At 43.3% G+C, this 288,358-nt stretch overlaps 2 protein-coding genes and 1 long non-coding RNA gene across 7 annotated transcripts; 2 read left to right on the forward strand and 1 right to left on the reverse strand.

Annotated features, from left to right (window-relative positions):
- Positions 1 to 8,400: 8,400 nt before the first annotated feature.
- Positions 8,401 to 14,101, reverse strand: LOC117203053 (uncharacterized). Its single transcript, XR_004485627.2, has 3 exons — positions 13,524 to 14,101; positions 13,343 to 13,447; positions 8,401 to 10,420 (listed from the first exon to the last, which is right to left on the reverse strand). It is a non-coding gene; the product is annotated as an uncharacterized LOC117203053 (long non-coding RNA).
- A 53-nt stretch (positions 14,102 to 14,154) lies between these two features.
- Positions 14,155 to 137,195, forward strand: RETREG1 (reticulophagy regulator 1). Of its 3 annotated transcripts, XM_033436563.2 has the most exons (10): positions 14,155 to 14,603; positions 47,101 to 47,207; positions 52,925 to 52,955; positions 53,498 to 53,605; positions 127,198 to 127,324; positions 129,425 to 129,509; positions 131,442 to 131,579; positions 132,358 to 132,422; positions 132,619 to 132,745; positions 134,891 to 137,195. In XM_033436563.2, the coding sequence occupies exons 1-10, from the start codon at positions 14,275 to 14,277 to the stop codon at positions 135,376 to 135,378; spliced, it is 1,605 nt and encodes a 534-aa protein (XP_033292454.1). In that variant the 5' UTR covers positions 14,155 to 14,274; the 3' UTR covers positions 135,379 to 137,195. The 3 variants fall into 3 exon arrangements, with proteins under 3 accessions (XP_033292454.1, XP_004274523.1, XP_004274524.1); XM_004274475.4 differs by lacking the exon at positions 53,498 to 53,605 and having other exon boundaries at positions 14,157 to 14,603; XM_004274476.3 differs by lacking the exons at positions 14,155 to 14,603; positions 47,101 to 47,207; positions 52,925 to 52,955; positions 53,498 to 53,605 and adding an exon at positions 99,867 to 100,114.
- An 8,416-nt stretch (positions 137,196 to 145,611) lies between these two features.
- Positions 145,612 to 188,738, forward strand: ZNF622 (zinc finger protein 622). 3 transcript variants are annotated; one of them, XR_007476684.1, is made up of 8 exons: positions 145,612 to 146,348; positions 147,024 to 147,272; positions 147,490 to 147,652; positions 150,455 to 150,567; positions 157,320 to 157,463; positions 159,154 to 159,359; positions 160,116 to 160,173; positions 188,067 to 188,738. XR_007476684.1 is itself a non-coding variant. In XM_033436564.2 (6 exons), exons 1-6 carry the CDS (start codon positions 145,748 to 145,750, stop codon positions 159,279 to 159,281), a joined length of 1,398 nt encoding a protein of 465 aa, XP_033292455.1. In that variant the 5' UTR covers positions 145,612 to 145,747; the 3' UTR covers positions 159,282 to 159,433. The 3 variants fall into 3 exon arrangements, 1 of the variants encoding a protein (XP_033292455.1); XR_004485628.2 differs by lacking the exon at positions 188,067 to 188,738 and adding an exon at positions 174,351 to 174,439; XM_033436564.2 differs by lacking the exons at positions 160,116 to 160,173; positions 188,067 to 188,738 and having other exon boundaries at positions 159,154 to 159,433.
- Positions 188,739 to 288,358: the final 99,620 nt, after the last annotated feature.

Here is a 288,358-nt window from a genome sequence, read left to right on the forward strand (position 1 = left end):
CAAGAGGTCGTAGTGAGGCAAACAAGGGGCCACAAGCCAAGGAATGCCAGCAGCCTCTGGAAGCTGGGAGAGGCGTGGAGTGGATTCTCCCTTGGAGCCCTCAGAAGGAAGCAGCCCAGCTGACACCTTGATGTAGCCCCGTGAGCCTCATTCCAGATGTCTGCCCTCCAGAACTGTAAGAAAATAAACGTGTGTTGTTTTAAACTACTGAGTTTGCGGTAACTTGTTCTAGCAACGATAGGAAACTAACACACATGCGCTACAGGGGGGGCACTGCCTCTAAATCTGTGTCAGGAGGATCCAAAGGCCTCAGACACACAGCCCGTCAGCCTCAAGGGGTGGAAAAGTGTGGGCCTGCAGGGTGGCTGTCAGCCATCTCGATGCTGAGAGCCTGGGTGATGGGCAAGGCCAGGGCACCTGAGGAGGTACATGACACAAACACAATACAGGGATAGGTATTTAAAATGACGGCTTATATTAAGACGTTGAGGACAGAGGAAAGATGTACATGCTGATTGCATTCATATTGCACTTTATTATACTTCATTTCCAGTTATGGTGAGGGATAGCTGCCCAGCTCTGTAAAACACCCCTGGGCCTCTCAGAGGGAATCTGATACTGTCCCGTCATCTGTATCTGCATCACACCATCACAAACATACCTTCAAATCTGGTAAAAATCTACTGAGGCAGAAACAATTTTATTTAATGTAGATTTGATATAGAATTAATAGAGAGCATGTGTTAGGGTAACTTTAGCAAACAAACTCCTACATTTTTTGGGGTTTTTTTTGCGGTATGCGGGCCTCTCGCTGTTGTGGCCTCTCCTGTTGCGGAGCACAGGCTCCGGACGCGCAGGCTCAGCAGCCATGGCTCACGGGCCCACCCGCTCCGTGGCATGTGGGATCTTCCCGGACCGGGGCACGAACCCGTGTCCCCTGCATCGGCAGGCGGACTCCCAACCACTGCGCCACCAGGGAAGCCCCGAACTCCTACATTTGGACTAACACTATTAAAGGTGATTTCTTGCTTATGTAACAGTCCAATATGGGCATCATGTTGGGAGGTTCTGCTCCTGTGGTTATTCCGGGGTCCAGGCTGACGCAGGCTATGCCTTCTTCCACATTTACCTTCCAAGGTCACCTTCGGCAGAAACAGATGGCACAGAAGGAGAAGTTGATTGGATAAGGACGTACACCTCTTAACCTACTCAGCCTAGACGTGTTATCACTTCCGCTTATAATCCTCTAGCAAGATCTAGCCACGTAGCATTACTTCTATGCAGGGGATGCCGGGAAATGTAGTTCCAGGCTTTTCAGTAACAACAGTATGTTATATAAGGGGAGACTGAAACTTTGGTGGACAGCTGCCCCTCTGGACAAGAACTATTCATGAAGACTCTTTCCCCCCCGAATATGGAAAACTCTTCCCCCAGCCAAAAAAAGAACACTCAAGGGAATTAACTCAAAATCCGATTAGTTACTGAATCCCCAGGAGCAAGACAGATGGGTAACCAATGAGAGATTGCTCAACTGTACAATGAAAATAAGTCAAGGAGGTATGATCAGAAGGCCAAGAGGCTACCATCCCAATAAAAAGTCATAATCACTTGCCCATCTTCCAGACCTGAGCCAGTGTTTGGACCCAGTTCCACTGACTGAAGAAAAGACTGTGTCCGCAGGAGGCAAGCCACAAGTGTATGTGGTCCTGGGTCTCCTAATCCTTCAGCAAAGGATTTCTTGGGCAACTGAACTCTGAAGGTTACCCAAGTATTTTGATGACTACTGGGCAAGGTCTTTTAGTAGACATTAATACCTAGAGACACTAATCACCATCACTGGCCTCTGATAGAGTACAGGAATATTGGGTCTGGCCTAGAAATGGAGACCTGGCCCAGATCCAACTTACAGTGGGTCCACTGTGTCTGTGGCCCCAGCTGGTGGTCATTTCCCGAGACCCCAAATGCTTGGTACAACTTCACACTGGTTCCTTGGCTTATGGGAAGACTACCAGAGTGCAGAGGGCCAAGGAGAATTCTCTCAAATGAATCCCTCCATGACCAGGATAGCAAGTCAAAACTGACATGGTGTCTCGGGGAAAATGGCAGAAATCACTGTCATCCCTAAAGAACTAGAGGATTCAGGGTGAGGCCCCCATCATGTGGCCTTTTAATGCACAAGTCTGGACTCTGTGAAAACCAAGTCAACCAAGCATCATCCCAATTGCTGTGCCAGATGTGGTCTCACTGCCAGGTCCGAACAGCTTGGCCTCAGTGCATGTTGTGTGTGATTTAACATTCATTCTTCCTTGAAATCCTGTTTTTTGAACTAATTTCAAGTGAACTGAAATCAGAATATACGACTGTATGTCTGAAGATACACAAGATATTTAGGAAAGGGTTAATTTTTTCAAGGAGAGCTATATAATTAAAACTTAATAAATGACTATGTATAATAATAAGTTATCCATATGGTACTTATTTGGCAAACTCAGTAATTCAGAACATGGCCAACAATCTGTGAGGAAGTAAAACCTGGCCTCGTAGCAGTAACTAGTAATTGTTCATCACCCAGATGCACTCTGCTCTCCTTGTTTCTTGAGCACGTCAAGCTGGTTCTAGCTTCAGGATGTTTTCACTCGCTGTTCCCTCCATCCGGCATGCCCCTGCCTCCAGAACTTCACATGACTAGGTGTCTTACCTCATTTAGGTCTCCGCTCAAAAGTCACTTTCCTGACCACCCTGTCCGTGAAAGCCCCCTCTTCTGAGTTAATTCTCTCTCTTTTTACCCTGTTCTGATTTTCTTCACTGCACTTAGCACAGGTTAGATTGTTAGGCTAATGGTCACTTCCTAATGAATTCCATGCTCTCATGTTGTCCCCTCTCATGACGATTCGGGGCTTAGCCATATGATTTGCCTTGGTCATTGGGACATTAGAAAGGGTGACCCAAGCAGAGGCCTGATAAGTGCTTGAACAATAGGAGATTGCCCTCATGGAACCCAACTGCCAAGGGAGGAGCCTGAACTAGCCTGCTGGAGAGGCCACAGGGGGACAACTGAGACATATCAGCTGACAGCCCCAGCCAAATGCTGTGTAGCATCTGCCAACTGATGGCAAAAGCATAAGTGAACCCAACACCATAGCATGGATCTCAGACATGCCGCTCCAGCTGGTCTCTCCCCAGTTGCCAACCCATGGAATCATGAGCAAATGAAAGCTGTTTGAGGCCACCAAGTTTCGGGATGGTTTGTTAGGCAGCAGTAAATTATACCTATCACTATTTGAAATGATATATCTATGTGAAGATTTGCTCATTGCCTGCCAACCCTTCTAAAATTTAAGCTCTATGAGGATAGGAATTTTATCTTGGGTACACTATGGTCCCCCTGTCTGTCTGGCCCATTGAGGCACCCAGAAGACATCTGTTGTTGAATGAATGAACAGTCTCTCGTGGTCTAGCCTCATCTGGTCCTATGGCTTCCAGTAAGATCTCTAAATTTGGCCCATTGGAAAGATCTGTCCCTGTGCATCTGTTCCAATTGACCACACAACATGACCAACTGAAATTCAACATTTTCCAAACTGATGTTATTTTTCTCCTCAAATTTGTCTCCAGCCTTTCTCCTCTATTCCGTAATTTAGTAATGGCACAAAAATATAACCAGTCTTTTAAGGGGCTGGGATGATGGTTAATTTTATGTGTCAACTTGGCCAGGCTTTGGTGCCCAGTTGTTTTATCAAATACCTCTAGATGGTGCTGTGAAGTTATTTTTTTAGGGGTGATTCACATTTAAATCAGTAGACTTTGAGCAAAGCAGACTGCCCTCCATAATGTGGGTGGGCCTCATCCAATCAGTTGAAGGCCTTAAGAGAAAAGCCTGAAATGCCCTAAGGAGGACAGAATTCTGTCTCCAGACTGCCTGCAGATTCAAGACTGAACATCAACTCCTGTGGGAATTCCCAGCCTCCCAGACCACCCTGCAGGCTTCGGACTTGCCTGTGTCCACAACTGCATGAGCCAATTCCTTAATTCCCCCTCCCCCTTTTCCCCGTACACACACACACACACACACACACACACACACAGACATTCTGTTGGTTCTGCTTCACTGGAGAACCCTAATACAGGGGTTATCTTGGACCACCTCCTCTCCCTCACTTCCCAACATTCATTCAGTCACCAGAGCCGACTGATGCTGTATACGACATGTCTCCTGCACCTACCCTTTCTCTGTCTCCACCTCCCCTGCCTTGGTTTAGGCTCTTAGCATCTCTCGCCTGTGCTATTACAAAAGTCCATTAACCAGTCTCTCTCCCTCATCTTCTCCCAATTCACCTGCCACTTCACCACCAGGGTTATCTTTCTAAGATAAGAATCAGATCACGTCACTTACTTCCAAAGCTTCCCCATCACCTACAGGATGCAACTCAAACTCCTCAGTGTAACATGAAATCTCTTCATCAACTAGCTTGACTCCCAGCTCCATCTCTCTTACTCCTCAATAAATACCCCAAATTCTAGCTATATTTAACTACCTGTGGATCCCCAAACATGTCGTGATACCTTCACACCTTCATGCTTTTGTATATTTTGTTCCATTTTCTTGGAATGTCTGCCAATCTGTTTTGAAAACATTCTGACCTCCTCTTCACATCCTAGCTCAAAGCTACTCTTTGTTCTGAAGCTGTCCCTGGATGCTTGGGCATAATTTTTAGACAGTGATAAAGATCTTTTCATAAATCTTGTTTTATTATATTGGCATTAATGTATGTGTCTGTATTTCTCAAAAGACAAGGGGCTCTTTGATGGCAGGGACTGTGTCTTATTCATAATTAGATCCCTAGTCCTAGTCTTTTGTTTAGCTCATAATAACCACTCAAAACATGTTGAGTCCCTGTTTATGTGTTCGATTTTAAGCTCTTTGAAGGCAGAAAACGTGTTGTTGTTTATCTTTGTATCACTCATGGTACCTCTCATAGGATCTTGTATATAGTTGATGTTCAATATAAGAAGATAGAATTACATAGATAGGCTACAGTTCTCTAGAGAAAGCAGAAATATTTCATTTCCTGTTGCTATGATTCCCATGCTCTGTTGTCACAGTGATTTTAAGTCAAGCAAGAGTTCTTGGAAAAGAGAAATTATCAAAGGTCATAGTCTCGGGCAAAAGGAACTAGAAGAGATCTGTGTTTAAAAAGAAAAAAAAAAAAAAAATATATATATATATATATATATATATATAAACGTTCTCTATTTCCTATTCTCTCATACAGTCTTCTAAAAAACATCTGTTTGAAAATGTTCAAGCCCACAGGAAAGTTGAAAGAACAGACCAACGAACACCCAGATACCCCTCACACAGATTCACCAGCATCTTGCTGCACCCATTTCCTCTCTCTATTTATATCTCTCTCTATATATATATACACACACTTCCTTTTTGCTGAAAGCAGATGGCTGCTCTTCTGGCATTTCACACCTAAATGGTGCATATTGCATCACTCAGAAGGAGGATATTCTCTCACACCACCATATCATTATCATGCCTAAGAAAAGCAGTATTGATTCAACAAGATCACCTACTATGCAGTCTGGACTCAAATTACCCTAATTTTCCCTCCAAATGTCCTTGATAACTATGTTTTTGGACCCAGAATCCAATCAATTTTCACACATTGACTTGGCTGTTATATTTCTTTATTCTCCTCAATCTCTTCCTCTGTTTTTTTTTGTTGTTAAATTTATTTATTTTATCTTTGGCTGCGTTGGGTCTTCGTCGCTGTGCGTGGGCTTTCTCTACTTGTGGCGAGCGGGGGCTACTCTTCGTTGCAGTGTGTGGGCTTCTCATTGAGGTGGCTTCTCTTGTTGCGAAGCATGGGCTCTAGGCTCACGGGCTTCAGTAGTTGTGGCTCGCGGGCTCAGTAGTTGTGGCTCGCGAGCTCTAGAGTGCAGGCTCAGTAGTTGTGGCGCACGGGCTTAGTTGCTCTGCGGCATGTGGGATCTTCCCGGAGCAGGGCTCGAACCTGTGTCCCCTGCGTTGGCAGACAGATTCTTAACCATTGCACCACCAGGGAAGTCCCTATTCTTTTTGATCCTTAAAGTTTCCCAGATTTGGTCAGTGGAATCCCTTTCAAGCTGGCTTCTGTGTCCTTTTGATATGAACTATTAAATTTTCTTTGAACTTATCTTTGCTTTCCAGCATGCAACACCTTCCTGACTCAGACCTACTATCAGCCAATTCTCTAAGGAGCCTTGGTTCTTTTTGGTAGAAAATAGTTAGAAACCAACACCTGCTCCCTAAGTGAGCTTATTGCCATGGGGTATTATTGATTCAGGCTCTTCATAGTTACTGATAGCTCCAATTAAAATCCTACACCACAACCCTTGATGATCTGTACTTGGGGCTCTTCTGCAAAGGATGGGCTTCTCACCTGAGGTTGCAGCAAAAGGACACCGAAGGAGAGATTCCCTTGCCAGTCAGCTAGTTGTAGCCCAGGGTGGCTGCCTGCCAGGCTTCTCAGAGCAGGCAAACTTTTGTACAGAAAGGGGAGGATCTCTCACAAGGGAGGGCAATGAACATTACCCAAATGAGCATTATCAAACCATCCACCTGGGACCCAATACTTACCTACCTGGGGATTTTTTAACATAAAATCAGCTTTTGAAGATTTTCTACTTAGGAATAAATTAAGGACAAAGCTGCTTTTGTAGTTTTCTCGAAGCAAATGACATCTTTCCAACTAAAAGCTACTTGACCAATTACCCCTGGAGAAAGGTCCCCCTTATTTCCTCTGAACAGAGTTCTCAGTGGAATGTTGTGGGTAAGCCACCCCTGTGGGGGAGACTACTTTCTGATTCAGCACACTGCAGAGGATTCTGTGAATTTCTATTAGTACACAAACTTTGGAATCTGTTGCCACTGCAATTTTTTTTTTTTTTTTTTGCAGTGCGCGGGCCTCTCACTGTTGTGGCCTCTCCCGTTGCGGAGCACAGGCTCCGGACGCGCAGGCTCAGCGGCCATGGCTCACTGGCCCAGCCGCTCCGCAGCATGTGGGATCCTCCCGGACCGGGGCACGAACCTGTGTCCCCTGCATCGGCAGGCGGACTCTCAACCACTGCGCCACCAGGGAAGCCCGCCACTGCAATTTTTGCACGTGGTACATCTTCCTGTGAGATACTGGGTGATGATTACAAAATGGCTGGACATAGTATCCAGATTCCCACAGAGATATCCCCACCCCGGGTCTCGACTAGAGTTATCTCAAGTCATTTCCACAACAGTCTTGAGACTCAGGTATTATTCCTGTTTTAAAAGATGAGGAAACCAAGACTCGGAGAGTCTGTGTTAGAACACAAAGCCAGAGAGCTACTATATTTAACTGATGCTAAAGTGTCGTAGATTTTAAGGCATATTTCATTCCCAGGTATGTTAAAATGTGGGGGGGGAAAGGTGTGTTTTAGGATCAATAAAACATAATGGTTAGTGCCTGGACACTAGGATCTACAATCAAATTCAGATCTTCATGAATTTGAAACCCATGCTCCTTGCACTTGAGGAAGGATTTCCGGACAAGGGTCGGGCTGAGTTGCAGAGAGAGAAGCTAGGGCTGGAGAAGACGGGAAAAAGTTTAACCGTGTCAGCAAAGCCATGAATGTGAGGGCTTGCTTGGAGCGTGGACTCGGTGAAGAGTTCATCTGATTGGTGGAGAGTTCATCTGACGATAGTCAAGTGTCCAGATTAGCGAGCAGCTAATCTGCCTAAAAAGAAATACGACTTTTAGAGATGACCCAGGACTTTAGAAGGTGGCTTGTGATTTTGATTTAGCGGTTCTAGGTGACCGGACATCGTTGGAAGCATTTGGGTGGGTGTCCCATGTTGAGAGCTGTGTTTTAGAGGAGACGTGTACGGTGTGGATCGGAAGAGACGGAAGCACGGGGCTACTGCAATTTAGACAGGCAGCAAGTGACGAAGCTTGGACAGGGAAGGTGGCTCTATTTTGAGAAGAAGCGTTCTCAGCGGCTAGTGACAGATGAGAGATGGATGGGGAACCTGTATAATTTATCATCCAAACCCGACACCTTTGAGAAAGAAAACGAAGTGCTATTAATAACCACGCCGGGGCCTTCCCTGGTGGCGCAGAGGTTAAGAATCCGCCTGCCAGTGCAGGGCACACGGGTTCGAGCCCTGGTCCGGGAAGATCCCACATGCCGCAAAGCACGGCGAGCCACAACTACTGAAGCCCACGTGCCTAGAGCCCGTGCTCCGCAACAAGAGAAGCCACCGCAATGAGAAGCCTGCGCACTGCAATGAAGAGTAGCCCCCGCTCATCGCAACTAGAGAAAGCCTGCACGCAGCAACGAAGACCCAACGCAGCCCAAAATAAATAAATAAACTTATTTTAAAAAAATAACCATGCCAGACAATAGGCATAAGCCAGGACTGTCGTGGGCGACCCTGACGTATGGTCGCTCCACACAGAGAAAGGAGTGACCAGAATCAAAACTCACTCCGGTATTTCTTGCCCTGGGGACTGTGGGTTACTGTGGTTTCCTGAGCAGTTGTTAAAGCTCCTTCTTGTGCCAGGGTGGTGGCTGTCTTTGTGATCCCCCCCTGTCTTCCCCAACAGGGCTTGTGAGGAATCAGACAGCCCCACACGGGATGGGTTAAGAAACAAGCTTAACTCATAAGGAACAAGGACCCACTGGGGTAGACGTTCCCGAAGGAGTCTCTTCCCTCCAACTCTGTCACCTCCCTTCCTTATAGGGCAAGAGCAAGAACTACCTCATCAGTGGGAGAAAAAACGGTCTATAGGTGCACTGGATGCCAGCGGTTGGCAGAGTTTGGGAAATCCAGCGGCCCAGCACCTGGGGAGCTTGAGGCCACTGAGCCTGTGGGACCCTGAGTTCATAGGCATCTTCTCCCTGGAGAAAGGAGAAAGGCCTTCGGTCCCAGCCAGGCCCTTGTCCCTGCAACCCAGAGGAAGCTCCCAAGGCTGTTCTGGGGGGCCTGATTTAGGGCAGAGGCGGGACAGGAGAGTGCAGTGGGGTAGACAGAAACCATCAATTTGCAATAAATTGGCCTCCAAGCAAATGTACCATACTGTGAACTGTATCAAATATAATCTCCAAACTCCTCTGACAGCTCAGGAGTCCTGTAGAGCTTAAGTGTGCCCATGAACAGCCCTGGCTGTGCCCGTTCATGCACGGGTCTAAGAGGATGCATGTGACACAGCCTGACTGCATGATCTCAACAGGGCCCGGGCCACTATCCCAGCCTAAAAAGTCACCAGGTTTTGTGCCTGATTTCTAATGAACTAAAATTAGTCACAGGTGACAAGCCAAATACAGGCTCTGAAGGGATGTCTGTGGGATGTAACGCAGCGATTCCAGTACATTCCACGAGTCTAATTTTAGCTTAGAGAATACCCCTGAGACTGAAGGCCTGATTTGGAGACCTGCATTTAGAGACGAGCACATCGCGGTTTTGCTTTGATGATGGACATCAAGCTGGGGCCTCGGGAGACTGGAATTTTGAGTCTATCCCTTCTCTCGGTAAAAACAAAGACACGACGATAAAAAAGAAAATCCACCAATTTCAGGAATCCTCCGCCGCTCACAGAATTGTGTCTGAACTTGGCTACTGATACCCAAAACTCCCTCTGTCTGTTTGTCCGGAAGTCTCATCACATCCTCTGAGCCCCACAGTCCATCTGATCTGGCGTCTGAACTCACCGCGGCCGGCCTGCCCTCTGGCAAGTTTTTGTACAGGTCACTCCCTCCACCTGGATCCTGTCCAGGATCCCCTGTGCCCACCTGCCTAACCGGCCTTTCCGAAGATGTCCCAAACTTGTTCCTCATCTTCCCCCCTCTCCTAGCGAGGGGCAAGGAAAGTCTCTTCCAGTGTCTCTGCCGGGTTCTATGGAATCCATTGCCCCAGATACTTTCCTGAAACACAGACCAGGCCACTTTACTCTCCTGCTGAAGGCCCACCTAAGGCCCCAAAGCTCACACTCCTTAGCAGCCCATCGGGGGAGACAGTTGACTTCCGCACCAGCCCGCCAGAATCCTCAGAGTTTATACAGAGGCCTTAACGGGGCTCAGTTACATTGACCGTCCAAACGGTCTCAACACACCACACTGCTCTCTCATGGTTGCATCCTTGGGACAGCTCCGGCTGTGGGAACGGTGGGCAGAACATATCTTCCGAGGACAGGGGAGGGAGTGAGGCGCCTCCAATTGCCTGGTCCAGCTTGAGGCTCAGTTGGCGGTCACGTCCTCTCGGTGACCTCCTCCAACAGGACCGGAACGGTGGACCCGTCTGCTGAGTTGAGTGTAACCGCTAGGCAGGTGGGAAGGGCTCGGGAGTCAATGTTCTGAAATCATCCTTGCTGGTCACGTGTGTGTGTGTTGACGTGTGTGCCTGTGGGCAGATAAATGGTACCTTTTCGGGACATACTCTTGTAGCGTGACCTCAGGTTCCTTAAATTAACCTTCCTGAAGACTTGACAAAGCTCTTTTGTATATTATTAGGGAATAATACGTAAAACTGAGTACCCCAACTGGGTGTGGTTGGCCACCATCTTGCGGTTCATTTCTGGTTAGCACCTCCCTTACAGAATGCTTATCAAACACAGATTATTCTGGGTTGGATATTCCAATTCTAATAAGCACAACAGTCAACCCAAAACAGAAATAGCTAATTCCTTTTGTGAGCTGGGCCTTGGAAACCAGGCACACTCTTCCTTTCCAACCCCTCCGTTGCTGCGTGATGTTCCTATTTCTTTCTGCTTAGACTATTAGGTTCTCCCGACTCAGTGGCAAAAAAATTAGGGAAAGTTAGGAATACAGACTAGAGGATATGGTAAGAATAGGAGGGTAGAATTGCTTTAACAAAATTATCAATACAGACTAGAGGATATGGTAAGAATAGGAGGGTAGAATTGCTTTAACAAAATTATCAATACAGACTAGAGGATATGGTAAGAATAGGAGGGTAGAATTGCTTTAACAAAATTATCAATACAGACTAGAGGATATGGTAAGAATAGGAGGGTAGAATTGCTTTAACAAAATTATCAATACAGACTAGAGGATATGGTAAGAATAGGAGGGTAGAATTGCTTTAACAAAATTATCAGCACACAAAAATCTATCTGCAGGACTAATATAATACAACATCGATGCACGGCTCCTTCATTTAAGGACCTCCTGTAGGAGTCTAATATGAAACATTTTAGGGAAAAAAAGAAACCAATATTGGGGCATTTCCCTCTCATTCAAGGCTTAGCTTGGTGTTGCCAATGTGACCTCCTAGAGTGGGAATTAATTATTCATTGTTTTTCTCTCCTATTACAAGCTTTCTAGCTACTTTTGGAAGAGAAAAGCGAGTGGCCTCTTTTAAGAGTTCCTGTTCGTATTTTGGTTTTCTTTGCCTGAGCTGTTATTTTCTGAACTGTCCCTTAGATTCAATGGCTACAACTATTTTTATCTCTCTCTCTCTCTCCTTTTTTTTTCCCCTCTGACACATACCCATTTTCCTTGTTTTCCTCGGATCTATATTTTCAAGTCGTCTAGCTCATTACTGTTAATCACTCTGTCCCCAGGACACAGAGATGCAAAATTCAGAAGAGAATCTTAAACGGTAAGGTTACCCACAGGGGTTTTAAACGTGACATGTTGTTGAAACGAGGGGACAAGGTTTATTTTAAGCATCATTAGCATTATTTTTATGTAGTCTTAGCACTGAATACATTAGTCACACATCACAAAGATAAGTAGACAAAGAAAAAACACACAGTAGCACCCATTTATATGTCTAGGCCAGTGTCTACTCCTGTGACATTATCTGCTGGTAGATTAGAGGTCAGAGGTGAAAAAGACAGATTAGAGCAATCAGTCCAGTTTTTTTGTGCAAAACAGTGTTGGGTAACATTTTACTTTAAGAGAGAAGGAAAAGATTTCACAGAGCGGTGAGTAGGGAACTTTATCATTAAATGGAGAGAAGTGCTGCAAACCACATGTAGCAACTGAAGTTGAGCTTTTATGTGTCTTGGTTGTCAACAGCTTTCACTATCTCAACCTATCCTGACAACAATAATTAGAATTCCGGGGAGAAGGAGGAATGTGTCGGATATTGCAGACATGTTTCTGAAATCATATCATGCTGTTTTGGACAATGGGGATATCGGGTTCCTCACCTCCTCTGCCCTGCAATTCTTCCCTCCAGCTGTGGAGTCTAGGGACGAATCTCCGAATATTCGCAACCCCTGGGCTGTATCCAGTGCTAAGCAAAGGCCAGGTGACACAATAAAGCATCCTTTATCTTTCAAAAGGTCCTGCACTAGGACCAAGAGAGGGGGCAATACCCGGGGAAGGATGGTCTTTCTTTTGTGGAAAAAAAATACCGGGATTGTTTCCACATTGCTGTTTCATGCCTCCCTGGCCACTCTCTACCGGGTTGTCGCGATTCTTTTCAAAGACAAGTCAGAAACGTGAGACTCTGCGTTGCCGTCACGTCAAAAACCAAACTTCCTTCCACTAGTGGATCAGTCGAGGCCTTGGTGACCTCCTGCAAATATACATAAGGAACCGTACCTCCACCTGCAAGTCCATAACTTCACTCGTGTTGATTTCCCGAAAGAAATGACTGCCTCCCCTTCCCAACCTCCACTTTACTTCCTTACCATTCAGGGCAGATGCCGTCTATTCCAAAAAGCCCCTTGAAACCTGACTCCTCCACCCTGTCCCTAATTTTGGATGCACGACTTAAGTAAGGACTCTTAGCCCTGAGTGATTATTTCTGTCACAGCAGTTATCACGATTGTCACCGGCCTGTCCTAGGACTGTGAACTTCCTATGCGTGGAAGCCATATCCACAGAGCTGAGCCATATGTTGGGCACATAGTAGGTGCTCAGTAAACCTCTGAGTGAACTAGGAATACACCCTCTTGAGGTATAACCTACATACAGGAAAGTGCACACGTCTGCAATGTACTGAATTGCTACATATGTGTACACAGAGGTATAAACATATATAATGACCCCAGAGGAACACTATAGAACCTTCTCCAGAGGCTCCCTGGAAACCACAGGCTTTAATTGCTCTGGGAATGAGCCCCATCCATCCTGTGAAAGAAGGTTGGTTGCCAGTAGTGAACTCCAAGAGGATGTGAGATGCTCTGATTCATCACAGGTAGAATGCTCTGGATGGGGAAGGGACATTTTATTCCAGAGAAAAGTGACAGCGGGGATTAAAGAACAGAACCTTTAAAAAATGCAAATAGTGAAAAGGGAGCATAAACATTTACCTTTCTTCCCTTCCCCCCCGCACCCCGACACTCACCCGGAAGCACAAGAACCAGTGAGGCCCCGGAAGGAAGGTCTCAGGACTCTGTCACGCCCTCACAGCGCCTTACCCGTCCTGATACCTGTGGTGACCAGAGGGACTCTGAACGACCGAAATCAAGGCTGCCCAAACCTGTGTGACACACGCAAGGGGTCCTGCTTCTAAGCTCCCCGCTCACTTGTGCCTCGCACGGACCAGCGTGCGTTCTTGAGCCAGATGACGCTGCCCGCAAAGTCGGAGAGGAAGCCCCCAGACCCCTTCCCCATCACTGCGGCCGCTCGTGAACTGACCCAAAACGTTTTTGTTTTTGTTTTCCTTCCTTTCTCAATCCAACCTTTATATCATCACGTTATTCGCAGAGTACTGAAGACCTATGCTATGGGTGTGCAATCTGTCCCAGCAAGGGCACTGGGCCTGCGACGGGGGCGGGGGGCGTCGGGTCGCTGGCGGCGGAAATGCGCTGCCAGGGGGAGGGGTGCCCGTCACGCCCGGTAAGGCTGCGGGCTGGGCGATCGGTGGCTTGAGAAAGTGAGGATTCCAGTTGATTCCGCCCGTGGCCCTGACTCCCTTTTAGATAATGGCCGGGCGGCGGTGCTCTACTGCGCCGTCCCCCGCAGCTGGAAGGGAAAAGGCGGTCACGCTCCCTCGGTCCCGGGCGGGGTCCCCGCTACCCCCGGGACGCCACCCCGCTCGCACGCCGGGGCGGCTGGGGGAGGCCGCCCGGCCCCGCCCAGCCCCGCGCGAACTGGGCCGCACCCACTTCCCCCGGGAGGCGGCCCGCCGCGGCAGGGGCTGACGTCACAAGGCACCCAGCCGCCGGCGCCCCGCGGTGCGCGCCCAGCGCCGGGACCCGCCGCCCTCTCGGCGCGACACCTAGGCGCGCCCGCGCGCGTGCCCGTGCCAGTCCCCGCCCGCCAGCGCCGCCGAAGATGGCGAGCCCGGCGCCCCCGGAGCCCGCCGAGCAGGGATGCCCGGGTCCCGCAGCCGCCGAGCAGGAGCAGGCGCCGCCGCCGCCGCCGCCGCCGCCGCCGCCCCCCCGGGCTCCCCGCGAGGAGCAGGAGGGGGAAGCGCAGGAGGAAGGGGCGGCGGCGGGCGCGGGGCGGCAGGTGGAGGAGGCCGCCGGCGGGGTGGCCGCCGCGGTGACCTGGCTGCTGGGGGAGCCCGTGCTGTGGCTGGGCTGCCGCGCCGACGAGCTCCTGAGCTGGAAGAGGCCGCTGCGCAGCCTGCTCGCCTTCGTCGGGGCCAACCTGCTGTTCTGGTGAGAGCTCGGGGTGGGTGGGGACGCCGGGGAGGGCAGGTGACCTTGGGGCGCTCGGGGGCGGGCGGAGGGCGCGCCCAGGGCCGGGGTGGGGGGGAGATGCACGCCGGACCCCGCGGAGGAAGGTGTCAGTCCTGGCCCACTTTCTCGGCCACCTTTCTCGAACAGGTAGACACACTTCAACTTTCCTCCAGACCCACCTCCCTGTAAACAGTTGTCATTCTCCGTGTGTGTATGCAGCCTCGTGGGAGAGGTGGTGGGCTGACCCCACGCACCTGGACCGACAGGTGTGCCCAGAGTGCACTTGGTCTTCGCTTTCTGAAACTCTCAGGTCTTGACCTGCTCGCCCAAAGCCTGCCAGACCACAGACACTTGAACTTGCATTCGTTCTTGCACCCAGAGCGGGCCTATCTGGACCAGCTTAGGTGCACGCTGAAGACTGAGCCTGTGTCCATCAGCCACCTGAGATGGGCACTGAATGATTTGTTTTTCCGTTCCCTGGAGGGTTGGGTTTACTGTCTTTACTCCCTGATGAGAAAACAGGCGGCAAACAGGTGGATTAGGTACATCACCGTGCCCCGCAGGTGTGCCGTGTGGAAAACAGCCGTGTTTTTAGCTGAAGAACAGAGAGAATACACAGGAATGTTGTGTGAGAAGCCCCTGATCAACAGGTTTGTCTCTTCAAAAACCACCCTTCACCCCTAAAGACGGGGGAAGTGTGTGGCTCCTTCACTGAAGGTCGTGCCCTGTTATCTGTTACCAGTCTGATGGAGGGTGGAGAAAAACCTTCTTTGTCTGCAACTGTGTCCTCATGACAAGCATGACCCACACACTGCAGAATAAGCAGAGCTTCAGCAGTGGATACTTGTTACAGGACATAGATTTCTTAAGCTTAAAGTGAGAAAATAAATGACCGAAACATACACAGCCTGCTACTTTCTAGGTTAGCTCCTTTAACCTGAAGGTTTTTCTGCAGATCTGTGCTAGTCCTGGTTTTTCTCCTGAAATGAGCTGTTTCTTTCTTTTTTTTAAAAAAATTATTTATTATTTTGGCTGTGTTGGGTCTTTGTTGCTGCACGCGGGCTTTCTCCAGCTGCAGTGAGCGGGGGCTACTCTTCGATGTGGTGCAAGGGCTTCTCATTGTGGTGGCTTCTCGTGTTGTGGAGCACGGGCTTTAGGCGCGTGGGCTTCAGTAGTTGTGGTGCGTGGGCTCAGTAGTTGTGGCTCATGGGCCCTAGAGTGCAGGCTCAGTAGTTGTGGCTCACGGGCTTAGTTGCTCCGTGGCATGTGGGATCTTCCTGGACCAGGGCTCGAGCCCGTGTCCCCTGCATTGGCAGGTGGATTCTTAACCACTGTGCCACCAGGGAAGCCCGAGCTGTTTCTTATTAGACCCCCGAACGTGAATTAACTGCACTTTGGGTCTCTTAGCTATCAGTGTTTCTAGAGTTTATTCCATAGTTCTGCAACCTGTTATGAAGTTACAGTGGGCACTCAGAAGAAGGACAATATAGTGTCTGATGCTATATTGGGCAATAGTCCTATAGTCTTAGGGCTGGGTCTCCCTCATTTTACCAATGAGGTAAAATTCTCTTTCATAATTTAAAATTTTATTTATTTAAAAAAATAGCCAGTAGCCTCCAAGTTCAAAAGTTTAAAGGTACAAAAGGTTAAACACTCTGTAAATCTTTTTCCCATGCCTGTCTCTGGCTATCCACTTTCCTACCAGAAGCAACCAATGTTACAAGTTTCCTGTGTATCTTTCCAGATAGTGCATATTTCAGCAAATGCAAAATATTCTACGCAAATTGTGGAATACTATCTGGACTATTTTTCTTCTTAGTGTACTTTGGCGATCACTTCCTTGTTCTTTTCCAGCTGCACAGAATTCCATTGTATGGATGTCACGGATTAACCTGTCTCCTACTGATGGACTAAGATTGTTTCCAACTTTTGCTATGACAGCATTATAGCTAATGGCCTAAACATGCATTATTTTGCATATAAGCAAGTATTGCTGTAGGATGAATTGCCAGAAGTGGAATTGTTGCGTCAGTGGGGGATGTGCACTTGTAGTTGTTTTTTTTTTCTTGCGGTACGTGGGCCTCTCACTGTTGTGGCCTCTCCCGCTGCGGAGCACAGGCTCCGGACGCGCAGGCTCAGTGGCCATGGCTCACGGGCCCAGCCGCTCCGCGGCATGTGGGATCTTCCCGGACCGGGGCATGAACCTGTGTCCCCTGCATCGGCAGGCGGACTCTCAACCACTGCGCCACCAGGGAAGCCCTTGGCACTTTTCTTGATGTTACTTTTGGGGAAATGAACTTCTTAAATGCATATTTTTGATTGTTTAGTACCTGGTACCAGCACTAGCGTTTAGGATTTTGAGCCTGGGTTCAAAAGCTCTAACATTTATTACCTGCCCATTATCTGCAAGATTTTAGTGCTGTGCACTGAGAGCACAAAAGCTGAGACTTGGCCATAACAAATGGGTATAACTCAAGGCTGAATGGAGCGAGTGTGGTAAAGAGTCAGAGAAGGGATCATTCATTTTGATACAGTTTTTTTGGGGGAGGTGGCATCCTGGCTAGAAGGGACTGTGGGGTCTTCATAAGGAGATCATGCTCGAGTCAGATTTGGATGGACAGGAATGATTTGGGTAGATCTAGTATATGGTTGATAGCATTCCAGTCCTAAGGAATTGTACTTAATGTTTCAACCAATATATTTGACTGATGCAATGCCACATGAGTTGGTGGGGGAGAAGTAGGGGAGATGAGAGTGACTGGGTGTTTTGGAGACGCATCCGGGGGCAGTGGTTGCCTCGAGTGTCATACTTTGTTTTTGGACCAGTTTTTTCTATAGGCAATGGGGACCCAAAAATGCCTTGTAAAAGTGCCCATGAATATTTTAATGGGCAAATAAGTTGTGGTACATTTATTCCTACCATAAAATAACATATAGAACAATGAAAATAACCTACAGCTATAGGCAACAACACAGATGAATTTTACAAACGTAATTTTGGGCAAAAAAAAAAAGCACACAATATGTACAGAATGATTCGGTTTTTTGAAAACTATGCAAAACTAAACAGTACTGATCAGAGATATGTTGATAGAAGACATTCTTATCTGCAAAATCAAGAGAGTGGTTGTCCCTGGGAGGAGGGAGAAGGTTTGATGACAGAGGGCACGTGGAAGGTTTTGGAGTACAGGCAGTGTTCTGTTTTTTGACTTCAGTGGTGGAAGTTACCTGGTGTTCAAGTTATAATTATTTTAAAACTATGAGTGTGTGTGTGCATTCTTATCTTTGATATATTTTTTGAAAAATACTAAATAACGCTTAAAAAAATTGGTATTCACTCAGAGCTCAGAGGAGTTTGATAAAATACAGACCGTGTAGCACCTGTCTCAAGGAGCAGGGTTTCCACAACCTGAAATAGATCGCCCAACAGTCTAATAGTCCTAGGGTTGGGTCTCTCATTTTACCAATGAGGGACATGTTTGTGAATTCTTTTTCTTAATTTAAAATTTTATTTATTAAAGAATGGTCAATACAGCCTCACAGTTCAAAAGTTTAAAAGTATAAAATGGTAAACAGTTGGAAAGGCTCTTTCTGACACCTGTCACTGGCTACCTGTCTCCTTCCAGGGGCAACCAGTGACACCAGTTTTAAGCACACCATCAAATAGAATGAACCCAGTGAAACAGAAAATACCCATCTGGTTTTGTTTTTAAAGAATTAGCTGCTTGCGGTATACTGTCAATAAAACGCACACACTCTAAGTGAACAGTCAAATGTAAACGCCCATGGAACCACAATGACAATCAAGTTCTAGAACATTCTGTCACTCCTAAAGATTACTTTGGCTTCCTTTCCCACCTGTAGGCACCCCGGGGATTGATCTGTTTTCTGTTACTATAGGTTAGATTTGTCTTTGCTGAAGTTTCATATAAATGATACCTTACAATATGATGTGTTTGTGCCTGGCTTTGCTTACCCAGCATAAGGCTTTGAGATTCATCCCTGTTGTGTATGTCAGTTGTTCGTTTCTCGTCACGGTTGACTAGGCTGCCAAGTTGGGGATATACCTCTATTTGTCCATCCATTTGCTAGTCGATGTTCTTTGGGGTCGTTTTCACGGTTGGCTATTACGAGTAAAGCTGTTGAAAAAATTCAGGCACAAATATTTGTGTGAAATGTCTGGTTTTGGTGAGAGGAGTGTGGCAAGCTCTGGCCATGCTTTATATGGCCACATGGCAGTTGCCTTGGGTAGCAAGGGCTGGAGGATTATGTCTCTCTTCTTGCTGTCATTGCTGGTCACGATACTGAAACCGAATGCCACACAATGCAGCCTGGAAAGCTGCTCGGATGTGATTTAGTCTTGAACCCGCCGTTGGAGAGCATGCGTGCAGAGAAATCTATGCTGGGCCTCTTTCCTCAGAGCATCTGGCACTACCTGATGACATTACCCTCCACTTGTATAAATAGTTCAACTGCAAGAAACTGATTAGCCTGAGGTGATGACACAAGGGCATGCCCTGCAGGAGACCTTTGCCGTATTTCAGGCTGGGCACCTGTGCAGTCTGGAATGCCCAGGATCCACCTAGAGTCCTTGGAGGCCTGTCCTCCAGAGTTGGTTTGGAAGGTTGCAGGGTCCAGCTCCCACTTGATGTCAAGAGCCCCTCTATGCCATCGCTGATGGGTTGGGCCAGCTTGCATTAGAGCAGTGCCCCTCAAAGAGCGATCTCTTACTGGCATCATCGTGGCCGTCACCTGGGTGCTTGTAGAGATGCAAATCGTGGGCTGCACCCCACATATACGAGCCAGAACCCCTGCGGTGGGGCCAGAGCATCTGAATTTTCTCCAGCTCACTAGGTGACTTGAGTGTGAGAATCACTGCATTTGAGCACTTTCTGGGATCCTGAACTCTCTTCTCCATAAGGCAGCATTTCCACTGCTGGACAACTCTGACTAGCAAATATTTTTCCTATACTGAGTTAAGCTCACCTCTTTGTTATCTCTACAGCTGCCCAAGGTCCGGGCTCCCTCCCCAGGACAGTCCTCTGTCTGTTTCAGGATTTGTTCTGTTCTCCATTTCTGCTGAGTCTTCTTTCCCCCAGAAGAGAAATCCTGGGCTCCTTCCACTGACCAGGCTCTTCTAAACACGCTTCAGTTTGTATGTATTCCTCCTCAAATGCAGCATTCTGAGGTGATACGACCAGTGTGTACTTCTCCCCATCTTCCTGGACAGCATCCTTCTCTTCACATGGCCTGAGACGGAATTTCTTTATTCTACTTGATAGTAACTCCTCTGACAGCTACTACTATTAATGATTGCTGCTGCCATCAAACTATACCTGCGTATATAACTATATACGCAGGTGTAGTTCGTCAGGCTACAACTAGTAAAATTATTAAGGATGCTCACGTTTAGCACCTCATTTAAATCTTACAGCAACCAGTGAGGCAGGTATTGTTCCCCTTTTACACAAGAGGAAACAGGCCCACAGAAGTTAACTGAGTTGTTAACGATGACTTTAACCTGTATTATTCAATAGAATATTTGCAGTGATGGAAATAGTTGACGTTTGTACTGTCTGGTATGGTAGCAAGTAGCCTATTGTGGTTATTGAACTTATGACATGTGGCTAGTGTGACTCAGGAACTGTATTTTTAATTTTCTTGAACTTAAACTTCAGTTCAGACAGCTACATGTGGTTACTGGCTACCCATATTCAGTAGCACAGTCCTAACCTGGGTCACGGGCCTGGGTGATGAAGCCGTGTCCTTTTCTGCAAATTCAGTGTTTCTTTCTTTTTTAAAAAAACAACTCTGTCACTCTAAGGAATAATGGAAGTCAGATATGGGAATCAACAGGGCTTACATTTTTCAATACTACAGAATTTCACTTAATAGTTTCAGCATGGGGTGAAAATAGTTATGTTGGGAGAGGGTGGGTTCTGCATTGAGAGGGATCATTTTTAGCCTGTTAGCGAGTCTAGTTCATGTCCCTCACCTTATCTCAGCTCCCTCGGGGCATCAGGAGCCGTGGAAGCATGTCTGCTCCAGGCCCACATGGTGTTGGGTCCATGGGGTATACCAGAAGTCCCAGGTCTGCCCTTGGCTCTGAGAGCTTACTCTCTGCTCTAGGAGACATGGCTGGTTCAGTGAATTGATTGAAACAATGCACCACACTTCTACATTGTATGCCACAGTTTCTAGGGCTTTACAGTTTAGGAATAGTGGATATCAGAGGGGTTTGGAATAGTTGATGAAAGCTCTGTGCGATTTATTGTATGTATAGGCCTAGCAGAGAAGGTGTAACTATAAAAGTAAGGTTAACGGTGAGGGCTTTCCACGTGGGACAAACCCAGGTATAAATGGGGGACGCGCACTGGATGTTGTCACTCTGGGGAGACTCACCTGCCTCAGGCTGAGGGTACATTGGGGAGCGGGAAAGAGAAATTATTATTCTTGTATGCGTGGAACCAGCATGGGATCTGAAACACTGTAGATGCTCAAAAAGGTTTAGTGAACTGGACTGGACTAGAGGGTATTCCCCTAGCCTGGGCAGGGCAGGGCTGGTTTAAGGAAGGTCTTGCAAAATAGAAAGGCTTCAGGTCACTGAAAATAGTTGTGGACGTTTTTCATATTCAGTAAATGTTTCTTTTTTTTTCTTTTTTTTTTTTTTTTGCGGTACGCGGGCCTCTCACTGTTGTGGCCTCTCCCGTTGTGGAGCCCAGGCTCCGGACGCGCAGGCCCAGCGGCCATGGCTCACGGGCCCAGCCGCTCCACGGCACGCGGGATCCTCCCGGACCGGGGCACGAACCCGTGCTCCCTGCATCGGCAGGCAGACTCTCAACCACTGCGCCACCAGGGAAGCCCAGTAAATGTTTCTTGAGTAGTGGCCTCATGTGCTTGTTCTTAGACCCAGGAAATCTTTCACGAGTTCCCATGTAAGGCTGTTCTCTAGGCCTTGGTCCTTTAGCACCAGGAACTGCTGGTTGAGGACCTAAGAAATGGGGCTGTTCCTACCAGATTCATGCTCATGCTAGAAGCCCATCAGGTTTTCTTCTCTAGTGTGATAACCGCAAAGCTCATCGTTAGTGATTTTGCACAGTTTTATGGTTGTGCCTATTTGTGTAATAACTTTCCCTCAGCTTCTTTTTGCTGCTGCTTTTCCTTCTTATCCTGTTGTGCGTGAATGTTTTTAAGCTGCCTGATTGATCGAAATGGGTACAAATCAATGAGGTGTATCATTATCACTAGCTGCTGGGAATACAGTGATGACTAAGACACATTCTGATCCCTGGTGAGAAGCACAGATTAGTCAGCAAGTAATTCTCAGGTTATGCTGCGAGCACTAAATTATCATACATGGGCCAAGATGAACCAATAGGATTTCCTTAGGCAGCAAGTGGGGGTATGGAGATTGGGGAAAAGACGGGATAATCAGTATGTAAAAGGTGGAAGAGAACTAATACATACTGAGTAGCTATTATGTGCTAGGTACTCAGTTAACTGATGGAAGCTTGAACAGGGTACACAGTAGCACTCATCACTATTCATTTATATAGAGAGAGAGGGGAAGGGAAGGGGAGAGGATGGCAGGGGAGGGGAGGGGTGGGACAGGTATTTTATGTTCTAGAGGGAATATCCACAGGTGAGTTTGGAAAGAGAAACATTGGGGTCAGTTTCTGAAGAGTTTACTATTGGATTGTGCTAAGGAATTTGGACTATATCAAATAAGCAGTCTTTGTCTATTACTTTTATGTAAGTACCATCATATATATACTGTCATATAGCCATAGTCCCTTTCTCTTAAGACCTGCATTCAAAAATTCAACAAATATTTATTGTCTACTACATGCTGACACTGTTCTTGGTGCTAGAGATGTAACAGTGGACAAGAAAGCATGAGATCCCTTTTCTCATGGAGCTTATATTTTCGTGGTGGAAATGGTGGAAGAAAGACAATAAACAAATGCACAAAATGCTAGGAGAAGCTAGGTGCTGTGGAGAAAACTAAAGCAGGGACAAGGGACAGGGAGGGACAAGGAGGTGCTACTTTTCTGGGGTAGTCAGTGCAGGCTTCTCAGAGGAGTGACTGTGAGCTATCGCCCGAAGAGCACATTAGGGAAGGATCCAAGCAGCTACTTCTGCAGCAGAATGCTCCAGGCAGAGGGAACAGGGTGTGCAAAGGCCCTGGGGTGAGTGGGCTGGGGGTGTTTGCAGAACAGCACGGAGTCCAGTGTGGCTGGAGCTGGTTGAGCAAGCAGGAGACACCATTAGTTTTAGCTCAGAACTTCTTGCAGCGAGTGTGCCAGACTCTGCTTACCGGCTTTCCATCACCCGCCCCCCGCCCCCCGCCCCCCGCCGGTGAATGAGAGGAGCGAGAACCTGGGGCCAGAGGTGGGGCAGGACACCTCTGCAGGAACACATGGTGGTGAAGAGAGGCAGCGGGGTGGGGAGACTGGCGATAAAATCAGGACGACTGAGTGATTTCTTGGATGGGAGAAGAGAGGGGGTGGGGGGGTGATTCAGCCTCCGAGGGTAAATGAGGAGTGGCTGGTGTTAACCATTCTGAGGGTCCCTGGGGTTGCAGCAGGGGACGGGTTGGGTTGAAGTACAGATGTGTGTGTGTTGGGGGTGGTGAAGTTTCCTAGGGACCACCTGCTGGGCTGTATGAGAAGAGAGCCTGGGGAGAGTGTGAGGAAACCGACCTCAGCAAGGTGGTGATGAAGGAGCATCTTCGGCAGGAGGGTCAGAGCGCCGCGAGTCCCAGAGAGCGGGGTTCCCTGGGAGCCAGGTGAGGTCGCAGCCGGGTCTGCTGGGGTTCCATCGGCAAGTGCCCCTTCCTGGGCGGCATGAGGGCCTGGCCTTCCCAGTCACACCGGAAGGGGGACCCTCCCTTCCTCCCAGCCCCTCACCACCTCCCCCTGCTGCAGCATCATGGCTCAGTCTCTGTGGAGGACAGAACTCCCTACCCTGCCCTCCAGGGCCCCTCTGGGATTTGGTCCTCAGGCCAGATCCTGACTTGGCCAACGGGAGTTCAGACAGTTTAGGAAATCCGTTCTCTCCCCGGTGCCTGGCTTTCGTGCCTACCAAGACAGCCGATTTTGAATGTCAGAAGCATTCTGTTGTTAGCTGTTTCTGTTGATTCCAGCTGTGGAAGAAGGACCTTGGTCCTTGTCTTTGAGGAAGGAATTCAGCAAAGGGACCAAGACTGTGAAATAGAGACAGCATTTATTAGAAGCACAGTACATGTGGAAGAACACACAGGCGAACTTGGAGTGAGTTGCGTGCGGTCGGGGTGGCTTAGGTTGCTTACATGGGGGCCGTTTTCCGGCTTGTCTCCGGCCAGTCATCTCACTTGTGCTTTCACCTGATCCGGGCCCAGTGATCCTGCTGGTATCTTATCTCGAAGTATCAGCGGGAGACCAGTTGCAGCCCCTCAGCGTGGAGCCAGTCTCCTGCCTCCCTGTGTTCACTCCTTCTGCAGAGTCCTGAGCCCGCCCCCATGCCATTCTCCACCTGCTCTGCTGATGCCCGATGGGTCCTCTGACAGGTGCTGGCATTTGTGAGGATGGGGGAACGGAGAGGGAAGGGTGGAGACAGGGGAAGGGAAGAGGGACAGCAGGGGGCTCTGGGGAAGCCCGTGGCGGCTGGGCTTAGAAGGACACCTGCTCCTCTGACACCTGAGGACCAGGGGGAAAGGTGGGCACACCTGGAGGGCAGGTGGCTAAGGGTCACCTGCCAGTGGCAGCTGATTTCTCTTTGAAGGAGGAGGGTGAGTTCCTGAGATTGAGCGGGTTGAGGGCGGATGAGCCTGGCTGTCGCTTTCGTGGGGAAGGAGATCCACGTTTACCGGCCCGTTCGTGTACAACTCTATTTTGCTGTTGCTCTTAGCATTTTTTTCTGTTCGATCTTTCTAACTCTCCAGCATTTCTGGAGAACTCCTTTTGATAAAGGTCAACTCTATCAGACCCCCCACTTCAGTTTCTCTTCTCTTTCTTTCCCTGGGAGCCACCCTTCTTGGAGTCTTCCTCCCCCTGTTCTGATCTAGTCTGATTGTCCCCTGGGTCTTCTGTCCCTGCAGGCCATCTGCGTCGTCACCCCATTCCCCCTCTCCTGTGTGAGAGCCTCTGTTACTGCACCCCTGCTGAGAACGGGGTCAGGAGAGTCAGCAGCACCCGTTTCTTCTCCTTGAGCTTATTCATGATGGTTTAAGGTCGAAGGTTTTCTTGTGTTTGCTCTGAGTTCTTGGCGTCTGTCTGTTTTCTGTTACGGGACTCTTTCTTGGTGGGCTCTTCGGTATGGAGAGAGGACATCCTCTAGCATGTTTTGGAGAACTCGTGTGCAGAAAATATGTTTATCCCACCCTTCCAGCTGATTGCCGGTTTGGCTCGGTTTAGAACTCTGGGTGGGGAATAATTTTCCCTTAGAATTGTGGAGCACTGCCCTCCTTTCTCGCTTGCTTCCAGCGTTGCTTTTTGCAGATGGATACCTTTCCAACTCCTGATCTCTTATAGATGGTCTGCAATTGGTCCAGCTATTGGTTTCTGGTTTCTGGTATTTGGGTAAGGAGTCAGTCTGACTGCTGTGTTATTATAGCTTGTGCATTAGATCTTCGGGCAAGCTTAAAGCATTTCTTTTTGCCTTTCTTACTTCCGGGACTCCGTGTTTGCTTGCCATGTAAAGGCTGCATATGACTTCGGTGGTCCATTCTCGAGATGGACGGAACTGAACACAGGGCTTCTGTGTGCCTCCAAAGGTGACTCACGCAGAAAAGAGCCTGAGTGGCACCTCCCCGCCCCCCACCCCCGAATCGTGCAGGGCTACTGCCCTGGCTGGCTCCCACGGGCTTGGCGGAGTCGTGCCCCGGGGGGTGGGCGTCAAGCCTGGCACCTGGCCTGGCTTTGCAGGAACTTGCGATCCTAGGATAGGCTGGGCCTAATTGAACTAAAAGGCAGAGAGAATTCATACCTTGACCTCATTAGCACAACACTCAAAACAAGTAGTGTCCTAACTTGTCATAGACCAGGGCACCTTGAGTCCCGAGTGTCACTGTTTACATTCGAGGTCTGGTTTGGAGCCAGATGCTACGGTGCTGCCCCTTCCTGCTTGTGTGCTTCCAGAAAGCCACACTGGCGCTCCTGGGTGTGTGTTTTGCTGATCTGTGTAGCACTGAACGAAATGGACATCCAGAGTCACAGATTTCAGCCCAGGAGTCATAGCATGAATCTGTTAGAATCACCTAGGACCCCGAGCTCCCCAGCTCTTTGGAGGTACTGACCTGCTTTCGGTATTTCAGACAGCTGGGGAAGAGGCTTATTTCCGTGACAAGGTTGCACTCACTCTGACCTAGTAAACTGTGCCATGTATTTTGTTAGCAGCTAAAACCTTTCAAAAGAAGGCACCTGTATGATGAAATAAAAGGTAGGGAATCCTTGCTTCAGTTTTACCCCTCATTTTATAGATGAAGAAGCTGAGTCCCAAGGCCCCACGATGAGCTGGTGACCACGCGACCCTTTTTGAAAACTGCACGCCACCAAGTGTGGAAGCCGTGAGCACGGGGAAGCTTAGGAAGGGAGAATCACAGTGTTCCCCAGGGCAGAACTGCCCACCACATGATCTTATAGGCCCGTGTGGAGACTCTGCTGAGCGGACCCAACCACACCTCTGGGGTTTTGAGCGTCTGGAGTTGGTGTATTGACAGATCTCCCCAAGGCTCGGCAGGCCCCTCCAAAGGTCCCAGCCGTGAGCTTCAGGCCTTCCCCCGGGGCTTCACCCTCCCTTCTTCCCTGCTGTCACATAAGCCAGAGTTTGTAAAAGTCACTTTTGACAAAAGGGGACTTTCTACTGCCCTCAGTAGTCATGGCTTGCATTTGACTTGCACGTCTACTCAAAGCAAGATGTTTACCGTCCAGCTGATGGAGTACCACCTTCTTTCAAATGATGAGGGTACCTCGATCCTGGGAGACCTTTCCTAGGGAGAATTCTTGTCACTAGAAAATGTATTTATTATTCAAAGGAAATATTTTTATATGTTCCTGAACTACAAATGGACAGTTATGTTTGCTCAAACGCCACCAAGACCTGTTGAAATGAACATCGACCCGGTCCGTTTAATAGCTATATTTGTTGTCAAACCCAGCTTAAGGGCTTTTTTGCTGTTAATAAAATCTCTTGAAAAGAGCTGTTGATCTCTTCTCTTCCAGCTCTCCTGTAGCTGGTGCACATAATACGGGGTGATCACAGACAAAAAGCATGCATGCCCTCAGTGTTTAAAAAAATGCAAGCTTTCCTGAGAAATAACAACAAAATATAAAAGCAAGGACTAAAGCTATCCATTCAGACAGCAGGGTTCAGGGACGGTGGTGTGCAAGACTGCAGCCGCTGCTGACTTGCCCATCCCAGGTCCCCCGAGGAGAATTGCACCAGGAGTCAGGAGGCAACCTTGTGGTCTCTAGCCCTGGGGCTCGGTTGCTCATGAATTTCATAAAATCCAAATCCATCTTTGTATGTGGAGGAAATGGCTCCTAAGCTGGAGGAAGGGACATTATATAAAATTCCTCTTGTCAGCTGAGTTCCTGTTCCATGAATGGATATATCTTGCGGGTATTGACTGTAGTTTGGAAACCGTACTTCATCTATTAAATCATCTTTTTAGGAATGAATATATATTTTCTTGCATACCTTATGAATTTAACTTCCAATTACCTTTGGGATAAATTCAAAACAACAGCTTGCATTGTCGCGTCGTGTAGAGTATCGGAAAGCTTTAGTGAGGGCCTTAAACCAGTTTATTTTCATAGTTTATGGAAAAAAATGGTACATATGTTAAATTTAACCTTTATCTTATAGTGGATCTAAATATTTAAAGATATTTGACAATAAAGTTTCACTTTTGCCTCAAGTTCTAAGTTCATTAGAATAGCTTTTAAAATATAATCTAGTGGAAATGGAAAATATGATCCTAAAGTTGCTTTTTCTGTTTTTTAATTAACTAGCATGAACGAATACTAGCTTTCATTTATCAGCGTGGAAATTGATAGTTTCCATTAAAATGTTTCACTTTTTTTTTTTTTTTTTTTGTGGTACGCGGGCCTCTCACTGCTGTGGCCTCTCCCTTTGTGGAGCACAGGCTCCAGACGCGCAGGCTCAGCGGCCATGGCTCACGGGCCCAGCCGCTCCACGGCATGTGGGATCTTCCCGGACCGGGGCACGAACCCGTGTCCCCTGCATCGGCAGGCGGACTCTCAACCACTGCACCACCAGGGAAGCCCAAAATGTTTCACTTTTAATAATATCACTGAGTATTGTAGCTCTGATGTTGCCCGTGGAATCTCTGCCGTGTATGGGTTTGCCTGGCGCAGAAGGTGGATGTCTTAAGGCTCACGAGCCCAAGATTCATGACATGCTTGCCGCGTGCCTGTGGCATTCAAAAGCATGGCTGTTGACAAAAGAACCGTGGTTGGGTATTGTCTTTAGAATGTCAGTGATGATCTTTGGCTTCTAGTTAGAAGAACTCCCAGATGTGTAGAAAGAAGCCCAGACATGTATCGTGTATGGGTGTGGCTTTCACATAAGCATGGCTGATCAGGGCACCATGATGAGGATGCCATCCGCTGCCCAGGGCACCATCCTCCTTGACCTGACCAATCACGTCGATATCACAGTAAAGCTCGCAACAGGGCTTTATTCAGCACGGTGGCAAGTTAGGAGAGCCAGACTGACTTCCATTTAAAGAGATACAAATTAACCTAAGCCAGGGTCCCAGGGCCATCGTGTTATCCGTTGCTTCTCAAAAGGTCTTCAGAAACTGTGCAGACATTTTCACGCTCCTTATGCAATTTCCCCCCCATTTTGGCAAGCTGTTACTGTTATGATAGTGTGCTTCAGGAAGTTCATGATTAATGATGACGTTAATTACATGCATGATTATTTAATTACGTTAATTGACTCATCCATTCAACAAACATGGAATGAGCCACAGTGCAGAAACGCATTACTGAGCACCTGCTTCTGGCCAGGTGGTGACTTCATCGGGGGGTGACGCTGGTGATCTGGACAGAGTGGGTCCTCACCTCATGGAGCTTACAGTTTGGCGTCAGCAAATGGTAAACAAGTGAACAAGCAAATGATACACAGGTGGGAATCAAGATCGAGTGCGTGAAAGGAGAAAACGTTTTTCTGGGGAAGCAATGGGATGACAAATATGATCACAGTCGGCCAAGGAGACAGGTTTTCAGGGTTGTGTTGCTACTGAGTGTGACCCCGGGGCAGCGTCTTGACCTTGTGTCTTTACCAAGCTTTTGAAACGCCTTTTGCCAAAGAACTCCTGTCCTCCTCGTTCAGAATAGCTAATCCCTTTTGGGGAAAGCAGGTCTGAAGTTCTGATGTTGCTGACTGCATGGTTGGGGTCATTCTAAAAAGACATGTGAAGAACTGACCAAAGGCATCTCTCTGTCATTTGTAAGCAGAGTTTTACCCCGCATTCACTTCTCGTCCGATTGAAATGCCAGCTTATGATTGAAATGTGGATCCTATTCAGTGCCAGGCTCCTGGTGTTTGCTCTTTGTGGCTGCGTCGAGGTGTTTTCTTTTATTGTTGGTGTTTAACGCCACATGTTGTAAACACAAAAGCTGAGTCGCTCTTTTGGAGAGCTTAATGAGGAACTGTCGCCTTTGCTCATCACGTGTGCTCTTACTTTGCTTCCTGGCATTGTTTTTCGCGGGCCTTGTCTGTATGTTTGGAGAGTTAATTTGGCCCTGGGAATCTCAGGTGGAATTCTCAGGAGGACATTTTTTTCTGCTAGAAGTTGGTTCGGACAGTGCTAAAGGACGGCTTTGTTTCCCTTGTTTAATTAGAGAGAGCTGTAGGGCTGTTCTGGCCGCCCACGGGTGTGCACGGGAGGGCAGGCCTGCTGGTGATGCTCCCACCTTCTAGCACAGCCACGGGAGTTTGGAAACTGCGGGTGTTGGAGGGGGTGGCATTACTCCCTCCTATAACACGTCCAGTCACTATCTTGTCTTCCTCTTTTATTGCTCCTTTTTGGCAAATGGTGAAAAGCATTAAAAACAAACAAACATCCCAAGAGGTTCACTTTCTTTAACCATTTTTTAAAAATTGAAGTGTAGGGCTTCCCTGGTGGCGCAGTGGTTGGGAGTCCGCCTGCCGATGCAGGGAACGCGGGTTCGTGCCCCGGTCCGGGGGGATCCCACATGCCGCGGAGCGGCTGGGCCCGTGAGCCGTGGCCGCTGAGCCTGCATGTCCAGAGCCTGTGCTCCACAGCGGGAGAGGCCATAGCAGTGAGGGGCCCACGTACCGCAAAAAAAAAAAAAAAAAAAAAAAAAAATTGAAGTGTAGTTAATTTACAATGTTGTGTTAGTTTCTAGTGTACAGCAAAGTGATTCAGTTATATATATATATATATATACACACACACACACACACACATATGCATACATACATATATATGTATCTGTTCTTTTTCAGATTCTTTTCCATTGTAGGTTATTATAAGATATTGAATATAGTTCCCCGTGCTATACAGTAGGTCCTTGTTGTTTCTCTGTTTTATATATAGTATTGTGTATATGTTATCCCAAACTCCTAATTTATCTCTCCCCCATCCCCTTTGGTAACCATAAGTTTGTTTTCTTTGTCTGTGATTCTATTTCTGTTTTGTAAATAAGTCCACTTGTATCATTTTTTTTAGATTCCACATATAAGTGATATCATATGATGTTTGTCTTTCTCTGTCTGACTGACCTCACTTTTAACAAGTCAGGGTTGCATTGTTGTTCCGATCATTATTGCGGCTCCCAGGCTCTCAAAGTGAGCTTGGGGTGGTGGTCTGTGGCCTTCACCTCTTCACCTGCACACTCGTTGTGTTTTATTGATTGATCCTTTTCATATTAAGAAGATAAGGAAATGTTCACTGTGGTAGTTTGCCTTCTTCTATTGGGGTGAAAAAGGGTTTTCCTAATGATGAAATATCAAGTTCTTACCGCAAAGAGGTCTTCTCAGGACCAAATTTGTGGCTGTCATTTTGCATCTCAACTCATGGTTTGAATTCCTGTGGGCTAAGCTTAAACCTGAGTAATTGTCTTTTATTTTCTCTTTGCCAGTTTCCTTATCTTTTTGTATTTATTCCGTGTTTTAGTGGACATTTAAGCTCTCTCAATTGCTTTTTGGACTGAGATATAGTAGAAATAAGTGCTCTCAAAGGCAGGCTAGTGTGTGTGTGTGTGTGTGTGTGTGTGTGTGTGTGTGTGTGTGTGTGTGTGTGTGTGTGTGTGTGTGTGTGTGTGTGTGTGTGTGGCGGGGGGGAGGGTTAAGGAGGAGGGGTGAACTAGAGGTGAACTAGCTTCTAGCAAGATGAGCCCAGTTAAAGGACTTAATCTTCTGAGCTTCAGTTTCCTCATTTGTCAGAAACAGTAAGAATTGTGGAGCGAGCTGCCTCACGTCTGTGGCACCCCGGCTGTGAACTCATTCGGGCCAGAGCCCTTGCCCCGTGGTTCTTTTTCCGAATCACAGTTTCCCACCTAAAAATATTCCATTAAATTTTATATTACTACTTGTGTGTGCTATATACTGAAAGTTAGTTTTAAAATCACAAATTGTAAAAGAAGACATTAAAATATTACTTTAAATAAAAATCACTTCTTAGGTGCTGGAAGCCTGATTTGCGAATTGCCTTGCACTTCCAGGGCCAGGTTCCACTAATCCACCGGGCAGGGCGGTTTCGTTATAGGGGGAGCTCGCTCCTGCCCGTGTGTTCACACGCGCCCTCCATCTGAGTGGGTGGGAGAGGCTCTGCTCGGTTCGCTCCTCAAACCCTGCCCAGGGGTACTGGAGGTCCTGGGCTTGGAGTCGGGGGACCCTGAAGAATTGACAGCCATCAAAGGAGATTCATTCTCATCTCAAGTTTACTCTTGGTTTGGAATGTTCCAGAAACACAGTCTGGGGAATTTCGAGGGCCGAGGTCCATGAGGCAGCTACCGGTTCTCTCTCATGCCTTGTGCACGGATGCACAGGCATCTCTGTCTCTCTCTCTGCATTTCTGTCTCCACTTCTGTTTGCTCTTTTGATTGGACCCATGGGAAAGAACCAGAAAGGGCTTTCCGACCCGGATGACACAACAAGCCTTGGGCCTTGCCAATCACAGTCCAGCTGGACAGTGGCCATTGGCATGTGGGCCCAGAGTGGGCCTTTCTGAGTCAGGATACTGGTGCCCAGATATTGGCTGTGCTTTCTCCTGCGCCTCCGATTTGGAGGTGGAGTTTCCAGGGGTCGTGGCTCCCCGTGCACTGGGAGCGATGGCCTACATCCCCCGTCCTATGCCAGCGACTAGAAGGACATCCAGTGGACCTGCACACACCCTTTTTATTTTTACTCAAGTTTTGAAAACATTTCCCACCCTGTGTTGGTCAGGCAGCCACACCAAGTAGGATTGTAATCTCCAGCTTTGACTGACCCGTTCCTGCTGTTGCCTTTGGTAGGGACAGACGCCCACGTGTGTCATCACTGTTCTGCCCCCTGAATGTATCTGTGGAAACTGTGATGACAAGAGTCCACATCCCGTTCTGGGTGTTATGTGGGCTTTGGGGAACATTTTGGCATCCAATAAGAAACGTAGGTGATGTTCTTCCTGGGACGGCTACTGGATATGGCTTTCCTGATAGTAAGGGAATGTTTGTGTGGGGAGGCTGCTTGCCCGTGTCTTAGGGAGGCTGTGTTCATAAACGGGGTGACCCTGGGTCAGCCCTGCTGACCCGCACGGCTTTGGTACACTGATAAAGGACACTTGATCTTGGCCTTCCGATAAGTGGCCCTCCCAGGATGGCAGAATTACTAACTCAGTGCTCAGTCTTGATGTTTTGGACATTTGAAACAAATTAGATAGCTGCTTCTCTGCGTTGTGTGTTCGTTTGGATTTAGTGGTGAGTGTATAACTTACTGTCCAATCCTAAGTATGCCAGACAAGGTGTCAAGCAGGATACTGTGGTCTCTCGGATCTGAAGTCCCCTGTTTGTTCTAATCCACAGTTTCTTACAGTTCGTTCAACTATTTCAGCCTTGGTCTCTTTGGCAGCCTGAGAGAATGTCTCATTTTCTAGCAGGGAGTTTAGGAGAGACAGGATGGTCCTCAGCTCTGCGGGGCTGACCGGGCCAGCTGCAGGCTCGTTCACCTTGACGTAGAAGTGGACCTTGTGGTGGTCAGTTCAGTCCAGACACTTGGCTCAAGGGGTGTAGAAGCCTCAGTCCTAGTTCTGGCGCATCGTGGCCTCAGGCTGGGAGGGAGAGGGTCTGGGCTGTGTGAATCTTGTTGCTGAGCCTAGGACCTTGACAGGGAATGGTCATTCCAGGAGGCCCATATCTATGTGCCCGTGATCTTGGACAGTGTGTATTAGAGTGTGCTCGGGGTTCTTTCACCTGGAAAGGGATTGGCTGGAACTGGGGAGGTAGAGCCCTGGCCAGGCTTCCCATGAAGAGGGGGAGGAGGGTAGGGATGGGCTGGACCAGGCCAACCAGCAGGGCAGAGCTGAGGTGGGGTGGGGGCCGCGTGGAAGCAGCGGGGCTGAAGTCCAGTTGCTTGCATCCTCGGGTTTTCACAGTGAAGGAGCTGGAGGCACAAGAAGGTCATCGACAGCTGTGGCAACGCTGCCAGTCTTGGAACTGCACAGTGGCTGAATTCCTTTTGGGGGACCCTGGACAGGGTCAGGTGCATTGGAATGGGGTCTTGAACGGAATGTGGATATGAGCTGATGAGTGGGTGACCACAGCTGAATGGGCATTTAAAAGGCAGGAGCCCATATGACAATTGCTCTTTCAACCCTGCTATCTAGAACATTCTGGTGCTTTAGATTGGTTGGTTAAAGTGAGATGCCAAGGGACTCCACACATGGTGTGTAAATAGGGAAGTGGACTTGGAGTCAAGAAGACCCAACTCTTTCAATTAGAGGCTGGACGGTTTTAGACAAATTGCTCTAACCTAGTCTATTTATGAGTGTATAATTTTCACATATTAACTTCATCGGGCGGTGCAGGAGCATTAAATGAGATGAAGATGTAGAAAACAAACTTATGGTTATCAAAGAGGAAAGGAAGTGGGAGGGAGGGATAAATTAAGAGTATGGGATTAGGGGCTTCCCTGGCGGCGCAGTGGTTGAGAGTCCGCCTGCCGATGCAGGGGACATGGGTTCGTGCCCTGGTCTGGGAAGCTCCCACATGCCGCGGAGCGGCTGGGCCCGTGAGCCATGGCCGCTGAGCCTGCGCCTCCGGAGCCTGTACTCCGCAATGGGAGAGGCCACAACAGTGAGAGGCCTGCGTACCGCAAAAAAAAAAAAAAAGAGAGAGTATGGGATTAACAGGTACAAACTACTATACACAAGACAGATAAGCAACAAGGATTTACCGTATAACACAGGGAACTATGTTCAGTATCTTTTAATAACCTATAGTGGAAAATAATCTGAAAAAAATATGTAACTGAATCATTTTGCTGTACACCTGAAATTAACACCTGAAACTAACAATGTTGTAAATCAATTATACTTCAGCAAAAATTGCGAGGTCGATGTGAAAATATCTAGCAAATGGTAAATCCTCATTACGCCTCAGTTTCTTTCTTTCTCAGGCATGCCCATAATGGTTCCTTGAATTCATTACTGTATGTCTGGCCCCCGTACCCCCTACCCAAGAGCTAGTCTTCTTAGAAGCCTCTTTAACCCCTGCCACTGTGTCTTGTACCCAGTGTATGCATTTATTTATTTATGAAGGAAGAGGCCCCAAGTTCAGCTTGGATTTGGATCAGTTGTGAGGTATTGCTTCTAGGTTTACGGTTCATGGACTCAGAGAATGTTTGGATGGGAAAAGCCTGGGGAGATCATTGTAGCTCAGTGTTTGCAAACCTAGCTATTAACACGTAGATTTCTGTGCCTCACCCCAAGGATTCGTCTCTCCCAGGTCCAGAATGGAGCCCAGGAATCTGTATTTTGAAAAAGTGTCCTGAGTAATGTGATAGTCAGTCAGTTTGGGGAAGGACTTATCTAGCCACTGTCCACTTTACAGATGAAAATACTGAGGCGTAGAGAGGAGGATGGAGGTGTTTCTTAACAGCTATGTGATTGGGGCCAAAACTCAAACTCTGCAGGTGCCACTGGGCAGACACACAGTATATATCTCATTGCCATTTGCATACAAACCCATGTAAACCAACCGGGCTGCCATGACAACAGCTGCTTGACCTCGTATTTATTTCTTTTTCCCCCTCTGTGCGTCTGGGTTTCACTGTCCGTTTTCTGTACACTGCCACCCCGCCATCATCCCTCTTATCCTCCTGTGCTCCACTGCAATGCGTGACTTTGATCAGATCTCTTCTTTCTTCTTCTAGCTCCTTTCTGTGACGGAATCTTGGAGTTAGTATTTAACTTACTGGTAACTCAGCCGGAAGGGGCAGCAGAGGTTGACTCACCCAACCCTGCTTGGAAGTCAGCTTCTACTGAGCTGCAGTGACCACCTGGGACAGGTGTGAGGCAAGGTGGATGGGCAGACATTATACACTAGGTGGCGCTAAAGAGCCCACCGCGTGGCCCGGTGCTCCTGACTTGATTTGCCTGTGGCTTTTCTCTTAATTCCATTGCAGAGCTGGGTAAAGCAAGCCTGATTTCGCCTTGCCTTGACCTCAGATGGACTTGGTTCCACTCCAGCTGCGCCCTCGCCCCTCCCACTGTCCGGGCTCAAGAACGCAAACTCCCCGCTGCTCCTCCCCACTGTCTTGTGGCTTGTCCAGCGTGCCTTGCTGAGCTGGGCACGTTCCCTGAATTCACTGGATTATCGCCACCGGTTTCTACTGGAGCCAGCCCGACTCGGACCCTTCCTGGTTGCTGCAGTGTGACGCCTCCCTGCCTATGGGTGGCTTCCAGAATTTCTCACCTCCCTCTGTAAAGAAGCTCGCCTGTTTATTTTTCTTCATGCTTCTCACCTCTCTTGCTTCTAATTCACTTTTCTGGTCATCACAACTAAAGAAGTACTTCTCTGGTGAAAAAAAAGAAACGCCTTCGAGTTTGACTTAGTCTCTGATTTGCAGTGAATCGAGTCATTATCTTGCTCCATTGCACGATTACCCTCTTTTTTCTCAGTTATTTAAAATCGTATATTTTGTTGATTCCTAAGAAATATATCCCCCTTCTCCTTGACATACCTTCACGTTTACACAGGTTTGAAATTGGGATGCATTTTACAATTCAGAGGGTCATAGCTTATTTGCCAGCTTCTTTTCCCCCTTAGTGGTGTATAGTTTAGTTTCACATCGCGTCTTCAGACAGTATTTTTGCAGGATCTGGATAAAAGACCAGGAAAAATTGAAGCCAACTTCAGAGAAGATTCAGAATTTTGCGACATTAAGGAAGATGGCTGCCAGTATGCCTAACACTTGAGAAGAGGACGGAATTATTTTCCAGAAAGATGTGATCTGGACTTTGAACAGTGTTGGACAAATCATATGAGGTCCTTCTTTTGTGATTAGAGCCACCATAACATTAAACAAAGCCAATGTACACGAAGGACTCTATCTAGGCAGAGTCACTGGTTCTATATATTTCAGTAAAGGAGAACTAAACCTCCCTTTAGATCTCTCTTTTGGAAGAGCTGCAAAGCAAACACTACAGATTAATTCCTGCATGAGAACCATGGAGGGGTCTAGTGCTTTTGTCCGTAGACTTCCTTCCTCTGAAGACAAAAATGTGTGTTTTAGCTGCTGACAGCCTTCATTTCATAGTACAAAGTGGGTTATGCTTTACCCAGAAATGAGGGTTAGCTTTTTACACATGGGATTAGCTAAACATCCCATGGGATGTCCTTTTCATCCCTTACCAGAGAAGTTGCTCTGTTTGTTTTTGTGAACTATCCCTTTCTTTGCTTTTACAAGAAATTTATCCTGTGGAGCCATTTAATTTGGCCTTGCAAAACTTACCATGAAGTAGTGGAAGATTTAGTTAGGCTTTCCTCGTGTATCAAATAGATACACAACGAGTCGAAAAAAAGTTTTTTAGAGATTTATAGTTCGCCGCGGAGCGGAGGTCCACAGAAGATCACTCTAGTGCTTTCGTCTCCTTCTCCATCATGTAAATTGTCCACATAGCCCATCCCGGGGCTTCCTTCCTCCAATCCCAAGCCCCACGCACACCTGGCATCCTGAAACCAGTAAAGGGACCAGGAAAAGCCGTGGCCTTGAATGATTCGTGCACAGAAAGCTGAGACGATGGGTGACCTGAGTGTAATTTAGTTTCCTTGTGAAGCATCTTCGTGGAGTGGGTGTCTAGCTCTCCTGTCCGTGGCTTATGGGCAGCGAATGCAGACTGGTTTGATGTTAGTCAAAGCCCATAATTGTTTTTAAATTTATTTATTTTATTTTATTTATTTATTGTTTTTGGCTGCATTGGGTCTTCGTTGCTGCGCACGGGCTTTTCTCTAGTTGTGGTGAGCGGGGGCTATTCTTCATTGCGGTGCACGGGCTTATTGCAGTGGCTTCTCTTGTTGCGGAGCACGGGCTCTAGGCGCATGGGCTTCAGTAGTTGTGGCATGCGGGCTCTAGAGCACAGGCTCAGCAGTTGTGGCGCAGGGACCTAGGTGCTCCGCGGCATGTGGGATCCTCCCGGACCAGGGCTTGAACCCGTGTCCCCTGCATTGGCAGGCAGACTCCCAACCACTGCGCCACCAGGGAAGCCCCCAAAGCCCATAATTTGTTGGGAAAATTTTCTGCTTAAAATCACAGCCCATTCCAAAATGGGCATCATTTGGGGGCTCCTCTATTCTTTTTTTCTTTTACAATTAGTCGAGGGTCTACCCTTACAGTTGTTTAGATTTTCTCTGGATCCCTACCTGTTTTCCTTATAACCTGCCTTGGCTCTGAGCATACAGTTGGGTCTTATTTCTTAGCTGGCCCAGGTAGCAGAGTAGAGACTAGTGGCATAAACCATCCCAACAATACCAAGTGGGCTCTGGCTGTTGGTGACTTGAAAACTAGATTAAAACTCAAAATGATGGAACCGAACCAGAGAACGAGAGAAGAAAGCATAGAAGAAAGCAAAAACAGGAAAAAAAAAGCAAATAGACAAATGTATCCAATATAAAAATGAATCAGAAATGATGCTATACAAGCATGGCTAGAAATCATCTGTGGACTGTGATTATCACAAGCTAAACATGAGTCAGCTGGGTAACAAGGTTTTTTTTTTTTTTTTTTTTGGCCGTGCTGGGTCTTTGTTGCTGCGCGGGCTTTCTCTAGTTGTGGCGTGCGGGGGCTACTCTTCGTTGCCGTGTCCGGACTTCTCACTGCGGTGGCTTCTCTTGTTGTGGATCATGGGCTCTAGGCGAGCAAGCTTCAGTAGTTGCAGTACGTGGGCTCAGTAGTTGTGGCACATGGGCTTAGTTGCTCCACGGCATGTGGGATCTTCCCGGACCAGGGATTGAACCCACGTCCCCTGCATTGGCAGATGGATTCTTAACCACTGTGCCACCGGGGAAGTCCCAATGTGGTATTTTTTAAAGCAGTCATCCCACTGGGATATAGAATTGGACACAACTTGCTAAAAGAAAGTGTGCATATAGTGAGTTGCAGAACTTTACCTTCCCAACAGCAGCTAGACCATACAGTATGTATTTATAGGACAAATGGGTATTCTTATATACCTATGGTTTTATATGTGTATGAAACTTGTATATAATTTTATATATTTATATATAGCATATAATTGTCATACGTAATGTTTACCTACCACGATATGTATGTGTATATTATAGTTGTCCTACATAATGTTTACCTGTCTTGGTTTCCAAAGTCTCGATTACCCCTTGTCAGATAAGTGTTATCTTACATCAGCTAAAAGAAGTACATGTAACTGTCTTAGTAAACAGAAATGATATTTTAATTTAAAATGGTATTTTAATTTAATTGGTTATAAAAAGCCCATCTAGCTGCAGAAAGATATTTACAAAAGCCGGAAGCTTAGGAGTTCGTAGTGCTTCTGAATGTGCCCACTTCCAGGATCTGCTGATGCGGGCGCAGGTCCCTAGTCTAACTTGGAGAAAAGCAAGTGTCCATGGCCTTTTTATTGAACTAAAAGTGATTTTAAGGAGAAAAAAGGCCTTTATAGGGCTGGCTAAATGGACATGTGAGCTATGCGGTCGCACAGAGCCTGGTGCTCAGAAGGCCCTGCGCTTGGGGATTCATGCTCTGAGGCCGCCGTCCTGTAATTCTTAGTGCTTCCATTGTTGAATGTGTGTTTTGTCGGTGAAGCTCAACAGGATGCTGACGCACACGCTGGGAGCGTGGGGCCTCAGCTCACGTGTGAGGCCTCCTCCCGGGATGGGCTTCTGGGCGCCAGCCCTGCCCACCCTCCCCCTCTCCACCCCACCCTACATGACTGCCCTGGGTCCTCCGCCCAGGGCGGTGGCCAGGTTGCATCGGTAGGGGGAGGCTTGTGTTCCACTGTGACCGCCCGCCCCTCGCTGGGGCCTGAGCGCAGGTATGAGAAGGGTCCTCCTCAGGCACAGATCACCATCTCCCCCTGGCCAGCAGCGCCTCGGTGAGCAGAGTGGCGAGCAGGCAGGGGCCTCACCCCCCGCCCCGCCCCGGATCCAGGTCCCAAACACGCCCTAGAGTCGAGGCTTCAATACTGTGGGGAACTCCTGTTTGTTGTGGGTTGGGCCTGCAGTCTGGTGGGGAGGGGAGGTTGACTTCTGCATCCCCAGCGAGGTCTCTGCATTTTCACCTTGCACCGGACCTGGAAAATTACGTAGCCCCCCTGAGTGAGAAAGATGCCTGTCCACAGCCGCCCCTCTTCAAAGTCTGTACTTCATCATTCTGCTTCCCGTGACCTCATGGGCATCGTGCAGTATGACCACAACCCGTCTCTGAATAATGGTTCTGCAGCATTCAGGAATCCTCTGGCCACCTGTGTGCAGCCATTTTTGCTTCAAAATTCCCCCCGTGGGTGAGGGGGTCACCACGTGTTTCTGTGAATTCTGTGAATGGCAGATCGGCAAGGTCACCCTGGGGCTTGGATCAGGCTGTGCCATGGGATGTGATGGGCAGGTCCTAATGGTGTTTGGTTCTTCTCCTGAGAGCTGTTCTATACCTCAGAGTAATTCTCAGCTTCCGCCAAGCAGGTCAGCACTTACAGGCACTCAGAGATTAGGAATGCGGCAGGTTTCAACAAGGCGTTTAAGAAAATCTCTTATTATGTCTTTGTGGGCAGGATGGAGTAACGTGGATGGAATGTAGCGGCAAACTGGATGGCCTGTCATATTCATAAAGTGCTGATTAATGAATTAAATAATAGATTAAATAAATAGATCATTTAATAAATTAAATAATAGATTCATCTAAATTAAATAATAGATTAAATAGATTATTTAATAAATTAAATAATAGATTAAATAATAATATAAAATTATATAAAATTAATAATAGATCACTGTGGGAGTCACAGGGCTCCAGTACCGATCGACCTCCATCCACCTCCAGCAGTGTAGACGAGGACAGATGACACGCAGATCTCAAATGTGTGGATGTCATGATGCCGGACAGGAGAACAAATGTGATTGATGACACCATTAAGGGCTGTGGGTTTGAATGACGGACGGACCATGTCAAACAAGAACCAGTGTAATAGGACATACTGAGATTCAAAAGTTGCATCAGGAAAATAGAATCCTTGAGGGTTTTAGCTGCCTGTAAATTCAAAATAAGCCAGTATGCTGATAGAGCTGTTAAAAAAAAAAAAAAGGCTGCGCCCAAATGAGTTAATCAGTTGAAAACCTAATGACCGCACAAAATCCTGCACACACATTTTTAGAGCAGTTTTATTTATAATTGCCCAAAATTGGAAGCAGCCAAGATATCCTTCACGAGGTGAATGGATAAATGGTGGTACATCATATGACGGGATATTATTTGATAATAAAAAGAAATGAGCTATCAAACCGTGAAAAGACAGAGGAACTTAAGTAAATACTTAGTGAAAGGAGCCAGTCTGAAAAGGCGACATACTGTATGATTCCAACTACATGACATTCTGGAAAAGACAAACTAGTAGATACAGTAAAATGATCAGTGGTCAGCAGAGTTTATGGGGAGAGAGGGAGGCATGAATATGTGGAACACAGGGACTTTCAGGGCAGTGAAAATACTCTGTATGATACTATAATGATGGATGCGTGACATTATGCATTTGTCAAAACCCGTAGAATGTATGACACAAAGAGTGAGCCCTACTGTGATCTGTGGACTTGGTTAATAACATATCAACATTGGTTCATCAGTTATAACAAATGCAAGATGTTATAACACTGAAGCAAGATGTTCGTACTAGGAGACGCTGTAGGTGGGATGGGAGGATGGGGGAGGAGATATATGGGAAGTCTCTGCACAATCTACTCAATTTTTCTGTAAACCTAAAACTGCTCTAAAAAATACAGCCTATTAATTAAAGAAAAAAAAAAAAAAACGACTGTATAGGTAGAGCTATGGAATCCAGAACAAATGGATTCAAGGCCCCTCCTGGTTCCCCCCATCTGTAGGGGCCAGATGCCCGGTGGGAGCATTTGGTCTGAAAGGAGTCACACCTGGAGCCTGGCCAGAGGAGGGATGGGACGCCTGAGGAAGAGGTGAAGGGACCAGGGATGTGTGTCCTAAAGAGGTGTGAACATAATCCTCGCTTTCTGCAGTCTTGGTGCTGGTGGCTGGTGTCTTTGAGGAGTGCTCCTGGCATCTCTTCAGTCAGTTCATCACACCCTGAGCAGACATACTCTTGAAAATTGGTGACAGCCCTTCCAGCTATTTTCATGTGATAACGGGAGGTGGAAGAGGCAGGAGCTTGTGTCTGGGAGGTATTTAGCAGAGTGGTGAGAGAGCTGGCTTAGAGCCAAGCTGTCTGGATTCCTGGATCCTGTCTGAATCCTGGCCCTGCCTCCCCTGATCTTGGGGCCTTGGGCAAGTTTCTTAACCCCTCCCTGCTCATCTGCAAAATGGAGTACCTTCCTCATGGGATTGTTATAAGGATGAAATGAGGGAATACATTAAATGATGTCTAGAACCGTGCTCGCACTCACTAGACATCAGCGGTTTTATTCACTGCAATGTGGTCTGGAGGGCAGAACTAGCGCCGCTGGGTCAAGGGAAGCCAGCCTTAAGGGCACTTTCTCACTCTTCTGTTTTAGCCTCTGTGCTCTTGCTGTTCTCTGTGCTTACCGTGTTCCCAACCTGGAATGCCTTTGGCGCTTTCCACCTGGCAAAGTCTGACTGCTCTAGGGAGGCAAAGCTTAAACACCCACCTTCTTTCGAGAGCTCACTCTGCCTTCCTTATGCAGTTATCGGCCCTCTTTCCTGCTCCCACACCCTTTTGGAAAGTATTGATACTTGGGTTAAAACATAGTTGTTCACTTGTCTGCTTCCCGGCTTCGCAGGGATTTAGTCATCAGTGTGTCCCTGCCGCTAGCCCAGTGTCTGATAATCACTGGTTATGGAATGAAAAGGGAATTTCCCCTTCCCCCAGTAATAAAAGGATACAGTAGGAAACTGGATGCCGAAGACATGCTGAGCTCCCCGATATGAGATGTACTTCAGTAGAGATGGGTGATTCTCACTGAGGGAATCATGGGTTGCATGAAAGTGTAGTCTTTCTCTGAGTGGTACCACAGAGCGCCGGCATCAGAATTGCTTACGGCCCGCAGACAGGGATTTTTTTTTTTGTGATGTCCTATGAGACAGTTTTCATATAAAAGAAAGACTGGTTTGGAACAATTCCGTTCAACTACCTTTTAAAAAATAAATTTTGATTAAGTAAGGTTGAAACCCTTGTTTTTCTTTGAGCTTTCAATTTTAGCTAACATAACTTACTATTTTGTTTATAAATGGATCAAACTTTAACAAGCATTTTCAAGAGAGTCTTTGGTGAATGACTGGTTTTATTAAAAAGTTTCACTATACTCCCTTCAACATTTTAAACTGCATTTGTAAATTTTATATTTTCCCTGTCCCTTTAAAGTACTTTATTATCAAAGGTTACTAAGGTTATACTAAGAGACTCAGGACCCAACCTGATTAAGCTTCCACCAGCCAAGATGGGACACTTGATGGTCAGTGGGATGAGACTGCAGCGGGCTGGAGCACATCATTCACAATAACACTAAAAAAAAAAAAAGGAATGACCCAAACCAACTTTGTTGCCTTTAGGGGATACTAAGGAACTGTCTCATTATCTTGAAGGCTGGTAAATAGAAAGAATCAAGCGTTGATCCTGCCTTTCCCATGAGATCCGTCTCTTCCGGTCATCAAACATTGATGAAGGGGAGTTTCTCTTTACAGATGTGACCCAGCTAATACCCGTAGCAAGAATGAAGGGCTCCTGCCCCTGGGTAGTCCCTGAGGAATCAATGCCAGGCAGTCATCATGAATGGCTGCTAATGTCACAAAAATAGAGACACCAGACAGTATGCGCCTCCTGATGGGAACACACACCTCCACCTATCATGTAGCTCTATAGGAAAAAAAATTGAACCTAAATCTGGTCAAGACTCTAGATGCAACTGTTTCCAGTCTGCAGAAGGGGTAAAGGAAAATGTTAAACTAAACCACAAAGATACAAGGAGTGATTCTCAGACTCTGGAAAACTTTACTGGACAAAACGAGTCTGTTTCTTCCACAGAAATTTTCAGCAAAAATAAATAAATAAATAAAGGAGAAAGAGCAAGAGAGATAGAGAGATGGGGGGCGGGCAGGAGACCTATAAATTACAGGAAACTTAAAACTCACCTCTATCCATTTCAATGTATGACTTCTTCAGATTCTGTTTCAGTCTTTTACTGTGTGTGTGTGTGTGTCACGTGTGTACATGTGTGTAAAAGATGACTGGGCAAATGTGAATGCTGCCAGGTATCTGATGACATTAAGAAAGTAAAGCAATTTTATTAGGTGTGCTAGTGGTATTGTTGTTAGGTTAAAAAGTGCTTTTTTGTTTTTGAAGATAAATGACAACATTTACAAGTTAATTTATATGATGCTTGATATTTGCTTCAGATAATTTGGGTGTGTATGTGGTGAGGGGAGCTTGGTGGGTGGGAATATAGAAGAAACAAGATTGGCCATGAACGGAGAACTGTTGAGGCTGGGTTTATTATACTTTGCTCTCTCTTTTTGTATATACTCAAAAGTTACCAAAATAGAAGTTTTTAAAAAAATGACTTTGTCTAACAACCAAGATCTCCCAATATTAGGCAGTTCCTGTAAAATAAATAAACTCATAGATGTTCCTAAGATTTTAATTTCAAATCACAACTCTAAATTATACTACATATTTTAAATTGGAGCCATGAGACGAATTACCGTAGGCAGTAAAAAATAATTAAAACACCAAATACGTGCAGGTTTTTCTAAGTACAGATTATTACTATTAGGACTTGGTTTCTCAGACATGTGTATGCTTAATTCTTGGGCTGCAAAGATGCTCATGTACTAAGGAGACATGCAGTCCCATACAGGTATGGCATTACCATCCCAAGTAGTTGTTGGGTTTGCTTTCTCATCTGGTTGAGGATTCTTAATGACCAATGAGACCCTCGGGCAAGATGCCAACTATACCCTGGCCCAGGGAACACGGGGGTGGGGTGGGGTGGTGGGGTGCGCATCCCCAGTGCTCTTGGGAGTTGCTATGGCAACGTCCTCTAAAGGAGGGCTTCTGGCAGCCAGGGCGGTGGGTCAAAGTCCTGTCATTCCGTAATTTTTCTATTCCTGGAAGATTGTAATTTCCACTAAAAGAATAACTCATGACCTTCATTGCTTCAGTTGGTTTTGCATTTCTCTGGTTTTTAAAAGATACTTAAACGGCTTCCTGGCTAGCTCAGAAGACCTTTAGACTTGAGGGAACTTTCTCTCCTAGGGTTTTGCCTGACTCTGCCAAGAAGGCTATTCTAATGAAACATACGAATCTAACAGTGGCAGATTCCGTCCAATGCAATGGGAGTCACACTGTGAGTTACAACTCACTTGTGGAGTCACTTTAGTGAGCCAGAGTCAGCATTTAAAAATATAATGGAATTGGAGGAAAGTATCAGAAGGCATCACACATTTGTAAGGATAAACATTATTTTTGAAACTTCGGTTTCATTTGTTTGTATTTAGAGGTAAATGGGTTTCTTATGGTGGATCACTATCAAAAATTTTGAAAACTGCCACTTCAGTGTGAGGTGGGGAAAACAGAGAGGCTGGCACACAGACACGCGCAATCATTAATCATAAACTGACAGTGAGGAGGTAAGCCAAAAAGAAAATAAATACCAAAAAACAACTCGGGTTAAAACACACATAAGAGCTCAAAAATAGAGCAAGTGTTAGACCCATAGTGGAAGAACCAGTTATTGTTACTGAAGATGTGGATGTTGGCATCGTGGGTTGTCTTTTAGGTCTGCTCCTTCCTCTGCATATATTGTGCACCATTTATTCCTTTTTGGTAGCACAGTGCCTGGCGCAGTGTAGGCCCCCATAAATAAATGTTTATTGAATGTAAACGCTAGTAATTAGACCGCCTGTTTAGGAGGATCCAGCGGGGGAGGACCCTGGGGTCTGGAAATCTGTATTTTAACAAGCTTTCCAGGCAGCCAAGCTGCTGGCAGTTGCAGACCAATATTAAAGAAGCACTGACATATTCTGCCCACTCTGGCCCAGGTCACACGCACAGGTAACATTACAACCAGACGTGGAAATTGGGTTGTCCACATTTTGGGAGGTTTTTTTTTTTTTTGGCGATACGCGGGCCCCTCACTGCTGTGGCCTCTCCCGTTGCGGAGCACAGGCTACGGACGCGCAGGCTCAGCGGCCACGGCTCACGGGCCCAGCCGCTCCGCGGCATGTGGGATCTTCCCAGACCAGGGCATGAACCCGTGTCCCCTGCATCGGCAGGCGTACTCTCAACCACTGCGCCACCAGGGAAGCCCCTGGGAGAGGTTTTACCCACAACTTCACCAGCATCTCACGTTGACCATTTCTCATCAAGCACATTGCATAACCTTCTAGCAGACGTCCTGGCCTCCGTGCTTCCTCCCTACTCCACCTCATCCTCTCTGCTGCCCCCACGCCTTTTCCTAAACCACTCATCATTTCATTTACCTACTCTATACCTTTGGCTTTCTCTCTGTTGTCAGTAGTGACGACTGAACTCCCTACATATCCTTCAGGGCTTACCATAGTCTGCCCCCAGCCTGGCACCTCAATTTCTTCTCTCTGCCAGTCTCCCAACTCTCTTGTTGTTTGTCCCTCTGCTTCCGCAGGGGCCATCCCAGACCACTTGCACGCCCCAGGCACACCTCACCCTTGCCTGGCTCTTATCTTCCGCTCATGTTGTGTCCTCCAATTGGAACAGCTTCTGTTTTCCTCTGAATTGCATCCATCCTCCCAGACCAAGTTCAATGCCACTTTTTATAAATCTTCCCTGATTTGGAGCTAATCATTTCTCCTCCTTTGTTTCTCTTTGCTCTTTGCTCGTGTCTTGCTATAGCACCAAGACTCATTGCCTTGGACTTTTGTTAGTGCAGCCTGTGTTCATCTCTCTGATGAGGAAATAAGTTCCTAGAAGGCAGTATTCATGTGTTCTTTGCTTCTTTATACATCCCACACTGCCTTACAGCTAGTATTAAATGACATTTCTGTTAAATTGATTTTTCTGAGTTATGATTACACCAAAGTCAATATTAATTGGTAGCTTAGCCAACTAACTTCCGTAGAATGGGCTTCAGCCTCTATATGAAGGCTCAGAGCTCCTTGTGACTTCCTTGCCATTGCATTCCTTTATAAACCCCATCAAAAACAAAACAAGACAAAAAGTACTGTAGGGTCTGTGTGCTGTTCGTGATAAAGAATTCTTTGTTTTCCTCTGGAGACGAGGTGGGCAGATAGACAAAAGGGCAGTGATCTTAGAAAGGGCTAGCAAATTGGATCCCTAATAACTGCTGTTTTTAAGAGATTGGTGGGGTGGGGGGTAGGATTTAAAGACGTGGATGCGGCATAAGAGAAAACCGTAAGACAGAGGACAGCAAGTAAAGGGCATCTACTCCAGCTTCTCTTGTGCGTGAAAAAACCCTGCTGCTCTGCCTTTTTAATTTTAGCCCATCATGATTCTGCTCCAGGTCAGTTCTGTTCCATCTGTTAGCAGAGTGATATTTGGGCCATACCCAAAATAGCAAATCTTCTGCCCAGATTGGAGGTTAGAGCAGAAAGCCTGGCACAAAAGTCCACATGGCTCCAGTGCTCTTACTTCCCTGACTTTGATGCTATTAAGTAGCTTTCATGTGGTCACGTTGAGGGTGCTTTTGACAAGTGAAATCATTATTGAATGTATTTTTTGTTTCTGTGGCAGAAAGTAAACCTAGTTTTTAAAAAAAGGTACAGTCCTCAAGTTGAAATAATGATTTGTCTGTTTTTGCTGTGATAGGTTCCTTGCACTGACTCCATGGAGAGTGTATCACCTGATTTCTGTCATGATCCTTGGACGTGTTATTATGCAAATAATAAAGGATATGGTTTTGTCTAGAACAAGAGGTAAGAAAACTCAACATTCATTTTTATGGTATTTAATTTTCTAGACCCTGAATGTTTGACCTTTGTATAGGCAGATTAACTGAGCAGTCTTTGAAATGGAGCAAAATAACAGATTATATAGGGAACAGGTACGGTTTAGGGTACAGTTTAGGGTACGACAACGGTTTAGGGTTAGCGTACGTGTTAGGGTATGGGTTAGTGTTAGTGTACGGGTTAGGATTAGGGGACGGGTTAGGGTAAGGCTTCAGGTAAGGGTTAGGGTTAGGCTTAGGGTTAGGCTTAGGGAACGGGTACGGTTTAGGGTACAGGTTAGGGTACGACAACGGTTTAGGGTTAGCGTACGTGTTAGGGTACAGGTTAGTGTTAGTGTACGGGTTAGGATTAGGGTACGGGTTAGGGTAAAGCTTCGGGTAAGGGTTAGGGTTAGGCTTAGGGAACGGGTACGGTTTAGGGTACAGGTTAGGGTATGGCACTGACTTTTCTATTTTGAATGTTTGTTAAATATTATTTTTAAATTTATTAAATTTATTTACTATTTATTATTTATTTAACTGACGTTGTCCATAGTCATAGCTACTGCTGCTGGGCAAAAGGTTTGTGTGTGTTGGTTTCTCTTCTGGCTCTAAGTGCCGTTATTTTAAATACCATTTTGGTATTCAAGTAGGCTGCAGTGAGGATAACAGTTAAATATTTATTACATCCCACGTGATGACACTGGGCCATCGGAAAATGGGCTAGTTTATATAAATTTTTTCTCTGCCTCTGTGGAGAAAAACAATAAGTTCAGGGCTTAGAAACAAGTAACGGTTAAATTCATTTTTAAAAATGAATTGAAAAATAAATTCGTTTTCAACACCAAATTTTTCAAAAAATTCAAGTGAGAACTTGAATTATTTAAAAAAATGTACTTCAGGTTTTCTGAGTAATATAACTGTATCATTAATCTGAGCCAGGCTTTTCCATACTTGGAGGAGTTTCCTTCTACCAGGGTTTGAGCTAGTTTTTGTAGATAGACAAAAATCCCTGCTTGGAATAATTGAGCTCCATGAAATTAAATGAAATAAGATTGATTTGATCAAAAATAGCTAAGAGGGGGTTACAGGGAAACGGCTGATTCCACTAAAAGTAGCCCCAGATGGAGGGATGATTTTGGTAGGGCTCCATATAGGTGGACACACGTAAGAACTGTCCAGGGCCCGAGCCCTGGCGGGGATACTGAAGCTGCTTGTGGGAGGCACCCTTTCCTCCCTAACACTGACCCTGGGACCAGGGCTATAGGCTGTTACGGATGTACCATCGTCTGCTATGGGTGTACCATCAGAGTGTTCTATGGTGCGCTTTAAATCTGGTTTATATTTTAAGTCTTTATGGTTCTTAAACTAACTCATGTGTAAGCCATTTAGAAAGATTGTTCTCCATGGGTGTGTTTCAAGGTTTGAAGGTGTTCCCTCCATTCACTGTTCTGGGAAGGTGAACAGGTGGGTTTTGTCCGGACATTGCTTTTCTTGAATCTGTAGGTTTAGTTCATATTCCTGTACACATTCTTCCTTCTCTCCCTCCCCTCCTCCTCCCACCCACCTCTTTCCTGTTTCAGAGAACAGACACCTAACTCTCTGCCTTCTAACCCTAACAGGCACCTGGCCTGCTACTTTCTGTTTACGCCAGATGTGTTAATTCTGCCTAGAGGTGGGACATCTCCGAGCTGTAGGGCTTTGTGCTGGGGTTGGTGAGATCAACGCATGGCGATACCTGTGTTTCTGCCTTGATTCATAACTGATAAGAGGAGAACCTGTTTCTCTCAAATAGACTTGGTAACATTTTCACCCTCTAGGAGCTCCCTCAGAGGAATCTTAGAAGAAATAGCCACTTAACCTATTTTACCTGCAGTCATTCTAGCTCAGTAGGGCAAGGGACCTCACAAAGCAAGCTGAGCATCTCGATGTTTTCAGTGGTGTACAAATTTGGTCCCAGTCTGGGCACAAGTTTTAAGGAACGGAAAAATGGGGGGGGGGGAAGGATGAAGTGGAAAGACGTCGTGACTGTCCTTCTCTGACTCTCATGAGGACCATTCCCTGCATTGCCTCACCAGCTTGACGTTCTTGCAAACGTGCAACTTCCATATTAAGTTGCAGGAAAGCTCTCCACTGCAAAGATTCAGTCCTTTAAAAAATTCGGGTGGTAGGGTGGGAAGAATACCAGTCTTCTAGAGCTAGTCGGCTCCATTTCTCAGCCGTGGAGAGGCCCCGTCGAAGACCGCATTGGCTTCCTGTGGCTGCAGTGACAAATTACCACAAGCCTGGTGCCTCAATACAACAGAAGCGTCTTCTCTTACAGTCCATAATCAGTATCACGGGGCCGAAACGAAGGTGTGGGCAGGGCCACGCTCCCGGATTCCTCGAGCATCCCAGCTTCTGCCGGTTGCTGATATCCTTGGCTTCTAGGGCATCTCTCCAGTCTGTGCCTCCTTCTCTGCCTGTGTCAAGTCTCCCTCTGCCTTCCTCTTGCAAGGACACTTGTGATTCCATTTGGGCCTCACCTGGATAATCCAGGACAGTGTCCCCATTTCATAGCCCATAACTTCGTCACGTTTGGTAAATCCCATTTTCCATATAAAGTAACATGTTGCAGGTTTCGGGGATTAAGACCCGATACCTTTGGGGGCCGTTATTCAGCCTCCTGTGTAATCCGAACCTCTTTATCCTGTGAAATGGCAAATCCTCCTTATACCACAGGGTTGTCTAAGGGTCAGACAAGAGCATGAAACAAAAGCACCTCAGTCAGCAACAGGCCCCTCTCTCCAGCTCCGACCCGCGACCGGAACAGCATGGGTCTGTTCACCCATCAGTCGGCCCATGTTGAGCGCCTTCCTCTCACCAGTGCCTCTCTGCCCGAGGCCACCTCTCACGCTCCAGCCTGTAGGGCGGGCATTTGTCACAGGCCAATCTTTCTGTCCAGGTTTTCACCGGGGGACATTGCTCTGAATGCAGTGTTTCTACTGCATGAGGAAACAAGGAGAAGCAGGACTCCTGGCCGTGCTCTCCCAGCGCTCCCAGTCTGTGGCCGAGGCAGCGCTGGAGCCTGCGTCGTCCTCTGCAGTCGAGTCTTTTAGGACAAAGGCCCATTGAGCCCCATGCGTGGTCAGCAGAGCCTGGCTTTGCAGGCCCTTCAGCCCAGGGCCCTGCAGTGATGACCTGGTCTCTGGGAGGCGCAGAATCGGCTTCAAGTTGGATCCAGATGCGGGGATGGTAGCTCCATGGCTTCATCCAGAACCGCCAGGCTCTCATGAGCTACCCTGGCCCGACGGCAGGAGCAGTGAGCAAAGGACCCCCAGGTCATCTGGCCCCTTGCCTCTCCGCCAGCTTCCCCGCTTCCCACAGCATTTTTGGCTGAAGGGATTAAGACTCTCTTGTTAAGATTTAATTGTACCTCTCCTCTCCCTCCATCATATCTTTAATACCGTCTTAGGTACTTAATACGAAATAGGTGAGCAGAAGTGTGGCGATACCTTCTTGGGACTTAATCGTTGCGAAACCCAGGGACCCCGTGTCTCTGGTTTCTGAGTCACCAGTGTGGACGCCCTCGGCTGTGATGGATTTCTCTCTCACGGCCTCGCTGTTGTGCGCTTGACTGTGTGCTCCCCAGAATTAACCCCTTCCTCTGGGCTCTGGGGATGCTTCTGCGGTGTGGGAAACTCCTCCCGCGGCCTTCAGTTTTTCTCGACCCCCTTCTCCTTCTGTCTCTTTGCCAAAGAACCAGTAATTTCCGCACCCCGCTGTCTTTGAGATGCTCTTCAACGACTGCGCTGGGCAGTGGAGGAGGGCTCAGCAGGTTCCTGCACGCCACCTGTGGAGGCATCGCCAACTGCTGTCCCTTTATGCCTTTCCTCCTGCCAAATCTACGCTATCCATTTGATGCCGCCTTCCGGTCGCGCTTGAACGTGGACCCACCTGCATTCGTGGCCTGTGAACTGTAGGCCTTTGTGCCCACGCCATGCTCTGTCATTCCCGCTTGTGCCCTGATGGCTCATGTGAAGCCGGCTTCAGTCCCCGAGACCATCCCTGCGCCTTTGACCTTAGCCTTCACAAGTTCTGTCTCCAGCCCCTGCAAGGCTGGCAGTCAGTCCTCGGTGCTTCCTCCTGTCTGGCCCCACCCCGGCCCCTCACTCCCATTGCACCAGCTCTGTGACCCCAGTTCAAGCGCGCCCCTGCTCAGCCTCTTACACTGCACCGTCCTCAGCCCTGTGCTGCCCCGCCCTGGTCTACGTTCAGCTCTTGAGGCGCTGCTGTCCTCACCGTTCTAACGTCCTCGCCCCCTTAGCCAGCACTGTACTCATGTTTCCAATGCTTTTGTTATAATTAACACAATATTATTCAGATTTCAGATGTACCACATAGTGACTCAGTATTTTATACATTGTGAAGTGATCACTGCAGAAAGACCAGTTACCATCTGTCACCATATAAAGTTGTTACAATATTATTAATTAGATTCAGTATGTATGCATTACATCCTCATGACGTATTTATTTGATAGCTGGGAGTTCATACCTCTTAATCCCCTTCACCTGTTTTTGTCTATCTCCCCACCCCCTCCCCTCTGGCAACTATCAGTTTGTTCTCTGTATCTATGAGTCTGTTTCTGTTTTGTTCCTTCACTTGCTGTTTTAGATCCCACATATAAGTGACATCACACATTATTTGTTTTTCTCTGTCTGACTTATTTCACTTAGCCTAATACCCTCAGGTCCACCCATGTTGCCACAGATGACAAGATTTCATTCTTTTTTTATGGCCGAATAGTATTTCATTGTAATATATGTATACACTGCATCTTCTCTGTCTGTTCATCTAGGCAGAAAGCAAAAGCAGGTCACATGCACAATTCTAATAATCTGATAAAAGGATGCAAGCAGTTTGGAGAAACTTTTTCCTGCGGCTGAATTTTAAGAAGAATTTATCACACGCATCTTTACTAGGGGACGCTGAAGAACAAAAGGGACAACATCTTTGGCATTTGTTCGATGGAAAAAGCAGAAACCACCTCTTGGCCGTTTCTTTTCTTGAACTTCATTAAAGCTGGTAGCGGGGAGTATAGTGTCAAGGCAGAGTCCAGGGAAGAAAGTCATTGGAGAATTAAGAAAGCAGATGGGATCTAGGTGTATGTGTGTGTGTATATATAAACGTTGATTTCCTTTGAGCATAGATATAAGCTCAAAACACCTAAAGAATGAATAGATAAAAATCTCCTTTCTCAAATAGCAGTTGTTTCAGTTCTCCTTTGTCAGTACCATTTCAGAGTTCCCCTCAAATACCACCTCTGTCATTGCTGCTTTCTCTCCTCCCTGAACTCCCACGGCTTATGTTTCTTGTAGAGTTCCTACACCACCTACCTCGGTTCAGATTTGCTTGAGTGCGGGTTCGGTCTGCCCCATTGGACGGTACAGTCCCTGAGGCAGGACCATGTGTTATATGGTGCTCCGTCTTCCATGCTTCCTATCCAAGTGTTTTGCATATAGTAGAATCTCAATGGATATTTGTGGACAACTTGCCTGAATGAGTTATGGTAGCAGAAGTATACGCTGTATGAACTGATCGTTTCTAGAGTTTTTTAAGATCCAAGCGGTCCATTTTAAACAGCTCAGAATATTTCTAAGTTGAGAAATGCCTCAAGAGGAAAATACCTCCATTAACATTTCACATTTACTTCTCCTATTGCAGGTGCACAGTTGTGGAGAAGCTTCAGTGAAAGGTAGGGAACATCCTTTTCATGTTATGGCTAACGGAGGGCAGGTGGGAGAGGTGACCAGGCCGCCAAGATGCATCTCTGAAACCATAGTTTAGTGACAGGATTGATCATAGTAATCTGCAAGAGTGGGAACATAAAGAAAAATACAGTCGAAGTGAGGGCGAGGATAAAATCAGGACTCGTTCTAGGAAATGGTTCATGTCTTGCTGTAATATTGGGCCGTGTGCACGCGTAAGAGTCGTAATGTGTGAGGATGGGGGCGGGGGAAGATGGGGGTGTTTTCCTTGGGGATTTCCTCTCAGACCTCATTTTGGAGCCTGAGCAGCGTGCTGTAGTGGGGGAAGAGAAGGGCAGCCCCAAGTCCCGGAACTCTGCAGGAACATTCCCGAAGGCCGGGCTCCGAGAACCCTGGGGTGAGGAGACGAAGAGTAGGGGTGAGAGGCTTGTAGGTGGGAGGGTGCAGCAAACGTCCGCAGGGCTCTGGGCTCCTTGTGCGGCCACAGGCAAATGAGTCCCCTTTTCATTTGCCATCCCCCATCCTGAAGTAAAGGCTCTCTTCTCACCTGGAAGAGAAAAGAGGTGGGGCAGGTGACGAGAGGATCAGAATTCACATCACCAGCTGTGCATATGAGAAGTGGAAAAGTGAAGAAAATGTAAGGGTCAGTATTCCAGTAAAGTGAAATTTTGTAGTTATTTATTTGTTTAAATTCTGCCTTAAGAGTACCCTTGTATGACTGAAAGAGGGATGGTTCGGCGCTCGACTAACATCCAAGTGGGCAACATGCGGTGAAGGCTCACAAAGGAAACAAAGTAATGTCTTTAAAAATCCATGAAAAAAACCATAACCTGGTATATAATGTACTCTTTTTTTTAAATACATTTATTTATTTTGTTTATTTATTTTTGGCTGCGTTGGGTCTTCGCTGCCGTGCGTGGTCTTTCTCTAGTTGCGGCGAGCGGGGGCTACTCTTCGTTCCGGTGCGCAGGCTTCTCATTGTGGTGGCTTCTCGTTGCAGAGCACGGGCTCTAGGCACGTGGGCTTCAGCAGTTATGGCACACGGGCTCAGTAGTTGTGGCGCACGGGCTTAGTTGCTCCGCGGCCTGTGGGATCTTCCCGGACCAGGGCTCGAACCCGTGTCCCCTGCATTGGTAGGCGGATTCTTTACTACTGCGCCACCAGGGAAGCCCCTATAATGTGCTCTTAGAGGCTGTGCTCATGAAAATAATGCTTACTTCAGGTGTAAAGGCTAATTTTATGAGCAGTCTACTTCTGCGTGCTTGTTCCTTCATTTTGGAGCCCAGATTTTCATGGGCAGAATGTAAACTTGCCAAAGACTCAGCAGAGGGAGATATTGGCTATAAGAAGGGAAACCTGATCCTCTAGGCACAGACCCACACCTGGCCTGGCAGGCCAGCTCCTGGCTTCCGTCCTGCCCCTGCAGACACACTGGGCCTCCTTGGATAAGTGACTTAAGCTTTCTCTGCACGTGTTTCCCCATTTGTCAGGTGAAGAAATTGAGCATGCTCCCTAATTCTGGTTGGAGGAAGAAGATCTGACCAAGTGAGTTAGTGTAATTTCAAAGAAATTTCAAAAGCTCTTCGAAGCAATACTCTTTCAGATTTACTGATACTCAGTTTGACCTGCCAAGGGCTTTGCTGAAGCCCTCGCTGTCCACAGCCCTTCTGAAGTAGTCATAAGTTGCCTGGGAGAATTCCCGCTGTGCACTTCCTCTTAACATAGAAATTATTGGGATGTTTGATAAGGATCTGGAAAAAATATTAGCTATTAGTGAGCACAGCAGGACCAAGGCTCTCACTTTGCCAGTGTTGGGTTTGGTCAGGGAGTGAGTAGCTCCTTATAATGCGGCTTTTTTAAGATTTATAATATTCCACTCGTTTGGGGAGCTGCCTATGTGCCCCCAGAGAAGCCATGATCATGGAAATAGCCTTTTCTTAGGGAGGGTCTCATTTACTTCAGGATCACCCAGATGGATATTCAGATGCAGCTAGTTTTCCATCCTGGTCCCAACCCTGCAGCTTGCCAAGTTCACTTATCTCTTGGCCTCAGTTTTCTTATCTGCTGAATGAAGAGGTGAGAGAGAATCATCTTGAATATCTCTTCTAGCCCTAAAAAGTCTATGATGTGATTTGAGGGGATTAGTGTTCCTTTCATACTGTTATCCATTTACCTTGTTGTTTGGCCAGTGCCTCTTTCAAAGTGATTTAATTCACACTAGAAAGGATACTTCCCCAATTTTTTTCGCTGCACTTTCCATTGTGTAATTTCATTCTGATTTCTGTTGTTCACGCTGGAGATGTGAAATTAAAATATGGTTTCCTCTGATTTCTTTGACGATGATTTGGTTTGTTATCTACAGTGACTCTTGGCATCTGGTACTTGCTAGTGCCGTGTTTTTAACATTGAAAAATTCAAAACCGCCTTATTTGAAGAATAAAATACGGTGCTGGATAGGAGGGTCTTCGCAGGCAGAAGGAGGTGCTGTTTTGCTCATGTGAGGCAGGTGGGATTAGGATCTTTCCACTTACAAGGTCTCAGGTGCTGAGCTCAGAAATCTCGCCCTCATTTGGCGGTAGTTAGAAATCAACATTTCTAAATCCTAAAAACGATAAAATATGAACTCAACTACAGTACCTTGCCAAGTGGGTAAACCCTAGGCGTACAGCGAAAGAATTAACATCAGTGCAAACACTTTCCACCTTAGGAAACTAGATGTTTCTTCTTTTCTAATATACGGAAATTCTCCTTAATTACTGGTGGGAATGCAAAATGGTACAGCCACTTTGGAAGACAGTTTGGTGGTTTCTTACAAAACCAAATATATTCTTATCACACAGTCTGGCAGTCATACTCTTTGGTATTGACTCAAAGGAATGAAAACTTGGGTCTACACAAAAAACAACACACAGATGTTTATAGCAGCTGTATTCATAATGCCGAAACTTGGAAGCCACCAAGATGTCCTTCAGTAAGTGAATGGATAACTAAACTGTGGTACATCCAGACAATAGGATATTAATCAGCACGAAAAAGAAATGAGCTATCAAGCCGTGAAAAGACGCGGAGAAACCTTAATCATATCACTAAGCAAAAGAAGCCAGTCTGAAAAGGCTGCATACAATATGATTCTAACTATAAGACATTCTGGAAAAGGCAAAATTATGGAAACTGTAACAAGATCAGTGGTTGCCAGGGGCTCTCGAGGATGGGAGGCACGAATAGGCAGAGAACAGAGGATTTTTCGAGCAGTGAAAGTAGTCTGTATGTTACTATAATGGTAGATACAGGTCATTACACTTTTGTCCAGACCCATAGAATGTGCAATGCCAAGTGTGACCCCTAATGTAAACTCTGGATTTGGGGTGATTATGACGTGTCCGTGTAGGTTCATCAGTTGTAACAAATGCAGCGCTCTGGTGGGGAACACTGATTAGGGAGGAGGCTGTGTGTGTATGGGGGCAGGGGTATATGAGAAATCTCTGTGCCCTCTGTTTGATTTTGCTGGGAACCTAAAACTGCTTTAAAATAATAAAATCTATTTTTAAACATTTAAAAAAGGAAAAAAAGAGATGAGCATTTCTCCCCCTCTTCCTCCTCCCCACCCCGCATCACAGCCTGCACAGCTGGGGGTGCAGGTCTGTCAGCCAGGCTTAATTGTTCCTCTTCCCAGCATTGCGCTAGTGGTTTGCGCTCAGGCTCAGAATGAACCAGGCCTTTTCTCTGTAGGGCTTGTTTAAGGGCCATGACATTCACTGTTCAAAAGGTGGATGAAATCATGGACCACTCTGCCTTCATTATGCCATTGTAGAGCTTTTCCGTGAAAGAGGAGCTCCTTGAAAAGGGAACTCTGTGAACTGTTGGCAGGAATGTAAATTGGTGCAGCCGCTATGGAAAACAGTATAGAGGTTGCTCAAAAAACTAAAAATAAAACATTCAGATGGTCCAGGAATTCCACTCCTGGGTCTAGATCCAAAGGGAATGAAATCACTGTCCTGAAGAGATGTCTGCACACACCTCCCCCATATTCACTGCAGCACTGTTCACAATAGCCAAGACACGGAAACAACTCAGCGTCCGCCAGTGGATGAATTGGTAAAGAAAACTGGTATATATACACAATGGAATGTTACTCAGCCATTCAAAAAAGAAGGAAATTCTACAACATGGATGAACCTGGAAGGCGTATGTTAAGTGAAGTAAGTCAGACAGAGACAGACAAATACTGTGTGATCTCCCTTTTGTGTGGAATCTAAAAAAGTTGCTCATAAAGAAACAGCAGATTGGTAGTTGCCAGGGCTGGGGGTGCAAGTGAGGAGGTGTTGGTCAAAGGGCACCAACCTCCAGTTATAAGATGGATGGGTTCTGGGAAACTAATGTGCCGCATAGTGACTCTGGCTAACAATACCATATCGTGTACTTTAAAGTTGCTAAGACAGTAGATCCGAAACGTTCTCACCACCACAATGACAAAACGGTAGCGATGTGAGGTGAGGGATGTGTAAACTATCCAGTGTGGTAATCATTTCGCAATATGCACGTCTATCAGATCATCGTACTGCACACCTTAAACTTACACAAGGTTATGTGTCAATTATATCTCAGTAAACACTGGAAAGGAAAGTAATTTTTTCCTTCCTGTAATCCTAATGGCTTATTTCACAGACTCTGGGAAAAGTTGCTTTTGTCAGCTAAGCTTAAACCATTTCCTCCAAAATTTAGCAGGAAGATGGTGATGTCTATGTACAAGAAGGGTATTCACAAGTATAACGTGTTACACCTAACTAGTAAATAATAACAGTAAAGCCAGCATCAAATTTCTGATGTCTTCAACAATAAAAATTGGATCATTTTTAATCAGATGCCATTCACATATCAGTTTTTGTACGTGGAAAGTTCATTTTGTGCAAATGTGATTCTCAGTGTGTGAGTCCTAAGAAGGGCCGGTGCTTGACCTTTTTCTTTACTAAACGGTAAGCCCCAACTCTGCAATATGAACAGGATTTATACGGAGCAGTCTGTCAACTGAACCAAATTAACATCTTCTATGGCTCGTTCCTAGTCTTGGGATGAAACCTGACCCGGGGTATCATGGCTCTTAATTCTCGTGTGACTGTGGCCGCTGACTGAATAATAGCCTCTGTTAACAAAGGAGAAATTGTGCCCATTACATTTAAAAACAAAAAATTGGTTTCAGTTTGGCCTGGTTTTTCTAAGGAAGTATAAATTAGAAGAAAGTACTTTTACTTAACGTATATATCGATCATTCAAAATTTCTTTCCCTAATTCTTTAATAGTTTTGTACATTATAATCCAGATGAAGGAGCTCTTCTCGTCGTAAATTCTGTTTTACTGTTCAGTGTCAATTTACAGAAAATACACTTCTTTCATCAACACTACAGGTTTTGGAAATTATGGCTGAGAACTCTGGGATTTAATGACAGACATCGCCAGAATCCCGATGCCTCAGCCGGTGTCTTTCACAGGAAGTGGGGAGTGGCTTTCCGAGAATGTAACAAGGGCATCAGATCTACTTTGCCTTGCCTTGAGCTGACTCTTGGGGTGGGCACAGCAGAGAATTAACAGACGCAGTCTTTCTAGAGCCAGCAGGAGTCAGCAGGAGTTGTGGGCTTTTTGCCTGCAGCTTAGTCAAATCCTGGGACGACTCCTCTGAGCTCTCTCGCTCTCTCTCTCACCTGCTCTTAAGAGAAGCAGTTCTGTGGCCCTGCTTGGTGAGATGAAATGCCCTTTTGTCTTGTCAGCTTCCAGATAATTGCCAAAGTGTTCTAACCGTTTCTATTTTTTTCTGGAGAAAAGGAGCCAGGAATTGTTGGTTGTAAAGCCCAGCCCCCAGCTTGCCCCAGCTCCTAGGCGCAGAACCAATCGGAGCATGTAGGTAAGAGCCGTCTAATTGATTAAATCCTTGAGCGCAGCACATGCTTCCGGTAAAGGTGAGACGTCGTTTAGCATTTGCTGACTTGTCTCCTCTGAGGAATAGGATTTAGTATGAAAACTGCGTATTCTGTATTTATGAATCGTCATCACTCATCAGAATTCCACAGACAGGATGAACCACCAAGTCAAAAGCATTAAGTAGTCACATGGCAGCTTAAAAAGTTGTCTGTCTTTCTTTGCTATTAGGCACAGCAGTAAATCTGACTCACGCATCGAAACTACTAGAATTTACAGTTTTAGTCTTTTCAAAAGTGTCTAAAGTCACCTTGTATCTTGTATTTTGGAACCTTTCTAAGAAGGCATACCATTTGCAAGCTTTATTTTTTAACTTCAGCCAGAACTGCGGTTAGGGAGCCACATCTCTGTGACTTTTAAAAGAAAGTCTTGCTATGAAGGATACATTTGATTGGATTAAATGAAAAATTCTTTTCCTCGGAAAAAAAAATTCACTTAAGTTCAGAAGATGCTGGATTTTAACACAAGCATATCTGGGCTTGGGCGGTCTTTGGCTGGAGATGCCTGGGCCAGCCTGGGGGCAAAGCACCACTTTGAAAGTCTCTACCCTGCCAACATAAAAATCCGAATAGGCCTTTTATTCCTTTTTTCAAAAATAATAACTGAGCACAATTCTGTAGTCATTTATCGCACAATGGAGAGTTGAAGCCCTTTTATTCCTCTCTCTCCGGAAAGAACGGACCCATTCAGCAACTGAGAGATGGTGAGCTCTTAGGCAGCACGGCTGCGATGTGGCTTCGAATTCTTCACCCAGATTCCAATCTGTTGTGTTCATTTTTAAAAGTTGTACTTTGACAATCAGACCAGTTGAAGACAAGTGCGGAACAAAGGACTACAAGCCGTTTTGAAAGCTGTTTGAGGCCGAAGGGGACAATTCTGCTTCTTATCTCTTCACCATCAGTGGGGTCTCTACATAAAAAGTGTTGACTTCCTAAAAATGCCTCATGCTAGAACTTTAAGGGCTGTTTTTTCCTCTCAGGAGCCCCTCAAGCTAAAAGCCCTCCCTGAAACCGACGGGCATCTTCACAACAGCAACTGATCTATTTCTTAGGCATTAAAAATAAAATGAAACAGGAAGTACAAATTATTGTGTATAAAATAAATAAGCTACAAGGATATATTGTACAACGCAGGGAATATAGCCAATATTTTCTAATAACTATAAGTGGAGTATAACTTTAAGACACTGTGAATCACTATGTTGTACCCCTGTAACTTATATAATATTGTACATCGACTATACCTCAAGAAAATAAAGAAAGAAGATGAAACAGGAAGTACATTTCATAGCCCACTGGCTTCATTGACAAGGGAGACAAATTGTTAGACCTGTTCCTGGCTGTACATTCATTTCATGAGTAACGTGTTCTCCTTATATTCAGGCAGATTTATCAAGTCAAAACGTGGGCAGGAAACCAGAGTCAGCCTCTCAGTGAGTCTGGGAGCAGCAGCCCCTGACTTAATACTCAGGGCTCCTAAGTAAAATGCACTCAATATTATATTATAGTTTATAATTTTCGGTTTTGATAATTTGGGACATTTCTTAAAGTTAATGTAATTCCATAATCTGATTCAATAACGAGTCCAGTCAGCTTTTTTCCCCCATTATTTTAGCTCTATTTCATCTTTGCTTAATTAAAGATGTGTGTACGTCACTGTTTTCTATGGCTTCACCATGGCTGTCTACAGCCACTTCATAAGTAACAAAAATTCCAGCTTTGATCATTTAATCTGTGTTTTCAGATTCTCTTAGGCTCCTTGCTTATTAGGTTTGATTAGGTACTGGATCCTGCATTATTAAGGATTTGAGAATGTAGTTCACTTATAAATATATCAAGTAATTAAGCTAGACTAATCGTTACCTAGTAGCATTCTTGCTTCAATAAACTTAAGTTACCAAGAAGGAAGAATGGTTAGTAGTTAATATTTCTCTTAACTTTCCCTGGCCTATGCTGTGATTATTTGAACATAAATTAAGACTTCACAGGTATTTGAAACTTTTTGTCCTCTGTCCGTCTGTCTTTCTGTCTCTTTCTCTTTCTCTTTGTCTCTCTCTCTCTATTGTTCCTAAACAATATTTATAGTCATATTTGCCTAATAGCATTTAAAACATAAATTTTTTCTTGATTTTAAAAGTAATACATGCTAATTTAGAAAACTGAAAATATAGGGAACTTATTATAAAAAAGAACACTCAAACCTTATAAACCCATCACCCAGAAATTAAACTCACTTTCGATTTTATTTTTTCCAGTCTTTTTATAAAATTATATCTGATTTTATTCATTCATCGTTTCAAGAAATATTTATTGCATGCCTTTATGGCCAGTACTTCTAAGCATTAGTAGAATTAAACAAAAAGCAACAGCTCTGTCCTCCTGGAGGTCACATTGTAGTGAGTGAGCCAGAAAATAAGTTACTACAATATATAATGTTAGATGGTGAACGACATTTAAGGGAAACTGAAGCAGGAGAGGGGATCAGGGAGTGTGAGGGTGGGAGGTGAGGGTCAAGTTGTATTAAAGTGCTCAGGCAAGCCCTCACTGAAGAAGAGTTTTGAGCTAAGACTTGAAGGAGGTGAAGTTGTGAATCATGTCTGGTTGAAGAGTTTCTAGTCAGAGGGAACAGCAAGTGCAAAGGCCCTGGGGCACAGTGATTTTTGTTTTATACTAGTAAGTTTTTTTTTTTAATGCAACTGTAGTAACTAGAATAAATGGAATATTATGTAGCTAATTAAGATCGTATTGTGAAAGTATGAGAATGGGATATGAGATATGAAAATGTATCATTTGTAAAAAAATTGTAGATTTAAAGCATTGCAGGGAGGTATAATGCACAGTACCTTACAGTTATGTGTTGAACATGTCTGGTAGCTCTTGCGAAGGGAAGACAGGTGGTTTTTGTTTTCTTGATTTTGTTTATCTTTATTAATACATTTTACTTCTATAACGGACATGCATAGCCTTTAACATGAAGAGAGACGAAAGATACTCAGTGAAAGGAGAGAGCATCCCAGCAGTCAGGGTGAGGCCCGGGACTCTGGACATGGGAGATGACACACCGCTTCAGGTATTCAGTTCACGTAAGGGCTCCGGCTCCTGAGCTGCTGACCGGAAATGGGGCTCTGGTTACGCAGATGGCACAGCCCGGGCCTTGGAAACAGGTCAGGGTCGAAGTGCAGAGAAGCAGCGGGGCTCAGAGGAGGGGCGGGAGCCTCAGGAATGCGTCAGAGGCATTACAAGGGGGCCCTGACCAGCCCAAGTGTCACTTGATACTGAGCTTCATAGGATTGGGGCAAAGAAAAAGGACTAATGTATTATTGAGTAATACATTAAAATGATGAAGTTCCAAGGTTAGGTGGTGTTCGAGGGGTGGGATAAAAGTTCCTAAACCCTTCCTTTCTGAGGCTCAGTGACAGGTACAGGTGAAGGGCCTGCGTGCATATCCTCATGATTTAGACGCCCCCAGAAAGCTTATCTAAGTGAAATTTGGAAACTCTTTGTATCCTCCAGAGTGAGATTTATGTCTCTATCCTTATACTCCAAACTATAGTCTTTGGGCAATTCAAACAAGAATGAACCTGGGACGACAGTGTGTTCTCTTCTGAACACCCCATCCCTGGGTTCTGTAGGTCAGCCAGCCAGTCTTGTCTATCGGTTGTCAGTTGTCCATCGGTCAGCTGTCAGTCTAGCCAACCTACCTACCTACACGTGTTCCTCAATTATCTTCTAATGATCGTATTTTATATATTGAAGAATATATGTAAGATACACAGAAGTTGTAGTCATTATAATAAAACATAATCATGAACCTTCTCCCAGACAGGGTTGATGGTCCTGCATCTCCCTTACCTCCTCCTGCTGCCTTCCCAGGCTGAAAGCAAGCACGGTCCTGATATTTGTGTTCTTTTTTCCTTTGCTTAAAAAAAAAATATGTGTGTGTGTTTGTATACACATATAAATATATGTATTTATATGTATATATAAATATATAAATATATGTATATGTATATAAATATGTGTATATGTGTATATATGTATATAAATATGTGTATGTATACATATATATTCAAATTACATATACATGTATTCCTAAATAAAAATTTCACTTTTGAGGTCTATTAAAAATGGTTCCATATTTATGTAGTCTTCTGGAACTAATATCTTACCATTAAACTTTTACAAAAAGATAAATCCACGTTGCTGTGTATAGCTGCGGTTCCTTCTTTTTTGTTGCTGTATAGTATTCCATCATGTGACTATACCACAGTTGATTTATATGCTGTCTTTGCATTGGACTTAGGGACACTTTTTACCAGACTGTCCACTGCTTCTGTGAGTTTCTGAGTTGACAACAATCACAAAAAGGGAAAAGGCAAATGCCTAACCCATAAAGTGAATGGTTTTCTAAGCCAGAATACTGTATATTTGAAAGCCTGTGTAAAGACTGCCTCGACACTTGGGCTCTGACAGCTGGAATGATTTCCTTGGACGCTTGGCAGTGTTCTAGGGCTGGCCGCCACTAGAGGGTGTGGGAGAGCTGGCCAGCAGCGTGTTGGAGAGGCTGAGGATAACACGCCTGCTGTTGAAGCCTAGCTGCGTGGCACCAGTGATTTTAGCACTTGCACATTTCAGCAGGACAGAAACATCAGTGTCGCTTCAGCTACAATAAGAAGATCCAATTAAAGTTACATCTCTATCTGTACAGGTCTGTGCCAGGTTACACACACGTTTTAACGTAGGCGGGGTGAAAAAATGAACAAGGATGAAGAGTAGTGATAGGCTGCATCAAAGGAGAATAAGACAGACTGGGTGGGGAGGAAATTCACATACAAATGGCCCAAAACAATGACAGATGACTCTGCTTCTCAGTTTAGAAACAGGCTGATGTCCGAGGCCTCCAAGAACTCAGTAGTATTTTGAGTGTATCACCCTGTTTACTGCGTATTTCTATCCAGTGTCTCAAGAAATCTTCTGAATGTTCTTTATTACGTGCTCTCCAAAGTCTCCTTCCCTTACTGGCCCCTGACTTCGTACTTTTCCCTCTCTTGGAAATGAATGGAAACCCATGGATTTTTCCCTCCCACAGAGCTCTAAATAACCTTGAATCAGGAATCCCAGAAAATGGCTTAATTTGCGGTTTCATGGAGAGAGAACTTCTTGTGAGTTGTTTTCCCCAGGCCAGCAACTGACCTGTGAAATATTGAGGGCAAAGGTCCCTGCTTGTTAGAAACCTGTAGGAAAGAAAGGGCTACCAAAGTATGTCCTAGACCAAATAATCCCCCTACCACCCACCTAAAGATGTCTGCCTCCTGACGCCCAGCACCTGTGATTATATTCCTAACATGGCAAAAGGAACTTTGCAGATGTGACTAAGTTGAGGATCTTTACGGTGGGAGTTGATCCTGGATTATCCAGATGGGCCAGTGTAATTATAAGGGTCTTTGTGAGAGGGAGGCAGGCAGGCAGGCAGAGAGGAGAGAGGATGCGGATAGCTTTGAAGATGGAGTGTGGCCCCATGAGCCAGGGACAGGCAGCCTCTAGAAGGTGGAAAAGCCAAGGAAACAGATCTTCCCCCAGAGCCTCTAGAAAGCATGCAGCCCGGCGGACCCATTTTAGATTCTCATCACCAGAACCGTAAAGTGATAAATCTGTGCGGTTTTAAGCCACTAATTTGATAATGCGTGTAGCAGCAATAGGAAACTCCCGTAGTGTTCCTTATGATATGAAAGAACCGGCTTGGTTTGAAAATGTCGAGTGTGGGTTTACCAACTCACATCTCCACCCACTGAGGAAAGGCAGTTGGACCCCAGTATGTGGGAGAACCGTGTCCTGAAACGAGGGTTAGAGTGATGCCAGGCGAGGTGACGAAGCACCGGGAAAGGACAGGGGGCCCAGGGTGGCCTGGGGGAATGTTCCCACTGGCACATTAGACAGCTTGAAAAAGAAACACGAGGTCAAGATGGTCCAAAAGAGTCCTGAAGACGCCGTACGTGGAAGCCAGGGGCAAATATTATTTCAAGGAGGAGGCTATTAACAGTTTCCAAGAGCAAATTGTATGAAAACATTTGTAGAGACCTTTGTAAATAGTTGTCCATGCTTTTGTTTATGTGCAAAGGAAGAGGAGGTCTTTGGGGGTAAAAATACGAATTCAGGGGCTGGATGAGGGCTGAGAAAATGGAGGTAGGTCGTGTGAACCATGTATTAGAAAATATTCGTGGTGAATGAACGCAGAGAGATTAAACAGTGGCCGGGAAAAGCAGCAGCGTGTCTTTTGTTGTCGTTGTTTACATTTTTTTATTGTGGTAAAATATACATCATGTAAAATTTACCATGAGTGACAGTTAGTACATTCCCAATGTCATGCAGCCATCACCACTGTCTAGTTCTAGAACAGTTTCGTCACCCTCAAAAGGACACCCCATAATTACAATCTCCATAATCACTTCCCATGCTCCCCTCCCCCTAGCTCCTGGCAGCCACTAACCTGCTGCCTGCCTCTGTGGGCTTTCCCTATTCTGAACATGTCTTATAAATGGAGTCATACAATATGCGGCCTTATTGTTCCTGGCTTCTTTCACTTAGCATGATGTCTTCAGGGTTCATCCATGTTGTAGCAAGTATCAGTTCCTCACTCCTCTTCATGGCTGAATAATATTCCGTTATTTGGACGTACAGCATTTTACTTGATGGACATTCAGATTGTTTCCACTTTTTTGGCTGTTGTGAACAGTGAACAGCTTGGTTTTCTCTTGTGTGATTTTGTTTTCGGGATAGAAGGGTGTGACTGTGTGGGAGAAGATGGGGACACGGCAGGGCGGGACTGCTCTGGTCCATGCTGCCCGGTCGCTGGGTAGAACTTGCAGCGAGAGTCACTAGGGGGCAGGATGATGTCCAGGGGAGAGGTGGACCTGGGCAGGTGATTCGCTTTGCTTTTCATCCATAAATTTCCTCTGGAGAATTGAAGATGGTGTAATATAACTCAGCAAATGCTGGAATGCCTGCTGGGGAAGCTGGATTCTAGGCAGCCTCCCTGCCTCCGGCAGCGAGAGCACTGCTTCTGAAGGAGGAATCCAAGAATGTGCCCTTCACTTGTCATTTTAGTCATGTGTCCTTTAAAATTTTTTTTTGAAAGAGAAGGGACCATACAGGAAGGAGGGGAATGGGAGGGTACCTTATGATTTAGAGGTACCTCGTAAAAGGAGGAAAAAGGCCATTGTGTCGTATCCTTACTGGGGTAGATTGCATTACTCATGTGCCGTTTCAGTTTTTTTGAAGGCTATTCTTGCTTGTGCCTGTTTTTAATACCTGAACAACTGGGAGAGAGAATTTATAATCCTGCAGTCATTTGGCTTGTATTCTTAGAAAGTATTTTTAAACTCAACTTTCAGAGCCCTCCAACGTCACTTAAAGCACAGGAAGTGCTTTCAGTATTTGTTTCTCCTAAAGTGCAAGTTTTAGATTTTGAATAGGATTTTTACTTCCACTGAAAACACATTTCAACATATCTTTTCCTTGGTGTTTGGGGTTTTTTTCGGGGGGAGGGGTCAGTTGTTAATCTTTATTAAAATAAGTGATATTTTCAATCATGACTCAGGAGTCATCTGCTCTGGAAAGAAAACTAACTGAGCTCCAAAGCTTATCAAGATAAACATCCCCAAGTCAGACATGGAGGTCTATTTTGAATAAATCACACTTCTAAATACTTTTTCTTTCCCCTGGGGCTAAGTTGGAATGAAATCATCTTCCTTTAAAGGGCTTTTAATGGCTGCACCATGCTTGGAATATGTAGTGAAACCTCAGTAATTGAGAGGATTTTTAAATGAAAAAGAAATTTGTATTTTTAAATTGAGAAATGGATCTGAAATTGACTTGGGGTCACAACAGGATGGTCCCAATCGAAATCCTCAGTAAACTGGCCTAGGAAAGACTGCCCCTTCTCCACACTCTTGCCCAAACGGAGGTGTTCCGTGAATACATAGGCGATTGAGTTGGACCACTTCTGCTTCCCTAATAGAAGGGGAGACGTGACCCTGGTTGGAGGAATTTGTTTATGCTCTTTGTGAAGGGCACATAGAAAGTTAGAGATCGACTTATAAGTTTGTCTCCGTTCCTTGTTCTGTTGGAAAGTCCTGTTGGAAAGTCCTCCAACAGTGAAAGAAGAATACAAGGCTTACCATAAACGACTTTTCTCCTGCTGGTTAGAATATGAGATTGATAATTTAATCAATCAATTTTAGCTAGCTAAAATCCTAGAGAAAGCTTTTCAGCATTTACTTACTACCTTCTTATTCTTCTGTCTTTGAAAACCAGAACAGTTTTAACCAGTAATAATCTCAGGATATGAAATTGTTGGAAAACTTGACATGATGATGCCATATTTGTATGTATTCATATAGTCAGAGCTCAAGGGCGTTGGAAAACCTGCTGTTAACAGACCGGAATGTATTATATACCTTTATTTTTTATGGAAGGGTTTCATTGTACGCATTGAAAGGGGAACTTGGAAGAACCAGAGATATCCTTAGGCAAATTCATCCGTCTATTTCTGTAGCCAAAATTAACGCTGCTGAAGCAAGAGTTATTGTTTTGGGATCAAAAATTAAGTCCCATTGTTGGTAACACAATCACGGTTATTATTCAAAGAAAGTTAATAGAGAGCCAGGCTCCGCGAGGGGATGGTGGAAAGTGAGTGTGGAATGTATTGAAAATGGTTCTTTTATTCTGAGGAAACCCAGTTTTCCTGTTATTTGTTGAGGAGGTCATTAACCCTCTATGCTTTCCCTCCATACAATCTCTTTCATCTCGGGCCTGACTCTGACATTCTTCACTTGAACTCCTTGTGGTATCTGTAACAGGATGAAACACTTTACAGATGTCAATCTTCTGGGTTGTGAATGGAGAAGGGGAGGCGACAGTGTCCATGGTCACCCTCTAGGTCTCCATAGGGCTGCTATTCTGGGTTCCTGCTGAAACCCTGGGGCCACTTGCCCTGTCGGTGTCTTGAGCTTGAATCCAAGGCTCCATTCTCCCAACGTTTAGTAGATGCCTGCTGTGTATAAGGCGTTCTGCCGGATGTGCGGCATAGAACCTCCTATTCTGTCAAGATTTTATTGTATTTTCCTTGATGCTGGAGCAAGGGGGAAAGTTCTCAGACATCAGAGAGGCGGTGCAGACAATGAGAGAGTTGTGCCTTGCCAGGCACGGTGGAAGCTGTGTCAGTTCACTTTTTGAATAATTCTAAAAAGAGTCTATTGCCATTTGCTCTACGTAAAGGGAGAAAGCCAGTGGCACCAGAATGAAAAAATGGCTGTATTACATCATCAGGAAAAGCTTTCATTGGCACGTTGTGCCTGGAGGGGAGGAAGTCTGTGGTTATATTTAGATTGATTCTGTTTTGCTCACTGAAACAGTAATTTTAAGACAAAGTAAGAAGAAGGAAAGGGAGGGATACTTGAAGAAGGCCACCAAATTTATTTCGTACACATTGATTAATATGGTATTAATTTTTATATATACTGAATCAGCACCCTCTTTTATTCCTGTTTTCCAATCACCTGTTATAATTATATATCATTTAAACTATAAAAGCATCTTTGAAGTAACATGTTGCTTCTACCAATGCATCTTTCCAAATGTTGAATGTTTCTTTATCAAGAATATGAAATTTCCAAAAAAAAAAAAAGAATATGAAATTTCAAGATTTCTGCCGTGGAAAAACAGAGGTATCAAAGGAAATTTTTTTTGTTGTTGTTGCTGTACGCGGGCCTCTCACTGTTGTGGCCTCTCCCACTGCGGAGCACAGGCTCCGGACGCGCAGGCTCAGCGGCCATGGCCCACGGGCCCAGCCGCTCCGCGGCATGTGGGACCCTCCTGGAATGGGGCACGAACCCGTGTCCCCTGCATCAGCAGGCGGACTGCCAACCACTGCGCCACCAGGGAAGCCCTCAAAGGAAATTTTTTAATGTTTTTTTTTTTTTCCTCTTGGGATTTCAGTCATTTGACTCCCATAGCTTTGCCTTTTATGACCTGTGAAGACTGGACTTGTTTAGATGCTCTCATTGAAGGATAAAGGTTTTTAGCTCACTGCCTGTATGATGCATTTTGTTATAACGCAGCAGTGCCTCTGGCCCAGCACTCCTCCCAGGCCCCCCCGGGGTAACGGTGACCCTAAGTGACCCAGAGCAGCGCGGTGGACAGCAAGAACCATGAGTCTGGAGATGCTAATTTACCTGTCTTTCCAAGGAAGCTTCTGTGCTAGCAACAAACAGAAACCCCTTCATCCAGCGTTCACGAAGGAGGGATTATTTATTTGGACTCAGTATCCCATGGAGGCTGAAACCAAGAAATGTAAGGAACCAGGGGTTGGAAAGTGACCAGAACAGAAGTAGCTAGAAGGTGCCCCAGGAATCAGAGGGAGCTGGTGGGAAGCTTGGAGTACAGCACAGGGCAGTGGAGGAAGGGGAAGGCCCCAATGATTGTGATGGTAAACTGTGGAGAACTCTTGTGTATTAGTGCCTTATATTTGCCAGGCGCTGTGCTAAATGCTTTCAGCATTACCTGATTTACCTTCACGACAGTTCACGAGGCAGGAAGTATTAGCTCCGAGACCAGGACACCACAGCTTGGTTAACTAGCTTGACCACAGTGATGGAGGGAAGATTTCCACTCACATCGTCCTCCCCTCCAAAGCACTGGGTTTATCTCGACGTTCTACTGCGTCCCTTACCAAACTGCTTATATTTCCTCTTCCAGAACGTAGCTTCTTAAACAGTATATTGGCAAATAAGGGTAGAGTTAAGAATTTTAAATGTTTTCATCACATGCCAACAGTGAAGAAGCAAATAGAACGTTGGTGTCATCAGTGCGCAAGGGTTAGAGGTGCCGTGGCGGGGGCCTGAGCTGGGTGGAGAGGAGCCCTGACCGGGCAGTGGAGTGGGAAGGGGTCTCTGAAGTTTGGAGAGTTATGCTGCTTGTGACTGAAATCTATTTCTTTGCTCTTGCTACAAATTTATTTTCCATAGTTTTAAGCCTTGTTTTCATCACAAAAATGAGACTGTATTTTAGTAAAACTATGTTGATTTCTTTCGTATCAACTAATTTTTGGGGGGCATAGAATTTCTCTTTATATGTAAAAGAATTAGATCTTAGGAGTTAATGTGTCACCAATGGAAGACACTTGAAGCAAATAAGGTCAACTCTTGGGTCTCAGTTTCCTTACTGGCTAAACAAAGTGAACAGGCTTATTTTAAAGCTATGCTAATCAAAGCAGAGTAGAGAGTCCAGAAATAGACTCACACATTCGTAACAACTCATTTTCAACAAAGGTTCAGAGGCAATTCAGTGGAGAAAGGATGGCTTTTTAACAAATGGTGCTGGAAAAGTTGAATATCTGTAGGCAAAAACATAAACTTTGATCCATACCTTGTACCACACACAGAAATTAACTTTAAGAGGCCATTAAAACATAGGCCTAAATATAAACCTAAGTCTGTAAAACTTCCAGAAGAAAACATAGGAAGTCTTCATAACCCAGGGTTAAGGAAGGAGTTTTTGGATATAATACTGTAGACAGGATCCATAAAAGAGAAAAATGATAAATTGGACTTCATCGAGATTAAAAGAACTTTTGTTCTCTAACTGGCACTATTAAGGGAATGAAAAAAATCGAGGCACAGATCGACAGTGTTCTGTAAATCGTATATCTGACAAAATATTTGTATCCAGAGTCTATGAAGAATGAAAACGCAATAAATAAACAACCCACTGAAAAAAAGCTCAAATGATTTGAACAGATTCTTCAGCAACGATAAACACAGGAGAAGGTGCTTGCTATCACCAGTCACTAGAACTGCTCTTGAAACCGCAGTGAGATAACCCTCACACCTATCTGAACGTCCACAATTGTATTTTACTTTATTTTATTTTTGGTTGCACAGCTCGTGAGATCTTAGTTCCCCGACCAGGGATGGAACCCAGGCCGTCGGCAGTGAGAGCTTGGAGTCCAAACGACTGGACCCCCAGGGAGTTCCCTGAACGGTCAAAATTTTAAAGGACTGAACATAGCCAGTCTTGCAAGCACGTGGAGCAGTTGCAGTTCTCATGTTCTCACGTTCATATAGTCTGAATGAGTGTCAGACTATATACTAAACTGTTCGCTAAAACAGCTGGGCAGTTCTTAAAAAGATAAACATACGCCTACCATGTGATTCAGCCATTCCACTCCTACCGAAGAAACATGAAACGTGTCCGCACAAAGCCTTGGACGCGAATGTTCACAACAGCGTTATTTGTTGTAGCCCCAAACTGGCCATTGACGGGATGGCTGAGAAAATTGTGTGTATCCATACAATGAACCCTGCTCTACAATGAAAAGGAACGAATTAATGGAGCAACATGGACGAATCTCAAAATAATTATGCTGAATGAAAGAAGGCAGACGAAACAGAGTACGTGCTGGGTGATTCCATTTGCGGAAAGTTAAAAAAATGCAAACGAATCTGTAGTTACAGAAAGCAGATCAGTCCTCGCAGTGGAACAGAGTGGGTGGTACAGGGAAGGGCGAGAGGGAGGGAGTAACGAGGGCACCAGGAAACTTGGGAAGGGCGATGGAATTGTTTCTTATACTGATTTTGGTGATGGTTTCACAGGCACGTACATGTGTCACACGTTATCAAATACTGCTCTTTATTTTTTAATTATTTATTTTGAAAGGCCAAAGTGGGGCCGTATGCTTTATTTATTTATTTTAATTAATTAATTAATTAATTTTTGGCTGCGTTGGGTCTTTGTTGCTGCGCGGGGGCCCCCTCCAGTTGCGGCGAGCAGGGACCACTCCTCACTGTGGTGCACGGGCCTCTCACCGCGGTGCCTCTCCCATCGTGGAGCACGGGCTCCAGGCGCGCGGGCCTCAGCAGTCGTGGCACGCAGGCCCAGTAGTTGTGGCTCGCGGGCTCCAGAGGTCAGGCTCAGGAGTTGTGGCGCACGGCCCAGCTGCTCCGTGGCACGTGGGATCCTCCCAGACCAGGGCTTGAACCCATGTCCCCTGCATCGGCAGGTAGACTCTTAACCACTGCGCCACCAGGGAAGCCCCTCAAATAGTGCTCTTTAAATATGCACAGTTTATTATATGTCAAGTACACATCCATAAAGCCGTTTAAAAGAAGACAGAGCAGATACAGCAATCGATACCAATACATGAGTGAGAACACAAATAGAAGTAGGAGCTGTTCTGTTTAGACGCCAGCAGGAATTTTCTAAAACTTTCTACCGGATGATTCCAGAGCTAGTTCCGACACCCTTCCACGTGGCTGAGATGTCCCTTCACATGTGGTGTGTGGCGTGTATTTCTTTTAGCCAAAATGATTAAGAGGTCCTTTGACTTTTGAGAATAATGTGTTATACATTTAAAAAAGAAAGAAGTTGCTTTCTGGAGGCACAGTGCAAAGACAGACAGGGTAGACCTGAATTCTGAGCTGTGTTCGCTGGGCCGTGGCTTTCCGCCTTCCCATCTGCATGCTGTAAAAATATTTGCAAACGAAGCAACTGACAAAGGATTAATCTCCAAAATATACAAGCAGCTCATGCAGCTCAATATCATAAAAACAACAACCCAATCCAAAAATGGGCAGAAGATCTAAATAGACATTTCTCCAAAGAAGACATACAGATGGCCAACAAACACATGAAAAGATGCTCAACATCACTAATCATTAGAGAAATGCAAATCAAAACTGCAATGAGATATCACCTCACATCGGTCAGAATGGCCATCATCAAAAAATCTGGAAACAATAAATGCTGGAGAGGGTGTGGAGAAAAGGGAACACTCTTGCACTGTTGGTGGGAATGTAAATTGATATAGCCACTATCGAGAACAGTATGGAGGTTCCTTAAAAAACTAAAAATAGAACTACCATATGACCCAGCAATCCTACTACTGGGCATATACCCTGAGAAAACCATAATTCAAAAAGAGTCATGTGCCACAATGTTCATTGCAGCTCTATTTACAGTAGCCAGGACATGGAAGCAACCTAAGTGTCCATCAACAGATGAATGGATAAAGAAGATGTGGCACATATATACAATGGAATATTACTCAGCCATAAAAAGGAATGAAACTGAGTTTTTTGTAGTGAGGTGGATGGACCTAGAATCTGTCATGCAGAGTGAAGTAAGTCAGAAAAACAAATACCACATGCTAATGCATATATATGGAATTTTAAAAAGCGGTACTGATGAACCTAGTGGCAGGGCAGGAATAAAGACTCAGACGTAGAGAACGGACTTGAGGACACAGTGGGGGAAGGGGAAGCTGGGAAGAAGTGAGAGAGTGGCATGGACGTGTATACACTACCAAATGTAAACTAGATAGCTAGTGGGAAGCAGCTGCATAGCACAGGGAGGTCAGCTCAGTGCTTTGTGAGCACCTAGAGGGGTGGGATAGGGAGGGTGGAGGGAGAGGCAAGAGGGAAGAGATATGGGAACATATGTATATGTATAGCTGATTCACTTTGTCATACAGCAGAAACTAACACAACATTGTAAAGCATTTATACTCCAATAAAGATGTGAAAAAAAACAACCACCAAAGAGGGCTGGGTGCTTGGAGGACAACAGGTTCTACTGACTCTGAGACCGTACCCTCCTCCCTCGGCCTATCTTGTCTTTCTAAAGCCCTGTCACCTGCTACTGTTGTACATAGTTGAGCAAAATAAAATATACTTGTGCTTTAACACCCCACCCCCAACTAAAAAGCCTTGGGGCAGGAGTCAGGTGGAGTTCCTGTTTTCCTAGAACCATTACTAATCTGTAGTGACAGAAAGCCAGCAGTGGTTGCCTGGGGCAGGGTGGGTAGGTGCTTTGTAGGTGGGCGTTGGAAATGTTCTCTATCTTGCTTCTGGTGGTGGTTCCACTGGTGTAATCATCTGTCAAAACTTACCCAATTTTATGCTTTAAACGCATGCAGTTTATTCTCTGAAATTATATCTCCATGAAGTTGTTGATTTAGAGCTCCATACCTCTCTGCCCTCAGCTCTCAGCTCTCAGCTCTAGAATATAGTGGCCCCTGCACACACACCCTGATTGTGTGTGGGTTGATTTATCTATTTATTTATTTATTTATTTTGGCCACGTTGGGTCTTTTGTCGCTGTGCACACGGGCTTTCTCTAGTTGCAGCGAGAGGGGGCTGCTCTTTGTTGCAGTGCGCAGGCTTCTCATTGTGGTGGCTTCTCTTGTTGCGGAGCACGGGCTCTAGGCATGCGGGCTTCAATAGTTGTGGCTTGCGCGCTCTAGAGCGCAGGCTCAGTAGTTGTGGCTCTCGGGCTCTAGAGCGCAGGCTCAGTAGCTGTGGTGCGTGGGCCCAGTTGCTCCGCGGCATGTGGTGTCTTCCCGGACCAGGGCTCAAACCTGTGTCCCCTGCATTGGCAGGCGGATTCCCAGCCACTGCGCCACCAGGGAAGCCCCTGATTGTGTTTTAATAAAATAATCACATCATCGCCTCCCTAGGTAGTTCTTGAAACAAGAAACCATAGGCATGTACGTTAGTTTTTATTGTGAAACTTGGATACTCTTCCTTTATATCTGTGTTCCTAAGGGCAAAGTCAAGTGTGAAATTGAGGCAGTTTGTTTTAGCTAATGAAATATGAAAGAGAGTGGTGATTAGTCTTGTCTCTTCAAACATGTAAGCTCTGGGACAGGGCAGGGACAAAGGTGATGTCCGTCCTAGAATCTCTCAAGTGCAGTGATACCACATAGTAAATACGTACTTGTTTACTTGTCACTTGACTGAATTGATGCTTTTTTCCCCTTTAGTTGTTCCAAATCATCCCTGTTACACAACTGCTCTTCTTCGTGTTCCCCCCAAAACACACATTGGACGTATTAGCCAACCAGGAAAAATGTCTTCCCAATCACTTTGCATCCCCAGTTCTGTGCTCAGAAAGGTCATTTCTGTCTGGTTCTCTGGAGCCTGGGTGAACTGATGGATGTGAGTACCCAGCACCTGTGCTTGTCAGGCACAGACCCCCACTGTCCCTCTCCTTCCCTTCCCTTGTTAGATAATCATCAGTTAGTTCCAAGTTATTCATTAACCAGCCTAAATCTTTCCCAGATTTGATTTTCCTACAGCGACCGAATGAATCATTCACAGGTATGTGAATTTCCTAAAGGGATCAGAATCAAAGAGTTTCAGATTCTCAGTGTTTAAGATCCTTTCGGTAATAACTGAATTTGTGGTAGAAGCAAACTCATTCTTTAGCCCTGGCCTGTGTCTGCAGAGATGGGGGCTTCTGTGTGACAGATACATTCATCCTGAGTCCCCACGTCAAGCCTCATCAGATCCTACTGCCCCCCTCCTTAGGCTGGTACACTTTGTCCTCTCAAGTTTGATCCCTGACTGACTTCACAAATAACTCTGCTCATAAACAAACATAATGAGGTAATTGATTTGTGCTTAAGAAATTTACAAGTGCTTAAAAGGTATCAGTAGGATAGAGGCCAGTGTCCTGGGAACTAACACTTATTGTGTTGGTCATTTTTAGTTGGGGGATCCAGTTTGCATTGAGAAAGTTGTTCACTTTGGTCCGATAGATCGCAATCAAAAAGAGTTCCCAAAGAACCGATTTTCATAAATCTACTCACTGACTGTCTGTATTCTTATCAGTAGCCACATCCTTTGTCCTAACCAAAAAGCAATCGAGAGTATAAAGAAGATACTCGTAAGTTTTATGTTAAAAAAAATTATTTGAATGTGCACTTTCCTTAGGCAGAATTCTTTTAAAAGTGTCATTCCACATTCTCTACTCTGAGTAAATGTTACTTGGAAAAGTTATTGTAAAACATGTCATTCAATTCAGGCATATTTGATACGTGGAGAATCTGGTACCGGTAATTACTTGACATGTAAATGTATGGTGAATAAAATACTTACTAAATTTTGACAGTTACTCAAAACATGTTTAAGGCCAGTCGAGGTAGCGGTGCGATCTGCCTTTAGTGATAGTGGAGTGACGTGGCAGGACACGGTGCCAGGACAGTCGGCTCTGCTGGTGGTTGTTGGGAAGGGACCTGGGGGCTCAGGGACAGGCAGCAAGCAGGGGCAGTTGCTGTGAGGCCCCTGCGGGCAGGAGATGAGGCCAGGTGGGAAGGACCAGGGGCTGGTCTTGACCTTTCCTGTCTGGCTCGCTGAGTCCCGGCTCTAGATTACGAAACATGTTCTGGAAATTATTTCCAGCGGGCACACATCCTTTTGGTGACAGCTTATTTCTGGATTCCCGGTGCAAATGCCTGGGCCCTGACGACATTCAGGGGTGTGCTTTATGGCCCATTACCTGATTAGGCACTGAATTTTGAGGACTCTCTCCACTGGTGTCGGGACAGAGCACATGAGTGCAGGACAAAATAACTTGTTTATTTCCTCCAGGCTCCTCCTAACAGACCATGAAGTCAGGGCCTCCCCTGCCTCGGTGTCCCCTTTATGGAGGTCCCTAGCCATGTGCTGGGGCCTTGCCCAGGGAAGTGAAGCAGATTTTTGAGCTCCTTAGAGGGATATTTCGAAGTTTATGTCTGAAGACATGATTTCAGTCATCTCTGAAAAATTTTGGAGCACAAAGTGAGCCTGTAACTGATTCTTACAAACCATCCTCAGTTTTCCTTTGAAGAAGAGTGCTTTCATTCCTTTTCAGTTCTAAGACGGGGTGGGCAACTTTGAGGGCAGTGTGCAGGGCGTCCTGGGAGGTCAGAGGTTATGCTGAGGGGCAGGGTCCTGGTTACAACAGACTTGAGTTCAGACCTCTCTCTACCTCACTACCATGTGTAAAATAGGCAGCTAGCGGGAACCTGCGGTATACAGCTCGGTGCTCTGTGATGACCTAGATGGGTGGGTTGGGGGGAGGGAGGGAGGTCCAAGAGGGAGGGGATATAGGTACACACATAGCTGATTCCTTTCACTGCACCGCAGAAACTAACATAACATCGTAAAGCAACTATACTTCAATAAAAAGATAAAAACAAATAAAACGGGTATAGTGATAGAAGCCCCTCCCAGAGCTCTGGAAAGCCTTGACAGAGAAGCTGTATGTACAGCATCGAACACAGAACGGCGTGCACGTGGTTCACTGGAGCTGTCCCGGCTGTTGTTACTTGTGATCATTTCTGCGCAGAGTAGAGGAGCCCCCGATCTGAAGCCACTTCCCTGCTCAGAACACGCCTTCCCAGGGGACCAGGAGGCACACTAACGGAGCGGAGCGGTCACCTCACAGGCTCCTTTTGTCCCAAGTGGTCTCTTCCCCTACCCCTGAGGTTGGCGGCTGGGTCTTCAGCCTGGAGCCAGGGCCACCTGCTGTGGTGACGGATGGCCGGGGTGGGTGTTACCTTTCTGCATCCTCTCCGGGGCCTTGGCTGCGCTGCAGCTCTGGATGTCTTGCTCTGATCTGGGCCCTGCTAGAACTCCGTGTTGGTCCCCGCAGACGTCAGTAAAATGAGCTGATCCGAAGTCCTTCCTGCGAAGATGCTCAAATAGACGTGAGAGCTGAATTGCTCCGTATCCTGTGAATATACTTGGGGGCCGAGAATTCCTGCACTTGATCTGCTCACGATTTGCTCCCGAGACAGCTGAGTTGTTGCCTGCAGCCCCGGGCGGGGACTGCGCTCTGCTAGCCGATAAAGGGCCCTGGGACGTGAAGTCACCACGTGGCCACCCATATCCACGCCTCACGCCATCCTTTTCCCTTTGAAGAACTAAAGCACTTGTTTGATCTGTGGTCATAGCCACACACCACGTAAACCCACCCCCAAGCCCCACAGTTTAGCCGCTGCAGATGTTGGCAGCTGGCAGCCCGGCTGAGGCTCGGACGTCCAGGCAGAACGAGGCCCACTGCCTGGGGTCTCATCCCAGCTCTCTTCGCAGGCACCTGGCCCTGGGCAAGTTCTAAAACCTCAAAGCCTCATTTCTTCACTTCTTAAAATTTTTTTAAATTTTTGGCCGCACCCCGCGGCACGCGGGATCTTAGTTCCCTGACCAGGGATCGAACCCTTGAACCTGCGCCCCCTGCAAAGGAAGCGCAGCGTCTTAACCACTGGACAGCCAGGGAAGTCCCTCATTTCTTTGCTGTTGAAACATGGGAAATGCTGTTTAATTCAGGGGCCATGATGAGGATTAGAGCTCGTCGAAGCTGCCAAGCGCCCGACCCCTCTGTAAGGGCTCTGGAACGAGAGCGGTTCTCTGGTCTGTGCAGCTGACCAGGGCAGGGGGTCGGGCCCCTCGAGGGTGTTGGCGCTGGTCCTAAGGGCCAAGACGGGCAGAGTGGGAAGGGTGGGGGGCCCGTCAGAGGAAGAGCAGGTAAGCGTCTGGAAGGACAGTCGGCTGAGGTTGCATCTTTTGCCATCTTGGGACGCTTGTGGCCTGAAGCCCTTTCTTGTTTCCCGTGGATACGCTCTCCCCGCTCGGAGGGCTTTTCTTGGGGGAAGCCTCAAGCAAGTCTGTATTTGAAAAGTCTTCTTCTGGTCTGCCAGAATGCTCCCCCAAGACAGGAGTCTGAGATGAGCGTGGAAGCCCATCAGCGATAAAGCATTCCAACACTAGCTTTTATCTGTCAGGACCTGCACGGTCTCAGGCGTGCTTTGGCTTTGGCACCATCAGCAGGGCACACTGATCTGCGGACTTTGGCAGCCAGCCCCTGGACGAGCCGTGGTTTTCCATCCAGCCGGCTTTGACACATCTGTGCCGTGAGTGTCTCCTGTCGAGCTGGGATGAGGGGATAAATGTCAGAGTGCTGAGGACATGAGACGGGAGCCCTGTGTGTCTTGGTGGTGCCTTGGGAGGGGGTTAAAGTCTGTCGAAGTGCTGGCACGTCTGGGCCCCGGGGGTGGACCAGGTTGGCGTTTTCATGTTTTGTGAAGGGATCCTCTTATGTTGACTTACTTACAATCCTTGCCGCTCTCGTTGCCACTGTGGGCAGTCGGATTCTTGTTGCTTGAAGGCATAAAGGAGTGAGTTTGGGTTTTATCAACATTGTCCAGCTTCGGGGCATTTTGCGAGAGCTTCTCCCTGGGAATGAACAAGAGGGCGCGTGGATTTCAAGGCAGGCTTCTTCGCTGGCGAAAGCTCGTCAGAAAATTGTCATCAGTCCCAGCATTTGGCTGGTGCAGTCGAGCAAGAGACGTGAAATGGGTGGGCGTGGGAGGTGGGCTGCAAAGGAGACAGAAGGACTCAGAAAGCTCTCGTGTGCTCCTGTGCGATTTTAGATGAGGCACTGACACGTGGCAGACAGCTCTTCCGCAAGCCCGATGCAGCCTGCATCCCAAACCTACAGCTCCCACCCTGTGGAAGGGGCTTCCTGCACTTGTCACCGCTGAAATCGAGCGAGCACTCAGCTCTCCTAAGGACTGATGCCAACTGAAAACGTACTTGTGCACATTTGTAGCGGGGGGCGGAGGAAAAGCAATATAGGTGGTTTGGTTTAAACCTTCCTCATGAGAACCCAGCTTCTCTTAGCTCTTAACCAAATGGGCCTTTGTATGTTGGTCTGTGTCTTCACTTGTTTCATATCCAGCTTCTGTACCACCCTGGGAGCTCCGTAAAACAGAGACCACGTCTCCTGGATCTACCCCTGTGACCCCAGGGCCTAGCACAGTGCCTGGCACTTAATAAGTGCTCACTAAAAATGTTTGACGAGGGAATAAGTGACCTGAGGCCATCATTTCCAGAAGAAAAGTGGTAGCAGAAGACATTGCCTTTTCGGGAGTTTAGCAGGGATATTTTAGCGATGCAGCAATCCCTGGTACAGAGTCTAATTCTGACGGGACTTCTACTCTGAGCAAATTAGTAAGATGGGGGTTCTGAGTGTCATGTGAAAAGCGGCTAGTAAACGCTCAGCAGAGGAAAATGAGAGCTGGCTGGAAATGAAGTGTGAATGTTGCTGGGAGTGCAGAAATCCCCGGGCCACCCCTTCTGATTCATTCACACATTATCACATGATTGCCTTGGCCTTGATAAGGTTGGCTGAAATCTGCAGGGCAGTCTCTCCTCTCCATCCACTCTGTACGTCTGCGCTCTCCAGCGGGGCTGGGCAGGCATGGGCCACTCTGCATCCCGCACGATGACCTCGGGGAGTGGTCCTTCACATGACCTCAGACCAGTGGGGACCTCGTGTGTCGTGTCGTAGAGTATGTGTGGACAATACAGTTCTCACACGTAGTCAGGGTCTCAGCTACTCGGAACATACTCTAATGCTTGGGTTCTTCATTGTTGTTGATAAAATGTTCATTATTGTAAATTAGTGGGTGTAGAGAAAATGTGTCATTCCTTTTGGCTGCCAGGACCTTTCCTCTGAAGGAGAACTTTCTGCCTTATAACTTCAGGCAAAGAATTCATGCTGTTATCTTCTTGTTCAGGTAATTTATAGAAGTTTCTTCAGAAATATGCAGATAATACAGGCACGCTTGGTAAAAATGCTAAAAAATGGCATCTAGGTAATTGCTTTAGTCTTTCCCTTTGTTGTCTGCATGGAGACCCAGTGTGAGGAAACAAAAAGAAAAAAAAAATGAAAAAGAAAACCTTTTTGAACACCGATGAGTAAATTGAGATGAAACCTCTGATGCCCTCGAAAACTGCATCACCACCCTGATACCCACAGGCTTGAATGACAGACAAGCTACTGATATTCAGTGTCACCGGGTCTCCATTGGATATCAGGACACATCGTTTGATCTCAGTGTCTGCCGTCCTGTGACTGTTTTTAAAGGAAGGTTTCTAAGGCCAAGGAGGACCTGGTCCATCCCCTTCATCCCAGCAGTCAAGGACTTTAACAGGGCAGCAGAGCCCTGGAAGAGCCAATGATTCGCTGATGCTGTCTTAAGGGTGCCACTTCCTCTGGTGTAAAGGAACCTTGCAGTTGGAGGAGGAGTACAAACCTTTCTAATCAGTTTGCTGGCTGCGTGGGCTATAGGAGAGTCCCGATTCAGGCTGTCCACTGCCTAATTTGTTGAAAGAAATCCTGTTTAATGCTTGGGGGACCTCGTTCCCCCTGCAGTCCTCTCTAGCCACGCCCCCTTCTCGGTCCCCAGCCGAGCAATGGGTTGTCTTGTTTCCACCTGGAATCCCCCATCTCAGTCGCAGCCCATCCTTCAGCATCACTAAAATGTCACCTCGGGGAAGCCTTTTCTACTCGCCGCAGACCCCATGCCTGTCTCCTGTGCTGGTAGTGCGCCTCTCCGTGTCGTTCTGTATTTGCCCTGTCCTAACAGGGCCCATCACGTTGCTTTGTAATTGCTCCTTGGTGTGTCTGTGTTCCCCACAGACAGAGTCACCGAGACTTAAACTCGGTGATAACAGAGGAAACATCTCTAATCTTTGCCCTCCCCAAGTCTGGCCTACAATGGCCATCAATAGACAGTTTTTCAATGAATCAGTCATTTAGCCAAACTATGTAATCAGTAAGCACCTGTGATGAGTCTAGAACAGTGCTATGAGCAATGGGTGATTCAGAAGAAAAACAGCCCTGGCTCAGCCATTTCCAGGTCTCGTCAGTGGCCCTGGGCAAGATGCTTTGCTTCTCAATCTGTCTCTTCATCTGTGAAAGGGGATTAGAACAACACCTTCCCCAAGATGTTTCAAGGATTACATGAAATAATTAACATAAAGCACTTGGTACAGAGTAAGCAATCCTTGGTGCAGTTATTATTATCTTTCATCGAGAGGTGAACTGGCCAGCGGTAATGAAGGATCAAAAGTGAAAGAACAGGAAATCAAAAACATAGTTTCATTCATTCCTTACATTGATGTTCTGCTGAACGTTAGAGAAAGGAAAGATAGTTGTGATTGGAGAGAGCAACATGGAAAGCGTGAGACTGAATCTCTGTCTCGTGTGTTCTTTTTAAGCCAACACATAAGTAAGACAGTCAAAATGCCTGCTCTGTCCTCGGTGTTTTGCCTATGATGACATTCTCATTCTCAAATCTTATATACTTAATCTAATCCACTTACAACATTTACATGTGCCTTAAGTCTTCACAGCAGCTGTTACGAAGTGCTGTTATCCCCATTTCACAGACGAGGAAACAGAGAGGTTAAGTCACTTGCTCGAGCTCACCCAGCTGGTGGGTGAGCATCAGAACCCAGGCAGGCTGTCTGCAGGGGTCACTTGGCAGAACTGCGCCTCGGAGCATGCAGTGTGCCCAGCACCGTGAGAGGCCAGGACACCAGAGACGGCCCTTCGGCGGTTTACTGCTTAGGCAAGGACTTAGAGTCGCATTGAGAAGTAAATAACATTTGGCAACAGAGGAGAGGACGATGGCCAGGGTGGGTTTCCTGAAATGGACCGGGGGATGGAGATGAGCTGCAACATGTTTGTCTGGATAAACATCTGGGAAGGGGGTGAAGGAAGAGGGGGCAGACCTTCTGGGGCGGGGAGGACGTGATCAGGTGTTCGGAGACAATGAACCTGACCATGTGCCGGATAAGGTGAATGGGAGAGCCTGAGGGCGATATCCAGGAACCACAGGACACTTACGGTGAAATTTCACCCTCCACCCAGTTCCCCAGCTGGTGGACTAATGTGCACAGTGATGCAGTGAAGGACATGCAAAGAATCAAAGTAGCAGAGACAGCTGGGAAGTCCTTAAGATGTTCCATGTGCTCTCAGGTTCCACTTGCTATGAAAAATGCGGCAAAACACCCCTTCTGGTGTCTTCGGTGGGATGGTGATACTGTCAAATCGGATGTGGATCCAGGAAGAGAGTGTTGCTGGTTTGTTCAGTTACCACATGAACAGCAACTGCTGCTGCTTTGATTTGCCCCTGATATGATAAGAGGCTAATTATATGACAGGGTGACCCACATGGCAGGATGATTTCGGTTGTAGCAACACAGTATTTACCTGGACTGCAGACAGTCAAGCTGCTAATTCAAGATGCAGTCTTTTCCACAGACTCAGCCAATGTAGCGAAAAACAGCCTTCCCCCTTCCTCACATGGACTCGCTCCAGTTCTAGGAAGCATGATGGGTTATTTTCTTTTCAACTGCCGATTTAGAATTTATTTACTGATGACCTTTTTCAAAGTCTTTTTATATTAAAAAAAAAAATCTCCATTTGAAAGTATGATCAATGACAGGACACCAGAACACCTGGCTTTGTTTTTCTTTGTAGATTTTTAAAGATAGAATTTCACACTTTTGGGGGGTAGATTTTATCTGGTTACGACAGGAATACATATGTGGGGGAATTTTTGAAAATACTTAAAACACACAAAAAAATAAAAACCATAGAGAGAATCGCTGTAAATATTGGGGTACATAATCCCTTCCCCATGGTTTTCTTTAATCAGTTACGAATAGTACATGTTCTTTTATAATTGGTGGAGTGTGTGTGTGTATAAAATACAGAGGGTGGCCGCCCATGGCCCACATTCATTCCTTTACATATTGTCTGAGCTACAGCAGTGGAGTTGATTAGCTGTAATGGAGACCATACGGCCCACAAATTTGAAAATATTTAGTGTGGGTCCATCTTGCAGAAAAGTTCTCCAACGTGTTTTAATATGTCAGGTATCCCAGGCCGTCAGCTGTTATTCAAAAATTTGCTTTTAAGGACTGTGGTGTTCAGGTAAGCAGATCGAAGCCGTGTGTGATCTCACCTTGTCCCTATTCCACACGTTTAGTTCATCAGTCAACCTGCTCGGCTCCATTTGCAGAATGTGGCCTAGACCCTTAAGCCCTCACTCTGTCATCATCCCCCTGGACCTGGGCCAGATCTCAACCCCTAACTGACCCCCATGCTTTTCCTCTTGGCCCCGAAGAGCTGGTGTCTACCGAGCAGCCAGGACTAACTATTTTGATGATTTCTCCTCTCACTCAGAATACAATTCATACCCGATGTAAGGGAACCTTGAATGTGCGGTGAGGGCCCTCCTTCCCATTGCCAAGATCCAGGAAGAGCTTTCGCCCACCTTGAATGTATCGGCTGCGGGGAATGTAAATATAGAGGGTCCAATTTTCTACTCGTACTAATTGTAACCACTGTACAATCACTGTTAGCGCACTGTGTTGATAGATATAAAATCACAACTTATTTGCGTAACATATTAGTTTTGTTTTTGTTTCTGTTTTTTTTGCGGTACGCGGGCCTCTCACTGCTGTGGCCTCTCCCGTTGCGGAGCACAGGCTCCGGATGCGCAGGCTCAGCGGCCATGGCTCACGGGACCAGCCGCTCCGCGGCATGTGGGATCCTCCCGGACCAGGGCACAAACCTGTGTCCCCTTCATTGGCAGGCGGACTCTCAACCACTGCGCCACCAGGGAAACCCACATATTAGTTTTAAAATGCTGCTTTCCCTGTTCTCCCTTCATGTCAGTTTTATTAAAGTTAGGGCCACTTTTTGACCCTAACACATTTTCCAGAACAAGTTATTTCATTCCTAAGTTGTGACAGAGGACTTTAGATAGTAAAGTCACTGGAAATTGATCCAAGCTGTAAACAGCTATTTCAGTCAATCTTTTCTCCCTCAATTTTTATCCCCTCCCCCCAGTTTTATTGAGACATAACTGACGTATAACTTTGTATAAGTTTCAGGTGCATAAGGTAACGATTCAATACATGTACATATTGCAAAATGATCACCGTAATAGTTAACATCCACTACCGTACAGCTACAGTTTTGTTTTCTTGTGATGAGAATTTTTAAGATTTACTTTCTCAGCAACTTTCAAATATACAACACAGTATAATTACCTGTAGTCACCACGCTGTACGTTACATCTCCAGGACTTAACTTACCTTTATAACAAAAGGAGTTTGTACCTTTTGACCGCCTTCGCCCAATTCCCCATCCACACCTCCACCTCTGGAAAACCACGTGGCTCCATCTTTATCACACGACCACTGAGTACAGTACTTCTGGAAGAAATTTGGGCAAAGCTTATCTTATAATAGCCTAGCCCACACCCACAAATAATGAAGGAATCTGTGATATATGTCTTTCTCTTCAATTAGTATTGTTATTATTTTTTACCCATCCTATCAGGTAAACTCTATGACATCTGAAAGCTTCCCAAACCAGCACTGAGTGATGTCACTTCAGCCATTCTTCCTCTCCTAGTACTTTGCTATTCAAAATTTTTAAATTGAATGCACAGTCCTGGTCTGTGACAGATTTGGTAAGATCACAAACATGTGACCACATCCTCTTTTGGAGGGATAATTTCAAGTAAAACGAAGCAAAGTATGTGTTAAAGGAACCTGCCTGTTCGGGGGCCTGCGGACACGCATCCAATGAAGCCTACTTCTCAGGGCGACACCCCCAAGAGGCGCCTCGGTTTTGCCTTTAGAGTTTGTAATTCCATGTCATTGGAAAGACCCTGGGAACAGCTGTTTCTCGTTGTGGGGGAGGCTCACTGTGACCCCCTTCCATGAAAGCAGTGGCACTTTGATGGGAAGAGAAGGGGACCCGCTCACTCTGGGAGACACGTGTAAGCATGGTGTCCCCTCCCGCACACCTGTCTGCAGCTGGTATGGACACACGTGTTGTTTCCTGGCCTCTGTTACAGCTCCTGACACAGCCCGTCCCTTGTTCTTCACTGACTTTGGAATGAGGCAGTGTTTAAATTTTTACTGCTCACGATGAGCACAGAAGCTGGATCGGGGGGAGGGGAGTCTTCAACTGTCACGGCCTTCTCCAGTTTTCAGTACAGCTTATAATTTCAATTAAAAAATGTAAAGTCAAGTTTGATATAAAAATTCCCATTGGTTATAAATAAGCAGACCGAAAGCAGCGTCTGGCGGTGTGAATCCACCGTGAAAACTTATGATGAACTGTGTGTATGACATTGCCATGGTTTGATGCTAAAAGTGGGTGCAGGTGAAGTCGCCAAGTCTCGTTTCCATTTTTAAACTGTGCGCTTCCTCTGTGCTCAGAACAGGAAGGAAACATGAAACGGCAGGACGCATGGCACACATGGAAAGGAAATTGGAACTTGGTTTCAAACCTGGAAATTTTATCAGAGTAAGGAAAAAGATGGCAGGTGGTCATGCTTTCGTAAGAACACACTGGTGTGCAGACGGCTCACCTCCTTGGACACTGCTCACGGCCTGTGGCACCCCAAGGGGCGGGGCACACGCAGCGCCCCGTCTCTCCCATGTCCCTGGAACCGGACGCATGCGGGTGGAGCACAGGCCTTTGCTCCCACGTCAGCCCGCCTCTGACTTCCAGGTTAGTCCTGGTGTCGCCCCATGGCAGGTGCTGACACCAGGTGGAAAGGAAGCGAGGAAATCTTGGGGCCTGGGCACACTGTGGTTAACCCCGAGGTCGGCTGGAGAGTGGAGCCAGCCAAGTGCAGCAGAGAGGTGTCCTCTCCAGGGGTCTTAAGGGGCTGGAGGAGGGGTCGTGGAAGAGGGCAGGGTGGGCAGAGTTAGTGGCTGGAACAATCTGGGCAACAAAATCAATCATATAGCACTGGATTATAACCCAAAGCCTAAGTCCTTACGAGTCCACAGAAGTCCTTATTGATGTAAATGATTGAATAGATAAGTCGCTGAGGGAAGGAGGAGAGACAAGGCTTCCTGACAGAAGAATTCTGAGTAACATAAGTTGCAACCCCTGCATTCAGCAGGTGGACCTGTGTCCCTGGGCACCACCATTTCCCCCCGCCCTCTGCCCTGCCCAGAATGAGGGTTGGACTTAGATTTGCTTTCAAAGACTAGAGTATGGAAAGGGAAAAGTAATAAGTTTGCCATGGAGAAACCTGGCAAACACTAGGACTCCAAGTCATCAAGTGACCATCACCAGGGAGGAGCCATGTGGATCTCAGGGAACCCTGGGTGTGATGAGAAGGGCCATTCTCCTCCATGGTTGTCTTCCCCCAAACCTGTAACGTCAGTCTAATAATGAGAAAAATATCAAATCCAAACGGAGGGCATTCTACCTGATATCTCCAGAATACGCCTCAAAACTGTCAAGGTAGGAAACCAAGGGGAGAGGGAGCAACTCTCACAGACCACAGAGACTAGGGAGGTGTCACGACTGAAAGCACCACGATGCCCCGGATGGGATCCTGGAAGAGAAAAAGGACGTTAGTGAAAGTAACTACAAAGTCTGGAGTTTAGTTCATAGTAATCTACCAATGTTGGCTTTTAGTTTTGACAGATGTGCCGTGGTAACGAAAGATGTTAACCCTGGGGGAAACTAAGTGAGGGGTATACAGGAGCTCTGTGTACTGTCTTTGCAACTCTTCTGTAAATCTCAAATCATTGCCAAATAAAAAGGTTATTACGAGAAGACAAGATTGTTAAGCTTATAGGAGAGAGGTGCTGGGTGCCCGAGGAAGCCCCTCCTGAGGGGTCATTGGGGAGGCAGGAGATCACAGGTTAACCCCGTCTCAGTGCCCGGTTTCTCGATTAAGGCTCTTCAAGGGTCACATTTCAGATTTGTTTCACTCTGTTTTTTTTTTTTTTTAATTCTTTATTGGAGTATAATTGCTTTACAATGGTGTGTTAGTTTCTGCCTTATAACAAAGTGAATCAGCTATACATATACATATGTCCCCATATCCCCTCCCTCTTGCGTCTCCCTCCCTTCCACCCTCCTTATCCCACCCCTCCAGGCGGTCAGAAAGCACCGAGCTGATCTCCCTGTGCTATGCGGCTGCTTCCCACTAGCTATCTATTTTACATTTGGTAGTGTATATATGTCCATGCCACTCTCTCACTTTGTCACAGCTTACCCTTCCCCCTCCCCGTATCCTCAAGTCCATTCTCTAGTAGGTCTGTGTCTTTATTCCTGTCTTACCCCTAGGTTCTTCATGACATTTTTTTTTCTTAAATTCCATATATATGTGTTAGCATACGGTATTTGTCTTCCTCTTTCTGACTTACTTCACTCTGTATGACAGACTCTAGGTCCATCCACCTCATTACAGATAGCTCAACTTCGTTTCTTTTTATGGCTGAGTAATATTCCATTGTATATATGTGCCACATCTTCTTTATCCATTCATCCGATGATGGACACTTAGGTTGTTTCCATCTCTGGGCTGTTGTAAATAGAGCTGCAAAGAACATTTTGGTACATGACTCTTTTTGAATTATGGTTTTCTCAGGGTATATGCCCAGTAGTGGGATTGCTGGGTCATATGGTAGTTCTATTTGTAGTTTTTTAAGGAACCTCCATACTGTTCTCCACAGTGGCTGTATCAAGTTACATTCCCACCAACAGTGCAAGAGTGTTCCCTTTTCTCCACACCCTCTCCAGCATTTATTGTTTCTAGATTTTTTGATGATGGCCATTCTGACTGGTGTGAGATGATATCTCATTGTAGTTTTGATTTGCATTTCTCTAATGATTAATGATGTTGAGCATTCTTTCATGTGTTTGTTGGCAATCTGTATATCTTCTTTGGAGAAATGTCTCTTTAAGTCTTCTGCCCATTTTTGGATTGGGTTGTTTGTTTTTTTGTTATTGAGTTGCATGAGCTGCTGATAAATTTTGGAGAAAGCTCATTGCTTTTTGCTAGTCATTGAAAGGGTTTTACTCATGCCTGCTAGAAATGAACTCACTCATGGTCACCTTCAGATTGCTACCCGTATCTTATTTGGAACCTTGAGGTGGCCTGCAGGAGACACACCATGTTTCTGAGAGGCTGGGTTTATTATCAGACAGTCAGACAGTGGTCGAGGCGGTATGGAGATGCTGGCCCACCACGCCACTGGAGGCAGCTGCCCGGCTGCAAGAAGCAGTTACAGGTCTCTGAAGTGAAGGCTTTCTTCTTTCCCACCGATCCAGGCCAGCAGACGCCCAGCTTTTCCCGTAGCAAATGCTTCTAAAGAGGCTGGTTCCTTTTCAGAAATGCCTGGAGGCTGTCGGATATTAGCAAGCTCTGGAGCACTTTCCCGGAAACACGGAAACACCGTTGCCTGGGAGGGGGCGGCCCTTTCAGTGTCTGAGATCTCTCATCCCTACCCAAGGCCGGGTCAGCAGGTGGAACTCACCCAGCCAAGGCCACAAGGGTGTCAGGTGACGCATGGCCAAATGGGACTGGGAAGAGGCTTTCTGGTACCCTCAAAGCTAATAATGATTAACTATTACGAGGCTGTGGAGCTGGACAGTCTCCATTTCAGTTTGGCTTCTCCACAAAATCCTGGGTAAATGTATAGCCAAGAAGCATTTTATCAGGTGCTATTTAAGGAATGAAAAATACTTTTTAATACTGACGTAAGCAACACCTGATAAGGAAGATTAACAGATAACAAAAGTATTGTGTAATCCTTAAACATAAGTTGCAATTGCCCTCTGTTTTGCATTGTAGTTTTAAGTGCAAGAGATAAGGTTTGGTTTGAGCTGTGTGCCGCTCTTGTTGGAGCCACTCCCGTCTCTACCGGACACAAAGACCTCTGTCTCTATGAATTGTGGCCTTAGAAATGTTCCATTTCTTTCTGCTCACTAAGAGCAGTGGGACCTGCCAGAGTTCTTTCTCTCCTGTGGCTATTTGTTCTGACTTTCTTGGAACCAAAGATTCTCTGTCAAGGACCTTCACCCCTGAAGTACACATAGAGCCTTAAAAGAGAGCTTTCAATAACCAAGCAAGCAAGATTATTCAGAAACAAGATTCTTCTTCTTCAGGATTATTCTGTGGAGGGAAGCTTGAACTAATAGTGATGTTTGGCACCGTTGGGAATTTGATTTCTACCAGTCTCTCTACTCCTGCAGTTTTGTAGACCTTTTTTTTGGGGGGGGAGGGGTTTGGGAAGGATGGGAGGGAGAAGAGAGAAAGAGAGAAAGAACCCCTCTTGATACAGAAGCACATCCACAGTTTTCTAAGGAGAGAAGCCATGAGGCAGTTAAGTGGGAATGAAACTAGTCCCTTGTGACCAACAGGTCCTCAGAGAGGGGGTCACAGACAAGAGTGTGTAGAGACCCTGTTCAGCGCAGTGAAATGGGTCTTGGTAAACACAGGACACACACACGCAAACCAGGCCAGTGATGCACGCTGGTGTGACTCAGGAGGTCCCGGCACCTGCGGGTTTCCTGGAGTCCTTTTCTCCTCGCTTCCTTAAACAGTTGCCCGACAGCCTCTTCTTCCTCTCCTGGTTTCCCGAGGCTACTCCTGTGCCCCTTCCCGCTGCGAAACAAGGACCAACTGTATAGCACAGGGAACTGTATTCAATCTTCTTGTCACATATATGTATAACTGAATCACTTTGCCGTACACCTGAAAGTAACACAACATTGTAAATCAACTCGACTTCAATAAAGAAAAATATTTTATTTAAATGTTAGGACAGCAAATATACGCCACAGAGATCAGCATGACAAAGACGCAGCTGGTACAGGGTCCACCTCTTGGAAGCTGTTGAGTCTTTCATGGTGCTCCCTGCCAGCCTCCCTGCCCCCCAGTTTCTCTCCACTCCTTTCCCCCCTCCTCCCCTTTGGACGTTTGCTGACTCTTCTCCCATATTTTGATCTTTCCACTCCTGGATGCTGGCTTCTTCAGCATCCTTGGGGCACCTGCACCCACAAGTGTCCAAACCACACTTTCCAGACAGCTTCGCTCCAACAATATCTACTTTAGGAAGGGACACGGTTCGACCCAAGACGACAGGTCAGACAACGGGTACAGCATGGACCGGACTGGAAGGGTGTGAGAGGCACTCCCTGGCGAAACTGAATGGTCTGTGGCACAGATCTGGCTCCAGTTGGGGCTCCCTGCTGAGACCATAACAAATTATGTGATAATCAAAACAACAATCTAGCTCACATTAGCAAAATGGAAGTTCTGACAAATAGGGGGAAAAACATGGTAATATATTGGGTTATCTTACAATTGATGACCTAAACAGGTATACTGATGAGAGTGAAAGGGGTCTGTTATTAAGTATACCAGGACAAGAGGTGAAACTGGGGACTGTCCCAGGCTGGGAAGTAGGGTGTCTACAGTGGTACCTCCAGCAAAAGGAAGGAGAAGGTTGACCAGAAAGCTAGAGGATGGGACTTCAGAAGCTCTGTGCGTTGGTTGTAGAGTGCCAGCTATGTTTGGATGAAAAGAAATTTGAGGAAAACACTTCGTAACTCTAAGCTTAAAAAAGATAAAAGGATAAAGAGAATAACTGGGTTGCTTCTGTTCTAATTATTAGAGAAGAGACTGAGAAAAAAAATTCCCACTTTTTCTTCCTAGCCATCCAGATGATCCCGGTCACAGTTTTCCAACTGTAACTTGTGCAGCTCTGGGTTTCCAAGGATCCGATTCAAGGGCTGCCTTTGTGCAGGACTGAGGCCACTTCTCAGTGCCCTGCTCCCATTTAAACCTGAATAAGTCTTTTGGGTTGTTGTGTCTTTTATATACTGAGGTTTGTCATAACATAGCATTTAGGAAAAATAAGTTTTTATTGCTTGGAAAGCCACCAATCTAGGACAAGTCTCAATATGATTCCACCAACCAGAAAGCAAGAGAGAGGGACCATCTCTCTCAGTGTAGCACATCATGATTATTCATCACATCGTCACTACCGAATGGCATCATTCACATCATTTACATATATAATCATTTGAACCTTTTATTTCTTTTTAATCTAAGGAAAAAAAAGATGTCCTTTTCCACTTTGCTCCAGAAATACACTGGCTTTGATACTAATTTATACCCTTATTCCACTTTTGCAAAGTGCATAGTATATACTCTGAATTTTCATGGGAAACAAATTGTGTATTGGCAACACCGGAAGTCTTCAGTGGGATGTGAAAGAAGTGGAGAAGGGGAATTCTTATCCTCTCGAGTCAGTGGGTGGAGGGAGGGCTTGCTTCTGGTTTCTTTCTCTCATTCTTTCAACCAACACGTTTTTTTCTGAGTGGTCAAATCCTTGTTGAAGGTAGGAGCTCTTCCTGGTCTGGTTTGAGGGAAAAATCCTGAAGACCCAAATGAAAGAATAGAGATTTTTTTTTCCTTTAGTGACAGGAAACCCCAGAAAAAATTTTCCCCTTCCATTTAAAAGTAACCTTTTTTCTTTTTCATATTTTAAGAACATTTTCTTTGCGTACCAAAAGAGCAATTTGTGTTTGTTGCTGAAAAATTGAAAATACAGACAGGCAAAAATAATAAAATAGAAACTATTCATTGTTTTCTTAAGCCAGAAAAGAAAACCACAATCAATACCTCAGTGTAGGTCCTTTGAAACACTTTTCCTTTCTCTCCTCTCCCTCCCCTCCCCCCTTCCCCTTGTCCTCCTGGTTTCCCTTTCTTCATCCATATCTCTGTTGAGGTATTTTCATCAATATGTAAATGTATATTTTTACATCAATGGGATATTATACATTTTGTTTTCTAGTCTCTCTTTAAAGTTGACCATATTATGGAAAGATTTTCATAATAATCTCATCCTTTTTAGCATAGGTTTCATGGCACCATAATTTAATTAATCCCTTGTTGATGGGATTGTTTTGGTTTTTTTGCAATTACAAAGAATGCTTACATTTATTTTATCTCTGCATGTTTTTATTTTGCATATGATTTCTGAAGCACATACAGTATTTACAGGTCATATTTGTACATTGAAAATATATGTGCATATAATGTATAAACGCACAGTGTGTTTGGGCAGTGTGTCGTGCTAGGGGTGCTTTATCACAAGTATTTGGTGGCCCCTAGCCTAGGCAACAGGTGATGCTGGACTGATTGAAGGCAGTAATCACAGAAGGCACAGTCTCAAGGGTGGTTACAAGTACAGCTCAGGGTGTTAGGGTTGATGGCACTTGGTGAGAATCTTCTCTGGCTGGTGAGCGAGAGGGAAGAACGAATATAATTCCCATGTTTTTGCCTCAGTTGGCCATTTGGAACCTTTTTTCACTTTACTGATGTAACTAATATTGACTACTAGTATCACCCTAAAATAATATGGTGTGTGCTGTTCTAGGAGCTGGCTCTACCATGCTTTGTAGTATTGTTGGGAAACAATAATGAACAAGAAGAGAAGGTCCCTGCATATCTCCTAGTGGGAAGGAGGGAGGGGTTCCCATAGCTGACATGTCAGCAAGTAGTGAAGATACATTGGGATGTTGCTAAATTCATTGAAGAAAATGCTTCAGAAAAATGGGATTGAGAATGATATGGAGAATTATTTTTCCAAAGAAAGAAAATGAAGAGAAGAAATAGGAAAGGATAAGGGAGAGCAGGTTACTGAGAGTTGGTGGATCCTCTTTGGGCTCGTTTTTGGAGATGCTTTTGGGACTTCCAGGTATAAAAGAGAAACTGAGGCATATTAAAAATTTTAAGAGTTTATTTGAGCAAAAATCAATTTGAAACTTGTGGCACCAACCAGAAGTGGTCAGGATGCTCCATTGACAGGAGCTGGGCACGAGACTTTTTTATTTATTTATTTTTTAAAATTTATTTTTGGCTGCATTGGGTCTTCGTTGCTGCGCCCGGGCTTTCTCTAGCTGCGGCGAGCGGGGGCTACTCTTCGTTGCGGCGCGCGGGCTTCTCATTGCGGTGGCTTCTGTTGTTGCAGAGCACGGGCTCTAGGCACATGGGCTTCAGTAGTTGTGGCACGTGGGCTCAGTAGTTGTGGCTCGCGGGCTCTAGAGCACAGACTCAGTAGTTGTGGCACACGGGCTTAGTTGCTCCGCGGCATGTGGGATCTTCCCGGACCGGGGCTCAAACCCATGTCCCCTGCATTGGCAGGTGGATTCTTAACCACTGTGCCACCAGGGATGTCCGGGATGAGACTTTTATAGAGAAGATGCGGAAGCAAAGCAAGGAACTCATCTGATTGGCTGTAGCCCGAGCGGTTGCCCTTATTTGGAAAACCCTGGTTGGATGCTTGTGGTTGGTTGTCCTTATGTTTCGGTTTCTGAACCTTGAGGCATTTGTAGGCTTAGGTTTTGGTTTGCTTATGTTGGCTTCGAAGGAATTAGAACCACCTCCATCTAATGCCCTCCCTATTTAATTAATTTAACACAGGTTAAGATGTCTAGTATTCAGTGTTGTATAGGTACATTTTTAACAGCTGGCTCGGGGTGAGTACGGGATAGCAGCTGACTTGTAGCATTTGCCAATTTTCATGCTGTGGCTGGTTGCAGACTAGCTCCTTCACAGCACTGAACGTGGAGTGGAAAGAGGTGGTAAGAGTTTTCATGAGCGAGTCAGAGGCAGCTCTGGTGCACCACAGCTAGTGGGTGACAGAAATACAGAGCCGCCTCGACTTACAATGGGGTTACATCCCGATAAACCCAATATAAGTTGAAAATGTCGTTAAGTCAAAAATGCATTTAATACACCTATGCTACTGAACATCACAGGTTAGCCAAGCCTACCTTAAACATGCTCAGAACACTTCTGTGAGCCTACAAGCGGGCAGCATCATCTAACACGAAGCCTATTTTATAATAAAGTGTTGACTATCTCATGTAATGTATTGAACACTGTACTGAAAGTGAAGAACAGAATGGCTGCCTGGGTACAGAGTGGTCGTAAGTGTGTGGATTATTGATTCTTGTCATCACAGGGCTGACCAGGAGCTGAGGCTCGCTGCCACTGGCCAGCATCACGAGAGAGTGTCGCACCGCATCTTGCCCAGGAAAAGATCAAAATTCAAAATCCCAAGGGCGGTTTCTACTGGTATCACTTTCACACCATCATAATGTGGAAAAGTTGTAAGTCGGGCACTGTCTGTATAGGTTTGGAATTCTGGAGAGTGTGTGACTAGCAATACAGATTTGGGCGTGGAGGTCAGAGTTAAAATTCTGGGAATAGAGAGATTTCCTAGAGAGATTGTATAGCATGAAAAGGAAGGTGGTCAATGTTGGAACGCCAGGACTGTGCTCTCAAAGAGTGGTCCCCCCCGCCCCCCACCGGCCCACGAGCAGCATATTGGAAGCAAGTTCATGACCCATCCCAGACCAGTGGAAGTAGAGAGTGGCTGAGGTTGGGACCCACTACTCTGTGTTGTTTCAGGTTTGGGAAGGCCAGCCCTAGAGATCACCAACGCTTAAGACTGAAGAGTCAGTTAAGACTGAAGAGAGACACTTAGATAGACCAAGAAGGACAGTTGAGAGGAGTGGGGCTGGGCACAGAAAGTGGAGTCTTGGAGCCCAGGGTGGAGACAGTGTCAAGATAAAGGGAAGCGGGCAGCCATGTAGGGCCCCATGAGGTCAGGGCAGATTAGATGGAAAGTAGACATCAGCTGCATTTGAAGAGCATTGTCAGGGCCATGGTAGGGGCAGAAGGTAGGCTGTAATTGGCAAGGAGTGAGTTGAACATAGACCCCTGGTTAGGACCTTGGGCTGTAAAGGTCAGAGGTTTGGGACTAAAAGAACATGTATGGTCAGTGGTGGGGTTTCTGGAAAAGGCCTGCATATGTTTGTGGGCTGAGGGAAAAGGTAGAATTTGGGAGGTCAGGAACTGGCAAGAACAGGCTGGGATACCTGGTGGTTTAAACCAGAGATGAGAGGAGGGAAGGGAATCAAGAACTTGGGATGCAGCCTGGCCTTGAAGAAATTACTTATGGGCTCTTGTCTTCGGAGGCCAAAGGGAAGCAAGGGTGGGAGAGGGTTTTGGATGGAGAAAAGCGGAGGCCAAGATATGGAGGGAGAAGATACTCAATGGACTCTTCTCGGTATCCATTAACTGTCCTGTTAATTGCCTTCTGTAATTTGTACCCCTTTCCCTTCTGACTAAAAGTGATTCTGGAAATGTTTTTGAAACAACTGGTAAGATTGTGTTAGCCAGTGAGCTCTCAAAGGAACTTCTGTTTTATGTCAAATTTAGGCCAGTTTCGGCAGAAAAGTAGAAAATTGAAGCTCTAGAGCTATACAGGCCAGTGGAAACAGAATGCAGGCTACATATATAATTGTATATTTCTAGCAGCCATGTTTAGAAAAAGTAAACAGAAAGAAGTGAAATTAAGTTTAATAATACATTTTGTTTAACCAGGGTATCCCAAATATTATTATTTCAACATGTTATCAATATAAAAATTGGTAATGAGATATTTTACAGTCTTTTTTCCTATTCCATCCTAAAATTCCCAACTAGCCACATTTTAAGTGCTCAATAACCAGGTGCTGCTGGGGGCTGCCATACCAGACAGTGACCCTCTGAAGGGGCCATACAGTTTGTAACACTGGGTGCTAGTTTGAAAAAAATTAAAATGTGCCTTGTTCTTAGGAGGTGACAAAGACTCTCTCTTTGACCAAACTAGTCAGGCTCCTCTGAGAGCTCATTTCCACCTAGGCCCTGCCCTTGGGTATGCCCTCAGGAACCCAGTTTTAGCAAGAAATTTGTCAAGTCAGTTTATCGAGAATCCTCCGCCCTTGATCACCCTTAATATCTAACCAAATCCCTCATGTCTCACCATCCCCTAGGTAATAGCTGATCACCCTGGCCTAACTTCAGCAAGAATTCTGTTAGGTCAAGGAGTTAACCTACCCCTCTTAATAATTTTCTCTCCACTAACGAACCCCACCCATTTCTTAGCCATTCATGCTAATATTGCCCTGTAACCTGCAATAGAGGGAGGGTCCCTCGTCTTGTCTCTGAAAGTTCCAGAGCCTCAGTCACCGCTGCCGTAGGAGAGATGGAAATAAACAAAACTCTTAGGCCGACGATTGTGGGAAGAGAAAAAAGGGCATTAAGAGAAGTGGACATTTAGCTTTGAAATGGCAGTTATCTTCTTAGGCCATAATACTAATTAAAACTGCAAGAGAAAATAGAAATGTTCACTTAAAGTATGCTACTAAAATTAAATGCATACAAAGCTTGAAAGAGTATGGGTGTAAGAGAACGTAAACCGCGTACGTGTCTGGCCGTACGTATGCACTTTTGCCAGAACGAGTGGGTTCTGCTCTCGGTTCGGCTGGAGGGATGAAAAGAGCCCTCCGCTCCTGCACTGGAGGCTGTTCCTGGCTCTGTCCCCAGCAGGTCACCTAACTTTGCTGGGCCCCCGTTTCAGCGTCTGAAAATCTTGGATGGCTTTCGTGGCCCTCAGGGTCTTTCCCACGGCTCTATTCCGTGAGTCCTTAAATTTGGGATGCCCAGTGGGTTTCCGGTCAGGGACGATGAGGGAACCCTTGGCACCCTAAACCCCCCGCCGGACCGAAGGTGTCACTGGAGCGAGGAAGCCACCCACTGTGTCCTACACCTGGCTTTTGTGATCTGTGCCATCCTGTTTTCCCTCCTTGTCCTTGGGAATTTCAGAAGTTAACACAAACATATCTAAAGGGGAATTTATGGTTGGAGCAAGTAATTTTAAAATGCATGAAGACGTGCTTAAAGGAAGTTTTTTGTTTTTTTTTTTTGCGGTACGCGGGCCTCTCACTGTTGCGGCCTCTCCCCTTGCGGAGCACAGACTCCGGACGCGCAGGCCCAGCGGCCATGGCTCACGGGCCCAGCCGCTCCGCGGCATGTGGGATCATCCCTGACCGGGACACAAACCCGCGTCCCCTGCATCGGCAGGCGGACTCTCAACCACTGCGCCACCAGGGAAGCCCTAAAGGAAGTATTTTTAAAGGAAATATTTTATGGTAGTAATGGGTAATTCATCTCTCACACCGATCAGTTAATTGTCCTTTAAAATTGAGAGGCAGGTTTCAGGGATACAGTAGTCTGGTCTGTAGTCAGCAGCAGCTAAGTTCAACAACAGCGGTACTCAGATATTCAAGAAGTAGTATAAGAGAAGCTTAAAAGAACAAAAAAGGTAAAATTAGTGGGATAGGATTGTTAGAACTGAGAATTAGATCATAGAATTAGCATTGTTGTTGGTCAAGTGAAATAAAGGTGGTAAAATATTCTCATGGATAATATTTTCAGCGTCTCAACTTTTCACTCCATTAGGCCTGGAATTTCTAGCAAGACAGCACATTGCTCCAATCCTCTGAGAGGCTCGGGCACACCCTGATCTTCAGAACTCTGCTTATGACTGTTTTCTTTCAAGGTCAACAGTATTTGAGTTACGTGTTTGAGTATCTGCAGCAACTTACTCTTAGACTTTGAAGTCTAGAACTTTAGCTCTTGTGTGGAATATTAAAGAATTGTCGCGAATTGCGACAGGCATGTGCTACAAAATAGCTAACAGTGCCTCAGAGAAAGATAATATTTGTTATGACTCCTCAATTTTTTAATGCTCCAGAAATCACTTTAACACATATAAATGTAAAGTATATATTGAATATAGAGATATTGCTAGGATTAGCTATTACTAATCTTGTGACAATGGAGCACACATTTTAAAAAGAAAAGTGGAAGGGTAAGCTGGGACAAAGTGAGAGAGTGGCATGGACATATATACACTACCAACTGTAAAATCGATAGCTAGTGGGAAGCAGCCGCATAGCACAGGGAGATCAGCTCGGTGCTTTGTGACCACCTAGAGGGGTGGAATGGGAGGGAGACGCAAGAGGGAGGATATAAGGGGATATATGTATATGTATAGCTGATTCACTTTGTTATAATGCAGAAACTAACACACCATTGTAAAGCAATTATACTGCAATAAAGATGTTAAAAAAGTGTATTGTTTCTTTTTTTAATGTTTTTATTTTTTATAGTTGATTTGGAATGTTCTGTCAGTCTCAGGTGTACAGCAAAGTGAATCAGTTATACATATACATCTATCCACTCTTTTTTAGATTCTTTTCCCATACTACTTTACAGAGTATTCAGTTGAGTTCCCTGTGCTATACAGTAGGTTCTTATTAGTTATCTATTTTATATATAGTAGTGTGTATATGTCAGTCCCAATCTCCCAATTTATCCCTCCTCCCCCCTCCTTTCCCCTTTGGTAACCATAAGTTTGTTTTCTACATCTGTGACTCTATTTCTATTTTGTAAATAAGTTCATTTGTACCATTTTTTAAGATTCCACATATAAGCAATATCATATGACGTTTGTCTTTCTCTGTCTGACGTACTTCACTCAGTATGACAATCTCTAGGTCCATCCAAGTTGCTGCAAATGGCATTATTTTGTTCTTTTTTTATGGCTGAGTAATATTCCATTGTATATATGTACCACATCTTCTTTATCCATTCATCTGTTGATGGACATTTAAGTTGCTTCCATGTCCTGGCTATTGTAAATAGTACTGCAATGAACTGGGGTGCATGTATCTAAGAAAAGTATATTGTTTCTTAATAATTAGATCTTGCTTACAGCCTTACTTGACTTTCCCAATCAGGAAAAAAAAAAAAAAGATTTCAAGTTTTTCTGCAAAGTTTTCAGGTTATATTCCTAAAGGGATCTCAGTAATGTTTCGTCCAGCGTTTTTGAAAGCAAGAAGTGAAGCGATTTTCGTCCTGCTATTAGAAGTTGCAGGGACTGAGGGTACCTGGTGATTGATGACTCATTCGTAATGACGGGCCAAGCTATCAGAACATCTGAGGCCCACAGCTCGGCCACATTCCAATGTCAGGCTGGTCGCTGATGACAGAGGGAAGTCCCTCGGAAGAAACCGTGTCGCCCAGAGGAACACATGGACTCATATCTGTGTGCTCACTTCAGAGTGGAGACATCTAGATGACCCAAAGGAAGATTTTCTAACACAATTGTTTGTTGGCATTTTCCCCCTTCTTGTGTGAGTAAGGGATCTTTTTGCTGAGTGGCTAAGCATTTCCAGAACAAACAAACCTCTCAGCTCTCCCGGTCCTGCCCACTTTGCTCTCCACCCTCCAGCCCCTCCTGTGAGTTGGAGACCTGATAGCTCAGGCTGAAGTTTCAAGCTCGCCGCCCTTCGGGGGTGCCTTGTCATGCCAGGAGAAAGCAGGAAATAGAAAGGGTAGGCTGGCTTAGGTGAGGTCATCCCGGTAAAGGTTAATAGCTGGGTGGTGACACCTCCTCACAGGCCTGGAGCGAACAAGCGGGGCAGCTGAGCAGCGCTTGCTCCCAGCTGTCTGTCATGGTCCTGGGAGTAAGAGGTGACCTATTTATTTTTAGCAGGGGACAGTCATAATAACCCGGCTCCTAGCTTCATTCAAGGCAGGCCGGGGCTTCGGAAGTTTGTAAACACCTACTTTCTGGGTAGGGGAGGAGTGCTTTACTCCAAAAAGAAAAGAACTTGACTACTGGGGTTTTCCCCGCCTGGTAGTCATTGTTAGCGTGGAGAAGAAACTATCGTAGCACAAAAGTGCTGCAGCCTTCTCCACTTTGTTATTATTTTCAAAGGGCAGAAATGCCTGAAGGTGAGGACTTTGGATCAGGCAAAAGGTAATTATGATCCACATTTACTTTTTCTCGAGTCTATTTCATTTGCTGGTTATCTTTCTAAAAACTACTGTGACTAATTTAAACGGTAGTTGAAATTAAAATTTAAAAAGGAGTGCAGTCCCTTAATTCCAGGAAATAGAATTTTCTTTAGCGTGAAGAGAGAGACATGAAATGAACTGAATATACCCGTAGAAATATATGCCAATAAGTGTTTTTCTTGAGTGAGGAAGTGGCGGCCCGAAATTACCAAAAAGTGTTTCTTCCTACACCCTGTAAAGTCTACTTGAGTTTTTTGATGTTTGATTTTTAACTTCAGATGGTAGTTGTTAGAAATCTAAGCTAGTAAACATTTTGTAAATTGCTTGCATTTTAAAGACTTGAACATTTCTAAAGGTTAATAATTAGACCAATATACCCGTTTGGTATTACAGTACTTTTTTTTACCATAGATCTTATCTTTGAAAATGTGATCATTGGGCCCCCATATGCAGTACATTAACTGTATTAATGTTTTATTAATATCTGGCTCTAAGAAAGGGGGATAGAGATGGGAAAGGAAGCAGGAAGTTATTTCTATTAATATGAGCACAACTTCTGTCCGTATTGGAAGTTTCCATTGCTAGCCCCATTGCTGTGTTAACAAAATTTATATAAATCGGTGTCATTGGAATTCTAATTAGGGCCATTGAAATTCAGATATGAAGATGTAGAAAGAAGGTTGTTTAAAAAAAGGACAAGAGGGGGCTTCCCTGGTGGCGCAGTGGTTGAGAAGTCCTCCTGCCGATGCAGGGGACGCGGGTTTGTGCCCTGGTCCGGGAGGATCCCACGTGCCGCGGAGCGGCTGGGCCCGTGAGCCATGGCCGCTGAGCCTGCGCGTCCGGAGCCTGTGCTCCGCAACGGGAGAGGAAAAAAGGGACAAGAGGTTATTGCCAATTTTATTGTCAAAGAAAGTGGAAACTGGTAACTCTCTAGGAACAGGAATACCACAATATTTTTTTGTCCTTGTATAAGCATTCCTTTTCAGCCATGGTTGTATGGTGTGTTTGTGTGTGTGTGTGTGTGTTGACTATAATCAGTTGTAATCATGTCCTTAAAAGCTACCTTTCTTTTTAGTTTTCTAGTTTTCATTTTCTTCCAGATTCCTTCCCCATCCATCAAAGGGGACGTTAAGTTCACATTTAATTGTATAATGAAAGAACTTTCTATATAAAATGAGACATTAAATCAAGTGCTTGAAGATGACATTTACACAAGTGCCTAGATTTAGGACATGGACTCATTAAATAGTTGAGAAAATACTTTCAGAGAATTTTAGATGTCAGTCTTGGTTTGAGATGATGGGTGATCTCCCAGTATTGTGTGTATCCCCCTCATGACATTTGAACATTTCTGAAAGCAGGACTTTCTCTTTTTCACTTTCCATCATGGCATTCCCGCCAACTCTGCATAGAATTTTGCACAGAATAGGCACTTTTATAAATACTTGTGAATGGAAAGTATTTATAAACCATTTTAACACCTGAAGTAAGTATCTAGGGGGCCTGATCATTTTAGAGACTGAAGGGAGAGACTTGGCAGACGTGTCATAAGGGTTGCCTTAATGAAATGGAACATTCCCACAATTAAATTGAATCATAATTAATTGTGGATAATTATAAACATTTTGAACAAGTAGTTTATGATGTAAACTAAACAAACAAAAGTGTTTTTCTAAGAATGTTTTACCGGTTACAAGATAAACAGACAAGAAGGAGAATAAATAAATAAGTAAATACACACACACACACACACACACACACACACACACACACTATACACATATCTAATAATAATTATTATTACCAAAGACTAATAACTTGCTGAAAGTGGGAAATGCCCTCTCACTCCTTTGAAGTAGGCTACCCCGCCTCCCCTTTTTTGTTCTGATGAGATAACTCCCAGCTCTCCACAGCTGGTAGTTTTCTATGGAGTATACTTTGCTGCATACATTTGTTTGTTTGTTTCCAAGTTAGAAAGGGCACCCCGGTCGGGGGGAGCATTTAGAGCCAGGCTAAAAGTAAAATATTACATTTGAGAGGGAATTTTCCTCTTGCTACATCTGAGATTACGTGCCATTGGACACGTCCTTTGGTGCCACATCTAAAAGAGGAATAACTATTATTGTAAGCCTCGAATCTGCTGGCCAAATGTGTTTTTCAAGCTTGATTGCAGGCGGTTCTGGGTGAGTGCCACATTCAGGCTTCTTCCTGTTACTTTAGTCCCATTTTGGAATTTGCTGAATCAAATTGCTCTGTAACGGGCAGTGAGCAAAATCTGAAATTAATCAGTGGAAAGCAAATGACGGGAGGCTCCGTTAGGGTATCCGGGTGCGTGCTTAGGGCACCTCACGGCTGGCTGCTTCGTGTGCTGTGGTCCAGTGGCCCCGACGCACCGTTTCATATTCACCAAGTGGACGAACGTGAAGACAGCTGCCTGGGGGGCCGGGGGAGGCGGAGGAGAGGCCCTCCTTCTTGCTGTTTATCTTGTTGCCAGTAATAAACGCTCTCGGTAAGAACCTCCAAAGACTCCGCGCCCGTGTCATGGTCAGGAGGTGAGGGAGAGGGTGTGAGAGAATGCTGTTCTGACGCCGGGAAAGGAGGGCAGAAAGCCAAGCAGGAAGCATCAGGTGCCAAAGAAGAAGGAAGAAAGTAGGGGCCGCGACCGGGGAGGCAGACAGGATCAAGAAATACAAGGAGAATCATCCCCTGGCCAGGGGCCTGGCTCCCTTGGTTTCTCATCCCGCCTCCCACCTCATTTTGGACCCCACCTGGGATGCAGCAGGTGGGCCCTAGGATGTCTTCAGTAGCCCGATGTGCGGTGGCGGGGGGATGGGGACAGGTGAAACATCGTCTAGTCCAGCTGCCTTGAAGCGGGTGGACCCCAGGCTACCTGGACTTAGGAGACTGTTACCCAAGGACAGTGTGCAGTTTTAGCATTTAAGAAGCAAAATGTTGGCTGCTAATGCAGGGCTCTCTGAAGCTTGTTATTTGACGTCTCATATAACATAGTAAAGATACAAAAGTTTGAAAAAGGTCACTGAGCCTCTAACACTAACTCTGTAACAGCAGTCTGGGCTGCTCTGCCCTGCCCTGGAGTGGAGAGGTTGCCCTGTATTTGGGCTCTGGATATACGAAGGGCTATTGTACTTAAGAAAACCAAAGCTCTTTAAAAGCACAGTAGCCATGGGGCTTCCCTGGTGGCGCAGTGGTTGGGAATCCGCCTGCCAGTGCAGGGGACACGGGTTCGAGCCCTGGTTCAGGAAGATCCCACATGCTGCAGAGCAGCTAGGCCCGTGCGCCACAACTACCGAGCCTGCGCTCTAGAGCCTGCGCACCTAGAGCTGGTGCTCCAAGACGAGAGAGGCCACCTCAATAAGAGGCCCGCACACGGCGATGAAGAGTAGCCCCCGCTCACCGCAACTAAAAAGAAGGCCCGCGCGCAGCAACAAGGACCCAACGCAGGCAAAAATAAATGAATTAAAAAAAAATGTATTTCCATTAAAATTAAAAAGAAAACAACACAGTGGCCTCTGTAGTATTTGGAAATGGCATTAGCAATCGCACTGAATTATAGTCTTGGAAGGTTTAAAAGAAATTGATTTAAATGTATTCTTTAATCCAGATGTTTTAATGATTCAGGTTGGCCTGATTATAGGCTTAATTTCACCTTGTGGGTGAAGCCTATGCTTTGATAATACTATTTCTTTCATATATAGAGTGAGGCTAAGAAAAGCCTCACAAAGAAGTCTGAGCAGCATGCCCCAGCTCAAGCTTTGTGTGTCGGGACGTTCGGTCGAGATGATGGGTTCCCACAAACAAGCGTATTTCAGCTTTCATAGGCCTGCAGAGTCCTTATGCTGCCGTTGGTTTTGAAATAGGCACAGAGAGGCGAAGTGAATAAGTAAGCCTGTGCAGACAGACACGTGTATCGTTATACGGTGGCGATGCAGGAGGTGGGCTCGACACCCAGAAAGGTCAGTGTGGTCAGCACACAAGGAGACGGGAGAGGCTGGCTGGAGGTGAGTGGGGGAGGTGTATGGGGACCCGTCATTGGGCCTTGCAGGCAGTGGTGTGTTGGTAAATGTCTAGCAACCAGCTCTCTGCTCTTTGGCATTCGTTGATTTCTGTGGTGTAAATACATCACTGTGGTCAATTTCAGGCCACCCACATGAGGTCAGTGAAAGCCGGGTTCAGAAGATATGGGAAAAACTCCTTCTTGCAAACCCACAGGGGTCAGCCCCAGAACCCAAGTGACGTGGACTGGTGCAAGAGTTTGTGTTTAATTCTAAGTGTGCTCCATCTTCTTCATTTATGTATCCCTAAGGCATACTAGACATTGGGGAAAGGTTTGTCAAAGGAATGAATGATTTCGTTTTCTTCCACCCTCTAATACGGTCATGGAAAAATCTGTCTCAGGCATAGACAGTGTTTACCACTTTTGAAATCCTACTTTGATCCAGGTGGGCTAATATTTGAAATTGATTAAGAGCATGGAGAATAACACAGTCTATCCTTGTTGCAAGAGAGTGTGTTTAGTGTGAGATATCTTAATCACCAGTTAACAAGCAACGTGCTTTCCAAACCCTTGTGGCTCCCCAGCAAACTTCTGGTAATCAAGCCCTGTTAAAGCTCATTTCTATTTTATCAACACAGGGTGACTAATTCTTTGCCATCCCTAAAATGTGAGGAAGGTGTCTTTGCTTTCCAAAGCCAGAGGAGGGCTGCAGCTGCTGTGTGGTGGGCCACGGAGAGGTCTGTCCCAGGGCTGCCAAGAGAAGCTGTCCCTGACAGAGGGACAGCCCACTCATGCAGGTGGCCCTACTCCCAGCCTTTGGTCTCTTCGTGGGCAAATCCATGTCTGGATCCACTTGGTGTCTCCTCATTATGGAAATCTGAGTGCCACAGAAGGTATGTGAGGGCACAGGCTTGCTTACCTGAGGGTCAAATCTCATACACAATGGTGTTTTCCCACTAAAAGGTGTTATGACTGTCCATTGGGGGAAACAAAAATAGTGTAGAGAAAAATGAATATAAAGAAGAAAGGATCAAAATAAATAAAATAAAATTCAAGGGAAGGGCTTCCCTGGTGGCGCAGTGGTTGGGAGTCCGCCTGCCGATGCAGGGGACACGGGTTCGTGCCCCGGTCCGGGAAGATCCCACATGCCGCGGAGCGGCTAGGCCCGTGAGCCATGGCCGCTGAGCCTGCGCGTCCGGAGCCTGTGCTCCGCAACGGGAGAGGCCACAACAGTGAGAGGCCCGTGTACAGCAAAAAAAAAAAAAAAAAAAATTCAAGGGAAAAAAAAAAGAAGAAGACAGGATCAATTGTAATCTTACTACCCTAAAAAAAGGATTATTATGTCTTGTCTTCTAGTACTTCTTTGGACAAATTTTCTTGGCAATGTTACAATAATTATATATGATACATACAATTTTGTATGCTGCTTTTTCTTTTCATAAGCATTTCCCAGTGGCATTAAACATTTAGGGAGCATTTTTATTTTAGTTTAGTTTGTTTTATTTTATTTTTTTATTTTATTTTATTCTGACCACGCCCTGTGGCATGTGGGATCTTAGTTTCCCAACCAGGGATCAAACTTGCGCCCCCTGCATTGGAAGCATGGCGTCCTAACCACTGGACCGCCAGGGAAGTCCCCTGGGGAGCATTTTTAATGCCTACAAAATATGCTATCCTTTGGATTTTTCCACCTATATTACTATTACTCTATGATTCCAGATGGTTTTGCCACTTTAATTTTTCTCATTAGGGGAATCATTGCCTCAAAGGGTATGAAGTATGAGCTGGTAGTTTCCTAAGGCCTGGGTCCAGAAACTGGCCAAGCATCATTTCTACCATGTCCTGTTGCTCAAGCAGAGAAAGAATACAGATTTGAGGGGAGAGGACACGAACCCCTTTTTTCCTGAAGAACGTCAATGAATTTTGGGGCTTTATTTTAAAACTACTAAGAGAGGGGGGCTTCCCTGGTGGTCGAGTGGTTGAGAAACCACCTGCCAATGCAGGGGACACAGGTCCGAGCCCTGGTTCGGGTAGATCCCACATGCCGCAGAGCAACTAAGCCCGTGTGCCACAACTACTGAGCCTGCGCTCTAGAGCCCGCGAGCCACAACTACTGAAGCCCACGCACCTATAGCCCGTACTCTGCAACAAGAGAAGCCACCGCAGAGAAGCCCGCACGCAGCAGCGAAGACCCAACGCAGACAAAAATAAATTAATTGAAAAAATAAATAAATAAAACTACTAGAGAGAGAAAAAAATGTTTACTATTTGTTTTTATAAAATTTTATCACACTGTTTGGAAGGATATTGATGGTAAAACTTACCATCTGGCTCCTTCTCCTGTTTTTAAAAAAACTTGCAGACCAGTGACATCTCTTCCTAACAGAGGAATGCTCCAGGGGTCTTGATGAATATACTTATTTATATAGAATAACTTCCTAGTTAGTTGAAGCTCACGTCTTTAGGCATAAACACCTAACTATTTTAACTATCCTGTAGAGTGACTGCAGACATGGTCTGTGGAATGGTGCAAAGCTGTTTCCAATCCTGGCTGCAAATCCCAACCTCACCATTGACTAGCTGGGTGGCCTCTCTGAATTTCATTTTGTTATCAATAAAATGGGGATAATAATACTCCCTTTATAGGTTTGTCCTATAGATTAAATATGGTATTCCACATTAAATATTTAGCTTAGTGAATGGCTCAGAGTAAGTCCTCAAAAATAGTTAATAATAATACTTACATAAGTTATACACGTCCCTAAGCAGCACAGAATATATGATAATACGGAGGATGTTCAGTTTGTGCAGTCCATCCACTCTCTAGATGGTGGGCTCAACCACGGGTGTGTACAGAGTTGGTGCATTCCTGGTTGGCTTGGTCTAGATGGTCTGTTTGCATAGGGCCACAAGGGGTGTGTGTTTGGTTCACATTGTTTTGATCCTTCCTGTAATTGATTTAACCCAAGTGATCATGGGTGTCATGCCAGTGACGTGTGTTGAGTCAAAGTATTTACTCCTTCTCTGGGGAACAAGGATGTCTGCCCAATGCATCCGACAGTGAGCTGAGTACCCACAGGAGGGAGTTCACGGCACATGTTGTCTCTTGTCTAAAGCGTATGGGCACCGTGAATCTTCTAAATGATCGTATTTCTATCTCTGATTTAGCCATTTGGAGGTAAAATTACAGCTCCCTTCTAGATAGTATATGGGACCCTCTGGATACACTTCTGTATGCCCTTCTTCCCCTGGGCTTTCCTATTTTCTCTCCCATCAGGCCTTTTAGCCTCGTTCCTTTGTAGGGCCATCACCCCCGTGGTGGCAGGGGACATGTACAAGGCATCCAGCTGAGAGAGCCAGTGGGGGATTGACATCCATCCCAGGCTCTACCCCCAAGCCCTGTGCCCTCGTGAGGGGCTGCACCTCCTGGACAAGGTGCACCATTTTGTACAGATACATCCTGTGGACTAATAGGCTCTGCTCGCTGAGGTGTTTATTTTATCCCTGTTATCTGTGTACTTTTATAAGCGACCTCAAACCCTTTCTGCACCAGAGTGACATAAAGTGATTACCAAGAGAATAACCACGGCTAGCAGGCAAATCCAATATATACATCTGTATGAAGAAACAGAAAATGAAGTGTCCCACTCACCTAGTTTTAAACTTAAGACAAGGGAACAAAAAGCGATTCAGTTCTAGCGAAGGTCAGTTATAGGTTGGAGTTAAGGTGAAAGAAATTCAACGCCTCCATTTTGTGTTTGAGAAAATGGGACATCAGCTTGCAGTGTTTAAAGAAAGGTTGCTTTGAAAATCAGAAATTGTCTTCAGTAATCACACTTCTCTTTCAACTAAAGTCAAGGGGTTTCAGTTGGTTTCTGGGGCTGGTTGGCCACGTGGCAGCTTAGTAAGAATGTATAATAAGAACCAGCCCAAAGTCAGAGGAAAGACCTTCAGGCAGAAGTGAGTTAAAACTCTGTTTATGTTTCTTCAGCCATTCTTGTGAAACCGCCAGTGAACTCTGGATAGGAAGATAGACACGACCTCCTGGGGGAGTCCTGGCTTCTGGCTTTTTGGCCAGAGTAACCTCATCTCATGCAGTGTTTTGCGAGTGAGATGATCAGGCAGGACGTTTCTACCTGAACTTTTTCTGATTTCCCTCTCATCCTCTCCTGCATCCGTTCTCTCTCTTATATCTTTCCCCTGGTGCCTTCACACCAGGAACTGTTTTCTTACCCGTGGTACCCGCCACCTCTGGATCCCAAGTCGGCAAAGGCGAGGGGATAAACCTGCATGTAGCAACACATGGCAATACCTCTAGGTCACAAAGTGTCCTGATGCAGACATTGGGAAACAGTGGGGTAGGGAGTGTCCCGGCTGTTCCTGGGAGACACACACAAGCTCAGTGCTCAAGAGGACAGATGTGTACCCTTGGGAGGAGACTCCCGTGAGCCTTCCAGGCCCGAACACACTGCCCGCCCCCCGACCCCGCCAACAGCCTGATTTTTGCAGGATCAGCCTGCCCTGGGCGTGACTGTCACCCACTGGGGCAATGCCACCGAGGGCTATTAAAGGTGTTGCTCTGTGGCTTCAGCAGCATCTGGGGAAGGATCATCGGACGGCAGAGTCTTCCTCTTGGAGGGGGGCTACAGTTGTGAGTGCCTGATATGGAAAGAGGTGAGGGAGAGGTCGGACCCCCAGATGCCTCCTCTCCCCCATAACTGTGATTTATGACGGGCTGCTCTGTTTCCAGGGTGGAGACTGGTCCTCCAGAGCTGGGCAGACACCCACTTGTGGTAGTGCTTAAGGGGTGTCCCATAGTCATTACCAGCGTGATGCAGCCTCTTTGCTAGCTGTAAACAGAGGGAGCGGCTGTGCACCAGTATTATCCCGTGACTCCGGAAGTGACATCTCCTGGTGGGGTTTTCGTTGAACCCTAAGCAAGTGTTTTATTTTTGAAAAGAAAACAAGCGCATCTATCAGTGGAGCGTCTTCACATTATGCCTATAGAAATTATGCCTATAAACTTCGTCTTCAGACAAGATGAGGGGCTTACAAATGTGTTTCTATATTTTTGGGGAATTACTAGTGTCTACTACTGAGAGCATTCTATGCAGGGCTCACTAATTAGGGGTCATATGTATGTTTAAACGTGGCTCCCTTCTCTAAGAAATGAACTCAGTGTTTCTGGAGTAGCTTGTAACGTGAGTGGTGGATAACCTTCCTTCCAAAGTAATTAAACTGAGCGTGAATTCTAAACAGTCATAATTTCCCCATTTTGTAATACTTGAAACACTTCCTTTTAGAAGCGTATTTGTTTGTATGAAGGAAGACTTTGAGATGTAGATTTTGTAATAAAAGGAATATACACATCAATAGATTATAAACCCAGAATTAATCGACATGCTTGCTGAAACAAGAAGAGATTTGCTCAGTAAACTAAGATACGAGAAATGTTGGCAGCGACAATAAAGGAAGTACTTGATAATCCCTTTTTGGTTTGTTCCCTAAGTGTTGAAGGTTTGATAGCAGATGACGTCTTTCTTTCTTGCCAGCTCCTATAAACTGGAAATGGTGCCTGGAGCTCTCAAAGGGTTGTGAGGCCTGGTCAGGAAGGTTCTGGAAAGAGTGTGATGGTCTGCCATACCTGGGGAGGGTGGAGTGCTTATGTGGGTGAAGCCCACTGCACTAGGGTAAGAAGTTGGGGTGGGAGGTGGGAGGGGTGGGGTATAATCTTTGTTTATTTAGATAAACTTTGAAAAGACCCTAAAAGTTTTCAGTGACTTCGATGGCACCTTGACTTTTCCCCCTCCGTTAGATACCAGTGTTCTGAAGCTTGAGACCTTAGCAGCTCTACCCAGGACAAATCTGAAAGTTAGGTGCCTTTTGCTAAAACCTGGGTAAACTTTGAGGGCAAGGACTGTTTTAAGGTCAGAGGAAACCTTTCTCATTCTAATACTTGACAAGTCAAACCTGGCATACAACAGCTTCACCAGCAATGTGACAGGAAATTGTGTGCTTACGTTTCACATGTTATTGGCAAAAGGACTGTTTTTCTAACCACAGGCTTGGGAGGCTGGTGGGTTGGAGCTGGAAAGACCTGGGTTCAAATCTGGGTTTTCTTGGTCGTGTCTGCTTTCTCATCTGAAAACGGGAGCATTTTACCCACCTTGTCCGATTGTTGAGAGGATTATAAAGCTCCGAATGTAGTTCCTGGCCCTTGGTACGTGCACAGTAAGTGAAAAGTGTCCTTAGACTAAAAGCTCTTGGAATGGTTCCCGGTTGGCTTGCTGGGCTAATCAGTGATCCCCGTCACCGCTGTATAACCACATGGCTGAAGCCCATGACACCCTGAACCCAGCAGGTCAGTGCAGCCCAGAGGCCAAATCCACCCCACAGCCCGTTTTTATAAATCAAACTTTGTTGGAACGCTCTTCCATTTGCACGTTGTCTGTGGCTGCCCTCAAACTGTAATGGCAGAGTTGCGTACACGGACTGTATGGCCAGCAGAGCCCCAGATATTTGCCCTCCGGCCCTTTAGAGAACACGTTTGCCTCCCCGCTTCCACCATTTGAGTCATGTGCTTACTGAGTCAGAGCGTTCATTCTCAAATCTCTTAAGGCCCGTTGTCATTGCTACTGTAATTGCATAATTTTAATTATAAATTATGTAAACTGATGAAATAAGAGATCAAAAGGAGTATTGTTGTGGGAGCATCTACTGGTTGTTCCCAAATACTCGACTTCCTTTCCTTCGATAGTAGAATCTCAAGTTTCAGCCCGATGATGGCCACCAGCAATTGAATTACATGTCCTAGGTTCCCTTGCAGCCAGGTATGGCCGTGTGACTACATTCCAGCCAGTGGGAGGTGGGTGAAAGCTTTGCATGCAACTTGCAGGCCATGACTTCAAGGGAGAGGGAGTGCCCTCCGCTTCCTTTTTCCCCTCCCTGCTGGCTGCAGTGGTCCATGGGATGACTGTGTGATTCGAGAATATATGGAGTATTAAGATGGAAAGAGCCTGGGTCTTCAACATTATAGAGATCCTGTGTTAGCCCTGGACCACTATGTTCTGCTGTCCATGAGGGAGAAATGAAGTGCTCTCTTGTTTAAACCCATCACTTAGACCTTTGACACAACGGGCAAACTTATATCTTAATACATACAGTTGTTTATCCCTAAGAAAACTGTCGAATGTATTAGAATCAGTAAGGGCCAGTTGCTGGTAAATAATGCTTTTTTAAAAAAGTGGAGAAACAGCTGAAAAGGTAGGTGGGGGATAGGCATAAAAATTGAGAATGATCCTTTATGTGGGTTGTTTGATTCGTCATTAAATTCTTGCTCCTCTTTAAATAAATGAAACTAGAAATCATGAGTAATTCATGGGGATGTGTTTCATGCCAGAACGCCAATCTTTGTTGCAAGCCCTAACTCAACTGGAACTTCTCTAACTCCCGCAGCACGTATTCGTAAGTTAATATTTATTGGATTGAGTTGACTGCCCCAAGGGTGTACTGCTTGGTTTCTTAGTCTCCAGTCAGCATTCAGGTTCTACCCTGAGTCTAAGAATATTCATGTCAGTTACTCATTAGTATGGTTGAGAATTAATCACCTACACCAGCCCAGATAAGGGAATAGGAAAGTTATCTAATGCTGAAAAAACAGCTTAAAAGTGACCACTGTTTGCAACGGATGAAGATAGACTGTGATAGCTCTTTTAAAGCCCATGATGAGGGCTTCCCTGGTGGTGCAGTGGTTGAGAGTCCGCCTGCCGATGCAGGGGACACGGGTTCATGCCCCGGTCTGGGAGGATCCCCACATGCCACGGAGCGGCTGGGCCCGTGAGCCACGGCTGCTGAGCCTGCGCGTCCGGAGCCTGAGACCCGCGTACCGCAAAAAAAAAAAAAAAAGCCCATGATGAAAATCTAAGAAAGGAAGTTGAATGACTGTCAGGTAATTAGGCCTTGACAGGTAGGAGTGCCCATTGTTTCTGGTAAATTTGCCTTTAGCTTCTGACCTCCATCTCTTTGGTCTCCTGCTCTGCTGTTTCCAGTGAAATCACAGGGCCCTGCTTTGACCAAACACAGAATTTCAGGGGTCCAACTGACTGAGCCTACAGAAGGCAGGCCAGCTGGGCATCTGCCCTGGCCTTGCAGTCCCCAGGGCCTGGAAATCCGCAACCCATTGTAAAGGAAAGATCAAATTCCTCATATGGCTTTAAGTTTCTCCATTACAGGACCACAGATATTGACATTTTACATCTTTAATACCCTCACAGCCTCAGAAAATGGAAGCAGACTGGGCCTTCTCAGCCTATTAGGAGGTCTGTTTGCTGGGAACCTCTTTCGGCCTGAGATCTGACACTTTGACATCAGTACTTGAAGGGTCACTGAGAGCTGCTGGCTGAGATTCTCTTTCCCATCAGTACCACCAGGGATGTGTTAAGGGATATTGCCAGCTTCAAGTATTCCTCTCTCAAGTTCATATCAATTTCTAAATCAACTCTTTATAGGAGAAGATAAATGTTTATTTCATAAAAGTAGAGGACATATTTAGAGTTTTCCTAAATTCAGCCTTTTAGGTAAACGTGAGTGGATTATAAAGTCCTTGAGCAGAAGGCATCATTGATTATCGAATCCAGCAGCAGTCAACCCGGGGCCCATGGACCCTCTGAATTCCCGAGGTATTTTGAAGGGGGCCATTATCCAAAAACAGTTACTATCCGATCTGGTCCAGCTCCTTATTTTATAGACTTGAGAAACCCGAATTCCTCCTGTGGACCAGTCAGAACAGCCTCCCAGGGACTTCTGTGGTCGCCGTGCCACTGATCTGTGGCATTCTTTAGCATAATTTGTTTAAAGAACATTAATTTCATTTCCTCTTATGATTCCAAAGAGTCAATTCAGAACAGAATTCACAGAGTTGGTTCATTCCTGGCCTCTCGGACTATATAATCAAAGTGAACTGAATTTTTAAGTGAACCTAATCATCTTCTTAGCGTCTGGGGTGTCTAGTGGCTGTGGTATGTAGAGGGATCACTCAAGTCATGTTGTCACTGGATAGTTTTGTTAAAGATTACATAGATTAGAAGGTATGGGCTTTGTTTGTAAGAGAAACAAAGGCAGATATCTGTCTTTAAAAACAATTACCTTTTCTAGAACCCAACATTTTGATGAGCCATTTTTTCCATTTCTTGAAAATGCATTGTGGTAGCATGAGCTAGGGAAAAAAAAAAGCAAGAAGAATATACATAATAAATTAAGTTCTGATCAAAATACAATTCTAAACCTAGAACATCTTTCAAGACAATGATTAAAAGATATCTCTCTCTGTCTTTCGGTGAATGTTTGTTTAAAATAGTCATTGTGTTGTTTAAGTATAGGTGATTTTCTTTGACCATCTGGCTCCATTGGTTCCCTTTTGGCTGTGGTCAGTTCCCTGAAGACTCATTACCTTTGTGGCTCTCACCTAGGCTGATGAACTCACAAGGGGCTCAGGATGAAATATTTCGCACCACTTAATTGATCTCCCTAACTGGGTGGAGACAACCCTTGGAAGGTCCAGGCCCAGTTAAATGCCATTTCACAGTACTTTTGTCCTTGTGGTTCTAGATGGTTCTCACATGGGAAAAGTATTGGTTTGGCCAAAAGTTTCGTTCGGGTTTTTCCATACCATCTGGCGGAAAAACCTGAACGAACTTTCGGCCAACCAAATAAATGATTAAGGTTGATCAAAGAGCTATTTCATCTTACTCTATAGGCTCTTATCAAGTCTGTTTCATGTTAGTAGATTATTGTGTCGGGGAGGAAGAAATTTTCCCCTACCCTTCTAGGTTCTTCTGGCTGGTGTAAGAATTAAATCGGCACGAGAAGATTAACAGGAGAAAAACAAAAGTTTAATAGCCTGTACACATGGGAGAGACCTAGGAGAACTGAGTAACTTTCCAGAATGGCCAAAACCCTCACCTGAACTACCGTCTTCAGCTAAAGACAAAAGAGGTGTTGAGGGTAGTGGTCTGGAACTTCAAAGGCTAGGAAGGCAATTGACATGGAGGTAGAAAAGCAAATGTTTGGTAAGTAAAGGTTTGCTGGGCCAGGAAGAGACAATGGGACACAGAGTGGGCTCTGATCTCTAGGTCCTGCTGAGTTTCCCTCACCACCACACTCAGCCCGTATTCCTGGCAAATGTCTCTGCTGCTAGCTTGCTTCTTGGAACAAGCCCTCTATCTGTTGATACATTATTTTAGGCAGTTAGGGGGAAGGCCAAAGTTTCTTCCTGAGTTTTTTGGGGCCTTGATTGTTTTCACCTCGAAATAATATGCATGCCAAAGAGACAACTTGGGGTGGCAAATTTTGCATCGCTACAATAGAGTACAAGCAGAACATGGGATAATAATACATTCTATGTGTGTATAAAAACAAGAAGGCATTTAACATTTTACCGACTAGCCAATCCAGTAGACAGCGACCTAGAGGGAGAGGAGAAAGGGGTATGGATGTAACCGTGTGCCCCGGAGAGAGCTGCGGGAGTTGTGAACACACAGGCACTTGCCTAGGAGATCTGATTCGGTTGTCGGCGGCTTCCTGGAAGTGGCTAGAAGACTGGGCAAGCAGATGATCTCCAATACGCCGGCTTGGCAGTTTACACGTACAGAAAGCGCGTGTGGCAGCCGTTAGATTCTCCTGAACACCACGGACAGGAACTTGGACTCTGGGGGCAGGTGTGAGTGTCTGCAAAAATGAAGGAGGATGGGGGAGATGGCAGGCACCTCTCTCACGGGCATAAGGGTCAGCCTAGATCATTCCAGTCTCATTTACTTTCACTGAACTTCACAGCACAAGGGAATACAAATTTTTAAGAAAAAGTTTTCCTGAGCGAATTTATAATGTGAGTGGAAGTGAAATGTCGGAGGAACTCTTTAAGTAAGCGTTTGCAGGAACCCCTTCAGTCTTCAGGTATAAAATACACAATGACGGTTATCAAGGTGGTGAGAAATGCACTGAAGGCAACTCCTTTTTAGTTAATTATCAGCCAGATTTTGATTGCTGTTCTATGTGTATGAGAACGTGGGGGAAATGCCATCCCGTAGGAGCCCACTCTCTAAAGCAGACAGGCTCTATTAATTACTTGTTAGAATTTTGTTTTCCTAAAGAAACTATCACTAGGAGAAATACGTTCTTTTGAAATTTGTCCTCACTCCGTAGCATCAACCACTGCACACCCTCCCTGGGCAAGAGATGCCTCCTCGGTAACCTGTGCCCAGATCCACTTCTCCCTTGCCTCCGCACATACTCCTTTCTAGTTCGTGCCCTCCCCGCTCCCAAATACATCCCCACCTTCCCGCCATGCTGCTGTTGAGTATTACATAATTTACCATTAAAACATGCAATAGGGCTTCCCTGGTGGCGCAGTGGTTGAGAGTCCGCCTGCCGATGCGGGGAACACGGGTTTGTGCCCCGGTCCGGGAAGATCCCACATGCTGCAGAGCGGCTGGGCCCGTGAGCCATGGCCGCTGAGCCTGCGCGTCCGGAGCCTGTGCTCCGCAACGGGAGAGGCCACAGCAGTTAGAGGCCCGCGTACCGCAAAAAAAAAATGCAATATCCATACAATAGCTTATTGTTAAAAATCTGCTTTTGAGGGAGGCCGATGGCCAATTTAGCAAGCAGTGAGACATCAGAATGCGATTCTCATTGTTTTCTGTGACTGACAACAGGGATCCTCTTGGTAAGGGTATGTTCCTTTAACAGTCACCAATATCATTCACCGGCTTTGAAATGAAGATAAATGGCAGATGCAGTCTTTAAAGGACTAAGGTGGGACTGTGGCCTATACTTTAACAGTGTAGCATTTTGAATAAATATCTCAATGACTGATAGTCACTGACTCCAGGTTTGCCGTATTCCAAGGTACGGCCTTCAACACAAAGGCTGACGACAAATTCTCCCAACAAAATTTAATTGGCCTTCATTCAAAAAGCCCTCTGGAGGAACTTTATCATCGTTCAGTCTGTTTGGGTTGTATATACCTGTTCCAGCCCAGTGTGATGGGTAAGGTCTCTCAAAAAACAAAATGAGGAACTATATTGTTAATGAAAAATTTTTGAACCATAAGCAATACATTCTTCGGTATTGTCACAGAAGCTTAGGTTTCATGTAACTAGGCCAGAGGTTAAAAAAAAAAAAGAGAGAGAGAGAAAAAGGCAGGGAGAGGACATTTCCTTTTGATTGCAACTGCAGTAAATCCTGGACGGTACTTCATTGGAAATTGTGGATCCCAAACAGAATGCAAAAGAAAGGCTTATATCTGAATTAGCAAACTTGCCTTACAAGAACAATTTCTGTTTTCCTTGGGGAGTGTTTCCTGGTTCTCAGGTATTATCTGTCCTTCGGGGATAAAGTAGAAACCTTTTCTTCCCTCAGGGGTAGTGATTAAAGCAAATCTCTGTGTTCACAAACGAAAGGGTGTTTAATCTCCTGCAGGTCTCAAGTAGGAGCTTGTTCGGAGCTGGTAATGGAATTTAAATTGTTCATGCCCTGGGCTTATGAAAGTCTACTTGTTGAAAAGTTAACAAAATTGAAAACGCTGGAAAATAACTTCTACTGGCATCTGTTCATGGAAACTAGAATCATACAAGAAGTAACGTGATGGGCAGCTGAGCGCCAGGCTTCCAGATGATCTCGGTGGATTGGGTAGTTGATAATCTCTGCGCCCAAGGGAAGTGGCAGGGCAGAGACTGAGGTGGAAGGAAGAAAGGGGCAGTTTCACAAAGTGACTGATCGCTAGTTCATTTGAGACTTGATATGAAAAGAACGAGAGAGCTCCAAATAAAACACCAAGTTGCCCAGAGGGCGGTGAGGCTCAGCTTCTCAGGGCAGGAAGAGCCAACACTCAGGTGGCGCCTCCTGGGGGAGAAGTTGTCCACGTGGTTAATTGGTCTGAGAAAGTGAGAATTTCACATTGAGTGCTCTGTAATTTCTTAATCTTGTGTTTGCTTATTTAATCCTCCAGTTGACATATCTTATTTGCTTTGTCATGGTTCTAATTCTGTGAGTGAGTGTGCAGGGAAACAGGATCCCTGTTTCTATTTCGTTTCTCTGCCTACACACAATCACACGCGAACACGCCTGCACGCGGAGGAACACGACACGGATCCAGAGGATTAAAAACAGTTCTAACACGTCGCACTCAGAAATGTTCAAATCTGTAACTGGAGACTGACTGACCTTTGTAAGAAAAATTATGCAGGGGTTAATATCAACAGATATTCACTACCAACAGAGAACATGAGACCGTTAGTCACCAGCCCAGAATGACAGGGCGGTGAGGGCTCCCGGGCCAAAGCATATTTATAGGTAAGATGGGTGAAGCAATTGTTTGTCCCGGTTGCTAGGTGACAGCTTAGGTTATAGCAAATCCCCTTTTACAAAAGTTTGGGATGTTGACATTGTTAACTTTCTGTAAAATATGGTTTGCCTTCAATTTCCAATTCCTATGGATTAAAAATAAAATAAATTAGTGTAAAATAATGTATTTTCTCTGGAGGCACTTTGACGGTTCTTCTAAACATCTTTGGAAATGGTTATTGCAATATGAGTTCTTAAGGATATGGAAAATCTAAAAAGTGACCAGAAAGGGGTGTGTGTGTGTGTGTGTGTGTGTGTGTGTGTGTGTGTGTGTACATGCACATGTGTTTGAGAGGAAACAGCAATAGCTGAAAATACTCTCCAGTGGATTGAGGTCACCCGACAGGAACAAACAAGGGACTGGTTTTCCCTATCCCGATAGAAGGATGGATGTTCATGGGGTTTCACATTCTGGCCAACTTCACAAGCCCCAGTCCAGTCTCCACGGGTCGCACAGGTGCTCGTGGGTCCATGTGAGAGTAATGTCTACAGAAGGTGCTGGGTCCAGGGATCTCCATGGAGAAGTCAGGCGTTAGGGCCCAAGTTTTGCCAGAAGGAATTCCACACAAAATACTAATTTCCACCTGAGGAAACATTTGATATAAATGAGTCCTATTTCTTGGTTACCTAATTTCGAAGGCAGTTTAATTCTGCATTTCCAAGGAAAAAAAATAAAACTATTCCATATAAGTGAACGCTGGTTTCCAAATTTTTTAGACTTTTTGCCTATGATATATTCCTACACATATAAAGGAATACACACTAATTACTGTGATAGGTAATGTATAGAAGCATTCGGCTAAGTGCATTAAAAAAATCAATAGAAGTCACTAAACTATTTTTGATTTGTTTTTCTTTGTTTGATGTCTGTTCATTGTTTATATCCATTCCTTCATTCGATATTTTATGTGCCTTGTAGAAGTCAAGTTCTGTCAGCTGCTGAAGACAGAGCCGTATCTGTGAATCCGTTCAGGGCATTTAAGTCTTACGAGGTGTCAACATTACAAAGGAAAGTAACTACAGTTGAAAAATTGCTACAAGAGAAAATGATGGGGCTTCCTACTAAAACCATCACCTAAATAGAACTGTTTTTCTAAAAAACACTAATTCTAAAAGATACATGCACCCCAGTGTTCATAGCAGCATATTATTTACAATTGCCAAGATATGGGAGAAACCTAAGTGTCCATCAGCAGATGAATAGATAAAGAAGATGTGGTACATAAAATGGAATATTACTCAGCCTGTAAAAGAGAATTAAATTTTGCCATTTGAAGCAACATGGGTGGACTTGGAGGGTATTATGCTAAGTGAAATAAGTCAGACAGAGAAAGACAAGTGCTGTGTGTTCTCATATGTGGAATCTAAAAGATACAATCAACTAGTGAATACGACAAAAATGAAACAGATTCACAGATACAGAGAACAAACTAGTGGTTACCAGTGGGGGGGGAGGGGCAACATAGGGGGAGGGGAGTAAGAGGCACAAACTGTCAGGTATAACATAAGCTACAAGGATATATTGTACAACACAGGGGCTATAATCAATATTTTATAAGAACTATAAATGGAGTATAACCTTTAAAAATTGGGAATGACTATATTGTACCCCTGTAACATATAATATTGTACATCAACCATACTTCAATAAAAATTAAAAAATAAAGTGAACAAAGTAACAAATGAAACCATTCAGGTACTAAAGACTTAAAAAAAAAAAGTGAATAAATTGTCATGCTGATCTCTGTGGAATCTTATTCCATAACTCTTTTTAATAGTTGTTTCTGCCTTACAATTTAAAATATATTCTACAGTTCTGCATTGCCCACCCCCTCCCTGGAAAAATGTAGCCCTTTTTTTTTTTTTTTTTTGCGGTACGCAGGCCTCTCACTGTTGTGGCCTCTCCCGTTGCGGAGCACAGGCTCCAGACGCGCAGGCTCAGAGGCCGTGGCTCACGGGCCCAGCCGCTCCGCGGCATGTGGGATCTTCCCGGACCGGGGCACGAGCCCGTGTCCTGTGCATCGGCAGGCGGACTCTCAACCACTGTGCCACCAGGGAAGCCCTGTGGCACTTTATTTTGTATTGCAAATGCCAGAAACCAAACTGAAACCAGCTTAAGGTGAAAAAGGGAATGGGCTCCACAAAGAGGACGTCCATGTTTGAATTTGTTTTGGGCTCAGCAGAACCCAGGAACTCAGACCCGACCTTCAGGCTTCGTTTGTGCCCTCTGCCTCCGCCTCACACTCCTCTCCTTCTCTCTCCATCTGCTCCACGATTCCTGTCTCTTGTTGGTAATCATCTCCGCAAATCTAAAGCTGAAGAAATATGTGAAAGGATTTGAGCTTTGATATATTAAAAAAATCCCTTTTTTTGCTTTGAAAAATTACTTTCAGTTATAAAAATACCTTCTGACTTTTAGGTTGACTAGTATAAGCTAAAAAGATTTATTATCCTGTAAAGTGTACAATAATGAAAAGAGAGTATCTTATATTCAACAGGATCTCCTCATATATCCAATCCCCAGCTTAGTTTTTGAATGTTTCCCCCCCCCCCGCAACAGCCCTAGATTCAATGAAATGTCATTTTGTAAACGTGAATTTCATATATACCACGAGCGAGGGAGAAATCACTTTGGGGTCAGGGTAGAGGCTGTGCCTTAGTCATCGCGAAATCCCTGAGGCGGGACTGGTGACAGACAGACAACCGCACTCAGTGCATGGTGATTGAAATGAACGGAGGGGAAATGACACTGAGACACATTATCTGTTCTCTGCCAGGATTCATTTATTTCAGCATAATTTTTGGTTGTGCTCAAAGACGCTTGGGGTGAAAGAGATGTAGCAGGCTGCTGGCACGTGTTCTCTCCTCCAGAATTACCGTCTATTTTTAGAGAGCACCTGGGTGTCACGTTTCTTAGTCTCACAGAGCCCCCTAACGGGGAGAACTGTGTGCTGCACCCTGAAAACCAAGTGCATTCACGGTTCATGTATGGAGCCCTTAAACTGTGCAAAGGCTAATTGGTCTTTGAATATAACACTTAAAGACTGTTTTGTTAAGTAGACTTTTAAAGAAAGAAGGTACACAATCATGTAAAAGAAAAGTACTTTGCTGTACACCTGAAACTAACACAACATTGTAAATTAACTATACTTCAGTGAAAACCGGTTAATAAAAAATTCTTTACCCACTGAACTGTAGTGTCATCATTTATTATCATGATTAGTTTGCCATTTTCTTGCATAAATACTGTGCAAGGAAATCACTATGCATATATTAAAAGAGTACATCATTCATGATAGCATCAAAACCCATCGGATTTCTAGGAACAAATGTCCTAAAGGATGCATAACCCTCTACACTAAAAACTATACACAAAAGATAAAAGAAAAAATTATAGTTATGTGTTCATCCGTGTGTGTGTGTATTCAATAGCGTTTATAATAGGGCTTGAAATATGGTAGCATATGTCTGCAGCTTTGTTTATCTTCTTCAAGATTTCCTTGGCTGTTCTTGGTACTTTAAATTCCCATTTAAATTTTAGGATTAGGCAGCCAATTGGCATTATAAATTCTGATGAGATTTTGAATTTGTAGGTCAAATTGGGGAGAACTGGTATATTTACAATATGCCAATATGTCTACTCCTTGAACATATTCCTCCATTTACTAAGGTCTTCTTTAGTTTTTCTTAATAATGTTTTGTAGTTTTTAGGGTAGAGATTTATACATCTTTAGTAACATCTATTCCTAGGAATTTGGTGTGTTTTTGATGACATTGTAAATGACATACTTTTAAAAATTTCATTTTTGTAAGTTCCTATGTTATAAATAAATGAAAACTCAACTAAAAAAAAAGATAGGTATGAAAGAAAAATTTAAAAAATCATTCAGATCTGTTTGACCATGTGGGTTATTTTGTTCATAACAAAACTCACCACTTTTTATTCCTACGTTAAATTACTTAAATCACACAGTTAAATTACTTGAAATCAGTTGGATCCTTTTGGACGTTGCTTTCAAGATGTGCTAGGACCACAGCAGCATTCAGTCTAGGGCTCATTATTCTCTGCTGCTGAGGTAGGACCCTTGTGAGTACTCTACCCGACGTGTGAATTTTGAGGCTTTCCAGTCTAGTCGGTGGGAAGGATTTCCAGGCATCCTTCCCAGCCCTGTGAGCACAGGACTCTGTTCCCTCTCGTCCTTTCCCATGCCTTGTGCCTCACACATGCGCCCTCACCTGGAGGGTCCAGGGGACCCTGCAGGTGGCCAGTGTTCTCTGTGCAGGCTCTACACCCCACACTCTGTCCCTCCAACTCCAGCCTCTTTGGACTCTCACTTCTGATGCCCAACTCAGGTAGTGGCCAGGACCCACCTGGGGGGCACCTCCCTGCTCGGCGGCCTGACACTTTTTCACTGGGTATTTCTTATTGTAACTCTTAGGATAAGAAACACGTGCCTCAGAATCACCTGGGACACTAATTCAAAAGGCAGGTTTCTGAGGTCACCCCAGGCCTGCTCCATCAGAGTTTCTGGAGTGAGGCCGTGACAGCTGCTGTTGAAACAGTGCCCTGGGGTTCACACACACTTCCCACGTGGGAACTGCCTAACGAGATTACTTTGGCCACATCTAACGTCTATGCCTAATTGTATTCGAGTAGGGTTATGGAGGCAGAAAGAAGGGGTGTTGGCTTCGGATTCTACTGGCAAGCAGAGCTCCCTTCTGTGCCAAAGCGAGGCTGCTTGTCTGAGGGGCTATCTCTCTAATTCTTATTCCCTTAGAACTTCTCGGACTGGTGGAACCAGTAAACAGCTGCTTATCTTGACCATGCCGAGTGTCTTTTGTCAAAAATATGTCCCTCTAGTTTCTCTTAAGGAGAATGTAACTAAACGGAATCTGCCAGGGCCTCCGTTGGGTAGCTTTTCTGGCAAGCTCTGCACAAGCTGCAGATCCTTGGGCAGAGCCCATGTGAAAGATGCCATGGCCGTGGGAAGGCTGGGAGGTGTGGCTTCTCACTGGGAACCACGTGAACTGGATTCTCGGAGAGTCTGGGAAGTTGGAGCTGGTGGTCACAAGGGAGGGACTCTTAAGAGGTCCTTATCTCCTGGCTGGAGGGAGGTAGAAAGGAGAGAGAAAACTAGCTGGAAGGAAGGAAGCAAGCAAGGGTAGAGAGAAGGGAAGGAAAGAAAGAAGGACAGACAGACCCACAAAAGGACCTTACTTCCCTTTGAACCTGGAAAATGCATGTTCTCTCTGAAACTATGGAAGAAAAAAACTAAACCCTGGAATATTCATGCTGAAGCCATTGGTAGCTAATTTTCTCCATTGAATGAGCTGCAATCATAGAAGACTTACACTCATTGGTGAAGGACTTGGTAAAGATTCACACTGTTTTCACCCTCCTTTTCTGTTTGTTGGGCCTTTCGTTGCACATTGATCAGCGCCAAGGATGGTGGGAAGACAGCCCCACACCATGTGAAAGATCTGTTTCCCTAGCATCGTCCAGTATTCACAGGAGATCCTTTCTCTGATTATGTGTTTTCTAGACAAGACTCTCTAGGAAAACCTAGAGTTTCATTATGGAGCAACTCAGAGCCTGTGTGTGTGTGTGTGTGTGTGTGTGTGTGTGTGTACACGTGCAGATGTCACTTGTATTAATCGTTGACCAACCATCAAGTATGAATCTTACTTTCCAATAAATATTTGGATTCTGCACAGGAAGTTCTCTTATTTTCCGGAATGGGTAGGTCTTAAATGATGCCGTGTTGATCCTGGTCAATCACACCTCATTCCTCCTGACTCTAGAAAAGAGTGAGGAGATGTCATTGAATTGGTTCTTCCCTTGCAGGGGGCACATGTTTTAAAGGGAAGAGAACTGTGTTGGAAATCAGGAGTCTCCAGTCAGGCTCTGCCCTGACCTAGCTGAGAAAATGTGGGTTTCACTTTCCTTGTCTATAAAAGAAGGGAATTTGAAAAGCTGACATCAATTGGCCCATCTTATTCTAAATTACAAAACTGCATTATTCAAATATATGATGTAACTATATTCCCTAAACTGAACTGTGGTGACACAAATTAATGGTAGACTGTATATAATGGAAGACATTAGAAATGTATGTTCCACTGGTCCTCAGAATTAGTCACTGGACAATTTAAAACTATTACGAAACTCCCAGAGAGTGATGGCTAGGTGCATGTTTTATTTAGAGTGTACATGTAGAGTGACACCTCTTCTTTGCCCTTGAATTCGGATTTTCTTCTGAAATCATACATATTTCCATTAAATTTTATACAGGACAATCTATTCATTTATTTTATCTCAGACGTTTACTACTCTTCCCAAAACCCATTTGGTTAGATAATATTTTCATGACTTACAGGATGCATTTCTCATTTCTGTTTGTGATGGTAACAGTAATTCAGATCTCATTAGAATTGTTCAAGGCGATTTTAAAAAAAATTTGGCCATGCCACACGGCTTGTGGGATTTCAGTTCCCCAACCAGGGACTGAACCCGGGCCACGGCAGTGAAAGTGCTGAGTCCTAACCACTAGACCACCAGGGAACTCCCTAAGGCGATTTTGTTAAAAATAAATATAGGTAACAATGGAATTTATTGTCCCAAAGTACTGTCACAGGGGGTAACACTTGTATTTTGACTATAGGATGTGAAGTGGGATATACTCGTGTAAGAATGTTACTCATTAAATAAAAAGAATGATTATACATTTAAGTATCCAGGAATTTTAAATCAAGACCATATGTGTGTACATGTATAGCTTTAAGAACAGAAATACATCGATTCTTGTGTACCCAGCACCTAAAAAAGATATAGAATATGACAAATACCCAAGAAGCTCCCACTTGCCATCTCAAGTCTCATTCCCTACACACCCCCATCTTAGGTATCCATTCTGCTGAATCTTGTTGTTTTTTTTTTTAAATCATTTCCTTGCTTAAATATCTGTTAGCTTAATGTGATTTTGAGCTTTATATAAATGAAATCATGCTGTGTTTATACCTCTGTGATGTTTTTCTCAACATTATGATCCTGAGGTTCAGGTATAAACATGGAGTTTGAGTTCCTTCATATCCATTCCATCTTTCTTTGTTTTATTTTAAGGGAACTTTATTATTTTTATTTATTTATTTTTGGCTGCGTTGGGTCTTCGTTGCTGCACGCGGGCTTTCTCTAGTTGCGGCGAGCGGGGGCTACTCTTCGTTGCGGTGCACGGGCTTCTCATTGCGGTGGCTTCTCTTGTTGCAGAGCACAGGGTCTAGGCACATGGGCTTCAGTAGTTGTGGCACGCGGGCTCAGTAGTTGTGGCACGCGGGCTCTAGAGCGCAGGCTCAGTAGTTGGGGCACACAGGCTTAGTTGCTCTGCCGCATGTGGGATCTTCCTGGACCAGGGCTCGAACCTGTCTCCCCTGCATTGGCAGGTGGATTCTTAACCACTGCGCCACCAGGGAAGCCCATCTTTCAATTTTGAACACAACTCACTTTATTTGTTTATTATCCTAATGGAAGTATATTTAAAATTTGCTTCAAAATACAAAATGTTCACCCATTCCATTGGAATTGTTAAAATAATAATATACAGTTCCATTATAAGTTTTTCGTTGATTTTTGTTAGAATTATATTTGCCAGACAGGTTAACCAAATCCTTTAATACTACTCAGTATGCACAGAGAGCAGAAATCAAAATCTGTATTTATGTCATACACTGAGCAGTAGAGTAGCCTACCCTTGCCAATTTGTAACAAGCCTGTGTTGTTCTAGAAAGGAAGCCACAGTTCAATTTCAGTTTTTACTCTCCTGTACAAAATCTTTTCCCATTAAGCTGACATACTGGCAAGATTTTGTTACAGATAGTGGCCACTATATGTAACATAAAAACTTAGTGTTTCTTTTAATAGGTCTGGAATCATTCGTAGGATATGCATAGTGCTAGATTTGGTCACCAGTGTTAACAGGCTTGCTCAGTGGTTCGAGCGTGGGAAGAGTTAATGAAGGCATAAACTGATAGCTAAACGTCCCCAAAAGTTCATTTCTTACAACAGTCGGGAAATCATTTGGCAAATGTCTACCTCGTGGAGTAGCATCAGCCTGAACACCGGGCAGCTCTGTGGCTCTCTGGCAGAGCATTGGTTGAGGCTGATAGAACAAAGAGGAAGGACAAGAACTACTTTTTTTTTTTTTTTTTTGCTTTTTTAATGCTATTGCACTCGTTTAAATATAACTTAAAATTTATATGATAAAGGGAAATGTATTATTTAATTTACAATTTCATTGATTTGAAAGTTTATTAAAAAGAAACAGAATCTAAAGTACACAATTTCTGGGTAGTTGAGCGTCTAAGGGCCAAAGTAGTTTTAATTTGTCACAGGGCTCCTGGAGTTGAATCCAGAGATCAGTCTCACCCTGACACCCTTGCAGTCATAGCTCAGAGGACACTTCACTAACAGTGTGTCCTCTGCTAGACACATTTGTTTAAAATTATCTGTGTAATAGATGAATTTGGGTACCCTTAATAGAGCTTGTTTGAGCTGGTATATTTATGTGATGAGTTAGGATTGCAGGAGTGGGATTTGAACTTGATGGCATTGTATCTTCAGGAAATGCCCAGTATTTGCATGTCTTCTTCCTGGAGCGTTTGTTACTAGTTTTCAGCTCACTACCATTCCTGTGGGAAGGCGGGGACCCACACACAGCACGTGCCTGGCACACACACCACATCCAGCACATTCTATGATGATGATCGGGAAAAGATAGTCTAGACAAATACGGTGTATTGTGAGATCCTGTTGAGTTTGACAGTTTTCTACTGAGTTGACCAACGGAGTATACAGTCGACCCTTGAACAACCTGGGTTTGAACTGCGTGGGTCCGCTTAGAGTGGATGTTTATCAGTAGTAAATTCTACGGTGCAACAGGGTCTGTCGTTGGCTAAATTTGTGGATGCAGAGGAACCACAGATATGAAGGGCCAACAATAAATTATACGTAGGTGGATTAACTGCAGCATTGTACAAGGATCAACTGTGGACCGAAAATGCTTTGTTCGTGTTGATGACGAGGATAATGATAAGATTAAAGCCAAGGTTTCTTTAAAGGTACTGTGGCTTTACTACCTTTAAGGTTTAAAGCATTTCTGACAATCCCACAAGGCCCTGTATGATCAGGTTTCTTCCTACCATCCCAGCTCCCTGCAATGCTGTTCTCTGGTTCGCTCTACTGCAGCCATACTGGGACCAATGGTGCTTTAGCTCCTTCTCACAACAGGACCTCTTGCATATGCTGTACATTGTTCTGTCTGGAGCCCTTCCAAGCCTTTATGGTAAATAGTGCAAATCCAGATCATAGCATAAAAGTGGCATCTTCAGAGAAGACGCCCCAAAGCCTCCACCCTCTATTTTTCCTTCGTTGTGACCAGATAATCGTGGAGCTCGTTGCTTGCCTTGGCCTGTGATCTTCCTTAGACAGCTGTCTGGCTTGTTCATCTCTGAATTCACATGGCTCTTCCAGAGAGTGTGCCTATTAGGAGGTGCTCAATGAATATCTGCTAAAGCAATAAATGTTGAGTGAATCATCCACAATTCAGTGAAAAGTTTTGGTTTTCTTTTTCTCTCTTTAGCTGGGAAGTTATCAATTCCAAACCAGATGAAAGACCCAGGCTCAGCCACTGTCTTGCAGAATCATGGATGAATTTCAGCATGTTTCTTCAAGAAATGTCTCTGTTTAAACAGCAGAGCCCTGGCAAGGCAAGTTTTCCAGAAAAGGAGAATGATGTGTGTGCTTTAAAATGTGAAATAAACTTGGAAACAAATGAATTAACCTATTTTATCAGCCTGTAAGGGTTCTCCAATTCTGAATATAATACACTACGAACACGTGCCATAAAAACTGATATTAGCGAGGTTCAGAAATGTTAGTGTTGTTAGCACTAGAAAATCCTTAACCTTATATTTTGAAATTGGATTGGATTTCTATTTTATCCGTATTTATGTAGCTTATTAACTAAAATGAATGATGATTTGTCCTCTCAGCCAGACCAAGGATAAAAACGTGTTATTAAGAATTTCAGTTTATATTATCTAGGCTGGTTCTCAAGTCAAAGGAACACATAGCCCTTTGAGGGTGTTTTTGGAGGTAACTGAGTCTCACTTTCAGTCTAAAAAGTGGAGATTCTTGTATGCTTTACTTAAGAAAGAAAATCTTTGGCAGAAACATCCACAGTGATTATATAAATGGAATGAGTATTTTTCCAACAAAGATGAAAACCCACGAGGAGAGAGTTGAGTGGTTTGAAAGGGGTTACAAGAAATGCCCACTATAGGGTTTTTATGTGTAGAGGCAGCTTCCACTGTATCTTGACAGCACGGGTGAGCTACAGAACCATCAATAGACCCCTTCCCTTCCACTGCTATGGAAACGAATGTCCACCTGTAGTTGGAAGGAAGAACCTAGGAATGTCTTCATTTAAAATCCCTCTCTTTGTACCGTGTTACAGGAAATCTAACTTCAATGAGTAATAGAACTATATTCGGACACATTTTGAGCATACTAAAGTTGCAACATTGTATATGGATAAGTTATTTTAATCACTGAAGGTGATTTTTAGAAAAGATATCAACATGGTAGCGGGGTGGGGTGACTTGTGTTTTTGATGCTTATTTTACTGAGATGATTAAACACATTTTTAGAAGATTCTGAACTTAAACTTCTGCACTGGGTTGCATTAATATACCCCAAGTCAATTAACGTAAGATAACGATGCTACAAATTTAGTGGATGATATGAAATCCCTTCGTGAAACTGAATTCTGGATATAGTAATGCTTTTATTTGTTCTTTTAACTTTTATGGTCTTTCCTCTTCCATTTTGCTATTAGAATTCCGTATTCTTCAAGGATCCCTGATGTTTGAGAAACAGCTCTTAATTTTGTTTTCCTTTTGACTAGTGAATTTATTAACCCTGTGCCAAGAATGAAAAATCAAAGTTAATCTGAATTTTAGACCCCGTTGCTGTTTCTCTTAATCAGTTATTGATCAGAGTTCTGTATCCTTTCCTTGTGTGTCTTTTTGAAATTCCCTTAATGAATTTTCTTGGCTGTTCAGTGAAATTTAGTACCATAATTTAAAGGTAAAGCAAAGAAGTAAGATAGTTTATTTTAAATAATAGAGTGTGAAAAAAAGTGAAGACTTTATGGGAGAATTTTTCTGTCTTGATGTTTTACTTACTTAAAACGACCAAGATTCTTTTGGCTTCAACTGACAGAAAGAATATAATCAAATTTCACTGGTGGAATTAGTTTCATTTGCCGGACAGATATGGTTAGGAAGGAGGATAGTAATGGCCAGTCGATTTATCCCAGCTGCTTATCAGCTGTGCAAATTACTGTTATATTTATGTAAATACCTCTCATTTCTATAACATGTTTTGCCGTGTTTATGAATTTCTGTGGATTTATAGAAACAGTTTGAACCTACAGATTTCATTACCGGGCTGCATTGTTTTCAGCGAGTGACCCTGAGTAAAACAAGTTTCTGGGTACATACTATTCTTCAGGTCTCTTGCATCTGGTAATACAGCTGCAGGCATGATTAATGGGAGATGTTGTTCTCTGTGCCAGAGGTTAGCTTCTGGAACCTTCCAAATGATTATCACTTAATGTTAAAGTGGGCTAAGGCTGGTTGAACACAGCGGTCATTAGTCAGATCTAAGTGCAGAGAACACTGTTTGAAAGACATTTGCCATAACATGATAGATGGCATATAGATCAATAATTTTGTGTGTATCCTGTGCTCTAAAGTATCTTGATGTTATGTACAACTGTCACATGTTGCTTCTATTATTTTTAGTTTTGTCTCCTGGTCTGCAGTGTATGCACCTTTTTTACGATCTTGGGAAGTTACATTCCTGGGGTTATACTGAGCTATCTACTGTGTAAGTATAGTAGAACATTTTGTCTAATTGATGTGACACATATGGTATCATTTAATGGTCTACAAGACGTTCCACAGTTTAGAAGAGGAGGGATGTGTTCTTGATTATAAAGCAAGTTGATTATTCTTTAATTTCCTGCTGTACAAAGTTTCTCCTTTTTCTAGAGACATGTTGCTATTTCAAAATTATAAGAATAGCTGTCAAAATGCAAGGTTATATATAAGTGATTCATTTTATTTTAAATTATGTCAATAAAGCTGTAAACAAGCTCTACTCTCCACCCCCCACAAATACGTGAGTACTTTTGCCGTTGTGCATCATCTGCGGCTCAAAATATAATTAAAACCACAATGAGACACCATTATATCCCCACCAAAACGGCTGAAATTAAAAATACTGACTATATCAAGTGTTAGCCAGGATATGGTGGGTAGGTAGAATGGTACAACCACTTTGGATAACAGTTTGGTAGTTTTTTAAAAGCTACTATGTGACCGAGGCATTCCACAGCTAGATGTTTTCCCAAGAGAAGGGAAAGCATACACCTATACAAAGACTTGTCCACAAATGTTCATAGTGGCTTTATTTGTGTTAGCCAAAAACAGAAGACAATTCATGTGTCCATCAACAAATAGATGGGTGAACAAACTGTGGTACATCCATACAATGGATTACTACTCAGCACTACAAAAGTGATGTATGCAACAGTCTGGATAAACCTCAAAATAATTAGATTGGGTGGGAGAAGCCAGGTTAAAAAAAAAGAGTACATACTGTTTGATTCCATTTATATATAATTCAAACTAATCTTTAGTGACAGAGCACATAAATGGTTGCCTGGGGATGAGGCGGGTAGGGCAGGGAAAGACCAGAGGGAGGGATTAAGAGAAACATGAGGAAACTTTTGGGGGTGGTATGGTCACTATCTTTATCATGATGACAGTTTCTTAGTTGTATGCATATGTCAAAACATCAAATTGTACACTTTAAATATGTGCAATTTATTGTATGTCAATTGTAACTCAAAAGTGCTGTAAAAAAAGTTTCGATTTCCTGCTTCTCCTAAAAAATATAAAGATCTGGCCCTGCCGCCTTTAGATGGGGCAGTCGCTCTCCACCCACCCAACCCTCGTATCTCCCTAGTTTTCTCGCACCAGCCTTTAACATTTACAGATACCTCCTTGTCTTCTAGAGATATTTGAGTTTGCAACTCCTATTTAAAAGGTAAATGGGCACGTGTCCTGACAACAGCAGAGAAATAAACAGTAGGGAATACAACGCCTTTCCTGTGTTGATCTTCATTTCTTTTTGTATTCCTCATGCCTCACACAAAGGGCCAATGGTCAGAGCTCACATCCGTTCTCCCAAGTAGAACTCCTGTGGAATATCAGCCCTTTGATCTGCCTTGTTTAGGAGGGAAAGGAGAAGAGAGCTAGGGAAAGCGAGTCTAATACGGGCAAGGCATTATTCAGATGGTCTGTATTTATCTCATTTATCCTTCCCAGCAACCCCAAGAGATGAGGTTATTATCCCAGTATTACTGACGAGAGGCTAACAGATAGTTAATAACGTTTCTATGGAGAAGTGATCATTTAACAAATAAGTAGAGTTGATATTTTAATCCAGGACTGTTGTCGGGAAAGCACGTAACCTTTGTATAAATTTTGAGGGTAAGAGGATTGAAGGGATGGAGTTATCTAATTGCACGTCTTTGAAAACCATGACTGTTGGGTTGTGTGTATATAGGAGAAAATGGTTTCATTACAGGGGGAAGAATAAAAACTATGGACTTATTTCACAGAGGCACTTCCTTAAGAAAAAAAAAAACCAATTTGTCCGTAAGGGAACTGAAATAATTTTGTGACATACTAAGATGTAGCCTTTGGAAAGTAAGGTCACTTTCCTTAAACTCTCTTCCTCCTTATCTTGCAGTACTATGTGCATTTCTGTGTCCATTTTTTAAGTGTAATGATATTGGACAAAAAATATACAACAAAATCAAGTCATTTCTGCTGAAACTAGATTTTGGAATCAGAGAATATATTAACCAGAAGAAACGTGAGAGAGCTGGTAGGTAACGTTTGAATTTTAGATTCCACGCATGAGATGAGACATCAGCTGGCTATTATGAAATCACCTTTAATATATTTCAGGGTGTTTTAGCCTTTCACCACATATTACTACAGAAGCAAATCCCCCCAAAGTAACATAGCTTTTTCCAATTTTAGGCTTTTATACTTTTCTCAAACATACAACAAATCGCCTTTTTAATCCAAATTGTCAGGGGAGAGAGAAAAGGCTTCAACACTTCTGTATTTGCTACTTATCATTTATTTTCTCTAAATCGTTTTCTTTGGGAGTGGACGGTTGCAAATAACAAATGACACAGGTAGGGCTGTGTGTGGGAGCCCTGTAAGAGGGGGCCAGTAGAACGGGAAGGAAAAGAAAATAGGGGGAAGACTAATGTGCTCCTTGTTCACTTTTTAACTTGGCTTGTGACCTTACAGATTCTCAAACTACAGGGAGCATCGGAATTGTCTGAAGAGCTTATTAAAGCTTAGATTGCGGGGCCCATACCCCAGAGTTTCTGATTCAGCTGGTCTAGGGGAGGGCCTGGGGATTTGCCTTTCTAAAAGTCCAGGGGCCACACTATGAGGACCACTGATATGGACCATTTCCCTCGGAAACCAAACAGTTGCAAATACGGGTACCTTGTTATGTGCAAACATTTAATTACGTGGAGGCGTTGGAGAATATGAGGAAGGTGGGATAAGGATATCTAATGGGTAAAATACACGCTGTCTAAGCTGGCCAGGAAACTGAAAGCTTCCAAATTTTTTCCCAACAGAAGCAGATAAAGAAAAAAGTCACAAAGATGACAGTGAATTAGACTTTTCAGCTCTCTGTCCTAAGGTATTTTTTGTTTAGTTTTCAATTTGTTCCTGTGTGGTTTGACTGTAAATTTATCTAAATGTACCAAAACTGGAATGATACTCTTAATAGACTCCTCCTGTTTCTCTAAGATGATTGAACAATATCTAAAGGAAAATGTTTCAAAAGATTCCCCACAGAAGTTTGAAATGTGTCACTGGTATTTATATTAACACAGATTAGCCTGACCGTTGCCGCCAAAGAGTTGTCTGTGTCTGACACAGATGTGTCCGAGGTCTCCTGGACTGACAATGGGACCTTCAACCTTTCAGAAGGATACACTCCACAGACGGACACTTCTGACGGTATGCTCACACTCCTAGATGCTCTGATTTGTATAATTATGAGTGCGTGCAAAGGTATTTAATCTGTCAGCTGCTGACTGGATAAACAAGGTGTGGTACATCTACACAATGGAATCTCACTTGGCTATAAAAATGAAGTACTCACGTTTGCTACAACATGGTTGAACCTTAAACACGTTATGCTAAAGTGGAGGAAGCCAGACACACAAGTCCACACCTTGGGTGACTCCATTTCTATGAAATGTCCAGAATAGGCAAATCCGTGCAGAAGGAAAATAGGTTAGTGGCTGCCAGTGGCTGGGGGAAGAGGGAATGGTGGGTGACTGGTAATTAATATGTTTCTTTTGGGATGATGAGAATGTTCTAGAATTAGATGGTGGTGATGTTGAACAGCTTTGTGAATATATTAAAAAACACAATCATATACTTTAAAAGGGTAAGTTTTATAGTATATGAATTATATCTCAAAAGCTATTTTTTTGAAGAGTATGAGAAAAACATCTAAGCTAATCAATGTCCAAATCTGCCTTTATTTTGAAAACAAACAATTGACAATGAAAAAACTTAACTTCTGGACTATCTGGTGGCATTGTTTATAGCAGTAATGGGATGGGGGAGGAGAGAAGCTAATCCCATATATCCAGGGCTAGTCCTTATTAAGAGGGACTGAAGCATGGGGGGCAAGTTTCCCAAATCCAAAGCTGATTTCAGGGTTTCTCATATACTATTTTTTTTTTTAACTAACTTGTTTTTCTTCCAAGTTAGTTTAAAAAAAAGCTTTCTTATCTTTTATAATTAGGTTAAGTACAATTTAAAATGAAATTTGAGACAAGTCTTGTGCAATAACTTTTGCTAGTCTCATTGGATTATTTCAAGTCATTTTAACAATATACTGAAAATATAAGCAGGTTATAATGGAGGATTATGAATAAATTATTTTATATGTGTCTTTATAAGCAAGAACACACTTTCTTTTTCTAGAGGAAGGAAGAAGGCTGTGTAGTGTTGAAAAAATACAGGTTTGGAGATTGGGAGACCCAAGTGTAGCCTTGCTTTTGTCATTAACTTTATTGTATGACCTTGAACAGGTGACATGATTTCTGTGGATCTCAATTTCCTCATCTTTAAAGTGCATTAGAACAAGAGGGTCACTGAAGTCCTCTCAAGCTCTACAAGCTGTACATACCTACAAGACCAGTAAAACAAGCCCTTTGTTCTTAAGCATCCTATCTCAGATTTACACAAGGGGAGCAACAATGATGGAAACCATATAGAAGGCTTTCATTAATTAACTTGAAGATTCCAAAGAGTTACTGAAGGATTTTCTGTGAAAAGTGAAAAACAATGAAATCACTGTCTGCCTACTAACCTGACATTGCTTTCAAATGTCCCAAATCTTAAAGCGTTCCTGTATATATTCAGGACCTATATTTTGCTAAAACCGTATGGTTAATTTCAGCTATATTCATGGAAAGCTAAATGTTTCCATAAGCTCTTAGGTTGAATATGGAATAGAAGGAACAGCAGCTTCTTTTAACTCATTGCTTTAAACAAACACAGTTACAGATACTCAAACAGATCTCCATGAATGAAAATGCAAAGGCTGGATAATAGTCACCATCTGCTGGACCCAAATCTATGAAAACGTCCCATTGAAATATTTTTTATTTTGGATTATACATATCCACATTGGCTTAAGCTAATCCCCTCCCCAGGAGCAGGATGAAATTTTGGTGCACGTTTAAACTCTAGTCAGAGCTCCAAGCTGACATTAAGACAGGTTGAATAGTAAGTCATAACACACTTTTTGTGTTTAAGAGGAAAGCTAAGGCCATGGGGGGACATGTAGTGTTTGTGTGTACTTGTGGAGAGAGTGTCCCAGACTTGGGGGGGTCTGATGGGAGGCTAGATGAATGCCAGAGTGATTCAGAGGATTCCAATTAAAAGCAGGGATCTTTTAGACAATTCTCTGATTTCAAATTTATTATGGTTTATTACAGGGTCTTATAAACCTTTGACTTTCTATTTTTTGTATATCTGAGATAGTAAAGGTTTATCAATTACTACTTTATAACTTAGAAGTTGAATCATAAAAAAAAATTTATTATGGTGCTTAAGCATGAACTTCTGTTCTACATTTCACAGATCTTGACCGACCTAGTGAGGAAGTTTTCTCTCGAGACCTTTCAGATTTTCCATCTCTAGAAAATGGCACAGGAACAAACGATGAAGATGAATTAAGCCTTGGCTTGCCCACTGAGCTCAAGAGAAGAAAGGAGCAGTTGGACCGCGGTCCCAGACCCAGCTCAGAGAGGCAATCAGTGGCTGGTCTCACCCTTCCTCTGAGCGGTGACCAAACCTTCCACCTGATGAGCAACCTGGCTGGGGACGTCATCACCGCTGCGGTGACTGCCGCCGTCAAAGACCAGTTAGCAGGCATGCAGCAAGCACTGTCTCAGGCTGCTCCCAGCCCAGGGGAGGACACAGACGAAGGGGATGATTTTGAACTACTGGACCAGTCAGAGCTCGACCAAATTGAGAGTGAATTGGGGCTTTCACAAGACCAGGAAGCAGAAGCACCGCAAAATAAGAAGTCTTCAGGCTTTCTTTCAAATCTACTCGGAGGCCATTAGTCTGGGAATCAGCTTGTATGACAGAGCACAGACAAACTACCAAAAAAATTCAAACAAGCAAAAAAAGAAAAAAAAGGAAAAAAAAACTTTTCGAACTGTGAGCTTTACTGATTACTTTAGAATTTTGTTGGCCTTTTTTTTCCCTTCTGCAGTGAGTTAATTGGATATATATCAGCTGACACTGATAGATTGATATTTCTCATAGTTATTTTTATGTAATGCGCATGGAAATGAACTTTATATATATGTATATATATTTACTGCATTGTCAGAGTTGAATATTAGAGGTTGTTTTTAAAGCAAAATGAAAACACCCAATTATTGAGGTCCTCCCATTAGTATTCCGTATTTTTTCTTCACAATTATTTTTTCAAGCATGCAAAAACAGTTTATTGTAACTCGCTGAAATATTAACAGTTAATTGTGAAACATGCTATATTGGCCCCTCTGTTCCTAATACTTGGAAACAGTCAAAAAATTTTGGTAGATTTTGATGTAAAAAGACAAAAATGATCAAGGTCACTTTGGTTGAAAGACTTGGGAGATACTATTAAAATTCATTTCCTAGGAACAATTTTGAAAATATATTTAACTACGTTGGATGGGCTAGTACATTTCCATGTTATTTTTGCAGTTGTAGACTTTAGGCTTCCTTGTAAATGGCGTGCTCCATTGACTGCCAGCTCTAGTCTTGCAACAGGTGGTATTAACCCATCGAAAGCAAGTAATTAGATATCATGTAGACGGTGGTTTCGATGTAAGCAGAGATCGGGCTGTGCTTTGTTGTTCAATTGTCATATATTTGTGATAGGGATGTTGTGAGTACAGATCTATTCTGCCTGCTCAGAACTAGGTTAAACCTCATCTTTCATATTATGGAAAAAGTCTCTTAAAATTGTGAAACTAGTTGCTGGTATGTTCTATGAGCGATGTGGTCATCAGCCTTAGAGAAACGAGAACTGTTTGTAGTCTGACTCTCCTACAGGAGAGAAACTTGCTTGGTTTTCAAGTGTATTTATTTGCCATAGAAGTCTAAATCTGTAATCTGTTTCTTCTTAGGAAGCTAGAATATATTTTTCCTTTATTTTAAACTTTTTAGATCACTTTAAAATAACCACATTTCACTTAGCTGTTTAACAAAGGACTAAAGAGAAGAAATCAAGCTAATTTTGTTTTTGTGATAGAAACTTTTAATATAGAAACTTTTAATAGTGTTGAGGGACCATGTCAGCAACTACCAACCATCTCTTCAATCTTCAGGTACAGCTGGCATTCTGACAGATGCACACAGACATCTGAGCCCCTCAGAAAGGAAGGATAATCCAAGAATATAGGAAATCTGTGGTCCCCTCCCTTTACTTTATCCCTTCCCTTATATGTCTAAAGAGTAATGATAGGTCATCTGACATTTTAATGTAGCATCTCTTATTTATTTTTTCTTTCTGAGGTATTAAAATATCTAGACTGAATTTTGCCAAATATTAAAGGGAGAGAAGTTACTGCAGACTCTGAACACTTGCTTTTCGTGATTGACGATGCTTCTATGTCATTAGTGCCTCTTGACTGTGTTTGAGTCCTTTACTGATACAAATTGAGCCTGTGCCTTCATTATCTTGCCCGTTGGGGTACAAATGAAAACCTGGTGTTAGATGTATGAACTGTGTGGGTTTGCAAGGAATATACCTGAATTCTATTTCAGTAAGAGTTTCTGGACATGAAGAAAAATACAGTCACGTATTTATAAAATAGTTTGTTACCAGGTTTATTATTTTTTTATGTGTATGTTTCTTCACTTAAAAAATATTCTTGGCCATGAAGTCAGAAAGTTTAAAGGTCTTTTCAGTTTCTTCATTGAGGGGAAAACGAGAAGTTAAATAACTTAAGTAATTAAAGAATGTGTTACAAGTCACTGGACAAGCTTACAAGGAGATAAACTCACGATTTGATGGCATGAACAGTAAAGGCAGAATCAGATGTTATAAACTATAAATTAAAAGGGGTTTGGGGAGGTTGTTAGGGTAGAAAAATGTGTTACAGCCCTATGGTGGAGACATACCAGCTCTCTGTGGGCAGTAGGATTATAACCACACATGCACTTCAGTAGTATTTGTTCCAGAATATATGTGGCTATAAATTTACACAATGTAATAATGGTACTCTTAATACTATCAAACAGAGGATGTCAAGGGGTTTCGTTTTGTGTGTGTGTGTGTGTGTGTGTGTGTGTGTGTGTGTGTGTGTTTGGCGGGGGATAGGGTGGGGGGAACATTATATATAGTCCTGTTTCTGGCTTTAAGATGTACTAACAATAAACCCTGTGACTGATTCAGTACAGTGGGAAACTACAGATTCCTTACCATGAGAATTTATGCAGTCATTAAAATGTGAAGCATGGATATTTCTTAATTGTAGAGGAGCTGTAGAAAGATGTTTTGTTCACTTCCTGTAGGAAATGCTGAGCAAAACCATACAGTGGGAGAAGCATACACTGATCATGCATTTTGATCTGAAGCAATAAAGCAGGGCTGAACTTCAAGCTTGTTTTGGAAGGTCAATCCAGGCTTAAAGCAATATTTATATTCTCATTCTGAACATCTTTACTTTTTGTGTACCCTAAAAATCTTCAGAAGTGATTTTTTAAAACTGCTCCCTCCCCAATTTAGTAGAATGTTAGGAAAAGAAACTTTTATGAGGTTTGGCAAGTGGCAAACATCCTCAACATATTTTGGCATCTCACTCTTATATTTGAAATAAGTGCGACTTTATTCCTTTTTAAAAAGTGGCAAAGTGCCAGCAAACTACTGATTTTAGGCCAGAAGCAAATCTACATTTAAGAAAAAGCGATTTAAAAGTTTTCCTTCTCTGTTTATACCTTAGGTTGATGTAGTTCCTTATACTGCTCTGGCTATGTTAGTTATGAGATAAGAAATTATCTTGAAAACCCTTCCTAAACTACTACCCTTCCTAAACTACATGTGTCACAGGTCACGTGTATCACAATGAAGACACAGTCTCTGAACTATATTTCTGTATAGTATTCCTCCTTTTCCACTGAAGCACTTAAGGTAGGATGGGATGTCAGAATTATGAGCTCTGGGTTCTGATGTTAACATTATGACCCTAAGACACAATGTCAAGTCGCATAGCATCTCAAACCACCACCTCAGTTTCCCCGAACATAAAATTAGGAAGCTAATTCCTATCCTCTCACACAGTGATGTTTTGAGAATGAATGAAAAAAGAAAAATGTCTGAAGCATTTTCGGGGGAAAAAAAAGCTGTATAAAACCAAGATAGTGATCTTTTTCCTATTTCAGCTAAGCCATCTTTTTGAACATTAAAGAAAAGTCAATCAACAAGAACCTGCTTACAAAACAGACTCTAAAGTTCTTTTAATGGGCCTAGCATGATATTGGCCTTATAATCCAATAAATCCTGTAGAAAAAGAGGATAGACAGTGTTGCCAAATTGTCTGTTATTTCATTTGACTCTAAAACATGTGTAAGGTTCTACATTAGTCATTGTGAATGGTTCTAACACATCCTGGCTGCGGGACTGAAAGTCACCTAACATCTGTACTTGTTTCCTTCACCTATAAAATTAAGATAAAGCACCTGCCTCATAGTATGTTATAAGGATTAAATGTCTAAGATGGGTTGGCAAACTACCACCCATGGGCCAAATCTGGCCTGCCACCTGTTTTTATGGAATATTTAAAAATATAATTTTCTTTTTCTGGACTTCCCTGGTGGCACAGTGGTTAAGAATCTGCCTGCGAATGCAAGGTACATGGGTTCGAGCCCTGGTCTGGGAAGATCCCACATGCTGCAGAGCACCTCAGCCCACATGCCACAACTACTGAAGCCCGTGCGCCTAGAGCGCGTGCTCCACAACAAGAGAAGTCGCTGCAATAAGAAGCCCGTGCCCCGCAACGAAGAGCAGCCCTCTCTGGCTGCAACTAGAGAAAGCCCGCTCGTAGCAACGAAGACCCAATGCAGCCAAAAATAAATAAATAAATTTAAAATATATATATAAATATTTTAAAATAGTTCCAAAAAACCCAGAAGACTATTTTATGACATATGAAAAATACATGAAATTCAAAATTCAGCACCCATAAAGAATGTTTTATTAGAAGAGGGCCACACTCATTTATGTACTGTCTATGCATCCTTTTATGCTAAAACAGAAAAGTTGAATAGTTGTGATGAAACCATAGGCCTACAAAGCCTAGTATATTCACTATCTGTCCTTTTATAGGAAAAGTTTGCCAATCCTTGGTCTAATACGTAGAAAACACTCAGTTACAGTTAGGGTCCTGTGTAATCCTCATGACTACAATTAAGTGGTATTAAGAGCTTTTCTCAGAAGGATGGGGTCAAATAAATTGTCCAAAGTCACACAACTACTAAGAGGAAAAGCCAGTTTGACCCCAAAGCCTATTCTCTTTCTAATATGTCACACTACCTAATAGTTTTCATTTTTTAAAAATACATTAAGAATGATCATATTTATTGGCTTCCCTGGTGGTGCAGTGGTTAAGAATCCACCTGCCAATGCAGGGGACACGGGTTCGAGCCCTGGTCCAGGAAGATCCCACATGCCACAGAGCAACAAAGCCTGCGAGCCACAACTACTGAGCCTGTGCTCTAGAGCCCGAGAGCCACAACTACTGAAGCCCACGCGCCTAGAGCCCAGGCTCCACAACAAGAGCCACCGCAATGAGAAGCCCGCACACCGCAATGAAGAGTAGCCCCTGCTCACCACAACTAGAGAAAGCCCGCGTGCAGCAATGAGACCCAATGCAGCCAAAAATAATTAATTAATTAATTAATTAATTAAAAAAAGAATGATGTTGGTAATAGTTTAACAGAATTTCACTAAATATTAAAGATTGATTTTGACTTGATTAATTTTTCTTTTTTCAAAGAATCCACAAATCAGCTGATCCAAACTGTTTTAAATGCTGCAATAACCAGATTTTGCTATACATTTCAATCCCTTGTTAATTTAAGAAAACTTTGCATATCTAGATATCCAAAAACTAAGAGGTAGTAAAATGTTTTTAAATTGTTTATTAAAAATCATAATGCTTTACTTAACATTTTTATGAACACAGAAGTCAGAGAAGTTGTAAATCATTTAATAAATATATGTTTCATATTCTATATTTATTACCCCCTATAAGTTAGCCTCAACTAATCCAATCACCTTCATACTTTTCCCTTTAAAAATCAAATTGCCACTGCAATATAGGAATGTGGAAAGTAGTATCAACTGACTTGAAGATGACCTTATTAGTCTTAAATTTTTTTTTTTTTTTTTTTTTTTTTTTTTGCAGTACGGGGCTTCTCACTGTTGTGGCTTCTCCGTTGCGGAGCATAGGCTCCGGACGCGCAGGCTCAGAGGCCATGGCTCACAGGACCAGCCGCTCCGCGGCATGTGGGATCTTCCCAGACCTGGGCACGAACCCGTGTCCCCTGCATCGGCAGGCGGACTCTCAACCACTGCGCCACCAGGGAAGCCCCTGTCTTAAAATTTGTAATTATCAAAGATCACCATCCCAGTGTCATCCAAGCTGAAAAAGAACATCATCGTGGGTACTGTCACTTTTACAGTGTGTAGAGTAACTTCAATAATTTGGTAAGTGAATTAGTTTTTAAGAGCTCTGTCACAGAAGAAATTCTAATTTCCAGTATTTTCAAAGCTAAAATTGTTTCATGGGCAGACTCAGTTTAAATTCTTTGGAAGAATGATTAATTTGGTAATAAAAATTCTTGATAGTATTATCAGCAGAGTTTAGACACATTAACATAATACCCTAGATATGCCATGGAGAAATTTAACTCGAAGGTCTCTTGGCCAAAGGGCTTGCATTTACCAAGGACCTACTGGCTATAGACCTGCTCCTTTCTGGTATTTCTCCGATCAGTTACAGATACTGCTGCTGGATCTATTCGAGGTCCAGTTCTATTCCTCATGCCCATAAAAACTGAAACACTCTTGGAGTCCTACTGTTCACCAACTGAAAAATGAACAGCAAACTCTAGAATTCAACCCTTTACCCAGTGATACCTTAAAACTTCCTAGTCTTCTTTCCCCTATCTTTTGCCTCAAGAAAACTAGACTTGTTGTCTTCCTAAATATGTCCCTTATTTTCTCTTCTAGGTGCACCCGCCCACTTTTCCACTTGCAGATGAAGTCCTTATTGTCCCCTCTCTCTCAGGACCCACCCATCTGAACTGTCAACTCCTTAATGAAAACTTTTCTCATCTCCCTAGTTGATGCCATTTTTCTGTTCTAAATACCCAATGCCCCTTTCTTCGTATTTCATCTTACTTGACCCCATCTTTATTCTATTAGTTGTGTATTTGTTACCATCCTTAACAAAGCAGAAAAAATCCCCTTGAAGACAGATGTTTTAATTTAGAACCAGTAGGATATTATATATGAGATATTGTGATTTATAATAAAATACAGATATTTGGTCTTTGTCCCATTCTGGGCATGGAGCTCCTAAAACCCTTGGAAGGTCTTAAGTGATGAGAGTGATAAAGGTGCCTTTTGTTATGTTGATGAGGTGACTTTTGCAAAGCCCTTAGGTAGCCTAGCGGAGAGGGTGTCACAACCAAAACTCCAGAGGGAGAGAATCTCTTGTTTGGGAACTTCCTGACCTCACCATATGTGTCTGTTCATTGGGCCGTTCATTTACATCTTTTAATATCCTTGTAATAAACTGGTAATCTAGTAAGTAAATGAGTTTCCAGATTTCTGTGAGCTGCTCTAGTAAATTACTCAAACCTGAGTAGGGGGTCATGGAAACCTCTGATTTATAGCCAGTGAGAAGCACAGGTAAAAACCTGGACTTGGCATTGCCTTCTGAAGTGGGGCCAGTCTTGTGGAACTGAGCATTTAACCTGTGGGATCTGACTTTATCTCCAGGTAGAAGGTGTTGGAACCGAGTTGAATTTGAGGACACCCAGCTGGTGTTGGAGAATTGCTTGGTAGTCTGAAAAAAACACCCATGTTCCTGGAGATGGGGAGCATGGGTGAGAGGTGATAGGAGATACTGAAAACCAGGCAAAGGAATTTAAACTTCTTCTATGGGCAACAGGTAACCATTCTTGAACACAAGGAGTGACACAAGAGGAAACATGGCTGAGAGGAATTAGTGTGATTATCTCTACGTGCTGTATGGTAGACTAAGAGGAAAGAGAAGGCTCTCCAGGAGACTACAGTAGAATTGCAGCCCATGGGAAATTTAACAAGGTGGAGAAAACAATGTCCCTTTGAAGAGGAAAAGGAAAGAACCCGTGGAGAGTCCAAAGATGCTGAAATGGGTCATGGAAATGGACGGGAGGAGGTAGGGAGGAGATAATGACCTGAAGAAGGAACAGATGCTTGAAGAACCATATGTGAACGATAATTGGAAAGAGAAAACAGAAGTTCTTTACTCAATATAACCATTCTCTGCTTTGATTTTAGAGAAGCTTGAAGATATACATTATTTTGCTTATCCCTGTTGAACAAATTACATTTCTTAAGATGGATATCTGTCCAGAGGACTCAGCTATTTTAAAAGATTTTGTAATCTAAAAATCAAGTTTTCTGGAATGAAATCAGCACCAGACTTAACTTGCATTACAAAAGGTTTGTTTAACAAATACTGAACAATTTATGTGCCAGCACTGTTCTAGCTTTGGGGTACACAGCAAGGAAAGGAGTCCCTGTTCCCATGGAGCTTGTAGTCTGGAGGTGGATGACTAACCTATAATGGGACTGACTGTCCTGGTTTGCAAATGATGGAGAGGTTTCCCGGGATACAAGACTTTCAGTGCTAAACCTGGAAAATCAGGAACAAACAACAAATGCTAGTGGTGGCCCATTTCCCAAATGGTCCCCAAAGACACCCCATTCATGCCCTTACAAAGTCCCTCCCACATTAAACAGAGCTGACTTTCCTAAGTAACAGCATATCGTAGAAATGACCCTGTGTGACTTCCAAGGCTAGGTCCTAAAAGATATTGTGACTTCTACTTTGCTTACTTTTGAGGGAAGCCAGTAACCATGTTATGAGGACACTCAAGCAGCTGTAGGTAGAGGTCCACTCAGTGAGGACCCCAAAGCTCTTGCTATCAGTGTGTAAGTGAGCCTCTTCCAAGGGGATCCTCCAGCCAGAGTCAAACCTTCCAGCTGCCGTCACATGATCAGCCCTGTCCCCCTGCAACTTCATGAGTCCATGAGCCACGTAAATTTCCGACTTACAGAAATGGAAAGAAGCGAAGTCTGTTGTTTTCCTGCTAAATGTTGGGGTAATGTGATATGGAGTACTAGATGGCTAGTACAGCGCTACTGAGAAAAGGTCTGCTTAGGAAAGACTGATGAGTTGGGGGTAGGCACTACTGTGAAAAGAGGGTGTGGATAGGGCCCTCCTGTAAACGCCTTTGGGCAGAAACCTTCAAAGTAAGGGAGCAGGACAGCAATACTCGATCCAAGCATAATAGTAAAGAACTTCTGAGATTTGGTATGCACCCGAGATGACAGATGTTTGCTTAGCCTTGTTAGAGCAACATCAAGCGTCAGTGTGACTGAAGTGGGGTGAGCAGAGTGGGGAAGGGGGTGTGACAGGCGGTCAGAAGGAGGGGTAGGGCCTCCTAGAATACAAAGGCAATCCTCTTGGTCAGTTTGTGCTGCTATAACAAAATATCACAGACTGGGTGGCTTATAAACAACAATTTTTTTTTTTTTTCTCACAGTTCCGGAAGCTGGAAGTCCAAGATCAGGGTGCCAGCATGGTGCGGTGAGGGGCCTCTTCCTAGTCTCAGACTTCTTATTCTATCCCTTTTTGGGTCTCTGAGGTCTATGTGCTCAGAATCTAATCACCTCTCAGAAGTGCCACGTCCTAATACCATCACTTTGGGAATCCGTTTGTCAATATATGAAATTTTTTTTTTCTTTTTGAGGGGGGTGGCACAAACATTCAGACCAGGGCAGGAATGTGTTTGTACTTTATTCCCAGTCAGGGGAAGCCACTGAAGGTTTTCAGCAAGAAGAACAATGCGACTTAACCTACATTTTAAAAAAACATCGATATCTTCTTTGGTGCTATGGGCCGCTTGGATTTTAAACATGCAATGTCCAATTCTGAAAAAGGACGGACTGGTTCAGCTAGACTGCGCAGACGAGTGTAAGAACTCCCTACGCCTTTAACATTCATGCTTCCTATAGAACCGTGCTGCTACGCATGACATGACATAGTTAACTAAGTACAGGACACGAGGCTCGTCTGAACTGAGGTGTGCTGTTAACTGTAAAATGCGCACTGGAATCCCAAGATTTAGTACCAACAAATGAATGTAAAATGTCTCACTAAATCTTCTGGCTTGATTACATGTTGAAACGATAATATTTTGGATATACTGGCTTAAATAAAATATGGCCATCTTACCTCTCTCTTTCCGCTTTAATGAAAACGCGGCTACTATTAGATTTAAGAGGACATACTTGTCTGGGATTCTATTTCTACTGGGCAGCGGCTGGGCTGGACTCTGCGCTCCGGAGTGCAAACTCTCCATCCAGGAGTTTCCCCTGCGCCCTTTCCGCCCCAGTAAGGCCGAGGTTCTGGCCGGGAGTCTCCGGTTTTCCTGTGAGTTCCCTCAGCCTCTAACCCGAGTCTCCGTTCCGACCCCCGGGCTGGCCAGCATCTCTGGCTTTCGTGACACCCACTCCCGGGCTGCAGGGGTGCAGGGCGCGGACCTCAGAGAATCCAGACGGTCGGGCGGTCACACGCATCAGTCCTCCCGGCTCCCCAGTCCTCCGTCCCGCGCGGTGGTCCACGCCTCACAGCACAGCCAAAAAGGACAGTAACCTGCGGGGGCGAGGCCTGTCGATCACACCCAACTCAGGGCAACACCCACCTCGGTCGACTTAATGAACACCTATTACTTCTGGTCAACCCAGCTCACGCGGATCCACCGATCCCACACCTCGCGGAGACCTAAACAACAATCACCTCAGGCCCATCCAATCACCACTCGTCTCAGGCTCATCCAATCATCACCTGCCTCAGGCCCATCCAATCACAACCCTCCTTACGCCAACCCAATCAACACCCACCTCAGGCCGACTGGGCGGGGCCGGATCCCTCCCGGGCTTCCCCCACCTTCCCGGGGCCTCTGGCCTCTCCGCGGCGGGGGCGTGGCTACAGGTCGGGAGGCGGGACTTCCTGTCCGGCCGGAAATAATTCGATCCAGTCCGGAAGTCAGCTCTTCGTGGGTCTTGAGGCTTACGGTCCGAGCGTCTGGTGGGGTCAGGGCGCTCAGTGATCGCTAGACTGCTGCCTTGGTTCGCCTCTTATTTTCCGGCTGGCGATGGCGACCTACACCTGCAACACCTGCCGGGCGCTGTTGGACGACGCGGAGGCGCAGCGGGCCCACTACAAGACGGACTGGCACCGCTACAACCTGAGGCGCAAAGTGGCCGGCATGGCCCCGGTCGCCGCCGAGGGCTTCCAGGAGCGGGTGCGGGCGCAGCGGGCCCTGGCGGAGCCGGAGAGCAAGGGCGCGGCCACCTACTGCACCGTCTGCAGTAAGAAGTTTGCCTCCTTCAAGGCCTACGAAAACCATCTGAGGTCCCGGCGGCACGTGGAGCTGGAGAAGGAGGCGGTGAGTCGGAAAGTGGCGATCCTGAATGAAAAGAACTTGAAGGAAGGGCTGGGCGTGGACAGGGATGCGGTGAACGCGGCCATCCAGCAGGTCATCAAGGCCCAGCCGTCCACGTCTCCCAAGAAGGCGGCCCCAGCGCCCGGGGCGGAGTCCCGGAGTCCAGTGACCGTGGCCGCTGGAGGACGTGGGACTCAGCAGCGAGACCCGGTCGAGAAGCCTCCCCGGCTGCAGTGGTTTGAACAGCAGGCGAAGATGTTGGCCAAACAGCAGGGGGAGGAGGAGAGTGAGGACGACCTGGATGCAGATGGTGGGGGCCTGTCTGGGGGACGGGGAGGGGTGGGGGACGGGGCTGGTCCTCAAGCTTCCAGTTTATCTTTGAGGTTGGAGGGGGGAGGTGTCCGTTTTCAGGTGAAGGTGATGCGTGAGGGTGTTTCCTTGGTTTCTGAAGTGGCTGGTGTGGCCAGCACCCCCACAGGGCATTTTGTGTGTTCAGCTCACTGTTGTCGATTCGGGGACTGAAACCTTAACGGGGGGTGGGGGGAATAGTTACTTAGTAAATATTTGTAGAATGAAAGGATACATTCTCTGTTGAAGGAGGAGATTGTTAACATATGCAGAAGGAGAACATAGTACCCTCACACCATGTGCTGCAGAATGTTTAATTCCATTGGGTTTCTGGTCATGACGGCTTTGCTCTGAGTTTGAGGTGCTCAGAATCGGCTAGCTAACTTGCAGTGTGAGGCTGGAGCCAGCAACCTAGGCTTCTTGACTTAATGAGCTATTTTTCCCTCATCCCCCTGACGCTGATTGCATGTGTTCATATATGCATAGGAAAGGAGCACGTGCTTCCTTCAAGGGGTTTACTGTGCGCTGAAAAAGAAGGACGAAAGCATTCCGTAGCCATGCCGACCGGTGTGTGGTGGATGATTGGCTGACTTTGAGATCTTCAGCCAACTGTGTTTTTCAAATCTCTGGCTTGCAGAGTGGGAGGATATTGATTCTGATGAGGAACTGGAATGTGAGGATGCTGCAGCCCCGGAGGAGGAGGCAGCGGAGGAAGAGGCTGGAGGAAGCACCCCGCGTGGCGCCATCCCCGTAACTGACTGCTTGTTTTGTCCCCATCATTCAAGCTCCCTCACGAAGAACGTGGCTCATATGACTAAAGTGCACAGCTTCTTTATTCCTGATGTAGAGTATCTTTCCGATCTTAAGGGACTGATTAAATATTTGGGTAAGTTCAGTCGTTTTTTCCTTTTGAATGACAAAATACCACATTATTGGGGGGCATTAGTTTGGGGCTTCTCCTCAATCTTGGATTGAGTGACCGGCCGATTTTGTGAAAATCAGCAACTTGATGGCTGTTTTTTGAATTGTGGACATCGACAATGAGCCCTAATCTGGCTGCAAAAAGCTGCTTTCATATTTTTTTTCTCAACTTACTTTTCCAGGAGAGAAAGTTGGTGTGGGGAAGATTTGCTTGTGGTGCAATGAGAGGGGGAAGTCCTTCTACTCCACGGAAGCTGTACAGGCTCACATGAATGACAGGAGTCACTGCAAGCTCTTCACAGATGGGGATGCTCTTTTGGAATTTGCAGACTTCTATGATTTTAGGTAAGTCTGGTTTGTAATGTCGAGCGAAGCCAGCTGATCACATTTGCATTGGATTTGCACGTGCCCCTGCCTGATAACTGTCTGTGTCTGGCTCTGTCCGGTATCATATTCTTCATACCTCTTAGCACACTTTTTTAGGAGGTAGTTATTTCCTCTCATTCTGTAGATGAGAAACTGAGTATTACAGAGTTAAACACACATATCTGACCCGGAGAAGATCTCAGGCCCAAACTGTCAGTTTGTGTGGTTTGAAAACTTGTTTTTGCTTGTTGTGATTTCCATGGTCAGAAGTTCAGTTTTGCCAGTTACCTCAGGAACAGAAGCAGGGAGGTTAGGCTTCACATCTTGGTTTCCCTGAGAGCCCTTGAATCACAGGCTGTCTCCTAAGGGACTTGAGCTGGTGGCTGCACCAGACCTGTCCCAATCACTTGTTGGTGAAATTATTCCACCTTTACCTAGAATCTTGAATATTTCATACATCATGCAACGAATCCATGCTAGGAATTCTGGAATAGCTGGTTCTTAGTGTCAGTGTGCCTATGACCTAGCACAGGTGTGCTCTGCAAGCAGGTGTGTATAATGACCGTGCCAGGTGTGCAGAGTCCACCTAATACAGGTGTTCAGAAAAGTGCTGGTCTTTTAAGTTGTCCTTTTGCATTTTCCTCCTGATTTCTCATTTCTTACTTGTCCTGACAGAGAGTTTTTCATTATAGCCACTTTGGTGGCTCTGTAGGGGTATCCACTGTGGTTTTAATTTGCATTTCCCTGATGAGGACTGATGCAGTTGAGAACCTTTTTATATATCAACTGGCCGTTTGGATATCTCTTGTGAAGTATCTGATCTAGTCTTTTGTCTGTTCCTATTGGCTTATCTGCCTTAGTGTACATTTCTGCAGTTAATTTCCATGTGTATTTGTGAACAGCAGTAGAAGCACAGAGATTCTTCTGGAACTACAGTGTCTAATTTGCTAATTCCTAGGTGTACTCATGTCTCTCTTTTGGTTAATTAAGTAAAGTAAAAATTTTTAAATTCAGTTCTTCAGTTGCACTCCCCACATTTCAAGCCCTTTGCTTAAAAACAGATGTGCTTTAAAAGTAGCTACCATAGTGGGCACACAGACTGAAAATTTGCATCATCAGAGACTTCTGTTGTTCAGCACTGTTCTAGGACTTGTTTTTGTAATGATTAAATTGAGGAGAGCTGCACCTCCAGCTGTACAGTCTCCTCCTCTTCCTCTGTGTGCCAACCCTCCTGGAGAGAAACAAATACAGAGGTGAAGGAATTCTGTTGTAGGTTATTTGCTCACTCTTTCTTAGAACAATTTTAGATTCTCAGCAAAACTGAGCAAAAGGTACAGAGATTTCAAATACACTCCTTACCCAACACGTGCATAGCCTCCCTCATTATCAGCATCCCCCAGTGGTACATTTGTTACAATTGATGAACCAAGTTGACCCATCAATTATCACTCAAAGTCCATAGTTTAGAGTTCACTCTTGGTGTTGTCCATTGTATGAGTTTGGAGAAATGTGCATACAATGACATGTATCCACCATTAGAATATCATACAGAGTGGTTTCACTGACCTACAGATCCTCTGTGTTCTGCCTGTTCATCATTCTCCTCCACCCGAACCCTGGAAAACAGTGATATTTAATGTCTCCATATTTTTGCCTTTTCCAGAACGTTGTATGATTAGAATCATACAGTATGTAGCCTTTTCAGACTGCTGCTTTCACTTAGTAGTATGCTTTTAAGGTTCCTGCATGTCTTTTCATGGCCTGCTAGCTCATTTCTTTTTTGTATAATCCAAAAATACTCCCTTGTGTGGATGTGCCACAGTTTATTTATCTGTTCACCTATTGAAGCACATGTTGGTTTCTTCAAGTTTTAAGAATTTGGATAAATCTTCTGTAATTCATGTGCAGGTTTTTGTATGGACAGAAGTTTTTGACTCCTTAGGGTAAATACCAAGCAGCAGGATTGCTGGGTCTTACGGTAAGAGTGTGTTTGATTTTGCAAGACACCACCAGCTCTTCCAAAGGGGCTGTACCCTCTTGCATTCCCACTAGCAATTAATGAGAGTTCCTGTTGCCCCAGATCCTCACCAGCATTTGGTATTGTCATTGTTCTGGATTTTGACCATTCTGATAGGTGCATACTGGTATCTCTGTGTTTTAATTTGCATTTTTCTGATGACATATGCTGTGGAGCATCTTTTTTGCATGCTTATTTGCCATATGTGTATCTTCTTAGTGAGGAGTCTGTTAAGGTCTTTGGCCCATGTTTTAATCAGATTGTTTATTGCTGAGTTTTAAGAGTTCTTTTTGCATTTGGATAGCAGTCCTTTATCAGATGTGTCTTCTGCAAATACTTTTTTCCAAGTCTGAATCTTGTATTTTAATTCTCTCGACATTGTTTTTTCACAGAGCAGAAGTTTTTAATTTTAATGAAGTTTAGCTTATCAGTTATTTCTTTCATGGACTGTGCCTTTTGTGTCGTTCCTAAAAAGTCATCACCAAACCCTAAGTTATCTAGGTTTTCTCCTATATTATCTGTAGGATTTTTTATAGTTTTGTATTTTACATTTAGGTCTGAGATCCATTTTGAATTCATAGGCCATTTGCATACTTTACTACAGAGAAAATGCTAACAAATTGTTTTCTCTCCAAAAGCTTTCAGTGTAGTCACTGCAACTGTTAACCCCTCACCCCAACCCCTTTAGTTATCTAGTAGGTTTGCAGTATTTTAGTTAAATTTGAGGTATTGGTCTATGTATTAATGCCATTCCATGGTTCCAGGAGTAGCTACCCAGATCACAAGGAAGGGGAGGACCCTGATGAGACTGAGGACTTGCCCTCAGAAAGGGCCTTGGAATATGAAGACGACACCATGGAGCTGATTCTCCCTTCTGGTAAGTGCAGTTGTCCAGAATACATAGCTGCATGCCGCTGAGATTATCAGAGCAGCGTGTTCCCATCACTTCCCTTCCACACCGAGGGGAGAGACCCTACAGCTTCAAGTGTGTGTTTGTGTTCCCCTGGACGAGGTGAACTCTGAAGGTTGCCTCGTAGCTCTGTCTTGGCTGATTTGTTTAAATTGCATCAATGTTTTCCTCACTTTTGTTGTGATTCGTAATGCTTTAATCAGTCATTGCCTTTCTTTTCAATACATAGACCTTTTGTATTCTGTTTATTATCTGGTTTTTTGGCCCCATCCAGGTTTTTCTTGTTAAACTTGACTTTGCTCTTATTCCTTGAAGTGATTCCTGTTTCCATGGTGGCTCAGACTTGCATATGTTAGTCTGGCATGGGTGGACCTGATTGACAGTGCCCAGGTTTCCTGTCCGTATTCAGGGTGTAGGGGGAGGCTTGGAGTTTGAATTCTGCCTTCTCCTTTGGGGAACAGGATTCATAACGGCAGGATTTTGTCCCAGATATGAATAGAAGAAGGAAAGCCATGAATATGAGAAGTATGCAGTATTGCTTACAGTGTTATGCTTAGCTAATAGGAATGGGGGCAGCTACAGAAGACGCATCTAAAAAGGACAGGGAATGGGATGATAAGATAATAAGATGCTAATAATACCTCGTATTTACTGAGCAGTTAGCACATTCAGGCAGATATATTATTTTAGCTTTACATCAAGCCTTTGAGTTAGATGCTGTTATTCTTATTTGACATATGAGCCAGCTGAAGCTTAGACAGGTTGAGTAATTTACCCAGGATCATGGACCTCGTCAGTGAAGCCCTTTCCCCACTTGTCTCCGCTGCCTGGGAGATTTGCAGTGATGGTGGGAGCAGGAACAGCCACATTGCCAATGGAGACGTCTGCCATGAAGAAGCCACCCTGAGGTGCTGCTCTCCCCCTGGAATAGCACGGCTTAGGTATAGAGAGCCCTGCTTAACCCAGAGTAATAACCTTCTAAGGCTAAGGGCAGCTTTAGACAATGACAGTGAAAGGAAAGTGCAGACAGAACCTGTCTTGAGGATATAGTTCTTCTACAGTGGTAGGGAAGCTGTAATGCAGCAGAATATCATGGCCTATACAATACGCAGCAGCAAAACAGGCCTAAATGTATCACAGAGGACCTAGCCCCGTCTTCCCTTGGTGAAAATACTGATGCAGAATGTCAGAAATAAGTTTAATAACTTCTTTTCTAAGACTGTTTATTTAGCCCCTAGTTTCATTAGCTTCCTCTTCCTTAACTGAGACTGAGATCACAGTAGACCTTGAGAAAGTGAATGAAATGGTCCCTGCCAGTGACGCATGGCGTGTAGTAGGATCACTAGGAACGTGGGCTTCATTTTGCAGCAACGCTGCTCACCAGTGAGCGTATCCTATTTTAGAAGTAGAGAAATTTTCATCTGGACTTAAGACGTCTGTAGCTTAAAGACTCCTTAGCTATGAGGACAACACATTTGCCCAGAGCGATGGAGTTTCCTCAGGTTCGCCAAAGCCAAACTTGGGTGTCTTCTCAGGATCCGCTCTTCCTCTCCCACATCCAGATGGTGACTAATTGCGATTCCTAAATGGCTTTTGAATATTTTTTCTTTTTTTTTCTCCTTATCTGTGTCACCATGAAAGCTTCCTGTCTGGCTGTCTCCAGCCTGGTTTCCACTTGACCACCAGTCTATTTTCTTTTCCCTCTGGAATTTCCAGGGGAAGCCCTTGCCTTCAGGGTCACTTTGTCGCCCAGGTGTCCGGTGCTCTTCCTTTCTTGCCCGCACGCAGTCTCCCTCCCCTGGGCCTTTGCCTGGGCGCTGCCTCTGTCCCCCCCTCCTCGTCCTCGCCCTGCAGGGCTCACGTTGGGCCCCCTGCCCAGCTGTCGTGATGTGTCTCTAGCTCCTCTGTGCCTGTGGGCTGGCTTGCCTTCTGCCCCGTTTCTGTGAGGACAAAGCTGGCGTCTTCCATCTCTGCACAGTGCCTCAGACACACAGGAGCCGCGTAAATGTCTGTTGACTGAGTGACTGGCAGGTTGGAGGTGACTTTTATTTATTTATTTGCTGTATGCGGGCCTCTCACTGCTGTGGCCTCTCCCGCTGCAGAGCACAGGCTCCGGATGCGCAGGCTCAGCGGCCATGGCTCACGGGCCCAGCCGCTCCGCGGCATGTGGGATCTTCCCGGACTGGAGCACGAACCCGTGTCCCCTGCATCGGCAGAGGGACTCTCAACCACTGTGCCACCAGGGAAGCCCTCTTGGGTTTTTAAAGCATGAATTTCCTTGCTCACAGCTACGTGTCCACGTACCAAGTGATGCTGTTTTAAAGTACTGGATGATGACCTCAGGGCAGCTCTTAAGGGAGACTGGGAAGTAGTGAGTAAGCGTCTTGGTCTTGGAGTACTGGGCGATATTGTACTGTTAGACTCTGGAGAGGCCAGACCAGCTGCCAGGTGCTGCCTTACCTCAGCTTTCGTCTCTAGCTGTGCACTTTTTTCCGAGTGTGTGCATTTTCCTGGGGAAACGCTGTTATAAAGTCACCTGAGTGGGCACACGGAGTTTTAAATTTTTTTATTTATTCATTTGTTTTTTAATTAATTAACTTATTTTTTGGCCACCCTGCGCGGCTTGCGGGATCTTAGTTCCCCGACCAGGGATCGAACCCGCACCCTGGGCAGTGAAAGCACGGAGTCCTAACCACTGGACCGTGAGGGAATTCCTCCGCACAGATTTTTTTGACTGTGCACTTTTTCTGGGGAAAGGCTGTAGTTTCTGAAAAGCATCTGTGACCTGGACGAGATTAAGAGCCAAGAATGGAAAAATCTAAATGTACAGCATTCGCTGCCTTCCTGGGTCTTCTTCACAGATGACTGGCTGCTGAGACCTGATGATAGAATTTGTTTAAATAGCAACAGAACATAGCACTCTTAGTGAACCAGAAGGTCCCAATATTTGGAAATTTATTCCAGCTGTACAGTCACATACACTTTTACCATCTCATTTTAAAAACCAGTCATGCTCTAGTCAGTCTTGGTTATAATGAGACATGACAGTTTTGTGTCCATTGGTTTACCTCCGTGTCTCAGTGCTGACTTGGGGATTTTGTAATGAACCAAGAAAATAGGAAATCTCTGAATAAACACTGTATACATGTGTAGTGATATTACAACAGTATATTCAGTCACCTGGTTATGTCTTTGAACAAATTTACCGTTCAGAAACTTCCTTGATTATGCTCAGTTATATGACTGGGTCAGCGTGGATGTTAGCATGAAGCTGACTTGGGAAGGATTCTAATGTGGAGAGCCTAGTGATACTTAATCAGCTACACTTAGCAGAGTCTGCTTTAAACTGGTTTTGAAAGCAGCGGGTAGTTGTGATTGCTTAAATCTAGTTGCTTCAGGTCAAGTAGATGATCCCAGAGGCAGTGGCGTAGAGTATCCGGTAGAGGGCGCTATGAGCATTTATTTTGAAGACTGTGGTCTGGCTCAGTTCCTTCCCTCTGCTCTTCAGTTCCTGTGGAGCAAGTTGGTGTGAAAACACATCCAGTTAGTTGCTGACTAGCCAGATGAATCTGTTGCTGGATCCACGAAGGGCACGTGATCAATCTTCTTAGGAAACTTACAGTTAGAGATATTTTCTTTTTCATTGTCTAATGTCACCCAGTGTTAGGCTATTTGTTAAGTAGGAGTGGAAATTTTTAAAATACATTTATTTATTTGTTTGTTTATTTCTTTCTTTTTGGCTGCACTGGGTCTTCGTTGCTGCGTGGGCTTTCTCTAGTTGCAGCGAGCGGGGGCTACTCTTCGTTGCAGTGCACGTGCTTCTCACTGCGGTGGTTTCTCTTGTTGAGGAGCACGGGCTCTAGGTGCACGGGCTTCAGCAGTTGTGGCGTGTGGGCTCAGTAGTTGTGGCACGCAGACTTAGTTGCTCCGCGGCATGTGGGATCTTCCCTGACCACGGCTCGAACCCTTGTCCCCTGCATTGGTAGGCGGATTCTTAACCACTGCGCCACCAGGGAAGCCCTCCATCTTTTTTTTTAATTGAAGTACAGTTGATTTACAGTTTTGTGTTAGTTTCTGGTGTACAGCAAGTGATTCTGTTTTTTATATATATATATATATTCTTTTTCATATTCTTTTCCATTATGGTTTATTACAGTATACTGAATATAGTTCCCTGTGCTATACAGTAGGACCTTGTTATTTACCTATTTTATATACAGTAGTTTGTATGTGCTAGTCCCAAACTCCTAATTTCTCCATTCCCCACCTCCTTCCTTTCCCCTTTGAGAACCGTAAGTTTGTTCTCTATGTCCGTGAGTCTGTTTCTGTTTTGTAAAGAAGTTCATTTGTATCATGTTTTAGGTTAGGAGTGACAGTCTTGTAAGCAGTTCTTACTGTGGAGAAAGATAGATGGACAGGTCGTGGCTTCATCATAACTCAGACATTACCCATCTGTTATTTATGGACAGGCACACCGTGTTCTATAACGAATTTTCCTTGATGAGGGCCTTCCAGTTGAGCTGTTCTCAGCACATTGTACTTGGTGCTTAATGTTAGGTTCTCACTGTCGTTGCCACAGGACAGGAGTAACTTTAAACACTGAATGTTTAGAGTTCTCCTGTCAGGTGTCGGAAACCTTGGCATTGATTAATGAAACCTTTTCAAGCATGTTTTAGAAGCCAACCTTCAATAATAACGTATTTCTAAATGCTGCTTGCGAATGTAAATAAATCGATTTATTAAGTACTAATGACTAGCAGCATTATCATTTAATGATTTTGAGGAAATCATTATTGCAAACTCAGAGCAAACTGCCTACATTATAAATAGAAAGTCACAATCAGCAGTGCTGGCTTTCCTGCCAGAGCCTCCATTTAAGAGTGAGTCCTTCTCCATCCGCCGTATCTCACTTATTTCTTGTGGTTTAGGAGCTTTGTTAACTCTTCTGCTGCCAGAACAGTCAGGTCCTGGGAAGCATCTTTTCATCCATATTAGTATCCAAAGGCTACATCATCTTTGAATTGAAAGTTTCTCTTTGTCATCTCTTGCGTCTGATCACCAATCAGTCAACTGGAAGTAACCACTTTTCCATATCTGCGCAGAGAGCAAACTGTTTCCCAGGTAGCTTGCCAGGTATAGGGACTTGAAACGAAATAACCTGACAGAATTTTTTCTTGCAAGTTAAAAATCAAGGTCCTAAAAGCGAATATAGCCATCTACAATAGTTAACAGTATTCTGTTCATGATCTTTCTGCACAAAATATTCTGAAAGAAACGATTTTATATATATAAGTGTAAAGCTTCCATAGCAGCCGTACACATGGTTCTACCTGGCTGTATTTCCTTAACTCATTTTCAGTGGAAACAGCTGTTCCATGCCTTGTGTGTATGCTGTTGTTAAACTTCTATGCGTTGATGTCTGTCTGGGAATGTATTTGATTGCTTATGTTCTACTTAATATTCTTGTGAAAGTATAGCCTGGGTTTAGTAAGCTCTCAGGTGATCTCATGCCGGTGGCCCAGGAGAACTTTTCGAGAGCCAGGGCGCTCTGATGGAGCCTGGAGTGTGTCATCACTGAAGCCCGCCCCCTTCACTTTGACCTGCTGTGAAGCTGAGATCCAGGGGTCAGCACACTTGTCCTATAAAAGAGCAGATAGTCCAAAGCGTTCATTTCTGAAAGCGTGATTGACTGGCATGGTTGTATCAGATCCTTCTCAGTAAGTAAAACCTGGAGAGAGAATTCATCTTAGTCATCTTTTAAAATTACGGTTCGGGCTTCCCTGGTGGCTCAGTGGTTGAGAGTCCGCCTGCCGATGCAGGGGACACGGGTTCATGCCCCGGTCCGGGAAGATCCCACATGCCGCGGAGCGGCTGGGCCCGTGAGCCATGGCCGCTGAGCCTGCGCGTCCGGAGCCTGTGCTCCGCAACGGGAGAGGCCACAACAGTGAGAGGCCTGCATACCGGGAAAAAAAAAAAAAATAAATAATAAATAAAATAAAATTATGGTTCACCAGGCGACTTCCGTCATTTAGAAAGCAGTAGGGCAGGGTTTCTCAGCCTCAGTACTGTGGACGTTTGGGCCAGATAATTCTTTGTTTTGGGGACTGTGCTGTGCCTTGTACGATGTTTAGCCGCATCCCTGGCTTCCACCCACTAGGTGTCAGGAGCCTCCCTCTAGCTGTGACAGCCAAAAATGTCTCCAGTCATTGCCACGTGTCCTCTGGGGATAAAATTGCTGGTTTGAGAACCACTGCAATAGAGAATTTAAGCAAAGGAAAAGTGGATTGGTGTCTCTTCTAGACTCAGACTGTGGCTTGTAGACCTAAACATCAGGGCCATTATCTGTGCTTAATCTTTTTTCTATTAAAAAAAAAGTTAAAGCTCCTTACCTCCTCAGATCCTATTATCTGAATTAGTTGGGGGCAGCTATGTGAATTTCTAGGGAAGCATATTGTCAGTACAGATGCTGAATTTTTCACCTGGCAGTGACTTGCCATTATCTCTGTTTTTCAGTGCCTCTACTCTTTGGTTTTCCTTCTTTCATTGTTTAACATGCAGCTTCATCTTTCTTCAGCAGATTAAAGCACTGTTTCTTCTGGCACATCCATTTTCCAGCTAGATAAAAGTGAAAATTCTGATTCAGAAAGCCTTTACTTTTATAGCTCTGCCTTGAAAAACTGTCCAACTCAGTGCTTCAATATTGTTCTTTTGAAAAACAGGTGCCAGAGTGGGTCATCGCTCCTTGATGAGATACTACAAACAGCGGTTTGGCTTGTCAAGAGCTGTGGCAGTTGCTAAGAATCAGAAGGCTGTGGGCCGGGTCCTCCAGCAGTACAGAGCCCTGGGCTGGGCTGGCAGCACAGGTACGTCCACGTGGACCACAAGGCCCGGCCCAGGAACTTGCATCGCACAAGGGGCCTCGGGTGAACTGGTTTTTTTCTCTTTGTCCTTGTGGGTCCTCTCTAGGGGAAACTTACCTTCTTGGCTCTGGGGGCTTCTGTGACCACTTGAGACATTTATGGCAATAAGCCCAAAGCTCCATGACTTAAAAGCTTTGTATTCCCTAGCACAGTAACTATTTTAAAACTCATATAGACCATAACCTTTTTCAGGAGGTATAGTTACAAAAATAATTGTTCAGCAATTAGCAAAGGTTGAAATTCTCCTGGAGGTCATACAGAGGAATTAAATATCCTTGTGGCGATAGTTTGAGCTGTGAAGTCAAACATGACTTATCTGATATACTTGTAGGTTCTTATACAATGAGTATGAGTAATTTAATTGATTGAAACCTGTTTCCTCACTTATAAAGTGGAGATGATATTAATAGGACCTACTTGTAGAGTTGGGCAGGTTGACTGTCATATGCATGTATGACATAGTACATGCACATAATAAAGGCCAGCTGTCGGTTCTTCCTTTTGTAATTTTTCCATAGAAAACTTAGAAAGACTCAGAGCTAGAGCAAGCCACTGAAATTGTTAAGCTTTGAAACATCATCAGTGTGAAATTACTTAAATCTATTCTGATGTGTCTGCCGAGTGAAGCTCATTATGCTTGGATCTTCAAGGAGAAAGTCAGTCCACTGAAAACAGTATAGAGAGAAGGGAGAGAGCTGCCTTCTGATGGCCTGGAAAGCTTTGGCACTGGAATCCATTGTAAATGGCTCTGTGTTTATATACACGTAGGTTCCTTCACTACGGCTCCCTGTGAGCTGAGTTGGTTTTTTATAATTAATTAATTAATTAATTAATTAATTAATTTTTGGCTGCTTTGGGTCTTCGTTGCTGTGCGTGGGCTTTCTCTAGTTGCGTCGAGCGGGGGCTCCTCTTCTTTGTGGTGTGTGGGCTTCTCATTGTGGTGGCTTCTCTTGTTGTGGAGCATGGGCTCTAGAGCGCAGGCTCAGTAGTTGTGGTGCACGGGCTCAGTTGCTCCATGGCATGTGGGATCTTCCTGGACCAGGGATCGAACCTGTGTCCCCTGTATTGGCAGGCGGATTTTTTTTTTTTTTTGCGGTATGCGAGCCTCTCACTGTTGTGGCCTCTCCCGTTGTGGAGCACAGGCTCTGGACACGCAGGCTCAGCGGCCGTGGCTCGTGGGCCCAGCTGCTCCACGGCATGTGGGATCTTCCTGGACCGGGGCACGAACCCGTGTCCCCTGCATCGGCAGGCAGACTTCCAACCACTGCGCCACCAGGGAAGCCCGGCAGGCGGATTCTTAACCACTGCGCCACCAGGGAAGTCCCTCTGACTTGGTTTATAGTCTGCCTTTCTCTGTCCCTTTTGGTCAATGGGGCTTCACCTTTTGGGCTTATAGACCTTTTCAGATGATGAAAACTAAAGAGGCTAATCCCAGAAGAATGTATATAGAGAGAAGTTCTGGTATGCAATAAACCCCGCAAGGCCCATTGGATAGAGACCCCAGATAATAACTCTTGTTTAAATATAAGAACCCACTTACCCGAAACTAGCTTTGATTCTCTGCCAAGTTGGGTCTTCTCTGATCACAGGTCACAGACCTTTGCCTCATTTCTTATCCCCTTTCCAACCCCAGGAGCAGCTCTCGTGCACCAGCGGGACATACAGTATGTCCAAAGGATGAAGTCCAAATGGATGCTGAAGATGGGGATGAAGAACAACGCCACCAAGCAGATGCACTTCAGGCCCCAAGTGCTGTTCTGAGTCGGCCAGGGATGGCGTCATCATCCGTCTCCCGCACAAGCGTCCTTCTTGCCTGGGGACCCGTGGAAGCTGGATCAGGTAGCAGACCCTTATGCTGCTACTTCTTCCTGTACTTTCTCTGTCCTGACCTGATAATAAAAGTCAGAATCGTATTGGCTCTCCAGTGTAATTTTTGGACAGGGTTGAAATGCCGTGTTTTTGCAAAGTGAGTGCTGTGTCAACTGGACACAGGCCCTGCCCTTCTGAGAGTTGCTTTGTTGTCTCGGCTTGAAACTGATTTAGGGCTGTCAGAATAGTGTGGGGAATTCAAGAGCGGCTTGTCTGCTCCAAACCTGGTTTAATTTTCAGAAGAACACCTTACCATATCATGGCGCTGGGACCTATGTAAGAGGGCTTTGAAGCCTCTGGAGGAGCAGAGTTGAATGTCCCTCCCTGGAATGTATTATGGCTCCCAAGGTGGTGACAGTTTGGTCACTTTCATTAAATCCAGGGAAAGTAAAAGGGCATGTCAGTGGCTTGCTGTCAAGGGTCTTCATTTCTAAATGTGATCCCAGAAAGAATGAGTGTGCTTCACCCTGAGACTCAGTTTCCAGTGCCGCCTTTAGAGTAGGAAGAAAATAAATGTAAAATGTGTAAATTTCATTTGAGAAACAAGAACGACCTCAGGATTCAATCTCTGCAGAGATGCTCCGTTTAGGTGGTTTAGGGGGAAGGCCATGATATATTGGAAATGAAAGTAAACATGAAGTTCAGATCCATTGACCTACCTTTCTGACTTTGGAAAAGTGACCTGGTCTTTGAAATCTGTAAAATGAGGTGTTTATTGCCTCACAGGTTGTGCCGTTAATTAAATCAGCAATGGAGCCGTCCCTCGCTCAGTCCGCAGCACAAAGTAAGTGCTTCAAGTTCTCCCTGGAGGGGCAGGTGCCCCTCTGAGGAGGGGCATGTCTGGGCAGCGCAGTAGTCTTTCTGAGGAGTGGATTCAGGGATGCCTGGAGATCGTGTTTGCCCTTACCATGCACTCAGCAGCCCTCGCTAGCTGGAGACACATCTTTTTCCTTAAATTTTGGGTGCAGAATGGAATGAATTATATTTCATTAGTACGCGGGTTCACTATCTAACAGTGGAGGGCTCCGTAGTTTAACTTTACTCCTTCATCCTGTCTAACATTCTCGTCACACAAGTATCCACCTTCTTGTGTTTGACATCTTTGAAGCTATATCCTGAGAAAATGATATAGTGCTTGGCATGGGGTGTGTTTTTAATCTATACTTAACTGAACGTACGGGACATTGTGCTATATTTCTTGTCAGTTTTGTTTTTCTTTCAGTATATTTTCACTCGACTTGGTAAGCCTAATTCATCTTCTGACTGCTGGGAGGTGTCCATACTGTGTTCTCTACACAGAACTTCCCTCCCGCTGCAGCTGACCCCTCCTCCTCTCTAACCCCCAAGTCCCACACCAGCACCACACTGTTTGAGTGCCTCGTTTATATTGGTGCCCTTTTAATTTTGAGGCCTTTTTTTTTTTTTGCGGTACGCGGGCCTCTCACTGCTGTGGTCTCTCCCGTTGCGGAGCACAGGCTCCGGACGCGCAGGCTCAGTGGCCATGGCTCACGGGCCCAGCCGCTCCGTGGCATGTGGGATCTTCCCGGACCAGGGCACGAATCCGTGTCCCCTGCATCGGCAGGCGGGCTCTCAACCACTGCACCACCAGGGAAGCCTTTTTACCTGTGAGTGGCGATGAGGTCAGCGTATTTGCTGACCTGAAAACATTCCATTTATGTATTATCTACTTCTTCCAGTCTTCAAGAGACTCGTTCTGAGTTAAGTTTGTGAAGCAATCCACTGTCACCTCTATCCACATCATAACTTTTAAAAATTCAGTTTATTTGCCTTTCTGGAGTAAAGCTCTACTTGGGAAAGAAGGCAAAGAAAAAAGATTTAAACAACTTATCTAGTTGAAGAAACAAAACAGCATGAGAAATGAGCTTGTTTTGCCAGGGTGGACTTCTTTGTGGTTCAGGAAAGTAGGGAGATGTCTGATACTGGATTTCCTTGTCATTCTGTCCTTTGATGTGTGTCTATTTTTCATCCTCTGGGTGCACTGCCCCCCACTCTCTGACTTCTGTAGTTGGGGTTCCTGGGGCTTCCTGGCCCGTTCCCACACAGCAATTTGCTACCAGATCTCCGCACTTTGGTCCTTTCAGGGTTGCATATTCTTGACGTGATGTCATGCCCATCACATTGGAGAAGGGGCAGAATCTGTCAAACTACCAGCTTAGAGCCTAAGGAAAAGCTCCCATCCTTAACTTCACACTTGATCATTTTTAATTTCACTACTTAAAATATATTGTTCACATAGTGCTTTTTTCTTTCTCCAATTATTTATTCACATTAAAAATTTTTTTTTATTTTACATGTTTATTGGAGTATAATTGCTATTCACATTTTTAAAATTAAATATTTATCCAAATTAACCCCAAAGTAAATTTGTATTAAATCCAAATTTTTAGTTTAATCCTTATCAATACTTCCTAACACCTGTTATCTGTGAGATAGTTAGGTGTCTAAACTGACAGTAGATACCAAAGTAATCCTATTAAAGTTTCTGAATTAGGGCCAAGTTAGCTCTGGCTGCTGTAGCTGGCTGAGTGACTTGTAAGGACTCTTTTCTCCTGGGAGTGATCCGAGGATGGGATGGACCTTGCAAGTTGATTCATCTGTCTTTGGTTGAGACATCAAGACTGGGATCAAAAGCGAGAGAATATAATCTCGCTCCCTCTCTGTGTATTCTACCAAAGCCCCAGGGAGCTTTGCTGATTGGTTGCACTACCCGTCTGCAGACTAGATGATGACTCGATGTATTCTTTCTGCTTTGTGGACTATGCATTTGTGTTTTACAGAGTACAAAGTGCTTTATTGTGCCATTTTTTGTTTCTCCACTGTGAAGTGTAGGTAACATTCGTATTTCACACATGAGAAAATAGATTTAGGGAAGTTCAGTAACCTTTGTAAGGAGACAGCAAAAAGAAGCCAGAGATTTCTGATCCAGCGTTCTTAACGTCACAACATGTTCGTACAGAACGTTCAGCAGCATCTCATCCTAAGGAGCACACTCAGTGGGGCTGTAAACATCTATTCAAGGCCCTTCTATTTGCAGCAGCTGTGAAAGAATCTTGTTCTAAATTGAGAAACACATGGAATTTAATATGTCCTTTAATGTTACATACATGATACATACATAGTTAACATAAATGTTACCACATAAAATATCTTTTCTTGCCTAGAATGTGAATGAATTTGTCCCTTAACCAATTTTGGTCATTTGTGGATTCTTAATTTTAAGTTGCTTTCCTCTGTCTGAGATTTTTCAAAACTCTGTTAAGATTCCATTGGACATGATTAATTTGGAATTCACAATAATTCATCTGTAGGAGACCAGATAATTGCTGTGTTTCCAACTCTGCAAGCGGGCATTTTTGCAAGGGAATTGCTTGTAGTCCTAGAGAAATTTATAAGTGCATTGAAGAATACCCGTCATTTAATTTAGACTCATTTGCAGTTGGCACATTAATTATTAATGCCACTGAAACTGATGGAGATTAGGAAGATTTGATTAGCTTGTTAATGCTGCAAACATTTCAGTGTTAGAATAATAATTTATTGATTATTTGTGGGGCTGACTGTTCTTCTGTAGATCTGTTCTTTCTTCCTGGGCACAGAGCTTCCCAGCCAGACTGTATTTCCCAGCCTCCCTGGTAGCAGGGTGTGGTTATGTACTAAATTAGGGCCAATGGATGTGAGCAGAGGTTGGATTCAATCTAAGTACAGATCATCTCCAATTTGGAGACAAGCAGCATTTTTACACTCTGCCTCTTTTTCCTCTGCCCACCTGGAGATGAGGTGTTGCCACTTTCACCCATGTTGCCACTCTCATCTCAGAGGACAGCAGAGTGATTGGGTGAAAGGAACCAGGGTCTCTAAATGGCATCATGGAGTAGAGCTGCCCTGCTGACCCAAGCTGGCTAGGCTATTATGTGAAATAAACTGAAGCCACTGTGTTGTGGAGTTTCTGCTACAGTAGCCTCACTTATAATCTAATAGAGTAAAACCCCAGGGTAATGCTAATGTGACCTGTCATAATGCAACAGTGTTTGAGATGCAGTTGTCAATTTCTGGTTCATAGCTTTCCTCTTGGTCTTGTTCTCAAACTGAGGTGGGCTGGATCCTTCTCTTTACGCAGGATTGGGGGACATTTAGGAAAAAAGTGCCTTACGATCATATGGGAATTTCTCAGGTCAGTATGTTCACTGTGTCTCTTTTTTTACTCTTTCAGAGACAGTAGAAACTGAAAATGAATATTTGTTATTAACCTTGTATGGCAACTTTGCAACATGCTGCTAATTCTTTGACCCTGTTCCCATGGAGAGGCAGGGTCTATCTCCCCTTCCTTTGATGCTGGCCTGGCCTTAGTTGACTTGCTCATAACAATAAAATGCAGCAGTAGTGATGCTGCGGATTCCACAGACAGTCATAGAATGCAGTTCAGCTCCATCTTGCTTCCTTGGCCCCTGACCATGTAAGAAGTCTGACTCCCTCAAGGAGGTGCTGCTGTACAAAAGCCCAGGTTATGGGGAAAGGTCACCGTAGGTGCTCTGGTTGACGGTCCCAGCTGAGGTTCCAGTCAGTGGCCAACACCCACTGCCAGCATCAGAGGTCACCATCTTGCACGCCCAGCCCGGTCGAATCTTCAGATGATGGCAGCGTCCACTGACATCTGACCACAACCATGCGACAGATCCTAACCCAAAACTGCCCAAATGAGACTTCCCCAAATCCCTGGCCCACGGAGGCCATGAGCATAATAAAACGATTGTTGTACACCACTGGGTTTACACAAGCAGTGGTGACTAGTACACTCTACCATTATACCATCACCTGTTTTGCACAGTTGGCATTTCGGTTTCCACTTGCCAACTTTTGGTGCAGTTTTCCTGTCGATATGACTTCAAGGGCAAGGACTTTACATACCTTACTTATGTTACTTAATCTTTACAACATCCTTATCGAGTAGATATGATTATTATTCCCACTGTACAGCTCAGGAATCTCAGGCATAATTGGCCAGGGTCTTGCTGCTCTACATCCCTATGCTATCATCTGTGCTGCTTGAGTCATAGAATTTCAGACTTTGGTGACACATTGAACTGACCCAGATCAATTTCCACCTCCCACCTCTTCCCTCCCATCTGGGTTACATACAAGAACCTGGATGCTCGGGGTGGTGTCATGTGACTCACCTGTGGAACACCTCAGTAATTGACAGCAAGGGAAAACAATTGTCTCCATGCTGGGCTTGATACTCACTATACTCCTCAGCAAAGTCAAACTTTTTTCAACTCCTTCAAACAACCTTTTAGTACAAACTATTTTCTGAGTAAACATGATGCATTTCTTTGGAGGAAATGAATGCACCTATAGTTAGCATAGACCTACAAATATATTAAAAGTGTTTAACTATACTAAAACATCAAATCTGTATTTGTTAAAGCAATCTACAGTTTTGATTCTATTGAATAAGACCTTTAAATCTAAGGCATTCATTATTAAGTTACTCCATGATATTCTATTATTAATGACCACATTTGGTATTGCATCAGCAAGTACCATTTTCACCTTGGGTAATGTGTCTCAGACATGTTGTCCTGACCAAGATCATCCTTTTTCTAAATCCAGCAACTGCAAATGTGGAAAATAAGACTCTGTCTATAAAAGTGATGGATTTTAGATTTTCTGAAGAGATTTGTATTATGCTTAGTACTGATCGATGGGAATATGAAATTGACAGTAAATAGAAACTCTCATAACATTTATGCTTGAAGCATAACAGTCCTTCCAAGATGTCCTTCCTATTGCTAATTCAATGCATGAAATCTATTTGGATAATTTGGTAGTGTCTTCTTTTTATTCATCTTGAAGCATGGGGGAGTTTTTCATGATATAAACACAAAAATGTATAACGTAAAAATTCATAACAGTAAAAGCTAAAACAAAGAGCTTATTATGTGCCAGACAGTGCTGTGTGCACTTTTAGATGTGTTAGACCATTGTGTTCTCAACGCAACTATGCAAGGTAGGTAATATCTCCATTTATCCAAGTGGGGAGACTGAGGCACTGACACCCCTTTACACTCGACCAAAGCAGTGAGGACTCTAAGGAGCTTTTGGGTTTGTTGGGTGTCTTTATTGATATAAAATATGTTAAGAATTAAGGCTGAAAAAATTTAAATGTGAATCCTTTTAAAAATACTAAAATCATCACATATTAACATTAATACATTTTTAAGAAAATAAGTATAATTCCTTCAAATACTGCAGTGTTAAGAGTGAATTTATTTTACCCCTTTTAAATGTCTTTCACATCCAGCTTGAACAGACGACAATGGGATTTTCCTCTCTGCGTCTGAACCCGGTCTACTGTATGACACACATCACGTAGATGGTGCAAACTCCCTGTAACCTGATGGGAGAACAAGAGTGAAAAGGGAAAATAACATCTTAATATTATTATGAAAATAGCAACCCCCCTGAAAAGTTCTTGGTGACAGGCAGGGGTCCCTGGATCACATTTTGAGGACCACTGCCCTACACTTTCCTGCCTTTCGGTGCACAGGGGAGATGTCTTTCCTTAAGAAGTAGTGTCCTCACGTAGTGTAGTAGGAGTGTAGTAGGAGTAGGACCTGTGTGGTCAGAGGCTGGGGTGCCATCCAGGTTCTGCACCTGGTGCTTCTTGACTTTCACTAAGTTACTTGTTTCTCTGTGTCTCAGATTCTTCATCTGAAATAGGGCTGGTCATGTATCCCTTCCAGGGACATTATAGCCATTCCAAAAGCTAGGTGACGAAGTACCAAACAGGTGCTGACACACAGAGAATGCCTTTATAAAGGGTAGCCTTTATTTCAGATTGGCCAGTGATGGCGAGGAAAGGAAGGAGAAGGGGCACACATTCCTATTTCTAGAGAGTTCCGACTCCACTCACGCCAAGCCTAGAAGTAGCCTCATGTCTGTTCAGGCCAGGTTTTTTGGGTTTTTTTGTGTGTGCGGTACTCTGGCCTCTCACTGTTGTGGCCTCTCCCTTTGCGGAGCGCAAGCTCCGGACGCGCAGGCTCAGTGGCCATGGCTCACGGGCCCAGCCGCTCCGCGGCATGTGGGATCTTCCCGGACCGGGGCACGAACCCATGTCCCCTGCATCGGCAGGCGGACTCTCAACCACTGCGCCACCAGGGAAGCCCCCAGGCCAGGTTTTGATGCCACATGATTTACAAAACATCATTCAGTGTTCAGAGCTCTGGGCATTTTTGGACAGATTGTGGGCTTTACCAAATGTTACTGTGTCAGCACCAAGCTAGGGATCATGCCGGTGCAATTTCATTCAATTCTCTCCACTCCATGGCCAAGAAGCAGACATCTCAGGATCCAGAAAGATCTTTGCTACTTTTTGCCTTTCAACCAGATTTACAGGATCCCAGGTTTGCAGCAGTGGCCTCTGACTTTCTGTCCGTGCCTGTTGCCTGTAATTAAAAGGCTAAATGTTTATTACATTTGGGTGGGTGAGGGAGTTAGACATGCGGAGTATGTATGTGTGCCCATGTGTGTGTTTCAAAATGAACCCAATGGCAGTCACAGATGACTTAATGAATGCAGAAAAAGTTTATATTTCATTTGTTGAAAATCCACCTTAGCCAGGAGCACAATTTCCTGAAGAATAAAGCTAAGGTGAGATGATCTGTTATACATACCGATAAAACCTTTTACCTACTACACTCATAAAGATAGAAATTACACACAAGACCACATTAAAAACATCTGTAAACAAGAGCCCAAACTGATTATTTCAGGTTCATAATCTCTAATTTACAGAATTTCAGGGAGAAATCGACCCTGACGTTGTTTGAAGATAAAAGTTCTGGCTATGAATTAATGTTGAAAAATATGAAAGGATTACAGGTACTTGGAAGAAAACGTCTGAGGGATTCATCAGAATTTGAAACTACAAATACATGACAGAGCTTGGGGATCTTGAGAAACCACTTCACCATTGCTTTCTGTTGGATTTTATAATTTGCAGCTTCAAAGAAAAAATAATTTAAAATGATTGTTTAAGCCTCTACCTACATTATTCGTCCGAGTTTAGAGGGAAATAAATTTCATTTGTTTGGACATCGTACATGCCAACAATGTAAGCACTCTGTTCCACTGATTCTTACTTAAATACATCTATACATTTGAAAGTATATTGGATGTCTTTAAGTTTGCCACTGTCAGCATCGTGGTATTAAAATGTCCCCGCCTCAACCGTGTCGAAATGCAGCAAGTATTTGTTAAAAGGCTAACTTTCTAAGCTACCGGTTTTTATTTAAGTAGGCGTGGCTGCTGCAGTGAGTTGGGAGGGCTTGATTTCTCCTTTCATCTCCCTCCCTCCCTCCCTTCCGTCTCCTTCCTTCCTTGCTGTCTTCCTTCCTCCCTTCTCTCTGTCTCTCTCTCCCTTTCTTTCTTTCTTTCTTGTTGTTATGTTACCCTTCAAAAGTGGATTTTAACGTTTGTATGGACAGTAAAGCACTGAAACTTCATTGCCTTCATTATCTAGAGTTCTTTTAGGAACAACAATTACAATCACAACATTTAGCTGAACCCAGGGCTTCTCCCAAGATCCCTGGTAACGAGGATGTGACAGTAAACCTGGGCTCATGGATGCCTATCTAATTTCGTTGCCGTGGATACACCAACTCGACCACTCAGATCTGGGTTGTAGTGGATGCTGCGGTGTGCTGCCTAATCACCCCTCCAGGACTGAGGCACTCGTTCACCCACATGTCAGGAGAGCTGGCCTTTGATGCCTCGCTGATGAGCCCCTCTCCGGGAGCAGCCCTTAGCAGAAGGAAGCTGCCCTGCCGAAGGCCACACCACCTCTGCATCCAGTGGCTGGTCCCCTTGCCTAGATCAGGACAACTCTGACAGCTTTCCCAGCTCCAGCGCTTTCCATGGGACTGCTTAAGGCCTTTATTGCAACTGCATCATAGTTCAACTTCTCCCTATGTGGATTCCTTTTTCTCTCACTTGCTTATAGGTATAGATCCCCAAAGCACTCCCCAGTAAAAAGCCCTGAATGTAAATCTCCATCTCAAAGTTTGTTTTCAGGGAAGAATAACTAAAAGCAATGGTGGCAGGAAAGGCCCAAGGAAGGAGGCTCTTACATGGGATCTGGTGCTGGGTCACCAGCTGGCTGCAGTCAATGAGGGCACCATCTCTGGGGGTGGGTGGAGTACTGTTAGCCCCCAGCACGCTGTAGCCCTGCAATTGTTAGCGGCGAGTCAGCTGGGAGGGAATGCATAGATGGGTGCAGGATCTGGGCATCTGAGACATTCAAGGGAAGTGGTGATTGTAGGGACAGTGGAATTGGATGGCTTTGCTGAGTGCTATAAAGTGACTTAGAGAAAGACAGTGAAAGGCTGGAGTGATTAATCACCGATCTAAGTCGAAGTGTGAAAGCCAAAGGGCTATGGAAGTTTATAAAGAGACTCTCCCCTCTTGCAGCCAGAGGCAGAAAAAAAAAGCCAGAATTCAACCTTGGACTTAATTGGAAGGCCAGCAGGGCTCCAGAGAAGTTTGCGTTTTCAATGCCAGCAAGTCTGCTATGCCAAGGTCAAGGCCCTAACTGGGAGTCAGTGAGATGCTGAGACTTGGGATGCAGACATCTGTGTCCATGCACTGTTTAAATACCTCGAACCATCAAATGCCCTTGAACCCTCTGAGCCTGCTCTTCCCTATGAGAAACTGTTGCTGCCCCCTTGCTTGAAGATGAGGCAGAGGCCTCTTCATCAGCAGCATAAGACAACATGCTCCCAACTCAGGGTCCGCCCCTAACTCCATCCCTCGACACTAGGGATGGAGTTAGGGGCACTATCTAGCATGGGGATCAGCAACTACAGCCTATGGGTCAAGTCCAGCCTGTAGTCTGCTTTTCTGGACATAAAGTTTTATTGAAACACAGCTATGCCCATTCAGTTACATATTGTCTATGGCTGCTCTCATGCCGCAGTGAGAGACTTGAATAGTTGCAACAGAGCCTAAAACATTTACCACTATTTACTGGCTCTTTATAGGGAGAGTTTGCTGACCTCTGAACTAGAGTCAAGTCATAATAAAACCCAACAGGAGAAGTGCTGGTCCTCATAAGGGAAGAAAGAGAAAATACACTAAAGAAGATGAAGGTCCTAGCCAACAAATACTAGCAGCAGTGGAAGAGTACTTATGGGATTGAATTCTGAAGGGCCTGGATTAAGGAGGATGGATAAAGGAGAGTTTCTCCACATGAAAGAACTCTCCTGATATATAGGGTTTAACACTCTCTTGGTTGGCTCTTGGAAGCTTAGGAAAACAGTGACCACGCTAAGTGGAGGAGATATGTGAGCAATGCCTTGGCAGACACTGGAGAAAGAGATCAAAATTCTCCAAGAAGCAGGCACGCTAGGGTGGATATACTCTGTACGACTGGAAAATCCACCAGTTCACTGTGTTTCATAGGGGTACCCAGAGGACACTCCATTTACCAAAGCCGTAAGGAATGAGCTGGGGAGAGGGGCATCCTCTTCCCTGAGAATCTCAATGAGACTTTCCTCTGCAGTCAGGGCTGATGCTATAGAAGATGCTGATATAGAACTGGGATCCCTGAGAACAAAGAGGACAATAAGATCCCAGACGGACAGGGGTCGAGTGGCAGAAAAGAAACACTGGAAGGAAAGAGAATGCAATTATAATGAGAGTGGCAAGGGGACCTTCACTCACAGAGAGCCGTGGAGATGACCAATAGAGCCTGGTGGTGTTAAGGGCAGGTAGAGGGGTAGCTAACAAGGATAAAACTAACAAGCCCCCCACTGAAAAGTCACAGCCAATTTCCAGACCCGAGCCAGTCTTTCAACCCCTAAAATGTTGCCTAAAGGCAAGGTTGGTTTCCGGAAGCATCCTGCTATACCAAGGCCAGTGCCTATGGTAATAATTTCCCTGGTCTTTACCCAAAGGTCTGTGACCATTTCCTTGGATAACCCTGCAGTGGTTTCCCAGATATTTCAGGGACTCTTGGGCAAGACAATCTCCACTGATGCTCAGAGACTTTTATGTTTCATCATGGCTCTTTACTAACCTTGGGTCTTATGAGGGGTAGGTAGTAAGATATCCAGGCCCAGCCTTGTTCACAGTGGGTTCTTTTGCCCCAGGGATCCACGGGGTGATCAATTTGTTCAGTCTCTGAATGTATCAGTAAGTGGAGGTCCTTAGTAGTTGACAGAATCTCTTCATTATTTCTTCCATTTGTAGAGTGAGCTATTGCAGTGCAGAAGGCCACATGGAGGACCCTGAGACTTTCCCACTACGGTTGAGAGAGTAAATAAAAAACAGTATCACATTCTGGGGGAACGGCAGGAATATCTGTCACCTCAACCACTCAACACTGCAAGGGTTGTGGTCCCATCATGCCCCCATTGAATTCAACACTCCGTCCTATTTAAAACCAGGATCCTGATAATTGAGAACAGACTTAGTGTATCTATTACCACCGCTAAATATCCAAACTGCCAACACAGAATCCAACACTGAGGCCCCCATACAGCATCCTCCCCGAGGAGACTAACCAGTTACTTGTTAGCAACTTGCTTGCATGGGATCCTTTCAATCTGCAAGTGGCAATGAAGTATCTAGACCAGAATTGACACATATTCCAAGAAACTGCTTTGCCTTCCCTGCCTAAAGGATTCAGTCAGCCCTGCCATCCGTGAGTTTATAGATTATTTGATAAACTGGCATGGGATTGTACATAATGTAACCCTGGACCAAGAATCCCATTTTAGAGCCACCAGGTCCTACCTACACCAAACCACACCACGCAGAAGCGTGCTGCCTAACAGAGACTTTGGAAAACACAGCTAAGGTGACAGCCTGGAGATGATGCCCTTTGAGGATGGGTTGGCATTAAATCAATGCCCGTTATATCGTGCTGTGCTCCCAATAGGTGGAATTGATAGGTCCATAAAACAAGGATTGGAAGTAGGCCTGACCCACTTAAGCATTATTCTCAATGACCTGCTTGGGGAATTTGTGTTCCTTGTCACTGCACATTTAGTCTCTCAGGCCCTGGTTTTCAGAGAGAGAATGCTTCCATCAAGTGACATGGCAAGAATTCCATTAAACTTGAAGCTACGGCTGCTGCCTAGTTATAGCCACATCCACACACAGTGAGACACTAGACGGTTCCTTGGTACTCCCTCGCCAAAGTTTGAAGGTAAGTGAGCAAGTACCATAGCTATGGGTTGAATTTGGCCATTTAACACCACAGGCATGTCCTCCAGGTGACCTAGCGCTCAGAGCCCTCAGGGATGAGAATCTGGGTCACCCCACCAGGTAAGCCACTCTGACTAGCCGTAGTGCTGTCTGAGGGTGTGGGGACTCTAAAAAGGAGAGTTGAAGAGGGAGATGGCGGTACCAGCTGTAGTGGCAGGGGCTACTGTAGTACATCCCAATAACCTTCCGCTTCTAAGTTTCCCCAGAAAAAGAGATCATCCAGAATCACATGGAGATATTCTCAGGTGGGACGAAATTACTCTACAAAGGAACTGGATCTGGAGGGCTCAAGGGGTGAACTGTAATGGATCTAGGGGTCTCCCCTTCAGGACGAAAGCATTCATTGCCCAAGCAGTCGGAAGCCTTGGCTCTGACCTCTGCAAAGGCACTCACCAGTGAGTCCCACTCAGGAATGGCCCTTGGCCAAAAGGTGCTACCTTTGTCAAGGTTACAGCCAAGTTCCAGTGGCATCCGGAGATGGGCCTCTGTGAGGATACAAAGGCCTGGCACCCTTGCCTCCACTGGGGCCTCTGAAGGACCATGGCCACTTCCTGTCTCCCTGTGGTATTTGCTGAGGCTTCTTCTGCAACTGCATCCGAGCTCAGCTTCTCCCTGTGCCCCATCCTGTCTCCTTCAGCCCTCATGGCGGGTATCTGAGAGCACCTCCCCGCAAAAGCCCCTGCATGGGACCTTCCATCTCTGAAGCTGGTTCCCAAGACTGGGCCCTGGTTTAGGCATCTTACAAACGCATTTTCCCAGCTGTTGTAACTCTGGGGTGAAAACAGACCCGTGAGTGAGAGTAAATAATTTTCCCTTACAAATTGAAAATTAAAATATTTAGTAGTTTCATTCAGCAGAAAACATTTTGCTGAACACAAAGGGCTTTGTTTCGATGGGAAGGCAATCTCCACATAACATCTCATCTTTCAATGAGCTTTTGGTGCTTCAATTATTTATTTTTTAATCAAGTTTTAATCCACTGTTTGGGTAGATGTTTCTGAAGTATTTTTTAATGTAGTAAGTTTCAAAAAAAAATTAGATCTCCATCTGTCATTATATAGAATGTGTGGACAGATGGTGAATGGAATTATTTTTAACCCCTGAATGCTATTAGCTTGCTTCACTGTCTCCCTGGAAGAGAAGGGCTGTTATGATTGTACTTTTCCTTCCTCCACTCACAATTAATTTTGCTTCACCTTGGAACCTTCAACATCAGATTTTGGGAAAAAAGTCCAATCATCACCTTAACCTCTTTAAAGAGAATCACAGACAACTGATCTGCAAATTTATCTTTTCTTTCCATCTCCAAATTATTTCTTTGAAAAGAGAAAGACACGTTCACTGAGCATATCATAGATCTTTTCTTTTCTTTTTTTTTTTTGAGTTACGCGGGTCTCTCCCTGTTGCGGCCTCTCCCGTTGCGGAGCACAGACTCCGGACGCGTAGGCTCAGCGGCCATGGCTCATGGGCCCAGCCGCTCCGCGGCATATCATAGATCTTTTAATTCACTGAATTTCTTTCTTAACTTGATTGTTTTGATGCTCTTTCTGTTAAATTGCCCAAAAGAACGTAGGAAGTGATCGATCTTTTTTTTTTTAAATTATCAATTTGAAAACTAATCAGATAATATTTGCAGTGATTCCATTTCAAATATAGATAAGAAATCAATATACAGTACATGGAGCAGGTTTTTAGGAGAGTTTTTTTCCTCAGATTATTTATTCCATGACTTTCTAGACCCTGGCATGTATGGGATTTCATTTCTATGTGGTTTGCTGTCCTCTTAAACATCATTTTTTAGTGTTAAATTTTTTTGTATTAGAGAATTTCCCAAACATACACAAAGGTAGAGAGAATAGTATAATGAACACCCATGTACCCAGTGCTCAGCTTCAACAGTTATCAACATTTTGCTCGTCTTGTGTATTTACCCATCTCTACTCCTCCTGCCTGTTTCCACCCCCCCTTTTTTTCTTGAAATATTTGAAGAAATACCAGACATTGCATCATTTTCCTCATAAACTATATGCATTTAAGTAGTAAGACTAAAAGAATTTAACCACCTGAATATTATTATACCACCCAAATAACGATATCTTAAATATTCTAATACCCAATCTGTATTCAAATGTCCCCAGTTGTCTCAAATTTTTCTTTTACAGTTGGTCTATTCAGATAATAACTATCAATAACGTTCATAAACTGCATGGTTGTGTATCTCTTAATTATTTTATTCTACGTGGTCCCCCCTCCCCTCTCATGCCATTGAATTTGTTGGAGAAATCAGATTATTCATCCTTTATAGAATTGTGCCCATTTCTAGAATTGTATGATTGTATTTCTGTGATGTTTTTAACTTGTTCTTCTGTTCTCTGTATTTCCTGTAAACTGGTAGTGAGAACTGAGACATGATTTAATTAAAGTTCAAATGTTTTTTTGGTCATAATAATTTTCTTTTTTTGGAGGGGAGATAAAAACCTTTCATTGTGCTTTGCCAGAATTTTGAATCAGTTCAGAAAGTAATACTTTTCTTTATTTTATTCTTTTTTAATTTTTATTTTACATTGGAGTATACTTGATTAACAATGTTGCGTTAGTTGCAGGTGTACAGCAAAGTGATTCAGTTATACATATGCATGCATCTATTCTTTTTCAATTTCTTTTCCCATTTAGGTCATAATATTTCTTATGCTGTGTACTTCCTGTAGAATCATATCAAGAGCTTATAAAGTCTGGTTGCCCCAGCTTCAGAAACGTCACCAATCCATCCAGGGTATGTCAGAATGTCCTGCGAGTTTCTTAAGAACATTTCACCTATAATTTTAAGATCCACTGACAACCATTGCTTAGATCCAGAGTTTCATTAAGGATTGAAATGCAGATCTCTTATTGCCATTCTTCTGCATTAGTTAGCCATAATTCTTCTATAAGGAATAATTTATTCTCATCAATTTTTTGGTTTCCCTGGAACAGAGTTTGTATAGGAAAGGCAGACCAATTCTTTATTCTTTCCATGTATTTATCAATTTCCGAGCAATGAGGTAGTGCCCTTATAACATCCAATGGCAACTAGTAAGTTTTTAAAGAAGTATCCTTAGGAACTCATGAATTTTATACATATAATATTTTAATTGAGTGTGATTATTATTCTTTTTATAGTCATACTGGGCTATTTTGGTTAATGGGATCTCTTACAAGTTGGCCTCCTTTTGACAGGATCTATTTAGTCTTTGATAGTTTCTTGCTTTTCTGCATTTCAAGACGTCCCAGGCTCATCTTGTACATTTCATATTCCATATAGATCCTCAAAAGGTAATTTACTGGGTCAAAAGGAATAACTGGTTTTTTTTTAATATTTATTTATTTTTGGCTGTGTAAAACACACCAGAAATAAAGTAACAAAGATGGCCCCCATTGTGTGTTTATCTCTATCATATAATTTCATCCATCGCATCTGCATTGATAAATATTAGTGAAGAAATAGAAGACAGTTTACCCATGTTATTTCTATCATAAAAAAAGAATTGTGTATTTCTGACTCAATTTAGCATTTTGTTATAGGATTCAGAATGTAAGGTCTTTACTTTTACAATAGTGAAATAAAACAAAAAGGAAGATTAGTGTTCCAACCATCTTATAGCCAAGAAATTCTTCAAATTTATTTGAGTAATGCATCTGATGAAGTGAAATATGTTACTCATCAAAATTAACCTGTCTTTTACTTGAAGTTTTACTTGAAAGAATAATATGAGGTTAAAATAGAATGAAAACTGAGTTTGAAAATGAACTTCAAGAATACAGGACACCCAGCGGGTAACTGTCTATCAACCCAGTTATTTGAGGAGAGGCATTTCTTGATACTAGTTCGGCTTATCTGTATATATATATATAAACATCTTTATTGGAGTATAATTGCTTTACAATGATGTGTTAGTTTCTACTTTATAACAAAGTGAATCAGCTATACATATACATATGTCCCCATATCCCCTCCCTCTTGCGTCTCCCTCCCTCCCACCCTCCCTATCCCACCCCTCTAGGTGGTCACAAAGCACCGAGCTGACCTCCCTGTGCTATGCGGCTGCTTCCCACTAGCTACCTATTTTACATTTGGTAGTGTATATATGTCCACGCCGCTCTCTCACTTTGTTCCAGCTTACCCTTCCCCCTCCTCATGTCCTCAAGTCCATTCTCTAGTAGGTGTGCGTCTTTATTCCCGTCTTACCCCTAGGTTCTTCATGACATTTTTTTTTTTTTCTTAGGGGGCCACTCTTCATCGCGGTGCGCAGGCCTCTCACTATCGCGGCCTCTCTTGTTGCGGAGCACAGGCTCTAGAGCGCAGGCTCAGTAGTTGTGGCTCACGGGCCTAGTTGCTCCGCGGCATGTGGGATCTTCCCAGACCAGGGCTCGAACCCGTGTTCCCTGCATTGGCAGGTGGATTCTTAACCACTGCGCCACCAGGGAAGCCCAGAATAACTGTTTTTAAGGTGGTTCAACATAGTAGAAAGTGGCTTCAGAAGTGGGTAGATCAGGGTTAGAATCCAAGCTCTATTCCTTACTAGTTCTGGGGACCTAGAAAAGGCTTTATCTCACAACATAAGGATAATAAGAGCTCTTATAAGGAAGAGGAATTTATAATATCATACAGAACTATTTTATTATAGTGTTAAGTGGAAAAAGCAGGATTCACAATTTTATAAAAAACACATAGAGAAACTATTGTGATCAAATATGCTAACATGTCAGTAGTGGTGTCTTTTGATGGTGGGACTACAGGTCATGTATTCTCTTCTTTATGCTTCGAACTATACTGTTTCACATAACTTAGAATGGAAAGAAATAAGATAACTTCGTTAAAAGAAAAATAAGCCTATGCAATAAATCCTATACTGTGGATGAAAATTCATATGGGATATGATTTGTTGCATACACTTTTTGTATCTCTCATGGTCAATTTAACCCACTCGTCCATTAATAGAATTGAATGCAAATTCTATAATTAAGAAAAATACTGATGTACCTACGCTCTGCCATCTGCTTTCTTTCTCTATGCCATGTCCTACTGATTTTAATAGACCAGGTCAAAGCTGAGTGTGTCCTGCTTTCAAGGATGACCTCTGAGGGCCTCATAATCTCTGTCTGCTTGCTCCCAGGGGACAGCTTGTAGGTTCTGGGTTGACAGCTGATGGCAGAGCAGTAAAAACAGGAAGTAAAATAAAATCTCCATTTGACATGCTTATAAATCAGTTTTCCTATGGGACAGAATTGTCAGTGTTGGTGCACATTGAAAATGGTCTTATTGATTAGAAAACTAAACCAACTGGTTCTTTATTCATCTGAGGATTCAGATCGATTCAGAGTGACTTGTCAAGGGTGAATTCATCTGTAATCCTTTAAAACTAGGGCAAATGATAAAAACTTGTGTGGAAGATATCTGCAGAGGTTTCTAATCTAGGATTCAATCTGCTTTTCAGGAATGATATTTTGCTCTTGTAGTTAAGGGTCATAATTTCTTCTTTTCAAATGGGTGATGAAATTCTACAGATCTGAGGTTTAAGGGAGGATGATATTATTAGGTAACATTTTTCTTTATAATTTTTTTCTATCTAAATATATCTTATTTCAAAAGAGAATTCTTGGGGCTTCCCTGGTGGCGCAGTGGTTGAGAGTCTGCCCGCCGATGCAGGGGACATGGGTTCATGCCCCGGTCCGGGAAGATCCCACATGCCGCGGAGCGGCTGGGCCCGTGAGCCATGGCCGCTGAGCCTGTGCGTCCGGAGCCTGTGCTCCGCAACGGGAGAAGCCACAACAGTGAGAGGTCCAAAAAAAAAAAAGAGAATTCTTGATTTTAATTTTGAATCCGCGTAGGCTAAGTCTGACATCAGGGAAACTTGACTACCGTGGTCAGATCATTAGATTCTGAGCAGTGAATTGCCTTGGACAGGTCTTTAGGTGGCTGTGTAAGAAGAAACATGTAAAACGAAGTGTCCTGGTAATTGGCAATAACTGGGAAGGGTTGTTTTTTCTCTTTTCTTTTCTTTTCCTCTATGTTCTCCTTATCAATGAGCTGATTTAGATGCTGACCTGTAAAGGAGTCAAACCCAAGTATTTAGCCCCTGGACTGTTGTCACAAAAAGTGTTGCTTCCTTCAACAACACATCTTTAGTGAGCCCTTGTTCCTGATGCAGGTTCTCCACTGAATAGTAGAAATGCATTGATGATGGAGACACAGTGCCTGCTCACAGAGACCTTACAGCCTAGCGAGCTGGACTGGACATATGCACACCTGGAAATAAGAGATTAGCATTGGCTACACCAGGTGTGATGTGTGTTGTGATGTGTGATAATACCCCAGGGTGCTCCAAGGAAACAAAACCCATGCACCTCTCAAATTTTAAGGAATTTGTGCATGCGATTGTGGAAGGCCGGCGAGTCTGGCATCTTCAGGGCAGGATGGCGGGCTGGAGACCCAGGGGGAGTTGGTGGTGCAGTCTTAAGTCAAGTCTGAAGGCAGTCCTGAGGCAGAACTCCCTCTTCCTTTTTAGGGGGAATCTCAACCTTTTTCTCTTAAGGACTTCAACTGATTGAATGAGGCCCACCTACTCACTCTTATGGCACAAATTCAAGATGCAAAATGGTACACAGTGAAAATGAGCATCCCTCTCTCTCCTGACCTCAAGCCACCCTAGGAGCTTCCCCAGACACAGCAACTATTACCCATTGTTGATTTCCTTATAGAGGTATTCTATTCACCTATGAGCAAATGAGTATGGATATTTTAAAACAATATGCCAATAACATCTTGCTTTTTTCCTAGTTAACAAAATATCTTGGAGATTGTTCCACTTGAATTTAAAGCTGCCTTTACTTTGTTATAGCTATATACAATTCCATTGTATAAATATACTATAATTTATTTAGTCGGTCCCTCAACTAGAATGCTTCCAGTCCCATGCTAGTACAGACAATATGGCCACAAATATGCTTGTACATCCCCCTCCCTCCATTCTTTAGGATAAATTCCTAGAAGTAGAATTGCTAGGTCTAAGGGTACATGCATTTGAAATTCTGAAATATTAGCAAATTTTCCTGCAGAGAGGCCCTGCCAGTTAATACACACCTACAACTGGTTCTTTTCAGCTCCAACTTACAGATGCACAAACATACTATCACAGGCATTATTTTCAAGGGTGGTGATGGATTTTGGCTTATCCATTCTCTCCTTTTTCCTCCTGCCCCTGGTCCATTCACCAGCATTTGGGAGTCGGCTGCCTGGATGTAGCCTGAGGAAAGGGAACAAAGTGAAGGGAATTGGCTCATGGAGACAGCAACACCAGAGCTTCACATGATGACTGTTTGGCTTTGATCAGTTATAGAAATGTAGGTCTCCTCCTGGTGTCCACTCAGCTCATAGGTGTCAGGAGTAGAAGTTGAACTCATTCAAGTTCTTGTTCAACTCTTAAACTTACAGTTACCAAGGCTGGGGGTGGTGGTGGAGTGAGCTGGGAGATAGGGACTGACATATATACACTACTATATATAAAATAGATAACTAATGAGAACCTACTGTACAACATAGGGAACTCTACTCAATGCTCTGTGGTGACCTAAGTAGGAAGGAAATCTAAAAAAGAGTGGATACATGTATACGTATACCTGATTCACTTTGCTGCACAGTGGAAACTAACACAACACTGTAAAGCAACAATACTCCAGTAAAATTTATTTTAAAAATACATGGATTGTGAAAGAAAGAAAAGAAAAGAAATGGGGAAAAGAAGAATAATTGAAAGAAGTCCTTCTTATTTAAACTAAAATCAAATTCATTAAAAGAGTATTTAGTCTTTGTTTATATCACCTCAAGTTGTAGAGAGAATGAAAGTGTATTATTATGTTATAAGGAGTTATTCTGACACTGGAGACCACCAACATATGTTAGGAGATTTGTAAGTTCTCTATGAGAAAGTAAATATTTTTTTTTATTTCAAACACAATCTTTTTTTAAAAATTTAATTAATTAATTAATTTATTTATTTTAATATCTTTATTGGAGTATAATTGCTTTACAATGGTGTGTTAGTTTCTGCTGTATAACAAAGTGATACATATACATGTATCCCCATATCCCCTCCCTCTTGCGTCTCCCTCCCTCCCACCCTCCCTATCCCACCTCTCTAGGTGGTCACAAATCACCGAGCTGATCTTCCTGTGCTATGCAGCTGCTTCCCACTAGCTATCTAGTTTACATTTGGTAGTGTATATATGTCCATGCCACTCTCTCACTTCATCCCAGCTTACCCTTCCCCCTCCCTATATCCTCAAGTCCATTCTCTACAACTGCGTCTTTATTCCTGTCCTGCCCCTAGGTTCTTCAGGACCATTTTTTTGGTTTGTTTTTTAGATTCCATGTATATGTGTTAGCATACGGTATTTGTTTTTCTCTTTCTGACTTACTTCACTCTGTATGACCGACTCTAGGTCCATCCACCTCACTACAAATAACTCAATTTCGTTCCTTTTTATGGCTGAGTAATATTCCATTGTATATAGGCGCCACATCTTCTTTATCCATTCATCTGTTGATGGACACTTAGGCGGTTTCCATGACCTGGCTATTGTAAATAGAGCTGCAATGAACATCGTGGTACATGACTCTTTTTGAATTATGGTTTTCTCAGGGTATATGCCCAGTAGTGGGCATATACTGGTATATGCCCAGTAGTTCTATTTTTAGTTTTTGATGGAACCTCCATACTGTTCTCCATAGTGGCTGTATCAATTTACATTCCCACCAACAGTGCAAGAGGGTTCCCTTTTCTCCACACCCTCTCCAGCATTTATTGTTTGTAGATTTTTTGATGATGGCCATTCTGACCAGTGTGAGATGATATCTCATTGTAGTTTTGATTTGCATTTCTCTAATGATTAGTGATGTTAAGCACTCTTTCTTGTGTTTGTTGGCTGTCTGTATATCTTCTTTAGAGAAATGTCTGTTTAGGTCTTCTGTCCATTTTTGGATTGGGTTGTTCATTTTTTTGTTATTGAGCTGCATGAGCTGCTTGTAAATTTTGGAGATTAATCGTTTGTCAGTTGCTTCATTTGCAACTATTTTCTCCCATTCTGAGGGTTGTCTTTTCGTCTTGTTTATGGTTTCCTTTGCTGTGCAAAGCTTTTAACTTTCATTAGGTCCCATTTGTTTATTTTTGTTTTTATTTCCACTTCTCTAGGAGGTGGGTCAAAAAGGATCTTGCTGTGATTTATGTCCTAGAGCCTATGTTTTCCTCTAAGAGTGTTATAGTGTCTGATCTTACATTTAGGTCTTTAATCCATTTTGAGTTTACTTTTGTGTATGGTATTAGGGAGTGTTCTAATTTCATTCTTTTACATGTAGCTGTCCAGTTTTCCCAGCACCACTTATTGAAGAGGCTGTCTTTTCTCCACTGTATATTCTTGCCTCCTTTATCAAAGATAAGGTGACCATATGTGCATGGGTTTACCTCTGGGCTTTCTATCCTGTTCCACTGATCTATATTTCTGTTTTCGTGCCAGTACCATACTGTCTTGATTACTGTAGCTTTCTAGTATAGTCTGAAGTCAGGGAGCCTGATTCCTCCAGCTCCATCAGACACAATCTTTAAGGAAGAATATAAACATATAGCTTTTAAAAAAATTTTTTATTTATTTATTCATTTATTTTATGGCTGCATTGGGTCTTCGTTGCTGCACACGTGCTTTCTCTAGTTGTGGTGAATGGGGGCTACTCTTTGTTGTGGTGCACGGGTTTCTCATTGCGGTGGCTTCTCCTGTTGTGGAGCATGGGCTCCAGCTGCACGGGCTTCAGTAGCTGTGGCCCAGGGTCTTCAGTAGTTGTGGGTCGCGGGCTCTAGAACACAGGCTCAGTAGTTGTGGTGTGTAGGTTTAGTTGCTCCACATCATGTGGGATCTTCCCGGCCTAGGGCTCGAACCCGTGTCCCTTGCATTAGCAGGCGGATTCTTAACCACTGCACCACCAGAGAAGCCCCTAAACATATAGTCTTAAAAAAAAAGAAAGAAAGTTCTTGTTCAACTCTTGAGTTCCTGGCATCATAGATATGTGACCATGCCTAAATGAGCTAATTCATCTGCATCATTTATGAGCAAATTCATATTCATCCTTTAAGAGCTGGTTCATGTGTGTCATTTATGAGCTGATCCATGTGCATTGTTTAGGACATGGTAAGCACTCAACAAACATTAGTTATTATCTAGTTATTATTGTCCTTCTGGTTCCTTAGGAGGTAGGTGTGGAATGGGCGTGGTGGGGGGCACTGGAGGAATCTGGATGCTGGTGGGGATGAGGCTGGAGCACCACAGGTGGCTAGGATGCCCTCCTGGTCCTCCCAGCTGTGTAATTCAAGCAGCTCCAGCTTGATAGCAGTTTTTGAGTCATGGGGACAGAGGAGAATTTTTCTTAATTGAGCGGGAGCTAATGAGAGCTGTATTTCTTTGAATCTGCCCATTGGATGAGAACAAACATTAATTACCACTGGGCTGGAAAGGCCAGATACAATTTGCCGAAGAGAGGACATCTTCCCCCATCAGTTATAAAGCAGTGTGCAGAGGACCGGAGCACATTCAAACAGCGAAAATCCATCACCAGCTGTGGCATTAAATACAGAGCAAAAGCCCCATAAACGGGATCCATGTGTGAAGCAATTAAACGTGGGCTGCCCCGGCAGCCACCTCTGTTAGAGCTTTCAAGGCTCAGCAACTTGTAGGATGACTGAAGAATAATAATGCGCTAGTTTTCTTTGTGGCCACAAAGAAGCCTGCAGAGGGGGAGCTGGTGTCTCCTAATTGCAGCAAGATTTGGATGGCGCTGTCACCTGGGTCCCCAGGGAGGGTGGGGCTGGCTCTCCCCTGATGCCTCCTGCCAGCTCCCTCTGCCACAGGGGACCCCATGGTCTGCTGGTGGCTGCAATTAGGCACATTCGACACACTTGGCGGGAAACCCGGGCTCCAAGGAAGCAATAGAGACCCGGCTGCTTCTGCTTCTTTTTAGTAGTAAATGCATCCTACCATTTCACGTTTCACAGCTCCCATCCCTCCAAATGCCAGCTTCCCTACTCCAGTTTGGGAGCCCGGAGGGCGTTTCTAAGTCATGGGGGCTCAGTGAAGTTGGTGGATATCCTCAGTATGTTTCTGAGATGCTGTAGTTGGCTGGGTTTCTGGTAATAGCTAAGTCCCTCCATGTTATGCCAGTAATTTGAGGCACTGAGGACACCACCTTAACCCAGGAAGGACAGGCCAGGATAAGGTCTAGGGGTGGAGGAAGGGTAAAGGAAGTGCTACAGGGTTTCTCTTTCTCGTCTTCATGACCATTTCCTTCAAGAGCTGGGAACTTGAATCCCATTGGCTCCAACAGGGTGTCTCCAGAGCAGACCCAGGACCTGCTGGACCCTGGGTGTGTCTGGGTGTGTCCAGGTGTACAGCATCTTCTGGCTCACCCTGTCAGCTCCACCCTCCTGGTCAAGGGGCCCCTGCAGTCCCTGCTCCAAGGCCTTTCCAAGATCCTGCTCTGCTTCATGTCCCTGGGTTCCTGGGAAGATGGGGGCAGGTTGTCTCCTGTCACCTGGGCCCCCAAAGCATCGTTGCCTGTGGAGCTGAGACCGTGTGGCTTAGTGGTTAAGAGTTTGACCATCTGTGTTAGAATCTTGACTGCACGTCTTACTGTGTGTCTTTGAGGTAGCTGCTTACCCTCTCTGTGACTCGGTTTCCATATCTATAAAATCTGGACAATAGCTGTACCTACCTCAGGGATTGCTGTCAAAATTAAATGACATTATGTATGTAAAGTGAATGGAATGGTGCTTTCTGTGTAAGGAGCCCCCCGGTCCCTGAACATAGCTACCTCATGCTTTGACCTAAGACCTCCTTCTTGGGGCTCAAATCTAGCCCCAAGAAGGCTGGACTTGGGTGGGTGGGCAGATGTGGGAGGGCACTGCCATGTTGTCCCCATCTCATCCTCACCTCTTGCTTTTGCACCAGCAACTTTCCCCTCCTCGTTCTGGTACAAAAGAAATTCAAAAGCTCCCAGGTACGTCAGCATAGCAGCCTACCTGTGTGAACCAGTCTGGCCCTGTGAACAACATTGGATCATTTGGGGTATCCTCTGTAGGCCCACGTACACACTCTGACAGTCCTTGGGACTTTCTCACCCATCTTGCCACTTAAAGCCCATGGGTCACATTTGAATTTCACTCCTAAGTGTGTTACCATGATCACCAGGATGACTTAGGGTAAAGACGGGCATTTACAAATATTCTCACCCCTTAGTTTCTGCTGGACGCTGTCAGGCCAAACCAATATATATCAGCTGTGCCTCCGAAAGGTAGTTCCCCTCCTGAAGAACTACACAGCCCTCAATAGCAAGGGTTTCTCCTGGGCGCTGAGTGGTGTTACTACCCTTCCAGTGGCAGGAACTCCTTCTGAACTTTCCTCTGTTAGGAGGGAACTGGGGGAAGTTTTGTTCTGTCTGTGCTCCTGGCTGGACCCGAGCTCCTGCATTTTGACCCCAGACATTTTCTAGCCCTGCTGGGCTTTTGGGGGTTGGTGAACATGAGTTATTTGCCACTTTTTGTCTACGTGTGGATGTCAGTTATGATTTACATTTTTATTAAGCAATCTCGATTCTTATTCCCTTCCTTTTCATCTTCAAATGACTATTTTAACCCCTCTTTCATCTTTTCCTTTTGACTTATAATTGCTTTTCCCCGTCCTTTTAAAAAATAATTTTATTGAGGTACAATTGATAAACAAAGAACCGCACATAATTACTGTAGACAATTTGATAAGTTTGAACATCTGCGAAAGATCACCACGATTGAGACAATAGTCATATCCAATATCTCCCAAAGTTTCCTTGCGTTCCTCCAACCCCATCACCCAGTTCACCCAGTTTGTTTTACATGGCAAGAAAACTTAATCTTTTTTATTATGAGGTTCCCTCTCTTTCTACCTTAAAATATTTATTGGCAATCATTTGATAGTATTTGGACTTTCAGTGTTGTTCAAAAAATAAACGAAGGCAACATCAAACCGGAAGTGGTTAGGAATGCTCCGCTGACAGGAGCTGGGGAGAGACATTATACAGAAAAGGCAGAAGCAAAGTGAGAAAATTATTGGTTGGCTGTAGCTTAGAACCAGATGGCTGTTTGTGATTGGTTGTCTTTAGGTTTTGACTTCGAAACTTGAGGCACTTTCAGGCTTAGAATACGGTTTGCTTACATAGGCTGCCATGGCATTGGTGCCACCTCTGTCTAATGGCCTCCTTGTTTAACTAATTTAAAGGTAGCAGTTAAATCAGATTGTTTATCAATTAAAATTGGACAATAATTTAACCATCTATATTTATTTAAAAAATAAAAATACCTTTTGTTTAAAAAAATTGAAGTTCATTGAAGGACTAAAATTACTGTTAACTAAGCACAATCTCTGCTTTAAGGAGGTGAGTCCCACAATTTGGAAACCAATGATTTAGGGATAGCACACCTAACCCGTACCCCACCCCCCACCGACTCTCTACCCCTCTCTCTCTCTTTCTCTCTCTTTCACTCACACACACACACACACACACACACACACACACACACACACAGTAACTGATAGACCGATATTAATCAGTGATTGTTTTTTCCAGCTCAACTGAGGTTCTAGGGTAGAGATAAAAATATGGACTATGGGGATCCCACTATTTGGACTGGCTGCTCTCACTAGCAACGTGCCCCTGGGGGATCCATTCGGTCACTCTGAGCCTGAGTTTCCACATCTTTAAAATACACAAATTTGACTTCTTATTCTATAAGATCACTTCCAGTCCTTTCACCAGAAGAGCTCCAATTTGCAGTGGCCATGTATCCACAAGCAACAAAGGCAGGGACTTATTTGCATACAAATAGAACACTAATCAGGAGATGCAGATAAAGGCCCTCACAATCTGGATGGGCTGTGAGGACACCACCCTTCTGGAGGTGCCCAGACAGGGCCAGTTCAGGCAAGAGAAATGAACCCAAGCTGGAGCAGCTGAGTGCTGTCGGTTATCGGAGGCTCCAGGCGCACAAAACGATCTCTGACTCTCCAGTACTTAGCCTGGCGGGGAGGCCCTGGAATTTGGAACCATTATCTACCAGAGCAGTGAGATTAAAAATAATGTCTGGGCCTGAAGGACAGCAGCTAGCAGTCCGCCACGTGATGACCTGATTGCTCGCAGAAAGGCGTCTTTGGCAGAGCGGAAGTCAGGAGACCAAGGTAGATGATTTGTGACCTCTAGCAGATCACCAGGGGCACTTCAGGAAAGTTCCTTCGACTCTCTGCAACTGAGTTTTAGTCTTCATTTTGAAAATAGTTATTATCCAACTTCTTCTTATCTCACTGTGCTGTTACAGGAATAAAATAGAATAACATGGCAACGGTGCTTTGGAAAATTAGAAATACGTTCCATGTAAAGCGTCAATTTTCAGGCAACCAGTATCAGCATGGATTATATGCACTATACTGTGAACGGTAGTAACAGCCAACATTTGTAAAGCACTTACTATGTGGCAGCATTGTGGTGGGTGTTTTAAATAAATCAATGTACTTAAATCTTACAACCTCTGAGATAGGTATCACGATTATACCCATTTAAGAGATTAGAACATGGAGGTAAAGTGATTTGCTCAAGGTCACATCTAGTATGTGGCTGAGCTGAGGCTCCAACTCCCTCTAGAACCTGCCCTTCTAACAAGGTCGTATGCCCCTCAACAAAAATCACGGTAATGAGCCTCTTTAGAAATAAATACAACCTTTCATGTGATATACAGTTCACTTGAGATAATATTATAGTCTTGATATATATTTCAGTTAATATTATATAAATATATCCCATGTCTTTAAAAACTATTCCTAGACATAACTGAAGGGTGCATATCATTATATTGAAAGGAATTACTATAATCTACTTAACCTGTGGTTCAACATTTAGTTTTCTTCCATTATAAATAATCTTAAAATAAACATCTTTGTCTATAATTTGTGTCATTTCTCAAAAGTGGAGTTTTTGTGTTTAGAAAGCATATATGTGATTTTATTTAAAAATTATTTTATGCAAATTTTCAAGTATATCTAAAAGTAGGGAGAATGATCTAATGAATCCTGGTTTCCCATCACCAGCTTCAACAGTCATCCACACCCAGAAAACCTTGTTTCATCTATCCCCTCCCCTCCCCTCCCCATCCCAAGTTATTTTGAAACAAGTCCCAGATGTTATTTCACATGTAGCTATTTCAGTATGAATCTCCAAAGGACAAAGATTGTCTTAAAAAATACCTGTACTGGGCTTCCCTGGTGGCGCAGTGGTTGAGAGTCCGCCTGCCGATGCAGGGGACGCAGGTTCGTGCCCCGGTCCGGGAAGATCCCACACGCCGCAGAGCAGCTGGGCCCGTGAGCCATGGCCGCTGAGCCTGCGCGTCCGGAGCCTGTGCTCCGCAACGGGAGAGGCCACAGCAGTGAGAGGCCCGCGTACCGCAAAAAAAAAAAAAAAAAAAAAAAAACCTGTACTATCATTGTCACATCTAAAATTTTTAACAATAATTCTTTAATATTGTCAAACATCCTGTCAGTTCACATTTCCTTGATTGTTTTAAATATTTGAATCAGTGCCCAAGTTAGTTCCATACACCTGATTGGGTAATAAGTTTTTTAGATCTCTTTGTAGCTGTCTACTCCTTCCCTCCCTTCCTCTCTCTCTCACTCTCTCTGCTCTATTTTCTTCTGTTGGAGAAACTAGGTCCTTCTCCCTATAGAGTCCACAGCACTTAATATGTTCTTTTCTGCCTCAGATCTCTTACAGGCTGGTAATTAGCTCTAGAAACTTGATCAGACTCCTATCTTCCCAGGTGGAATCTTCTTCCCAGTGCACCTCTCACGTTGGAAGGTTCACTTTGACTGAACACACCCGAGTTAGGTACTCGTACGGACCAGTCAGGCATGGTGACCAAAGTGATGGAATTCTTCTGAGTGGTTGGCAGGGGAAGTGGGCACTCATCCAAACCACCTGAACTGCTGAAGGTGTGTGTGTGAATCCTCAAACAAAACCGGGGCTTTCAAATACAGATTCTTGAACATGGTGTGATGGGTGCTGTGATGGCTAATGTTATGTGTCAACTAGGCTGGGCCGATGGAAGCCCAGAGAGCTGGTCAAACATTAATTCTGGGTGTGTCTGTCGAGGGTGTTTCTGGAAGAGATGAGCTTTTGAATCAGTAGACTGAGTGAAGAAGATCTGTCCTCAGCAGTGTGGGCGGGCATCATCCCATCCGCTAAGGGCTGGAAAAGAACAAAAAAGCAGAAGACGAGTTTCCTCACTTTTCTAGAGCTGGGACATGCAGCCTTCTGGTTCTCAGCCTCCGGTCTCAGACTGAATTATTCCACCAGCTTTCCTGTTCTCCAGTTGCAGCTGGCAGACTGTGGGACTTCTCGACTTCTGTAAGTGTGTTAGCCAATTCCTGTAATAAATCTCCTCTAATATACACATCTCGATATGTCCTACTGGTTCCGCTTCTCTGGAGAACCCTGACTAATACAGATGTTAAAAGGCCGAAAACAGTAAGTGCTCACTACAGTTATTTTGGAGTCTAAACTGTAGATCTCGTGCCTGAGGGGTCAGCCCACCGCAGAGAAAGGTACCCATTTCTGATGCAGAGAAGTTGTGGGTCACGTAATCATTGCACATTTCAGCTAGAACGGACTTAAAGAAATTTTTGTCCAAGTCTGCCATTAGATAACAAAGGAAACTAGAATCCCACAGAGGCTAAGTGCCCTGCCCAAATCACACGACTGGAACATGGATCTTTGATTCCTTGGTCAGGGTCCCTTCCTCTGAACCATTGCCATTCTTGTCTTAAGATATATAACACAGTCCTGCCAGGACTGACCAAGAATGAACTTAGAATGTTCCCAATGCCATTTTCCTACTAATAATTTTGTCTATTAAGTAACTCTATACCTGCCAGGAAATTGTAGATAACTGAAAAAAAAAAAAGAAAGCAACTAAGGCATGTATGTTCATGTATGTATGTGAGTGTGGTTTTAGCTGATGTATTCACTAATTTTTCCACATATATTCTAACAGCTCAAATATCATTTATCTCTACATCTTCTCCCTTTCACCTCTAAATAATTGTGTCTATTGACCATCTTCATTTCAGCCCCATTTTCCTTTCAGGGGGCATGCATACCTTCCAAATTATTTCATTACAGAGGAATTCACCTTGATGCTCATGTAGCCATTGGCCGGTCACCACCTGATGGAAAAACAGGCAGCATTCATTCTGTCTGGCTTTTTGATGCAATGAGCCACATTAATGAAAAAACCCACATATGTCTTTACCTCATGTCATCCTTCTCCTCTGTCCTGTGTTTATTCTTCTTTGGTGTCTCCCAGGATTTCTCAGGGATGTGAACACAAGGCAGACAAATCTTAGCATCACTCGGGTGTCTCTGGGTGGGTAAGGAGAGGGAGGTGGGAAGGACACTGTGGGTAGGATTTTTCACACGAGTGTTTATTCAGCTCATTCACAGAAGCACCTGATTGTATTGAGGAGCTCTGAGTGGGGAGGTGCTGATTTAAGGCTTTCTTTCAAAGTTGAAACAAACCTTTGAATTGAGATAAGAAAATAAAAAGCAGTCCCTGACATGCGGGAGCTGGCCTGATGCTCACAGCTAGACCCTGTGTTCTGCTCATGTAAACAATCTCACACTGGGATCTCACACTGGACGTGCCGATGTCAGACAAAGTCACTCTGAGACCAAGATGCAGTGAGACCAGAAGGCCACTGTGCTCCCAGAAAACACCACACCTCCTCTCTCTCAGCTAAGATGAGTGAGTGTTGCTTCTTCACCAGTTATAGTTTATCCTTGCTCCAGTCTGCCCTCCCTGTAGTAAGCCTTTGAATATACCAGCCATAGAACACTCCCACTTTCTGACAGCACCCAGTCCAGACCAAACCCCTGTTTCCTTAGGACTTTCTTCCCTCCCCTTACCCGCCTCTCCCTTCTCATAATTATCCAAGCAGAACCCAAAGTCTAGGATAGCTTCCTTCTACTGCTTCCTTACGGATGCGCCCCGTGGTTCCTCCGGGCAAGCATCCTCCCTCCCTGCTACGAATAATAAACCCAAGTTCTTCAAGGGTGCTATTTCTGAGGTCTTTGCCGGAGGGCATTGACAGAGGGTCCATTTGTAAAACATATCACTAACTTTTATTAAATCATTGACAAATGACATTGAAAGAAAGATTTGAGAACATCCACTCTACTAGTTTTTTTGTTTTGCTTTGTTTTATTATCAACCACAGAGCTCTTTATTCAGAGACAACCTTAGGTGGTGTCCTAGCATGTAAAACAGATCAAAGGGGAATGCTTTGGCCTCAACATGGCAGCTCCTGAGCCCCATTGGCTTGAGTACCCCCCACAGACACCTTAAGGCACCTCCACGTATCAGACGGACCCAGGTAGAAAACCACTTGTCTAGTCTAAACCCCTCACATTATAAATTAGCAGCAAAGACCCAAATATTGTACGTTCCTGAAAGTCACACTCCTGGATAAGGATACATCTTCAACCAAGATTCTATTTCCTAGGCCAGAGCCAGAATTCCATGGTGCTTCTTTTTTGTTCATGGGAGGCCAGTGCTGGCTCACTTGTGCTAGTGACCTGTTCTGTGCTGTTCACATGGACATCACAGTCTGACTCTTTCCCCAGAGACTCCCACTGCATCAGCACTCTGACCCCTAGCAAATGTCCAATACTTCTGCTCTTTCCCTTTCCTTCTTACTTGACCAATGACCGCCATGATTATCATGGTCGTGCCGTGATTATAATATAGATTCCCTTTGATGCACACTTCCTGGGAAGAGCTCTATCCATTGGGAATGGGATTCCCAGTTAAAAGTGTTTGGTCCTTTTTGCTAAAGATCTACCTGAACTCTAAATACATGAATCCTTGAGGCAAGAGCACCAGTGAAGAGAGCAAGATGGGCTTGGGGCATTAATGAACAGAAGACCGAGAATCATGGCCTCAGTGAATAGCTTGGACCACCTCATTAGGCATGGAGTCGATGAAGTGTGAGTTTCCTTTACACAGGGTCCTCACTTGTAGAGAAAATAATATCTCTTCTTGGCTGGGGCTCTGCTTGAGGATGTTGTAAAGATAGATGGGTATTGGAAAGTGATTTAAACTCACTGAAAGAAAAGGGGTGCAGACATCCAGGAGGATCATGCAGAGAAGTAACTTCGGCGATGTTTGTTGCAATGCCCATCATGTTCAGAAGTGATGTCTGTTGTGGGTGGCTGGGATGTAACATGAAGTGAGAATCTTTTCTGTAGGTCCCAGCTCAGACAGGGCAAGGGTCAGCCGTAATGAGGGGAGTGGGACTCAGGAAAAAAAAACAAAACATAATGAGTTTGCTTTGTATTTATGATGAGGATTCAGATGGAGATTGATGATCTGGCCAAAGGTTTTCCACCTGAATTTCGGCTGGTTCCATTACCTCTGGTCATATGTCTTTCTGGGTCAGGTGTGAAGTAAGTGACCCAGAAACACCAGGATTAGGGATTTGTAAATGGATTTCCTCACCAGACTACTTAGAACATAACCCTCAACAAAATTTATTGTAAAAATATCATTAATGAACACGCTGTTGCCTTTAAGCTTAAGGAATTACAACTATCACTGAGTGTTTACCAGTTGTCGGGGAATAGTAACCAGGGCTGGAACAAGGTGAGATGAATAAGGCATTCACCTTGGGCACAAAATTTAAGGCAGCGTCAACAAATTCAGTAATCAAGATAAATAACATTTAGATGCGATATTTAAAAAAATCAATTCAACAAACTCCATCCCTGCTGTTATTGACAGAAAAACGTTAGCATCTGACTGATGCCTATGAGTGCTCTCCATACATCAACGCCTTTCATTCTGTTCTGCTTCTGTGCATTAACTCATTGTCTTTGTCAGCTCAGGCTGCCATAACAAAGCACCATAGACTAGGCACCTTAAACAACAGACACTTATTTCTCACAGTTCTGGAAAGAGAAGTTCCAAGATCAAGGTGCCAGAGTGGTTCTGGGGAGGACTCTCTTCCTGGCTTGGAGATGGCTGCCTTCTGGCTATGTCCTCACCTGGGAGAGGGAGAGACAGAGAGAGAGAGACAGAGAGAACTCTGGTCTCTCTTCCTCTTTTTATAAGGACACTAATCCCATCATTGGTACCTCGCGACCTCATCTCAACCTAATCACCTCTCAAAGACCCCACCTCTAAATACCATCACACTGGGGCTTGGGGCTTGAACATATGAATGGGGAGGAGGGGAGATACAAACATTTAGTCCATAATACTCCTTGCATTCTTACACCAGTCCAAAGAGGAATTTACAATAATCCTAGATACGTGGAGACAGTAATTTTCAAAGTGGTACCAGGAGGGACCATCCGAGATTCAGGCAGGAGAATTCTTCCATCCTTCTCCTCATCTAGTCCTGGAGCCCTGGAACATTCGGTGTGGGCTTTTTACCCAACAGCCATCCTATCCCTGTCTCTGCCCCATGGCTTCTTATTTCCTGGCAGATCCATCTTTCCACCGTGATATACACATGCCAGATACGTTTCTAAATTCTCTTGATGATTCTCTAGAAGCTAGTCCTGGCTAAAGGAACCTAAGAGGAAAGGATGCTGTATGTGTATGTGAGGGATCTTAAGATAAGTTGATTTCCTAATCAAAAGAGACTCATAGGAGGAAGCACCAATATTTTTCACTGGATGTGGTCATGATGATAGGTGATGCCTGGCTCTGCAGCAGTGCTCTTGCAGTCCCACGGGTGGACATTCCAACACTGTGAAGTGCAGAGTAAAAGGGTGGAAAGAGCCTTATTGCTATCATTGAACTCCCGCACCAATCTGGGAATCACCCTTCCTCTGGCCTTCTTGTTTTATGACATAGATGTCCTTATTGTTCAAGCTACTTTCAGTTGAATAGGTAGGAACCTGCATCTGAAGACATCCTGGTACTACACTCTTTGCCCCAGCTTCCACTGCACACTCAGGCTCCTTGCTGCTGTGCCCAAGGCAGCTCCCTTGTCACAAACACAGACATAGTTCATAGTCCAGGAAAATTCCTTTTGGCACCAGGCTTAGGACTGCACAGACAGACACACACACACACACACACACACACACACACACACACACACACACACACACGGTGACTTGATTCACTACCTTTCACTTCAGTGTGTGTGTGTGATGTATTTAAGTGCCCAGGGAATATTGATGAAAGCACAGAATCCACAGATATGAAGGAACAGTGGCGATGAGTGACTCTGAGTTAGGCGGGTCTGGGTGATGAGTGAGATGCTCCATAGCTGTGTGGGCGGCGTGTCCTTTTTATTCAGGGATTGTTCATGCCTTTCCTGAGGCTCTTGCCAAGGACATATTTGTAGTTCCGGCACGAGCAGGAAAATCCAAGATAGGCTGGATTTGCTTCTAAGGGCTAAAGACGCCTGAAGAGGGGGCTTCTGATGAGGGATGGATGGCATTTCTAATGGCATCAGGGTTTGCGTGACTAATTGGATGGATTCTTGATGCCCTGCCAAGGACAGAAGCCTTGGGAGGAAGTGGCCATGGGATCTTGGAGTAAGAGCTAAGCATGGGATCACTAAACATAGTCAGATTTGCACCCTGGACATTAGGAAATCAGATGTCTAAGTTCCAGGGGAAAGAATGCGTAAGAGGCTAAGGTCGTCTTGGCTTATGGAAAAGCTGAGCTTGGATGAAGAGGACTGGACAGTCTGGGAAAGGCAGGGCTGGGCGCAGGTGTGAGGCAGTGAAATGGGAAGAGATGGACTCAAGTCAATTCCAGGGGGAGGAAAACCACCATGGAGTCTTCTAGAACATTACTGGCCACCAAAACGCATGGCCACACAGAAAGCAGGCATTTGGGCCAATGCTCCTCACAGGGAAATAGAACTTGAATGCAGCCCAAGCCTGATGACACATCAGAATTATTGGATGGAGAAGCTTCTGTAAAAAGTGCATGCAGTCCCTCTGAGTCCATCTGTTGGAGGAGGTCGCTGAAAGGACGTGGCCACTGGTTGACCCACGAGCTGGACTTGGGTCATCCGAGGCTCCTGACCACCTTCCCTGTCCTTGGAAGGTATGTTCTGTCCACCGTTCCCATAGTGGGAGCTGTCTTCAAGGACGCAGCCTTGAGAGAGCAGTGGGCAGGTGAGACCATCTGGGCTGTGCACGTGACTGTACCCAGTTAAGGCCTCTGTATAAAGGTTTACATTCTGGTGAGAATGTGTGGAGATCTACTGGTCTTGCAGATGCTCAAGACAAGCCTTGCATGTGAGTTCCATTTCTTATTAAACTCGCCACTTGCCAGTCTGGACGGGCTGCTTCTTTTTTCTGTCTGTCCTTGCCCTCAGTGTGGGGATCACCTCACAGGTCAACACCACTCTCCTTCTGCCCCCGGGATTCCAATTCAGTAGTTTCACAGATTCTAATTTAATTGGTCCCTGGAATTTCTATTTTGAGGGAGATTTACAGGTGATTCTGAAGGTCAGACAGGTTGGGAACTTGAAGAATTCGCAGTAGAAGTGTGGACTCGAGGGTTTGGAACAGGTGAGGGATATACTGTGGTGAAGCGGGCAGTCGGCCTTGGGGATTGGGGTCAAGGATATGAACTCCTCTCCCAAGAAATTACGGAATCACCCACCCTGGGCTGGACATCCTCAATCCTGGGGAAACCATTACATGTACCTGCCTTACGAGCTCTGTACTGGTGTCCCTATTGTATATCAGATGAAACTGAGGTGCAGAGAGGATAATAGATTTGCCCAACATCACAAGTCCATTAAATGGAGGAAACGGGAAGTGGACCCAGGATTTTCCTTTAAGCAGTGTCTGTGGGAGGGACCTGGCCACGTGCACACAAAAGACAGAAACTGGAGAGGAGAGAAGAAAGGAAAGAGGAAAACAGTGGACTTGATTAGAATGAGAGCCAGGAGGGGGAAGAGAGGAAGGTATTCCAAATGAGAGACAAACCTCTCATTTTCTGAAGTTGGTTTTGTTGATTCGTCATTTCTTCATCACCATTTCCACAATTACAGCTCACCTCCTTCACTCATGACATTCCTCTGAGTCCTCACTTCCCAACTGTGGGAAACCCTCCTTCTTCCCCTAAACCTGACTGATTCCTTCTTCTCATTCCCTTTCCCACCATCCTCTTGTCACTTGGCGGGATGTCGTGTAATATAGCAGCTCTTCAGCTTTCTTTTTACAGAAGCTTCTCTCCTTCCCGATCCCCCAGGGCACAGAGAAAGTAGAGTGGACTGTCGCCTTCTAGAAGGAGTTATGAGTCACTTGTGGGGTATTGGCTTCTTCTAGTTTGTAAATGATGCCTCTTCGGCAGCCAAATATAGAAATCATCCATTTGTCTGAAACAAACAAATCCAAAACAAATTAGTTTTTATGATGCTTTTTGGATATCCTGAAACACTGTACTAAGAACCACGGAAACACAGCTCTAAAAGGGTCAAATACACCATATCAATGTATACTTACAAGAGCCAGTGTGCCTTTTGAAGCATCTGCCTTTCTAACCATGAGGACTCCAGGACAACTGGGCTCAGTGGCCTTTCAAAGGAAGGAGGAAAATGCCATTCGTTATGGATAGTTCAAGTGCACCTTAGAATCCTCTGTCATTCAGTTAGAGCACAGGAAAAATAAATACTGTGGCTGGTCTTCTTTCTAGAGTTTACCATCAACGATAAGGTCTATGTTCTTTAGGTTTCTGCAATAGACATTTTGGGCAGCAATGCATTAAGCCTTAAATTAAAATAGTAATTAAAATATTATGCAAAGCATTCCTTTATTTATAACATACTAATTTATTGTAAAGCAGTTTACTTTCCTCTATGGCTGAGTGTAATGAGTTTCTTTCAGGAGAACCATAAAAGCCCTGCTCAGACAAAGGGTACCGTGCTGTTTTTAAATAAGCAATGTAGCTGTCAGCAGATGGCATGAAGATGGATGACTAATGCATTTTAATGCAGATAATTTATTAGATAATAGGGGTTTCTCCCCTCTAAATTTCTAGTAGGAGGAAATCATTGAGTTTTTCCATTTTAAATTAAAGGCTTTATACAATTGGTCTTTCACTAAGCCTTGCAATGTATGATCCAATTCAATCACGTAACAAACACACTTAGGATGAAGCCCACTGCTGATGCTTCGCCCTCATCCTTTTATGTGGGCTTGAATCCCCACAAACCTCCTGAGAACAAGAACCAAATACAAGCCATATACTAACGAACACACCTAGTAGTGTTACTAGTGTATAGTAAGCGCTCCATAAACATTTGTTGGATGAATGATGTGTATGCTTTTGTTTTTATTGGAAACACTAATTCATAGATTCCTTCTGCTGAAGACATGGGTCCTGAGCTTGTTTCTCAGTGATGGATTGCTCTCCAATTCACACTGCTTCCTGCTCTCTGTGTTGTCTCTAGCGGTCAGGAAGGGGACAGATGCAGAGCCAACTGTGGACTCAGGTCTCTGTGCTCACAGACATGGTTAACTCCTTTGCCTACTTGGGTTAAGAATAAATGAGCCCTGGGCTTCCCTGGTGGCACAGTGGTTAAGAATCCGCCTGCCAATGCAGCGTACATGAGTTCGAGCCCTGCTCCGGGAAGATCCCACATGCCGCGAGCAACTAAGCCCGTGTGCCACAACTACTGAGCCCACGTGCCACAACTACTGAAGCCCGAGCACCTAGAGCCCGTGCTCCACAACAAGAGAAGCCACCACAATGAGAAGCCCGCGCGCCACAATGAAGAGTAGCCCCCGCTCACCGCAGCTAGAGAAAGCTCGCGTGCAGAAACAAAGACCTACTCAAGGTGGCCAAGAGTTTAAGATGACCAGGGTGAAGGTCCATAGCAGTTCTTCTTAAACATATATCTAACAGCAAAGAAAAGTAAGTTTAAGCAGAATTGTCTCTGGCAGAGACTGGGGCACATAGCCCAAAGGGGTTTATGGAAAGGAAAACTTTTCCTTGAAGTCTTATTTTATGAGACTCATTTACAAAGTGGGTGCAAGTTCACATTGTAAACCATAAAGTATCTGTTATAATAAAATAAAACAAGGTAAACAAAGCAGAAGTTTCCTGCCCATCTTTGGTTATTACTGAATTGAATATAATTCCTGGAAAAGTAGCCTGAGTTTCAACTGACATGACGCCACATTTTCAGCCATAGTTTGTGCAACCCTGGGTAAGTGTCTCTTCCTGAGAGGTTAAGCCACTTGTGTCACGTGGTGATCAATTTTCTGTGTTAAACTTGGCTAGTCCCTGGTACCCAGATTTTTGCCAAACATTTTAGATGTTTCTGTGAATTTATTTTTTAGAAGAGGTTAATGTTCAAGTCAGTAGACTTTAAGTAAAGCCAATTACCCTCCATAATGTGGCTGGGTGAGCCTCATCCAATCAGTTGAAGGACTTCTCCCTGGGGGAAGAGGGAATTCTGCCAGCAGACTGCCTTTAGACTCAAATTGCAACTCTCCCCTGGGTCTCCAGACTGCCTGCCTACCCTGCAGACTTTGAACCTTCCAGTCTCTACATTCAGGAAAGCCAGTCCTTTAAAATAAATGTCTCTCTCTCTATGTACGTATATTATTGGTTTTGCTTCTCTGGAGAACCTGACTCATTTAAGTTGTGATAGGTCATGTGTGGATGGGAAGGGTAACTGATTTATTGGTCATCAGTCGAGGAAATAGGCCTCAATTCTTTTTCAGAGAAGAAAAATGACTACGGTATTCTCTATTTATGCTGGAATTTTTGAGGGCAAGCATTTCAAAGGTTTCCCTTAAATAGTTGGTAATATCAGTGTCCCTGGAGATGTGTAATAGACTTAAGGAGGTCAGGGGAAGCATTTGGAGTCATTCTCAAGGCCAGTGGCCTTTGCTGTCTGTTCTGTTATCCTCAGGGTTAGGGATGGGCTAAAACAAAATACCTTTTGTTAGGATCGTTAGGATAAAACAAAATACCTTTTGAACTAGGATTCAAAAATGGCGATATTTGTGGATTTATAAAACGGGTGTGTGTAGTACATTAATGCGTCCAGTTAATTAAAGGGCTGAAGTCTAGAGAGACAACAGAGGATTAACAACTCTGTCTGTTAGTCCCCATAAACATAACAGAGATTTCAACTAGTCACCACTGCAACTAAAGGAATTCATTGTGTGAACCCTAGACTAGATGGTTCTTGTTTACACATCTTTAGATGTCCCTCAGCCCCTTGCCCAGTGCCCTGTACAAAGAGATCATCAATAATAATGGTTGACGTACTGCCAGCTGCTTTCATTTGTACAGATTACTGAAAAGAAATGTGAGGTCTCTTGTCACAGTTCCTTTGTGTGTGCTGTATATACCGAGAGAGAGAAGCTACTATGATTTTAACATCCCGGAAATGCATTGAAACAGACACAAAAGTTATCTCGTTGCTCAGGCTGTTCTTCTACAAAAATAAAACCATAGTGAAAGTTCATTTAATTAGCAAAATGTGAGTAGGAAAGACTTAGCTGGTGAAGACAGCAAATACAATAATCTAGGAGAGATAATGGGAAAGAGAAATAGAGCCATGGAAGGTCTTTTGGAGGGAAGAGTATATTTCCACACCAAGACTAGATAGGGTAGCCAGTAGAATTTGGGAATAAAAGAGAAGTAGGGGTCTTAAATGACACCAAGGTTTTACTCAATGATGTTGGTTATTACAGTGTGGGAGTGAGGATTGGAAGGCAATTCGGGAAATGCATAGATAGGGCTTCAGAGACATTTACTTGCTGAGCCAATCTTGTTTATGATAGTATTATTTTTTAAATAATAAACGTGATAAATATAAATTATGGTATTTTTATTTTATTTTATTTTATTTTGCTGTACTCGGGCCTCTCACTGTTGTGGTCACTCCCGTTGCAGAGCACAGGCTCCGGACGCGCAGGCTCAGCGGCCATGGCTCACGGGCCCAGCCGCTCTGCGGCATGTGGGATCTTCCTGGACCGGGGCACGAACCCATGTCCCCTGCATCGGCGGGCGGACTCTCAACCACTGCGCAACCAGGGAAGCCCTACGGTATTTTTTATATGTTCACTCAATGTGATGTATTTTGTAATTATAAAAATTTTAAGATTGTCCATTGAAATATCCACTCAAACATTAATTAATTTATTCCCAATATACTCTGAATACACGTTATGAGAGGGGCACTGGGCTTAGCGGATGGAAAATAGTCCTTGTCTTCAAGGAGCTCAAAATCCTCAAAGGAACAGAATTTTTACCACTAGGATTCTGGACTCTGCTTGGTAAGACGGGATTTGTTTAGGATGTGATGGCATCCAGGTGTGTGAGTGTTGTGTAGTTCCTGGAGTTGAACTTTGGTACAGCAGACCTTTCCTTCATCCACTGTGATCACCCATAGCGCCTAGCACTCCCTGGCATGCACTATGTGCTTAACGATGTTTGCTGAAGGGAAAGGGGCCGGTGGGTGTGTGGCACACCCACTGGAAATCACAGAAGTGCCTGGACAACAGTAAGACGTCCCTGTTGGCCGGTGTCCCCTGTAACAGCCGGGTTTCCTCTGTCCTGGAGTGCTTTTATTTCCCTTGTTTCTCCTCCCTCGTGAAGTCATGAGAGGCTCTTTGTTCACTCACTGCTCTCTGGGGCAACGATGCTGAGGACGTGACAGTGGCCTCCTGAGAGATTAAGAAGACTGTGTCTTACTCTCCTCTTCTCCTCTCGATCCTCAGGCAATATTTTCTTTCCAAAATCCTCAGCTACCCTCCATATTCCAGTTCACTTAAGTTTGCTCTCTTAGGGTTTCGTAGCCAATGAATGAATTTAGAAATCAGCCAGAGAGTGTAAACCTTTGACACATAACAGGTATGGTCTTCATTTGAACAGTTCCCTGAGCCCAAATGTGAACCTGAGCTTCCAGGTTCATGTTCAAAGTCATTTTAATTCAAATACTCATTCTTGAGGTTATGTGGCTGAATTAGGAAAGGAGTGTCTTCTCCTTACATAGTGACCTTTGGGGATTAGTCAAGGTGACCCCATGACTAAATTGGTATCAGATTACAGGTTAGGTCACATGTCCTTTTGAATCATCAGTCTGGAGGGGATGTAATTCTGATGTGAAAACGTGGTTATGTAAGCAGCTCCTTTGCCTCTTTTCTGTTTAATCATCCCTGTTTTCTTTAGACCTGAATCGTAAAGATGACATCATTAGGTAACACTTAACTTAGCTCTTGATTTCTTTACTAAATATACACAACACCTTTTCTAACCTGCTGATTCCTTTCCTGGATTAGGAGAAGTAAGAATGAAGAATGAAGTAGAACTAAGAAGAATTAAATTAATGACTTATTAACTACTGACTGACCCTCTACCCCTAGCTTCCCCTTAGTACATTTGCAGGTGGACTCATAGGGGCAGGCGGACCATGCAGGTGAGAGAACATCCAATTGCAGGCGGACCATGCGATCAAGACAGCATCCCAAGGAAGATGGGGAGAAGTCTGCAGGTCTAAACTCAATGCAAAGATGACCAAGAATCTGACCTCCTGCCTTAATGATTAACTGAGACTGTTTCCCGTTTTTCCCTTTAAAAATTGTCATGGCTGAGCAGACTCTTCGGAGTCGGTCTCTGGATATAAATTCACCATCTCCCCAGATTGCCGGTTTTTCTGAATACAGTACCTTCCCTCTCTACCTAAGCTTGCCCTTCGATTTGATGTATTGGCTATTGAGTGGCACGCAGCGGAGCCTGCATTCGCTAACAGAATTATTGTGGATTTTCCAGCCGTTTGGAAAACATGTGGATCCAGCAGGCTCTTGGACTTCAAGTTCTCATTAGCTTGTTTTTACTTGTGTCTGTAGCCAAGTTAAGAGTGACTTAAGCAAGAAATTTAGAGGGCATGATTTCATCCCTAGAGATCTACACCTGGCCTCGGCAGGGGCATTTGTAAATACGTAGCCTACATTCACTTGACCTGCTCTAAGCGCATGGTTTATTTGAGAATGCATTTTGACACTTAAAAATCCTTTCCTTTCCCCCTTTCTTGAATGGATGGCCATTTTCCTCTCTTTTCTACTCTTCAAATAGTGAAATTGGCAGAACACATCTGCATGAAATCCAGTTGCTCTACTGGAGGGACATACCACCTGCTGCCTTCAAGAAGAGAAGTTTCTATGATATGTGCACTGAAAACATTACTGTTGTTCTTTCTGTTTAATGATTTTATTATCCAAGTACGTGTTTCCTTAAATTAAAAAATTTTTGAGTACTTGCTATGTGCCAGGTACTGCACTAGGGGTTTTATATATTTTAATTTCAATATTTGACTTGTATATTTCAATTTTTATCCTCAAAAATATCCTGTAACATATTATTTATCATGTTTTACAGGAGATGGAACAGAAACTCAGAGAGCTGGAGTAACAAAGTCACGTTCAGTGCTCAATCTGGTGTTCAAGTTCAGTCTGAATCCACAGACTGTTCATTCTTTGCCATGCTGGAGCCAATCAACTGTTCGCTCATTCGCTTGGCCTAATTCTGGTCTGATCTCAAAACCAATCAGTCCTCAGTCATACAACTTAGCCAGTTAGAGAGACATAGGCTCTGACCATTTAAGGAGAACAGTTAGCAATATTTGAGCATCTATATTTACTGGGCACTGTGCCATGCAGTTCCGTATATCATGACAACCGGGTGGTGTACATTCGGGAGGGCTGGGGAAAAAAAAGAAAAAAAAGATGAGAGGTTTCCTCAATTGTGAAGACAAACATGTAACTGTTGGTAGATCGACAATAAAAATTTTTTAAATTGTCAAACCCTTTCCTCCGTGTTTCTGAATGTAGGCATTTCAGGGAGGGGCATCATGCTAAGAATAAAGTGTTCAGTGCTGTTTAGTTGGAATCGTAGCATCACCCTGAATAATAACACGACTCTGGTGGTTTATGTCAGAGATCAGTAGAGATTTTTAAACAAGAAACCACTGCCGCTCAGGAACAATCAGTTTCTTCCTGACCACTTTCAGTTAATAGAGTGAAAGTTAAAAGCATCAAAGTCATGCAAAAGCTTTTATGAAAATGTACATATCAAACAAATGGATCTTTAAAAAAATTCGAGAGCTGATGCACGCTAATAATATTAGCTTCAATTATATTTAGCCTTTTGCAAATCGATGAGACGACTACTTCCATTTCCGCTCCCCCCTCCCCACCTCCCTCTCTACCAGGAATGACTCATGGCTTAGTCTGGGGCCCAAACAGCAAATAAAGGGATCAAGAAAAGAGCCAAAGGAAGATGGTGCCTCCCGCTCCTTTCCTCTCTAAGCGCTGACATAAAGGTCCCCCAAGGGAGCCTGAAATTGGTCAGGATGTAGAATTCTCTCTATCTGGCAAATTTCATTCTTTTATACTTATCGTCTTCTTCTCCCAGTTGTCATTCTCTGCGATTAAGTAAAAATAAATGTTAGCACCATTAGGAAGCTGAGATAATTCCGCGGCGTATACTAATTCTCCCAGGTCTGTCTGCAATGTGTTTCCAAAGGCCAAGCCCAGCTCATTTCGTTTCTAGATCTTTAGAAAACACTATTTATAACATGAGTTGTCACCCCATTGGAGACACTTTCTGTAAGTGCTAATGAACCTTGCTGTGTTTATACAAGAGGCTATGACTCAGTAAATCAGAGGTTTCCCTTTGCATACCATAAGGTATTCCAGCCAGCCTGCAATACCTGCAGATTGGGTGAGAGAAGGAAAAAACAGGTTGCAGATGTCTGATAACTAACCACAGAGGCTTCTTAGTTTGTTTGAATCAGTCACTGGTCAGAGGAAATTATGTTGGTAACTTTCACGCAGTTACATTGGTAACAAATGAACACTCCCCATTGCTGTGTGCATTAATTTGTAGTGATGCCAGTCTACTTTCCTGCTGTTCCTTAATAACCATCTGGGTAATAACAATTTCCATCATGGAGCCGAAACAGTAGGGAGGCCTCTCTCACCCTTCTGGAAACTGACACTTTTATTTCCCGATTTTCCATTTTTATTCCCATCCTGGCTGGCTGGCTGCAGTGTCTCATAGCAGTTTATGACAGAGCTACTGATTACAACATAATGACTCTTCATTGATTACATGCGGTTTACCTGGGTTGTGGGAGATGGCTGAGAAGGCAAACAGAAGTTGGAACCGCAGTCAGAGCTTGGGGTGAGGAGATGCAAACTATTGTGCATAGGGTGGGTAAACAGCAAGGTCCTACTGCAGAGCACGGGAACCAGATTCAATATCCTGTGATGAACCGTATGAAAAATACGAAGAAGAATATATATAACTATAACTGAATCACTTTGCTGTACAGCAGAAATTAACACAACATTGTAAATCAACTACACTTCCGTAAAATAAAAAAATTTTAAAAAGAAATTATAACCGCTGACGAAGCGTAGGCCTATAAACTACCTTTCTTGGAAGGCAAAGGCAGGATTCAGAGCAGCAATTTAAGCCCTACCTACAGGGCTAACTTGTTGTTTTTCTATAATGAATTAGCAGTCAATTCAAACAACTGGTTTAATGAATTTGAAAAGTTCAAATCAGCTAATCTAATCAAGTGAGTCTACAAATGATCAAGCTTATTCTTTATGTCACCATAAGCCCAAGAAAAAAATTTTTTTCAGTGATGTCTTTTATCATTTTGTTTTTATTTACAAATCAAAATGACAGTTACTTTGACAACGGTAAACTTAACAGCTTGGCAAAGAACCCCTGTCTTTTCAGGAGTTCTCCTCATAAATCTGCAAAAAGGACTCAGCTAGTAATTGCATGTGTACAAAACCAAATTGTACTATCTAGAATATTCCTGGTTAACAGTTAAAGTCTAGCCCCCATCTCCTCCCACCATGACTCCATAATGCAGGATGAAAGCAAGGCTATTCAACTTTTTTTTTTAAACTCCCAACATATTTGAAACACCTCATACCAGGAAATGTTACCTGGGGTGATTTCATATCACGGTAGCTAACTTGGAGGGGAGAAAATATTTTTGTGTTTATTTTTGCCTTTTAATTTTGTGGCGCTTAGGCTTTTGTGGGAAAAATTGATCAAAGTTGGGCGCATGCCTAATGAATTAACATATTGAGTTAAACTAACGGTACCATAAGAACATACAGAAAATAACCCGCAGACTGAGTTGGTTCAATTCCTGGCAGATGATTTGCTGTAAATTTGTGGGCAGCCCTCTGGGGGGGCGGGTACAGGAGGAGAACGAGCAGAGCAGACAATGAGACAAAGAATGTCCAAGAATCCAATCACCCACTGCAATAAATATGGAATTTATGATTATTTGGTCAAGAGGCAGGGCTGAAGTTTATGTTCATATATTAATCACAAAATATTTGACTAGGATACTGAAGAACATGGAACTGTTCAAGTTGTTAAAATTTAAAAAAACATCTGAAATCACTCATTCTACATAAATACTTGCTATGTCCTTATTTTTTTTTTTTTGCGGTATGTGGGCCTCTCATTGTTGTGGCCTCTCCCGTTGCGGAGCACAGGCTCCGGATGCGCAGGCTCAGCGGCCATGGCCCACAGGCCCAGCTGCTCTGCGGCATGTGGGATCTCCCCGGACCGGGGCACGAACCCGTGCCCCCTGCATCGGCAGGCAGACTCTCAACCACTGCGCCACCAGGGAAGCCCTATCCTTATCATATGTGATTCTTAACTGGTCATTAAAGCGAAGTCACTGGGACTTCCACTAGCCTATATGCGTTGGTCTCTTTCAAGTGACTGCATGTCCCTGAAACACAGAATCTGGACTTCTGAAGTCTTCTGAAATCCAAACTTGCCTTTCTCCCCGACTCATGTGTATTATTACATTTTACCTTAATAATTCTTCCCTGGTCCAGGATTGGAGTGGAGCAGAGCTTGGCCCATCTGTTTTTGGTCGACTTCCACGGAATTCTGGGTTCCATTGCACGGGGTCCTCCTAAAGGACCAGAGGGAGAGCTGTAGGGAATTTCCTTCCGAGGCCACTTTGCCACATAACCCCTTCACATCACTGTAGGAAGTTTCCAGGGTTTCCAGGAACATCTTAAAGACTATTTGCTTCTCAGTTATTCCCACGTCTCGATGCTAAAATCCCTCTACGTGCTTACTTATCACCACATCATAATCTGCATTAAACTTCTCAAGTCACGGCCACGTCCTGAAGGTATCCAATCTTCCTGTCTTCACTCCCTGCCTCCCCTGTGCAAATTTACCAGTTGGTCTTCCTGCATATTTTCCGCCTCTTCCTAAACCATGCTTTTATTCCAGCTGTCTCTTCCTCCCATTGAAATAGTAAGTCTCTTCTGACAGCACTTAAAAATTTATAGCCAATTCCCTACCACTCCAAGTAAAGAGGTTGGGGCATCTAAAGGGGGGAAGCGTGGGTCAAAACCAATCATCCCCTTTAAGTCAGTGAATTATTGCCTGACACATCATATAGCATAGATTCCCCTGCATGAGGCTAAATGAGTTATTTTCATTCCTCAAACTACAGTTTATCCACGTGTTGATCAAAAACTACACCTGGCTGCCACTCAGAGGATGAAGCTTTTTTGAGTTTGGAAGCAAGGTGAGCCGCCTGTACTTAATACTTAAAATCAAATCCAAAATTATTGTAAGAATAACATTCTGTTCTCACTAAGAAATCTTGATTTTTTTTTAAAAAAAGCAAAAATACACAGTAAGTACATTGAGCAATTCCCAAGCTTTGGTCTTTTTTTTTTGGCCCTGCCGTGCAGCATGTGGCCCCTTAGTTCCTGACCAGGGATGGAACCCGTGCCCCCTGCAGTGGAAGCGCAGACTCTTAACCACTTGACCACCAGGGAAGTTCCCCCCAGTCTTTGGTCTTAGTGCTAGAGCATATAGTAAGTGCTCAGGAAATGATAGTCCCTATTATTACTTTACATTTATTATTTTAATAATTAATAAAATAAATGGTTAATTTCTTTTATCCTCACAACTACCCTATGATGGGGATTCAGTACTATCCCCTTTAGTAGATGTATTAGCTCCCTAGGGCTGCCATAACAAAATACTACAGCCCAGATGGCTTAAACAATGGACATTTATTTCCTCACAGTTCTGGAGGCTGGGAGTCTAAGATCAGTGAGTCAGCTGGGTTGGTTTCTCCTGAGGTCTCTCTCCTTGGGTTGTAGATGGCCACCTCCTCACTGTGTCCTCACATGGTCTTCCCTCTGTGCATACCTGTGTCTTAATCTCTTCTTATAAGGACAAGTCATATTGGATTGGGGCCCACCTTAATGACTTCATGTAACCATAACTACTTTTGAAAAGACCTTATCTCCAAATATAGTCACATGCTAAGGTATTGGGTGTTAGGACATCAACATCTGAATTTTGGAGGCATGCAATTCAGCCCATAACAGCAGATGGGGAAACTGAGGCACTTACAGAGCCAAGCTGTGGTCTAGGCAGTCAGGCACCTGGGGCTGTGCTCTGAACCACTATACTGTCATGTATATGAGTGTATACATTTCATGTATATGAGTGTATTACATTTCATGAGTGAAATGTAATGCCAAGATAAGTGCTCTTAGATCTTGAATTGGAGATATCTCAATATATTTAAATTTGTATGTAATTGGTATTAATTAAAATCATCAGGAAATTAGGTGTCTGAATTTTCTTTCCTAGTTCATTAAGTATTGAGCATAATTATTTTTGACTTTATACTTGTTTAAAAATCTTCTAGGCTGCATGGCTCCTTTCTTTACTGTATAGATTTTGTGACATTGACCAAAATCTTACTTTGTGATTGAGGACTTTGTTTTACGACTTGTGAACAAGGTGAATTTTCTGAGTATTACTCGAATTGTACCATGATGCTGTTGCAGAAGATGTGAAAGACTGAATCAACTCAAAGACATCACATTTTCTTGTCACTGTGTCTTTCACACAGAATGAATGTGCCCATATGTACACATATGTGGTTAATTGAGGCTGTTGGTAGGTTAATCCTAATTTGAGGATTTTTGTCTTATCTGAAAATTTAGATTTGGGTCTACAGATTATTGCATATTTTAGTCGATGACATTTTTTTTTGCCAACTGAAGAATTCTCATATGCCTAGGAAAGGACTAATTATTCTGTAGTCATGGTAATAAGTAGCCACCAAAATGGATTTTAAAACAGCTTATTAAAAAAAAAAAGAGAGACAGAATTTTATACCATGGAGACATCAGAACTAGTTTTAAAACTATTTAATCAATCAGCGACTCATCCCAGTGAACATGCTTCTGAAAGCCAACTAGTCAGCACCAGCCTTTCGCTTTGGAAAATCAGCCAATAGGGACTATTGGATGTGCTCCAATAAACAGACTTTTGAAAGTGAACCCATCGACAAGTCTCACCTGAGTAACTCTGCTTCTCCAGCTGAGGTATCCACACACCTGCTTCTGAAAGCCCACCGACCCCTGAGGTCCACACATCCCAGATACTAGCCTATGTCAGAACACTTACCCGCTCTTCTCAGAGAGACTGTGCCCATCCAGCATAACTCTCCTTACTTAATGAAGTAATAAATTCGGCTTTGTGGTCTGTTGTTTTTTGTTTGTGTAAGACATTGAGCAATGGTCTCATCCTTCGACACTTTATTGCTTCCTAATAACACAAAATTATGGACTGTCTCTGGACCTCATTTATGTCCCTTTGTGGTCGACCATGTGGAACAAATGACAACTTGGCTTCCTTAACTCTTATTTCAATGGTCTTCTTTCTTTCTTCTTTTAATTAATTAATTAATTGATTTTTTATTGAAGTATAGTTGATTTACAATATTGTGTTAGTTTCAGGTGTACAGCAGTGATTCAGTTATATATATTCTTTTTCAGATTCTTTTCCATTTTAGGTTATTATAATATACTGAATTTAGTTCCCTGTTCCATACAGTAGGTCCTTGTTGTTTATCCATTTTATATATAGTAATGTTTATATGTTAATCCTAAATTCCTAATTTATCCCTTCTCCCCCGCTCTCTTTTCCCCTTTGGTAACCGTAAGTTTGTTTTCTATGTCTGTGAGTCTGCTTCTCTTTTGTAAATAAGTCCATTTGTATAATTTTTTTAGATTCCACATATAAGTGATATCATATGGTATTTGTCTTTCTCTGTCTGACTTCACTTATTATGATAATTTCTAGGTCCATCCATGTCGCTGCAAATGGAATTATTTCATTCTTTTTATGGCGGAGTAATATTCCATTGTATATATGTATCACATCTTTATCCATTCATCTGTCGACAGGCATTTAGGTTGCTTCTGTGTCTTGGCTATTGTAAATAGTGCTGCAGTGAGCACTGGGGTGCATGTATCTTTTTGGATTAGCAACTGTCTTCTTTCTTGATTGATCATCTCAAACATAAGACATAAGTAAATGATTGATCTTCCTTGTAATGATATAAGACTGTAGCTCTCACTTGCAATTTCTGCAAAGTGGCAGTTTAGATGTTCAGAGGGACCTCTCCCAGTACAGCACACCTAAAAATGCTGTATAAAAACTCAACCTCTAGGGCTTCCCTGGTGGTGCAGTTGTTGAGAGTCTGCCTGCCGATGCAGGGGACACGGGTTCGTGCCCCGGTCCGGGAAGATCACACATGCCACAGAGCGGCTGGGCCTGTGAGCCATGGCCGCTGAGCCTGTTTGTTCGTCCGGAACCTGTGCCCCGCAACGGGAGAGGCCACAGCAGTGAGAGGCCCGTGGACCGCAAAAAAAAAAACTCAACCTCTAGCATCTTTTATAATGCATGGTGAAGCTCAGAGAAAGTAAAATAATTTTTCAGGATTTTTCTAGAAACCTCATGAAAGTTCAAATCCAAAAGAGCAATGTAGAGCTGGAGCCAGAGTTTGCCCTGGAGGTATGGGGTAAAACTTGCTGCTTATTTCCTGGGTTTTAATGGGACAAAGACACAGGGACAGGAGACAGAGCCTGGGCCTCAAACAGGAAAGAGGGGCCTAGTCAGAGTTCCTGCATAAATGTAGCACCCCTAAAGTGGACAAGCAGAAGCAACTTACCCTGCTGATGAAAATCTTGGAGACATATATTGGAGATACATCCTGTCTCAAGCTTGCCTTTCAGTGAATTGGAGGAAATTTCCACTTATAATTTCCAACCACAGGCCTGCTATCACTAGGGTTTGGGGCCAAATTCCCTCTGCCTGTTTGGCTGTAGAAAATTTCGAGTAGTTTTGGGTTGGTAGTGCCCCTGCGAGACTGGCAGAGGCAAATGCAAATACTCTTTAGAGAAACACAATTAAAACAGTGGACTCAAAGAATTCCCATAGCTAAACTTCCAAGAACATGAGTTCATAATTTAAAAAAATAAGCAAAAACAAGTCTTTAGAAACAAAAGTCAGCACTAAAAAACAAAGCACAGAATTAGACTTGAGAAGTGGGTAGATGTGAAAATGATCAGGAATAATGTGAAGTGGGTGTATTTAATATATTTTAATAAAAGAAAGTATAGGGGGCTTCCCTGGTGGCTCAGTGGTTGAGAGTCCACCTGCCAATGCAGGGGACATGGGTTTGTGCCCTGGTCCGGGAGGATCCCACATGCCGCGGAGCGGCTGGGCCCGTGAGCCATGGCCGCTGAGCTTGCGCGTCTGGAGCCTGTGCTCCGCAATGGGAGAGGCCACAACAGTGAGAGGCCCGCATACTGCAAAAAAAAAAAGAAAGTATAGGGACTTCCATTCAGTGGTTAAAAATCCTCCTGCCAATGTAGGGGACATGGGTTTGAGCCCTGGTCTGGGAAGATCCCACATGTCGCGGAGCAACTAAGCCTGTGCGCCGTAACTACCGAGCCCACGTGCCACAACTGCTGAGCCTGCGTGCCTAGAGCCCGTGCTCCGCAACAAGAGCAGCCACTACAATGAGAAGCCTGCACACCGCAACGAAGAGTAGCCCCCGCTCACCACAGCAGCAACGAAGACCCAACGTAGCCAAAATTAAATAAATAAGTGAATAAATTTATATAAAAAAAAGAAAGTATAGAAAATATGATGAAAAGGCAAGGGATTGATGGACTTCCCTGGCAGTTCAGTGGTTAAGACTCCACACTTCCACTGCAGGGGGCACGGGTTTGATCTCTGGTCAGGGAAAAGCCCACAAGCCACGCAGCCAAAAAAATAAATAAATAAATAGAAACAAGAGATCAAAATCTACCAGGTGGATCTGAAAAGAACCAGTTACACCTGAGCCCTTTCCACCCCGGTACATAGGTTAGCAAACCAGGCATCCTGTAATGGGGGTAACCAGCTCTGAAAGATCCCGTGTCTTGCCCTTGTAATACAGGCCACCAGAAAATATGCCTATTGTCTTTTGCTGGCTGTCCCTAAAATTGCATGCTTTTTTTTTTTTTTTTTTTTTTGCGGTATGTGGGCCTCTCACCACTGCAGCCTCTCCCGTTGCGGAGCACAGGCTCCGGACGTGCAGGCTCAGCGGCCATGGCTCACGGGCCCAGCCGGTCCACAGCATGTGTGATCTTCCCGGACCGGGGCACGAACCCGCGTCCCCTGCATCGGCAGGCAGACTCTCAACCCCTGCGCCACCAGGGAAGCCCCTGCATGCATTATTAACGGACAAATATGTCTTTTCATCTCTCCCCCTGTTGCTACTGTCCTACTGCTATAGTCCTCATCACCCCGTTTGTATCTTCAGCAAGTGGTTTTCTAATTAGTCTAACTCTCTCTAGTCTTGTTTGCTCAAATTCTTCCTATGGAAAACTGCTCGGATGATCTAGCTAAAATGTGAACCTAAGCACACCACTCTTCTTGACAATAAAAGTCAAAGAATTCCCATTGTCTATGGTCCGAGAGACCCGACTCCCCAGTGTGGCCTTTCATGGTCTGGCCCTGAGTGGCCCTGCCTGCTTCTCCATTTCCTTGTCCCACAAATTCCCACTTTATTTGTCAATGCTGCGAACTTCATTCCCTTACATACTCCATGCCATTTCTCATCTTTGCAACTTTTCTCAGGCTGTCTCAACTGGTCCGAACCCCTGGCTAATTCTAAGTTATCAGTTAAGGTGAGATTAGTTCACTTCTTCCAGAAAGATTTTTCCTTACACCTACCCAGGCCCCACTGGGTTAGCAGTTCGCTCCAGTCTTGTGTAGGAAGCACATGTTCTCACCATATCATCAATGAACTCACTGATGTACATCAGTACATAACATTGGTGCACTCACCGTATTACGCTGGAGTGATGTGTTCACATGTTTGATTTCCTCTTTGCAGTGTGAGCTCCACATTTATCTAAGGGTCTAGAGAACTAGCCTGGTACCCAGCAATGAGTAGGAACTCAGTGACTTTTGTTCAATGAATAAATGATTACCCTTCCTCTGAGCCTTTATTACCGGAGAATGAGACCTTCTTGAATTAATGCTTCCTGAGGATCTAGTCGATTTCCAAGCCCTGGACATTCCCAGCATGGCCTGTAATGCATCAGCGAAGTTCAGAAAAGACAGCCCCTGCCTTGTGACACATCATGGATTGCTGCCGCCTAGATTTATTCCCTTTTCATGAGCTTTGTTTTTCTTCCTGATGAGACTAGAGAAAGTGATAGGAACTGTGGTAGCCAGCATCCAAATGGCTTCCCACGATGGGATGGGGATCCCCCTGTTATTCATTCCTTATGTAGTCCCTTCCTACATTAAATAGGATGACCCGTGTAACCAGTAAGATATTGTGAAAATGACAGCGTGGGACTTCTGAGGCTCTGCCATAAAAGATGTTGTGCTTACAGCCTCCTGGTCTTGGATCACTCACTCTGAGGGAAGCCAAATGGTATGTCATGAGGACACTTACACAGCCACATGGAGAGGTCCATGTGATGAGTGCGCCATCTCGGAAGCTGATCCTCCAGCCGAGTCAAACCTTCAGATGATTATAGCGCCAGCTGCCCTCTTGACTGCCACCCAAGACAGATTCCAGACTATGACACCCCCCACCCATTCCAAGTTAAGCTGCCCATGCCTTACCCACAGAATCTGTGTGAGATAATAAATGTCAATCATGGTTTTAAGCCACTAAGTTTGGGGGCAATCTGTTATGCAACGATAGATAACTAATACAGGAACAATGCATTACGCTTTTTGAATTTTCCCATATATCTTCTCGATATACCTTTGTACACAAGAAGTGGTCACAAATACAGTTTTTATTATACAAACGTGCATACAATGAGCCAATTGCCCATCAAGTATGTGGGGTAAAACTTGACTTTCCTTGAATTGTGGCTAAAGAAGAAAACGATGCTGCTCACCATCAGCAATGACACAGGATAGTCTGTGGACACCTATCCACAGACTCACTAGTGTGAGTTTTCCACTAGGGACGTTATTTCTTATTTAAGTGAAGTTAATGAATTTGGGGTGAGGTGATGTAGCTCTGATGGCTACTCTTACCTTGTCTCAGCATATTATGTTACCATACCTCTCCTATATGTGCTCTTAATGTAAAGGAAGCCACAGAGTTTGAACAAATTCCAGAATTTACTTTATAAGCTAGTCATCACTGGAGATCAGAAAGAATATTCTGCTTGATTTTGAAGAATAATCCACACGATGGTAAACAATATGCTGGGATAGTGTTTCATTCATTCATTTGCTCATGCATTCAGCATTCACTCCACAAGTCCTTATTAGTGAAGAGGTGGTCTTGGTGCTATGGGAAAACACAAAGCAGAGGCAGAGTAATGAAGTGGAAAGAGCACGGCCTCTGGAATCAAGTGGACCTGAATTCAGTCTCTTGTGGTTTTTGAGGTGACCTAATAAATAAGGCTGCTTCCTTGCTTGCCTTTTGAATAACCCAAGAGATAAGACAAAGTAAGAGGACGTATAGAACCAGTATGTCACCGCTCTCACTGATGAGATGATTTTAGAGAATGTGGCTTCTGTCTGTGAGTAAGTTCACTTCCTAATTCAGAACTTCAGCATTAGGCAGACTTTTACACTAATCACTCAATGGAGCCTGGGATGGATTGGAACTCGTCCTCTCTGGGCACTCCCAGGAGAGACGGAGTAGAAGAGGCGGCCGAAAAGTTCTTTATTCCCAAATCACCAACAGAGAAGTCATACAACCTCCTTGAGGCACAGTGAGTGTCAGGGTGAGAGGTGGGGTGTATTCTAAGGACACTCCATCTGCGAGAAAGGAAACTCCAAGAGTGGTGGAGGACCATTTGGCTGTGGAGTCCATTCCATGTGTGGACCTTCTGTAATGTCAGGACCCTATGGGGCCTTCCCGGGACAGACCCCTCCCCCATATTCTCTGCTGTAGCTTTTCTCTGAAGTACCTAGATAATAGTATCTGATGCACATGGCCTGAGTTGTTTTGCAAATGCTAAAACCCCCACCAAAAGGAAGAAATTAACTACTTGATGACCAGGAGCGCATAGCCCCCAAACCCACTGGCACCTAAGGATTGATAATGTTAACCTCTGTGACACCGCCCGTTACTTCAACATCAGCCAATCAGAGAATTGTGCAAGAGTTGATCCCATACCCTGGGATGCCCCTCCCTCACCTGGTCTTTAAAAATGCCTTCCTGAAACCCTTCAGGGAGTTCTGGGGTTTTTTTTAGCTTTAGCTGCCTGGACTCCTTGCTTGGTGCCTGCAATAAACACTGCACTTTCCTTCACCACAGCCTGATGTCAGTAGATTGGCTTTACTGAGCGCAGGTGAGAGAACCCGAGTTTGGTTTGGTAACAATTCCCCATTCAGGAGGCGATCAGCAGGCTCTCAGAAGAGACCTATTCCCGCCTCCTGCTGCTGCTCCCAATACCAACCACAGCCTTTTGGGTACCCTCTGGGGTCTCCCTGGCAGTGTAGATTTTGCTCCCAGAGCTCTCTGGAATGAGTTAGAAAGCGGCATTAATGAAATCAAAGCCAAGGCCACTCCACCCAAGCCTGAAAAAGGAATCCTTCTTCCACTTGCATTCCAAATTATCGTCAGCCAATTCGGCTTATTCTGGTGTCTCCAATACAGAGAGTCTGAGTTGAAATGAAAGGACGTTAGTAACAAAGGAGAATAATATAGACAGCAACGTAGATATTCTGAATTTGACTCCAAATCTTCTACATCTCCCAACAGGAAATTAAAGTCCAATTATTAAATCCCCTCGCAGTAAAGTTCAAACATACACCAGAATTAATGTTTAAAAGTAAATTCTGTTTTCCGTTTGAGTTAAAAATTCAAAGATATTAAATTCCCCCATCCCTCCATTTCGTATTCTGGCTGTCTTAGCCAGAGTTCTCATTGTCTAGGTCACTGGTTTTCAAGCTTTTCGTCTCAGTTCACCTTTAACCTCTCAAAAATTGTCGAAAACACCAAAGCGCTTATCAAAGTTCACTGTATTAGAAATTAAAATGGAGACATTTAAAAGTACTTATTAATTTATTTAAACATAACAAAATAAATTCATTAAAATTTAACATATTTAATAACAATATTTTCCAATAAAAATATAATGAAAAAGAGTGACTTTTTTTTTTTTTTTTTACATGTGTGCAAATCCTTTTTCCTGTTTGGTTTAATAGATGACATCTGGATTCGCATACCCGCTTCTGCATTCAATCTGTTGCAATATGTTCCTTTTGGTTAAAGAATCTGAAGAAACTCCAGGCTCACAGTGTTATGCAGTTGGAAAAGGGAGGTGTATTTTCATACCTGTTTCAGATAATAGTGGATTTTCTTCTTTGATATTACGCTGTGCTTGACAAGAGCTAGTTTCATAAAGGTTAGCTCCAGTGAAGAACCTGAAACCTTATCAGTGTACTTTGCGTGCTTTGTTACATTAAAATCCATTGGAATAGCTTCCATTTTGAAAGGATGGTTTACCCATGCATAATTTTGTTAATATCGTATTTTAGTCATTTGCAAAATACCGGTTCACTGAGTTGAACCAGTTCACCGGTTCATCTATGAATGTTGACACATTTTACTATACAAGATCAAAAAATCCTGTTTCACCCCTAGGTTTTTCATGACATTTTTTTTCTTAAATTCCATATATATGTGTTAGCATACGGTATTTGTCTCTCTCTTTCTGACTTACTTCACTCTGTATGACAGACTCTAGGTCTAAGACACAGACTTACTAGAGAATGGACTTGAGACTTTGGGGAGGGGGAAGGGTAAACGGTGACAAAGCGATAAAGAGGCATGGACATATATACACTACCAAACATAAGGTAGATAGCTAGTGGGAAGCAGCCGCATAGCACAGGGAGATCAGCTCGGTGCTTTGTGACCGCCTGGAGGGGTGGGATAGGGAGGGTGGGAGGGAGGGAGACGCAAGCGGGAAGAGATATGGGAATATATGTATATATATAACTGATTCATTTTGTTGTGAAGCTGAAACTAACATACCATTGTAAAGCAATTATACTCCAATAAAGATGTTAAAAAAAAAAAAAAAAAAGATCAAAAAATCACATTTGCTGATATACCCCCGTCTTATCAGATAAGTCTTTAAGCACTAGGAAACAGGCTCATGGCAGTGGATATGCATTTTTTAAAATTCCAATTTTTACATGACAGCTTGAATTTTATTATTGGTGACAATGAATGTCAGCTGTTTTCCTTGAACTGACAGCCTCTTTGTTCAATTTTGAGCAAATGGTGGCCAGACACTTAAGTTTGAATAACTACAGTAGTTTCTTTAAGTAAAAAAAGATGCCCATTTTAAAAAGAGGGCTAGGGAGTTCCCTGGTGGTCCAGTGGTTAGGACTCCGGGCTTTCACAGCTGTCGCCCAGGTTCAATTCCTGGTCGGGGCGCTGAGATCCCACAGGCCATGTGGTGTGACTAAAAAAAAAAAAAAAAAAAAGCCACAGTCCCTCCTGCCAAGGAGCTTCTAGTCCAGTGGGGATAGCAGCAGCCTGAGGCTTCCTGAGAAGTGTGATATGTGAGCTGGGCTCTAAAGGTGGGAGGAATTTTAAAAAAGAAAAAGAGGGCTTCCCTGGTGGCGCAGTGGTTGAGAGTCCGCCTGCCGATGCAGGGGACACGGGTTCGTGCCCCGGTCCGGGAAGATCCCACATGCCGTGGAGTGGCTGGGCCCGTGAGCCACGGCCGCTGAGCCTGTGCGTCCAGAGCCTGTGCTCCGCAACGGGAGAGGCCACAACAGTGAGAGGCCCGCGTATCGCCAAAAAAAAAAAAAAAAAAAAGAAAAAGAAAGAGGGCTAGTTCAGCTCTGAATTCAAACAATTGTACAAGTGCTTGTTCTCAAGATAGCCTTTGAACTTTGGCTCATAGCCAAAGTCTTCTAGGTGGCCTTTCCATTTTGTCACATAGGATATTAAAAGGATGTGTACTCAAGGGATGAGAGTTAAGAAAATTGGTAATTTTCACAGTTTTGTCAAGGATATTCTTAAAGGAAAGTGGATTAAAATCTGGTGGTGAAGAATTCAATGGCTGTGAGCACAGGTGGGCACCACGCCGGCTGAGGGTCAGCAGCTCATGCCCACTTGCTTTTGTACCGTCCGTGCATATGTCAACAAATGAAAAAAGCAAACACCACCTTACTCGTATTAAGAAGAGAGAAGACCCCTGGAAGGGGTTGTGGGCCACCCTTGGGGTCTGCGGATGGGGAGATGCCTGGGCTATTTCTACCTGGAATGGGCATCATTGCTTGCAGGTTTCAGAAGGGGTATTCGTTCATTGAAAAGCCCTGGAGTGCTCTTCTTTTTACAGCGTTTGAAGAGTTAATAGGACACGCACAAGTGTCAGAGCCCTGACCCCACACCCATGAAACTGAGAAAAGCAGCCTAATTCTTAACTCCCAAGGCAGCTCTTCTTGGCAAAACCAGATTTCTAGAACCCAGGAAAGCAGTTTGCCCCAGGAAACAGCAGAGAACCAGACAAGTCTGGGAGAAGGTAGCCGGGGAAAATCATCTAGCTTCTCTCTTCCCCAGATTATGCTAGTTGTCTGGAATCCATGAGTTTTGAACTTAAACTTGATGGGGAAAAAAATTCTCCTAGGGTTTCCCTGGAGGCGCAGTGGTTGAGAATCTGCCTGCTAATGCAGGGGACACGGGTTCGAGCCCTGGTCTGGGAAGATCCCACATGCTGCAGAGCAACTGGGCCCGTGAGCCACAACTAGTGAGCCTGTGAGTCTGGAGCCTGTGCTCCGCAACAAGAGAGGCCGCGATAGTGAGAGGCCCGTGCACAGCAATGAAGAGTGGCCCCTGCTTGCCACAACTAGAGAAAGTCCGCACACAGAAACGAAGACAGAACACAGCAAAAATAAATAAATTAATTAATAAACTCCTACCCCCAACATCTTCTAAAAAAAAAAAAATTCTCCTAGCAAGGGCATTTACCACATCTAGGAGAAAGGTCCATATATGCACATCTCCACTCTCAAAGAGTAGCGTTGGAAACATGGCTGTCTTCTTGCAAAGTTTAGAAATTTGCAATTATTATAATCCCCATCACCAGTAGACAATGTTTCTGTTTTTGGCATCCAATATATCCCTAACCTACCAATCTGCATTTCCCATTTGCTTTTGCCTGCTGGTGTCCGACACTAACAGTTTAAATCTAGAACCTGTAGTGCAGATGGGATTCTCTAGCTATAATTTAAAAACAGCAGACATGTTTTGCGCTCTGATGTCTAAGAGGCTCTTTTCTCAATGGGTGAATCAATGACTTAGCTGCATCTGCCCAGGAAAACCTGCATCTGTGTAGGTCAAGGACCAGATGTAGCACCTGTACTCAGAGGCCGCCCTCACCTGCTAATAGCCCACACCTTTGCTGAGACCTGTGGGGCCAGCGCTGGCTTGCAAAGTTCCTATGAGGCACCATGCACAGAGGGCACCTGTGTGAATCATATTTGGCTGAGATGCCCTTGCCCCTACCATTGGAGCCTTTGTGCTTTTTGGTGGCTGTGGTCCCCTGTGCCTTTGTTCATCCTTGCGCTGTCCTGTTCCTTTGCTGAGGCCTGTGGATGTTATCAGCTTCTGGCCCTGTGAAAGCAACCCTGCCGATCAACAGCCTGTGGAGGAAGCTGGCATAAGCTGCAGTCACTTACCAAGGTGAAAATACAATGCCGCCGAAGGCATAAACTTTTGCCCAAACTGAAGTACATAAAATCCAACCAACAATTGTGTTAACCATTGTGGATAAACCTCTACCTATTCTGAGGTCAAACACCTGTTCCTACACTCAAATCCGAGACTCAAAACCACTTCTCGGACTCAAAGACTCTACTTACATTTTATGCCTTGTCTTTCCCCTAAGATTACTGACTTACGGTGCCAGATATTACTACATTTGAGGTTATATCCCCCCAACTACAAGCCCTCATGCCTTTAGCCACAGGAGCTGGGGCTACTTCCAAAAGACTTAAGGTGTGTAAAGCAGAGGAGATCAGTGTTCTCTGTACAAGAGGAAGGGAAGGGAAAGATAGGAGTGAGAGGAGGAAAAAGCATGTCCGGACTTTCCTTCCAAACTAAACCATTACATTGCGATGCTCCACGTCTCCTGGGGAGGAAGAAGTGAGGGAACAGAGAGAGGCCTGGGGGTTTCACTGATGGGATTCCCTTTTCTTGAAAGAAAACACCAGGTGAGGGGCAGGGGTCTTATCTTGTAAACAACATCTTAGCTCAGGTTATGATTCACTGTTTATTGCTTTAATCTCTATAAGCTACAGTTTTCTGGTCTTTAAAATGAATACAGTAATATCTATATGGGATGATGGTTGTATGGAATAGAGGTAATACATGTGAAGCTAGCACAGGTATACACAGTTGGTCCAGAGGGGAGAGAAATACGCACAACTAGATATGTTACAAGACGGAGTATGTGATGTTATTACAGTAAAGGAACAAGTCAAGTGCTCTAAAAGCTCTAATGAAAGGAAACTTAATTCTAACCTGGGCTGAGGTAGGTGATTGATTTCACGAGAGGGGTGGCTCTGGAGTTGAATTTTAAGATTTCGTGAGAATCTCTCCACCCTTCAGTTCATTTGATGAGCACATTGTCTTGATCATCCGCTGTTTTAGAGGCCCTAGGCAAGCAGAGATGTAAAAGATAAATAACACAGTTTCTGAATCTGTAGTCCCAGTTGGAGAAACGTCAACACACACAAGCACACACGCATGGGCATACAAGACACAAGAGAAATCCAAAGGATGGATCTGCAAGCAAAGTGGTGCAGAGCACACACAACTGGGGAGAGGATGCAGGAGGGAGAAGTCTGGATGCGCTCATCTGCGATGCTGACCTAGAAGGTGGAGACTTTTTTGGGAGAGGATGCAGGAGGGAGGAGTCTGGATGCGCTCATCTGCGACGCTGACCTAGAAGGTGGAGACTTTTTTGGGAGAGGATGCAGGAGGGAGGAGTCTGGATGCGCTCATCTGCGATGCTGACCTAGAAGGTGGAGACTTTTTTGGGAGAGGATGCAGGAGGGAGAAGTCTGGATGCGCTCATCTGCGATGCTGACCTAGAAGGTGGAGACTTTTTTTTTCTTCACATCTTTATTGGAGTATAATTGCTTTACAGTGTTGTGTTAGTTTCTGCTGTATAAAAAGTGAGTCAGCTATACGTATACATACATCCCCATATCTCCTCCCTCTTGCGTCCCCCTCCCACCCTCCCTATCTCACCCCTTTAGGTGGACACAAAGCACCGAGCTGATCTTCCTGTGCTATGTGGCTTCCCACTAGCTATCTATTTTACATTTGGTAGTGCATGTAGTCCATGCCACTCTCTCACTTTGTCCCAGCTTACCCTTCCACCTCCCCATGTCCTCAAGTCCATTCTCTATGTCTGCATCTTTATCCCTGTTCTGCCCTTAGGTTCTTCAGAACCTTTTTTTTTTTTTTTAGATTCCATATATACGTGTGAGCATATGGTATTTGTTTTTCTCTTTCTGACTTACTTCACTCTGTATGACAGACTCTAGGTCCATCCACCTCACTACAAATAACTCAATTTCATTTCCTTTTATGGCTGAGTAATATTCCATTGTATATATGCGCCACATCTTCTTTATCCATTTATCTGTCGATGGACACTTAGGTTGTTTCCATCTCTGGGCTGTTGTAAATAGAGCTGCAATGAACATTTTGGTACATGACTCTTTTTGAATTATGGTTTTCTCAGGGTATATGCCCAGTAGTGGGATTGCTGGGTCATATGGTAGTTCTATTTGTAGTTTTTTAAGGACCCTCCATAGAAGGTGGAGACTTTAATGATAAGAGTAACTGAAGGAATGGGAGAATGGGAGAAATATTTAGAAGCAAGGCTATTTAAGACCTCTATGCAAAGAGAGTAAAGCAGTGAGTGTCATCAGAATAACAAAGGCTTACTGGAGGAGCTTCCTTCCTTCGAGAGGTTTGCTCCTAGGCGATACCCAAGTTAGGTTGATTGAAGAATTCTCCAATCTCCCAGGACAGATGGGAGCATGTGGTTTAGGAAGAAACCATTTCCTAGCTCTGGGTAGCCATGTCCTTCCCATCAGGATATTCCTTTTTCTATCCAAGATCTTTAATATCGTTTTTTTTTTTTGCTTTTTTTTTTTTTTTTTGCGGTACGCGGGCCTCTCACTGCTGTGGCCTCTCCCGTTGCGGAGCACAGGCTCCGGACGCGCAGGCTCAGCGGCCATGGCTCACGGGCCTAGCCACTCCGCGGCATGTGGGATCCTCCCGGACCAGGGCATGAACCCGTGTCCCCTGCATCGGCAGGCGGACTCCCAACCGCTGCGCCACCAGAGAAGCCCTCCCTGATTATCTTGATAGGATTGTAGTGACCTCCCTGAGTCTTCTTTTGAAGTCCAAAGTATCCTGAAAATGTGCATTTTCTCTTTTCTATTAAATGGTGCCTAGCGACAAGTTCATCATAACCCTGATTTGATTGCAAATTGATCTGTTTAATTAATTATCCTCTCTTTATTCCTACTGCCCCATTCTACCTCCTGTGCACCCTCCCTCCATCAAATGGCAAACATTCTGTCCTAAGACAGAAACCAAGGAATGCGGCTAATTTGGTGTTTGGGGCAGTGTCATTTCTACACACAGAGTTTTCTCTCACCTGAAAAGTTACACCATGAAATGAATTGGCAATTAATGTAACCACACAGTCCTGTAGATGACACTGTGTTCTAGTTATTTCTGTCCTGCAGAAGTGCAACCACCGCTTACACGTAGGCGGCCAAGGTGGCTGCTCTACCTCTTCCCCTGTTGGGGAATTCTTCCCAGGTGGTTTTGGATCCGGTAATAGCCAGGATGGATGAACAATTGGAGGTGAGCTTTCAGAGACCTTCCTCTCACAAGGCATCAGGCTGAGGAAGAATGTGGGAGCTGCCATCAGGAGGAAAGGCTGTACCAACCCCATGGGTGGCGGGCGCTCTCTTATGCCGCGGACAGCACAGACTCCACCACTAGGACAATTGTCCACAGGTGCAATCAGGAGGGGCTTCCAGCAAGAGGGGTGGAGTGTGGAAATGCAAGGCCACTCATCCAGCAAATTCCATCTTCCTGAGCGCCTCTGCTGGATGCCGTAAACCAAGGGCACATTTCCCCCATGGGCAGCGGGCCAGGGTGGCAGCTGGTGAGGCAGCCCGGCGGCTGCCCAGAGACGGTGTCTGGAGAGTTGCACTGGGGAAGGGAAGGCTTCAGGGGACTAAACCGTTCTTCAGTCTGAGCTCTTCCGCAGTGGTTTGAGGAAGCACAGCTCAAGTAGCCTGTCATGAACCAAACATGTTCATAAAGGGGCTGGAGACATTCCGGTCCTGTGTTTTGACCTTGCTTAATTCCAGGAGGTGGCAGTGATTGCAGTAAAATGAGTCTGATCGTTCTTACGATTCTTGTCTTCATCAGGGGTGGGGTGTCCAGCCTGGGGGGCCGGGCATGAACGAATAGGGTGTGTGTGAATGGAAGCATATTTCCAAACAGGCTGCACGATCTAGTGGATTAACTAGGATGGAGGATGAACATCACTTTATGTCAGGTGTTGCCCTGGGGGTGAGGCCTGGGGAGCTAGGCTGAGTGAGTGCATATCGGTGAGGCTCAGGGCTGCCCTTGTGTGTATTTGAGGCTGCGCACAGAGAGAGAGATGAAAGCTGACATGTGTCTTTTAGAACCGGCCGCTGCTGTCAGGTTTGGTTTCTGGAGCTGAGAACAGGTGCCTCAGACTTCAAAGTAGAACCCAGCGTCTCTCTGTGACCTTCCCCTGAGGGTCTGGTTTGGAGAAGAATCTCAAACCTTCTCCGCTTGTCCTGCACCACTGTGTTGGAATGTGGGTTCCTTAGGCACTTGTTGTTGTGTTCTTGGCCTTGGGGGCTTTGGCTGTAAGTCAGAGAGAAAGCATTTTGTCCTGACATTTCCTTGTATCTTTCCTCCCCAAGCAGGGCAATGGGGGAATATGGTTAGGGAAATGTGCTTTAAGGCTTTAGTTCATGTTAAAAAATATTTGCTAGGCACTTACCACATACATGCAGAAATATACCAGCAGCTGACATAAATATTAGAGATGGATATTAATTAACCAACAATTAATTAATTAGACAAATATCTATTAGACACCTACTCTGGCCAGGCACTGCAACAAGCACTGGGGATGCAGCAGTAAAAAAGAAAAAAAATCAGACACTTCCCTGGTGGTCCAGTGGTTAAGACTCTGGGCTCCCAATGCAGGGGCACAGGTTCAATCCCTGTTCAGGGAACTAAGATCCTGCATGTTGCAGGGAGAAGCTCCTCCCCACGCCCCCCCCCACAAAAAAGTCAAATTCTTGCTCTCACGGAGCTTACAGTATAGGGGGAGGCTCAAAATACACAAAATAAATAGGTTAAGTAATGAAAGTAATGGTAGGAGAACTGTGGACCCTCTGCCAGACTGCATAGAGCCCAAATCCTGGCTCTACCACATAGGTGCTGTGTGATGTTGGACAAGCTGCTTAATTTCTCTGTGCCTCAGTTTCCTCATCTGTGAAATGGGGTCAATAGGGGACCCACCCTGCTCTGCTGCTCTGAGGATTCAATGAGACAGCGGGTGTAATGCTCTTAGAACAGGCCCAGCATAATGTAAGCCCTTAGAAGGCTATTACAGTGTCAGTGCCAGATGGTGTCAGAGAAAATTTTCTAGAGAAAATGAAACTGAAGGGGCAGGGGAGGGCGGGAAGCATGAGGGCACCTGGGGAAGAGTTTGCAGGTAGAAGAGGCTGGCAGGGTGAAAGCCCTTGCTCAGAAGGAGTCAGGCATATTCTAAACAAAAACCAAAACCCAACAAGAGGCCAATGAGGCTGCAGTGAGCAAAGGGTGAAAACCAGGGGGTGGTGGAGAGAACCACACAGGGCCTAGTAGGTCACTGTAAAGGTAAATATCTGGAAAGATCTCTTGACCTCAATAGGGTGATCGCTTTCTTGGCAAAAGTGACTGCCTGGAGGAGATTATTGGTAACAACTGTGAATTTTTATATTCAGATTCCTGGGGACATAATTAAACGTTTGTCCTCTGTATGTTTTGTACTTGGTCTCCGTGTCTGTGATGGATGGGATAAGTCCTGGAGTTTCCTATCTAGTCTGCTCTTTTGCTATGAACAAACAGTAATTTCACATCAATAAGGGGAAAAAATGAAAGTTTAAAAAAAGACCCATGATTCTGCCAGCTTAGCAAAATAACTGCTTTGATTTTTACCACATTTCACACCAGGAGATTTTAAACAAAATGGGGACCGTAATATCTCCTAGCATGGTTGCTGATGATGGATAAATACAGTTTGAGTATGAATGGGGGTAGATGCTGGCAACGAACCCCTCCTCTGAATCCACATCTGCAGAGGCTGGGCCTCGTGTGGAAAGGTGAGCACACATCAGGTCCACGGCTGGGATTCAGGAAGAGATGCGTGTGTTTGACAGGCGAGGAAGGTCCAGCCGCAGCCCAGTTGCTAGGAGGGGGGACAAGCCACCTGAGGGGAAAAATGTCACCATAAGGTAAAAGGCAATCAAGAATCCCCATTTTACAAAGGGACAAAGGGAGATTGTGAGTGTGACCCCCAAATGCCTACTCCTTACACCCTGGTTGAGGTTACCTCTGCCCGCGTGTCACTGAGAAAGGGGCTGCTGGGCGCCAGCAGGAGCTAATCAGAAGGACAGAGGCCTGGGAAGTATAGGCGTCATATGTGGTGTGGTGTCCACGTGGCTTTGATCCCCACAGACCCCCGGAAGCCACCTCTGCAGACCTGGGAAAGGCCCGCTTGTACTGGTCCACCCACTCCGGTGACCCCGAAATCCTCAGGTGCAGGGAGTCAACTCTGCAAGGCACCGGAAGCCTGTGCCAGCCAGGAGGTTTGTTTGCTTGAGACTTGGGGATTCAGATTGAACAATTATTAGAAATAAACCACACAATATGTGCCCGGTACACAAAAGATGCTCAATAAAATTGAAGCCATTCTATCCATGTTCCGCTTCTTCTATTTTTTTTTTTTTTTTTAAGCGGTACGCGGGCTTCTCACTGCTGTGGCCTACTACCGTTGCGGAGCACAGGCTCCGGACGCGCAGGCTCAGCAGCCATGGCTCACGGGCCCAGCCGCTCCGCGGCATGTGGGATCTTCCTGGACCGGGGCACGAACCCACGCCCCCTGCATCGGCAGGCGGACTCTCAACCACTGCGCCACCAGGGAAGTCCCGCTTCTTCTATTTTAAATTAAACAAAAGTCAGTGCCATTGCCAAAATACTCATTGGATATGAGAGGAAAGTCACAGCCACAGATATTTATTGTGCACTAGCTGAGCTCCCCTAAGGGGCAGGGATAGACATTTAATTAGATCGATATACAATTTGTGGGAAACAATTGCACGTGTCCCCTTGTGACAAAAGAGAGCTATGCACAGAGAGCTATGGTCCAGTGAAGAGGAATGAAGAGGAAGAGATCACATGATCATAGAATCACATGACAAAGGTAAGCTTCACAGGACGATATGATCACGTGATCAGGGTAGACTTCAGGGAGGAGGTACCATTTACGTCATGATTCTAAAGATGGGAGTAAAATTTAGATGGATGGGAAGAGAAGGGAGCACGTTCCGGGTGAAGGGACCAATAGACCCAATGGAAGGTGTAGACCCACTCAGGAGACTGCAGTGGTCCCGGGAACTGGAGCATGGGTGAGATGAAGGGGAGGAAATCCTGGGTGGTCCCACTGGAAGGAAGGGAGGGGTTTGAACTTAATTGAGTGGTGACTCAATTAAATCATGAAATTAAGGCATGAAATTTTTTTGAGAAGGGCAAGTTAGTTAGATAAATGCAGATCGACTCCAGAAAAAAATAAACATCAAGCAGAAATGGATGTCTTGCATAGACTAGGGAGGCATGAAAGGCAGGAAAAGCTATTGAGAGGCTGCTTATGAATGGGATGCTAATTAACATTTGTGGGGCACCCACTCTATGCCAGGTGCCTTTATGGGGAGTGAGTGACTTTGTTGATAGATTAAGCAAATTACTTGAGGCCACACAGCTGGCAACGGGCACTGCTGGGATCAGAGGTGGTACCAGCCTCCTTTATAGAGGCTGTGAGAACATCCACTCTGTGCTGCTCTTGGTAGAAGAAACGGTGTTGGAATTCAGGGGCAACAGTGGAGACGGCAGGTGGAGAAAGCATTGGAGAAATCTTGTGAGGTCAAAGCTTCGTGACTTGGCCAACAGTTGCCTAAAGGAGGATGGGAGAAGTCCAAGAGAACTCCAAGGTTTTGGTTATGGGTAATTGGGAAATAGTTAACTCAATAATAAAAACACAGAAGTCAGGAAAAAACTGATTGGAGGGGAAGATACTGAACATGTAGAGTTTAAGGGACTGGATTCTTAACTCTGGGAGCACACTGGAATCCACTGAGTTGTTAAAAGATTTTAGACTCCTGGACCCCACCCAGACAGGCTAAATTGGAGTTCTGGGGGTGGAGCCAGGGTACTGGTAGTTTGTAAAAGCTGCAGGTGATTCCAATGTACAGTCAGAAGAAACCCTCCCGGGACTTCCCTGATGGTCCAGCGGTTGAGACTCCGAGCTCCCAATGCAGGGGACCTGGGTTTGATCCCTGGTCAGGGAATTCGATCCTGCGTGCTGCAACTAAGACGCGGCGCAGCCAAATACATAAATAAACAAAATATTTTTTAAAAAAAGAAGAAGAAACGCTCTCCACACAGGGAGAAAACCCAGGCACTGATGCTCCCCAAAAATTTAAGAGCTAGAGAGAAATATCTGGGAGGTGGTTGCATAGAAGTAAGAGTTGAAGTCAGGAGACTGAACAAGAACATTAAGGGAGAGTAAACAAGAAAGAAGACGCGGGCTTCCCTGGTGACGCCGTGGTTGAGAGTCTGCCTGCCGATGCCGGGGACGCGGGTTCGTGTCCCAGTCCGGAAGGATCCCACATGCCGCGGAGCGGTTGCGCCCCTGAGCCGTGGCCGCTGAGCCTGCGCGTCTGGAGCCTGTGCTCCGCAACAGGAAAGACCACAACAGTGAGAGGCCCGCGTACTGCAAACAATAAATAAATAAAATCAATTTTTCCCCCCTCTTTCTGCTCACTTCTAGAGTTACGCTTTCAGGGTACTCTGGCTTGACTTTCCCTGTGGGGAAAAATCTAAGGAAAAAATATGTCCTAGAGCAGGATGGTGGTGGTGATGAGTAAGAACACTTAGAGAAGTGAGGGAAGTTCCTCCCTAATTGCAGGAAAAAAGCCCTTTTGGTCTCATCTCTGCATCTCAACTGTGGCTACATCAGAAGCGTTTGGTGTCTGAGCCTTGTCCCGGGACTTTGGTGTAATTGGTCTGCGGGTTCCAGAGCAACTCCCCAGCAATAGTCCACAACAGTGTCTAATTGAAAACCTCTGCTCTAGCAACGTGGAATGCTTGTAGATTCCAAGTGTACCATCTCCTTCCATGTCTTTCTATCTTTGCCTATGTTACTGACACCTGTTCATTTCGACTCAGCTTCCCCTAGGAAGTCTTCCCTGATCCCCTGGCAAGGGCCTCTCCTTTGCCTTTAGAGCACTGTCTACTTTGTATTGAATGGATCTAGATATGTGTCTATATCCATATAGTGCATACTTATCCTTTACAAATACTTTGCCCGGTAGCGTCCATTTCCCCTTTCTACTTAGGGAGAGTCCTCCACTGTGTACGTTTGATGAAGCCTCTGGGACAGGTATTCACTACGTTGGACTTGGGATTTCTAATATTGGAATACTAACAAAAGTCATAGTGAGAGTTCAGAATTCACTCAGTGGTGCTGGCAGTGGCAATGACCATCACAACTAGTGGCCAAACCTGACTGCTTCTCAACATGACTCTGGCAGTGGTGGCCTCCGTTAGTTCCGGTGAAAATGTCCAGCTAGTCCGGAGATTCTTTGAGCTACCCAGCAACCTTCTTTAAAAATACCTTTGTTGTTGTTGTGGTTGAAAATAGCCAGAGTGGTTTCTGTTGCTGGCAACCCAGAAGACTCACCAATATCCTACCCCACTAGAACCATCGGCTTCTCAATAGTATGGGCCCTGTCTTCTTCATCGTTTATTGCTCCAGGGTCTTGTATATGATATGTTCACAATAAATGTGAAAACCAGATGAACACAGTTCAGTCTTATCCTCATAACCCCTAAGAAACCATTTGTGAGGACTAATATATATCAGATGTAGTGTTTTCCAATGATACATAATACGTCTTCCATTTTAAGGTATGCTATTCGGTCATGCAGGATCAATTAATTAGGCTGTCAGCATTATTTTTGTGGATGTAGTTACCTTTTTAAAGGTACTGAAGAAAAAGATCTTTGAAGTTTGATGTCATCTATTCCCAGGCCAAGCCAACAGCGGCCGAGCCACTCTTCCTGGGTGAGATGTACTGAGTTAAATGAATACTATCAGAACTGAATGCACATCCTCTCTCTCTTCCCCTTTACTTCCTGTCTTGCTCTCTCCATCTCACTTCTCCCTTTCCCTGTCCCTCCTCCTCCACTTGCTTTGACGGATCCACTGTGGAGTCCCAGACTCTGGCTCCCTGAAGGCCCCCATATCCTGCTAGACCGCATACTCATTATAAGATGTGCCATCAACATCCACCATCATGTGATGTGACATCCACCATCAACATCAAGTCTTTTTTTTTTTTTTTGGCGGTACGCGGACCTCTCACTGTTGTGGCCTCTCCCGTTGCGGAGCACAGGCTCCAGACGCGCAGGCTCAGCGGCCATGGCTCACGGGCCCAGCCGCTCCGCGGCATGTGGGATCCTCCCGGACCGGGGCACGAACCCGCGTCCCCTGCATCAGCAGGCGGACTCTCAACCACTGCGCCACCAGGGAAGCCCCCAAGTCTTATTTTATGCCCATCAGACCCACAGTGCACATCGTTTCAATGAAAAACTCTTGGACCAGGAACAAGGGGAAGCAGGGAAAGTAAGTATATGACAATCACTCCCTGCTCTTAACTATATTTCTGTTTCCACCAGACAATTCCCACACATATTTCTCCCTTTCTCCCTCTCTCTCCACCGTCTTTCAGTTCCATTGCAGATTGGGAAAATAGCAACTGCTTGGTAGCACAAAAGAACAAGGAGAAGGGGTGGGGTGGGGTAGAGAGAGGAGTGATGAAGATGGAAAGTGGCAAGAAAGAAATAAAGGCAAAGCATATCCACCAGGTTAAATTTTTGGCGTTAAGGGAAAGGCCCGAAGTCTGCCAGATGCAATCAAAGAATAAGGGAGCAATGGAAGTATCTTCTCCCAGAGAATTCACTGATGAGCAGTCAAACCATAACTTCCATACTCCACTTGATTTTCTCCTTATCTTCTTCCAGCTTTGAACAAGCGCTACCAATGACCTGGATACATTATTATGCGAGAAACCAGTGGCAACTTACCTTTTATTCCAAGCATCGATTTTCACCTAACACTGGGTAGAGATTTCTCAAACCCTCATTCAGATAAGTAGCTAGATTGCACTTGGGGGAAAAAAAGAATCCTATTCCTAAATCTTGATGTGAAAATGACAAATTATCAAGAGCTGACAGGCCGTAAAATCATTTAATTCAACACTTCCCGTCACAGACAAAGAAACGAGACACAAACCCTTTGAGTACTCAGCTCTTTGACGCAAGAGCCCAGAATAGAGACTTTTCTACTGAGTCATGATAAGAGCAGTGAGGGGGATAAAGTCAAAGAGAAGATGATTAGGTTGGGGAAGCTTGTGTTAATAATTCATTCTGTATTTGTGTTGTTCAGAATTTGAGGATGCATTTTGATAAATTATTCATGGCGGAAGAAGGTACAGAAAACATCCAATGACTTTTTTTTTTTTTTTTGCAGTACGTGGGCCTCTCACCGTTGTGGCCTCTCCCCTTGCGGAGCACAGGCTCCGGACGTGCAGGCCCAGCGGCCATGGCTCACGGGTCCAGCCGCTCAGCGGCATGTGGGATCTTTCTGGACCGGGGCACGAACCCGTGTCCCCTGCATTGGCAGGCGGACTCCCAACCACTGCGCCACCAGGAAAGCCCCCGATGACCTTTTTGAGAAGCACCGTTTCCTGGGTCCAGTATAGTGTAATGAAATTAGTCCACCAAGTGTCTTTGAATAAATTTAGTGAGCATCTTCCATAGACATCCTGAAACACCCTAGATGATAAAGACAGCATCCCCTCAAGGGACTCTTATGAATCCACTTGCATTAGAAGCCTGAAGAAATGTCTGTTTTTGGAAGTTAGGTGATGACCCCTCTCTGACAGGTCAGCTAGGTGAATGTGGAACACTGGGTTTCTGCAAATCACAAGGGCAAGAGGCTGTGCCTCTCAGGGCGAGAGGAACATTAATGCAAACGGTGACCAATGACGATCTGCACTATTCCAACACCTACTATACTTCCATATCATTAGTAGGAGTTTCCAAAAGGTTTGTTGAACAAAGAGTGAAGACTGAGTGAATTAATGAATGAAAGCTAGTGACTACCTTCAGAGTAGCATAGAATGCAAGATTATCTGAAATGCTAGACACACATTTCACCTTCTTTTTGCTCTAAGCCCCTTAATCTTGGAAGATTGTGGACTGTATTTGAGACTAAAAAAGGTCAGCCTCAAGTTCTATCAGGTTAAAAGTGTGTCTGTAGCCCCCCTGCTACTTGGGTAAGTTTAAGAGTTTATCATGGGGCTATGTGTTAGGAACGTGGATTAAAATCTTGAAAGTAAGTTATAAGTCTTAAAAAATAGAAAATTTTTTTGTAAAAGAGTAAAAATGATTTAACTTGGGTAGCTGGAGGGAGCTTAATGTCTAAAATGGATGTGAATAATTTTTCTTTTTGACTTTTATGAAACTTCCCTTTTAGGCTGCCCTGAAGAATTACAGAAGAGCATTTGCAGATTTCTGCTTAAGTAGAGGCCCAAGGATCTGGAAAAAATGGAACAAAATCCTGGGGCCGAGGGAGTTATAGATAACATATATTTAGAAATGAACAGACAAATGTCTATATATAATGATATCACTAAGCTAGCAGAGTTTCTTTCTTTCAAATGGAAAATAAGCAGCAGGGTGGTAGTGCCATTTCTGAAACTGAGCTACGGTTGTGTTTTATTGGTAGGTCTGCACATCACATGAAAGTAGTAATTCAGCTAGTTTGCTTTGGTCTGTGTGTCTGCCCATCCCCCCTCTCTACCCCCATCCTCCTGACTCATTTCCCCAAGCAAATCAATGAATTTGTGAATATGGAGTTGGAATTCAGCCAGGAATATCTGAAAATGCTGTCTCATATTGCCTGAATCTATAAGGAGGAAACTATTCAGATGACTGATGCTCCTTAGGGCAGAATAGTAAATTGATCCTTTGGCAAGAAAGACCTTATGACACTTAACACAGCAATTCCTATAAATACCAATGTGATTGTCAACCAGAAGTAAGACTTACCTCTTTCTCAAAACTAGGCAATGAGTTCTGTATACATTTTTGTGTAGCTTTTATGTTTAATATGTGTGTATCTTGACATGCTTAAAGCAACCACGACATAAATTACATTAGTGAAAGTGTATTGCCAAGCACACAATGTACTTGATGAAATGCTTCCATTATAAGACACTGTTTCTGAGCACTTACCTTTCAAGTAAAATATCTTCTAGCCTGACATTTTTTTTTTTTTTTTGCTTTCTCTTACCAAAGTGGAATTCTCTTTTCAGCAGAAAGTTTCATTGTATTGCCTCCTGTGACATGACTATATTTTAACAGTTTAAACTTGCAGAAGGTATATTCTAAATTGTACTTTCTTATTATGAACCTAAAACATTTGTAAAATTTTTCTCTCCCTGGGATGGCCTTTCTCATGGTCATCTGTTCAATCATCCAATAAATATTTATTAAGTGCTGCTTTGTGTCAGATCCAGTGTTCTAGGTACTGGGTGTTTACTGGTAACCAGACAAGGTCCCAGGTAAAGACAAACAAAAATCAGAGAGAGTAGTTCAGTTGGTGAGTGAGGCATAGGGTAGGAGTGCCGTTTTAGATAGGGTGGTCAGGGCAGACCTCACCGGGGACATAACACCTCAACAGAGACCAGAAAAAGGTAAGAAGTGAGAAAGCAGCTGTCTGAGGGGAGAAGGCTTGGGGAAGAGAGAAAATGTGCAAAGACCTTGAAGAGAGACATGATGGGTGTTTCTATATCAAATGTGCCTGGTCTCCTCTTTACCTTTTGAGAATGTCTTCTTTTAAAATAGGGCTTCCCTGGTGGTGCAGTGGTTGAGAGTCCGCCAGCCGATGCAGGGGACACGGGTTCGTGCCCCGGTCCGGGAAGATCCCACGTGCCGTGGAGCATCTGGGCCTGTGAGCCATGGCCACTGAGCCTGCGCGTCCGGAGCCTGTGCTCCACAACGGGAGAGGCCACAGCAGTGAGAGGCCCGCGTACGGCAAAAAAAAAAAAAAAAAGACTAAATTATTGGCCATGTGGAATTCAATTGCTTCCTGATTTTGAAGTGAATGCCTGTTCCACTGAGCATTAATCTTGGTAAACATGGCCGTTTTAGGACCTGAGAAATGGATATTCCAGATTTGGAGAGAAAAGCAATAGGTGAGAACGTTGGCACTGGCTTGTCCTGGCAGAGCTGGTGACTGAAACAAAGAGATAAGTAATTAAAGCCTGTGTGACAACATGAAGAGGTTTTTGAAAATGTTTCATATGAAAATAATTAAAATAAAGCTTTACTCCAATCACTGTCAATCATTGAAAGGTCTGGCTGTGAAAGTTTTTACTGGGTTTTGGGAAAGACGGTCCTTTCCCCCGACCCAATAATAGTAAATGTGATAGCTGTTCATTTGACCCCATGGATTTGTGTATGTGTTTGTGAACTAAACTGATACAATATCATAGTCTGCTTTTAGCAGTCAGGATTTTACAAGCTTTTGACCTCTCTCTATGCAGATATGCCACAGGGAAAAATGTTTGATGGATTCAGATGGTTTCTGTCCGTGAGATCAAGTACCTAAGGATGGAGAGCTGGCCTCTGTGTGGCTGAATTGAACAGCTGGATTTGTCAGATCCCATCCGCCCTAAGTCCAGTTACACATGAAGCAGGTGAGCCAATCTGACCACAGTCCTCCTGGGACAGTTACCTATGTCCTCTTCGCCATCACAACCCTTCTTCCTTCCTCCTCCTTAAAGATCTGAGTTGCTGACTCACTTTCTCTTCTACGACTCCAGTCTTAATTCTTGGGGATTTCAAAGTCCCTGTTACAGTTCCTTAACTTTCATGTGCTGATGATGTCATTTTCCTCCTCTATCTCAGCCTTTCACTCCTGTGTCATTCCATAACTACAAACTCTGCATCTCTCCCACATCCCACCATTGTAACTCTCCCAGGGAATCAAGTACCCTGATTCCCCAGCAGCCCTGTTACTCCCAAGGGTCCTACCACGTTGCTGCTGCCCCTTACTTCTCTCGTGTTCTAACTTTGATCCTTAATTTCCAGCCTCCATCATTAAAATCATTCCTTGGCCTATCTCTTCAACTCCCGTGTCCCTCTCTTGATTAGCAGCATTTCTTGGTCTCCTTGTACATCGCTGGAGCAAAACACACAGCAATGTGGATTAGGGTCGCTCTAAACTCTCATTTACCAACATCAAGTGGGCGGCGTAGGCTGCTTGGCAATCATGGTGTTTCCCCAGGTCATCCACCTAGCTGCTCTCTGGGTGACAAATTCATCCTTTCTCCTCTTCTCAGACGTCTAAATCTCAGCTGATGACCTTCTTCCTATTTTCCTGAAAAGACAGAGATAATCAGAAGAGAATTGCCATAAGCTCCCACCCTTACACCTACCCATCCACTTGTGTCTGTGCCCATGTAACCTTACTCCTCTCTCTCATTATGGATGAACAAACTCTTTTTGAATATCCCATCCACTGATGTCTACTCGAGACATTGCTCCAGCAATTTTAAACCCTCTTTCATACATCAGCAAATTTCCCCAACCTACAGGATCACAACCATCGGCATACAGACATGCTCCTGTTTCTCCTTTCCTAGGGAAAAGAAACCTTCTCTTGAACCAACTTCACCTTCCAGCTATTGTCCTATTTCTCTCCTGCCCTTTACAGCAGAACTTCTCAAAAATGTTGTCTATGTTCACCATCTCCAACTTTACCCCTCCAATTGAATGAATTTCATCCATGTTTTCATTTCTCTGAAGGCACCAAAATTATTGCTACCAAGGTCATCACTGACACCAACATTGCCCAGTCCAATGGTCCTTTTCCGGTAGTTTTCTAACTTGACCTTCGGCATTTCACAGAGTTGACTTCTCTCTCCCCGTGAAACACTTTCTTCACTTGAAGTCCTGGACACCCCAGGACACCCTGGTTTTTTCCTTCTCAGGCTCCTTTTCCAGTTTTTCTTCATCTCTCATCTTCAAATACTGATGTTCCTGTAGGCACATCACAATGTGTACAAGTGTTCCATTGCTACATGGGTTTCGTGGCTACTGTATTGAACAGAACAAGTCTAGGGAATCATTATATGATTAGTGCCATGATTAAGTAGACTTTGTCTCAAATAGCCTGGATTTGGATTTAGATCACCTCCATCCACCCACATGTACATATGCATACTTAATAGCTGTTTGTTTAAGTCATTTGGAAGTAATATGAGGAACTACTTCGTAGGATGATTTTAAAGTTAAAAGAAATAATTTAGCACATAAAAAAAACTCAGTAGACATTAGCTATTATGGATATGGCCGAAATGGTGGGTTTTTCAATCTCTTAAAACTGGAGCATCCAAGAAGACCTAGTAAATCCTATACTTTGCCTACACTTGTATGCTACAATAATAAAACAATTGCAACACAAATCTTTTATTGGAATTAACAAAATGATGAGTGCTGTTTTTGGTAAAAGCACGTAGATGTGATTAAATATTATAAATGAATTGCCAATTATATGGAAAAGCCCAAGTGCAAGTGTAGATAATCATGAATGCTACAACAAACTCTTCTACGGACCTGAAAGACCCTGAGTTCTCACCACTGTTCCCTGGATTGCAAGTGGAGGAACAAATGTTTCTTTCATGACCAGTTCCTCTGGGCTCTGGTGTATACTTGTTTATGGCTGAGCTAGCTAGAAGAACGTATTCCAAGGAATATTTTGCCAAATAGTAGTTCTGAGGTATATTACTAGGACATCCGTAGTGACAGAAAGTTCTGGATTAAGACTGCTTTTATTTTTTTAATTAATTTATTTATTTTTTGGCTGTTTTGGGTCTTCATTACTGCACACGGGCTTTCTCTAGTTGCGGCGAGCGGGGGCTACTCTTTGTTGCAGTGGCTTCTCTTGTTGTGGAGCACGGGCTCTAGGAGTGCGGGCTTCGGTAGTTGTGGCACGTGGGCGCAGTAGTTGTGGCTCGGGGGCTCTAGAGCACAGGCTCAGTAGTTGTGGCTCACAGGCTTAGTTGCTCTGCAGCATGTGGGATATTACCGGACCAGGGCTCAAGCCCATGTCCCCTGCATCGGCAGGCAGATTCTTAACCACTGTGCCACCCAGGAAGTCCAAGACTGCTTTTAAATGACAGAACTTCTCAAAGCCTCTTCCACTTTCACCTAAAAATGAGTCTTCACAAAGAGGTCTCGTCTACAGGGCTTCTGAAACCTATTTGACTATGGAAGACTTCAACTTTTTAAAAAGAAGTATCTCTGTGTTATGCTTCTCAGAACACTTTTTGGAAAAATCCTGGCATAGAGAATACCAATGTTTGTCATTCCACCTGTTTTGCTTTACCATTTTATCTTTGGGGCTTAGCCTAGTAAATGACACATAATAGGTGTTTAATAAATATTTGTTAAAGGAATGAAGTGTAAGCAGTGTTTTCTAGCCTTTGAAGCCATGTGTCAAGCAATAGATGATTCACAAATATTCATGATATGATCACTGCTCTTGGATAGTCACTGATATGAGCAGTTCCTTAGGTGCCAAACCTAAGCTAATCACTATAAAGTAATCACTGCAGGAAGATACAATGTTTAAAGGCAGGGAGAAGAGACTTTAATAATCAATTTGTGTTTTAAAACAAACTTCCTGGAACTTATGCATGAATACTATCCTTTAAGTGGCTTTGAGAAAACTGTGTACTTCATTCCTCAGAGAAGGTTTAGATTACATGGCCATGAGGCATATCGTGTCATTCATTCATTCAGCAAATTTGCACCTGCTCTGTAACAGGCACTATTCCAGGCATTGGTAATCCAGGAGTGAACAAAGCCGGGGAGGTCTGCGTTCTCTAGTGGAGGAAAGGGGAGCATGAATTAAAAAATATGTAAAAGTGAATTAACTGCAGTCTGAAATAATGCTGTTAAGGCAGCAACAAAGAAACGAAGGGGAAGAGAGCCAGGGGTCAGGAATCTGTCCAGGTACCAGAGAAAACACAAGGACAGGGATAGAGCCCAGACAGGACATACCATCAGAGATGAAGTAAAAGTCTGAGCCTAGGGCTTCCCTGGTGGCGCAGTGGTTGAGAGTCCCCCTGCCGATGCAGGGGACGCGGGTTCGTGCCCCGGTCCGGGAGGATCCCACATGCCGCGGAGCGGCTGGGCCCGTGAGCCATGGCCGCTGGACCTACGGGTCCGGAGCCTGCGCTCTACGACGGGAGAGGCCGCAGCGGTGAGAGGCCCGGGTACCGCAAAAAAAAAAAAAAAAAAAAAAGTCTGAGCATAACAACTCCAGTGCGGAGGCCCCTGGAGAGCCACGGAGTGATAGGATTAGAGTGGGGCATGCTGGGCCTGCCACGTGGAGATGGCTAGAGCCTGGGAGCAGGCTGAGACGAGGTGTGGCCAAGCAGGAACAGCAGCACAGATAAAGGATGTGCAACAAGAAGTGGTGCTTTATAGATGAGCCTCTGTATATTAACCCCGAGATGGTTCATTTCCTCACTACTGTGAAAACCTGTCACCTCAGAGGTCTGTGCCAAACTCCGTTTTTTACACATCCAATTGTTTCAAATATAGCCCAAATAAGCTGTTTTTTGTTTGTTTGTTTTGCCTTTTAGAGCCTGCCTTGTTCGCATAACCCGTGAAACTCCCCAACGTCTTCTAGAGACGCGGAAGATGAACTGAGACTATAAGGACCCCAAGTCGGTGCTGCTGCCCTTGGAGGCTCTCTGACCCAGAGATCCCCTGTTGGGCTGCAGAGTGATGTCAGTTAGATGTGTAAGGCCCCTCTCTGATTCCCCCCACCCCGACCCCAGGAGTTCCCTTGCCCTCCTCTTCTGGATGGTGGTCCCTCTGCTGAAGCCTCTGGATAGTTTCATGCTCTGAGGGACTGCCCCAGGAGTAAACTTGTCAAAGGGGAACCCAAATAAAGCGTGTGTGTGCTACTGCCACCTTGTGGTCATATTTTTCTCCTTGATCAACCTCTATGGGTGAGAAAGCCCAGCACTGCAGGTCTGATCTCGGATGAAGAAGGGGAGGGGGAGGGGAAGGGAAGGGGGAGGGGAGGGGGAGGGGAAGGGAAGGGGGAGGGGAGGGGGAGGGGGAGTCCCACTGGGGGCCACAGAATCAAGACAGACAGAGGGACCCTGAACCAGAGAAACAAAGGAGCTTGTTCACACTCACACAGAGTATTTGTAGAGGGGCTGGAGAATCTCTATGTCTGAAAATCATTTTCCACTTCTAATTCTTTGGATAAACTTGGTGGTTATATAAAAATCTATGATTCAGGTATATTTCAGAAATGAAACCTTTCCTATATCATTGAGTACTTTAATTGCTGCCATAGTTGGAAAAGGTAGTCACTCCTCCTGTCACCAATCTCAGACAAGCAAGTGTGAAATGTGTGGTTACGGCTACATTAAACTGTTTATTTATTGTAAACTTTGGGTCATTCTTGTGTTTTATATGATATACCCATTCACACTTCCAACCTAATGGCCTGAGAATAGTTAACTCTTTCGGGAGCAAGAGGTAAACTGTCTACATAACAGCCTTGCAAATGCAGAGCAACTTCAACAAAATTGGTTTTTCTGGATAGTTTCTTTGAGAAAGAGACTTGGCTATTAAGCCTAGATGCAGGACACACAGCTTTGCCCCAGTTATAAATGGGACCCTTCCATTTAGAGCCTCATAAACACACTTTAGCCGTTTCGAGAGTTTCACCTGTGTAGAGTAATACAAAGACAGATGGAGGGCAGGGGCAGAGTAAGATGTTCTGTAGAATGAAGGAGAAATACGAAAGCCAAGCACTTAAATACTCAGCCAGTTGCCCGTGTATTTACCCTTCATCTTATTGAGTAGAGGACTGGATACTGAATTTTCCGAGTTCAGCCTTTGGTTAAATGCCATAGTCTGAAGAATGGTACCACATTCTGACAAACCTTGAGGCGCTTCTGTACAACACAACAGTGACAGGGGACTAGAGCTGGACAAGGAGGAGTTTGCAGGAATCTTCCAGAAAAGAAGCAGTTGCTTGGTTTCTCCTAGGTTGTGGATTGCTGCACAGTTATGCAATGGTTCTTTTGTAAGACTCAGTTTTATTAAGGTACCGACTACTATCTCATTATGCCAGGTGCCACCTGAGTAACAGAATTTATTAAGAGCTTTCAGCTAAAGTGACTGATGCTTCTTAGTGCCATCCAGGAGAGAGTTCCCCTCTGTCCAGAAAGTGGCATTCAGAATCGATGTAATTTATGCCCAACTGTGTGTCTCCCGCAGCCCTCATATTTATAACTCATTACTTAACCTTTGCACCTCTTACACGGGATGTGGGGACTCTTCAGATGCAGAAAGACTTGGGTTAAAATCCCGGCTTCATTCACTTACCCAGCTGGGTGGCCTGGAGAAATTGACTTAACCTTTCTGAGTCTCAGCTTCCTCATCTGTAAAGTGTAGGCAGTAACGTCTGTTTGAAGGACATCTTGTAAGGACTGCACATGTTAAGAATTGCTGCATCTTTCCTGTCTCGCTGGGGCTGCATGGCTACTTGAAAAACAGTCTCACCAGACACTGCTTCTTTCCTTTCTTTTGAAATCAGCCTCGAGAGTACTCTTCCCAGTACACTCTCTATACCCCCATTAGTTCCTCAGCTTGTTGTAGTGCCTCTGCTAACCTCATCCTCCCAAAACTGTTTTTGCCAAGGTTATTGCTACAAACTAAATATTTGCATATCCCCAAATTCACATATTGAAGTCCCAGCTGCCAATTGGATGATATTAGGAAGTGGGATCTTTGGGAGGTAAGTAGGTTTAGATGAGGTCACGAGGATAGAGCCCCTCTGATGGGATTAGTGCCCTTACAAGAAGAGACCAGAGAGCTAACTCTTTCTCTCTGTCTCTCATTCTCTCTCTCCTTCTTCCTCTCTGCCCACCATATAAGGATACAGCATCTGTTAACCAGGAAGAAGGTGTTCACCAAGAACCTGACTGCACTGGAATGAATCCTGCTCCTGAACTTCCAGCTTTCAGTCCAGAACTAAGAGAAATAAATATTTGTTGTTTAAGCCATCCAGCCTATGGTAATTTTGTCATAGCAATCTGGATGGACTGTGTCAGGTGCAGTTGACCTCATTTTCCAATTCGATAGTCTGTTTGGGGCTTCATTCTACACGTCATTAGACCCTACTGTTCAACCCCTAAAACTCTCCCCTACGTATCATCCAGGACACTCCCCTCCAGGTCTTACATCACTCTCTGATCATCCTTCTTAGCCTCTCAGCAACTCCTTTTCCTTTTCCTGCTCCTTAAACTGATGATGGGTTCCACCATCATCTACTCCTTTTCTTGTTGTGTTCTGCCAATGAGGTGATATTATTTTCTATCATCATTTCAGCTGTTACCCATATGCTCCTGATTCCAGATCTATATTTACCACCTTAACTCCTACCTTACACTTATATTTCCAACTGGAGATATTTGTCATTTCTCCCTGGATACCCTTCAAGCATCTTATGTCTACCAATAAGAATCGAACTTATGCCCTGAATCCACCAAAAGAATGAATTAAATAAACGGAACAAAATAAAGACATACCACTAGATCTACCTCCTGACATTTTCCTCTTGGTGTATCTCTTCAGGACATAGTATAGCCCAGGCTAGGAATTTATGAGACATCTTTGGCTTCTATCTCTTCCCGTCTTCCAAATACAACCACCAACCACTCAGCAAAGCCTGACTATTTGTCCTCAGATGTGTCTCTGCCTCTGCCCTCTTGTCCATACACATGCTGCCTTGGTTCATCTCTTAGCAGCCTCATTGGACGGGCCTTCCAGCTTGGCCCAGCCTCCCTATTCTGGTCCATTGCTTATATGTCCTGTGATGCCTTCTTAGAACTCAAGTCACATCACATTACATTCTTGTTTACAGGACAGGCCCTAATGTCTCAGCAGGACACGGCTATCTTCATACTCAGGTCTCAGAACTTCATATTCAGTCTTTCTCCCAGCACCCTCTTCCTTTTGTATATAGATTCCAGGCACGCTGACTGTAGTAACTCCTTAGAACATAAACTTCTATTTCTTCACGCCCTTTGTTATGGACTGAGTTGTGTCTCCTCAAAAGTCATATGTTGAATCCCTAACCCTCAGTAGCTTTGTATTTGTAGATAGAATCTTTAAAGAGGCAATGAAGTTAACATGACGGGTTAGGGTTTGGCTCTAATCCAGTAGGACTGATGTCCTTATAAAAAGAGGAAGAGACACCAGGGATGCACACACTGAGGAAGGCCCATGTGAGGACACAGAAGAAGACGGCCATCTACAAGCCAAGGAGAGAGGCCTCAGGAGAAACCAACACTGTGGACACCTTGACCTTGGGCTTCTAATCTCCAGAACTATGAGTCAATACATTTCTGTTGTTTAACCCACTGAGTCTGTGGTCTTTTTTTTTTTTTTTTTTTTGCGGTAGGCGGGCCTCTTACTGTTGTGGCCTCTCCCGTTGCGGAGCAAGGGCTCCGGACGCGCAGGCTCAGCGGCCATGGCTCATGAGACCAGCCGCTCCGCGGCATGTGGGATCTTCCCGGACCGGGGCATGAACCCGTGTCCCCTGCATCGGCAGGGGGACTCTCAACCACTGTGCCACCAGGGAAGCCCAAGTCTGTGGTCTTTTGTTACAGCAGCCCTAGCAAATGAATATAGTCTTTTTACCTGAGATATCTTTTACCTTAGCTTTACCTGTAGTATCCTTTCCTCATCCCTCTACATGAGAAAGTCCTATTTATTTTCCAAGACCCAGTTCAAATGGTACCTCAATGATTATTTTCCTGATTCCCTCAGGAATAAATGATCCATCTGCTTGCTCCCACAGAACTTTGCCACTGCATCTACTCCGAAATTTATGTTTTCACCATCTTCAGAGCCCAGCTTCTTGAAGGCAGCATCTTCTCTTCTTTCAAACGTGCTAATCCAGAGGCCATGGTGTGCTATATTTAGGTGGCAGGTGTGTTTGCACACCCTCCCCGGCATTGTCCGCTTACAAATTGAGGTAATATCTTAAAGCCAGGAAATTTCACATAAAAATTCTCTGGAAGACTAGGAGAGTATGGCAGCTTCCCCATCTAGATGTTATGTTGCATATCTGAACCCATAGACGTGAGCTTGTGACCCTTCTCTGTCATCTGTGCCTTCCTGTTTTCCGTACAGGTGCATCTCGAGAACTGTTGTGATGACGACCTCCTTGTCATTGATGGTGTTCATCTGCTCACCCTCTACCGAACATCAGGAATTCCTCACAGAAATAGTGCTTGAGTAAAAACCTGTTGTTTTGTTTTTAATGGATAAGGGGTTGGGGTTTGGGTAGGGTTCTGGAACTGAGGCAGCTCTGCCATTTTGGAATGTTGTTGAGAGTCTCCGGTCAGTCAGCCCTGTTTAAGAGTTCGTGCAGACTGAGGAGATCAGACAGGGCTCTCTGCTTACTTCCCCAAATATGCCAGCATGTTTCCAAGTCAGCGGCTTTCTCTTCACTTTTACAGCTACCTACTAGCTTTATCTAATGTAACGTCACCCCCAAAATAGCAAAAAGGCCAGTCTATATTATATATATATATATATATCTATATATACACACATATATACATATATACACACACAAACGTACTACCGTGCATCACATATACAGTTAATTTATCATACATATTTATATGATTTATAATTTATTGTATTATAATTATATACAATATATATTTATAATATATAACATATTTACATGATGTATAATACTTTATGCACATAATATATACTTTCTTTTTATATATGAGTATATATATATATGTATGTATATGTGTGTTTGTGTATATATATATATACACATATATGACAGACAGACTAGGTATTGGTATGTCTATGATCCAGCTACATCAGTTGGTTGTTTCAGAATTACAAGACACTGGCTGATTCAATTTTTTCATATTACTTTTAAAAAATACCAATTCATGTTTTTTGTAGAGTACTTTGTAAGCAAAGTAAGCTAAAAGAACAAAACTACTCATAATAGATAATCACCGTGGACATTTTGATGAGAGTACCATATTTTATATAACAATAAAGTCATTGATTATGAGATATACCACTAAGAAAGATAAAACCCAAGATGGGGAATTTAATAAGATAATAGATACCCCCTGAATAAACCTGGGACCCAAAATGTACACATACACTATACAGAAAGGAACTTCTATTCTTAACTTAGTGCTGGAGGAAGGAAAAAAAATTCTCCCTTGAGAATTTGAAACACAAGTTGTTATCTCTATACAGGTTTGTGGTCTGAATTCACAGCTCCTGTGTGGTCCAAAACTCCTAAAGAATTTAATTTAATTTAATTTAAAAACTGGCAGAAGCAATTCCAAATACTCTCTGAAAGAAATCAGCCTCTTTACTCCAAACTGGCAGCCGCTGTAAGACACAATCAATTTTAAGATGCAACCAGTTTGTGAAAAAAAGAATGCATAATGGAATGCATGATGAAATAGTTTACTTTGACTATATATTTATGAATTTTTTTCTTAAAAAATAAGATTATATTCTGCATGCTTTTCTATGCAGTAGTTTAGGGCATGAATTTTAGAGCCAGGCAAACCTGTGTTCAAACCATAGCCTTTCTAGTTACTGGCTCTGTAAGTACTTGACCTAAGTACTAAACTTAAGCAAGTAACTAAACCTAAGTAATAAAGTATTCACACAGAGTACTCACCCAACTCTAGGTTCAGTTTCCTTATGTGAAACTAGATCACAATAACATGTATACCCCAGAAGCTGGTTAGAGGGGTTAAAATGAGATAAGCATATCAACTAGTGCATGGTAGATACTCATGACATTTAAGAAAACCATCATTATTCTGATTTCTCACTGGGTAATGGGTCCCAAGCATCTTTCCACACCGTACATGCAGAAGTACAGTTTCATATTTGAGAGCTGCCTAATAAGCGGAGAAGGATGATAGGATGTTCTTCTTGTTCAACATTAGATGGTTTCCAATTTTCTATGTATAATCAAAGCCAGAACAGAAATCCTTATACACATATTTTGCCATATTGTTACTTAGGAAAAATTTCTAGAAGAATGCTACTCACTTAAAAAAACACACACACTTCATTTCTTTAGAGCAGTTTTAGGTTCACAGCAAAACTGAGAGAAAGGTGCAGAGATCTCCCATACCTCTCCTGCCTCTCCCCAACACACGGAGCCTCCCCCATTATTGATCCTTTACCGGAGTGGTGCATTTGTTACAACTGATGAGCCTACAGTGACACGTCTAATCGCCTAGAATCCATAGTTTACGTTAAGGTTCACTCTTGGTGTTGTACATTCTATGGCTTTGGACAGAGACATAATGACATGTATTATACATTATAATATGTTATAGTATTATGGTGTTACACACATATTATTATTGTATAATTACGGTGCATTATAGTATCATACAGAGTAGTTTCACTGCCCTAAAATTCCTCCGTGCTCCACCTATTCTTCCCTCCCTCCCTTTTCAGACTGGCTTCTTCACTTAGTAACATGCATTTAAGTTTCTTCCATGTGTTTTCATGGCTCAATAGCTCATTTACTTTTAGCAATGAATAATATTCCGTTGTCTGGATGTACCGCGGTTTAATTGTCCATTCACCTACTGAAGGACATTTTGGTTGCCTCCAAGTTTAGACAATTATGAATGAAGCTGCTATAAACATATGTTTTTGTGTGGACAAAAGCTTCCAACTCCTTTGGGGAAATACCAAGGAGCATGATTGCTAGATCGTATGGTAAGGGCATGTGTAGTTTTACAAGAAATCTCCAAACTGTCTTCCAAAGTGGCCGTACCATTTTGTATTCTTACCAGCAATGCATGAAGAGTTCTGTTTCTCCACATTCTCGTCAACATTTTGTGTTGTTAGTGTTTTGGATTTGGGCCATTCTAGGAGGTGTGTAGTGGTGTCTCATCGTTTTAACTGCTCACTTTTGGAAAGCGCTATTTAAAATCATCTTGGAAGGCAGATATTTGCCTGCTCTGCTTTTAAAGCTACTTCTTACTTCCTTCTGATACGACCATAGACTCCTCAGTTTGGTGCTTTATTTGACTTCTTACAGACTTTCTCTCCAGCTTCTTGTAGGCTACGTTCGCTATCTTCAAACTGTTAGGGCAGGTGGGACTCTGTTCAATGCTTCCTTTCATTTGCAAATCTTTGTTTTTATCCCTCCTGGTTTTAATTTGCTAGTTGCTGGCATCCTTCTCTACTAGATAGAAAATTGATTTTGGTCCCACCCAGTGACCTTCGTCCTTGCAACTGGAGATCCTTTAATAAAATAATCATAATGGAGCTATGTAACCTTCAGAGGTTGTTTGGAAAGGAGAGTCAGTTTTTACTGAGTCCAGGTCATGAATCATGAGTGAAGTTTTGTAAGATACCCTGACGTTCATATTTTACCATAACCAAGAAGCAAGCTATGTTGTAGCAACAACTACAGGATCCAGTTATGATTTGTGAGGCCACCATTTTCCTTCAACTTGCTGAAGCTGCCAAATGTGGAAACAAAAGCTAATTTTACAATTAAAATAATAAGTTATGTGGAGAATAAAACTAATTCCACTGGCAGTCTCATTCAATATATCACAGTTTTGTTGAAATGGCAGAACTCTAAATATAGGCAACGATTGCCAAAAGAATGGTGGAACCAAGCTAACAAAATTTCAAGCATCCCAAGCTAATGCAAGGAACAACACAGCAAATGATACAGAGCATAAAGTAACTCCGGGTAGATGTCTGTTGTTAATGAATGGATGCTGTAACAGTACAAGGAAAAAAACAGTACTGCTGCAGGAGAGACAAACAACAGCAAAACAGTACTGCTGTCTCTTCTTATTCAATGGAATAAGAAGAGACAACACTGTGTTGTAAATACTGTGACAGGCAGTTCAGCTGGGTGAAGCCAGTTGAAACAGTCCTAACAACAGAAACTTAAAACATTGCTTAGAGACATTTGCCGTGACATAGGGTAAGTGGGTGTATTCGTTTTTTTATGTTGGCATAACAAATTACTGAAAACTTAGTGTTTTAAAACAACACCCATTTGTTAATTCACAGTTTGTTAATTCAGAGGACTCCGGGGGCTCTGTAGGCTCTGGGGGAAGAATCTACTTCCAAGCTCATTCAGGTGTTGGCAGAATCAAGTTCCTTACAGGTGTAGGACTGAGGTCCCCACTTCCTTGCTGACTTTCCAAACTGTTTATGTGGCCTCCTTCATCTTCAGCCAGCAATGGCATGTAGAGTCCTTATGCTTCAAATCTCCCTGACTTCTCCTTCTATCTTCTTCTCCTGCCCCGCTTTAATGCCAGCAGCAGGAGAAAGTTCTCTGCTTCTAAGGGCTAATGTGACTAGATTAGGACAATCCAGATAATCGACCTATTTAAGGTTAATTGTGCCTTACAACATCACACAACCACTGTAGTTGTACCTCATCACATTCATTGGTTCTGGGAATTAGGGTATGGAATCTTGGGGTCCCTCCCCAGAAATTCTGCCTACTATAGTGGGGTGCTGAAAGCACACAGAAATCTCCAGCATTATGGACACAGAAATTAGAAAATACTATAAAAACCCATTTGTGGAGATGTGTTGTTGAGATATTTTGAAGGGTCATTCTGACTATAAAATAGCTTCAGTTCAAACTTCTACATTATTTTAGCATTTTTAAGATTTTATTTTTCCTCCCTGAGTAATTAGTCACTGGACTTTTAAAACTATATATATATATATATATATATATATATATATATATATATATTTTTTTTTTTTTTTTGTAGTATGCGGGCCTCTCACTGTTGTGGCCTCTCCCATTGCAGAGCACAGGCTCCGGGCGCGCAGGCTCAGCGGCCATGGCTCACGGGCCCAGCCGCTCTGCAGCATGTGGGATCTTCCCGGACCAGTGCACGAACCCGCGTCCCCTGCATTGGCAGGCGGACTCTCAACCACTGCGCCACCAGGGAAGCCCAACACTATATTTTTTTATATGAAGATGACCATAACTCAGGAAAATGGCTAGGCTTTTAATGAATACAAATTTTGTATGTAATAAAAACTTGGAAATAATTTGCATATATGCAGTTATTATTTTAATAATCTATGCTTATGCTTATGCTATGTTTTTACTGCTTTTGTTTGGGGATAACATCTCCTTATGAGGTAGCATGGTCTACTAGAATTTTCTTCTATGTAGGCTTTTGTAGAGGTCATAATTTGATCCGAGGAATATCTGAATCCATGTAATGTTATGGCTAAGGCTACTTATATAACTGTGGGATTTTATTATTTACCTTTTCTAAGGTAACTTTGGAAAATGTCAAGCAATGCAAGCTTGTCTTGCACCTGCGTTTATCTCTTAATAATAAATACTCTTTTCTTTATTTTTTCGTATCTTCTCCTGACATATTATATATTTATTTCTTTACTGTATATCTTTCTCATGCCCTTCAACTAGAATGTGAGTCCATGAGGGCACTATGTTATTGCTCCTCTATGTTATTGCTTTTATAATGCATGTGCCTGAACAGTTCCTGACATATAGTAGGTGCCCAATAATATTTGTTGGATGAATGAATAAACACATGAAAATTAGGTGGGATATCAATTTTCCTAGATATAGTTCAAGCATATGGAGCTATTTACCTTCATTATATTAGAAGCTATTGTAAGGAAAAGTGAGATGTTTCAGATGATTTAAATGTCAAAGTTTGACTCTTGGTGACAAAAATAAGAATCGCCTCTTTGGAATACTTCAGGGAAAGAGGCAGACGGGTTTTCAGGGAATTGTGACTTGAGTTAACCTGTGGTGCAGACAAAGGTGTGTGTCACCCAGATACCAAGACTCATTACCTGTGCCATTTTTAGTGACCCAGAGACACAGTTCAGCATCAAGATTAAGAGGACTCTGGAATCAGTCTAGATTCAAATCCCAGTACTGCTTCCTAGAGAGGTATACACTCAGGGAAATTTCATAACATTTTTGTGCCTTGAATTCTTCATCTATCAAAAGGGGATGATGATAATATCTTCCACAAAGGGCCGTTGAGAAGATTAAATGTGTTGGCACATGTAAAGTTGTTAGACCAGTGCCTGGCATGGAGCAAGAAATATGTGTTACCTATTTTTGATGTTATTAACTTCCGTTAGACTGACTCTTGACCCTCTTGTTATGATGGAGTACCCAAGTTCCCTGTAGAACTGACCCAAAGTATTTCTTAGTGTTCTGAGAAATACTTAAGGTTACCTAGAAGCAAGTCTTGTCAATATCTGATCATCTATGGTGTACTTCTTCATTTGCTCTGATCCTCTCTCTGCTACACAGGTACCTTATCTTAGCTCAGGCAACTATAACAAAATATCACAGACTAGGTGGCTTAAACAATAGACATTTATTTCTCACAGTTTTGTAGGCTGTGAAGTCCAAGATCAAGGTGCCAGTTGATTTGGTTCCTGGTGAGGATCTTCTTTCTGACTTGCAGACATTTGTCTTCTCACTGTGGCTCACATGGCAGAAAGAGAGCATGATTTCTCTCCTCCTCTTCTTAAAATGTCACTAATTTCATTTTTAGAGCCCCACCCTCATGACCTCACCTAAACCATTAACTTCCAAAGGCAGGATCTCCAGGTATATTCACATTGGGGGGTAAGACTTCAACATATACATTTAAAAGAAGACATAATTCAGTCCATAGCATACCCCAATGTCAGTGGGATGTAGTGTTGCTTCTGCTGGTACCTGGGCTCCTCCTGTTTAGGGCTGGTACTTGAGTACTGCTGTTATCTCTGCTGCAAACAGTCAAATTGGCCAGGCCCTGTTGTCCAGCCAAGAAGTACAGTGTAATGTCTGTGTCTAGATTCATTTTTTGCATGTGAATGTCTAGTTGTTCCAGCACCACTTGTTGAAAAGATTTTCTTTGCTCCACTGTACTGCCTTTGCTCCTTTGTCTAAGATCTGTTGGGTTTATTTGTGTGAGTATATTTATGTGAGTCATTTTCTGGACTCTATTTTGTTTCATTGATCTGTCTATTCTTTAACAAATAAGACACTCTCTTGACTACTGTAGCTTTATAAATATGTCTTGAAGTCAGGTAGTGTCAGTCTTCCACCTTCCTTCTTCAATATTAAGCTGGCTATTCTGGGTCTTTTCCCTCTTCATATAAGTTTTAGAATTGAGTTTTCAATATCTACATAATAACTTGCTAGGATTTTGACTGGAATTGTAATGAATCTATAGATCAAGTTAGGAAGAACTGGTATCTTGAAAATATTGAGGCTTCTGATTCATGAACATGGAATATTTCTCCATTTATTTAGTGCTTTTTTAAATCTTTCATCAGAGATTTGTAGTTCTCCTCATATAGATCTTGTACATATTTGTTAGATTTATAGCTAAGTGTTTCATGTTGGGGAGTGCTAATGTAAATGGGAATTTAAAATTTCAAACTCTACTTGTTCATTTATTTTTAAATGCCTTTATTGGAGTATAATTCCTTTACAATGGTGTGTTAGTTTCAGCTTTATAACAAATACTTGTTCATTTCTGATAAATATGAAAGCAGTTGACTTTTTTATATCTTGCAACTTTGCTATAATTGCCTATTAGTACCAGGACACTTTTTTGGGTCGATTCTTTCAGATTTTCTACATAGATGATCATGTCATTTGCAAGCAAAGACAGTTTTGTTCCTTCCTTCCCAGTCTTCTGTATACATTTTATTTCCTTTTCTTTTCTTATTGCATAGCTAGTACTTCCAGTATGATGTTGAAAAGCAGTGGTAAGAGAGGACATCCTTGTCTTACTCCTAACATTAGCAGGAAAGCTTCGCATTCTCACCATTAAGAATGAGGTTAACTGTAGGTTTTTATAGATGCTCTTTACCAAATTGAGGAAGTTACTTTCTATTCCTGGTTTGCTGAGAGTTGGGTTTTTTTTTTTTTATCATGAATGGGTATTGGGTTTTGTCAATATGCTTTAGTTGCATGGCGTAAGGTGGTTCTGTAGTCCTATGATTAGGTCTGAGTCTTTTAGTGAGCCTGTGTCCCTGGACTGTGAATTTCACAAGTTCTTCTAGTTTTTTCTCCCCATTAGGTGGGAAAGGATGGCTAAAGGTAGCTGGAGTTGGGTATTTCCCTTCCTCAATGTGGAAGTCTAGAACTGTTCTAGTTGGGAATTTCCGCCCCCTCAGGCAGTTCTGGTTAACTAGTTTCTCCTGAGGGAAGGTCTTGTTAAGAAGAGCAGAATGCTCTGGAGTAATTAAAACTGGTTACTTTCCCCCTCCCCCTGCCAGAAGCACAAGGGGATTTTTCTCCACTATTCATGGTGAGAACCTGGTAGATCTCCTGGAGGTAAAACTCACAAAAGTGTGCCAGCCAGACTGTATCCGCCTGGAGTTTTTAACTCTGAGGCTTGTCTAAACTGAGCCTCCAGCAATTCATCAATTACAGTTCAGGTCTTCCTACCCCAGCACAGGTCCCAGAAGTGGTTTCTGCTCATGGGTTTCTGTTCCAGTAAGTTGCCATTCTCTCTTTCTGCCTGTCTGTCTCTCCAACTTGGGGGGCAGTAGTTTGCCCTGCGACCTCACTTCTCTGGCAGATCTAAGAAGAGTTGTTGATTTTTCAGTTGTTCAACTTTTTACTTGTTAAAAGTACAGACAGTGGCAACTTCTAAGCTCCTTACATGCTGTACCAGAAACCCAATGTCCTCCAAATTTATATTTAGAAAATTTGATAATGATATTTCGATATTACTGGTTTCCTCTATAATTTTATTTATTTTATGATTAAAAAAATAACTTACTCTGAGTGTATAGATTTCATGAAAATGCCAAAGGGCAAAAATGTTTAAAAATCCCTAATCTAAATTAAAATTTTATGTTTGATTCCATTTTGCTCTGCAGTGGGGTCTTCAAGTTTGCTGGAGATTTTATTGAGTTTTAGACCAATGGGAGATAATGATTTAAAGCAGCTTCTCAAAATAAATTAATCCTGTGGCAACAGACACTTGCTAAATCCTTCTGTGCATAGAACTCATGCTCCACCTGTGCTGGGGTCCAGCTAGGAGCTGCTGTAGCCTGGCCATGGCTCCTCTCGGATAATAATTGGAACATTAGTGAGAATGGGAAGGGAAATCAGTGGATGAATCAAAATACGATAAAATCTGGTAAAGAAAATAATGTGCTCTCAAGGCCTGGTTTGTAAACCATTCAACAATAGCTTCTGAATAGAGAAGAGAACAGAACACTGGATCTTCCTGCAGAAGCCACTGTGATTATAATGCAGATGCTCACTTGATGTTGTCTCAGATCCACTGTGTTGGTTTCAAGTAGTTTAAAAAAACTCATTGCCAGATAGGCTTTTGGTTATGTTTCTGGCCAGCCTTTCTTTCCCAACAGCTGTTCCCAGCTTAATGAAGAAATGAGTATCTCAGTGTTGACTCGGATTTGGAGAGAGGCACGAGGTGGAAAACTCCAGACAGGTGTGCTCAGCTTCTGAAAGCCAAGGATTCTCTCTGTTTCCCACAATGCCTCCTGCTCCTCTTGGCAAACCTGGTGGCATGCTATAGGGGCATTACTCCATGCAGGCTGCTGGCAAGGATGATGATGCTTTCCAGAAAGACCAGAACAAATTAAGTGTCCAGCAGAGAAGAATGTGGCCTGAGCCCATTTTTCAAAGTGAAAATTGAAGCTGTACTTTTGGAAGATACAGACACGGATCACTGGAAGAAGATTTAGTTTAAACGGGAAAAAAGTGATAAAAAGGCACAGTTCATTTTTTGTCTTGCTTCAGCTCTTGTATTTGTGAAAAAACTATTACGAGAATACAATCTAAGGAAATGGCTTAGTGTTTACCCACCTCCAACTACTTAAGTTATAGAACAGTGAGGCTTGTATCCTTTGCCAAAAAGAAGCCAGTAAAGAATTGATTTCTTTATTCAAATTATTTGCTTATTAAAATAGTTGGAGGAAGAAGAATTTGAGAGGGTTTTTTTGTTTTGTTTTTTAATGGACAATGTAAATAATCTTCAATGATCTTTCAACACTTCCTTCCCATTTACCAAAGAGAAATTACTAATTTAGGAGTTCATGGCAAACAAAGTCAAAAATTTCCAAATTGTTCTCAGATCTTCTGGTGAATTCTCACTCTGTGATGAAAAGAATGTTCCCTAAAGAAACCTGCATATGCTAAAGAGGGAGAAGAGGAAGCCTGAGGCATGGATATGTACATGATTAAAACACTATGCTTGGGATTCAAGTTCATATTTCAGGTGTGTGGCTTAAGCATCTGTGTTAAGGAGGGAAAGGCCAGGCAGTTACTATAAACACAGAGTAACACTGGTTCATCACTCTCCACCCCAAGTCAAAAAGTGTGGCTGATAAAAAAGAATGAAATAAGGCCACTTGCAGCAACATGGATGGACCTAGAGATGATCATCTTAAGTGAAGTAAGTCAGAAAGAGAAAGACAAACACCGTATGATACCACTTATATGTGGAATCTAAAATATGACACAAATGAACTTATCTACGAAACAGACTCACAGATGTAGAGAACAGATTTGTGGTTGCCAAGCGGGAGGGGAGGAGGGATGGACTGAGAGTTTGGGATTAGCAGATGCGAATGATTATATATCGAATGGATAAACAACAGGGTCCTACTGTATAGCACAGGGAACTACATTCAATATCCTGTGATAAACCATAATGGAAAAGAATATGAAAAAGAATGTATATATACGTATAACTGAATCACTATGCTGTACAGCAGAAATTAACACAACATTGTAAATCAACTATACTTCAATAAAATAAAGTTTTTAAAAAAGCGTGTCTGATTACGAGACAATGAAGAGAAAGACAGGGAAGTTCAGAGGTCACTAGATTTTCTTCCATCTCACCTGCACAGGGGTATTCTAGCTAGTGATATCAGTTTAGGGAAAAGACCATTTAAAATTAGTTGTTTAGAGAGGACATTTATTTTCAAAATGTTTGGAACAGTAGGAGGATTATATAAAATATAGAATATATACAATAAATCTGGCAGATTGTTTTAAAAAATGGAGCCAGAATAAAGAGAGAGTATTACCTACACTGTGGAAATAACACATATTTCAAATTGATTTCATCAAGACTCTTTTACCTGGTGTCCACATGCCACAGCATTCAGGGAGCCTGCAGACATGAAAGGGAAAAATTACCTTTCTGATTTTTCTACTCTCTAACTGAAACTGAGCTTTTACTTTAATTATGAATATAGATTTCATTAGACTGTCAAAGGGATGAGTGGCACAAAAAAAGATGAAAACTTCTGGATTTGTAGTATCTTTACTAATAATGAGAAAATAAGAAATTCTCATGTTTGAACCAAAATATCAGTGTACTAAACTAGTATATATATTTATATGTATATACTATAAAGATGTATATTTACTAGTTGAATATATATATATAAATTTAGTAAGCAATAGTTTAGATATAAGGATACTGATAATGTTACTCACCACATCCTAAATATTTTTCATCTTAGTCTCTACAACTGATATTTTCAATTAATTCTATTTGCTTTTTGAGTATCTACTATAAAGCAGATTTGTACAAGGTTCTGGGGGCTACAATGGTTGCAAAATCTTCTGGGATTTTGGAGGAGTCTGGCAGGTAATGATGACTATGATATAAAAAAAATGGTGTGATAATTTTTTAAAATTGAAAGATAAAAAGCAGTGATTCAGTAAGTTACTTCTGTATGTATTGGCAGGGAGGTTAGGTCCTCCTAGTATTCACATTTGCCCTCCTCCATTCCTCTGTGGACCCAGTTTTTGAGCATCCACCTTGTACAAGGCATGGGGGGGGGGTTAGCGTTTTAATAGGCAGCTAGAGACAGCCAAACCCCTCACCCACAAAAAACTAACATACTCTTCCTGGTGATCTCATGCAACCCTAACCAGGTAAGGTATTTCTACCTCCTTAACTTCCTCATCCGATTCTCCAGGTCCCTTGAACCTATGGACAGAAAACTGCAGAAGATTGTAACATATTCATTCTTTTGGAGTACAAATAAAAGCTTGTTTCCCAACAGTGGTGGTCCAGAAGTATCATCTGTGTCTTCAACATAGGCTGCTTTAGAATAATCAAGACCTTATCAGGTTTGGGTAAAGTCGACTCATTTGATTTGTGCTCCTTATTCAAGAAGAGATAATTAATGGGAAGATATTGGACATTTCAGCTGAAATGCTGAGTCTCCTGATTTGTTGCTGAGACAGCTACTTTATTTTATTTTATTTTTTTAAACATCTTTATTGGAGTATAATTGCTTTACAATGTTGTGTTACTTTCTGCTGTACAACAAAGTGAATCAGCTTTATGTATACACATATCCCCATATCCCCTCCCTCTTGCATCTCCCTCCCACCCTCCCTATCCCATCCCTCTAGATTGTCACAGAGCAACAAGCTGATCTCCCTGTGCTATGCGGCTGCTTCCACTAGCTACCTATTTTACATTTGGTAGTGTATATATGTCCATGCCACTCTCTCACTTCATCCCAACTTTCCCTTCCCCCTCTCTGTGTCCTCAAGTCCGTCCTCTACATCTGCGTCTTTATTCCTGCCCTGCCACTAGGTTCATCAGTAGCGTATTTTTAGATTCCATATATATGCGTTAGCATCCAGTATTTGTTTTTCTCTTTCCGAAATACTTTACTCTGTATGACAGACTCTAGGTCCGTCCACCTCGCTACAAATAACTCAATTTCGTTCCTTTTTATGGCTGAGTAATATTCCATTCTTTATATGTGCCACACCTTCTTTATCCATTCATCTGTTGGTGGACACTTAGGTTGCTTCCATGTCCTGGCTATTGTAAATAGAGCTGCAATGAACATTGTGGTAAATGACTCTTTTTGAATTACGGTTTTCTCAGGGTATATGCCCAGTAGTGGGATTGCTGGGTCATATGGTAGTTCTGTTTTTAGTTTTTGAAGGAACCTCCATACTGTTCTCCATAGTGGCTGTATCAGTTTACATTCCCACCAATAGTGCAGGAGGGTTCCCTTTTCTCCAGACCCTCTCCAGCATTTGTTTCTATATTTTTTGATAATGGCCATTCTGACCGGTGTGAGATGATATCTCATTGTAGTTTTGATTTGCATTTCTCTAATGACTAATGATGTTGAGCATTCTTTCATGTGTTTGTTGGCAGTCTGTATGTCTTCTTTGGAGAAATGTCTATTTAGGTCTTCTGCCCATTTTTGGATTGGATTGTTTGTTCTTTTGATATTGAGCTGCATGAGCTGCTTGTATATTTTGGAGATTAATCCTCTGTCACTTGCTTTGTTTGCAAATATTTTCTCCCATTCTGAGAGTTGTCTTTTTGTCTTGTTTATGGTTTCCTTTGCTGTGCAAAAGCTTTTAAGTTTCATTAGGTCTCATTTGTTTATTTTTGTTTTTATTTCCATTACTCTAGGAGGTGGGTCAAAAAGGATCTTGCTGTGATTTATGTCAGAGAGTGTTCTGCCTGTGTTTTCCTCTAAGAGCTTTTTATAGTGTCTGGCCTTCCATTTAGGTCTTTAATCCATTTTGAGTTTATTTTTGTGTATGGTGTTAGGAAGTGTTCTAATTTCATTCTTTTACATGTAGCTGTCCAGTTTTCCCAGCACCACTTATTGAAGAGGCAGTGAGACAACTACTTTAATTTTCAAAAGAGATTGTAAAAATTGACTCTTTTAAATACCAATTCAACTATAACAATATTTTAAGAATAATCAGCTTAGACAATAGAACACTAAGATCACATACCACTTAAGGCTTATGTAAACCAAGAAAATCTCATGCTGTGCTTGTTAGCAAGTGGAATATATTAAGAAAATACTTAAGTTATTTGTTGTTTAGCATCCCTTGCCCAAGTAAGGATTTACATCTCTGCCCAATACTATAAGGAGGGTCTGCAAGCCCTGGTAATCACATTCTCTTTGACACTAAGAGATGGAACCAGTGAAAGTAGGGTTCTCATGGCCATAGAGTTTCAGGGTGTGCTGATTGTTAGGCTACTAGCTCTGCACTAGCCATGTGATCTTGGGCAAGCTAATCTTGCCCCAACCCCAGTTTCCTCATCTGCAAGATAGACATAATAATAATAGCATCTACTTCACAGGGTTACTAAAGGGATCAAATGAGATAATTCAGGTAAAATGCTTAGCAAAATGTCTTGCACACCAAACACTTTCATCACTTTTATTATCATATTGTTATTATGCACTCCAAAAATCATTGGCATATACTGTACTATCTTCCCAGTCTCTTGCCCATATATGAATTTTATTTTCTCCAGTCCATCCTTGCATTAGTCATTCAGTCCTAGGATGAGGTATACTTCCTCCTAACAAGGTGCTATTTACCACCTGGATACTTGACTTCATTTCCTCACATCCCTTCTTCCTTGATTTTCAATTTCTTATTCCCTTTGCCTTTTTTTTCTTCAGTCTATAAACATGGGCAAACCCATTTGCTGGGTGCTGGTTTCAGCCCATTGATAACCAATGTTGTGGCTGGACCAGTCCTTGTGGTTCTTACTATGATTGAAAGATGCCCTTAGCAATAACCATCAGGGAACTTTGAAAAAGAAAAGTTTATTACTTTGTCCTGGTAATTACATGGCACACTTGGGGCCAGAGTATACTGGAGGACTAACCTTCATGATGTCTTTTCTAGGATGTTAGATCAAGTAAACAATGAAGTAAATGAATAGGTAAAAACGCTCTCTCTCTTTCCTACCGCAGAGAAAGTAGCCATCAGTTAAATATGAAAATCTTTAGCTTAGAAATATTAACATAAGTACATGTCATTAGTTTGCTCATCATAAATGAGATTTAGTTATTACATGTCAGTAGATGAATTGATAAATGGAGGGATATAGTAGAGAGAAAAATGGTCTGGGAAGCAAGAGCCCTGAGTTCCAGTCAGCTGTGTGAATCAGCTCTGTGCTCTTAGTGAACACATTCTCTTAATTTGTTAATTAATTTTAATTATTTTCTTAATTTCTCCTTACTAATACCTCTTTCTTAACTTTACCATCTATAAATATGGAGATAATAGCATTTGCTTTGTTTACATGATGGAGTTGTTAAGAGGTTCAAATGAGACAATATAATCTGACCTATTTAATGTCAAATTGTCCATAATTGTATAGTGTTGTTGTTAATACAGACACAATTGTTATTCCCAAGTAATTTATAATCTAATAATTTACAATTGATTGGGTAGTTATTTCCATTACTATGATGAAATCATACCAAGACCCGCCACTATCTTGTGATTATATTTGCCTGTTTATACGAACATTTCCAAGGTAATTTAAATCCATTCTTTGCATGTCAGATATAACTAGGGATATAGATTTATTTCTTAGCTGAAACCTTTGTTATTCCTATTTAACTATAAATAAATACCTTGAACACCCTATTATGTTTTTCAATTAAAATTAAATTTAAACTTAATTTACGGTTTTAAATGGCTATTTTTTATCTTGCTTTTTCCTCAAATTTCAGTTGAAGTTCACTTGGGGAGTGTGGTAGATGTGGCTCTTTCTCAGCCAATTTCCCTTCTTTCTTCTTCCTTGCTATCAGAATACCAATTTTGTTCAGAAAACTGTCAGCGATGGTTTATTGGCCCCTTCCTCTGGAGATGAATCACGATTGTTCTAAGCCAGTCATAGCAACCCCATTTCTCTCTGTCAGTTTAGGGGTTGGCTTGTGACCCAGATCTGACTTATGAAACCTGAGAAGTCTGTTGTTGAAGGAATGAAGGAGGTTCTGGGAAGGGTTTTCTTCCCAGATAAAAAGAAGTAGACATGTAAGAAGACACCTTCTTCCTCCTTCCTTCTCACTTTTGCAAAAATATTGTTGTGAGAGGATGTGGCACTGTGGCAACTGTCTTGAAACCCTGGAAGAAAAGTCAAGAGACCTACAGAAAAGCTGATATTGGTAAGCTACTGAATTCACCGGCTCTGGAACTACTTACCATTAAGAAAGTAGAAAGGCAGGCCACATAATGGGAGAAGGTGTTTTCAACAAAATATAGAGAGAATTTTTTAAAATCAATAAAAAAAGATGAAAAATAGGTAAAAGACTTGAATAGGCATTTTGCAAATAACATACACAAATTGCCTATAAATATATGAAATAGTGGTGAAGTATCATTGTTCTTCAGAAAAATGCAAATTAAAACGCAAGATGCCACTGTTTAACCACAAGAATGGATACATGGAAAAGACTCACAAACCAAAGATATGGAGAAACTAGAATTCTCATAGACTGCCATTGGAAAGGTAAAGTGATACAACCACTCTGGAAAATTCTAACAATATCTACTAAAATTGAACTTATGCATGCCTCTTGAACCAGCTGTCCCACTCCTGGGTATCACCCAACAGAAATGTGGAATGTGTTTACCAAGAATATTTAGAGCAGCACTCTTTGTAATAAAACCCAAAAATGGAAACAGCCTAAGTGCTCATTAGCAGTAGAACAGATACGTGAATTGTGGTATATTCATGTAATAGGATACTAAAGAACAATGTGAGTATATAAACTACTGTTACACACAGCAACATGGATGCAAATTTCATAAACACAATTTTGAACAAAGGAAGCCAAGGCATGTCATATGATTCCATTTATATAAAGTTTAAAGCCCAGCAAAACTAATCTCTGTTGTTAGAAGTCACAGCAGTGACTGGAAGGGAGACCAAAAGGGTTTTTCTGCTGCTGGCAATGCTCTATTTCTTCATATAGGTTTTGATTCCATGTTACGTTGACTTTACATATGAAAATTGAGTTATGTGTTAATATCTGCATACTTTCCTGGATGTATGTTTGTGTCAATAAAAAGATTTAAAAATAATTGAAAGGGAAGAAAAATAAGGTAAAAAGAAATATTAGCATTGCAAAAGGAATGGAAAATAGGTGAGGAGTATAAACAGAAACCAGTACAGAAGGTCAGTGCTTTGTCAAGGGCACCTGTAATCCCCAGCAAGGCTGTGCGAGGGCTCTGTAGATTAAAGGCTTCCAGTGTCTTCGATTTCTTCTAAAAAGTTAGAATTCACTATCTGGAGCTATTCATCTGCCAGAAGTGGTCAGATCTTGCTATTCTGGTTTTTGGATGATTTCATGGTTATGAGTCCATTTCCATCTCTTGGTTAAGTACCTGCTTTTAGATGCATAAGTTTAATTTGTGATACATGGAATAATTTGCTAACAAAGTCAATATATTCACCTAATATAGAATACTGCTTTGGATATGGCATATATAATCAATTTGGAATTTAGGTAAAGACTTCATTAACTAACAATTTTTTTTTTTTTTTATGTTGCAAGACCTTGACTGATTATTTGCTTCTCTTTGGAATTTCTCTAACTTTAGCCTCTAGTCCTTGCTGTTGACCAATGAGTTATATTCTGCCTTAGACTGTTGGCAGGTTTTGGCTTTTCTTCCATGTAGGCTAGTCTGGGCTCCCTACCTCAACCATAAGCCATTTGAAGGTAGGATCCATGTCTTATAATCTTTAAAAAATTTCTCTAACCTTGGGCTTTCTTCATAGTAAGTGCTGAGTTTTCATTGAATAATTGCTGGTCACTCTCACGCTTAGGTCATTTCAGATAAGGAAGGAGCGTGCTCATGGGCGACTGGCAGGGGACTTTTCTTGGCAACACTGAAGGATAGAGTAGGCATCATTCTGCTTATAGTCTTACAGAAACTCAAAGAAATGAACTAGGAAAATCATGACAATCTCTATCCGTTCTGTGGCCTGTGTATGGGATAAAAATAACAGGCAAGGTATTGTTTGGCCTACCCAATACCAAACAACCCATTTGACTTTTTTTTTTTTTTAAACAGAATTGACTAAATTACCCAATTGTTTTGTCTTCTTGAAGGCAGAGCCTGGGATTCTATTGATGAAACCTTATTTCATGCTCATGGGCTGAAACAGCTGTAGTTCACCGATTTGAAATGACTTAATGAGGTATTGATTTTGCTGCTCAACAGGCTCTAAAACAACTACCAAAATTGTGAAGTCGACATCGTAAGGGAAGAGGGAGAAAGAATGATGAATTTCTAATGAATGCGCCAGAAGAGTTCCTGTTTATTTATTGTTTGAATTGGGTGCTTTAGAATTAGAGACATGAATTATGTAACTGGAGATGAAAAATATGAGTTCATTTTGCTCATTTGGAATTGGAACGGAATCACATGCACTTCAGGAAACATAAAAGTTTAGAAAAAACTAGCTCAGAGATGAATTATAGTGGTAAGTTATTTTTCAAGCCAATTTTTAGTTGTTCAAACTAGAAGAACTGGAGAAAATCTGAGTGGAAATAAGACTCTAGGGAGAGGAAAGAAAGGAACTGTTCCTTTTGCATGTTTCCTGAATACTCCCTGGTGACTCTTAATGAGCTGCATTATTGTGTTTTGGCTCTGGAGTTGGATGGAGTTGTGCCATAAATTAGCGAGCTGAAGGGAATTTGAATGAGGGTACTGCACAGGCAGGTATACTGGAAACCTCTTCCCCATATTCCATTTGGCTAGATTCTGATTCCAGGGATAAACGGTTGGCAACCTGTGGGCTATCTCAAAAATATCCAACTTTGCAAAGTACTTTCTAGAATCAGTGGGTCAAACACTATGCTCATCCGGTAAATTTACATTGACCAGGCGCATTTCCCTAAGCCAATTCCCCACTGTCTTTCCAGTTGCCCCATCTCCTTTCGTTAAGAAAATGTGGCATTGATGATTTGTCTGAATGAAATAAATCTGGTGTTCCCCACAGACATAGAGCACTTCTATTACAGGACAGTTTAGAGCTAGCAAGGGTGGCACAGTATACCACAAGAGGAAATGGTTCTGAAGCAGAGGAGGCTATTGGGTCATAAGGAAGAATTTCCAGTGGATGGCATATGGAGAGGCCTCCTGGGTTAAGAAAATCATTGGGAAGAAAACAAGCAGCCTCCTACCATGAGGGAGGAGTCCTCTTAGGGCCCTTCAACTTTCAAATCTTTCCCAAATTTAAATTTGACTTGCTTTCTTGATTTCAAGCAGTTCCCTTAAAGCAGTGGTTCTCAATCTGGGGCGAGGGTGATTTTGCCTCTCAGGGGACATTAGGTGGTATCTAGAGACATTTTGGTTGTCACAGCTGGGGAGGGTGGAGAAGAGGCCAGGGATGCTGCTAAATATTGTAGAATGCACATGACTGCCACCGCCCACCCCATCCCCCCACCCTAACAAAGATGGATTCGGCCCCAAATGTGGAGTGACAAGGTTGAGAAAGCCTGGAAGGAATGACAAATTTGTGTGGTCATGGAAGAAGGAAGAACTGATAAAAAAAATTAGAAAGACCTTAAGCCATGCTGACTAAAGTAAGAAAAGACATGACCAGGTGATGTAATGCTCTTGTAGGTATATGGATTTCCATGACAGAGGTGTCTGGACTGTGTGGCTTAGAATCACTTTGGCTACTTGCCCAGAACCTCGGGGCTGTCACAGATTTTCATATAATGATATGTTTACAGAAAATATGTAGTGAGAGTTACATAAAACAGCAGTGGGTGTTTTTTGTTTGTTTGTTTGTTTTTTAAATGTATCTCTTCCATTGCTAGATAATGATCATTTTTTGAGCTTCTGTTGGGCTTTGGAACTGTGTTCAGTATATTTTTTCAAGCTATTTGCATTTGGTTTCTTTTTGTTTCCAAAGAGCAACCTACATCAGCTATTCTCCTGAAGATAGTTTAATTGTTCCAGAAACAGAAGGAACTTCTTTCGGGTCCTTTGTTTTTCCATATGTAGAGTAATTTAGTACAGAGGAAATACAATTTTGGGATGGAAAGACTTTCAGGGATTCTGCACAAGGAAAAATAGGCCTCATGCTCTTGAAATATTAACAATCCTAAGGAGCTTAAAGGGATTTACATGTCATAACCTGAAACAACCTTATTCTAGGTCTGTTTCCTGGAGTCTAAAATGAGAAGTTCGTTCTGATGAGCGTGAAAGTTGCTTTGTACCTGAGAGTCTAGGATTCTGTCCTTTTCTGCCAGCCAGTTAGAGGTGAGGGAGTTGGGTCATGCACTCATCTGAGTAGGCTGCGGGATTTGTAACCATTTATTTCAGGGGGTTCAGGAAGTTGGTAAAATTGCATGCCAAGCTTTTTGAATATGTGCATTTTCCTAGGGTGACATTTCATATCTATATGATAATTTAGTAGTCTGTGCTTTTAAAACAGTTAAGATCTACCGCAATAGGGTGTGATGCTAATAATTTCAGGATGACAAGCTTCTACCCTCTGATGCATTTGTGGGGAGGAAGGTGATCTCCACATCTTACTCTTCCGCCATCTTGAAGCTCCTCAAGCTTCTACTCTCTATGGCTATTAATAGAGGAGACTCTATCCTGTAACCCTACACCTCACAACTGACCCTGGGGAACTACACAGAAATATGTGCTATTAGTCACAGAGGTACTAGGGGAAACAGCACATGTGGGTCAGCAACCCCATTTCTTCTACTCAACATGGTGGTCTCAGATGAAGAAGAGTTGTAATGAAACTTCATCAATCAGAGCTACATGTGGAATTTTGGAAGACCAATAAATGACTTTCATCTTTTTCTCCACATTTTATAGCCAGGAGAGAGACAGGCCAGAGAATACAGACAGATGGGGAGTAAAAAGGAAGTTGACTTTATTATTGATCAAGTTGGTGGGGAAACTTGGCTTTAAATGTGGGCCAAATAGACATCATAATACTCCTGCTGAATTCAGAAAACTTATTCCAGCTGTTCCTGGCCCCGCTCAGACAACAGGTGAGCTCTGTTCCTTTAGCTGAAGAGAATGTCTGATCTGCAGAAGGCCATATCTCTCTAAAGGGACTGAATCTGGCACTGCTCAGCTCTGTCTCCTGACCTCACCAATCTGATACATCTCTCCTGCCAATAGGAGCAAAGAATGAAAGGAGGAGAATAGTTTTCCCCAATAACTTTCACCTCTGGGGTATTAGATGCACATTATCTGCTCTCTTTAGAACATCACAAGTTAGCAGTAATTCCCCGTCTCACCCCCCTCAGTTTAAGTGTATCTCTGCATCAACTGCAGATCGAAATACAATATTGGTGGGGAGATATCTTGAGTGACTTATTTCCAAAAATGATAGTAAGAGTCCTTCAAGGCCATGTAAATCAGGAAAATAATTGATCAGAGGTTTCTGAGAGCCTGCCCATAGTGAGGTGGATCTCTTTTGCCAATACCTCTTAAGGCCAACTGATGAGAGTTAAACATTGTTGAGTGGAGCTAAAATGTGCTGGGAGGACGTTTCACTTCTGTTTTCCTTATCTCATTTTACCTTCCTTGACTCTTCAAAAAGTTTTCTGACTTTCTAGCAAACATTTTATAAACTTTAAACACTCTCAGATTGTCAGTCTTCTCAAATAATAGCAGTAGTTACCTTTGGGGAAGGTGGAAGACGCAGTCTTTTAGGGGGAAGACCTACCAGGATCTTCTCAAGGTGCTTTAATTAGGGTTCTTATTTGTATGGTGACCTAAAGTCCCGATTTGTCTGATGGATCTCAGTTTATACCTGATGTCCTGGTATAACAATTAAATGCACTTCCATTCAGCCTCAAGAGTGTTTTGGTTCAGATAATAAATTATATGGTCATTCAACTTTTCCTTTAATGTTTAGTATTTTTTCATCTTAAAACAGGAATGGATTTATTGTTACTTGTGTAATTAAAATTAGTTTTATGGAAGGCTATGACATGATTTCTGCTTCAAGGAGAACCAACTGATTATTATAATATTAAAGCAAGCATTGATATGGTGCTTTTCAACCCACAGAACACTTTAACAAGTCTATTTAAAGGGTTGAATGGGGAGGGGTTCAATATTTTGAGTAGATGAATGAATAGGTAAAGCTGGAGTAATAGGCATGGCAGGCATCAATATATTAGTTACACATAAATTGTCAACATAATCTTATGCTTGTGTACATTTGTTCCTACCTAACCTGATGACTTTATTGTGTGAAATTTCCTTCTTGACTTTTTCTTGGTGGCCAATGATACTTGAAATTGTGCTGGTCTTTCAAAAATGTAAGCATTCCCCACAACTGCTAATTCATACTTTCCTTAACCTCTAATTCAATCTCTTTATTTCCAGCTGCCATCAAGGTGCTAATTATCACAGGCATTATTGTATAAAGTGAAATAAAACTGGTAAGTGGGTGAACATCACTGGTCTCAAAACAAACTTTTGTGGGGCACTGTTTCCCAGTTTCTCCTATCTGACATGGAGTCATTGAAATCCTCTTTGTATTTGACCCTCCAGCCTGATCTTCCCTTGTATGTTGTGAAACTCATCCAGTCTTTCCCCCATTTATTAGTGGCTGTGTCACACAGAAGAGAAGGAAGAGCCTAGATAAATCAAGATGGATTGCCTCTCTCTTTTCCTTCCCTCAGGCTTCTCTGTCAAGGAGGAGGGTGGGTGTGGTGGGATTGGCAGTATCTAGATTCACACTGGTGGTTGTTTCAGGACTGATAGCCAATCCGTAGGCCCCTTCTATGTTGGTACTGCTTGTTAAAATAGGAGAATATTTCTAAACCAGTTGATAAATAACAACTGATTCAAAGGCTCCCTTTAAGTTGTCCTGTCCCCGGTTTTCCTGACTCTCCCCTCAGGTACCCCTGGATGTCTCCAGTCCCAGTAAATAAGGGACAACACCTGGCATATCAAGGGGCTACTGGGACCTTGCTCTAACCCGTTCTGATTAGCTGGTGCCTATGCTATATAGGTTGTTGAATACTACCCTGGGTTGTTTTCCTGTATCTCCTCTTTAAGGTGGTGAAACATGAATTTGGCATAACTTATCACAATTTAAAAAATAGAAATCAAACTAGTAGTCTGGAATTAAGCTTAATTCTTTCCTGAGTTTGTGTGTGTGTGTGTGTGTGTGTGTGTGTGTGTGTGCACGTGTATGCATAGCAATGACCCTGACCCATTTTCTATCTCTTAGGGTGACTACAGTTAACATTACTATTCAACAATTTGGCCAACTGTTCTGTTTTCATAGAAGAGACCCTTTAGAGGTCTTCTCTTTAAACAATATATGGGACTTTCTTCTAGTACCTGACAGATTGTCATCAGTTTTTGGATAACTTTGGTAATGGGGAGATCACTATCCATTTTCCCCTCTGAAGTAATTCACACAGGACCACCTGCCCTCATTTCTCAGAAACGTCTCAATCACAAAGAGCCATATCTGATAGTCAACAACTGGCTTAGTCTCTCTCTACATAAAAATGTTTCTCCAGATCATCTTCTCTTAGCCATTCTCTCCATGTGCATATTCAAGCATGCGTCACAACATTTGAGAAATATCATAAACCTGAAGAGACCACATGGTCTCGAGTCCTGCCTTTTGGATGAGAAATATGTTTTGTACATATTTAGGTAATCAGTCGTCAGGTAATCAGTCATTTCTAGCAAAGGAATGAATGAATGAATGGATGAATGAATGAACAAATGACGGACCCCAGGCAGAAAATTCTTTTTAGTCTTTATAGAAAATTCCACAAGGATAGAAATTTCATGACTTCTGATTGGCCTATTTCAGTATTTTATCATAGCAAAGATCAAGAGTCTCCCCTTATACCCAAAAGAAATCTCTCTACCTTTCATTTAAGCTAATTTCTTCTTCTTCAGTGCTCCGGGTGGATGTCCTTCCTCTGTCTCCATTCCCAGATCATTGTTGGTGTTGACAGGGCAGCGGCAGAAGAAAGGTCAGACATGTATTATAGGAGTCTGGTGTTATAGAGAACTCTATTTATTACCAAATTTATATCCCCACAGAGTAAAGGAGAGCATTTTCCTTTATCATTCTAGATATCTGATTATGTTAAAAAGTTTAAAAAATGCTATTCATTTTGTTACAGCAAATGAGGCCAACTCTCTTTGTAAACCAGGTCATATTTCAGCTTTGGATATTCAGAGAGATGAAAAAGGCTGACACTGTAAACAAGTAGGGGAAAGTGTTGTTTTTTTTATTTTCTTCAATTTCTCTAGAAAAGCTATCTGTTACAGTCTATGCTCAAATCTAAAAGTTAGAATTATGTATTTTGTCTTTTGAGATTGATCTTCTAACTCTTAATTCGGCCAATTAAGATACCTTCACTGACCTTCCCAGAGTATAATCAGGAAAGCACAGAAAGAAGTTTTATCATGAGACTCCTAGCTCTAGGGCTTTTAGTTCTGGTCATGTATCAATGGATTCTTTAATGACAAAACCCATGATTTTACTTGACTTTTAGTTTCTATGATTTTTTGTTTGTTTTGGCCCTGCCGTGCGGAATGTGGGATCTTAATTCCTTGACCAGGGATCGAACCCATGTCCCCTGCAGTGGAACTGCAGAGTCTTAACTCCTGGACCACCAGAGAAGTCCTAGTTTCTATGATTTTGAAAGGATACTAAGTCTGAAAGAGACTTTAGAGACTCGATAGCTTAACCCTCTGTTTTGTAGAAGAGGAAATTGTTGCTCGTGCATTGACCATAAACAAAGGACTGAGCATTGAGGAGCAGTATTGATCAGTATTGAACAGTGGTATTGGCCTCTTTAGATATATCTGGATCAGATCTATCTCCTGCCACCCCACAGTCATGGCCTACATCAGTTAGAAATAACCCTCCCGCACTGTTGGTGGGAATGAAAGTTGATGCAGCCACTGTGGAAAACAGTATGGAGATTCCTCAGAAAACTAAAAATAGAATTACCATATGACCAAGCAATCCCACTACTGGGCACATATCCAGACAAAACTATAATTCAAAAAGATGTGTGCACCCCTATGTTCGTAGCAGCACTGTTCACAATAGCTAAGACATGGAAAGAACTTAAATGTCCATTGACGGATGAATGGATAAAGAAGATGTGGTACCAAAAAAAAAAAGAAATAATGGCATTTTCAGCAACATGGATAGACCTAGAGATGATCACACTAAGTGAAATAAGTCAGAAAGAGAAAGACAAATACATATTGGCCTTTATTCTAAGGATCACTCTTGCAGCAATATGGCTAAGAGAATGGAAGGAAACAAAACTAGACTAAAGGAGTTACAAGACGATTGTAATCCAGGTAGGGGAAGGTGGTGATCAGAACCAGAGAGGTGGCAGAGGAGATGGAGTGAAAAGGATGGATTTGAGTAACACTTAGGAAGTAGAATGATTAGGCATGAATGAGAAGAACAATTTAAATGAATGATCACATACGCGTGAGAACAATTCAAGGGTGACTTCTAGAGCTGCGGATTCTGGATTCAGTCAGCTACAAATCTAAAGGCCAGTGTAATTTTCCATCTTTCTGTTTCTCTTCCTTTATTTAAGGGCCTATTGTATATTCAGTTAGTCAGCTAGCCAAGCATCTCTTGCAGGTCTTCATGCCAAGGAGATCCCCTATGTCACAGGTGGGACTGTGTTCCAATGACACCTATTGTTAATAAAGCCTACATAGTTTTTAATTTTTATTGGAATATAGTTGATTTACAATGTTGTGTTAGTTTCAAGTGTACAGCAAAGTGAATCAGTTATACAAAGCCTACATAGTTTTTAAGGTGAGCTGACCATCTTCTGAATTCTGTTCAACAATGAATATTGCTGAACCGAACATCTGAGAATGATTATGTCAGAAGTCTCCATGGCTCTGTCTACATCAAGTGACCAACTTATCATTAACTCACTCAACTCTTCTTCTCAAAGAGCAGGTTTGAAATTTTGTTTTCCTTTTCTGAATAAACTGTTATTGGCGGTTGAATTGCTCATCACCCTTTGCTTTCATATTGTGAAAACTCAATACATCTACTCCCCCACTGAGTCAGAAGGGGACAATTGAGATTAATATTTTATTATTTTAAATGCCTCCAAGATACTATCTGATTCATTCTCATAACAATTTTAGGAGGCAGGAAGGAAGCAGGTAAATGTGCATTTCACATAGTTTTTACTTAATGGTAAATTTAGTGCTGTTTGGTCAAAGATGAAAAATGAAGAAATTATTCATGTGGACTCTACTTTAAGATCATCATTCTTGGTGACAGTTATGACTTGCTTCTGGCAGGAATTTTGTTTGTTGTATTAATATGAGGAATGTTCTACTCATTGTATTTGAAGGTGACACCTCATAGTTGCACATGTGTTTTGAGATATTTTTTCTAATGGAAAGGACAGATTTTCACTAAGCCATTGGCACTGTCTCTTGACACAGCGATGACTGACACACATTTCTGATGCCTGACTTGGGATAGGTTTTACAACCATCACCACAAGCAGAGAAAAGCAAATTGCCTGCCTGGGGATTTGAACTGTTGCCACTGGCCTCATTTGTATGGTGTGCTAACCAACTAGGGTAGACCCGGGCATGCAATTATAAAGCAGCATTAATCAATCCTGGTCTAGGGTCCTGCAATTTAACCTTTGAATATATCCATTAGCCTTGACACGTCTCCATGGAAGAGCGTGGCCTTTCTCTAGAGGCATATACTGCAGAATGTTTTGCAGCTATCTTTCACTGAAATTTATTTTTCAAATTTAATAGAGATAGAAACATTATTGAATCTTGAAATAAAATTTAGTGTTTCTATAACACTAGGTATTTAATTTTGAATGGTGTTTATGAATATGTCATTCATCTGTGACAATTGCTTTCAGTAACTTCTTTTTAATAGTAAAGGCATGCTTGAGCCACATCTGAATTTATGTTTATTCACATGTGGGAGGGAATAACATTTTAGAATTAGATCACAAATGTCAGAAAGCTACTCAAAGTGGGAGCTTCATAGAAAGGTTAGAGAGTGGAAGGAGATCCATGAAGGCATTATTTTTGAAAAGCAAATTCTTTGCAGTCAACATATCCTTGCAAACTACTCTGAAAATGAAACACTCAATTACGTTGTAATATTAATGATTTAAAACTAGTGGAGGTTGTATGGATAAAAAGCTATTCAAGGAAGAGAAGATGCTATGGAAATGGATGTTATACTCTAAACTATTAGTTTGCTTGGGCTGATATAACTAAATACTGTGGAATGGGTGGCTTACACAACAGACATATATTTCTTACATTTATGGAGGCTAGGGAGTCCAAAATCAAGGTTGGACCTGTAGATTCAGTTCCTAGAGAGGATTTCTTCCTAGCTTGCAGATGGCTGGCTTCTTGCTGTGCCTTCACATGATGGAGAAAGAAAGTGCTCTGGTCTCTTTCTCTTCTTCTTCTTCTTTTTTTTTAAAATAAATTTATTTATTTTTGGCTTCATTGGGTCTTCATTGCTGCATGCAGTCTTTCTCTAGCTGTGGCATGTGAGATTCTCATTGCAGTGGCTTCTCTTGTTGTGGAGCATGGGCTCTAGGTACATAGGCTGAATAGTTGTGGCTCATGGGCTCTAGAGCACAGGCTCAGTAGCTTTGGTGCACGGGCTTAGTTGCTCTGCAGATGTGGAGTCTTCTGGGACCAGGGCTCGAACCTGTGTCCCCTGCATTGGCAGGTGGATTCTTTACCACTGTGCCACCAGGGAAGTCCCTCTTTCTCTTCTTATGAGGACACTTACCCCAGCATGGGAGCCCCATCCTTATGACTTTATCTAAACCTAATTACTACCCTAAGGCCCCACCTCCAAATACCATTACACTGGGGGTTAGGGCTTCAACATATGGGTTTTGAGAGGACGTAAACATTCAGTCCCTAATATAGCTGAAAGTAGCTTGACTATTTGGACTGGCAAACCATTTCCTCTGTCTCCCTCATGTCCCTGATTCAGTCAGATGTCAGGTCCTGCTTATTCTACCATCCATCCAAATATTTTTCTGATTCAAACCTCATGGCAGAACCACTGTGCTGGTCCAGACCACCCCTCATTTCTAGTGTGGATCACAGCAACAGGTCCCAACTTCTCCTGTCTCCAATTCTGCCCCTCTTTAATCCATTTCCCAAAATTGATAACATTGCGAATGAGATGATGTCACTCTCCTGCTTCAGTTCTTTTCAAGGACTCCCGTTGCTCTTATGATAAATTTCCCAATCTTATCACTCCTTACAAGGACGACTTCTTAAGTGGGTGTTGTGTGGGCACTGGGCAATGTGTGTGCGTGTGTGTGTGTGTGTGCACAAGTGTTTTGAGAGAGGCAGCCTCACACTAAAGGAAGACCACAAATTTATATTTCTTGTTTTATCTCCAAATGAGATTATTTACATAATCATTGATGTTTACATATTTGTGTTGAAGCATTAAAGTGCAAAGATTTAAAATACCTAATTTTTTTTTTTTTATAGAGACCTTTTATTTATTTATTTATTTATTTATTTATTTATTTATTTTCTGTACACGGGCCTCTCACTGCTGTGGCCTCTCCCGTTGCGGAGCACAGTCTCCGGACACGCAAGCTCAGTGGCCATGGCTCACGGGCCTAGCCGCTCCGTGGCATGTGGGATCTTCCCGGACCGGGGCACAAACCTGTGTCCCCTGCATCGGCAGGCGGACTCTCAACCACTGCGCCACCAGGGAAGCCCTAAAATACCTAATTTTTATAACCCCTTTTTGACATTTCTTTATTTTCTTGATACACTGGTAAAGTAAGGAAAAACAAATTGAATTGGCCTTGATTTCTCTCCACTTAGAAGCTCTGCCCACCAAGAACTGCCTTGCTCAAATTTTATTCCTCCAGGCTTATTTCTGTCTGCCCATTGCCCATCAGTGCACACGCTAAGCTCTACCTTCATGAATGTTTTTCGCTTTCTTAACTGCTTGGTGCTCTCTCTCCTACATAGTCCAGGAGAGAATGAAACATCCCAAAGGCACCGAATACATCCTTGTTCCATAGAAGCTCCATGGGAGCAGGGACGCTGGCCCTTTTGTTTAGTTCATGGGGATATTCCCAAGCACCTGTGAAAATGCTTGGCATGTACTAAGTGCTGTATATATATAAAATGGTTCTTTCTTTTTTTTTTAAAGAGCAGTTGTAGGTTCAGCAAAATTAAGAGAAAAGTACAGAGATTTCCCGTCTAACCCCTGTCCCATTATCAACACCCTACACCAGAGTGGTAACAGTTGTTACTGATGAACCTACATTGGCATGTCATAATCGCCCCAAACTCCATAGTTGGTATTAGGGTTCACTTTTGGTACTGTATCTTCTGTAGGTTTGGACAAAAGTATAATGACATGTATCCATCATTATAGTATCAGAAGAGTATTTTCGCTGCCCTAAAAATCCTCAGTACTCCACCTATTCATCCTTCCCCAAACAACCTCCAACCCCACCAGCACTTGGCAACCACTGATCTTTTTACTGTCTCCATAGTTTTGCCTTTTCCAGAACTTTACATAGTTGGAATCATACAGTATGTAGTCTTTTCAAACTGGCTCTTTCACTCAGTAATATCTTTTCATGGCTTAAAGGTGATTTCTTTTTAGCCCTGAATAATATTCCACTGTCTGGATGTAGCACAGTTTATGAATCCATTCACCTGTTGAAAGACATCCTGGCTGCTTCCAAGTTTTGTCAATTATAAAGAAAGCTGCAACAAACATCTGTGTGCAGGTTTTTGTGTGGATATAAGTTTTCAACTCTTTTGGGTAAATACCAATGAACATGATTACTGGATCTTATGGTAAGAGTATATTTGTTTTACAAGAAACCACAAACTGTCTTCCAAAGTGGCTGTACCATTTTGCATTCCTGCCAGCAAGGCATGAGATTTCTTGTTGCTCCACATTCTTGCCAGCATTGGGTGTTGTCAGTGTTCTGAATTTTGAACATTCTAATAGATCAATAAATCTGGTCAATATAGGTCAATATAGGTCAATAAATGTTTATGAATGAATCTCACCTATGTAATAGGAATAGTAATAGGAATAGTATGACGACAATGAAGGAGCTGAGAGCTTTGTTAAATGCTATAAATATGCATTGTTCACATCAGGAATCAGAGTACAGATGTTATCTTATTGTCATCCTGTTGTAAACATGGACATATCAAGGAACAGCCATCATGTCTTTGTTCTACCCCTATGGCTCATCAGTGTTTTATCTTCAGAGAGCAGGAACTCATGCTTGTCAGTCACCAATTCTTTTTTTAACAAATTTCTTTTTCCTTTGTAATGAATTCACAATAACTTGCTTCAGTGGGAAGGAAATAATTTATGATAATTATTTTAAAAAATGGATTGTCTTTAACTCTGCCTAATGAAAACTTAGATGTATTTTTGCCTAGATAATCCAAAAGACTGCTAACTCTAATTAGCTAAGAATACCAGTACAGCTTCACGGTGAAATTTTTCTACCATAGTCCTGAGTTCATACATATGAAAATCAGACAGGCTAATCACATGGTTTTTAATGCATCAAAAAATTCAAGTAATAGTTAAATGTTTAAAATGTTTTCTGAGGTTCAGTTTTCTAAGATCTATGTCTATGCTCTACAAAATTAGGAAATAAATCTAAATGGTTTTCTCTAAAAGAGCATAAAATAGGCTTTACATGAAGGTTGACCAAATTCTTAGATGTTAAGATCCTTTTATTATTGGATAAATGCTTAATGGGAATAACAATTTATAATAGCTACTAATAATTGCATCTCTGCTGTCAAGTTACTGTTACTTTTACATATATAAATATAACTTAATCCTCACACTATTTCTGTAAACCAAGTATAATTATTCCAGTTTTGTAGAAAAGGAGACTAGGCATCAGAATGGTTAAGTGGTTTTCCAGAAGGCACACAGGACGAGGTAGCTGTGGAGCACAATGTCCCTTGCCTAGTTCAGTCCCTTCCTCTGAGTGTGTCTTGGACTCCAGTTAATGACTCTCCAAAGAGCTGTCTAAATTCTTGTCGTTTAAATATTATTTTGCTGTATCTTATATTCCTGGAAATAAGTGGGCTGTCAGGGAAGAGTTCTTAAAGAGTGGTTTGTACTCAACTACTTCCATTTTCTATTTCCACTACTCAGCTTTCATTCAACACTCTCACTAGTCTTATGATTGACCTTCACATCAGCAAATTTGATGGTGTCTTTGTTTTTCTCTCTAGTGTTTGAATGTGCTAACTCATCTTCTTTTGAAAAACTTTCCCTTCTCACTGGCAACAGTCCAACCACACTTCTGTTAGTTTCAGAGCTTGTTCAGTGGTTCCACAGGAATTTCGAACTCTACATGTCTGAAACCAAACTCATTTTTCTGCTCTAGCATTTTCCTTCCTGTGTTAGTGAACTTAATGATCAGTGCTACCATCATACTGGTTGCCTGTGATGGTTAATTTTATACTTCATTTTGGCTGTACTATTGTGCCCAGCTGTTTGGTCAAACACTAGTCATGATGTTGCTGGAAGGTATTTCAGCAACATCATGAAATACCTTGAAGTAAAGCAGATCATTCTTTATAATGCAGGTGAGCCTCAACCGATCAGTTGAAGATCTTAAGAGTAAAAACTGATGTTTCCCAGAGAAGAAGGAATTCTGACAGAGACCAACAGAAGGTAAGATTTCTTACCACAGCTGCCTTCCAGATTTCTACCTGTGAGGTCTGGTGGAAGGGAAAGTGGTAAGAGTCCTTTCCTCTCTCTCTAAATTTAGATTAGCAGGAGAAAATATTTGTGGAGCTAGTTTCTTGCAATATAGCAACTCTGGTGTTTGTAAATGAGTACTCTCCATTTTTATGGATTCTTTCCTCCCAGAGATGTTTGTCTTTGTCTATTGTGTCATTTTTCATAAGGAGGAAGAACCATAGAGCAGAATGCCAGGCATAGGGCCTATAAGCTTGCTCTTTGAGCCAGCTGATGAGTTAATGATTCTCCCCAGACCAACATCTATATAGACAGCCTTTGCCATGGGTCCTATATGTAAAAAACCAGATGGAGTATTCATTCCATCTTGTTCTATGTGCTGAGAGCTTGGTTTTGTGTCTATTGAGAATATTTGCACTAGTCTCTGCCATCTGGAAGGTGCATTTACCAGGGTGAATCCGGTGGCCAAACAGACTGGAATTCCGAGACACAAAGTCACAAGCAAAACACTCTCTTTGTCTGGCCGTGCCAGCGCTCAGGAGAATTTGTCAAAAGGTGTTCCAGTCCATAAGGGACCTTTGTTGTCTCAACCTTTGTTGCCTTGTTAGTGTTGGAAAAATCCCATTTCTGGAGTGCCTACCTGGTGTCACAGATTAGTGGGTCTGTCACTAGAGGCATCCCATGTTTTCACAGGAAACTGGAGACACCATTTTCACTGTACCATTCTTACCACCTGCAGCAATGAAATGTACCTTATTAGATTAACTCTGGGCATAAATTTTCTAGATCTCGTGACAGCTACATATTCTCTTGTGAGATGCCTCTTGTGTCTTTAGCTAAGCCATAAAAAAGGCTCATTGGTTTGAGTAACTATTTGATTTGATTTTTTTTGTTGTTTGTTTTTTTTGCTACACGGCTTGTGGGATCTTAGTTCCCCCACCAGGAACTGAACCCATGCCCTCAGCAGTGATAGCGCAGAGTCCTAACAACTGGACTTCCAGGGAAGTTACCTGAGTCACTACCTGAGATTAATATGAGATCCTACTTGTCAATAACCAGATGATGGATCCTTTAAATTGGCTATATTTGAATGGAAATTTTTGAGAGCTCTCATAATTAATAAACAGCTGTCATATTGGTACTAATGAGAGAATCAAATTGAAAGGAAAAGAAAAGTATAGTGGCTAGCCTTAGGGAACCCTTATTCAGATGAAAAAACAGAAATTAGACTTAAAACAAAGATCCAATGTAAATTCCTCTTCTTAAAAAAAAAAATTGCCCCATCTCCTCAGCAATTCCCCAGGCCCTCCTACAAATAATCAGGAAATTGATCAGCTGGAAGCCAGTATTTAAGGACTAATAAAAGCAACTGTCTTTGTCTTGCTAATCTCTACAAAATCAGAACTACACCTCTAAAAACAAGTCAATGCCCACTTACCTTTACCAATCCCAAAATGACACCTATTCCTCTCAGATGCTTGTAGATATTATAAAAAAGCAGGGTATTGGAGCAAAAGTATTCTGTACTTAAAAAGAAAAAAAATTAAATAATAATCAACCTAAGACTTATGATAGTAGACAAATATACCCCAAAACCCCTAGGAAAAAAATTTTCTTTGTCCCTTAAAGTTATGAATTTTATCATACCTTTGAAATATAAACACAGCCCACAATCACCTGAGACTGAGCCTGGATTAACTCAATCACTAGAATCTGAAACTAAAAACAGAGGGAAAGGGGACTTTTAAAATACAAACTGCTAGAAGAAGTCTCTTGCCCAAACTCTAAATTACAGTCTCCTTAAAAATTGCTTGTCAAGGGCAAATACAGATCTTAAAGGTGTTCTTCACAAATAATGAAAACTTTAGCCATTGGAGTGAGTAAATGATTTATTCCAACAGTTATTTATAAACTGGTGAGTTTTCCGTTGTACCTGATTCATGATTAAAGTTTTAAAATGAAAATTATGAGATTTCTGGTTGTGTCTATATATATGTGTACATTATAGATATGGTATTTTTTACCTTCAAAAGGTATTGCCAAAAGTAATTTGTAAAAGAGCTCTATTTAACTGGCTTATACACTTACACACAAAAATTCTCAAAACTATAATAAAAGTACACCCAAATGTATTTCAAGTTCATGTGATCTAGGATAATCTTTGGTAAATAAAAGCTCATTTTAAGCTTGTTGGTTTAATTAATACAGGTATGTCTTCAGAGTTATTAGCATTAAATATAATGCAGATAAACAAATTTTGTTCTACCTCTGTTTACTAGTCAGATGGGCTCACGTTGTCTCTGTTGCAAAGTTTGTCAGCAAAAAACAAACAAAACCCACAAAACTTAAGACAATGACTAACTACTTTAATGTCTCATGAAATTATCATGAGTAGTCTGATTGTTAAGAACAAATGTATTAAATCGATGTAAGTAAGAGTTTTTAGGTGAACTTTCAAACGATAATTGTTTTATGATACGTCTACTTAAATAGTTTCCTAAATCTCTTTGGTAATTTACACCCTTAGAGTTTTGCTAAATTAAATTAAATAATAGGAATTTATTGAATGTCTAGATCATTTCCAAATGATATAAAATACTGAAACATTAAGTGCTAAACAACTCTAAGTTATCTACTTTTTGACCTTTTGTTACAGAGAGAATAAATATTTTGGGGTCTATTAGTAAATATGTATATCTTGTGCATTATTGAAAGAATGTACTATGAAGTAGCGTATGTTTCTAGAAATTATGAAATGTATTTATAAATTTGCCAACCCACAAAACACTAACACAGTTTGCAATTTTATTTATTTTCTCCCCAAAAATTAAGGTTTCAAAGGATTAAGAAATCTAATTAATATGTGTGGTTAAAGCTACTAGAAATAAGAAAAGTAAGATATGTTTTGGGGTTTGAAAAAAACGCATAAGGAATGGAGATTTTTGTTAAGGAAAAAAAAAGTGATTTTGTCCTAAAGCTCTTTATTTCTTTTTTTAAATTTTTATTTTTTATTTTTTGCGGTACGCGGGCCTCTCACTGTTGTGGCTTCTCCCGTTGCGGAGCACAGGCTCTGGACGCGCAGGCTCAACAGCCATGGCTCATGGGCCTAGCCGCTCCGCGGCGTGTGGGATCTTCCCGTCAGGGGGGCACGAACCCGTGTCCCCTGCATCGGCAGGCAGACTCTCAACCACTGCACCACCAGGGAAGCCAAAGCTCTTTATTTCTAAATGGGAAAGAGAACAAGGGACAAACTAAAATAGACATAGAGAGTTGTAGAAAATTTGTAAAAAAGGAAATATTTGCAAAGGAATTTCATTGGAATAAATTTAATTATGTAAATGAGTTTTAATATCAAAAATAAGCTGGAACAAAATTAAAATTTGTTTTTTCTTTCCATTAAAAGGGCAAAGTTTTTAATTTAAAAAATTATTTATTTTTAATGAGTGCAATTAATTTTATTTATTTGTTCTTTATTTGTTATGCTTTTCTTTTACTGAAGTATAGTTGATTTATATTTTATTAGTTTCAGGTATACAACATAGTGATTCAAAATACTTGTAAGTTGTATCCATTTAAAGTTATTATTAAATATTGGCTATATTCCCTGTGCTGTATGTTCTTCTAGGCTATTTATCTTATATGTATTATTTTTGTACCTTTTAATCCCTTACATTTATCTTGCCCCTCTGCCCTTCCCTCTCCCTACTAGTTACCACTAGTTTGTTCTCCACGTCTGTGAGTCTGTTTCTGTTCTGTTATATTCATTTGTTTTATTTTTTAGTTTCCACATATAAGTGATAACAGACAGTATCTGTCTTTCTCTATTTGACTTATTTGACTAAGCATAACACCCTCCAGGCCCATTCATGGCACGATTGTTGTTGCACATGTTACGATTTCATTCTTTTTTATGGTTGAGCAGCATTCCAGTGTGTGTGTGTGTGTGTGTGTGTGTGTGTGTGTGTGTGTGTATCACAGCTTCTTTATCTATTCATCTGTTGATGAACACTTAGGTATGCTCTTAATGAGAAATTGTAAATAAAGATTTTTTTTTACCTTTAATGTAATCTGTCTAGAAAAACAAATATTCTATATTTTGTTTTCATCAGGTATTTAATTACATAGGAAAAAAAACCTTGAGTCTTTTCAATATTAAAAGAGGTAAGGCTTTTAACAACTGTTTAATTTTCTGTATTTGCCTGTGAAGTCTTTGATTAAATGGATACCTAAGTATTGGTTCACAATGATGTATGATTCTATTTGACCATGTGTTTTAAAACCTTTTTGATATTTTTGACAAACTTACCCAAAATCAAATTCTAAATGAAATCTTATTGACCTAGAAATAACGTCAAAGTTTTTCAGAGGGACCCTGCAGTACCTCAAAAGATTTGTTTTCTCTCCTTATAAAAGAGAACTATTTAATGAATTAAACTTATTTGGTATATTAAATTACATGTGAAGCATTGTCAAATTATGTTAAACCTTCTCAGGTTATATTGTATGAGTAAGTGTTATTAATGTAAGTATTCTAGAAATTATATGAAATTCCTAAAATTTGGATGTGTCTTAGTTGTTAGTCATAATTCTAGTTATTATCTTAAGATGTGTCACAGAGATAACCAAATTTTCTTGTCAAATCCATTATAATGAATCAGATCTTTAATAATATACATTTTAAGTCTTTTATCATTTATAGACTGTTGTTATTTTACTCAGATGCTTTTACAAAAGCTTCCTGCAAATGTGTTTTATTTTCAGAGAAATTTATGGGAAGGAATCTGACAAGTACTCTAGAATACAAATTTCTGATAACTTTCAAATCATACCACTGAATTGGGTAAGAGTTTACAGATCTGTAATTAAAAGAAAACTGATGGCTTCATAAAACTTCTAACAAAAGATCAAGCAGAACAAGAATTAATTATATGGGGCTAAATGAACTGAGGAAGATGATTAATTAATTTTTTGAAAGACAGTGCTGGTTTTTTAAAAATGTTTTGTTTCTCCAAATTTAAGGAAATTTTTTCCTCTTTTCCCTTAAGCTAAGTATACCTTAGAGCAATTTGGTAAATTATAACTTTGTAATCAAAATTGAACCATTTATCTTTTTCTCCCTACCTGATTCCTTCAGAATTCAGAAACTATCAATGAGTGTTCTTATTTTCTTGGTAATAGAGTTATTTTCATAAGTTCAGTAAGAATCTATTCTCCTTATAAAGGACACAAATGGAAATACTGATTATATTACCAAAGCTTTGACTGGAATGTCATATTTGAGAGAGACATACATAGACTCAGATATGACCAGACAGTTTTAAGGAACTAAAAATGTTCCTGTACAGAGCCAATAAAGTCCCTTGGAAAAACAGTCTAGCACCTTGCTTACAGGGTCCCTAGAAGCCTTACCAGGTGAGTAAGGAGGTCACTTCCTGGCAGCCACAGGGACCTCAGGATATTTTAGAGACCCTGAGAAGAAAGGAATTCACCCAAATCTATAGGTATTGCAGGCAAAGACTGATGGCAAATATTCGGCTTGGCTTCTTAGCCTCAAGAAGCTATTAAAAGCTCAATCTGGAGATTCCTTATGACAAGTTTCAGCAAAACAGACTAAAAAGAGCCTATATGATCAAGCACTCTTCTTGTTAAATCTATGTAAATAATCAGGCCAAGTTTACTGAAACTAGACTTACTTTGCCAACAAATTATTCTTAATTTGGCTATCTTTGGTAGAAATGAGGGTGATTTTAGATAGAAAAATTATGTTTCAGTAGAAACTATAATAAATAATAGTTATTATATTAGGTATTCGATTTTAGTATTATTAATTTTCCTTGAGGTTTAGTTATTTACCTAAAAACTAACCTGGATCATGAATTTTTCTAGTTTCCTCCAACCTCTGGCCACAACCCTCCAAACTAATATTTGCAATTTTCTCCTACCCTTTTGATCTGGAATCATTGAGAACTAAAACTGCCCTTTTTCCTGAAGCCCTGAAAACGGAAGCTGGACAACTTGACATAAACTTCGGAGAAATTGCCACAGCAGTTCATATTTAAACGAGCTTCAATGCCTGTCACTGTTTGAGCCACTCAGGAAGTTTACCTGAACATCTGATGACATCATCAGAAACATATCAAACTGCAAAAGATGCTTCGCCTCTGACATCTAGAAATCTTCTTGACTGACTGCCCTTGGGCTCAGAAACTGGTTTATAATCTGCTCCAGTCATTAACCTTTGTTTTTCCTTATGTTTCCATAGACGTGCCTCTTATTAAATACCTGATTGTTTGCATAACGTAGGCCTGACTTTGGGAGCTGACCCGCATCACCACCTCCTGAAATGAGTTTAAATGAACTGACCTATGGTCAAGACTGGTTCAGTGAAATGAAACCATCTGCCAGCTCAACTTTTAATATGCAAAAACTTGCAAGGACGTTTCAGAGGAGGTAACTGCTGGGGTCCATGTCAGGCTGTCCCCAGATATGCCTCAATGGCATATTGATTATTTTGAATTAAAGTTACTTAAGAAAAGACCAAGGCAAGAGGGACACTCTGACCCTCCTCCCTGTCTCTCTGAAAGCAAGAACTAAATCTCCTACGTGAAAGGTGCACCCCCTGCATCTGGAGGTAGAAGGACACCCTTGTAGCCAGAGATGGGGAACTGGAGGCCAAGAAGGCTATATAAACAAACTCTGTCACTTCTCTAATCTACTACTCCATGCCCAAACTATTTAGATTCTTCACTAATTAAGCACCCAAAGCCTAAGTTTCTTTGTCCTGTCAACTCCTCATATATTTATTGCTTCTTTGTCTGAAAAGTATAAAAGCTGCCTGCTTTGTAGGTCCCATTTCTATGAGACCTCTGTGCCCACAAATTGAAATGTGTTTCTTTTTCTTCTCTCAATCTGTCTTGGGTCAATTTTATTGTTAGTCCAGCCACAAGAACTCAAGAGGCGTAGAGGGAGAAATTTCTCCCTCCGTGGCAGTGCTTACAGGAGAAAGCCTGCAAAAAATCCCAATAGTATGAGAATCAGGAAGCTTCCAGGTTGGCGAGCACATCCATGTACTGGGAAGGTGACACACCTGACCTCCACCAGGACACAAGCTCCTTTGCTGGGGACCCTCCTAGAACGTGTCCTGTGCGTCTCTTCATCCGGCTGCTCATTTTGTATCTTTTATCATATCCTTTAATAAACTAGTATATGTAAGTAAGTGTTTCCCTGAGTTCTGGGAGCTGTTCTAGCTAATAACAGCTAGATTAAATAACATAATCCAAGGGGGTGGAGGTCATGGGAACCTATGATTTTTAACCAACTCAGACAGAAGTTGTAGGTAACCTGGGGAGCTACTGCTTGTGATTGGTATCTGAAGTGGGGGATGGTCACATGCGACTGAGCCCTTAACCTTTAGGATTTGATGCTACCTCCAGGTAAATAGTGTCAGAATTGAGTTAAATTGTAGGACACCCAGCTGATGTCACAGAATTGTTTGATGGGGGAAAAGTCCCCACACATATGGTGCCCAGAAGTATCAGAAGTGAAGTGTTCTGTATGGGTAGTAAAAGAGAAACCCAGGAGGGAGGCCTGGGTTTTTCCTGATTCGTGTGGAAGACTGCTGAGTTTTTCCCATAATACAAGATGTATATATGTATTAAGAGACAATCTATAATACTGTTTTATACTTTTAAAATTATATGAGTAGCTACACATCCAAACCTGTGCAATGTATTTGAAACTCAACCTTGATGAGGGACATAGAACTATGTGATTCTTTTTACCATTTTCCAGATTCTTCAGTCTAATGCGGGCCAGGGAATATCTCCAGGTGGCTGAAATATAGATTCCACAAGATCATATCTGTCTTGTTCACTACTGTATCCCCAGTCCAGAGCCTTTCCAACAGAGATGCTCAGTTAGTGTCTGCTGAAAGGACTGAAGAGAGTGCCAGGACTAAAGGTATCTTCCAGACCAGCTCCAGGGCACTTTCCCATACCTGGTTCTATCAGCACCAAGAGAACTATTGATCCCCAGAACTGTGACACTAGCTCCTGGGTCAGAAAATTCTAATGCATGAAACCTCATCATTCTGGAAGTTTTCCTAAAAATTGGTTTTTGAATTTACCTTAAGAGAGCAGAACTGGTAATCAAGATTAAAAGTAGCTGTTGGATACACACACTTCCGTACTGTCATAAAAGAACATCATTAGTATTTGAGAAGAGCAAGTCTCCATATATTGCTGCTATTAAAACTTCAGCACAAAGCTCTTTCAGGATGTTTGAATGATCAGGGAATGACTTAACGAATGTTGAGCTGGAGGCTATTAACCCTAACTCTGACCTCTATTAGCCATGAATTAAGGCAGAGATGCAGACTGCTAGGAAGGGATCAGAGTAAATATGGAGAGTAATTAAGCTTCGTGGGCCCCGAGATTTTTGCATTTCCCATTGTAGTAACCTGTGTGATTGCCAAAGAGAGTTGATCACTCTTAACCTTAAAAACAAAAAGATATTTTATTCTTTGATTCTGGATTTTCAGGCAGATTAAATGGTGTGCATTCTTCTTTCTCTGAAGACAGTAGGTGGGAAAAGAAAGAGCCTTCAGTAGAAGTAAAATTGATGGCAGAGGAAAGTAACCACCAAGTTTTGGACCATATAATATAATTGTCTGGGGAAATGGCTTAGTATTCATATTTTCACCGAAATAGATGTCAATAATTGGCCAAGTGCAAACACAGAGGTTTTGAAGCACATTGCTTCTAATCAACAGTATATCAGATTAGGTAGTGTATTGTTCAACTCTAATACATCAAATGCAATGTTCTTTTGAATATTTATGAGTCATCAGGAATTTTATTGGTCAACATATTTACTTTGCAAGATTTTCCATTTGTTTTTAATTTGTATCTTTTGAACAAAAGAAAAATCATATCTAAAGGTTATGATTTAAAGGCAAATTTTCCTGTTTCATGAACCAAATTGGGTCAAAATGTATTTACTTTTTAAAAATTGGATTTTTTAGTATAGGGCTTTAAAATTCTGGAGACTTGTAATCCTATTTATCGTTAGAAAGAGAGAAAGGAAAGAAGGAAGAAAGGAAGGCAGGAAGGAATGAAGGTAGGAAGGAAGAAAGGAAGGAAGGGAAGAAATAGTTCTTTTTATAAAATTAAATTCTTTTAAAGGGCAACATAGAGCCATGGTGGATACTCTAGGTCTCTGAACTACCGATGTGAAAACTTATGTGAGGGGTTGATTATTACTGATCATAGGAGTCCCTAACTAGGAAAAGGAGGGCTTGCAAACTGTTGGACAGTGCACAGGATTTATGACAATACATAACTCTTGGATTTAAGTTCCAATGTGCATCCCTTATAAAATTGAACCATAAGGGATCACAAGAGAGGCACAGTTCTTCGATAGAAATGTTTGGGGAATCCATCTCCTCTCTACTCCTATCAGGAAGTTGAAGGATTTGCCCCCAAATTTGTATCATCTGAGAATGGTTTTTGAAAAAGCAAACGTGAAAAGGAATTGAATATTATGTATCTGTACTGTATGTATATGTGTATATGCATGCGCGCGCACGCACACACACACACACACAAATATTTTAAAACATGGGATGGAGGCTGAGTTAATAATGATAATTCTAACCTTTTCAAAGACTGAAGATGTTTATTTTTCTTGAAAAAGTTGGAGCACTCTACTATGTTCAGCCCCATTAAATCAGGCAGGATAGTGGCCCCCTGAAGATGTACACATTCTTATCTCTGGAGCCTATGAATATGTTACCTTATAGGGAAGAAGGGATTTTGCAGATGAAATTAAGGTAAGAGTCTTATGGCAGGTTATCCTGATTGATTATCAGGGTGGGCTGTGTAATCACAAGGTTTTTAAAAGATGGAAGGAGGCAGAAGAGAACGAGGAGAAGTGACAACAGAAGTAGGAACCAGAGTGCATAGATTGAAGAATCTATGCTGATGGCTTTGAAGATGTAGGAACGTGCCATAAACCAAGGAATGCAGGCAGCGCCTAGAAACTAGAAAAGGTGTGGATTCTTCCTTAGAGCCTCCAGAGGGAACAGAGTCTTGCTAATCCCTTTATATTAACCCAGTAAGATCCTCCAAAACTATACGATAATAAATTTGTATTGTTTGAAGCCACTGAGTTTGTGGTAATTTGTTATAGCAGCAGTAGGAAACGAATACACCAAAGCATTTTATTTCCAGGTGAGCATCTCTAATGCTCCATCGCCCTGTGGCATTGGCCATGGAGATCATGTATTCCAGATGCTGCAACTACAGGATGGGTCTCTGTAAGCCTAACTCTCGGAGTCCCCACGTGGAACACAGTTATCACTCAGACGGGCAGCAGGCCCCGCTCGAGTGAGAATAAACATCTGTTCTGATAAGACCCTGAGATTTTAGAATTGTTTGGTTCCACAGGCTAACCCAGTCTCTCTCCATTAGTACCCACTCTGCCTTGTTCACTCAGGTCTTCACAAATGAGGTTGTATCAGCGATGTGCTGATAAATGGTAACAACCAGCTCTCAGTAAAAAGAAAAACACACACCCTGATTTGTACAGTTGCTGATTTCTGTGGTATGAATATTCCCACCAGGGCTGATTTTAGGCTACTAATATGACGTCACTGACCATGGAGCCACAAAGCGATGTGCACAGTCAGCTCTGAGAGCCTGTGTGAGTCACACCTCTGGGCGACATCTTGACTGGATCTAAAAGATGGGCCAGAGTTTGCCACTTTTCTAACCTTGACAGCAGTATCTATCTTGAGGGAGCCTGAGAGAGGACACAGCCTGTCTGAGACAACATAAGTTGGAAAAGTTGTATTTGGTAATATTTTGTATTAAGACTTTCAAACCAGGAATTAGAAGGTTGCAACTGTCCATGGTAAAATAAATGGTAACACTTAAATTTTAAGATTCACTTAGTATACCCACTCAAGGCAAATCATTTGACAAGCTATGCTGTGAGTTTTGGTTTTAAATAAGACTGTACGTCTTATTCTTGTGATAGAGCAAGTTACTGCCATATTCAAATAAAAAAAATAAAAACAGAACATTTTGGATTTTTTGTACAAAGACTAAATTAAATAAACTTTCTTACATTTGTTTTATAAGTCAAATACATTATTATTACCTATGCAAATATTTAAGAGTATATAAATGTCAACCTGGGAGTATGGCTAAGTTAAATTATAATGTAAATAACTCATTTTTAACAAATGGTTCCTGTCATAGCCAAACAATATCATAAATTATATATCCCTATAAAAATCATCTACTAAAATTATCTGGGAAAATGTTTCAAGTGTCATTTTTTAAGAAGATTCTTAATATCAAGGAAAAGGAATTTTCTTTAAAGTTAATTTAATGTATTTTTCTAAATTTCCTAATGAAATCTTGGAACTTTCAATCAATTCAATACTTAAGAAGTTAATATTCTATATTTACTTAAAGTTTTCTAAGGAATTAAAAAACACCATATAACTGCCAGTGATAAAAGATAATTAAGTACTATAAGATGATTATGACTGATGTATTGTTAAATATATTCATCTTAAAAATAAAACCTTGTGCTCAACAGAGGACGGGAAAAGACCCAGAAGCTTAGGATAAAGGAGGAAAAAAGGGGTAAAGTTGTTTTGCCATAAAGCACAGAAAAGGAAACCCTGGCTCCTTCACCAGAATGAGGGAGCCATGGGGCAGGCCTCCGCTCTGATCACTATGGAGCCCAGCATCAGCCTGTTCCAGAACCCTGACCTCACCTCTGCAATAAGCGGGTCCTGTCCACAGGACTCACAAGAAGACCTGATCCCTGTCTGTTGTCAGCACCAGGAAAGGAAAAGTTCTTTGCCTTCTGTGTGTTCTGCCCAAGTAGTAAAACTTGTTGCCCTCACTCTTGTGTGCAGGCTACTTCTCCAAAATTTGTTAACATTTATATCAATGGTAGACGATTTGTAGAAATGATTCTCATTGGTGTAGTGACCATTAAATAGCTATTCTGGCTAAAAGCTTGGCCAAGACTGTGGTAATCCTCCTTCTTAAACTGCACCTTTGCTCTTGTCTCTATCAATTGGTCCGTCTCCTCTGAAGATCTTTCACATGCTGCCCTTCTTCACAATCAATCCTTCATGATTTGTATGTGTGTATGTGAGCATGCATGTTCACACATGTGCACACAGACATATAAAATGTATGCACACATGCACACTCAGACACACCCATGCATACACACATACACACACATATACAGACCCACGGGTGTGCATATACACACACATGCACACCCACACACAGACACACAAGTTTTGGAGACTTGCAGGAAGTGCTTCAAATCACTGAATTATTTGGGGGCTCTCCAGACAGCTACTTGGCAACACTCTCCCCTTACTCTTGTACATATGGCCTGGCACACACAAATAAGGGGGTGGGTGATGGAAATAATGCCATGATTTGAATGCTCTAGCTTTCAGTGTGGCTCGAACTACCACCAAAGTTATCCTCTACATTGGGTGCGCATTTGAGCAAAGCTGTGACAACAAAGAGAGAAGCTTATCCTTCCCATTGGGGGCCTGAATACTCTGAGTATTCAGGTTGATTTTATTTATATGGAAGGAATGCTGTCTATAAGAATATATTCTAGTGATAGTATATCTATTCTCAGGATGACAGAAGTGCACACATGTGCAAAGGGGGCATGACTCATTTATTTCAAAGATAAGATCAGGGTTTTGGAATAGAGTGATCCAGCAGCTACCTAATGATTCAGACAGGGAGGAAAGCCCAGTGGGTTCCTCACTCTAACACTAACTTAGGGAGTTCAAAAATACTTTATTTCCAAATTTGGATTATTCTGTCTATGAGAGCCGTAAGGACACTTATTCCACAGATCAGGTTGTAGAAGAAATGGTGAAGCCCCTATAGACTCAAAAATGCTTTCAATGTTCACATCATCTAGAATCAACAGGGGCAGTGAAACATTGCAAAGAAACTTCAAACCGTAAAGTAGCCAAGGTTTGGGCAGAAAATGGGCCAAAATGGCCGGGTGCTCTACCCACTTCTCACAAAATCTATAGCAAATGGAAAAGTGGGATGGGTTCCTTGAAAGCAGAGCCTGAGTCTACGACTCCTAGTGTCCAGACAGTTTACTTGGGAATGTGATTCCAGGGAGTAGGAATGCAGGATGTAGGGAATGAAACAGAGAAGAAAGCAAAGCCTACAGAGATGCATTATCGAGTTGGCCAATCCTCTGGGCAGCCAGTACTCTATTCTGCTGGAACTTCTGATGTGCCTCATGAAAAATGCCTCAGAACTGACTACGTGAGGGACAAAAGTAGGAAGAGTTTTTCCATTGACTCCACTCTACCATTTATTAAGGGTAGCTTTGTACCCCTCATACTTTTTAAGTATTACATGTGAAAATGTCAAATGTGTTCTCATGGACATTCCACGCTGCAGAGACAGAGAAGCCTGTGGCAGAAATCAAGAAATGCACACACAGGTTCAAGCAACGTGGTTATCAGACTGACCTTGCATGAAGCTGGCAGAAACATGCACAGAACTGGCAGCCAGAGTGGAGGCTGGAATATGATAGTGCCTAGTGGATAGTGTACAAGTATCTGATACAGGCTATATTAGTAAGTTTTCAGTAGGTGGGCTACAGTAACAAATAGCCCCCAAATCACTTAAAAGAACAATAGCTTTTTCCTTGGGCTTCTAGACTGAAGGAACAGCCTCTACTTAGACATTCCATTCTTGTGGCAGAGGGAAAAGAGCAAGAGTGGAATCATATGATGACATTTAAGATGTTTTCTCTGATGTGACACGTATCACTTCTATTGATGTAGCACTGGCCAAAGCAAGCCGTGTGGCCAAGTAGCACAGGGCAGAGGACTAACCTCCACAGGGAAGCACTAAAGGTCACATAGCAACAGGCAGGATTGTTTTAGTCTCTTTCAGGGGGAGCAGAGAATAAGCAGCAACAATAAGTAATCTAAAACTGGGTATCTCCCCATAAGAAATGTTTACAGGAAGGCGTATGAGATATCTTATTACTCCCCAGTGGTCAACTAGATTATTAATGTAACTAATGTAAATATTGCAAAGCACTGAAAATATGTGATGAAGTATTTCATTCACAGGTACAAGAAGCCTCACTCACTGAACTTGGCGTAATGATAAAGCAGAGTCTGAATTCACAACAAGATTCATCAAAGACATCACTTATCAATAACTACTAATGTTGCTATCATGAGCAAGTTCTCCCAGTCTCATCCACGCCTGTCACTATAAGAAGACATTGGCTACAACTTTTCAAAATATATATTATTGCTAATTTCTCTTTTTCTTTTCGACACGGGACTGAAAATAGAAGTGTCTGACTGAGCTCCAGAAAGGTGGTGAATGTCCACAGGACTTCTTGGGAGCTTTGAGATGATTTGCTTCCAAATCTTAGACCTTCTGTTTTAACCACAGCTGGTGCATAAGTAAAATCCAACCCAAGTTTCAACTGGCCAACCACTGTTCAAATCTCCTGCCAACGGTTTCTGTCCTATATACTGAAGACGCTCAAGGAAATCTCAAAGGGAACTGCCTTCTGTGTGGAGAAGAGATTTTCATGTTTAATTTGCATGCTCTTAGTCCAGTTGGGCTGCTATAACAAAATACCAAAGACTGTGTAGCTTATAGACAACAGAAATTTATTCTCACAGTTTTGGAAGCTGCAAGTTCAAGTTCAAGGTGCCACCAAGGTCATGTTCTGATGAGACTCCTCTTCCTGGTTCACAGTGGGCACCTTCTCAACTGTGTCCTCACATGGTGGAAGGGGTTGGGATCTCTTTGGATCCTCTTTTATAATAGCACTAATTCTATTCACGAGGGCTCCACCCTCATGATTGAATCAGTTTTCACAGGCCCACCTCCTAATACCATCGACTTGGGGGGGGTGGTTAGGAGTTCAACACATGAATTTTAGGGAGATACAGCCATTCAAACCATTGCACATGCTTATTTTCCATGAAGTTGAAAATTTCTGACCACCTGGTGGCTTTGGCTATCTCCCAACTGGATCAAAAGGGCACACACTTCCAAGGTAGATAAAGTATTATTTTTCCAGCTTTACTGATATATAATTAGTTCACAAACACACACACACAATTAATGTAGACAATTTGTTGAGTTTGGGCATGTGTATACACTTGTGTTGCCATCACCACAATCTGGGAAATTAACATACTCATCATCTCTGAAGGGCAGATTCAGTTTCAATCATCTCTTTTCTGCCCCAAACTGTTGTAACCATTTTCTCATTAGAAAGTGAGAGCTGAGAGCTTCAGTTCTTCTGACTAGTTATCTTACTATCAAAAATATACTGGAACAGCTGAGCTGCAGATGTTGAAATTCTAAATGGCATAACTACTTAAAAGAAACTGTTTAGTTGGAGGCTAAAAATCATTTAGGAGAATAAAATGCTGATCTGTATGTAATAGCTGTAAAAATTGTCCTTTCACAGTGTGTCTGTAACAATGGAAACTAAACTTTAGGGATTATTATTATGCCTTATTGAATGTAGCCTTTAATTTCTAAAAAATCCTTTTTAATGCTAATTAGTCATAATTGGTGATAATGCTTAATGTTTGTAATTTTAGAAGACATCTGAACAACATTGTCTTTATGTTCCAGAAGAGCTTTGGAATTTACTTCCTCTACCTCAACGCATAAAGGTATACTGATGATTCCTTATCTTAAAACAATTTGAATAAATGGCTGATTACTGCCACATCACTGGGAAGAGCCTTCAATATTGTGCTAATGAGGTAGGGTGAAATAAGTAATGTAAGAAGAACCATAATTAAGGGACAAAAAGGTCTTAGAGGTAACAAAGTGATATAGTAACATGAGATTGATAGCAGTAAGGGCTTATGGAAGACTGGGGGAAACTGGTTCCAACTGGGTCTGTTTTGGGGGGAGTTGAAAACAT

Source organism: Orcinus orca, chromosome 3 (assembly GCF_937001465.1).
Source record: "Orcinus orca chromosome 3, mOrcOrc1.1, whole genome shotgun sequence".
NCBI classification, from domain to species: Eukaryota; Metazoa; Chordata; class Mammalia; order Artiodactyla; family Delphinidae; genus Orcinus; species Orcinus orca.

Excerpts from the sequence above, each read along its gene's own strand:
- RETREG1 (XM_033436563.2), top strand. The coding sequence starts at position 14,275 with ATGGCGAGCCCGGCGCCCCCGGAGCCCGCCGAGCAGGGATGCCCGGGT. Across the intron at positions 52,956-53,497 it reads TGGAGAAGCTTCAGTGAAAG|TAAAGGCTCTCTTCTCACCT; the intron begins GTAGGGAACATC and ends CCCATCCTGAAG. Across the intron at positions 127,325-129,424 it reads AACAGCAGAGCCCTGGCAAG|TTTTGTCTCCTGGTCTGCAG; the intron begins GCAAGTTTTCCA and ends TATTATTTTTAG.
- ZNF622 (XM_033436564.2), top strand. The coding sequence starts at position 145,748 with ATGGCGACCTACACCTGCAACACCTGCCGGGCGCTGTTGGACGACGCG. Across the intron at positions 147,273-147,489 it reads GGGACTGATTAAATATTTGG|GAGAGAAAGTTGGTGTGGGG; the intron begins GTAAGTTCAGTC and ends TTACTTTTCCAG. Across the intron at positions 147,653-150,454 it reads GCAGACTTCTATGATTTTAG|GAGTAGCTACCCAGATCACA; the intron begins GTAAGTCTGGTT and ends CCATGGTTCCAG.